The sequence below is a fragment of the Sylvia atricapilla genome, chromosome Z (assembly GCF_009819655.1).
Source record: "Sylvia atricapilla isolate bSylAtr1 chromosome Z, bSylAtr1.pri, whole genome shotgun sequence".
Taxonomy (NCBI): domain Eukaryota; kingdom Metazoa; phylum Chordata; class Aves; order Passeriformes; family Sylviidae; genus Sylvia; species Sylvia atricapilla.
The window spans coordinates 82797689-83034703 of record NC_089174.1 but is presented as its reverse complement, the minus strand read 5'-3'; the positions used below and the strand labels follow the sequence as shown (position 1 = coordinate 83034703).

Here is a 237015-nt window from a genome sequence, read left to right as displayed (position 1 = left end):
GGTCTCTTCTCACAGCTGACAAGTGACAGGACAAGAGGACATTGCATCTATTGCATGGGAGATTCAGGCTGAACATTTGGAAGAATGTCTTCACTGGAAGGGTTGTCAAGCATTGGTATGAGCTGCCCAGGAAGGTGGTAGAGTCATCATCTACAGAAGTGTTTAAGGGAAAAATGGATGCAGCACTCACTGCCATAGTCCAATTGACAAGGTGGTGTTCAGTCATAGGTTGGACTTGATGACTTTGAGATGTTTTCCAGCCTAAATGATTGAGTGATTGATTGCATTAATTTCAAGAAGCTAACACACAGATCTGTGGGGTGAAAGATTTTTGCTGCCAATTTATACCATGAGTGAATGGAGAGTGCTGTATGCTTAATATGAAAGCATTTTTGATTAATAGATGTAACAAAATTGAATTTGGTCATCAAGTATGTGACATGAGTGAGAAAAGATCCTGAGTTTTAGTAACCTATAATCCAGCCTACATCTAGCTGAGCCTCCCTTCTGCTGGTGTTATTTCAGAGTGATCACGGCTGGATCACTCATTTCGCCTCAGATCTCTGCTCTGAGAACTTGACACATCACCCAGAGCTGAGATAAAGGCCTGGCCCCACATCCCATTTCCCTGACACAGACTCACAGGGGAGTGAGATGGATTTCCAAGGGAGCTGAACAGAATTTAAGTGGGTGGCTGGAAATAACATGTTTACCCTTCATTTTATCTTTGCTCCTCTCCACCTCCTCCACCTGTCTGACCACCTGTTGTCTGTGTCTGCTGCATTTTATCTCCAACAGCTGCAGAAAAAGGTTCTTTCAGATACCTTTAAGGTATGCAGGTGCACCACAGATCTTCCACAGTGATAAGCAGCTCAGCAGCTGCAGGATTACATTTTCTTTTACACCACTGGTGAGGGTAGTTGGAGGTGCTGTGGCTGTGAGGCCACATTTGCTCATCTATTTTTTCTAGAACTAAATGGGTGATGCCCACTTTGGGACAACATTTATTTTCTGGATTGCACTATGGCACAGCTTCTCAGACTGAAGAGCAAAACTACTCAGGGTAGATCCAGCTGCAGAATTTGAGGGAATTTTTACTTCAAGGCAGAAAATTAACATCCTATTAGGTTTTATGAGGCATCTGTAGTAACACTCTTATGCACCTAAGACAGACAGAAAATGTGTCACCACAGAGAGAAATGAACCTTAGAAATTACTCCCTTTTAAATGCTATAACAGATTTTTTACTAATTTTTACCTTTCTTAGGTATCTTTCCCAATATTACTTTTTTTGCCTGCTAACTGTATGACGATCACACTAACTAAAGCTGATCCATATATAAGAGAAACCTATTATTTGCTCCTTGAAGCTTAGGAATGCTTTTAAAACCATTCCTCAAACCTTCTGTTGACTGTTTTCTTACTTTATTTCAACACAGACCTCTTATCTGCACTCTGGGGAGTACGTACAATGTGTGTCCACTGTGGCAGCTCCCTGGGGCATGGTTCCCTCCCATGTAAATATATTTACATGATATATATATATATATATATATATATATATATATAACTGACCCTGCCTGTCAGTTCTCCAAACCACCTTTGGTACATCAGGGGTGACACAATCCATTATTGCCCTGGGAGGGCATGATTATGCCATTCCTCATTCACAGGCCTTTGGCTTGTACCAGTATTTATATAATTTTGGGGGGCTGGCAGGGGTTACCACGGCTGTGTAGACACTGATAAAGGAAAGACAGACATACTGCTCGTGTTCTGTGAGGCACCAAGGTTTGCTGCACAAAAGACTGCTAAGAGAAAGGTCACATTTCTAACTCTGTTTCGGGTATTGACAGGAGCAAATCCAGCTAGTACATACTGAGCATTTCCATAGCTTTTTGAGAACAGAGGCTCTTCTGCCTAGAAATGGTGCACACCCTACCAGATGAGATGTCTGCCTTTGCAGTGAATCATAGGTGTTGGTCCTGCGGTAATGATTTTTAACCCAAATTCCTGCAGGAGCTGAAGCCTGGCCCACAACGCTCCAGAGCATTGTTCCCGTTTGCTGCTGCTGTGAGAGACAGACTGGAACATTTCTGGTGGAGATTTTGCACAGAATTAACGCTGCATATGCCACCTCTCCCTGAGGAGGGGTGTGGGTTCAGCCAGGATGATCCCTAGTGATCCTGCCCTTGCCTCCTGCTCTGCTCCCTGCACTGGGGCGAGAATGAGATTTGGGGCCCTCGAGATTGAGGTCCTCAGGATTTGAACCAAACTTTGCAATGTTTTTTTTTTTTTTTTTTTTTTTTTTTTTTTTTTTTTTTTTTTTTTTTTTTTTTCAGTTGTTAATCAGTAGCTGTAGCTGAGCAGTTATGATAAGCAATGGCACTGTGGATGTTGCATGCTTGGCTCATCCTTTGTTTTGGGGGAAAGAGTCTCAGGATGAATGGACCCTCTGGATGAGGGGCGCCAGGAGTGAAGTCAGCAGGGCTGGGCAGCACCTGAGGGAAGGTAATTCCAGCAGGGAATGTCCCTGCCCACTGCCTCAGTGACCACCAAACCCCGAGAGCTGAAGGGCTCTTCTCTTGGAGAAGCGAGAAACACAACGAGCAAACAGCACTTTGGGTAGTAATTAGCAGAAAAGTCGTGCAACTTACAGCCAACAAATGCTGATTTGTTGAAACGTATAAACAGTGCAGAAGTCTGAGATCAGAGACTCTGCCTTTCACGGGTTACCTCCTGATTCCCTAAACTAGAGTAAAAGACATTAATGCAGCATCACAGAATCCTAAAGGTTGGGAGGGACCTCTGGAGATCACCCAGGCCAACGCCTCTGCTGAGGCAGGGTCCCCCAAAGCAGGTGACACAGGAACATGTCCAGGCGGGTTCTGAATGAGAGAGAGGTGCTCCACAACCTCCCTGGGCAGCCTGTTCCAGTGCTCGGCCATCCTCACCGTGAGCGAATCCCCGCCCGAGCTGAGGCCGCGCTCCGCCTCCGAGACCCGCCCAGCGCGCGTGAGGGAGGCGGAGCGTCCCCCAGACCCCGCCCCCAGCGCGGCCTGGCCCCGCCCCTCAGCCCCGCCGAGCCGCCAGGGGGCGCTGCCGGCGGCTGTCCCGTCGCCATCGCCGCGGAGGCCGCGGGGCCCGGGCCCGGCTCGGGGCTCGCCATGGAGGCGCCGCCGGTCACCATGATGCCCGTCACGGGCGGCACCATCAACATGATGGAGTACCTGCTCCAAGGTGGGGGCCGCGGGGCCGAGGGCCGCGGCGCGGGGAGCCCCGCACGGGCCGGGCCGGGCCGGAGGGCGCTGGGGCGGGCGCTGGGCGGAGGGAGCCCGGCGCGGCCCGGGGGAGGCGATGATCGTGGATGGTTGTCTCCGCAGGGAGCGTCCTGGACCAGAGCCTGGAGAGCCTCCTGCACCGCCTGCGCGGGCTGTGCGACAACATGGAGCCCGAGACCTTCCTGGACCACGAGATGGTGTTCCTGCTGAAGGGGCAGCAGGCCAGCCCCTTCGTGCTGCGCGCCCGGCGCTCCATGGACAAGAGCGGCATGCCCTGGCACCTGCGCTACCTGGGGCAGCCCGAGATCGGCGACAAGAACCGCCACGCCCTGGTGCGCAACTGCGTGGACATCGCCACGTCCGACAACCTGACCGACTTCCTGGTGGAGATGGGATTCCGCATGGACCACGAGTTCGTGGCCAAGGGGCACGTGTTCCGAAAGGGCATCATGAAGATCGTGGTGTACAAGATCTTCCGCATCCTGATGCCGGGAAACACGGAGAGCATCGAGCCGCTGTCCCTCTCCTACCTGGTGGAGCTGAACGTGGTCGCGCCCGCGGGGCAGGACATTGTTTCTGATGACATGAGGAACTTTGCCGAGCAGCTGAAGCCTCTAGTCCACCTGGAGAAAATTGACCCCAAGAGACTAATGTGATTGAAAATCTGGGCGATTAGGGCACGGGGTTTTGTGTTTCAGGGAAAGATGTTTTTCTAAAAAGCTTTCTGTGGGCAAATCAGAACAGGGAGAAGGGAATAAAGTACTATATATCAGTTTTTTCAGTTGCAATTGCTGAGTGTTTTTTTCCTTCACTTGTGAATATGAACAAAAGTGGACACCTTAAATTAGCAGCGTTGAAAAAAATCAGTAAATGTTAATAGTGATAGTTTTCCTTCTATTGCATGTGAGATACCTTAAAAAGCCTATTTTCTAACACTCAAAATGTCAGACTTACTGCAATTCTTCCCTCTTGTGTACCCAGATCCCACTGCTGCATTAAGTTTTTTTAGAGCACTATTTGTGTATCCTACCTAGTTGTCCAAAATTCTTTTTTCTGTAATAAATGAAGTTAATACCCTTTAGATCAGGAGGTGCTATTTCACACAAGCACAAACACAGAAACTGTTGTATAAAAGAGCAACTAACTGTACAGGTCTCCACTGAAGCATATGTGACTGGAACAGCTGCTTGTAAGGGAAACAGTTTCTTCTGATGTGACCGAAGTTAGAAGTGGGAAAAAAATCTACTAATATTAACATTTGCAAGTGGTTTTCATGTCTTTTAACAGTGTTCCATTATTTTCACTGGAATTGGTTATGATAGTCTTAGTAAGAAAGCTAATTATAAGGTACTTTTTATTACTGAATTTCTCACAGCTGACAGTTATATTGAATATTGAAATATTAAGTGCTTTTTATTAAAAATTATTATTAAAAAATGACCAGCTGCAGGTTGAGTTACTGATGATTTTGCTTAGCACCTCTATTGATAGTAGGATGGTTAGTTACCCCAGTATTACAGCGTTAATTCAGTGTTATTTGAATTTGAGTTTCCAAATACAGTTCAGAAAAAAAAAAAAAAAAAAAAAAGTTGGGAAAGGTAAAGGAGCTCATTTAAATTTCTCAGGTTCTTTACAGAGGGACAAGCATTTGTCCCACTGCTCAAGTGTACCAACCTCTGTCAGAAACGTTGCCACCCCATAGCACCCCAAACACTTTATGAAACAACTAGAGGCAGTAAAAGCTTCAGAACATTTTAAATAGTGAGCTGCATTTTCAACTGGATCAGCACTAACATCCCACTGCCACAGGCTCTGTGGGGCATGGGGAAGCCTCCAGCACTGGGTGGTACCTGAGCACCCTCAGGCTGAAGACAGCAGTGATTTCCAGCAGGGCAGCAGTGAGGAGTCACCAGTGTGACTGCTCATTACCCAGACTGCAAGTATTTTCTGGAGGGTATAAACACACCTACAGTTCTGTTCATACTTGGGCATGACTTGCCCTCACCAAGGCAGCATACCATCCTGGGCCTCTGAGCTGGAATTCCTTATACAGGGCATAACTTCCTAGGAGCTGCATGTGCTGGGCTGCTCCACGGTTCAGCTGCAGTCCTACCCCAGCACATGGGAATCCTCAGGGCTGTTTTCATAATTTGCTACTCCTAGCACTAGTTAAGAATCACTTGCTACAGGCTTGTACAATCTGTGACTTGCTCCTTGACACACATATGTCTTGTGGATGACAGTAGGTTTGACTATTGATTGACCCAAAATTAATAAATAATAAAAGAGTTGTTATTTTCAAGGAGAATTAGTTTACACCCTGAAAACTGAGGCAACCCACAGTACCAGGCTTCCTTATGCTGGCTGTATTTCATGCACAGAAGAGGCAGGTGAGCAGAGAGATGAGCTTACTGCATCGATGGCTACAGCTGAGGACACCTTCAGGTTGCTAATGCTCAGTGTCCCTTTCTTCTTACAAAATGTATTTTTCTCCTATAAAACTCAGCTTATAAAAGGTGGAGAATGAAGTTGATTAGTATTAGTAATAGACACCAGTAAATTGCATGGCATAGCCCTAATGGTCATTCATCAAAGGGTCAAATTACAGTGTAGTTACACAGAAATGCTCAACCTCTCCTTACTGGAAACCATGTAATTTTTAAATTATGCACATAAGTTATGGGGCCATGAATGTGAAATATGACCTTTTCATTTTTTTTTTTCATTTTTTTTTTTATTTTGGGGGATTTCTTTTTGCCAGGTAAAATAGCTGCATTGTCTAAGGTCAGAGGTTATAGACTCTATTTTTTGCAATTTATTACAAGAGGCTGATAGAGCTAAGTTTAAGTTTTGTTTCTATTCAAGTAATGGCTTCTGTTACTTCAGACTGTTCCTCCAGTCCTGCATACCTGTAGGGTTTCTACAGTTTTACTGATTGCCATATAAAGAAGTAGAGATCACTGTGTAACAAATAAAGGTAGGGTTGTAATTGATCCACTTGACACCACTTATTTCTACTATTAAGTAAAGTTGCTCATGGAAGGTGATCTCAGTTACTAAAAATTATTCTTACTTTGGAGAAGCCAGAAGTTTACCCTTTGGCACATCTTAGTCCTGGATTGCTGTCCTTCCCAAGGAAGCTCCCAGAATCTTGTTATTCTGTACAAATCAAGAGCTGACAAGCTCTGGAAGTGCTCCGTATTATGACTACACTATACCAGGAACACCTTTTAACACTCCTCTGACTGCTCACACAAAACAAAATTCTCAATGTATAAACTAATGTGGCATTCAGGTTCTCATCTCAGTAACCTCAGTAACACAAGTAAACTGCTTTCCTGTTAAATGTTTTCCATGCACTAGAATATTGTATATAACTTCATTAATGATTTAAAAGTTGGTTAAAAGATAAAATATTTTAAGTTTCTCCAAACATTGGAAAGTTAAAAATAACAAGAAGCCAAGATTTTTCTTCATAATTTTTAATACTTTTAATTTTTAAATACTTGTTTTAAATTTGTGATTGTAACATGTAAGAGCCAACTTCTTTTAATTTTTTAAACTTATCATTAGGATCATAAAGCTATTATAGAACAGTTACAACTCTACACACTCAAGGTACTCAAAAATATGATTCATGTTTTAAGTCTGTAAATGAACAGTGGCAATTCAAATACAGCATTATCTGTACAACTTGACAAAAATACAGGTGGACAATCTGATTAAAGAGAATCTGCACAACTTCAGATAAGCCAGCTCAGCCCAATTAAGTAAAAGGTAAGTATTTTTTTTTCAAAGTGCATCACATTTTTCACAGATGAATTTGTCAAAGTTTTTTAGATTCTCAGACAGAATAACAACCATCTCATTCTCATTCCCAGCACAAGTTCTACCAAGTCATGTCCTTCAGATCTAGTTTGGCAGCATCCGAATTCTCCAAACAGATGCAGATATCCAAAGAAGAATATCTGATGATTGCTGCATTTTCAGCCTTTTGAACTGGTTTAGCTTATAAAACAACCTTCTAGAGTCAGAAGCTGCTTCTGCAAAGCCCACCACAGCTGCATTAACACTCGATCTGTTAACAGGAAGAAATGAACTCAGAGTGCACAGACCTGGCAGTGACTGACAAGTGGGATGGGCTCAAGAGACAGGGCGAATTGTATAAAACCAGAAAAGCAACATTCCTCCCCGAAGAAAGGATCTAATGGCTACTCACACAAGGACTATCTGAGAAGCCTGCTGCCTTTTGAAATTATTTTTTCAGAGGTCCATTAATGATTTCTCAGTCCTGTAACTCCTTCCATAGCCTTTAAAAAGCGTCTTACAAATCTGATTGGGCAGGGCTAGCTACAGTGAAGTACCAGTGCCTTTATCTAAAAGTAAAACATACTCTTTACAAATAGTATCTGTAGTGTCATTTTATTTACAGAATAAATCGCAAAAGTACATCACATTTAGTGCAAATGCAACTAATGATATAAGTTTATATACTGCTTTGTAAACTTTCCATACCTTTGTAAAATAAAGCTATCCTATTAAATTAATAAACTTGCCCGTGTTCCAACAATTACCAGAAATGGCAAATAAGGAGTTAAACTCTTCCTATTTTGGAATTTTTTTTTTTAAGTTCCCATCAGTGGCTATGGTGGAATGTACCACTGCTTGGTTGATTGTAAAAAGATGAAGTACATTTGAGGTATCAGATTTTGTTTTTTAACGTTGGTATATAAAATGCTCACTGGTGATATAGTAAAGATGTACAAATTTTCATCTTATTTGCCTTACTAACATTACCATATAGGCACTTTTCTACATATTCAAATGAACAGAATAACTCTGTAATAAGGCATATTCCATGCACACCATTAGAGAAAGGCAAATAAAAAGGGAAGAGTCATGGAGCATGAAATCTGCATGCGTGTGTAATCATATGTTAGGTATGGTTTCATCTCTACAGAGAAGATGAACAGAGAAGCTTTTCAACACTGTGCAGATCACATTGAATCATTTACCAAATCTTCACTAAGTTACTGTATTTTATCTCTTTTCAGGCACCTAGCACACTATATCAAATAAATTTGACTTTCAGCTTTCTTTTGAAGAAGATATCTTTGAAACATTTTTCCTCAAGATACATGGTTTAGTGAAACACCGAGCAGCCTCTGAAGTGTTTCCAACTATAGGACATGGATAAAAGACCTCACAGTCAGTACTAGTCTGACACAGCCCTCTCCTAACAAGTATCTCCAGAATCAAAGGCAGGCATACATCTGACATTTAGATTTTCACAGCAGATAATCGGAACTTTCCAGTAAAAAACTATGCATTCTTGTAGCTCTGATGGGTTTTTGATCAAGAGGCAAATAATTTTCCACATGAACCTCATAGCACAGCTTTATTGAGATGAGGAAAACACATGCAGGATCTGAAAATAATGTACTCATCCTCAATCTAGACTGGGAATGTTGTTTTAGGTAATCCAAATCACTTCAATAAATATTATAGTGTACCTTCTCACAGCTTTGGGAAAGCCCCAGGTATTATCCAAGAAAGCAGTCCACGCAGATAGCATGGACAGATGTCCCCTAGGTTTTAGGCAGTCTCTTGCCCTCTCATACAGAATCTTTCTAGATATTTCTGGATCATGTTTAATAACAAAAATTCTGCAGCACATATTACATAACTAAAAAATACAATAGAAATATAAAGATATCTGGAAAAAAATAAAGCTTTTCACACTCTTACTCCTTCAGAACTGAAGATCGTCATAAGAGTAAGACAATAGAAAAGGCAAAGTCATAAGGATATTGACAGCCCTCAGATATTAACTGGCATTTTATGTAACAAGATGATTCATTATAGAAACCAGCAGCAATGAACTGTGATTATACAAAGCAAAACAAAACCTACCAACAAGTTACCTAGGTTTTACTGAAGCCACTCCTCTCAACACCCCCAAAATACCACACAGATTTTTGTGCATATAAAGCACATACAGTATGCTATATGTGCATTTGTCTCTTGTGCTTTTCACACATGCACAAAAACTGCAGAAGTATCTCAGGAAGGTTGACAATGAAATTCTACAACTTGTTTCAAATTAACACAGTAGCCCATGTAGGTGATTCAAAGTTGTATGTGCTCTTCTTCTAAAGCAAGCAAATAAAAATAGAGCCATATACATGTTATCAATACATGTATTTATAATTACACACTGATTCATCAAGAAAGTTAGCAGGAGAGAGCTATTGTTAAATATTCAGCCCCATGGTGTTGCAACACTTCTTCACTTCAGTATACAAAGCCTAGAACCTGGGCCATAAAAAGACTGTAGATCCTTCGTTCCAGCATGGAGTGCTCTATGCATGGTCACTTCTCCATCGTGGAATGCTCACCCAGTCTTGCTCTGATTGCTGCAGGTAAGCAAAGAAAAGAATACAGCTGAAGTTTGAATTTCTGAATTTTCAGAATACAGCACTGAAAAGCTTGTATACTACAAGTAAAATTAACTTATTAAACAGCTTAAGTGTCATGAGGACTGGTATGGTCATGTGTTAACTGTTGGCTTGTGATGCTGTGCTTTTAATGCTTTACCTATACTAGTTCTCTAACAATTTACATTTAAAATTGTGAATCATTACACAGATACCTGTCAGAGCAGAATGAAACAACTAAGGCTTTTAGAGTCTGACACAGTAAATAGAACCCAAAAATAGAAAAAACCTATGTCACATGTAGAACAAGTGATAGAGACTCATCTTCAGATGTGACTGGATGATGCTAACACTATGTAACACTAGCACAACTAAACAGAATTGTGTGGTTTGACATGACACTTACAGAAAATGAAAAATATGGCAAGATTAAAACTAACAAAAATTAGTTAAGGCTTATTTAATACTAAGAGGCTCAGATAGCCTCAAAGTGATCAAGGAATCCTCTTTTAATATCATATCATATCATCATCTAACTATTCAAACAACTTTAGATTACCCAACAGCTTATACCATTAAAAAATATATCCATTGACTTCAGAAAGCATCTGGAAATCCCTTTCCTTTCCTAGATTCATCAGAAAGGCTAAAAACTTAAGTCAAGTCTTCTGTATACTCTAGTAAGTCACATTGGTCAGTGAAGTTCCATTAATAAAAATACTAAGTCAAAACTATTCTGTCAATATAAAAGAAAACTGAAATGTACTAATAGTCCATGAAATATGCAACTGTAAGAAGAATTTCAGGTATAAAAACCTCATGAGGCTCTTGAGTAACTGCAGCGCGTATGTTTTCAGAAAAAGTGCAAAATGCCTGTGACAGTTTAAAAAAATGAGTAATTCCGACCCTTTTACTTCTTCGTAAATTGGACCTGTATGCAAAAACTTGAAAGACCTACAAAAGTCTATGAAAAATGCTTGCTAACTTGTGCAGCCTGCAAACACAAATTATATGATGGTTTTATAAAAGCATATTGCATACTAAAGCAAGTACTGAAGCCGTGCTAATCACGTAAGACATTTCTAGATTTTATACTTCCATTTGGCCTTTCAAATGGTGAATCAAGAATTTAAAAAGTGCACATACCTGCTAGTACTAGAATAAAATAGGCTTTCCTGCTGTTTTCTCTTGCACATAGGATGTAAAACGCTTTAAGAACTTTGGATATTCTCGTTTAGCCACTGCCCGTAGCACTGATGCTGGTGCCCATCCTCCTGGGTTCACTAGAGGTAAACACAGAGACTGAAATAAAGCAACTCCACTAAATGCTGAAAAAGTAAATTTTTCTTCATTACTCCTGCAACTCTCCCTGAAGTAACAAGAAAGAATAACCTTCAGCAGATTATTTTTTTATGCCCCTAGGCTTATGCTGTAGCATTTTCTATTTGTAATACTCAAGCTGAGTCCAGATCTATGTTGCCATTATTCAGAAAATATTATCTAGAAAACATTAAATGTGCTACATGGTGAGTCTTGGGAAAATGCCCAGATAGAAGAGGATATTCTCTATGGGCTTCCAAGAAACAAAGAGACTTGAGAGACTTCCTATTTCAAAGAAAGCAGAGTCAGTTTTACTTTTCAATAATTACTGCACTTGCCTGCAGAACTGCCACATAGGCAACATCCTGCAAATGATTATAAAGAATTTAAACAAAATTTGAGCTTATTTAAATTATATTTTCATTCACAGGGGAATGTTTCATGTTGCTGAAAAAGCTATCACTTCGCATATACTCAGAGTTCAGAATTTAGCAATGAAAATATACTTCTTAAATACTCTGGAAACTTAAAAAAAAAAAGTTAAAAGCAGAGTGAGCTACCCTTAAAGTGTTTTGTAGCTCTGTTGGGAGAGAAGATACTATACATCTCCAATACTACAAGACACTGCTAAATACTGGGTACAGCAACAATACAATTTGGCTTTGACAATTTTTCAGTCAATGCCAAGGATTCTATCAGCTAAAAAAAAATTAAAGAATTTTTAAATTATACAGCTTGCAAGCATCTTCATACAAAACATTTACTCCCTCTTGGCATCAGGGGATAAGTACTGTATCTTTACTATTAGCAGCTTTTCAGCCTAATGAGGTGAATTGGGAGAAGAAAGAGTTACAGTAGTACATGAAAAAAACCCAACATACCATTACTGAAACTAAAAGGTATGCCAGCTCATTCCAGTTGCAGACATTTTTGCCCACCCACCTCCACCCCAAGGTTATGTACTTAGGACTGAGCTACACAGCTTTTCCATTTATTCCTCCCACAAAGTGAATGATCCCATTCACCAGTTCATGTAGCACCTTAATGTGAGACCTTTTGAATGTGATTAATACAAAGGTGATGCTATAAATAGGTTTAACAGAAGAGGGAAAAGGCATCAAGCCTATTTTTGTGCCAGTATTTAAATCCCCCAAATTAACATCTATCACGAATGTCATACTGAAAAATTTTATACTTACCATTAGCTACATATGTAATCTTGCACAGAATGTTGTCCCTGCTTATTTCCTTGTTGCCCTCTGGTGGGCTTACTAACGTCTGACAAATCATAGCAATATTTATTTTGGCACGGACACACCGATTGTTCAGCTGCCAAAATAATGAAACATTGTAAGCCTTAAACTGAATTTGTTTAAGCACACTTGAGCATGAACATTTTTTCCATCATGAAGTCTAACACTCTAGAAGCTGTATTTCTAAGAGTCTATATTCTAGCATTTACATGGATGTAACATGAAAGTGAGTAACATGAAAGATATATGGTGGATAGGGGAAGGATCTAAAATGTTTGAATCTAAAGTTTCTGCTTGCTTAACACATTGTAAATTAATTACTTCAACTGTTGTGACAAATCACTAATGAAACATTTCAAGAACAATGTATCAGCATTTACAAATATCAGTTAACTTTTCCTTTCAAAGCAGGCTATGGAATAGCAATCTAAGGAAAACAATCATTGCTGTTATCTGCTAGAACCAAGGCAAAACTGTGTAAAATGGAGGCTTAACCCTACCTCTAATTATGTAAACTACTCTTATATTGATATTGATTCCATATAAAGTAATGTCAATTCTTTAAAATGTTTTCACATGTCCAGAAATTTTGCTTCCATTCTGCTGTAACACCTTAGATCTGCCAACTGAGAGGTAAGGCAGGAAAGCTTTTGGCTAAGAATGCCTCAATCAAGCAATTTTATCACCTGGTTTAAATCAACTGGTTTTTTGCTTCCATCTCCCTCACACTAGCACTGCAAATGCATTACCATGGAACAGAAAATCCACTGCATTACCATGGAACAGAAAATCCAAAGCAGAACTTCCCAGATTCAAAACAATACTTACAGGAGCACTGTCATGTTCTACAGAGAAATTGCACACAATCCACGTTTCTGGATCATTTTCACTGAATGCTGGTATCTTTCTGATGGCAGACAAATACAGCACATCCCTTTGAGAGGCTGGCCACACTCTCTGCAGAGAAACAACTGAATATAAACTTTTCCAGGTTTAGCTACTATTCTCATTTAAAATTAAAAACCAAGCAAGGCAAACAAGGTCTGTTATATTATTAAGTTAAAGTTCATGTTCAAGTAATTTCATTCTGAAAGCTGAAAGAGAACACAGCTGTTGGAAATAGGCAACATAAATTTCATGTTGGCTACACTTCATAGAAAAAGAAACTAGAGCAAAAAGTAAAGGCCTTTGAAATACAGAGTACCCAACTGCAATTAATTTTTCAGTTAAAAGAATAGGAAGAGGCAGTTACCCTCCTGTACCCTCAACCTCAGGTTTGGATTTTATAGTTAATACTTGTAAGCTACAAACTGAACGAATGGTTAGGTTTATAGGAATGCATCTACAATTACTTATGTCTCAAGAGAGAAAGAGAGAGGAGGAATGTATTTAAAACAATCATTATCTTTTTCATTATCATTATCATCATTATCATTAACAATCCAAAAAGACAGATATAGCAAATTGGTATTATCCAAGAGAAAGTTTCAGAAGTGAAATGTGTGACAAAGTAAGAAAATATACAGAAGTTATTTTCCTGACATTCAATAGGAACAAAAAAGTTGTGTTTTTTACCACAATCAATACAGATGACACAACTGTCTTATTCAAAATTATGAGTCCTCTATTAAAGAAGTTTCAATATAACCGCAGTACTGGTAAAATTGTCAAAGAAAAATATTTGTTTAAACATTTGAATATACTAATATTTAAAAAATGCGAGACTAAGGATGAGTATGTACATTTCATTCCTATATTTTTTTTGCATTTCAGTTGCTGGGTTATAATTTAAATGAGTATTTTTATAAAGTGACAACAGAACCATTTTGGGGGAAAAAACAATTAAGATACAAGAACAAGTGTTGTACCAACAATTAAAACCACTTGCATTATGAGGTGGTGTGTCAACTAATTGTGGTGAATAGTAACCTGCATTTTTGCAAAAAACACCTGATAAAGTGGTGTGGGTTTTTTCCTTGTAGTCAGTGGTGATTTATTTCTTCTGTTTGCTTTGGAGGACTAGCCTTGCTGGCAGTGATATAATAGTGAGATTAAAAGCAGACCTCACTTACTGCTCAAGCTCTATCAAACACATGCACAACCAATTATGCTCTCAAGAAAAGTTTGAAAAATTGACGAAGTCACAGTTTAATAGAGAACTTGTTCTGGAATAATGTCCAGAACAGTATTTTAAGCCAGTAAAGTATTCAGAATAACACTGGAACACACATACTTCAGACTTCTCAGTAAGGTATGCAAATGAAGTGTTATTACCTTATGTGTCTGGTAAATGATGATTGCATTATCCGCTAAATTTTCCACAACATGGAAATTTTCAATTGTTGCTGAAAGGGGTGAGGGAAGGAAAAAAAAAAATCCATCAGTGAACAGTCACAAACAACAGGACAATGCTATAAATACTATCCTTGCTGATAAACCTGCAAAGCTGAAGAACCAATGCCTTACTTTCCCAGTCATTACGAACATCAACATTCCAGAAGTAGTGGCAAACTTCATGCCCTGTTACCCCTTTAACAGCATGGGTTGCTTTCAAAGGATCTAGAACTATTCCATTTTCTTCCACTTCTCGTCTGTATACCTACAGCCAAACAAAAGAAAGAAGTATAGAACAGAAACTGTCAAAACTGTTCATGTTTTAATTGTTGAAATTTAATCAGCTTAAAAAAACCCCAAACCAACAAACCACTTACCTAGAAGATTATCACACAAATAATTTGCCATGAAAGTGTTCTCTGGTAACACCCATTGAAGACATTCTTATGTGGCAATTCACATGAAAAGACCAGTACTTTAAAGTTCCTACTCCAAAAATGATTAACCTGGCTTGTTTATCCCTATCCACATGGATTCATAAGCACAGTGGAGCAGCCAACACTGTAGCTTGTTACTGTTGTTATTTTTGTACATAGAATTTACACATTACTTTGATACCAAGCTTTAAGTAGGAGGGAATGAGAAAGGAATCTGCAAAGATGAATCTATTGTAAGAGTCACACAGAATTTTGTATGAATAAATATTTTGGAAGCCACAGCTCGCATGGATCCCCAGTCCCAGCCTAAACAATGCTATTCCCAGAGCAAGTTTCAACAGCATAACTTGCTGATTGAGAATATTTCCAGAAATCATAGAATGATTTGGGTTGGAAAAGACCCTTAAGATCATGGAGTCCAGCAGTAAAGATAACACTGCCAAATGAACACTGTAAGTATTTGTCTTCACAATATATCATCTTATACAAATTAACCAAATCTGAAACATTTACCTTCATTTCTCCTTCTTCTACCACTAGCTGCCAATTGGCATCTCCTCCTACATCTTGCAAGGAATATGTCATGTGGTTTTGTACCATCTCTTCCACCTGTAAAAGAAGAAAAACAGGCGTTTTTAACTCATTCCTTCCATCTTTTTGGGGAGATACTGTACAGCATTGGAAGTCACAAGTTAACACTTCAATTATTGTGGAGGAGCTGAATTTGAACGAGAGAGCTCTCTGTCAGGTTAGGAACAAACAAATAATGCTGGCCTTCATAAACAAAAGCCAAAATCTTGATTCAACTTCCAGCTTCATTCCTTGCGGGTACTTCCTATCCTGCCTTTGTACCTTTAAAATATCAAACCTCATCACTTCTACCTAAAGCAGTTGTTTATTTCAGCAGATAGGAACTGCAAGTATCTCTAAATGGAATTGCAATGCATTGTAAGATATTCACTGAAAAGCATTTAAAAAGCTCAACAAAGGCAGGGGGTTAGGGAAGAAGACTGACAAGCTCTGAAAAGCAAATGCATATCAGAAGTCCTACTGGAAGAGCAGTGAGGAAAACAGTAACAAACAAAGCATGCCCGCTCTGTTTCAGTGGCATCTTTGCACAGCTGACAGCTAGGAAAAAAACCCAGAAATGCCTACACTCAAAGGATTATGATGGTACAGAGATTCTATAATTATAAAATGCTCATTCAAAACTTATTTTGATAGAAGCTGTGCCTTTTTTTTTTCAGCCAAATATTTGCTGTATTTTTATCAAGCTATGTGAATATCTCATTTTTTATTCCATACAATATGCATGAAAATGGGTACTGGGAGAGGAAGACAATGTTTATTTTAGATCTAATACATTGTTCTGTTTCTTTGGTTCCCCACCCTTTTCCAAATGCCCCAAATAAAAACAGAAGCAAAATCTTAGGATATTCATTGCCGTGTAACACTTCAAATACTTAAAACACTTTAATAACCTTTTTCCACCCAAAAGTAGATGACTGCTAAAACTTGTCACAGCAAGCAAGTCCACATGACTCACAGCATTTTCCTGAACTACTAGAAATGTCTTTTTTTTTTCAAAAGGAAAAGCACTTCAAAAAATTAGTTAGTTGACCCACACAAAGATTAGTTGAAGTAGTATACAATCACAAAATGAACAGTCTGAACCCTAGGGTGCTTTTGCACAACGCACAAAAACCTGAAGCCTGGTGTGCAGTAAAATATGTAAAATATATTTGGGCAAGTATGAAAAAAAGCAGAAAGCAAAATTAATAATAATCTTTTTTTCAATATGATGCAGAACTGAAAGATGTTATTTACTGTTAATTTAAGGCAGTAATCTTGTTTGTACTATGTACTCAACAGGCAATACACTTAAGACCAGAAAGAAAAAAGGTAATTGAATCAAATAAAACTCTAGAAGTACCACATGAAAAAACAAAATCCACTAAATGGAAATCCTAGTTTGTCTTAGTTTAACTAAGCATAGACTTCTCTAGACAAGGAAAAGTTATCAATCCAGGTTTTGGGTGCTTTGGTTTTGAGTTTCAGTGAACAAAAAGCACCACTAAGATTTGTGTTTCAGCTTCTAGACAAGCCAACTTCTGTTACTAGCATTTTTCCTACAAAAATTTCTTTTTTTTCCAAGTGAAACAATTACAGTATAATACAAACCAGGTAAGAATGTGGGCTGTTCAAGTATTCAATTTATTAGCTCTAGGTCACACTTCTTTAAGAAAGGAATCCTTGACATACCTTACATATTTTATATTCCACCTCTTAATTAAGGACTAAGTTATGCTTTATACATTTTTTTTTTGTGTGTTTTGATAGTTTTTGCTTTATGAGCTAAATGCAAAGAGATGATGGATATATCAAGGAAAGAAGAGAGGAGGCATCCACATGAATGCAATCTAAACAGACTCCTGCTTCCTTCCTTTAGGACATTTAGAATTTACATGACCTGCTTGTGTACACTGTACAAACTCTGTTTAGTCTGTGCACTGGTCACCATCTGTCAAGTGCAGATCTATTTCAGAGGCACAGTCAAGACTGAATGATTCTTTCCCACCTGGGAAACTCACTATTACCTCTGGGCTCCTAGCTGGCTACAAGGATGGTCTGCAAAAATACTTGCAACCTGTATGCCATACAGCCTTGACCTGAACTTTGAATGGAAAGTTCTTCCCTTTAAAGGGCCTACAAAGAGCTCAGACTCCATTATAAAGCTGACAGATCTTTAAAAGAAAGTGATCTGAGCTCCCACTCAACTGGCAGAGACATCAATGCCTTTCTAGAGGCACACTGAAGAAACAGCACCCATCAGAATACGTTTATACTTCTCAGTCTTTAGAACAGGGTTGCAACTTGCTATTTGTCTTTTTACTTATACCAGAATTCCCTTTATTCACATGGAATCTAGGAAAAGTCACATTTATTAAGAATCAAGGTATTAGCTTGCCTTCCCAAAGCCAAATTGTCAGCATGGGGACAGAGGCAAACTTTTAATAAACTTTTTAATACAGTCCATAGCAGGTAGAACGAAGAGGTCTGCTATTCTCATTATGCTCTTTGTTGTCTTGTTCAGTAAAACAAACTCCAGAGCAGGTGTAATGACTTGTTGGTCTAGCAAAAATTTGTTTTACGGAAAACACTTGGAGGGTGGAACTGCATGTGGGCATATTCATACTTTCTGTAGTGGATTAGGAGGCACTCCATAGTAACTTTCATGTAGTATAAACCATGCAGGAGGCAAAAAGAGCAATTTTACTCCAGTCCATTTGATCCTGATACTTAACCACGATTTGCATTATTGTGATAAGGACCTGGTCCACCTCAGGTTCATTTTTAAGTGATCAGTTCTGCAGTCACAGTGGTGCTCTACAACTCAGGTTTATCATATGAATGCAGAAATGTTATCACAGGCATAAAAGAGGTGAAAATGAGGACACCTGCAATTGGCAAATATGAGTTTCCCTTATGCTGAACAATCTCGGCACCCGCAACCTGACAGAGTACTAATTCCTATTTTGGCATTCAGACTTGCTCTCTATTACTTATTTTTCCCTTACTTCATTACCCCTCAGTTTATTACCTCTCCTCCCAAAGAAAAAAAACTTAGAAAACACCTCAGCTACTGGGATACCAATGGATGAGCCTATCACTGCTGTGCAATAGGACTTGCATACTTTTTACTTGGCAATAAGTTCAGATTTCAGAAATAAAATGATTGCAAATATCTTGGAATTTTAGTCCACTGGGCAAGTCATTAAGTGTTTGTCTTGGTCATGAAGCTGGTAATGGTCTGCAAATAATAAAATTCCAGGCTCTATTAAAAAAAAATAAAATCCATTCCTGTTTGGAAAAAAATAGATTGGTTGGAGCTTTTGCTAATACTTTAAAAGACCTACAGAAGAGCAGATCCCGGAAGGGAGCTCCATAGTCACAATCACATATGGACCACAGAAGGAAAGAAATAGCATGAACATATGTGAACTACTGTTTTGGAGACTAAAAAGCAAATACTTATCTAATTCTACTCTAAACTATCATCTTCCTAGTATGCACCTAAAGTAATTTTGTACATTACTGGAATATGTCATTACAGTGACACTGACATATTCAGGATGTCAGACTTAATTTCTGAAGGACAAGTGAATGTACATAAACTCGTCAATATGATTTCTCATACCCACTGTCTTGTTGGTCAACTTGTTTAATGGCCTTTTGGTAATCAAAGTAGTCACAGAGGTAAAAAATGGTAATAGTGAACCATAAAATTAAATGTATTTGTATCATTACAAATAAACACTTCAGACAAAATCAAACATTTGATTTAAAAGCAAGAAAAACTGTTCTATCTGAAACAAAGAGAATATCCAGCCTTTGTAAAACACATTATTCTACTTTCATTATAACTAGAGATACAAATTTTTCAAACTATAGGCATTTTTATTAAAGCTACTGAACTAAACCAAACAGTTTCACAAGATTTGGGCCTCTGCACAAATGGTATGCATGCAAGCTAGATGTAAAGAAAGAAAGACAACCATTTAGTACAGGAATAGAGAACTCCTTTGTTTGTCTCAATGTACTAGTTTAAAGCAAGCAGTGATTGATGAAAAAAAAAAAAAAAAAAACAGAGGAAAAAAAAACCCCAGGTTCTAGAGAAGAGGATGAAATAGAGCAAAGATATGCAACCCCCACTTGACACATCAATACAGTACCTGGGCGCTGAATCTGTGAACATCATCAGAGGCACTGACTAGATCAATGGAAGACATGGAGGAAGAGCGACTATAGGGCTACCAGAGACAGACAAAGAAAAAACCAAGTAATCAGAACAAAGGCACAACAGAGCGTTCAGTACCAACTTGCAAGCACAAGATAATGAAGAAAAGGAAAACAAATGCACCATAAGCAGTGAGCACAGCAGCAAATGCTGGTTTCATGCACCTATTATATATTATGCTCCCAGTGTAGCCCTGACAGGAACATAGTGTTTCCAGTAACATTATAAAACAAGTCAACTAATTCTGATACAACCAACTGGAATTTTCTTTTTTTTAGAATAAAAGTCATTCAATTAATCTGGGTAAAGGTGTCTTAAAAACACTAAAGTTCGCCAATTGGGATTTTTCATTTTTTTCTGCCTGATAAGCCTCATCCAAGTAAAGAACATTCTAAATAGGTTCTCAAATGAGTATTTTTCAGTCAAGACAAAAAGCAGTCCTTTTTTGGTTCCAGCTACTTTTTTTGAAAATGAGTAGGCCACTGGAAGTTACTAGAAACACCAAAAAGTCTCACCTACCCATACAAAATATTACATAGAAACAGCACAGAGCAGCTCACTATTCTGAGAAGATCAGGACAAATATCTCACCGTTTGCACAAATCGATGAGTCCCCACAGCAGAATATGCATCTCCAGCAGGTAAGGATGTTGCCCAGTGTAATCTAACCTTCTCACTTTGGGACTGCAACAACATAAGTTTAATTATTATTAGTCAGCTGCGACGGGGTGGACTGTGAAACAAAGTGACTCATGCTCAATGTACATAGTGACTACAACAACTAATGCTGTCACTGACAGGCATGAAGCTGTCATCCCACTGGAATTCTCACTGAGTGGGCCTGAAGACTGAATTCATCTAAACTTCAAGGTGTATTTCTGAGGCAAGGAAAACACACTGGCAGCACTAGAGATCCATATAGTACTATCACAGTCACTCAAAACCTGTACTCTCTGCTAAGAGGTCCCAACATGAGGTAAACTCTGCTGGGAACTACAGGTCCACTAGAAAGTCTTTTAATTCTCAAGTCATTTTTTTTCACTATGTTCCTAAGCATAAACTCTTTTACAACAAAGGATGCATAACTTTGTTATTCCCTCTCATTTTATATGCTGCTATACTTCCTCATACTCTATTTTCTAGAATATTTCTTATCTCTTTTTGATACTTGTCACTGAGGTGTGTTCAAGAAATGAGTCAGAAGTAGCCAGGCAGAACTCTCTTTCCTATGCCATATATACTTCAGACCAATTACTAGGTTTTGAGAGACAGCTGCAGTATTTGATATTTTTATTTTAACAGGGCAGCAGTCACATATAGATAATTTTCATACAGGACATTTACTCAGGAATTAGAAACTAGAGACATTCAACAAGCTTTGCACTTGCACTATTCTCTTCTAGACAAGCTATAGCGTTATTTTCTCAAAATCGGCATCAAGCAACCATCAGGACAGACTAAATCACAGAAGTCCTTCAGGAAGTGCTCATCATTATGACATTCTTCAAGTTTTCATACCTGCTCCTCCATTTTATCCTGTCTATCGAGAGCAGCTTCAACAGCATCAAAGAATTCTTCTTCATTAATCAGGCTATTAGGACCCTCCTGGAGCATAATTTTAAAAAAATAGTTAAAAATACTAGAGACAAAGAAGTTCCACTTCAATTTAACATTAGAAATATATATTTATATTTTATATGTAACTGATGGAAGCAAATTTCTTCTACAGATCTCAAATATTTTCACCAATATTGTTAAATAACAAGTTCTCTGAAAACCTCTAGTTATTAAAGGAAGTGTCTCCCTGTAACAACAATTTAATTATAGTTGCATAAAGAAGAAAACACCCCAGGAAACTGAGTAATAGTGTCAGTATGCTTTGTCACTAAATTTAGGGTTTAATTAATAAATGTCTTCTCTTGAAAATGTTTACTGTGTCAGTAAACTACATCTAATAACATAATTGTGTAGTTAGACTTCTTCCAAGTATTTCAGTGCCTTAAGGCACTGATACTCAGGTATGTGTTCAAAAATACAAGGGAAGACAAAATTTTGGGGATTTCTATTGAAAATTCTCAGAAACAACAGTTAAACAGCAGGTACAGTTAAGTCAAGGATTGAAAATTCTAGTCTACTAATTAAAACCATAATTTAATAAATTAGATATACTGCTTTTACTGTATTGTAAGACAACCTATCCTGCAAATTAAAAAAAAAAAAAAAAAAAAAAAAAAAAAAAAAAAACAAAACCAAAACTGTGTATAAGCCCTGACACCTTGAAGAAACAGCTGCGTTCACAACCAAGCAGACAAAGCCAAACTTCCTATTTATTTTATTCTTTCACAGTGCATGTCTCAGTGACAACAATTAATCTAACATCAAGTATCTTAAATATCTCTACAGTACAACTTCTCAGGTTATGACTTGAAAGTAGAAATGTGTTTGAATAATGTACATGAAAGGGTCAAGATTATTTTATTAGGTGCATTAGCTTACATTAGTGTGTATGCTTCATCAGTGAAAGTGTTCAAGGCCAGGCTGGATAGGGCATTGAGCAACCTGCTCTAGTGGGAATAGTCCCTGCCCATGGCAGGGAGATTGGAACTAGATGATCTTAAATGTCCCTTCCAACCTAAACCATTTTACAATTACTCTTCAAAAGTTTGTTTATGCATCTTAGATTAGAACTAAATACCTCACTGAGGAGAATGCTTATGAAATGAGCATCCCATTGCATGAGATGAAATGAAGAAATGAACTTAAAATCTGCATTTGAAAACATGGTATTTCAAGGGCAGTGACAAATCAAAAATCAGTTAAACTTCATCTTCCAGGGCTGCCCTTGCTGTCGGAGTTTTCATATTTTTGCTTTACTTATCTCTACAGCTGAACAAAAAAGTACAATTATGTGTAACTGGTACCAAATGTACTAGAAAATAACAAAAATCAACAGAATTATCTATAATAAACATACTTCAGACAAAAGCAAAACACCAAAAGAATATTTACATTCACTAAAGAAATTAAGGACTGAGAGTCTTCAGTTTCAGTTTCCAAGGTAAAAAAAAAGTGTGGCATGAACATTTGCAAATCACACTTGCACTGGCTTGTGTAACTTCACTTTCCCTTTTTAATAAACAAGTCAATCTGATACAACAAGTGTATCAGGTTAGTGCAGCACGGTTTTGGTAGCTGTGGCTTCTCTGAGAAGCTGATAGAAGCTTCCCTCAAATCGAACTAAGACAGTGCCAGCTAGCTCTAAGATGGACCTGCTTGCTGCCATTGCCCAAGGCCATGCTCATCAGTGACTATGGCAGCACCTCTGAGATAATGTATTTAACAAGGGGGAAACACCCCCTTGGAACTACAGCTGGAGCAGAGTGGAGTGAGAGTATGTGAGAGAAAGAGCTCAGTAGGTACCAGGTCAGTGAAGAAGCAGGGGCAGGAGTTGCTGCTCCACATGCTGGAGCTGAGATTCCCCTGCAGCCCCTGGTGCAGACCATGGTGAGGCAGCTGTGCCCCTGCAGCCCATGGAAGATCCATGAAGGAGCAGAAATCCACCTCCAGCCCATTGAGGAACCCACGCTGGACCAGGTGGACGCCCAAAGAGTGACCAGATCCTGTGGGGAGCCCGCACATGAGCATGCTTCTGGGAGGACCTGTGGCCACATGGAGAGAAGCTCATGCTGGAGCAAGTTTACTGGCAGGACTGTGATCCCATGCTGGAACAGCCTGTTCCTGAAGGACTGCATCCCGTGGGAAGGACTCAGGGGAACAGTTAATGAAGAACTACAGTCCATGGGAAGGACTGCTGTTGGAGGAGTTAATGGAGAACTGTTTCCTGTGGGAGGAATCCCACACTGGAGAAGGGTAAGAGTGTAAGGAGTGCTCCCTGTGAGGAAGAAAGGGTGGGAGAGACAGTGTGAGATGAACTGACCACAATGCCTGTTCCTTTTCTCTCTGCATAGCTGAGGGGTAGAACGCAGAAAATTTGGAAGGAAGTTAAACCCAGGAAGAAGAGAGGTGTAGGGGAAGGGTGATTTTGAGATTTGATTAGTATATTAAGCTATATTTCCCCAAGTTGAGTCTGTTTTGCCTCTGTCAGCAGCTGGTGAGTGACCTTTCCTTGTTCTTATCTCAACCCAGAAGACTCATTGTCTCTCCCCGTCCACCTGAGGGGAGTAGTAGAGCGGCTTTTTGGGCACCTGGTATCCAGCCAGGGTCAATCCATCAGAAAAATTCATAATGTTTTTAAAAATTTCAAAAGTAGAATTTGTACCTCATAGTCTGGTCCTCCGAAGTGGGACTTCTTCTTCAGTTCTGTCACAGCATTTTTGTAGGCTTCTTCAATTCTTCTCCTTTTCTCTGTTTCCTGTAAAATTACAAGACCACTTGATGCAGTGACAATGAATTATCAACATAACAATAGATGGAATGACCAGGGTAGAATTTTTTCCAAGGAGCAACTGCAAAGCTGATGAGTTTCTGAATTTACTGGCATGTATGCATTATATGTGCCAATATAATGCATATATAATAGAAAGTTCGAGGAACTAGCTACCTAGATGATACCTTCTAATGCATGTGGAAACCAGATCAACAAGCAAAATCTGGTCTCTAGTTCAAGCACAGTTGTTCATGCTTCATTGGGGGTCATACTCTACACCTCATATAAACCTCAACAGACATTTTGGCCAGGATAACAAAAGGTAAAAAACGAAAACTGGTAAAAAGCTAACTTGCTGAATGTAGTGATACACTATCAAGTCACAGCCTATAAGTTTGTATCTATAATTACAGCACTGTGAATCATTTTGTGCACTCCATGCAGTGAGTGCAACTTGACATCCTTCTCCCATAACAGGTTGTGACTGTACTAGGAGCCAGTATATGTAGCTGATGACCTGATGATGACTATGCTATTACATGTTTTGAATAAAATAGTAGTAATGCCAAAATCAGACTAAGTCTAATATTGCCTCTACAAATGCTGTGCAGTCCAGATACTTCCCATGAAAAAGCTATAAACACTTCTGAAACTCTTGCAAAAATCAGTTTTTTTTTTCAAGATTCTTCTCTGCCCCTTTCAAAATTACTTCAGGTGAGAAAGCAAGCTAAGTCTTACAGGTGGACATTACACACTACTTCTTGCAGATACAGGTATAATTATTCAGCAACCCAAACTGAAATTTAAAGATTCAGTGGAAAGCCCTGAAGCAATACTGAAAGGCTGAGTTTACTAGCTGGGAAAGCTAGTGGTAGCATAGTATAGTGGTAGGATTCCAAACACATTTTCCAGTTTTCAGTAAGGCAGTACTTTTGATGTAAAACAAGGTAATATGGCTTTACCCACCCCCCTTAAAAGAAAAAAAAAAAAGAAAAAAGAAAAAAAAAAAAAAAGAAGGCTGCTTGATGCAGACAATACAGTCTATAGCTGTGACTGTAGGCTTTTCTCTTCTGAAATTATCAAAGAGGCAGTACCTGCTAACAGATTTCACAATATTTTGCACATTTATCTTTTTTGAAAGGAACTGGAGAGTCCTGAAGATACATAAAGCATGACTTGGGTGTAAGTCACTGAGAAAAGCATGGAAATTTTACCAGACTTGGAATGAAAAACAAAACAGATCCCACCTATAACACAATTCCTTCTCCCACTCACCCCAAATCCCCACATTTTCTGTACATCAATCTGCAAATTAGTTACAATTCACATGTGTCAAAATACAATTCTCCAAATTTGCCAGCTTCTCTTGGCAACTATATTAAAGAAGGCAGAAACAAGAAAAGAAAAATGTTGCAGCAGGCAAGACAACAGGAAAAGCATTATCACAAAGACTTTGTTGCAAGTAAAACAGTGGATCCAACACTAATGACAAAATCCTTTGTGTATACAATACATATACATTTTTAAAAAAGTCTATTTTAAAATGCATTCAATGTATTATATACTGTCCTGGGAAAAAAAGAGTCAAGCTCAAGATCTTAAGAGCTAAGTGTAAAAGGTGGAAAGAAAAGCTGTAACTACAATTACTTAAGATAATAGTAGATAGATGCTTCATATAAGTTTCATTCTGGACATTTGACTACTTTAGTAACAAAAGAAAACTAACCATAGAATCTGTACTTTTATCATATCAAAATATTTACTTCCTTTTCAGAGAAGTTTACACACAGCTTCAAGAAAACTGAAAGTACAAAGACCTACACCATTTTCATCCCACATTTATCTATCTATCAGATGAAAAGCAATGTCTTTTGACCAGGCTCATAGTTGTAAAAGTTACTCTTACAAAGTGGTGTTTAAGCACTAAACCAAAAAGATAGAAACTAAACCAAAGGCAGCTCTACCACTGTGGAATAATGGTAGCAGAGGAGTGAATATAGTCAATTGCTGTCTTTAAGGGTGTAGGCATCAATGTGGGGCTCACACAGGTAGCATTCATGGGAGGAGACTGGGGCTGCCGTGTGCCAGCTTCAAAAAAGACTCATTGCAGCACACAGCTGAGCCCATCCACCATGTATGTGACATTCCTCTGAGGGAAAAAGAAAAAAGTAAAAAACACACTGTGGAGAGAAGAACTGGAAGAAAAAGTGAGAAATCACAGAGTAGATGCCAAGACCAAGAGGATGAGGAGGTGCAGCTCCAGGGCAGAGCACATACATGTCCACACCGCAGGGGCATTTCCTGAAGGAACCATGTTCCATGAAGGATCCATACTACAACAGATTTTTCCCAGAGGGCTGTCACTGATGGAGGCTACCTGCACTAAAGCTGGGAAAAAGTATGAGGAGAAAGGAAAGGCAAAGATGAAGTGTTTTTGACTAATTACAAACCCTACACACTAATTCCTCACCCTGCACTGTCTGCTGCCAGCAGGCAGTATGGTTATGGGACATACTACCTCAAGTGAGAGCACAGATTGTGTACTGGACAATCAAGGGCATCCAGCTCAGCCAGCAGGGGTTTGTGAAAGGCAGGTCCTGCCTGACCAACCTGAGCTTCTGTGACAGGATGACCTGCTTAATGGATGAGGGAAAGGCCGTGGATGTTGCCTTTTTAGACTTCACTAAAGCCTTTTACAGCATTATCCTGGAGAAACTGGCAGCCAGCCCACAGTTTGGATGAGTGTACTCTTAGCTAGTTAAGAAACATCTGTCTGGATGGCTGGGCCCAGACAGCCCAGATGGTGGTGAACAGAGTTACATCCAGCTGGTGGCTGGTCACCTGTGCTGTTGGCAGGGCTCCATATTTGGGGCAGTCCTGGTTCATATCTTTACAGATGATCTGGACAAGGGGATTGAGTGCACCCTCAGGCAGTTTTTGCAGGTGCACTCAAGCTGGGTGGGAGTGCTGACCTGCTGGAGGGCAGGAAGGCTCTGTGGAGGGATCTGGACAGGCTGGATCATGGGCTGAGGCCAGTGGTGTGAGGGTCAACAAGGGCCAGGGCTGGGTCCTGCCCTTGGGTCACAACAGCCCCAGGCAGGGCGACAGGCTGGGACAGAGGGGCTGGAAAGCTGCCCACAGGAGAAGGACTTGGGGGTTCTGCAGACACTGACTGAACAGGAGCCAGCAGTGCCCAGGGGGCCAAGGCCAAAGGCATCCTGGCCAGGACCAGCAAGCAGGACCAAGGCAGAGATCGTCCCCCTGTACTCAGAATGGGCGAGGCCACACTTAGAATCCTCGGTCCTCTGGGACCCTAAACTCAGGAAGGACATGGAGATGATGTCCAGAGAAGAGCAATGGAGCTTACAAAGGGTCTGGAGCACAAATCCTGGGAGAAGTGGCTGAGGGAGCTGGGGGTGTCTAGTGTGGAAAAACAGAGGCCCAGGGAGAACATCACTGCTCTCTACAACTGCCTGAAAGGAGGCTGTAGCCACGTGGGCTTGGTCTTTTCTCCCAGCTCACAAGCACAAGGAGAAGAGGAAATGGTCTCAAGTTGCAGCAGGAGATGAGAAAAAAGTTCTCCACTGGAAGGGCAGACAAGCATTGGAACTGCCAAGTGCTGGAATCACTGCCCCTGGCAATCTTAAAGAAGGTGGAGATGTGGCACTCGGGACATGGGGCAGTGGTGCACCTGGAAGTGTTGGGTTAACCACTGGACTTGATGAGGTTTGAGGTCTCTTCCAATCTTAATGACTTGAGGATTCTAGGCAGAGGAGCCACAGGGAAGGAATGAAGCTGAGCTATGGAAAAAGGGCAAGAAAGTTATCCTAGTGTTTTGTCCTTCTGTCTCCCATTAACTTCCCATTATTTTAAATCAGCAACAAATTCATTTTCCACATGTCAAGAATGTTCTGCTGCGACAAAAACCAGGCAGCAATCTTCCTGTCTTTCTCTTGACCCATAAGCTTGTGCTTTTCCCATTGTGCTTTTCCCTCTGATCCTGCTGGTGGTGAGCATTTCACTCTTTGCCAAGGCTATCCCCCCACAAGTCTACTTATGTCATTCAATAAAAAAATCTCCTCTTCTGAAGGGTGAGTAAAGAGAGGAATACAAAGTTAATATACTAATATTAATATATATACAATATATAGTTAATATACTAATATAGTTTATATACTAATTAAGGTACTTAATACCAGTAGACTAGACTGTCCTCAAAAATGTCCCCAGAAAATGCCATTGACAAATGCGCTTTTGAAAGTTGCAAGTCTGCCAAAGCAGAACAAGTTGAAAACTCTGAGTCTTCAGGAGCTTTTGCTCCTTTATGCTATTTTTATTTCCTGGGGATAGAAGTTGACAGAAGTTTGTGAGCCCTCTTAAAATGTACTTTTTCATGCTGTATGAGATATTAGTCCCATGAGACCCCATAGTGAAATTTAGGTTTGAATTTGCTAACTACTTGCATCTTACACAAGTGCTTTAAAGTTAGTCCTCAAACCAACAAAAATGACAAAATCCAAATCTAAATAAATTCACATTGTACTTTAACACATTACTCTTTATTAAAATATACCAAACTATACAAGCAAGGAAAACATGCTCTAAGGAAAGTCTTGACCACACAAATGCAGAGTGTTCCAGCACAGGGAAGGCTTTTGCTGTGGAACCTAACAGTAGCCTTCCAATATGTTCAAGAAACTAAAAAACTGAGCCACACTCTTCACAGTTTACAGGAGAAGGCTAAAAAATAAGCATCAGATACTGGAACAGAAGTTACTCCAACAAGACATAAAGCAAAACTTTTTTACTCCTAACAACAGGTGAGCAGCACACCTGGTCAGAAGAGCTGTGCTGCCCATCTACAGCCTTGATAATGCCCTGAGCAACCTGGTCTGACTCAAACTGTCCTTACTTGAAGATGAAGGTTAGAGCAAGCGAGACCTCTGGAGGTCTCTGTCCAACCTGAACTCCCCTATGATCCTACAAACAGGCTTCAAGACTTGGACCCACTCTAATTCCTCCAACTGCTAGCTGAACCAGTAAAGAATTGTTGACAGAAGTCACAACACAGAGACAGGCCCAGGCCTCTCACATATGCACAAACAATACAGAAGACAGGGTCAAAGATTCAAATATGGATGTATTTTGTCTGAATATGATCATATTCTTTGAATAGTGTACCACTAAATAGAGTAAGATTTGATACATGATATATACCACATGAAAACACATGGAATGAGAACAGGAAGACAGCTGCACTGCACACCAGCCAGCAATGGCAAGATTATAGAAATTAAAGCCTGAACTCCAAAGTGCCATGCCTCCAACAACAGACCTCAGACAAGACGACATTGCTCCTTTAGAGCTGTTGAGCAGGTTCAGAATGAACTACTATCACTGTCATTAGAATAATAGGTATTTTAACACCACACAGAAGATTTGACTGATTAATATAAAGTACAACTTAATCTTCACAATCTCCTAAAGGAAAGTGAAATAATTTTATCTTGAGGAAACACATAAAGTAAGAACTGGTTGTTTTCCCCAGTCTTGTCATCACCTCTTATCATACTAAAACCTGCACATCATTTTGCATGCACAGATAATTAGGTCTTTGTCAGAAGGCTGTAAGCAATACACTTATTCTTATGAGATAATTTCAGGTTCTTATATTTCTTATAGAATACAGGACTACCATCTGAATAAGTACTGTGAAAAAATTACTTTGATGAAGGGCTACTATATCACCAGTCCTATATCACAAGGCTCCTTAACAGTGTTAATAATTAAATTTTACAGTGTTAGTAATTAAAGCACTTGACACAAATAAATGCTGTACATAAAAAATGAAAACAGTTGTTTGAGTACAAAAGTTAGTAACAGCTTATTTGAAATTGCAATTTCAAGCTAAAGAAACTTATTTTTTTCAATAAAAGTAGAAGGAAAATGATCTTACCTTATCTAGCCTTTTTTGCCAGCTTTCTTCACGTTTTACCATGAGTTCAATACAATGAGAGAGTGTAGCAAGGATTCCAGCAGTAGTTGCCTTGAAAGTTATAGCTTCTCCTTTAAAGTCTATGCCATTAATTCCTTTGGGTGTCACATGTGGAAACACTAAAAACACATATATGAGATCACTGATAGCTGCCCTTAATCAAACAAGCACTTCACATGTATGTGTTATATTTGAAGACAACAAACTAGCTAAAAAGTTAATTTAAAAAATAAAAATCTAAACTGGTAATAATGTCCACAGCTATCCACAGGATAAAGATCCAAAAGGAGAAACACATCCTTGCAGCTTCATCTTGCTATACTGTATTTCAAGCCTGCTTGTAATGCTGTATTACTCTGCACTCTGCAAATCATGTGGGTGGAGGGAGTGGTAATAGTTTGTAACAATAGCAGTTTGACAGCTTGAAATGGGGCCTAATTAACACAGAGCAACCTTAAAACATATCAGATTCAGAACTAAGAAAAGAACAATTTAAAAATGTCATCAAATCCAAAATGCATAATTCAAGGTTGTTTTAAAAACATAATTACAGATTTTAAAACCTCAGAGTAAAAAGGTATAAGATAAAAGCATCAAATGTGCTGAATTTTCCAAGTACTGTGAGTTTTACAGTTACAAGAACTGCTTCATGCTGTCAACCAGACCATCTGTTGCTAAGGCTATTTAAACAAGTCGTTTAAAATGTGTGGCAAAAAAAGTACCTATTATATGTCTAACTGGTATGTAGGTTGGCATAATAACACATCAAGCACTGCACATGCATGTCAGAAAATATTACAAAGCAGAAGCAGCACTCAAGTTGAAGCTGACTGAACCTAGCAAGTTAAAGTAACTCCTGCTATTGCCAAAGAGCAAGCTCATGACTTATCACCTAGCTTGATAATTTTTTCTCCAGTCCATCAGTTTGTTAACATACCACTGTTACAGTTAAAAAAGTACAAATTATTATCTGAGTATGTTTATTTGTCTGCAAGAGCTAAGCAGAACTTTCAAGCAGTTCCATTCTGTAAGGACAGAACACAGTGTCTGCACTTTGGGAACAGAAAGTAATCACCACATGGTCATCAGAAGTGGTTTAAGTCTCTAGAGGTTTTATGTGCCTCCCTTTCAGAAAGAATCAAACTCATTTTTAAACAAGTGATTACAGACTACACACAACTTCAAATACCTCAAGAAGCACACATATTATGGTAGAATACAACTCTTTTGAACATTCCCGAAAAGATAAAGGTGATGGGGGCTGGAGGAAAAGAAAAGGAGAGCAAAAGAAAAAAAACTATTTCAGAACTGATAATGAGCAGAGCAGCTCTCCCTCCCCAACAGCTGAAGACAGAACACAGAGAGGACTGAGACTCAAAGTAGCATAAGATGACAAGGAGGTGATGCAGTGACTGCATTGAAAATAATTTAAATTATACAAGAACTTTGCCCATAATACTTCACAACTGAAAAGGATGGTTTCACACCAATAATTCTTTCTGTTGCTGTAGGCTATGTTCACATGCAGGCTTAACAGCACTGCTATAATGCTTGCAGATTTGATTTCTCTCTCGATTAAGAAATAAGTAGATAGGCTGAAGAAACTGCCACTACCTGCAACACTATATAAATAATTTCAGAAATCTCTGCAGTAGAAATTGATGGAAATACAGCAACACAGCTTAATTTTTTGGAAAAGAGAAAAAATATTCTCAGCCATATCTCATTAACACATACAGTTCTAAGCCATTCTTTAATGACTAGTCTCAGAGTAGGTGTGATAAATGCAGAGTTGCAGACTTAAAGTCAGCCCTTAAAGTTTTTCAGTCATTACAATTACAGACAAAAACAAACATTTTGCAGAAGGATGTAAAATCTATTTCTCTGAAAGACAGTCACTCAACAGGTTTCTTATGATGGATACAAGTATTTTGATTCATTCCTAATCACACGAAATATCTATCTTTCTGAAACATATTGGGAGATGACCTCAATCCTCACCTCAGGAAGATCTGAGCTTCAGCACTTTACAAGTACGCATGAGGAGATTTTCTATTTCGAGAGACCAAACATCTTTCTGATTCCTTTTTTACACTTTTTTTCATGTTAGCTAGAGATTGATTATTTAAAAATTAAATCAGGCATGTGAAGATCTATGTTTAAAGGTAAAGACTAATAGGAAAGGGTTCTTACTGTTGCAACTGCTCTTTGGCTATCAAACTGAATGCCATCAATTAAAAAAAAGCAGGATCGTTTGTCTCCGATCCTAACCTCAATTTCAACATCTTCCCAAGCATTTTTCATTATCCCATCAATGCTCTATTTCTGATTTGCCCTCTCTCAAGTTCCATACAAAGAATTCTTCATACCATTCTTTAACTTTCAATAACTCTTCAGCTTTTCTCTCCTAGACCTCTGTGTCTGTTAGGTGTTCTCTCTTCTTGTTCTCAAGACTGCTAGTAACACCTTCCCACTGTTTGATCAGATCTGTTTCCCAGAAAAACAAGAAATATTCTAAAGACTGTAAGTAGAAAGATGGTCTTCCATCTTTTCCATTTTATGCCCTCTTAACATATTACATCACTAAACTAATTCTAAGTGAAAAACAAACATTTGCATATAAGGTCCATTTCTCAATGCCTGCTGTTGTTATCTTCGGTGGATTGCAACAGGATCAGTATGATTAGTTTTCCCCTAAGAACAACACTAATTTTCCAGCAATATTTTGGCAAATATTTTTCCTCCATTCAGAGCACAAAAATATAAATCTCTGCTGTAATTTACATCAGATTTCTCTCCTTTTGTGCCATTTCCATCTTTATAGTTCCAGTACAAAAGACTTCCATATCCAATCTTCCATATCCAAGGTGGTTTCTTAAGTAGGTTACACCTGCTCTTCCTATTCTTAGAAAATTTAAATCCAAGTATGTTCTCTTTCTGGAGGGAATGAATGGGAACATTTTGAGATCAATACTTGACATTCCTGAATATAAAATCCCAATGTGCGAATATGCACCAGCCAGACACCATACTCTGGTGTCTTATATAAATGATCACAGTTCCAGGTCTTTTAATTTCTAAGTGACCAATATATTTAAACAACTTGATAGTACTCTACCTACCTCTTCACTTAAAGGTTCTACAGAACACAGAAAAGAAAATCCTCCCTACCCAAATAACTTTCAGAGCAGTACACAGATGTCTGTACTTAAAGTAACTTTCTGTTCCCATCCAGAAAAGAAATTGCAACAGTCAATGTGAGTATGGTCCCCTAGGACAGTCTTAAATCTAATAATTTGAGCTTTGGATTGCTGCACTAGAAGTTTGAACAGTAGGCTTAAACACTCCTCCATATCATAGTAAGCTAAATTAAGAGGTCGAACCTATGCCTCACTTCCTGAAGCACTGAGTGGAAAACAGTCTCAGAATAAACAGGCAACCACTTTTCAGCTACACTTAAGACGACTGCTAGAGTCCTTCCAGGATGGGATAGAAATTTCAAGAAAAGAACCTGAAACTTGAAAAACCAAATTTTAACAGCTGCTCTGAAGCTAAGCTTTAAAAAGGGTGAAGCTGAAGGTAAATTTTTCACTGCCAGTTAGTTTGATCTTTTTTCTGCCCAGTACATGAGTATGGCTGTCTCAACCCGAGACATAAACTTCCCCTACTGTTATCACTTATCATTCCACTTTAAGACAGAGAGTCAAATTTTTCATTTCTAATCAAGCTTTGCATCACTCAGCTATTAAATACTTAATGAATTTAGCCATTAGAAATCCAACTGAGGCACAGAAAAATTTAAATGGGGATAAATATTTTCATAGAAATAATTGATGGAAAGTAAATTTAATGGAATATAGGACTCATAACAACTGGAATTAGAAGTTTTGCAAAAGGCAAGGGGCTGCAGAATTATTTCCCATAGTGAGCTACAGTGAGTTTATACAGGTATCTATAACACCTGTATCAATTTGTTCCCAAAAGCTTGATGACCAGCTGCCTTAAAAATACAAACTGTTGCAATGACATTCCCCACACTACATGCATATGTAGTGCAGATGTGCCAGAACAGGGTAGATATGAAAAATTTTTCTACAGGTAAATTAAGCTGAAACTCCTACATGACTGTACAAAAATTGAGTTTGACAAAGACATCTCTCCTAGAATGAATCATGCAGTAAAATTAAACTCTTAACATTTGTTAAAGTAGGCCTTTACAGTTTTTTGAAATCTAACTTCACAGTACTCAAAAAAAAAAAAAAAGGTTCAGTTCCATGTTTCATACAGAAAATAGGGTTAGTGGAACCATAAACCTGTTTGCACTTGCTTTAAAACTTACATTTCATCACAGAATCACTAGGTTGGAAGAGATCTTCAAGATGATCAAGTCCAATCTACCCCTAACACCTCAATGAAACCATAGCACTGAGTGCCATCTTCAGTCTTTCTTTAAACACATCCAGGGATGGTGACTCCACCACCTCCCCAGACAGACCATTCCAGTACTTTACCACCCTTTCTGTAAAAAACTGTTTCCTAATATCCAACCTAAACTTCTCTTCGTGCAGCTTAAGACTGTGTCCTCTTGTTCCGTCAGTTGCTGCCTGGAGAAAGAGACCAACCCCCAGCTGACTACAGCCACCTTTCAGGGGGTTGTAGAGAGTGATAGGGTCACCTCTAAATCTCCTTTTCTCCAGGCTGAACAACCCCAGCTCCCTCAGTCATTCCTCACAGGGTTTGTGCTCCAGCCCCTCACCAGCCTCGTTGGCTCCTCTGGATGAGCTCAAGTGTTGCAACATCCCCCCTAAACTGAGACACCCACAGCTGGACACAGCACTCAACATCTTTCCTGAACTGAGAGGCCAGAGCTGGACACAGCACTCGAGGTGTGGCCTCACCAGTGCCCAGGACAGGGGAAGAATGACCTCCCTGCTCCTGCTGGCCACACCATTCCTGATCCAGGCCAGGAGCCATTGGCCTTCTTGGGCACCTGGGCAAACCCTGGCTCATGTTCAGCTGCTGTCACCAGCACCCCTAGATCCCTTTCCTCCTGGGCACTGTGCAGCCACACCGTCCCCAGCCTATAACGCTGCAGGGGCCAAAGTGCAGGACTTGACACTTGGACTTATTAAACTTCATCTTACTGGACTCTGCCCATCCATCCAGCCATTCCAGGTCTCTCTGCAGAGCCTTTCCACCTTCCAACAGATTGACACACGGTCCCAGCTACGTGTCATCCACAAATTTATTAATGAAAGTCTCAATCCTCTCATCCATGTCATCAATAAAGATATTGAACAGAACTGGCCCCAGCACAGACCCCTGAGGGACACCACTGGTGACTGTCTCCAGCTGGATGCAGCACTGTTCACCACCACTCTCTGGGCCTGGCCATGCAGCCAGTTCCTAACCAGTAAAGAGTGCTCCTGTCCAAGCTGTGGGCTGCCAGCTTTTCCAGGGGTGTGCTGCGTCAAAGGCCAAGAGTACCAAAAATGCCCAGGAGTGTCAAAGTCCTTGCTGAAGTCCAAACAGACAACATCCCCACCCACTAGGTGGATCACCTGGTCATAAAAGGAGACCAGGTTGGTCAAACATGACCTGCCCCTCCTAACCCTGTGCTGGCTGGGTCTGACACCCTGCCCATCCTGTAGGTGCTGTGTGATGACACTCAGTATAAACTGCTCCGTGATCTTACCAGGTACTGAGGTCAGGATGACTGTCTGTAATTACCTGGGATCATCCTTCCCACCCTTTTTGTGAATGGGTGACACCCTGGCCAGCTTCCAGTCCTCTGGAACCTCACCAGTGAGCCAGGACTGTTGGTAAATGATGGAGAGAGGCTTCACAAGCTCATCTGCCAGCTCTCTCATCACCCTGGGATGGATCCCATCCGGGGCCAGAGATTTATGAACATCCAAGCAGCTCAGCAGTTCTCTGACTGCCACCTCCTGGATAACAGGGGACTATTCTGCTCCCTGACACCATCCAGCAGCCCAGGAGGGCACCTGTCCTGAGGACAAGTCATCTTCACACTAAAGACTCAGGCAAAGAAGGTGTTAAGCACTTCTGCCTTCTCCTCATCTGCAGTTACTAAGTTCCCTCCCACGTCCAATAGAGAGCAAAGGTGGTCTTACCCTTCCTTTTGCCATTAATATACTTGTAATAACAATTTTTATTATCCTTTACAAAAGTTGCTGAATTAAGTTCAAACTGAGCTTTGCCCTCCCTAATTTTTTTCCTACATGCCCCAGCAACCCCCTTAAATAATTCCTGAGAGACCTGACCCTCCTTCCAGAGATGATACATCCTCCTTCTATTCCTAAGTTCTTTTAAAACTGCATTGCCCATCGAGGTTGGACATTTGCCTCTTCAACTCATCTTTCAGCACACAGGGACAGCCTGTGTCACCTCAAGATCTCTGCTTTGAAGCAAGCCCACCTTTCCTGGACTCCTTTGTTTTTAAGGGCTGTTTCCCAAGGAACTGTCCAAATAAGTTTCCTAAACAGGCCAAAGTCTGCCCTCCAGAAGTCTAGTGTAGAAGTCTTATTGATGCTCCTCCTGATTTCACCAAATACCAAGAACTCTGTAATTTCATGATCACTGTGCCCCAGATGGCCTCCAACCACCACATATTCCACTAGCCCAGTTCTGTTTGCAAACAACAGGTCTAGCATAATCCCTCCCTGCTGGGCTCACTCACCAGCTGTGACAAAAAGCTGTCCTCAAGTTGTTTATGCTACTTAATCTCTGAAATCAGCATTACAATTAGTCCTCAGTAGAAAAATCTACTTATGTGATGAATTCTGGAAGTAACCTGCAAAGCTCCTTCCATTCCCTTTCCTCTTCCATCACAACGGTTTTGGATACACTCTAGAAAAAGCACTTAAATACAAGAAGGAAATACATAATGTGGGAACAGTCACCAAATTTAAAAAAAAAAAAAAAAAACCAAAACAAAAAACCAAAAACACAGAAGACAAAGAAAAGGCTTATTTTGCCTGTATTTTCTAGGTTCTTCATGAAAGTATTTACATTTTTAAAAACATTTCTGGTGAATACTTTGGGAGGTTCCATCACACTTGAAAATGGAAGTGCCAACTTCTAAGCTCTGTGAATCAAGTCCAAGAAATACCTTGGGACTAACTGAATTGCCAACAAGTAGAGAATGTAAACACTAGAATATTTCAGTCAGAAAACATGAGAAGGTCAAAAAAGAACGTAAATACAATTTAAACGCAAACACAACTTCCTCCAGGCCAGAACTATTGGATTTCTCAAACAGTGAGACTTCCATGCGTTCTTCACATTTGCTGCATGGGTACAGTGTGTACGATAACTAGTGCATTTATGGTAAGAATAAAAATCTGAATTCTGCTCATTTTAACAAGGAAAAGAACAGCAAAAAAAGCACTAAAATTATGTTAAGTGAGAATCAGTAGCAGTGTTGTCATAACTTTCCACAGCCATAGTACTTGGGAAAAACCCATAGAGGGACATCCCCAAGCAGAAAAGCACTGAACTCCTAACGCAGATAATACTTGCAATAACCTGTTACAAAACCTCTGTTCTCAATATTTGAATTGTAGCTGTTTCAACAGAATTTTGTAGTGATAGCGACTTTAGACACAGAATAGGAAATTCCAGCTTGACAAGCTTGCATTGGTATTTGTGTGAATTAAGAATAACTCAGAATCACAAAAAGCTACTGAAGAGTTATAATGTGATTAACAATTTCCATTCACATACAGTTAAATAACTATTCTTGCCATTTTCTGCCTAGAAAAGAGGATAAACACCTGTCTTATATCAGGCTTATCATCATACCATTTATTCTAATTTTCGTCACTGAAAAAAATTGGGACACACTTACGTTTTTCCTTACTGCTGCTACTGTTATGTACAAAATCTCCATCAGGACGTACTGTAGGGAAATCATCTTCATCATCTTCTACCACTAGATTTGAAAGAGAGTACATTATGGGAGTGAGGATTTTCTAGTTCTTTGGTGTGCAAGAAAGAATTAAGGCTATCTTTGTGGTTAGCCAGTACTTTTTCCTGTAACAACAGTTATGACCCTTCCTTCCCTTTCGGGCTTGTTTTGTTTTGGTTTTTTGACCCAAGACCAGTGAAAATATCAGCTAACAGCAAAATCTAACATTGCTCAGCACTGATGTTTAGCATTCAGTTCTCTGGTGAGAGCAACATATTTTGCTGTTACAAGTGGACAAGTAGGAGCCATTGTTCAGTACCAATCTAATCTTCTGCAGGAAAGTTAAAAAACAAATGTGGAACTGCACTTCTCTGGTGTTTTATTTCCATGGAAAGTTTCATGGTGCCAGAACAAACACAGGGATGAATATAAATGCCTCAACAGAGTGCACACATACAGTTACAAGCTATGCTCTAATATAAGCAATCCAGAGATATCTATACATCCACATCATAGTCCAGCATGATCTCAAGTGTGCATTCAGTGCTCTATTTCTAGCCATACATCTCAGAAGCATTACCTAAGGCAGTGCTTTTGACTTTTTTAAAAGTGTATTGTTTATATCAAAACTAATATCCCATTGGTTTTTTAAAATAACAAGTAAAGAACAGCAATAAATTGAATCTTGAGGGTTAGCAATCGGTATTCTGTAACAAAACACTTAAAAAGAGTACTGCTTTTGTACAGTTGGCAGCTACAGGTTAGCATCAAGCAGATTTTAAAGCAAATCTGAATTCTAAAATAGAAATAATTAACACATATAAGCATTTACGCAAATGATTGATCCTTTACTAAACTAAATTTAAAATAAATTTTATTTATATGACATTAAATTGTATTGCAACAGTATCAAGAAGTTTCCTTGCTAAAAAGCTACATTCTATGCAGGGAAGAGTTTTCAGCTACAGTGTTACCTTTATCCCTCTGGAGTTCATCTTTGGAAACTGCATCTGCACAAGCATCGAAATATTTCTGTAAAGTATCAACTTGTCTACACAAGATGTCTCTAAATGTTTCCATTTCTGCAAGCTTCTCCCGTAAGCTATGGCCCTTCTGAAAACACAAACGAAAAAGGCCTGAAATGTTTTTACACACTCAACAACAGCTTGGTGAAGTATAATTATAATTTAATTAAAAAAAAACCAAAACATTTCTGCATTTATGAAGAAGAAATTGAAGTACAATAAGAGGATTCTAGATATCATCAATTATGATACTGTTAATGTCAGAAGAAACCATATCCGAGTATTCCTTACTCATTTTGTCACTGGTCTCAATGTTTTCTCTTGACTGCACTGATACTTCAGAGCACTCCAAAAAAGCTTAATAAAAACAAACTTGCAAGCTAACAGCTTTATACATATTTGCCTGAAAGCAGCCAGCTCCAGTTTAAGATCTTTGTTCCAACCCTTATTACTCCCTTTTCTTGTGTTGTTCCCCTCCTGCTCTCCCAGAAGTACAGCACACTCAGTTCGTATATTAAATATTCACGACACAAGGAAAGCTATAATTTGCCTGCCAGTGCTATATCACACTTATTAAGCTAAAGAATTAGTGTTTGTTTTCATTTGGAACCCAGGATATTCTGGTGAATAAACTAGAAAAAGTTAATGAACGCATAAGTTTGATTTTCTTGCCACAGAAGATGACACCACAGTTTAAAAGAGACATCTGCATGAGAGACATAAGAGAGCTTCCCATATTATCTATTCACCATCATATGAGGGACTACTGACATTTAAACTACATATTTTGTATTTTTTCCTATAACTTTGCAAGTGAGTCTTTGTATGTTACTTCTTTTCCAGTTGCACATTATTTATGCACAAAAACTAGGACAACTTTTTGCACCAACCTTGAATGAAGAGGTGGAGGTTGCAGAGTATCCACTTGCTCCGGAGACAAGGGACACCATGGAGCCATGGCGGCGCAAACTTGACTCTGATCCATAGCCAGATTCAGTCTACAGAGCAAAACACACAAAACCAGACTGTTGAGGCTTTCGATAAAATAAGAACCATGAAAACAAGATTGATGTAATTTTCCCTGAAACCCACACATTTGTTTTTTGCAATAGCAGTTTAAATAACTCAATCTGTGTCTGCACCTAAGATGTTGATACAGTATCTGTGAAGCTGTTATAAACTTGGTTTTTACTATCAAATCGATTTGTAAAATAATTTGTTACCTACAATGAATTTTGTGTCCCCAAAAGGACATAGCAATATATATATATAGTGGTTCATAAAAGGGATAGTGTTTCATTATTTTGGTTTATGTAATTCCTAAGAAGTAACCTTCACACAGCTTATAAAAAAAACTTACATTACAATTAATTGGGGGATTAAACATGGCTCAGTCTCAAGACAGTTCAGTCAATTAGTCCAGTCACACAAATAGTACCATTTTCTTTTTAAAAGCAACAAAATAGAAATCAAAGAAAATCAGACAATTACTTCTATTTTTTTTTCCTGTTTCAGGCTTCTTTGGCAAAATTATTTATGCTAGACTGAAATTAATTTTTCATGAGAACAGAAGTCCACATGAAACAAGAAGCTAAAAGTAAGAGAGAGGATACAATAATGTATCTAACTAAACAATGAAAAAAGATAAACCTCTCTTGATTAGAGTAACATTAAAAGATCAAAAATAGAGTTTGACAAATTTCCTCACAAGTTAAACAGAAGTAGATACTGAGGAACTGAAGGAAAAGAAATTTCTCTAAAAGTTAATGTAAATTATGTGCATGGCAAAGGAGATGAAAAATCCTGACAAAAAACGTAAGCAATAAACAGATGGTTCAGAGTAGTATATGAAATACTGTTAGTAGATAAGCTTGATCAAGTAGACAGAGACAACAGTGAAGGACTTTTGACAAATAAATTCTGCAGTAGCACCAAAACTCAAATGGGGCAGGGGAAGGGAAGACAAAACAAATGTACAGAACAAACAAGAAGCAATAAAGAAATTCCAGTTGTTACACATTTCATGGAAAAATTGGAGTATGTATAGGCTTTGAGAAGGCACAAGAGTGTGGATAAGTTAAAAAGAAGAGAAAGGTCAAGAGTTGATTGAAGTATCAGTTAAGAGTTTGGGCAAAGTGGGACAAAATATGTATGTCTGAGTTACAAGAAAGGGTTTGGACATGCACGGCTTTGTTTCAAAGCAGTTTAATAAGCAGAAATCTGAAAAGTCACCCAACACTTTGAAACATTTCTTCTAAAATTTCCTTTAAACACAAATGTAAATGACTTCACTGTTTAATCAGCACCTTCAATATTTATTTAAGCATATGCCATATGATGACCCAATATGTCTTTATTATAGTCAGTTTGACAGTGAAAATTCATTTAATTTTCTCTGTATCTTGTACATACTAGGAAAGATGATAAAATTTCATTTTAATAGGATATGGCTTAAAGAACAGATCAATTTTAGAATCTAGCCAAAATATCCATTTCGTTGAGGTTAGAGTATTTTAACTAATGATAGCAATTGCTTTTTGATTTTGTCCTTATAGTGAGAAAGACACACCTATGCAAGACCTTGCTTTAAGCTTAGGAAGTGAAACTCCTGGATTTCTTTACTTGAGATTTAGTCAAATCCACACCTTTGTAATCTTACTTTAGAACTTCCATGAATATTTGTAAACTTACTAGGAGAAAATCTGACACCTTGTGTCGTATTCTACATTCAAATGACATACTTTTCTTCCAATATTATGCATACAGTCAATACTCAACTAATTTAGTTCACAAAATAAAAACTGAAGGTGAAAGAAAAAAACCCAACGCTTCTTTCCATCGATATGTAAGCTTGATTTTTTTTTAAGGTATGTTTTCAGCAGAATATTTATTTCTCTGTCATTTATGCTTGTGATTATTAATTCCACTAAATAATCTATGCACACTACAGAATATTACATGTAACAGCATACGTGATTATATGGATACAGCTATCAGCTTGCAAAGTCTACCAATAAAAACGTGCAACAATTAACTATTTGTTATTGAGAAGCAAATTCAGTAGGCATTAAGAGCAGACTGAACAGCACATATCATGAATCAGAAGCATGTGCATTTACAGACCACGTTCACAAAACTGCATCAGACAATTTCATTCAAATAACCAAGAGGAAAAACAAATTACAATGAGAATACTTATTTTTCACAAGAACCAGAAAATAAGTATTCATTTCTATCAGATGCACAGACAAGTCACCCTGCTCAGAGCAGACATGCAGGCAGATGAACACAAAGAAAGAAAACATGAATCATGCAAAGCCCCACCATTCTACTACCGCAACATCTAAACGAGAGCAGGTCACTGCCGCATTTATGTCTTGCAAAGCAGATCATCGTTAACTAATCACTGCAGAAATAATCATTTACATTGAGAAGAAGAATGTAGACAAAGTTTCTCCCGTTTACACAAATTTCAATTTCCCAAGATAAAAGCTGGAAAAGCCGGTAGAGTTCATATGATGGAAATCAACAGTCTCTGCTTGAAAACAAAATTACTTGTAGAAGTCGTATCAATTCATACCATCAAGCACTAATGCCAATTTGCCATGCTCGGTAAAGATGCAGTTCTTTGAAATTCCATGCATACATCACAGCTTCAAAGCTACATTAAAACTGGCATTTGATAGTAATTGCAACACCTTCAGCTTTCTAAGGCAATGCATGAAATCCATTAATCCTTTTGTTACGACAGACAAGAGGAAAGAGCCACATGATCCAAAGCTTCATGTGATCCTTTAACTGGAACAGATGCTAGTATCAGCAACAAGGCAGCATGCCAGAAAAGCTGCTTTCAATAAAAAAAGCTAAGTATTTGCAGAATCATATTGCAGATTTCTGTTACTGCTTGCACTGATTCTTAAGTGGAAAATAATATCCTTGAATAAAGCACAGACTCACAGCGAAGTTCTTCCACTTAAAAAACCAAATAAAGCAAATTATTCCCACATATCTTCAAGGAATTACTTTGATTATGTCTCAGTTTAGTGCCTGTGAAGCACTTCAATGTACTTCTGTTAACCAAGGCAGATATATTCAGTCAGCATTTTAAATTATTTATTATTTTACATAACACAACCAGCAGGCTCCTCCTTCTAAGGCATACAGCTCACTCAGAAGGTGATGGAACAGATATTAGGACACAGTGACTCCAATCTCATTCTCTACAGCACTTGTGAAACACTGTTAAACATTCAAAGAGATCAAGCCACAATATCTTACAAAAAACCCCACAGAACATAGGAAAAAGTAGGAACACAGAAGAGCTGGAAGGTACTATGAAAAGCCTGGTAGAAGAGAAGCAGATGAGATCTGTAAACAACAACATTCCAAAGGCAATCTTTAGACATGCTGCACATGTTTCAGCGTCCCAGCACAGCTGGTCTGCAGCTGGACAAATAAATTTGGCCATAAATAAGAAACTCAATTTGGCTAGCCTAGTTCAAGACAGAAAAGAAGTAAACAAGTCCTGGGTGAGCCATGATAGGATGGATTTGAACTCAACAGGGAACCCCAGCCAATCCCATTCAATCCTGAATGCAGACATGTCATTGGCCAGGGCGCTGGGCGGTGCTGAGACCTCAACCAATCAGGTGTCCAGGTATGGGAGTTTGGAACCCCCTATGACAGGGAGCGCTGAACACCAAACTGAGCTGTTTGTCACGGGATCCTCTGTGAGTCCTGTCCCGTGTCTGTCTCCAACCCACCACCACAAAGGGACACTTCAGAAAGATGGGTTAGTGCTAGGATGAGCCAAGGCAAGGCTACCCTAGGAAATCACTGCAAACAGTAATAACACAGCATACATTACAGGTCAGGCAATACTGGATGCATTTCTAAGGACTGAAATTAAAGATATAATTATCTTATGTTATAGCTTAAATAATATATATTTATATAATGTGTATATATACATATAATATATAATTATCATGTGACTGCAAGGTTTGATTTTTAAGTTGTTCTGAAGCTGCTGACAATGGAAATTTAAGGTTGCAAAACCAAGGTGGTAGGTAGTCAGCAGAAAGGCGGAGACAGAAATTCCACAGTCCCAGTCAGAGCAGCTGGATGATTATTTCCCACCCACAGCCCTCCCAAACACGGTGTAAATGACTATTTAAAAGGGAAGAGATTCTAATATGATGTTTTTTGCAACTGCAAAAACAGGAAAGACATGTAGACCTAACTTTCCTCCAGCAGTGATATATGCAATTCCACACTAAATAAGCACATTATGTGCACAGGAGGAACCCCCAGGAAGTTCCAAGTTGAAAAACACGTATAGAAATAAAACTCTTCACTGAGCAAAAGTCCCAAAAGCCAAGCTGACAATAACTGCAACAGTTAATGTACTTAGTAATAAAACTAAAGCAGCTTTTACTCCTGGATAATGGGACTATAAGCAGGACTAGGAGAGGCTACGTTTATCACTTCCATTAGTCTGGGCTGTCAGGAAAGGGATAAGTAAGGTCTGTATTTAAATGTAAGGACTAATAAATTCCATTCTATTAGACACTGGCAAAAAATGCACTGATGTTTTGGCATCAGTTCCCAATACACTAAAGTAAGCGCTGCTTCTTGTTTTCACACTTTGAAAGCTAGTGGGAATAGCTACAGATTTTAAAGAATGAATTAATGCCATTACATATTGTCTGATCTTCGTTTAAGGCTAGCATTTGTGCAACTGTGCCTTTAAAAATAAGAACAGTTCCTATCCCAAGGGAAAGCACTAGTCACATCAGTCTTTTTAGCAGTTATACAAAACTGCATAATAGTTGCAATAAATATTATTACATTGCCACAATGTATAAAATTCAAAAGGGAGTGTTGCCCCAGTTCATGTCTAAGCGCTAACTAAGGCAGATGAGCCAGGAGGCAGCAGGAAAAGCCACTGCAGCAGCCCGAGAACCTGTTTTCCCATGGAACACCCACTAGGTGGAGGGAAAGCCTGCGCCTTGCAGGGACTGAGCACACAGGGATAACCCAGCCTGTCTCCACAGCAGGACAAGGAGCAAGGAGACCAAGGCACACATCGTGTTCACAGTAAACAGGCATTCAGGCAATCTTACTTATCCTTCAAAATGGCAGGGAAGGAATGATTGCCTCTTACTCCAATTGTTGGTGTAGTTTCATTTTTTAACTGAAGATAGTTAAGTATTACATTAATATCACCTCTGTAGAACCAGAAAAACACATCCACCATCAGTATTACGGTGAAGAATCCTGGGCTAAAGACCATAATGAGATTTCAAAAGAGCATAGGGGTTTACTCACGTTTGTGAAAAGATACTTGTTGCAAGCCTGAGCCCGTTTTGGATACAGACTTGAGAGGCCTACACTTCGCTTAATGAGAATAAATATTCTCCTAAAAAGAAATGCTAGATTCAAACTCCAGGTGCAGGCAAGGTTCTTACTTGCACTAAAAGAAATGGACTACAAAAAGCTTTACAGCAACACAGACCACATCTATCAGCAGATAAATATGCTTAGCTATCTATGCTTCCTATCAAAAAGGAGAAAAATTGCCAAAGCGAATGCTCCAGCAAAATCCACGAAGTCCCTTGTTCACATAGTGCAATTAGTAGTATCTTGTCACTGTCAAATTTGGAAACAGATTGTTTTTTTCCCCTCTGCTCAATCCTTAAACATCAGGATAGAAATCTCTATCAAATGGCTGGCATACTCCTGAGTATGTAATATCTAGCAAGCACTGGAGAATAAAAAAGTTGGAATAGTCGAATTCCGTAATGTATCTGACAAAGAATTTAAGGAAAACTATCTTACACCTGAAGTAAATACATGACAACACATGCTGATTAAATTGCAATCTCCTAAAAGTAATTTGGGAAAAAGTGGAGAAAAAGAAGGGTTTACTTTTAATACATTTATTGTTTTGCATCTCACACCCAATTAAAACTAACACAATTTTCTTCACTTTTAAAACCTATTACCTACTCTTACTTCCTTCTTGCTGTAGCTCTTGTCAGCTCTCAACACCTACTTCCTTCAAAAACAACAGAGGCTCACTGACCTATCACACATTTGAACCAAAAGTTTGTACGAAATAAGGGACTCCAAGGCAGGCAACTTTTTGTCATGTTCCTGATACAGCTTCAGATTCCTCTAGTTGTCCAGATTCAGAAAAAACAGTCCTTCTACTGAGTCAAAACCATGTTTGTTTCACAACAAAGCTCAGTCTGGTTTAAAAGCTCTTTATGCAACAGCATCCTGCCATCAGTAGAAGCCTTATATGCATTTCTAATCATACATCAATCTGATAACAAAGATTTCAGGTATTAAGCCCAAATTGTGTAGGCAATAATGCTGTCCAAAAGTAGTTTTATTTCCGAACAAAAGATGAACATATTAGATATAAAGTATCAGAGTTCTGAAGGCATAATTATCTTAGGACAAACTCAACTGTCCTGCATGACAGGCAGAAAATAATCAGAATCCTTATGGCTGGAAAAGAATTCCCAGACCATTGAGTCCAACTTTTGACCCAGCACCACCATAGTTGCCAACTAGACCATAACACTAAGTACAACATCCAGACTTTTACAGTATGCCTCCAGCATCTCCATTACTTTCCTGGGCAGCCCATTCTAATACCTGACCACACTCTCAGTGAAAAAGATCTTCCCAGTGTCCAATCTGCAGAGCCTTCCTACCCTCCAGCAGACCAACACTCCCACTCAGCTTGTCACCTGCAAACTCAGTGAGGATGCCCTCGATCCCCTCATCCAGATGGTCTGTAAGGATATGACACAGAACTGGACCAAATGCTGGGCCCTGGGAAACAGCACTGGCAACCAGCCACCAGCTGGATGTAACTCCATCCACTGCCCCTCTCTGGTCTTGACTATCCAGCTGGTTTTTATCCAGAAAATGGTGAACCTGTCCAAGCCACGGGCTGCTAGTTTCTCCAGGATACTGCTACAAGAAATGGTGCCAAAGGCTTTACTAAAGTCCAGACAGAAAACATCCACAGCCTTTCCCTCACCCACTAAGGAGGTCACCCTGTCATAAAAGGAGATCAGGTTGGTCAGGCAGGATTTGCCTTTCACAAATCCATGCTGACTGGGCCTGATGCCCTGATTGTCCTGTATGTGCCAGTCATCACACTCAAGATACTCTGTTCCATAATCTTCCCAGGCTGACAGGCAGTAGCTCCCCAGATCCTCCTTCTGACTCTTGTTGTAGGAGGGCAAATCTCCAGTTATCTGGGGTGTTCCTGGTTAAACCAGGATTGATCATAAGTGATGCAGAGTGGCTTGGAAAGGTATTTCATCAGCTCCCTCAGTCCTCTTGGGTGAATCTCATTTGGCCCCACAGACCTGAGTGTCGCTAACTGACACAGGAAGTCATTTCCTCCTGAGTTACAGGAAGTCTATTCTGATCCCCATTCCTGTTTAGCAGCTCAGGGAGCTGCCTGCCCTGAGGATATCTGATCTCCCTGCTAAAGACTAGGCAAAGAAAGCATTAAGTACCTCAGCCTTTTCCTCACCCTTGGTGACGGTGCTCCCCATCCACATGCCCATTAAAGGATGGAGATTTTCCTTGGCCCTCCTTTTGCTGTTAATGTATTTGTAAAAACATCTCATCTTATACAGCAGTGACCAGACTGAGTTCTAGCTAAGGTTTCCCCTTTCTAATTTTTTTTCTTTACATGACTTACAAATATCCTTATATTCTTCCTGGGGTGCCTGCTCCAGCCTACATAGGAAGTGACAACTGGAAGATCTTAAGTCAAACAAAGCTGGTGAAGGGTCTGGAACACAAGACAAGGAGTGGCTGAGGGAGTTTGGGTAGTTCAGCCTGGAAAAAAGGAGGCTCAGAGGAGACCTTATCATTCTCTACAGTTACCTGGAAGGAAGCTGTAGTGAGATGGGCGTCAGTCTCTTATTCCAAGTAGCAAGTGTCAGTACAAGGGAGACTGGCCCCAAGTTGCAGCAAGGGAAGTTTAGCTTAGACATTATGAAAATGTTTTCATGGGAAGGGTTGTAAAGCACTAGAACATACTGCTCAGGGAAGTGGTAGAGTCACCATACATGAAAGTGCTAAAAAGAGTGTGGAAATGCCATTTGAGGACACGGTTTTGTAGTGAATATGGTGGTGGTGCTGGGTTGACAATTGAATGTGGAAATATTAAAGGTCTTTTTCAATCTTAGCAATTCTATTAAAAACTTGATATGTGATGGCTTACCAAGATTTTAAAAGCATTACATGAAAACATTAATTGTTTTGCAAAGAATAACAGCACATGATTCTATGAGTTAAGAACAAGTCTAGCATGACATAAAACAAAAATGCTAAAGGGAAAAATTATCTGAATACTTCCAGTGTTTAGATGCAAGACTAACCACAAATACAGCACGGCAAAGATATGCATATAAAGCAGATCTCACATCAAAAGACTTTATAAGCAAAGTCAGATTATAAGTTCATCTTACTTAAAAGCTTTGTATATTTCATGTAAAAGATATATTTGCACGTAAGGATAAAAATTCAGACAATTTCCAAAACCTTGGTGAATCACCAATTAAAAACATGAGACTGTGTCCTTCTGTCACAAGGTTTCATAGTACTCTGTGGTCTAACAGGTCAGGACTGGGAAAATTAAGTCGTCAGACACTCGTATTACTCTCGCGTTAGTATCAGTTCATCTATTTAATCCCCCCAAGTCAGTATGGTGTGTGACCACTAGAGGGAAACAGCGAAAAGGAAACGGACACGGCTGGAGGTTACTACTGGTCAAAGACCAACAGTAACCCTTACCCTGTTTCTGCTTCAGTCCCTGGGCACAGAAACCTCCTTTCCTTGGTAGACAATCAAAAGCAGGGCAGTTTTACCTTTAGCCTTTATAATTACATTTGAGACACATTGCTTAGTGAGGATTAAGTTTTCCACAAAGCATGCAAGTAGCAACAATGACATTTAGTGCTGAATGGACGACAGTGAATTAGAAATTGTAACAGAGATTAAAGAAATTATTCTCAAGTCTGACTTCTCAGTCAGTTCAAAACAGTGAACCAACTAAGAATACACTCATTTTTAGTTCAGATTGTCCAAAGACATAGTACCAAATCAATCTGACAAATGTTCTGACTCAGATTTTTTTAGAACTTCATCTAACAAGAAGTAATTAGGTTCAATATAATTTATCTTTAAAAAAAGTTTAAGACTTGACAATAGAAAATACCAGGCACACGTGTCTCAAGCACCATGTCCAAGCAGAAGAATTGTTTTTACATTCAGCTGCTCTGTCATTAGTCTGGAAACACACAGCTCATCATTAAAAGCACTTCTATATACCAGCCAGATGAGTAGGCACAGGATTTCTTCATATACAGGTTATAAATCAAGCAGGCTTTCACTAAACTAGTTTTCCCTGTGTGTACACTCATGTTGAGAAGCATCAGAAGAAACAAAGTTTTAGTTAAAGCCTACCAAACCCATTTAAAGTCTTCAAGTTATGACACAGACATATTTCATTGAAGTAAGTTATTTACTCTAATCACGACACTTAAGTTTATACAAGCTTATTTAGGAGTTTGCAAAACTATTTTATAAAATGCAACTTTCAGAAAATATTGTAATTTTCAAAGATGAGTTAACTGATATTACATAAAATATTAACAAACATTTCAGTAACTACATTAAACTCACTTGCCAATACAAAAACAACCTCCACACTATCATTGTTCATTGATGCAAAAATAAAAGACTGCTTTTATTTGCTGAAAGCAAACACCCTCTGTGTAATAGGAAAAACAACTTCAAGCACAGCACAGGTCTCTACAATAAGCTGACCTACCCTGCCCTTGAAGGAAAATCTGGAAACTGCTTGGAAAACAGCTCACAAAAGGCTACTTCTAGTACATTAGAGAAAAGAAAATCAAAGGATCTAGGCCCTAAAATGTTTCATAACTTTGATGATAAATGTTATCACGAGTTCAACACAGAACTGCAATATTGTTGGTCCTTATTAGGCTGGGCACTAACCTTTGGGACACCATTTTGGTTTCACTTTGCTTTCCAGAGGGGTAAAAAGTATGAACCAGATAAAGGGTGCCAGTACAGAGCTGGTACCAACACAAAAACTGCGATAAGCATTAGCAAGAGAATAGTATAATAAAACAAGCAGTTTAGTGCCTATTTTAAATCAAGTTTTCTGTAGTAAGTAAATTATCTTATTTGACAACAGCATGTCTGTTTTGTACAAGCTGTAGAGCCCTTCCTGTAAGAAACTGTCCCTTAATTGCAAACTTATGAAAAGCCCAGGCAACTGCAGAAACACATTCAGTATGTACATAATCGATTATTTTGCAGACTCTTGTTTTCTACATGCTGCTGAAGTCCAATCCCATTTTTGATTCTCTCACAGAAGCGTACCCGTGCATAATTCACTGTGAGAAAGCTACACACATGTTAAGAGCTGACATACTGAAATTGATGCTATTTCCTGCAGAGATCCCAATGTGCATATGGGGGTGTGACATAAGACTTCAGGAGAATGGCCATATTCTTGCTGTTGATTGCTTTGAACTGCAACACACTAAAAATTGACTTTACCCCCTTGTGAAGTGAGGGGAGGGAAACTCCCACCTGATATAGGTAAAGCGTTTCCTGACTATTCTGCATGGCAGTGATACAATGCATATTCTGTGACCAGACTTTCATATTCTGACAGATCTGCTTATAGTCCAGTTCAGGCACTGAAAAAGCAGCAGCCATAAAAATGATGCTATTGTATCTACATCCAAAAGCACTCCAGACTCAAATCTGCCTGACAGTTGAGACAGTAAAGAAAAGCAGTAGATTTGCTGTGTAACACAGGGTTGTTGTATCAAGACAGTATAAATCAACAAGGAGGGCACAGAACCTTTCCAGTCAAGTATAACACAAGTTTTTCTCCTAATTGCAGCCTCAGATCCACAGATCTCAGACTTTCTTCCATATGACCAAGTTCAAACCCATAATGGAGCATGTTTTTTTACCTCCAGGTTCTGTCTACTCAGATGGACACTCTGAGAGAGACTATGTATGACTAGCACTGTCAGCTGAACACCCTCCATCTGTTGAAGACGTCTAGTCAGCATGATGTCCTCTATTTGAGAATTAAAATACAAACCAGTCCAGTAACTCAGTCCAGAAGATCAATTAGATATACTTGCACAAACCTTAAGTCCTATGTATTGTTTGATTAGATTGTGGGAGTTATAGTCTAAATAGCTGATATCTTTGTCCTTTCTTTGTACTTTACAAAATTGGCAGGTTTACCTAACAAATTTCCTCAAACTCACTAAATATCACTAAGCACATGAATGATATGTTTTCTGCTTAACCTTGCTTAGCATATTTGGAGACAGTTACAAATAGGAATGGAAATAAGTAGATGCTGCACTTTTTGAACTCCACAAGAGAAAAGCAGAACTGGAAGGAGATAGAATTTAACCAGACCTGTTATTTACATCTGAAGGTCTGAGAACCAGCAAATTGAGGCAAAAAAAACTTCATCTTGTTAAAAGAGAAGTGTTCCAAGACAGAGGAATTCTTTTGCTGGGAAGCAGAAAATACTGTAACACAAGCAAGAAAGAGTTAACTGCAATGTAAGACATTGCTTTTTACCATAGAATCAGAATGACTATGATGCAAGATCTCTAGACCACCTCCTGCTCAGAGCATGTCCAATTACATACTCAGGCCTACACCCCACAAGGATGCATTCTCCAGAGAATTATAATATCTATTTTTAAAGCCAAAGCAATTGTTATGAAACGTAACTGGAACACACAGGCAAAGAAAGACTGGGTTGGTCAAAGTGAAACAATCTGCTTTGTTTATAATTAATCAAGTGTGTTGAGCTGGCATGTACAAAGCTTTAGTCCAGCTTGAAACAGTACTAACTGTAACCACTTTATTAAAATGCTGCAATTTAACACCTGCTGTTTGATCGTGAACGGCAAAAGGGTGCCAAGACAGACAAAGTACTATTGTTTCCAGCCCTGAAAGGGAAGTTTCAACAATTTAGAAGTGGCAGCATTTAGGTTTGCTGCAGTAAATGTGCCTGTGTAGTCAACTGAAACTGCTGATTCACTGGCATTCCCCTAGCCTTCTTTCAGGAAACACAGTTTCCAGCAATAAGTGCACTTAGCAAATTTAGCAACATCAAATGACATGCACCGTCATATGTATTAGAGTTTCTGCTGATACTAGTGCTAAAATAATAGAATGTACAAGATATAGCCATGCTTAGTTTCCTTCACTGAAATTGAACTAATATTTAATTCGATTTTAAAGAAAAAACCCTCTGTCATTGACAGCAAAGGAATAATAACTTGAATAATCCATCTAATCTTTCCCTGAATGAGCAGCTGCTAACAAAACTGAGAATTTTCAGCATCACCATCATACTGTACATCAGGGTAAGTAATTCTTATCAGCTGAGCATCCTCATGTGTTTTTCTTTGCTTAAACAAGCAATTTTTACTTTATTACAAGTAATACACAAATCCTCACAAGTTATTTCAGATTATCAAGGGGGTAGAAAGATGGACCTTTCTCTGTTTGACCCTCCATTCCCCCTGTTTTATGATGCCTATGTTCATACCAAGCAATATGGGATATTTAAACAGGAGCAGTTAAATATTAAACCCATTCTTTCTCACCTGCTATTTAAAATAGGTGTGATCAAGAGCACGACTTTGTTTTTCTCTGTAGTCAGTCTATATACAGATATTAAAATAACAGCAAATGCATATTTTTGCGCTTGATCTGTTTTCAGAGACAAAAAAGGATCTTTTTGCTGACCTACAGTGTAAATTATATTGGAAAAGATTACCTTAGGAGGTTCCGATAAACGGCAAGGACATGAAATTAAAAGAGGAGGTGCCCCAAGCCATGATGTGTTTCCAAAAGAATTCCACCAGCTCTTTGGAGTCACATTGGGTTCTGGAGTTGCTCTCTTTTTCAGGAGTTTCACCGGATAGTGGTGATGTTTCCACCTCTCAAAAGAGCCAAAAAGTTACCTCTGCTCAATGTTACTAAGTCTCATTGGTACTTGTGCACTCCACCCCTGAGGCTGAGCACTCCTCCCTGCAGCAAGGGGATTAACTATGACCTATTAATATCACCTCATTGAGTTTCACTGTAATGAAAGCTCACTGAAGAAAAGCCACCTCCTAAGAAGTACTTTTAGAAAGCAAAAAAAGACTACCTTTGGTAGACTGAGGCATACAGAGTACCCAAGACTTTTTGATTAAGCTCTTAATGTACAGTATTTTTTGAGGTGATGAGTAATATTCTGAGTAAGTAGCATGCAGCATTTGGCAAGTGCCAACTTTCAACTGTTTAACTACTCACTACTTTTTGTTACAGCTCTCTACTGTTCTTGATACCAAGAGCTGACCCTAATTTGGAGGGGCATTTATCATCAAAATCAAGCCTGACATAGGTCTCTCAAGGAACAATATTGTTTTCAGGGAGACTTTGTAAAACATGCTACCACTCTGCCATGGAGCACTTGGACTCCTAGAGATAACTGCACGTCATTCTGCTGGTGACAAACCTTGACATTCCCCTTACTTCTAATTAAATGAATGTATACACTATCAAAATCATCTACTACAGATTTTAAAAAGTGAATTAATAGCACTTCTGAGTTTACTACTGGAATCCTACTTGTTTACAGCAATGAGACTGGCTATTTACTCCACAGCTGAAAGTTGACTCTTCTAGAGTTCTGGTCACCTCAAGACCAACCATTAGTCATGAGACTAAGTTTACCTTAGCCATGTACATCACTTCATTAAATAACACTGCAAAAAATGTTGACTGACATACTCAACAGCTTAGTGGAGCAGTAATGTCACAAACCTTTCACATTTTTTGACACTGAGTTAGAACACTTTTGAAAGTGTTCTCCTTCACACAGTGCTCTCCTTGCACCTAAAAGGCAACACTCTGCTAATTTGCAATTTGAACTGTAATTTTCAGGCATCCATTAGCTATTTCAGAATACCCTGGTTCACCAGGGTGAACTGGCTATGAAGTGATCAAAAATTTACCTCAATCTTTCTATGCATTTGAATCTTGAATCAATTAGTATATTCAGCTAATTTAAGGGAAAGATAGGAGTAAGCCTACTTAAGTTCACACTATCTTTTGGGGGCAAGTACTTGAGAGGAGAGTTCAAGACCTCTGCTAAGACTTTGAAGACTACCTGTTAACACTCTGACTAGATGGGAGAGAACACTTTTTAATTAGGAACACATAGGTGATGACAGCTTTCCTGGATACAAAAATTTAAAATTATCTTAAGTGCACATCTATGTACAGCTTCAGATTCTGATAAGCATATAAGAATAACAAGCAAGCTCAGTCATGAACTGAGAAGGTTAGATTAGAAACTTAGTTGTTTCTTCATGTAGACAGTCCCCATACTTCACAAAGTACAAGAAGAAGCAAAACCACTTAAGAAACCAAACCCACACAGCACAGTAATTATTACCCAAAGTAGCTGAGCTGGAAAGACTGAAGTTGACAGAAGAGCAGCACAAACTTAACACTTACATACGCACGAGAAAAATGGAATTTAAAGTTTAATTGCTAATAGGAAATACTGTGCTGTACACATACAGAACAGGTAGTGGTGATCTGCAGATAGTTCTAGAGATGAATCAGATTTAGTGGTTTGCAAGCTGAATAAGTTAAAAAACTCACAGCGCTGTAAAATGGTAGCATACAAGATCCACAAAATAATCCCATGTTCCATACAACACATATAAGATCCTAGGGGGAATACTGAGTTCTATTTTGGTGCTCTACTTCACAGAAAAATGAAGACTGAATTCAGAAGACAGCCATACAAGGTATCAGAAGGCTGTAAAAGACATCCATATGAACAACAATCGAGAAATGGGGAACTATTCTAGCAGCAAAAGACAAGAAATGTTAAGTGTTTCAAAAATTAGTGGAACAGTTTCTCTAGATTTACTGTAAGACTACCTAATATAGGAAAACTCATGTTTGATGAGGATGGCAAGAAATTCCTTTGACGGCAGAAACAGGTTAAAATGATTCCAAAAGCCCTTATGGTTACAACACTTCCCAATCTCACTTGTAGTGAAACATAGTACCTAGTAAGGATGAGTTTAGTTCATATCAGGGAAAGAATTACAATTAACTTTATGACTCTTCCTTCGGGACAGTACTTCAGTTTATTTCTTTGCTGATCTCTATACCTCTCAGATGTCACTGAAGAGCAGAAAGAAAAAGACATTATTCATGACAAAGACAACTGATTTTGAAAAGTTAGACAGGGTGTTCAGACTTGAGACAGCTACATCCTTCTCCTATGTATTTCCCACTCTACCTAGGGTTCTGGTCAAAATCCAGAATAAATAAGCTTATTACTGCCAAGTTCAAAAGATTGTGCTTGAACATATTTCATTATTTAGTTATCAAGGAGCAGTTTTGCAAACACTTAAAATTCAGCTTTGCTGGGAGATGTCAAAAACTTAAGTTACATATTTAACATCAACACACAACAGTGACAGAAACAGCAACAAAAAACACATCTAAGTTCCTGCATTAGCTTGAGCAACAGTTCATGAATTTTTAAGTTTCAAACTAGTACAGGGTGTTTTTGTAACACCTTTAAGCACGTCTTTGCCACTCATCAGTGACTTGCCTCATTTCAGTCCTTTAAACTAATTAAACAGGCTTTTAAAACAGCTTTTTACAGGTTAACACAGTATCTGAATGCTGTCCTCCAGCCTCCTCAGCAAGTTGCACTACTGCTGCAAGCCAGAGCCCCACAATGCCACAGAGAATGGGTCATAGCTTCCAGAGCAAAATTCATTACCACAAAACACAATAAGAGTATGTGCTATACAATCCATATCAGCATCAAACAGAAATATTTAGAGTTTGTTGCATGCTGCAGAGCACCAGACAAAAGAACAAGGAAGTCCAAATCATGGTAATAGGAAACAATAGTTGATAATAAGATTATTTAAGAAACTTGTTCCAGCACTTAGGACACGGATATTAATGTGGGCAAAAGGAGGTCTCATCATCACACTCCTACAATCATCATGATGAACTTCATAGATAAAACTGAAGTTGAAGTCCCATATGTCCCATGTTTTCCTTCATCTGCACTGTTGCTTCCACTTATGTCAGTCTTGTGAATAGGTAGAGGGGGAAGTATGGCCAGAGGAACTTGTATTAGTATGAAATGCAAAAAATTTAAAATATTAGGGAGCCACAGTTCTTTTCAGACCTCATCATTAACTGCAGAGGAAGCAAATATTTTAAAAATAACACATTATTGAAACAGCCCAGCTTCAGGAGAGGAAGTAGAGGTAGAAAGAGCAACAGACACTTCCTGTTGCTCCCTGCTATATGAAGTCACACTACTTTAAAATAAAAGCTTTTATTTTGAAATAATTAACAAGACTGTAATTATAATAAACATTCACTTATCAATATTAGAATATTTACCATTGCTAGAAATTGACAGTGACTAGCTGTCAATAATATAGTGTGCTGATTTAAAAAAAAAATTATTATAAAGATCACGACAAAAAAATATACTTCTGAATACTACTTGCAGCATTTCAATATGCACTTAAACATAGTCTACACAAACATCTAAACTACTAGGTCCAGCAGCATCTCAATAGTCTGCCAGAAAATAGAAACACTAAATTTAATATACAAAACAATTTACTGATGGCAGAAATTTATAATTCTCATTTAGCATCTGCTTAAAAAAGTTTGTTACATTAGCATGCTCAGTCAAAATGTTTCATATAATTTCTCTGCATACATTATTAATTTTAAATTATCATATTAATTTCAGTCCAGACTGGCAATAGATTTGGAGTGATTTATTTGCATGTCTTTATTGTCATTACTGGTATATTAAATCCATTCTAGGGCAGGATTAGAAATATGTAAAAAATGAGAAAACTACCCTGTCTTCACAGAATGTTACATCTCTGCTTACAAGTGCTGAAAGCCTGTGGCCAAGTTAAACAGGTACTACCTTTCTGTACTCTCCCCTTTTTATTGATAACCTGAGCTCATTATTTCACAATTTGAAACTTTGATATTGGTTTCTGACCTGATTAATGGGTCAAAAATTTTTGCTTTAGCATCCACAGCCAGTAAAATATCACTGTAAGTTACCTCTATTTGCATATTTTCAATGTTTTCTTAAAACAGCTAAATAAAAATAATCTCACAGGTCAATATTTACATACAGTAACAAATGCAAACAAAAGCTTGACTTTAAGTATGGTTAATGAGAAATTTCTTAAGGCATTTATGGGTCGAAGAAACAGGGAGATTACACCTGGATCTCAGTCTGAAGGTGAGACATTCCAATTACAGAACAAAAACTAGGAACTGAGAAACTCTGGGTGCTTTTAATCAAGTCTGAAGTGAAATTTAGGCTTCCTTTGAGTTTAAAAAAAGTTACTCATGCATAACCTCTTAAACTCATAAGAGAACACAAAGATAGAAAGCAATTTTAATTTATAAATACTTCAATATTTACTGCAATACTTTACCTGAAGTCCTTCACCCTCTTTATCAAGAAGCTGATTTGCATTACCAACAGATTTAAGCAAACTGACATTAACCCAACCATTCAGAACAGGAACTACAAGCAGGCAGAGAGGGGATCCATCAGCTCTGGGTAGGCACTCTGTGGGTCACTTGGTTTTTGAGATGTTTCTCAAGTGAACAATCCTGTGATGCTCTGGTTTCATCCAATGGGACTTCTGCTTTTGAGTAGTTTTGCAATCATGTTAGACTAGCAAAAGCCCACCTCTACCTCTCTCCACCTGGCTGCCCTTCCTGCTCCAACATCACAATTACGGTTACTAGCAATATTTTCCATGTGTAACAGCATATTCAGTAGTTCTTTTAGAACAGTACATTGACAAGGGAAAATTACCATAAAAGTGGTAATTTTCAGCTTACCATATGGTGAAATTAATGGCACTTAACACTTCATAGATAATGTAACTGCTAACTCTTAGGATACTTGAAAATTAGGAACTCCATTTTATGTGGTTAACAAGAATCTTCTGAAAGTTTCAGGCTGATGACGCTTTTGAGTTTTGAATTTTTTCACAGCAGTATCCTGAAGTGTCCTTACTCACTGCAATCCAAATTATGCTGTTTAAAGTTTGCTCTGAAGTTTTCTAAATTGACTTACGAATTAAGACCGACAGTCAGAAAATAACCACCTCACAACTAAATATCTCAATTCTAGGTTACTTGTTGGAAAATGTATCAGTGTAAAATTAAATCAATCAACTGCTTCAATAATTATTTAACTTTTCCTTAAATTTGAATTTAGCAGACTGTCAAATCCAGTGTTTTGGGTTTTTCCCACCATTTAAACTAGATTTGCACTTAATGCAAGAATTGAATCTAAAGCATCTCACTTGATTTGACAATTGTATTTTAACAAATGAGTTATAGTATACAAGTAATTGCACAAAATTAGAATTACTTAGAAGCTAAACTATCGTTGACCCCAAGGTTAAAGTGTCTCCTCCCCCAATTTAGGGAAAAAATGCTAAAAAATGAGATGTGTTTTACTGTTCTTGATGTTTCTGTATAACCCTATTCTAACTAGCTAACTCCTTTCACAGTGTCTAATCAAAAGTGAAAACAATAAAGCAGTAGCCACTCCTTCAAGGAAAATTTTTACTGAGCGAGACAGGCCACTTTAATTTAAGGGGGACAGATGCCTTCATCCCCATAAAAGGGATTTATGCCAATTAGATTTGGAAACCAGCCACCTGATGCCTTTCACAGACAAACTTTGAGATTCATGCGTCCTACTCAAACACTTTGTACATCATCACTTCAAAATGAAAAAGAAAACCTACCTACTCCCTACTTGTCAACTTGTTGGATATCTAGGTACTCCTCTGAAAAAGCACCTTTTCCAGTTTGAAACAGCAAAATCAGATATTGTAAGAAATTCAGGTAGACTTATTTCGGTTTGACAAACAAAAGAATTTTCAAAGACTCCCCCAAAAAAACAAACAACCCCAAAAAACCAAAAAAACCCCAAACGAAACAAAACAAACAAACACATCCCTCCAAATAAACCCCAAAAAACCACACCAAACTAAACTGCTGAAAACCTATGAAGTCAATAATGAAGACATTAAGAGTCTGGAACTAGGATGGAACAAAATAGGACAAACTTAAACTGATGCAAAATTTCTCAAAATATTTAATTTCTAAATAAATTCTCATCAAGTTTTCAACTCAGGCAGTAGATTAACATGACAAGAAATCATTAGCTTGACCTCAGGAGTTCATTTGCTCAAAATAAGTTTATTTATACAGAAGTTTCTCACAACAAACGGCAATTCACTCTCCTCATTTTCTCACAGCACTGAACCAACAACATTTAAGCCAGTTCATCTAATACTAGGTTAGAAATTCCAGATTCCATTTTGAAACCATGGGAAAGACCTGGAGAAGGCAATCTTTCAAACTATTATTAAGTTGCTGTTATTATATATTAATTTAAAAAGTTAATATATAAAATTATCATTCATTATATATTAACTTTCCAAATACCTCAGCACTGCAGTGCTCAAGTACCATCAATGTTTTGACACCAGAGAAATGCCCAATCAATACATCTAATGAAACATTTGAGTAGAAGAATGGACTCCTAAGTGACACAGGAACTATTTCCTCACGTGCCCCACTGATGGCATTACAGTAGTTTTAGATGCATCCCTCCTCCAGTTTAGGGCAATGAATAAACATTTTGAGCTACATTTGAAACAATGCAGTAAGTATTCAGGAACCCCAATACAAGGAAAAAAAAAGTACAATTATAACCCCCCCCCCCCGCAAATTCTGATGGTTTTCATGCCTGAACATAAGCTGGTTTACATTTCTCAGCCATCAGCTACTCATTGGTTCTGCTAAGCATGACGTTTTTCTATGTCTGCTTATACTCATATTTAATATAAAATTTATTTTAAATCAGTGTTCCTTTTGTTTGAAGCACAATGAAACATAGTTAAAGTTTCTGTCTACGTTTCTTACTCTACAGGTCACCAACCTTGTGACATGCTACATTAAGTCTCACAAACACACTTTTGTTAGCAAATAGTTTAAGCAGCCTACCAGAACTACCTACCCACTCAGTAAGCAACAAAGAACTTCAAAAACAAACAAAAAAAAGTACTTTATGCAGCAGTAGACTAATGTTAAGAAAAATGACTGTTTAGTACAGGCAATCTCTCTTGATTTTATTCAAATCATTATGTTCCATTTGAAGAACCTGTTTCTCTAACAAAAACAATTTTTACCCAGAAGGAACTTCTGCATGAGGTTTGGTAACCTGACCAGAAAGTTCCTTCAGAAAACGTCAGAGTAAGCCAACAGAATTCTGAACTTTTCAGTGCAATGATATATTTTACCCACCTTCCCCTACTCTCAATCAGGTTTTTATATATAAAACTTGCATGAGCTGAAGTGAATTAAAGGATGAATGAAGCTACTTTAAGGTTCACTTAAGAGTTGTTCATGCAAACTTGAACAAAAAATGGGACTGACTTCTACATTCCATGAAAATATTGTTATATTGGAAAAATGTACTGTTTCTTAAATATTTTCCACTCAAACCTATATAAAAATTACAGGTGATAGCAGTCAAGATTACTGTATATTTTTCTAAAATCGTTAGAAGCAACAGATGCACCTCTATATCTACAACATTTGTCATAAAAAACTCCTACTGTATTATGAAGACAACAGAATACTGCACTGGAAAGATGATGTTAGTTAGTTATGTATTCCATTACCCATTTTTAACTTGAGTCTAAGCTATTATTACAAAGATACAGTAACTTCTGCTGATTTCCTTGCTTTGTGTTGATCATGATAGTCTTGTTACGAAGTTGCGTAATACAAAAAGGATGTTTTTTAAACAAACTATTATTTTAACATATTAAATGTCTTGATAGCTTATTTAAAAGCATTGTGCCATAATATTTTCTGCTACATTTCAGAATGAAAACAACTGCTATTTGCCTTAAATACTGCTAACACTAGAGAGCAAAAAGGAGTATGAAAGAACCTGAAAAACATCAATAGCCATGAAACTGCAAACTACACATACTGGAAGAGCTGCAAAATTCAGAACAGCCAAGTCCCGTGTTATTACCTTAGGACTGCAAGATGCAAACTGAACTGTTTGTTGTCAGTTCAGCATACACAGAGACTTATTACTACTTCCTACTTGTAGACATACTTTTTTTCTGTTTTTGTAACATTCCAGCCCATTCTCAATCTTTAAAAAGTAAGCTGAAAAGTAGCTTTATTAAAATAACGAAAAATGCTCTCATTATTTGTATCCCTAAATTAATTCCAAATATTAGAAAAAAAGATGAGTAGTGTAAATAACCAAGCCTTCATTCTTCTTTAAACATAAAGGCAAATATCTGGTATCATTTATTTATTTAAATAACTACCAAATTCTCGCAGACCATGGAAGTTAGAACTGTACAAACCTAAATCAATGTTAAAAGATTATTTTTAAAAGTGGACAAACTGTATAATTAATCAGGCTTCTTTACAACGGGAGGTTAGTTTTGGAATGCTAGAATTTGTACTCCTCAGTATTCTTTCCTGATCTGAAAAGGAGGCTGAATAAGACAATTTAAGTTTACCAATAAAAGCTTATCAATAATACCAGACTGACAAAGGAAAATAAACAGATACCTCACGACAGGGGCTGAGCACTAACACAGGTAAAAAAAAACCCTAGTGTTCAAAAACACAAGATTTTTTTTAAGTCATACAGAGAAACAATTCCAAATTAACACTTCCATTGGCGAACTCTAAACTACTCCCATTCAATAATCTATGAGATGGTGATTCTATGAAGTTGCAGCTCAGAGCTTCTCAACATTTAAAGTGAGTCTTACGAAAGGGAATAGAAAAATTGCATGAAAAAGGTTTGAGGTTGTGATGAGCAGAACTTAAGACAAGATCTGGGTTTTTCATCACATATTCCTACAGGGTAGCATGCAATGACACTGACTGCACTTCTGCTTTTCCAGCTTCAGGGTTAAGTTGTACATTTCAACAGCTAAATCATTCCTAAAACCTAGTCTAAATTTTAGCCTAAGGCTATCAAGTTCCATGACTACACTAAACCATACCTGAAGACCCCCAAGCCTATAAACCAGTTTTTGAAATGCCAGTTCTATGGATGTGCAATCCAGTAACTTTTTCAGTAGATCCTCATGAGAAATTTCTCTCAGGTATTGCACTAGGAATACATTGCAGTATTGTTATCTCAAGAACACTCCACTGTTAACTTTATATTTTTTCATTAGATCACAGGAAAGAATCCTGGCTTTGCAACTTAACATCTTATGGTTTAGTATTACCTCTGTATCAAAGGCAAAATGCCAAGCTACAAAGGGATTAATAGTCCAAATGAGATGATTCTTTTTAGAGAACCATTATCAAAAGGCAGCAATTTAAATTTAAGAACATGTACTGCTTATTGCGAAGAATGGCCAATAAAAGGTGAAACTTCTTAATTACACACAGTACCTATACAGACAACACTTCAAGAAGCTCAAGGTAAAAAATCATACCTATTTCGATTTGTATTCTTGTAATACCTGTGTATCCCAGATTGAGAGGCTGCACTGTGCTATGTATTGTAGTTTAATGCTACACCTTGGGACAGAGGCTATCTTGTACCTGAAAACATAATGGATGTTTTGTGCACTTTCTACCTAACCTAAAGGGTTTGAAGGTCAGGCACTTTTAAAATTAAATTAATTGAGTTCATTGGAAAATATACAGAACAGATCAAGGAAGCTGAACCAAAATGATGAAGAGTTGTGCCTTAAAAGACAGAGACAAAAGCCAGTAACCAGATACAGTAAGTGTTCAAATGATGAAAAGAGGAGCCTAAAACCAGAATGATAACCTAGAGAATTGACTCTAAGACTAACAAGTTAACATCTAGGATAGATAAGAAGCAATTCAATAATCAGGGAGAGAATGGACAAAACCTTGAAAACATCACTAAAACATAATAAAACCTTTTTTGTTGTTTCAACCTAGAGAGCTCAAGAAAGGCTCACAGTTGTTAGCCCCTAGTAAAGTCTTATCTGTGAAGAACAACTCAATTCCTTTGAAATACACGTAACACAGAGCTTCTTTCTTGAGCTTTTACCTGTCAAAAATACCATGAGTATTTTAATGACTGTACAGGGAAGCTTAAACTTTCTGCAAGAGTTTGAAACTATGCTTGATCTAATGAGGGAATGAGAAAGGAAATTAGGAAACAGAAAATTACATACCTTGTGTTGCTCTATTGCATCCACCCACTGCTGTCTGTGGTCAGGGTCCTGGGCCCGGAGGTACCAAACACTGTCATTCACACTGATGTCAAATCTGCACTCATCGAAGTCATGGGGCTGTGACACAAGAGAGTGCAAGAGTAGCTAAAATTAGCAACATGACCAACGTTACCTCACAGATGATTGCAACACTCAAACGCTAATTAAAAATCCGGTTTATATTGTCTCAAATTCACCCTAGATCCTAAATTCTGTGTTGAGTAGCTGCTTCAAATAATGAACATGAACTCTTGTAATAAAAGATGCTGGTCTTCTGAAACAGAAAACTCTGTGTAATACATTCTTATTTAATAAAATATTAATAAATAAATTCCATGCCTAAGTTCCATATTTTCAAATACTTTGAAACAAATCCTTTAGCAAAATATCTACCATGTCAGATAATATTCCTGTATACACATTTTAATTTCAAAACAAGATAAGAACTTCATAACATTACTGCTACCAGTAATAATTTCAGATGAAAATACATGCATTATGACAAAAAACCACTAAGACAGAACCATAAAAGAAGACTATATCTAAATGACAAGTCACAGCAGAAACTTAAACAAGCTGTGACATGCTCTGCCTCAACTATTTTCACCATGAATATTTCACAGATAATTTCACACATCTCCACTCAACTGCATCTAACTTTCAGTTCACATGCCTTAAATACTAGTAAGCTTTTACTAATGTAACAAGGAAGCTGTTAAGGAAAGTACAGGGAAAGAAAGGAAACAATGATCTAATCTTCCTTGTACCCTGACATTGTCAGTTCAAAGTTACTCCTTAGCCAAACATCCAAATGAGCCAAATATTCCCTACACCCCTCATCTTTGTAAGCCATTTTTAAAGACACGTAATACAGATGTAGCTTAAAACTTTTTTGAAATTGAATACAAAGAAAAATTACACAAAAATAATTGCAGGAGGCTAACAGGCTCCAAGATAAGGCTAGTGACACAGGCTGAAGGACTACAAATACTGGCACCAGATGCTGCAGACAAGTCTGTGCATGTTAGGAATATCCTTTACAACACAAGGACCACTCTCCCAATACATTCATCTTGCAAACTAAAACACCGTGAATCGCTCACAAAACACTCCACAAAAGAAAACCTAGAAGTAAGTCTCATTTGTTGTTAAGTACACCATACCATTGTTTGTGAGAAGTTTTTTTAAAAGAATTTGGAAACCAGAAGCTACTTACACATTAAAAAAACAAAACAACAAAACAAACCAAAACCAAAGCAACACCTTTCTCTTATTCTGTTTTTAATATACAAAGGAAGAGGAAAAGCGTAACAGAATCCAAATTACCAAATAAAAAAGTGAGCTAGGAAGAGTTCAACAGAAGTATGTTAAAAAACCAAAGTGTAAACTTAAAGCTTCATATACTTGATCAGGCATCTGAGTGTTCAATTTTAAAAAACTTCAAACGTCCCATAGGAAAAATCTCCAGCAACAGTAAGAATTGAAAATCAAGTCAAACAACTATAGCTACTAATTACCTAATACCTGACCATCTCAAGTTAATTCCATTCAACCAAGTTTCAAAACTGGTTGTATACACTCCTTTGCCTTCACTGAACCAGATAAAGGGGTGTAAAAAGAGACATGAGGTTTTTTGACCCTGGCTGGATGCCAAGTGTCCACCAAAGTCTTAGTCACTACCCTCAGTCAGATAAGGGAGGGAGAATATTATGAAAGACTCATGAATTGAGATAAGGGCAGGGAGATCACTCACCAGTTACTGCCACAAGCAAAATACACATGACTCAGGGAAAACAGTTTAATTTATTACAAATCAAATCAGAGAAGGATAATAAAAAAGTTAAAGGCACCCCACTCCCCTTTACCAGGCTAAACTTCACTGTCTATATCTCTGCTTCATCCCTCAAGCATTGCAGACCAACAGGAAATGGGAGTTGCAGTCAGTCCACACATTTTCTGTCACTCCTTCCTCATGCTCTTTCCCTGGGACAGAGACCTCTGTGATCTTCTCCAACATGGAGAAAGGCCTCCCAAGGGCTGCAGCTCTTCCTTAATTGTTCCAGTGTAGGTTCTTTCCACAAGGTACATCCTTCAGACACAGCCTGCTCCAGCAATGGTCTCCCAGGGGGCCACAAGTCCTGCCAGCAAAGCTGCTACAACATGGGCTCCTTTCTCCATGGAGCCACAGGTCCTGCTAGGAGGCTGCTCCAATGTGGGTCTGCCACACCCCACAGATGCTGGTGGGTGCAGGGGCACATGCTCTCCCCTACAGGCTGCAGGGGAATTTATGCTCCAGCTCTTGACCATGTGTTTCCCCCTCCTTACTTACTGACCTCTGTGTCTGCAGAGCTGTTGCTCTCAAATATTCTCAGCTCTCTCTCCCAATCCATGTTGCATAGCAGTTTTTACACTTCCGTAGGTATAGAGAGGCAGTATACCATCATCTTTGATTAACTCAGTTTTGGCCATCAGCAGGTCCATCTTGGATTCAGACAGAGCTGGGTCTGTGAGAAATGGAGGCAGCCTTTGCATCTGAAGAAGTCACATCTGTAGCCCCCACTACCAAAACTTGCCATGTAGACCCAATACAGGACAATACAAGTCTTCTAGTCCAGATTGCTCTTCAAGCTGCATTTTCTATTACTATCATTATTATTATTATATATGTAAAAGAAGTTAATCTGCTTTAGAACAGGAAACTTGCCAAGGCAATGTGTCATGCTTACATGCCTGTTCCCCAGCACTCCTGACAGGCCTTTTGTGTGATGGGGGACATACATCTACAACAACCAAAGATATTCCAAAAAAAAAAAAAAAAAAAAAAAAAAAAAAAAAAAAAAAAAAAAAAAAAAAAAAAAAAATCACTCAAACAGAAAGTCTAGAAAGATTAGCTACAAGGCTTTTCCTAACATGATAGCATTTATCAGCTTGATCTCTCATTCTTGAAGTCTTTTGGGAAGAGTTACAAGCAATTATATTGTATGTGATTAGAAAGACTTGCCAAAATTCATCTTAAAAGGTTGCAGCATTACTGATTGCACACTTCCATACGATGCACTTACTTCAGCTCTCCATCACCCTTGCTTTCCCCTAAATCTCATCTCTAACTTAACATCTTCTAATGCAACTTAAGACTATCACCTCTCTTCTTTTCAAAGACATGTTTTTGTACTCCTCTTCTTTCCAAAGCAGCTTTTAATATATTTGAAAATTCTCTTCTTTTCAAAGACATGTTTTTGTACTCCTCTTCTTTCCAAAGCAGCTTTTAATATATTTGAAAATTCATGCCTTGTTGCTAAGACACAGAAAATGTTTTCTCTGAGGACTAGAGAAAACTTTAAACACTTTTCTCCACCATTTACTGCATACATACTTCTGCATGACATGTAGTTAAAAGAGTAAGTCATATATATTAAAAAACATATATACACATACACACACACATATATATACATATATACACACACATATATATTTATATGGTTGACCAGTCAAAGGAGCAGATTATCTCACTCTAGTCTGCATTGGGGCAGCCTCACCTTGAGCACTGTGCACAGGTTCAGGCATGGAAATACAAGAAAGACATGAAGCTATTAGAGATCATGCAAAGGAAGGCCACAAAGATGGTGAAGGTTCTGGAGGGGAAGCTGTTTGAGGAGAGGCTGAGGTCACTTGGTTTTCAGCCTGGAGAAGACTGAGGGGAGAGTTCATTGTGGCCTTCAACATCCTCACAAGAAGCAGTGGGGCAGGTGCTGGCCTCTTCACTCTCATGATCTGTGATAGGACCTGAGGAGGTGTCATGAAGCTGAGTCAGGGGAGGTTTTAGGTTGGATATAGAGATTAAGTTCTTCACACAATGAGTTGTTGAGCACTGAACAATCTCCCCAGGGAAGTGGTCACAAGACCCTGACAGAGATCAAGAAGTGTTTGGACATTGCTCCTGGGCACATGTTGGGACTCTTGAGGCTCTCCTGCATAGGACCAGGAGCTGGACTTGATCCTGATGCATCCTTTTCAACTCAGCATATTCTGTGATTCTATAAATCAGGTTTAGGGTTATACTCAGCTCACCGTGCAGCTCCATATTATAAAAAAATATAGCTGATGAGGTGATCCTGTTAGATCAAGTTGCTAAAAGAAAGGAAATAACTACTAACAAGGTTAAATATGCTTCAAAAGGAAGTTAGGCAGGTGATACATGATTTGTTTTTAACTTATTTAACACCTTATGGTATGTATTAATTGTTTATAGTTCTTCTCTGATTTTTTTTTTTTAAACATGCTTCATTGGAAGAACCCTGAATTAATTGAAAACAAAAGACAAATCACCTGAATGACTTGATGTGTTCTTTTCCTAACACAGAACAAATCAGGTTGTTGTTGAGTAACCCCTTTCTCCACCAGCACAGAGTTCACACTTCATTTTCACCAATAACTTGGCAGACTTCCATATGTAACTTTTTGGCAGCATCTGTTACATCCTCCTCCCTCTGAGCTGCAGACAAACTTCCTTGGTTTATCTTTGGCTATAAGTGCTTTTATTGTTTTCTGTAGCTGCATCTAGCAAAGACCACAAAGTGTTCTTCGCAACTTCTCATGTCTGTCCTTTATTCTTCTAACATTCTCATCAGACATCATTTAACTCCTTTATGCTTCCTGGAAGTTTTTCTGTTTCTCTTCACTTTCTTCCTGTAGACTGCAAGTCATTTCATTTAGATCTCATTTCTTTCTGAGGTTCACTGTTTCTAGCCTAGTGTTGCCTTTCCCCTTTACACTCAGAAGCTGTTATAAATTGGTACAGTTCTTAGCCAGTCATATGACAGGACCCTGGAGGATAAATAGGGATTTTCATCTGTAACAAGCTAAGGACACGTGCTGAGGCCAGGATATGTCCTAATGACCTTTCACAACGAAGACAAGGCAAGAAGGAGGAATGTTTTAGTCATGCAGAGAAGGAGGAAGCAAGTAGGAATTTGCTATCTATCCTTGGAGAATTTCAGCTGCTTTTTCCCAATCCGCAGCAGCCTCAAGCAACATACATAAATTGAGAGGGCACTAGGGAATAAAATCCAGATCAAGAAACTTTGAATGGGGGCACCTGAAAACATTTACAGCATTTTCAAAACTAAGTTGCACAGACCTAAGTGTCTGTGGCAGAGGTAATCTCTGCGTACACCAAGGGCTCCTTTGAGAGCCCACATTAAAAAAACAAAACAACCCAAACCAACAAAAAGCCCCCACAGCTAAATCATAATTCTATTCAAGAACATGCTGCAAGCAATAGGTCTCCAGCATCCACACACACTCTTTTTGTATGACTCCTAAGCTTTTTTCCAAGGCAGCTGCAGAAAATCCTGCAGAAATAAAAGCAATTCCAAGTATTCAAGCATCCTAGATATTTCCAAAACCGATGGATGCTAGCTCTTAAATTCTAAACATTTCTAAGCAAGAACAGTTTACATGAAAAAACACTCACTTGGCTACAGTTACTGAGGAAGTTGGTAGCCAGCTCAGGTCTCATGAGTCATAGCTGACTGCATTGCCACAAAATCCTTCCTGCTATACAGCTGTCAAGCCTGAGATATGCATAAAACAAGCTTCAGAGCAGTATCTGCTTGAAAAATACTGATTCAGGCGTTAAGGCAAATCACACAGGAAAGATTAAGTGTTTTTATATACTTTTTAACCTTCAAGAGTACTCCATGTGAGCAAAAAACCCCCAAAACCAAATCTTGAATGAAGAAACTTTTGTTTGATCTCTCTTCCTACTTCAAATGGTGTTAAAGGCATTTTGCCCTTTTCTTACAGAGGAAAGTCAGGGTGGTTCATAGCAGATACAATTTAAGTCTGCACATTACAATTATTAAAATGTTCTTCTCCCACTATTCTCATTGCAGAACTAGAACTTACCTATACTAAAATTACTTTAAATTTTTGAAGATTTTTCTTATTAAGAAAATCCTGGACTGGGAACCAGGACACAAGACAAACAATAGAGGCCTACACAAAATGAAAACTACAATTCCTTAGATCTCAGGCATGAATGTCACTAGCATAAATTCAGCAGAGGCTGCCATCTAGCCTAAGCTAAAACATGAAACGTGATGTTCCCCTTTTGATTCTCAAAGTGAGTTAAGAGAACTTCACGTTCTATTTTCTGAGTGGGCTTGAGTATAGTGTCAATCAGAAATTACCTACCTGAAAACTAAGAAAACAAATTCAAGTTTTGGTAATCAAGCTTCATTTTTTTCTTTTAAAAAATAGCCTACATATATATGCCTTATATCAGAGTACCTAAGGATATTAAAAATGCTAATACTTAGCTTTTAAGAAACAAAAAAAGCCTTATCAAGTAAACCTGACTTAAGTGTTTTGCATGTTTCATTGATGCAAATGCTGTAACTCATGCCTGGAGACTTTTTTTTGCATCTAGCATGTGTATAGGGACAAACTACACAGCAATCACTTCTTTTCCACTTGGAATACAACTTAGCCATCAGAGCTGAAGAGTAGTGTTCCATTATTTCCTCAGCAGATGAAGCAAAGGGCAGAATGCGCTATCTGCAAGCATCTTCATGTTAATACACCTCTAAATCTTTTTAAGATAGCAAACCTCACCAGTTTCAACTCAAATACCTCTTATAAAAGTAGACATGAAGTTACACCCTGGAAAAATGAGATACAAGCCAGACTACAACTATTCATGAACAATGTTTCCAGTTCAAGAGAGCTGAACATACAACTTTTCCCACATGAACAGTGTCACTGCCCTACCATAAAAGGTACAATTTATCTACTGGTTAGTTTTTTTACCATCCCCATGGAATTCAGGAAAAACCATCCTTTTTGTACTGTTCTTCCATTTCCTGAAGTCTTCCAGTTACAAAGTACCTGAACAAACTACCACTTCCTCCACAAAAAACTAAATGTCCAGAGCAGTTCCCACCAGCATACAGATTTGCTAATTTGTTTTCACAGAGCACTCAATAGGTTCTGGCCCTAGATGTATTTACTTATTTGCCAAAACCACCTCTACCCTCTCAAGTTTTCAACAGGAAATTCAAAAGATCACTCCCGGATAATATGGATAGGACAAGCAAGGACAGAGGGGCACAAGCAATGATCAGAATAAAATTAATTGCATCTGTAACTTCTGAAACAGACAGAAGTTGCAAAGAGCATTGTATTCACCCACAGTCAAGGAAAACTCACAACAGAAGGCAGCAAACTGGACAAAGGATGTGCATGTGTAATTTAGGATGCAATGGGCAACACCAGGATCTTATGTTAAAAAAAGAGAAGGCACAATATATGATGAGCTACAGAAATAAGATAAAAAGCACCTTACAAATTAGTTAACCTGATGGAATAAAAAAGGGAAAGCAATGCAATGTAGCAAGTAACAACATTAAATACAGAAAATGAAAAAATCACTTCATGATTCTCACTAAGCAGCATGTATCAAACCAAGAAAAACAAGAAAACAGTACCTACTTTGACTATGAGAATAAAGGAAAAAAGATTAACAAAAAGATTTGATACCAGAAAAAAAAGTTATAGGAACATATTCTACATGTACATATATTGAGGGGCTAACAAAATCCCCAAAATAGTTTACTTTAAGATCTGTGCCATAAGAAAGACTGAAGGAATTACTTCTAAAAGCACATATGAAAACTGTATTTAAGCTCCCGTGTAAAACCAGTTTGGAACTGCCAAAGACTGTGACTAGATAATCAACAAAAAGCAAATGAAAAATACAGGACAAGTTTGAAAAAGTACATGTATTAAAGCAATTTTTTGAAAGCATCTGTTTCATGGGAGATCCATGAACAGTGAAGCAATTGTCTCCTCCTTCCAAAATATATTGAAAACATGCTAAGTTTTGAAAAAAAATTTGAACAGAAAGGTAGTGAAATGAAGTACCAGTGACATGACTTTACAGTTGCATTCTAGATGGTGAATAATACTTAAAAGCCTCAATGGAAAAATACTATCAGCTGAATCACAATATGTGTTTTACCCAATACTATTATGGCCAGGATTTTACCAGACAAGACCAGTCAAAACATTGTCATTTGTTCCTTAACCAACACTAAACAGGAGTATTTTTCAAGTCAGTGTATTTCTCTCCAGAGTCACTGGAAAACTCATGGGTCAAGATAATAGAGAGATCACTTACCTACTGCCATCATGGTCAAACACATTTGACTTGGAGAAAACTGACTTAATTTATTACAAAGTAGAGTTGGATGGTGAGAAATAAGAGAGGCACAGGGGGATTGGGAATGAGGGCTATGGTCTAACACTTGAATTCTGCCACTCCCTCATGCTTTCAGGTTCTTTAGCAAAGATTGCATCCATCACTGCAATTTTTCAGGGTAGACCTGTTACAGCATGGGCTCTTTGGAGGCTGCAGCCTCTGTCAAGACATATCCAGCTGCCATGATAGGGTTCTAAACAGGTTGCAGTGTGCTCATCTGTTCTGGTGCGACTGTCTGTACAGGTTACACAAAAAATACCTGCACAGTGCTCTCCTCTACAGGCTGCAGGGGATCTTGCTCTGTGGCTGGAGCACCTCTTCCTGCCCAGACATCTGCTTCTCACACTTTTCCTCACTTCTCCTTCTCACACCCTGCTGAGCAGGATTTTTGCCATTTACTTCTGTTTACCTTGAGATGTCACACAGTGGTTGTGGGGCTCAGCTGTGCCCTGCACTGTAGCTGACCATGTTCTGTGCAGGATAACCTGGAGTCTCCTCACAGAGTATTGCATGGCAGACCCCAGCAAGCTCATCAAGATCCTTCGGTCACTATGACTTATTTTTGAAGACACTTGGCTTTAGAACTATAAACACTGAAGTAATTAATTTTGCAAGGATTTTTAAAATATCAGTATCTATCCTGGATCTAAGTCTCAGGATAGAACAACTTCAAGACATTGCTTATAATGCATTTTATTAATAATGTCCCAACAGAAGTCCCAAAAGACATTATGAGTGCTAATTTCCCATATTTGCCCCCTGCTGCCCCACAAAAAGCCATGTAGATCCACAAATCTGGCAAATTAAGGTCTACCAAGAGTCACAACACAATTCTGGTTTCCCTTTCTTAGTTCTAAAATCCAGTCAAAACCTAATAGAAACACTGGACTACAGTATCTTGCCTTTCCTTCTTGGTATTCTTAAGCAGTAACAACTCACTTCTTAGCTACATTGACTAGCAGTATTCTTTTCACATTTATTTGTACTGTATTTTTTTTATGACAGTATAGGAAAACCTTATTACAAACAAGCAAGTAAATAAGACAGTTCTATATTTATTGAAAGTGACAAATTTTTAAGGGAAAAATATGAGATATCTAACTTCTTGCACACTAGCACATTAAAAAACTTTCTCATAACGGCATATTTGCACATGTAGAAAAAAAACTGACTAAGAAAATAGGTTTAAAAATATAAAGCCTATTAAATGTTTTTACGTTCTTTGTTACTACCCATATATTGCACTTCAGGTCATTAGTCAGAATATTTTCTACTCAAAATGCCTTTAAACACTTATTTTTCTTCTAAACAATGATCTTATCTTTTCAAAATCTAGTTTAAGTAAAGGTGAGTGAAAGCAGAATTTAAAATTAGTTTGTTAGCATAGCCTGCAAATTTAAAATTAGCTTGGTCTAATCCATTGCAAAGAAACTCTCTCATGGGAGAACTGTCCTTTAAAGTCTGGATCAAGTATACATTGCATGTTCCTTTAGCACTGAAACCACATTTAAAATTTGAAATTGCACACCTCAGGTGTAAACCTAGTCAATCTGGTTTTCTGCACACTTTCTGAATAGATTCAGGTGCAAAAGTAATCATATAAAAACAGTTTTCATATTTATTGGTGAGGAATTAACCTATCTTACAGGACAGTATCTTACAGCATATGATTTTTTAGATTAGTATTTTTTCAAATTATTTCTGTGTTAATGAAGTGGAATTAGAAAGTAGTATCAAGCCACGCTTCATTGGTTTAAATGTAAACATACTCCTGACACTGCTACTCTCAAGTGGCTACTGAAAAAACCAAATTACTTGTAATAGCAAGATCTAGAATATAACAAACATGCACTTCAAATGTCAGCTAAACGTTAGTCAGACATGGAATGGCACTGTGTTACCAGAACAAAGAAGGCAAGGCTGAAAGAGTTGTAAACCAGCATGTGCTTGCAGCCATCACCTTAAAAGATCTACTACTGACTACAGACACACGTAAAAGCTCCATGGATTAGTAAATTGGTATTAACAGATTTATATACACACAGAGAGAAATCAGGATATAACTAATGGGCCTGTCCTATTTAAACATAGTCTGAAGAGCTAACTACCTGTTGTGGAAGGGGAAGCACACACGTTATTGCTCTGGTGAGAACCAAGTCAAAGTGAATTCCCTGCAGACAAATTCATATGATACTTCTCAGGTTTCCAGCTGGAACAAAATATTTGCATTATCAGGAAGGAAGCCAAGCAATTCTGTATCAACTTTAGAAAATGCAGAAACACTGTTTGAGTCACTTTTTTTTAAAGTTTATTTTTACTGGACAGTCAAATATACAAGCAGGAATCACACTCTCACTGCTGCACTCCTAAAATAACTATTTGTATACTGATTAATTTAGTTGTACCTCACACAACATACTGCAGTGTGGCACAGGAGACCCAACACCCTCACATACACCAGCACCAACAGAACAACATGGATTTCACAAGAAAATAATGAGTAAATATCCAGAGAAGGTACTCTACCCTGAGAGAAAAGCCATGCTTCATAGCACTATATTGAGCTGACAGATAGAGTAGAACATTCTGGACTTAGATGCCTGGTGATGGGAGTGGAAATTCCAGTTCTAGGAAGTCAGTGACATTCCAGCTAGAACAGAGGCCTGATGTACCTGCAAAAGCACTACACAAGACTTAAGATTAGCTTGGTTTGAATCCAAACATAAGCAACTTAACACAGTACAACTGCATAAGCATTTCTATAAATGCAGTATTAACATTATTAGCAACAGGACTTATGCTAACTATGCAATTCCCAGTCCTGAGTTGATCTCATTACTTTGTTATGAAAATTGGATCTATGAACTAGACCTTGGAACCAGATGTCTCTTGCTACTGATACAAAATTTAAGCATGAGATATCAAAGACATTGAAACTATGGACACAGGTGAAAAGCCAGGGCCTCAGGACCATGAACAATTCCTTAAGGGTCAAATACTGGTCAGTGAAAACATGCAACCTCCACAGCTGGGAAAGCTGAAAAAGAGAACCTAAGAAAGAGCAACACTTGTTCTTAAAAGACAGCAACTTAAAAAGTTTTAAGAACATATAGATATACCATTTACAGTACAACCTCAGTTAAGTATCTGGAAAGCTGGAGTAGTAAATCCTGTTCCAACTAGTACTCTCAACTAAGGAATAATGGACTTCAGTTGAGAGGAAAGACACATCAATTCGATTTAAAAAGTGGTGAAGTTGGCCACACTATTTGATTGAATTCACCCTAACGAGAATTCAACAAGAACATGGGAAAACAGCAACTAAAGCGTATGTCTGAAGGAGGAGGCAAGAAGATAAACTGAGAGAAGAAGAAAATCAGCACTCAAGCAGTCATCTATGACCAACTATTTTGAATATATGAACAGAAAGGGCAGTTAAGCAAGCGACTTCAGGAAGCATCTAAAACAGCGATGGCCAGCTGCAGCAGCACAGTAAAGTATTCTGACTTTTTAACTTAGTATTCTGTGAATTCAAATCCAAAAGTGAGGTCTAATATTGTACACATCATCAACATAGTTGTTGAAAATGTCATTATCAGCTATCACAAGACACATCAGATAATCAGCAGCAAGTTGCCTAGGAGGACTGTTGAGCAACACCACATCCCTGGAGGGGGTGACATATGAACCAACCGCATTCATGAACAAGAAATTAACTATAAATCAATCTTATGAAAATGCACAGAAATTCAGATTGAGCAAGAATAAGGATTGCAAGTAGCATAGAAAAACTTGCTGAGCTATAAAATCATAGCTTTAATACCTAAAACACTGAAATTACTTAGAACTTGGTATACATCCGTGAGAAATACTCCACAGCATGAAACTGTTCCAATATACTGCTCCACAGGCATGAATTATGACCCTGAAGTGCATGTCAAATAATGGACAGTGCTAGAATTTAATTATCAAAATAAAAAAAAGTCATGTTGGGGTAATTATATTCTCACTGATAATAAGAAGATAGAAATACTGCTGGATTACAGCCCTAATTTCAAGAGTGTGGTAACACATAGATTATATTCAAGTACTAAAGACTAACGCTTCAGCAATATTAAGTAATGGTAAAATATCTGGTTAATGTACATTGTTGATATTTTTTTACATCTTAATCATTTTAGAACCTGCATTACAGTACAAAGAACAGCCTCACTGAGCTGATCTGGATGCATATTTTTCTATTTCTGGCTTAATTTCTCCAATACACACTACAGAAGAAACCATCCATTTCTCCACCACGCCAAATAATTGTTTTTTGCTTGACAAAAATATCAGCACTTTATAAAACTTCAGTATATACACACGTTTTCACTTCACATTAAGCCATCAATGGCTGGTTCAGATAACTCAGAGGCATACACAAATTTCTACAGAGGATGTGAATAACAAAACTAATTGTCCAGAAGAATCCTGGATTTCAAGCCATTTCCACATGCCACACCAGCAGCAGTCCAGTGTCATTATCTCCTAGGCATTTACTCCCTTTCCCTTCTTCTCTATCCTGTTGCTCTTTGGCATTTTCCTCTCCAGAACAAAATCACCTCAGGCCTTTCACATATGACTAAGTATTCCTGCACACATTTGCCTCTATTTGGAATATCCATCTCCCATTTAGCCAAAATCTCCCACCAGTCTAGACTTAAATACTTGATTGAGACACACACCAAAGCCTAACAGTACTATTTGCCACATGTCCTAAATAAACCCCAACCTAGTTAGGGCTTGTATTATTTCTTAGTTTACTCAGGTCATTTTTTTGGCAGCAACTAAGGCTGAGAAGGCACTTTTATCAAATTACAGAAAATTAATTATTCAATTAAATGCCCATCACATCATGCTATACCAGATTGTTTTCCAGCCTCAGACAGCTGGAAACAATATTTTCCCGAGCAATTAGCAATTATTTCAAATTTACTGCTGGTGTTTCTGCCCAGGGCACAGATCTATGGCTTGGGTTTTTAAATAAAAACTTTCACAAACTAAAACCTATCAGTTCTCATTCAACTTAACTAGCAACAAACTCAAGCAAATGTAACAGTAGATACAAACTGCAATTACAGCATTCTTTTCTCATAAGCAGGTATGTTAGCAAGATCAAACTTTGACACAGTAGCTAGAAACAAAAAAATCAGAACTTTCTTCTATACCAGTTCTATACCACATCAACTGTGTCCAAAATACTGTTAGATTTAACGTTGTATAAAGTGTAATCAATATACTCCTATTGTCAAAATGAATTTTTTAAAGTCTGTTTCACAAGACATGATTCTTCATGCCACTAAGAACATTTCTCTAGCACTGACCAATCTCCCTCAATTAAAAACACACATCTTTATTACAAAACTTAGAGATTTGTAGGGTTTGACATTCTTGTGAAAAAAACTCATAGAAAGGAAGGTCTTCCATGTTTTAATCGATGAATGCATGAAGCATTTTCTGTTAACTTTCCAGTGTATTTTTAAAAATCTCAATCTGTACTTCCTCTCACAAGTGCCCAATTATTAATCATGGTCAGCATCACTCTATAAATAAAACAGAAATACTACTAGAGTTAGGAAAAGCGGCTGTTCAACTAACAATATCTTTAAAAAGTGGAGTAAGCTTTTTATTTTTAGTGGTTGATTACAGGCTACAAACGTGTCAATCTCTCTTCAGACTATATATAAGTAAATGAAAAATTTAAAATTGAAAACTGCCAGTTTGGCTCTTTCACGTACAGTGTTCTTGTTCTTTTTGTAAATTGCAAGTAACATGTTTACATCTGTCCTAATTTATAAAATGAATATTTATTAAGTTCTTTACAACAACAATTTATTACTATTTAGCGAGGGAAAAAAGCTAAGACAATTCACTAAGCTGTCCCTTAAACAGAATTCCATTTTCTATCTTACTGCTTTTCTTGAGCTCCGGATATTCACAATAGATATTCAACCCCCAACATCTTTTAGAAGTTCATTCTAAAGCTAAATGGCTGGCTTGCAATTTCTATATTAATGTGAAATGTCATTACTGCCTTCATTAAGCAACTGTGCTTTCCAATTGCTGTTTCTGGAAGAAAAAGCCCCAACAAACTCATTTACTTGAAAGTATCTCCACTACGCAAACTGAATTGATTGCCCAGTCCTAGTTCAGGAATTTCCATAGAGCTGTCTAATTGTCTACTTAGAACACAATAAAAACAAAGTACACCAAAACCCTCAAACTAGAAACCAACAGCAAGTTTCTGTCACAGTACAGCTAGTCTGTAGATAAACAAATAAATCTGGATATAATAAGATAACAAACAAACAAGTCCCTACCTGAACAATCATAGGGCAGACCTACCCTCAAACAGAGACCTCAACCAGTCCCTTCCAACCCTAAATGCAGGTGTATCATTGCCCAGGGAGCTGGGTGGTGTTAAGATCCAGATCAATCAGTTGTCTAGATCTGGGAGTTTTAAATTTCCTGTATGAGAAGGTTCCAAACAATAGAACAGGCTTTTTGTGCTATGATCAAGAGGACCCAAGTCATAATTTCTGTCTCCATCCTAGGACCACATGTAAGACGTGGTGCCCCTGTGTGAGGGTGACAGCCTCACAGTCTTCCTGTGAGCACAGAGCATGGAGACAGCAGCCCATCAGGCTGTACAAAAGTATGGTGAAGAGCTGACCAAAACAGCATGAAGAGTAACCAGAGTGTGTGAGAAGAGCAGCCAAAGCAGCAAAATACTGGAAATAAACAGAGCACAAGCAGAGCTTGTCCAAACCAGCGGAAAAAGCTGAAAAAAACAGAGTATGCATGGAGAGCTGCCAAACCAGCAGTGAAAAACTGCAATAATACAGCAAGGAGAGCTGCTTGCAGTGGAAAGCCACCAAAAATCCAGATTCCTCTTTATAAATATCCCTTGTAAACAGAAAACGGTGCCGAAGAAATGAGAGGATGTTTTTCACTGGAAGAAAACCCCATCATCAAGGTATGGATTCTCTGTTTACCTAAAAGGAGAGCAAAGTACGCAGAGCAGGCGTTGCTAGCCCTGCTGGCGTGGTCTGGGAAGCACAGACTGAACATTATAAAACCCTATAAAATTGTTTTGGACTTGCTGGTGCAGCTGGAAGCCAAGTGGGACGTAGAGATGGCAGTAAAATGCTGTGGACACCACCCGCTGAAATACCCACCAGGGACATGGAGCAGGGCAGAGTGGCAGGTGAAAAACTGAGGGGGAACAGCCATGATTTGCCAGAGCTCCCCTGCCACCACTGGGTATAGTCTCAGAATGCCCAGGTCCACCCATTCCCCAGCTACAAGGACTATCTTTGGGCTCCACACCCCATAATGCACCACAGAGCCCGCCAAAAAACCCCAACATGGCATGTGCTTCAGACGCAGGTCACCCAAGATGGCAGAGAGTACACGGCCCTGGAGTCATTCATCCAAAATGGCAGAGCACAGGAGGCAGCCTGCAGGGGGAGAGATGCCATGCCAAGCATGCAAAAGCAGCAGCTGGAGTCACCCCTGCCGCGGCATTCAAGACTTCCTCTGGTGTGCCCACCAAAACCCGAAGGAAAAGGTGCTGTGTCACCAGAGGCTGGAAGAGAAGCCGGCAGCCCTGCCACTGTGCTGTCCTGGGGCCGTGCCTGCCCCACCACGCATGGCGCCACCGGTGCCTGGGGCTGCAGGCCGCCACATACAACTGCATCTGCAGCCGGGTCTCCAGAAACCTGGGAAAAACCAAGGCAGCCAGCACTGCAGTCCGTGCCCAAGAGAATGGGAGGCCCAGCCAGCACAAGGCGGCACCTGGGACCATGGACATTGAGCCGTACTGGCTGTGAGCAGCCCCAGATTCCAGCAGAGTGAAGCAGAGCCGCCCTCCACCGCTGACAGATCCTGTTGCCTGGCAACCACAACAGCAATGACATCGACCCTTTCTGCTCAGCCAGCAGAGCCTGTAAGTCTGCTGGGACTAGGGGAGCAGAACCAAAAGATGGCCCTCGATCCCCCAGTTTGGTTAACCTTGAGGGATGCCCCCAACAGAGTCATGGGAGAGCCCGCAGCACCATGTGCCACTGGCTGGAGCCAGGGCAGGCCCTTTCTAGCAACACATCCCCTCCCCATATTCCTTCTGTGGAGGTGCTGCAGCCGGGAAGGGGCATGCAGATCTGCGAAAATACAGTGCCACAACAGCAGCAGTGAGCCCACCATATCTAAAAGACACCTGTGACCGCATGGTGCTCTGAGCCAACCCCAACTGTGCCAAAAGGCACCACACCAAAAAGGTGCTTCATGGACACCACCCCTACGTTGGGACTGAGGATCTGGGCATGGGCAAAGCCCCTTCAGGGAGCCTAGCAAGCAGAAGGCAGCAGTGAAGGCAGCTGGGAGGCATGTGGGGCCATGGTGCCATGGGGACAGTTGTGATTGGGCTGTCTGGAAGAAATTGCCACTTGGCACAGCTGCCACGCAGCAGCAAAGGGTGGCCGCCCTCTCAACAAGCCCGGTGGGACATCAACAACTCCCTGCGTGTAGGCAGCAAAGCAGCAAGCCAAAGAACTTAACAGCACTGGCCAAGGCAATGCTGACAAAGGCAGCTCTGAGTTCCTACCCCACACACACAGCAGCATTTGCCCGAGAAAGCTCGGCTGCCCTCCAGTACAAAAGCAAAGCCCCACAAGCCAGCCTGCCTGCCACTGCTTTGACTCTGCCAAGGCCCTCATACCCTAAAAACTCTAAAAAGGTAATACTATATAGAAGAAAAGATCAGGGTAGTTTAATAGCCACTTCCTCAGAAGGAGAACTGCAGCACTGGCATATGCAAAAGTTGAAACTGACTCAGATAACTTATCTTTGTTAGCTAGTTCTTTTGCAGTTGGTGTGAAGGTGTCACACCAATGTTATGAATACGGACAACAGTTCGCCAAATCTGCCCTAAAGTTTATAGCACAATGCTTAGTGCATTCTGCAGGCATCTCATTTGCTCCATCAACCTGAAAAACAAAACCTGCTGTTTCAAATTTAAATTATCAAATGCTGTCAAGTGTTTGCAGCTATGAGCTAAACTTGTAGTTTGCCACAGCTAATTTGTAGAAATTTTCTGCCTTTACTATTCAAACAGCAATTCCTACACAATTTAAGGAATCAGCGCTGACATTATGCCTATGTTTCCACTATACCAAACCCCTAATTTAAGATTGCCTTTTATAAACAGAAGGTCCCGTAATAATTCTAATTAGTGAGATATCCTTTCAAGTAGAAATTAACTGATTATTTTTTCAAGGTGCTCTTTCTAGAAAACAAATTCCACCTTACATTTTCCCCTAACTTAGAAAGATTACTACTAGAATGAGAAACCCACCATAACTACATTTCATATTTAAAATACTAATCGCACATTCTTTCTATTTTTAAAATTTCTATTTTTAAACTAAAATATAACCATGACTTCTAATGTTGAGTTTTTACAATTAAATACACAGATGTTAATCATAGAACTAAAGCAGTTGCAGATACAAGACGTTTAAAATCATATGAGAAGGTATTTAACATACTAATATACTGATGTAACCTACTAATGACTCATACTGATACATGCAACATATTCATACAATATTTGTGGTAGTATTCACCTAGACTTCATCACCTAAAAGATTTCCTTGGTAAGATATAAAGGTGATACCTCTATTCCAACTACATTACTAATATTTCCCAGTTATGGATCTTCTATAAACAATTAACCTATATTGCAGAGATACTACCCTTTATTATTAATTTAGTCTACTCTGTCAGTATGGAGACTTAGCAACTTTTAGTGAGAGAAATCCCAAGGTTATAAGGAAAATGCTTATATGCCTTTCACTGCTTCATGGAGTTTTCTTTAACTTGTTAACTTTATTCCAAAGGTATTTTAGACAGCAAGATTAACATTTTGCATTTCATTTAAATAATGCTTATTAGTTTCTTTTAAGATTAGTCTACAACTAGCACCCAAGGATCATGACCAAGCAAAGAAACTTTCACAAGAGAAATTTGAAAGCTCCAAAACTATCTATAAAACCCTTGGAATGACTATTTACTTATGACTAGCTGAAAACTGGAAGAATCAAATGTTTTAAAGACATTATTAATACAAGGATGTGTCACTTTTAATCACATACAAAGATATGACCTGGAAAATCTAACTAAGGCAAAGAGATGTTTCCTTTAATAGTTCTAAATTGGCTTGTTTGTAACAAAAATGTAAATAATACTTTCAATGGAGTTGTATACATACCTATACAGTTACAGCTATCTATAAACTTCCCATATCATCATTGATTATTTAGCCAAGGATAGATGACAAAACCAGCTGTTCCATGAATTATTACTAAAAGATATCTTTTAGAGATATGATAGAGAAGCTCCACCCAGTCTAGGTCTTAGTCCTAGCCAGGGTAGGGCCTTAAGTGACTGAAAAAGTATCAAACCCAGGCATTTCTGTTCTAAAAATGAAAGCAAGTAACTTTGACTAGCTGATTTGGCTTTGCAAAAGCTGAGGCTCTTCCTTAGAGATAAACATAAAGGCCTCATCCAGAAATGGCTTTCTAATACCTCATTGTGAAAAGGAGGTTCCTTAGTAATAATAGACAAAAGTGAGAGTAAAGCATATAGGCAGTTATAAGTTTCACCTTGTTGATTCCATTCAAAAGTGCATATTTTTTCCTATTATAGTTGTTAAAACAAAGAAAGGGCAGAAGTGTGGGATGGATACACACCCTCCTCAAAGGTCTTGGATGTTCTCATATTTTTCTCATGTTTTTAAATAAATTCACAACATAACCTAGCAAAGCTGCCAGCTTGTTGGAAGCAGAAGATTGTCAATTGTAAGACAATTTACTCATCACCCTATTTGAACCCCAAAACTCAAATATTTAGAAAAGAGTGGTAAAAAATTAAATTTGATAAATTTTATTTAAATTGGATTTGAGTTAAATTGTTTATTATTTGTAGTGTTAAGTTGTAAAATTGTAACTCCATCTTAAAAACTTCTATTTCTGGCTACACTTGTAGTAGGTCCTGAATGTGAATGTCACAACTCCAGCGACACATGAGATATCTGTGTCATCATGCTGTCTTTGTCACCCTAATGGAAAGGCTCCTGCAGGAGATAACAGAGAACACTTTTATATTTTTTAATATAACCATAAGGGTGAATTGTCACAGTACAGCTAGTCTGTAGATAAACAGATAAATCTGGCTATAATAAGATACCAAATTTGACTCTCCTAGTTCGACAAACAAGTCCCTAGGTGAACAATCATTGGGCAGATTTAAACTCAGAGACCTCAACCAGTCCCTTCCAGTCCTAAATGCAGGTATATCATTGCCCAGGGAGCTGGGTGGTGTTAAGACCCAGATCAATCAGTTGTCTAGATCTGGGCGTTTTAAATTTCCTGTATGAGAAGGTTCCAAACAATAGAACAGGCTTTTTGTGCTATGATCAGGAGGACCCAAGTCATAATTTCTGTCTCCATCCTAGGACCACATGTAAGAAGTTTCCATACAGGCTGTGATATGCATATACATCATTGCAGTATAACCACCAAAGCCAAGGAAAACCACTGCATCACAGTTACTGCATCTGGTTTAGGCAACTAAAACCAAAAGGTTTTTCTACATCAAAAATATACACAGGAAAGGAACACCAATCACTGGAGAAAACCAACATGACAAATATAAAACTCCATCAGCAGTGTTAAGTTGTAACATAAGCTTCTGGAACTAGTCCTCTGTAAGCAGTCACCTCTAGGGACAAAAAGACCAAAGTTCACACATAACTGAGCTTAAGCAATCATAAAATCATTACATTTCTCTAAACATTTTTCAAGATCCTGCATAGGGATCCATGCAGAAGAGTTACTCCAACCAGGCAAAATCCCTAGAATGCATCAAGTAAACACTTGGTTATTAAGAATTCTATAATGAGATTTGAAAATCTATTAATATAAATTTCTACCATGATTAAATTAGTGTTGGCCTTCCTCTCAGATTGCCTGAGGTGGGGTTACAGCACACCATGTTATTCTTGATTTATCATGCTGTAACTACATGAATTAGTACAAGTCACTCTGTACTACAGTGGTGATGGCACTACAACAGACACAGTAATCAAAGTAAAGACAGTACAAGCTTATGGACCAGGTTGCCTAAAAGCTGGACTTCCAGATCTACAGGGCACTTTTTCTTCTTTTCATAACAGACCCTAGACCTTCCAACACCAAAACCATGCCCCAGGGATCCACACTTACAGGACTGCCATGAACGTCCATTCTTAACCTTGTGCACAGAATTTCCCACTGGAAGTTTGACTTCAAGAATGAAAGAACTACAAAGCTTTAAAATAAAGAAGGGTATCCTTAATAAAGACCAAATGGCACTGGCTACCATTAACAGCAGTAACTCAGTATGACCAGGCTAGATTAATATAACAAAGCTTAAGTTTGTCCATATATGAACTCTTTACAATATGCATAATTTCATCTCATCCACTTGTCACATAGCAGAACTTTAATCATCAGTTTCAGTCTCCAGCCTGTTATAAACCAATTAAACATCTTTGAGGTGTTTTGTCTTATGTGAATAAAAGTAAGTCAGTTAGCATCATACATTGACTTTCATCATCCTTCCCCAAACTTAGTTCATATGGCCAGCTGTATGTTCATATGGCCATTACTTGATTTAATTCAGTGAGTATACAATAAATAATCATCCTTTGTTCCTCTATTCCAGAGAAATCAGCTTTTTTCAGTACCAGTAATCCAATCAGATCCCATATTTCTCATTCAACGAATGGTCACTGTCACATGGCCATACCTGTTCTGGATGTATGACAATATAATTCTGCACTTGAAACACACAAAAAAGCTTTGCTAATAAGCATGAATTTAATTAGTATTCTTTCATCAAATAAAGGGAAGAGATGAGTGTCTTACAAAATACCCCTGTAAAATTATCTCTCAATCCCTGCCCTGTGCAATACGAATGATAAAACAAGAGCAGAAGCAACTGGGTTTCTGCATACAACATTTATATCTCAATACTACAACTTAAAATTAGACTCATCTTCATTGCTGAAAGTACAGTAAGACTACTCAGTGACAGCAACTTTCCAAATTAGTGCCTATATATTAACAAAATGTGGTCATTCTATAACAGTAGAATTAATTATGCACAGAAAATCATTACATTCCCCATCAAATTCAAACATGCATACCTAATTCAAGGGCCTAAAAAAGCTTTACAAAAATCCAGCCACCCTTTCCTACACGAGAACACTACAGGCAGGAACAGCATCTCACACTACAGAAAAATTTACTGAAATACAGGTTAAGATACAAGTAGTTAATACATCTGACTCTAGATCAGCAAGATAAAGGGAAACTGAACTTACAGTATAGTAAGATTCTTGAAAAGATTCTTACAGTAGTCAAGATTCTTGAAAAAATATTAAATACCTCAACTACATCAAATCAGTGCAACTGAACATTAAGCCAATAAGAAAGTTGACAATCCCATCTGACCAAATTAATCACAAATCATTCAATAAACAATAAGCTCCACTGACAGTAAAGGTAGTTTTTACACATTATCATTTCAACACTTACTTTAGCAGCTACTGCTGTTTTCCTATGCATTTAAATACATGCTGGAAAGCTTATAATTACTGAAGAAGTTACAGGGATACAAAAGTAAAGATCAACTATGTACCTCAGGAAGAATATCTTAAACATTTATCTTTGAGCATAATCAATTTTCAATTGAAAACTTAAGTTAAAAAAAATACAGTATGCAATTTGCTACTAAACAACTATCAAACCAGAAGCATAGATGGCAAAACTCTGGCTTAAAAGTATAACCTCTGAAAAACAAAGAATAATTACAAGACAGTTTCAAAAGTATATTTCTATATCCCAGAGACTTTAAATGATCCAACAGTATTCCTCAACTTCTAAAATTTCCACAACAATAATTTTAATTGCAACTAGATATAACTAATGGGAACTTACTGGCTTTCAGGGATACCATCTATCAACTGAACTGTCAAATACCATTCACAAAGCATGAGCCTGAACAAAAACGGAACTAAAATATCAGACTAAGCTTCAGATGCTTTTAATTCTTTCTCCATGTATTCAAGATGTTCAAGAACTTAAAATCAGATGCACCAATTCAACTCCAAATTACCAGATCTAACAAGTGTCAGAGAAAAAATGTTACCTGTAAGAAGTTCCAGTGTTACATGCACCCTAGTCTGAAGACATGCTCTCCAGCTTTCCTTTGTAAACTGCAAAGTACCAAAAACATTCCAGCAGCAATGGCAGTACCATAACCTCACTCCACCACCACCACTGGAAGGGATTCAGGCTGCTGAGATTCGCTGTACAGCATGCCTGCAGATGCCCTTTGGCTACATCCTTGCCAGCACCTTCCTGTCTCTGCCTGGCTGGCATACTAAGCTCTCACCTCTTGAGAAATTTCTGAAGTTCTGATGACAGGCTCTACAGATTGCCACAGATACATCTCACTGAGAACTCCTAAAGACTGTCATATATAATAAATTCCTGATTAAGCCACATCTTGAGGAAGTTTTAGAAGTGCAAACAGTTTAAAAAAATAGCTTAAATACTTTACATGATCTGTTTAAATGTTTAGATATCTACAATACTTGCCAGACATCTAAATGTAAAAATTTCCTTTTCTTCACAAGCTTTTCTTCAAAAAACACCCAGCTAATGTAATGTAATCTATCCAGTCTTTTTTTTTTCTCCAAACCATGAGGTGTTTAATAAAATTCTATTTGTAAGCCGATTATTAGTAAGGAAGAATACTTCTCATTCGTCATCCTTAAAACAGCTTGAAAAAATTCCACATATTTGGTGGAATAAGAACATACAAGCTAAGATTTAACATTACTACTTTAGGAATTTGTGTGCTAAATGAAAATCTGGCTATTTTATTCTAAATCACATAACTAGACAAACAATTTAATGGTATTGCAGAAAGACTACATCATGCTTTTTGACACATTAGCCTTAATGTGCACTGTAATTCCAAAAGCCAAAAAAACAGATTTTTTTTTTCTTTTATCTTCTAAGGCAAATTCATCTTTTTAAGATTTCAAAGAGTCATAAAGGTTGGGAAAAAAAAATCCAATGTTATCAAGTCCAACCATCAACTCAGCACCACCACATTCACCATCAAATCATGCCACCAAATGCCATATCCACGCTTTTTTGACACTGGCAGGGATGGTAACTCCACCTCTACCCTGGGCATCCTGTTTCAATGTTTTACAGCCCCTTCTAGGAAGCCTTTTACTGTGTAATCTAAACCTCCCCTGAGACTACCTGAGGGTATTTACTCTGATCCTTCCACTTCTTATCTGGAAGAAGAGACTGAAATACAACTTGCTACAACCTCCTTTCAGGTAATTGTAGAGGGCAATAAGGTCCCCCCTCAGCCTCCTCTTCTCCTCATTAAGCAACCTCAGCCCTCTCAGCCACTCCTCATAACACTTACTCATTTATATATAGGCTCTTTATTCTTACCAGTCTATTCCAGACCTCCTTCCAGCATTTGACAAAAACAGCAACACACTAACTTGTTCAGAGAAAAAAAGCGCAGAGAAGAAAGTTTTTGTTTGGAAACCTACAGAGCTGTGTTCAGAAAGTCAAAGAATCACTACCTTCTTTCTGGAGCAAAGACTGTGAAGAATTTTATCTCCTCTGGGAAGCTGGTCTGGGGTCTTAAATTAACTCACAGAAAAAACTTTCCTGCCTTCAGAGCAGACACACACAAAACCCACCCACAAAACCCTCTAATGTAAGAAATGAAAAGTTGTTTGCCAAAGCCACAAATTAAAAGTTTGATTTTTTACTACAAATTCCTTGCTCTTCCTCACAGTGTTCCACTGATGCCAGTGTGATAAGCAGATGACTTAAAAGAATTTGCCATACCCTTGTTTGCTTCCACCAGATACAAATACATGGCACCTCAGATCATGAATGATGGCAATAATAAAATTGTACTTACAGTAATCTCAGCCTTGCTCAGACAGATAGAGCCTCTGCAGCCATACTCTGTTTCATCTTCAGACTTGTAATAACTGAGGGTGTTGCTTTTCAGAACTACCCATCGATCCTGCCACCCATGAATGTAGTTGGTCCACTGCAAAAAAAATTTCCAAAGATCAGCCAATGGAAAGACATCAATAAAAAAAGAATGATGGATATTTTCTGGGCTTTTGAGCACCTGAAGAAAAAGGCAACTTATTGTTACAAGTCCTTCCAAACCAGAAGTTTTTTCTGCTCAGAGCTCCTTGAAGAATTTTACAAACTCCTAAAGCAACTAAAAAGCAGTTCTTTTGAAGGATCAATAAGACAACAGATGCCCGGACTGCAACTGCACTGCCAAGGCCAGTTACAACAAAGGCAATGAACATGCTGATAACACAAATTGAAGAAAACAGGAGAGGGGAAAAAAAATCAAATATTAATGACTAAGGTAGTTAATTTAATATCTGCAGCTAGGCTGAAAGACAAGAGCAGAACATAGAATAATTTATTTTATATAAAACATGATATGAAGTTCTCGTCATATAAATACAAACATGCCATTATCCCACAGCACAGTAAATAACTATTGTAGTGCCTAGAGGACTCAGTGCTTTACTAATTTAATACTGCCCATAAATATTGCTTTAGGATTTAATTCTAACTACTTTCACTAAGAAGATACTTGGTTATCAGCAGACATCCAATCATGTTTTTGCTATTCAGATTTTTCTAGGGACTTCACATTCACACACTGAATAAAACCAATATTCCAGGAACAAATTCTGGATTAATTCTAGAGAGATCTAGCAAGAAGTGACTAATAGTTCTGACATACTATTCTTATATTTGCAACATATTTCTGACTGCAGTTTGTAGAATATGAACTTCATAGAATCATCCGACACTGACAGAAAATCAGGACTGTCCTACAATTCTGACAATATACTGAAATTTATTAATCACAGTGCAAATATTGTAAATCTGGTAAAAATAGAAACAAAAGCATTGAAATCAACCTTATCATGCAAGCAGTTCTTTGATTTTGACAAATGTTCTTTGATGAAAAAGTCTGTTTAACATTTAAATCTATCCATCATTCATCATTTTGTATCTAAAAAAGTGAGGGGGAAAGTCAACAAACAGTCCCATTCCCACTTCGTACTACCTACATTAGTTAACACATACTCCATAATGACATATCAGCTTTAGTGTTGGAGTCCAGGGCATTCCTCTGGGCACCCTGGAAGGCCACAGACCTCAGCAGAGAGGTTTGGGATCTGTACAAATGAGTCTTGGAGCTATACAGGGGGATAATAGACCCTGGCACAGAGCCCATGAGGACACTGCCTTGGACTTCTGTCCATGGGAACGGCTTCCAACACTGAGAGAAGAATTACAAACCACAAAGATGTGAAAACGGTAGTTTAGTTTAGGATGAAAAATTATGTAGTTTTGAGTTTTTAGAATATAGGTACATGGGGGACAAGATGGAGGATTTAGGGTGGTGCCCCTGAGTTCTTCCTTCTTCTCCCCTGGCCTCCATCTCCTGGGGATGGTGGCACACAGTAGTTTAAGAGGATTGGGTCAGAGTAGAGTTGACTCCTTTAGTACAGGTGATAGGTATTGGAACATAACTGTAAACAGGTGATACAACATTTTCTGTATACAGAGGCTGTGACTTCCCACTGCAGGGGGAGACACCTTGTGTCCTAGCTGCTGTTCAGATCTCAGCTGGGCACGGAAAACATTGTGACATATGAAATAATAAACAACACGGGAAATTGAGACATATGAAATAATAAACAACATGGGAAATTGAGAAAACAAGTCGTTGAAGACTCCGCTTCTTTCTTGCGACCTGGCTCAAGGTTTTCAGAGGCAAAGACTTTAACCACCATAATCTCAAGCACAGAAAGCCAAACCCAAAACTTTACTAATAAGATAATGAGGTCTAAGGAAAAAAAAATTATTGCTGATAAATTCTTAACAATTTTCAAGACCCTGATTGGATCTTTAAAAAAAAAAAAAAAAAAAGCCCTTTTTCATCTCTTAATTGCTAAATACAGCATTTCTTAAAGAAAGCCTCAAGTGTTCTTAGTGCATGAAGTGGTAGCACAAGAGGTCATACAGGTGTATAATTATTTCCTGCCTCCCTCTCTTCCTATCTCTCATGTTCCCAACTCCTCCCAGGATGTGAAAGGCAGAGTCCAAAGTTATCTTGGGGGGTAAAAAAAAAAGCAAGGAAAAGGACCTTCCTTCTCTGAAAAAGTTAACAGAAACACATACAGCAATGAATCTTGCATCTGCTGTTGCAATCAAAGCTTGCTGTTGCAATCCAAATGTGCCATGAGTTAAGAGACTCCTTTAAGTACACTTGGGTAGGCACAAGGTTTTGGTAGAGAAAAGACCAGTGTTTTCCCAAGCACCTAGATTCTTGTGCTTCCTGAAAGCCTCTTCCACTGAAGTTCTTTCTTTGTATCCACCTTAAAATCGCTAGCAGGAAATACAATGGAAAAAAGTCTAGAGTTTCAAAACATTTCAAACGACCAGCAGGATATACTTCTAACAAGTTTCTCTTACCAAATTACTCCATTTCCGTCACAGCTTTTCTTTTTACTGAAGGGCAGAACTACTGAAACAACTATGCACTCAGTGAACTGCAGCCTACTCCTATGATTTTAGAACTTAACTATACATAGTAAGTTATTAAAACCAGATTATTTCCTTGGTAGAAAGTTCAGTACGCTACCATTCCATTTTAATTAGTTTACCTCAGTAATTACTGAGGTATCAACTAACAAAAGGTAACCCTACCCCTCAAACATATTCATTGTGACAGGTTTCACCATACTTGACTATTCAGATTAAATTCCAGGTTCTCATGGGAAAGACTACATGGGACTATGCTACACTCAGCATAATCATCCAGAAAAGTAAAAAGCATTCATATACCTCAGCTAGAATGTCTGAAGCCATGGCTTCACCACTGAGAAAGAGCACCTGGACTTTGTATTTAATCTGCTAACATAAAAATGAATGGCATCCTACAAATTACTTCCCATCTAACGACAGAAGCATCTCATCCAAGGAAAACTTTGCTGTGAAAATAACACAAACAAAACAGCAAAAATACACCAAACAAGAATCTCTTATTGCAACTGCTCTAACACCCTCTCACATCCATTTCATTCCCTCCTTCCTCCATCCACTATTAGATAGGATCTTACAAATTAAAGCAGAGATCCTTCTCTTTTTCTAACCATTCCTCTTCTCTCTGGGGTGAGAAACATTTTCAGGCTGGCAGGGGTTCAGAGAGTCCCCAACAAGAGCGTGAACTCAGTTACGGCTATTTTCTACACATTCAGGGCAGTGTAAGACCTCTGTATCCCGTGCCTCTTACGTTGCCTTGTGCCTAGCCTTACCGCGTAGGACAGGAAAAAGAAATACAAAACACAGTGCATTAATCTCACAGATATTGCAACGTTACTCTGAACATACTTTCTGTAATTAAAAAAATAAAATATCTGTATAAAAACGAAGCAATTCAACATTCTACTCCGAATTACTTCTGAAAATAAAATTTCCCAGTATAAACCCACACATGCTCGGAAGTCACCCAATTTTCAGCGACAAAACAGAAAATAACTACGGTTATTTTTAAAGAGGGAAACAAGCCATATAGCCATTTTCCTTTTCCGCTCCTCCCGTTATCTCTCGCCGCAGGAGTATTTCATTGCCCTGTTTTGATACTCCATGCCGTGCCTGCTCCGGAGGGAAGACACGGAGGTGCCTGCGGGAGCTCCGGGGCAGCGGCGGGACACGCGGGCCCGGCGCCGCTCCGGCCGGAGCCCGGGGCGCGGGGGGTGACGCCCTCCCGGCGAGCGGCCGGCGGGCTCGGGGGGCGGCGGGCACGGCGGCTGTGCCGGAGGAAAGGCTGCCCCCGGCCGCGGGGGAAGCGGGGCTGAGGGAGGGGGCGCCCGGCGCCACCGCGGCTCCGCCTGGCAGCGGCTCCGCCGTCAGGTGGCGGTGCCCCGGCCGTGCCAGCGCCGCCCGGCCCCCCCGCCAGCGGGCCCCTCGGCCCGAGCCCCCGGCGCTGACAGCGGGGAGGGCGGGGGCGGCAGGGCGCAGGGACGGGCTAAGGGCGGCTCACCTTGCTGAGCACCCCGCAGAGCTCAACAGGCAGCCCGAGCTCGGTCTCGGGGTCCTCCTCGGAGCCGGAGGAATTCCAGCTCTGGTTGTCCGACATGGAGACCGAAGCCGCAGTCACCGCCGAGCTGGGAAACAGCCGGAGCGGCCCCCGCCCACAGCAGCCTTCTTCTGCCGACGGGACCGGAGCGCCGGGCTCTACTCGAGCGGGAGCCGCCACCGAGCGCCGCCCGCCGCTGCCAGCGACCGGCCGGCGACCAGGCTCGCAGCCTCGGGCTCCCGTCGCCGCGGCCCCGCAGACCCCGCCCGCGGCCAGAGCCACAACACCGGGACAGCGAGGGGAGGCGGGGCGAGCGCGCGTCCGCCTGCCGGGCACCCGCTCAGCGCGCTCCCGCCGCCGCCATCTTATGTTAGGCGGGCGGGCTGTTCCGCCATCCACGAACACCCCGCCCCGCCGCGGTGCCCGACGGGAGTTGTAGTCCTGCCCCGCGCGACGGCGAGTCCTGGCGCCATTGCCCATCGGTCATGCTGGGAGTTGTAGTCTCACTCCGGCGGTGCACGACCGCCATCTTAGTTTCGTCGTTCCTGTGGCGGCGGCGGCGCCGGTGGGTCTCGCCTCAGTGCCCCCAGGTGAGGGGAACTGCGCTACCAAGGGCGACGGTACTGCCCGGGGCGATGTTTGCTCTGTCTTTTGTGCAGAGGTATTTGCTTTATCTTTAGCGAGGCGTAGCGTCTCTCCGGCTCCGCTTGCTTTCAGTGGGGGAGGAGATGTAGCCTCTCTTCCTCCCAGCAAACCGGCGGGACTCGAGGGAAGAATGGGGGGGAATGTTGAGGGGGGTGAGCGCCAAACTTTTCCCTAATCAAAGATGGTGGAGGCGGCGGGAAGGGGCGGGAGATGCTTCCGTCTGTGGGTGAGAGGACAGGGGAGGGCGATCCATCGGGAGCCATCCGTGTTCTGCTTCCCCGGCCGTGCCCAGAGGTGGAATGGGAATGATGGGTCGGCGCTCGGCTGCCAGGTACTGCGGGGCTCCTGTCTTCCATTCATTACACTGCTTTCGTAGCCTAGGGAACGAAACGGTAATATTTTTTTTCCTTCAGATTTAGTCTGAAATACGTGCCTTCGTTGATGTTTATGGGTAGAGATATTTTCCTAGAATAAAAAAAAAACCAAACAAAAAACAACCCCACCCCGAAAACACAAAAAAACTCCCCCCACTCTTGCACCTGTCACTTCACGATTTGTGAACAGCGGATATAGTGGTTTGGGAAAGACTTAAGGTTTATACTAGTTCATCTCCTTTCTCCTTATTTCTTGGGCGGGGAAAAAGTGTGTTCAAGAATGTTGGTAGAGGAAATTTCGGGTTGAGAAGATACACTTCTGCTATTGTTGCAAAAGCAATGCTGCACAATTCTCTTTTCTCTGACTTCTTTCTTAGGACAAATCATTGTGTGGTTTTTCTGTTAGGCTGTTTGAAAGTTTCCATCGAGGGTTTTTGTTTGTTAGTTTGTTTGTTTGAAAGAGCATTGACACATCTACTTATATACTCTATATAGAGCAGTTTAAAGTTAAATAATATTCATACCTTCTCAAAGTCTCAGATATAAAGATATTTACACTGAATGCAGAACTGAGAATTCAGACGCCCCTAAACTATTATAAATAAAAAATAGTCATAGACATCGTAATATTTGTGTGATCACTGCAATGTGCAGGAAAAAAAACTTTTACAGAAGTATCCTGTGGGTGCTACCTTAGACAATTTACTAATATATAAAAAGTTGCCAAAAACTAATGTTCTTTGATTCACTACGTGTTTGAGAAGAGATGAAGTGCATTTTTTTCTCCTTAGCATTGTGTTTGTCAAGCAAACTTGGCAAGTATTGATATGTATGAGAATAATTTATATTCTCTGCAATGTGCTGTTGAAGTTAGTTGGCGTCAACTGTAAAGCCAGTTGAGTTTTTCCGGTTAAATTCTGAATTAACTTATTTTCAGGAGGAGTTTAAGCTGAAGAGACATGTCTGAGCAAGTCCTTGTGACAGTGGCATGTACACAGACATTCCCTGTCACGCTTTTGATCTGAGACTATTCACCTAGTTACAGAGGAAGCTTGCTTTTTCATTTCCCCCTCCAGAACACTGAGCCAATCAAGTGTTATAAACTAAAAATGTGATTTCTTCAGGCTGTTCAACAAACATATCCGTACTTTATAGAGAGAGTATTTGTTGTATTTATTAATTGTGGCTAGCATTTTACAAACTTCATATGAAAAATGTTGAATGCTAAAAGATTTACTTTTTCAGCTTTTCATATAATGAAACAATAATATAATTTCATATAGTTGGCTATGCTAGGTAATAGATTTTTGTTTACATCTGCCACATGCTCCTCATGTATCTTTGTTTTTCAACGTAGTGTCACCAGCTTATATTCTTCCAAAAGCTGTATTGCAATTGTGAGTAACTTATGTAAATCACCCCTTCTTTCCAATGTTCTGACTGTTTTTTAAAAACACATTATACTGTCTGTTACTCTTAATGAGGTAAGGCCGTACCTTTACCAGCAAACATAGGGTGCAGTGGGAGTAGATTTGTAAAGCAGAGATTTGGTGCTGAGGACTTGAAGTTCTTCTTACACACGTTTTGAGAGGTGGGTTTTTTTCAGAGTACAGTAGTTTGATCCCTTGGAGGGCACCTACATTAACAATTGTCATTTAGCAGGTGTGATCTGTGCAGCCTTCCAGTTATGTATGGTTCAAAAAGAGTCAGGTTTCCCTGTGCCAAGACCAATCTAGGATGCAAACTGAAGCATAGGAAATGTAGAAAAGCATACTGATACCCAGATACACTCTCACTCATTTCTAGCTCCTTCTGTACATTTTCTGCTGAACCTTTATTTTGTGCTTCGTTGCTGTGCTTGTTTTTTCATAGCAGGGGCCTCTATCATCAGCCTGTGCCCCTTCTAGTGTCTTAGGGGTTGCAAGGAGTTTGAAAATTACTGTTTTAAGTGGAAATAGTCATCAACTTTTTAAAAACAGTGGAATAGATAACGTTCTGTATTGCTGATATACTGTACTACTTTACTACTTGTAGTACAGAAATGGGGAGTGTTGGGTTTTATTTCCTGGGATGTCAGTCATAATAAGCCCTGTAAAGTGGGTAACTTTATAAATACTTTTATTTTTTTCTTCTCCCTTTTTGTATATCCTTTTTCCACTGACGTACCTTCTATTTTAGGATGTTCATTTTATGTTTTTAAAACAGAATCTCCATCACTTTCTAGTGTGTTCATGCTTACCATTATGTTTGTTCTGAAATTTAAGACTGTTTTTCTTAGGAGGTTCCTTAAAGGAGCTTTGTTATGCCACAGCATATTCCCTAGGCTCAGAAATACTAATGATTCAGGTGCTTTATTCTAAAACAATTAGAATAAAAAATTCTCTCTCTCCAAATCACCATATTAGACTTTTATTTCTAAGTAAAAAAACCCAACCAAACAAATAATATATGAATCTGTTGGCACTAAACATGTGTGTAGAAGCCAGGCTGCAGATAACTATACTACCTCTAGTGTAATTTTTACTGATGACTGTTCAGTTCCTTCATCATTTTCTTTATAGATTAAACTGCCTAAACCCTTTGTTTGCAGTAACCTAGAAGTGCAAGGAAAACTTAGTTAAAGATGTGGAATAAATCTTGGAGTTAAAAAAGTCCTTTAAAATACTGAACAGAGGCAGAAGAGGATACCATGGTTCTCTGCCCTTTGAATAAACTTAAATGTTCTAAGGACTTGAGGATTTTTTGATAGAGAAACTGAAAGTAGAATTCAGCAAAGAATTGCATTGTCTCTTGCCTACAGAAAATTGATAGGGGATGAGTATTCCACTTGTTTTACCTGTGTTACTCTTAACATAAGCAAAAATTATTCAGACAGTTTGGTGAATGGCATAAAATATTTTGATGTTTATTTATGGACATTGTCAGAAGCAGTCTCTGTACTTTCAGTGTGAATTATTTCATGTTTAAAGGGATGGAATTGTCTGTAATTTGTTACATCTTAAAGTCAGTGAGTGTACAGAAGATGTAATTCTAGGACCTTGTTTTTTCAGGGCTAATTCCAGGTGCTTGTATAGAATCTCTGTTTTTGTAAAATGCTGAGTCAGATGCTACTTTAAAAATAGTCTCATTTCATATGTATCAGCTTGACATTTTGAATTTTCACTTCCGTGAGTTCTGGCCCAATTTTCTGTTCAGTATTAATTTATCACGTGCTCTGGCTTATTACATTTGTAAAGACACTACATCTTTATTGGAAGATTCCTTTTTCTAATGAACATGTTTGTGTTATATTTTGAGAGAGAGAATAGTGGAACAGTAGTTTGGACACACCATCTGGGGATCTTTGTGGTTAACACCATGTATGTTAAATGTATGCGTATTAAATGCTGACAACACTGTTGTGCACTTCTCTCTGCCAGTTCTTTTCTTGTAAATCACTACAGGATTAGAACTGACAGGCAAGACGTCTTCTCAGGGTTATTCAGAAACCAAATCACTTGTAAAAATCAACCCCCATGTGGCTAGGAAAAATCAACCATATATATAGAGGGACTGTGTAATGTGCTTCCTTGAAGATGTCTTTGGTGATTATTTGCCTGCTGAGAAAGAGACTTCAGAGCAACTGACACTTAAATCATTATTAGAGGAGCATGTTTTCACAGGAAATGAGAGTTAAGAGTTTGCTAAATTTGATCCAGTCAGACAGAATATTTCCTTGCCAAATGAATGCTTACAGAGGACAGGTGCACTTCTTTTCTGAAAGTATGCAATATTCATGGTTTATATGCATATATATTCTCTCAGGCACATAGTGTGATTTGGCTTGTCCTGTGCAAGGCCAGGAGCTGGACTTAAGTGTTCACTGTGGGTCCCTTCCAACTCAGGATGTTTAGGATTAATACAATGTTACTGTTTAGGAGTAACATCCTTATCCAAGTAATGGATAAATCATGTAATATGAAATCATTGCTGGAGTTTGAAGTGTGACCTTTGAAATAGCAGAAATGTTGAGAATACTCTAGCGGGGTTGAATTTTCCTAGTTTGTTGAATTTATGTTTATTATTATCTTAGAAGTTCAGGAAATAAAGCAATGCATTTATGGGAAACCTGTTGTTCAAAGGGACTAACTAAGGGTACATGATTTTCTTTACCAACATGGGTTAGATGGATTTTAGTTACATGTGTTGCATGCCCAGCGTGGATGAAGATACTTCTCTGGCTGGAGTGGACTAAGAAGTGTAGCTATATGGCTACAAATTCAATCTAAATTAGCAATTGGAGTAAAACCCAAATGTTGTACATTAAAATTGCTTATTTATATGAGTTTTGGCCTTACTGGGAAGATCTCATGTAGTCTTTCTTATTTATTACATATGGTATTGTTTCACTACCCAGAAACTTTGTTTTGAGGTGGCTTCCAGCTGTAATTATTTCCGGTGCAAAGGAGACATTGAAAAGGTTTGGAATGAGAGTTACTCTTGGATCAGTTCTGCATGGCTTTTTTGTTCTGTGTATCACTTCTCAGGTAATGGTCAGTGCCTGGCAAAAAGTAATGAAGTAGAGAAATAATTCAAGCTTACTTGTGAAGTATAGTCTTTGATACAAGTGAATTTCATTTTTCTTACAGATTATCCCCATTCATTTATAGCAGAGTGTAAGAGTTTTCCACATCCCTTGTCAAAACAATTTTCCTTAGATTGGTTGGTTGGTTTGTTTCACTTTATTGTTTGAAGTTACTGTTTGTAGTTGGTTGGTTATTTTAATTTATTGCACTTCGTAGTTGGTTTGTCTGTTCGTTTTTAAAGACTTGATTTCTTACACTTTTATTCAGTGTGTGTATAATTTTCTTCATAGTTTCTTCTACATTTACACAAACCGAAAGGTTTTGCAAATAGGTGAATGTGGGAGTCCTGTTTGAGATGTAGAACAGTAACCACCCATTAGCTTCAGGGGTTTGATACAGAATCCTGTTTACAGTGGCTGAGCCTGTTGACGTGGCTGAATTCCATGTCAATACAAAAAAAGTTACTGCAAAGAAAGCGTCTTAGCAACAGCTTTTTCCTTGGTAGCATTCTCACTAGGAAAACATACTTAACCAGCTTGTTTCTTTTATTTGTGTTGCTTGCTTTGGTTTATGAGGTTTTTGGTTGGCACAGTTATGATTATGATGAACAAAGTTTTTGATGGCTCAGCAAAGATTTTGATGTAAATGAAATTGGGTTTTTTGAGTCTTAAACTACAGAATTGCCTTTTTACTGAAGATATGACAAAGCTGGATTATTTCATATTTGGCTTTTGAGGATCTTCTCACATGAATGTGATTATCCTAATGGTTTTAAGGAAGAAATTTTTCCACTCCTGCTTGCAGTGAGTGCTCTAAACTTCAGCAGATTTTGATAGTGGGTAATTTTTTAAGTTATTGTAAGAAAAATAAAAGACATGGGATACTTGAAGGTTTTTTTCCGTCTTTTTCTTCTCTCTGGTATTTTTGGTATAATCCTAACTTTAGTGGAGTGTAACATTTGTACTTGGAGATCTGTGCTATACCACACTTGATTTTAGCCAAAACCCTGTGGAATGATTCTTTGTGGTCAAAACTGGATGAAGCCCTAACTTTTTACATGTTTGTTGTGCTTTCAGTGCTTTTACAGAACTATTAACACCTTGACCTTGTCATTGAAACGATGGGTGATTTTGATTTTCTTCAGATGTAGCCTAGGTAACGACAGGATTTGAGAAGCTATTGCTTTATCCATTCTCTACATCTATAAATTGAGTTAGGTGTTAAAATTTTGCTTTGTTCTTGCTAAAGTAACAATGGAAGAGTTTAAATAAAGGAATCTCTGAAATATTTTAATTGAGAGAAAATAGGAAGTTTATTTTGGGCTCTTGCTACAGTAAGTGATGTATCAGATTTTGATGCAATATTACTGGAGTTTTATGAGTTGAAATTAAGAAAAATATTTAATTAGGTCCTTTTTTTAGCCATCCTGAAGCTAATAATTGAAAGATCATTTAGGAAAGTGTCTCTAATATTTGTTTTGCTGTTTGCAACATTTATTTAAATTTCTTTTACGTACCATGAAGACTTACTAGGACAATAAGGGCATAAAAGACAATCCTTTATGTCTGTACTATATGTTTTGATTCCTTTGTTCAGGTTTTGAGCTCTGGGATAAGTAAACTTACTATGTCTCTCAGTAACTTCTTAGCACCTCACATTATATGAGCATCTGGGATAGCAAAGATATCAGAATTTGTTTTATTTATCAGTAGAGGTACACAATTTACATCCATTAAATAATAACTCAGTATGCAAGTAAATTGTTTTCCAAGCTTTTTCATGCTGGTGACATTTTCCAGTCTTAATGGTTCTTCCCACGTTGTAAACATGGTCAGCAGAAGACAAACTGTTAACATAAGTTGCAAATGTTAATAAGTGTACATAATAACACCACGCCCACTGAACTGAATATTCTTAGAAATATTTTGTATCTTTTATATTATTTTATTACATGGGAACTGTAATATAAAGGCATTTAACTTTTCACACAGTGTGCAGAGTTTCTGTTGCTGGAATTGGAGGATTTTTAATGAAGACAAGTTGGAAGAGTGGCACAGGATGAAATACAAGTATTTCCCTTAGGTTGGTTCAGTCAGCTGTTAAAAAAATGCTAAATTTGAATGAATGTAGAGGCACTTGAAATTAAATTATTGCTCTAATGTTATTGCTGTTTCAATCTCTTGACACTTTCAAACACTATATAAACCCCGTCTTACTAGTTCAGTTTAGTTTCTGTACTTAATTCTGGAAGAGGTTGATTATGGTTTAATTAGTGATCTTTTTCTACTTATAGGCATCCCAGCTAACTTGTAAAACTTTCTACACAGTAATGGTATTTTGTGGTTCTTCTGAACATTTTTGTTTGTTGGTTTGCTTTACAATAACTGTTGACATTGACTGCCAAAATCTTTACCTCTAGAATTCCTTCCTTAGGAATTAGAAAGTTATCTACTTCCACTAACATATGATTTCCCTGTTTCCCCTTGTTCCCCATCACAGGAATAATGGGGTAGTATATTATTGTAGCCTGCCTTTACAGACTCCTCTGGTTTCACGCCGTGCTTGCTCGGTATGACACTGAGAGAGATGTCATGTTTTGTACTAGAGGAGGCAGATTGGTCTTACGACAGCTTCTTGAGGTAACAGCGTGCCGCAAGTACGTCACTCTGTGTAGACAGTTTCATTAGACTGTAGTCCCTTACCCACTTTTTCAAAAAAATTTTAGCAAAATGTATGTTATCACCAGTTCAGTGTTTTCTCTAGGCTAATTGAAAAAGTTACTATGTTTCTACATTGGCATTTTGCTCATATTTGGCACAGTTTAAAACTCTGCTGCTTCTCTGTTATGTTTAAATATTTTCATTTTCACTTACCTATTGCAAATGAGCACTGGTTTTATCTGACTATATCAGTTATCTTATTGTAGCTATTGTGATTAATTTCAATTTCAATATGTTAAATATTTGATGGATTTTTTTCAGGGCTGTTCATTTGAAACCAAGATCATGTTCAGGTTCTCTTTGTATTAAGCAGCTGGAAATTTTATCACAGCTATATCTGTAATTCATGTTTTCCCTTCTGTACATCTGTAAGCTCTGGTAGAGAACTAATGTCATGTCTTCAGATAAAAATTTTCTTCTTAATTTCTGCTAAGGTATTATTTGATATTTATATCTTTTCTCATCTGGGACTAGCAATATATTTTTGTTCCACACAATAAGTTCAAAAGATAAAATACACCTACTGATCATCATTTATGAGACTTTATAAAGACATTTATTTTTTTTTTCCATCACAGTGATTATTGTGGTATTTTTTATTATTAGATACATAACAATGATAGAGAAGACTTTCTTTTGACTAACATAAATTACTTTTTAAAGTCTCTGCTATAAACTGAGCCTTTAAGAGTGTTCTGAATGAGGAAGGGGAGAGATTTGTGCATACTAGGGAGAAAGACACTTTCAAGAATAAGGAACAGCTGAAAACATTTTGAAAATACTAGAATGGAAAATAGAAACAATCTTGTGTTCATTCCTGTTTCTTGAAGGCAATGAGTGATGAAAGAACCAGAGAGAATAGTGGATATATTTACTTTAATGAAAATATTCCTTGGAAATGTTGCCTGTTACTTACCAGAGATTTCCAGTAACAAGAGAATTACTGAGAGATAATTGGTGCAGGAGTGCTCATGAGCATGAGATGAAATTTAGAATGTTGTTGAGATGAAGTGCTTTTTCCTTTTATTGAAGTCTTGCAAACCTGTTCTGGTCAATGTATATGTTAACTGTAAGAGATTGTCCTACTGTACCTGAAAAATTTATGAACATGTTCAGCATTGTAGTCTCTTATTGGATAAATACACATGAGAGTTATGAAGCCACTCCTATTCCCACAAGCTCAAGTGCTATTAAAGGATTAAAAGAAGAATTCTGATCTCTACATCAACTGTTTAATACAATTCACTGTATATAAACATAGCATTATGTAACTGATCTTGCATTTTTCAGCAGACACCATAACTAATAATATGAATTAATTGCATATGATTAAAATTTGGATATTTTTGGTGCAACTTCTTTGGTAGACATGGCTCTCTTTGGTATCTTGACTTCAGTTGGCTAGTATGTTTCAGTAGAAGAACTTCAGGAAAATATGATCATTGTCATCAGTAATTTTTAAAAGTTACTTGTGGTTCTTTATTGACAAAAAATCACCTCTAAATATAAAAATATGTAATGACCTTCTCGTGTTTGGTTGTTAGTGAGCCCCACTTAAGTCCTGGCATGGGAAAGTGACATTTAAAGGAAAATGACACACTCTTAGATTTGAGAAAGCTGGTGTGTTTGCCTAAAAGGGTGGGGCTTCTCAAAATAAGAAGGGTTCCTGTCACAGGGAGCAGTGTAAAGTTGAGGAGTGACTGTCCATTCTGCGTGACAGTAAAAGTGGAGTGGGTTGTGAGTCAGTGACTTGGGTTAGGAAGAAATTCTTTCTGTATGTTTTTTTAGTAATAAATGAATGTTAAGTAATTTATGTCATTATCGCACTTGGACTTTTTAGCAGGGTCTGTTACAATATGACAAGGGGTAATGGTTTTAAACTGAGGAGGATTGGTATGATGAGATTTTTTTTACAGTGGGGGTGGTGAAACACGGGGACAGGTTGCCCAGAGAAGTGGTGGATGCCCCATTGCTGGAACCATCTGATGGCAAGTTGGGCAGGGCTCTGAAGAAGCTGATGTAGTTGAAGATGTCCCTGCTCATTGCAGGGAGTTGGACTTTGTGACCTTTAAAAGGTCCCTTCCAACTCAAACTCTTCTGTGGTTCTGCTTGTTTGATTCTGGCAAAAATAAGACCATTGTTTCATGCTACAGAAGGTGAAATTTGCTTGCTTTCTTTTTCTGAGATCAATTTCATAACTACACAGTTTACCATATAATTAGAGTCTGTTGAGAATTCAGCAATTTTCCTTCAATAAAAAAGAAGGGAAGATGTCAGAAGTGCACATATCAGAAGTATTCGTATGTTTAAGAAATTACTGATGGCTGTAGTTGAGTAGTAAGGGCTTAGTAAGTTCCACTAGTTGGATACCATGGCTCAACATATTAATGGCAAGGAAAAATAAAAGTACATGAATTTTACCCTGAATTAGGGCTTTATTCAAGACTTTTAATTGAAGCCATCTGTTTTTAAAATATGTGTTTTGACACAAAGGTTTAGAATTTGAGCTAGAAATTACTGGAAAGGATTCTACAGCATGTCTCAAGCAGGAATGATGACCAAATGAGCAGTGATTTTCTTCAATTTAAAAATATTGCATTAGTTTTTCTTCTAATGTAATAGTTACCAGTATTTTATCTTTAAGGCAGGATAATGTACAGGCACAAGTGTCATGTTCATATGTAAGGTACTAGCCTTTACCTGAGCTTGGTTTGTGCTCAGTTATTTCTGTAAGGGAAATAATATTTTAAAGGAAAATGGTTTTAATTTAATAACAAAATAGAGTCTTTCTGTCTCCAAACAGTGATAGAGTTACAGGTATTTTGATGTGGTGTGTGTGGCAGGTCAGCCACTCTGCAGGAATACAAGTTTTCATATTTGTGATAAGTATGTTGTTTTCTGAATAGGTATAAAATACTTATTAAACTTATAGTAAGTTTATTAAACTTATTGTTAAAGTTATATTTATTATACTCATTAAACTTATTATTAAACTTATAATTATTATAAAATAAAGCAAATCAATTTCAAAATCTAATTGTTGTTGCTGTTCAGTTGAAACATGAATATTTGATTACTTTTTTTTTTCAGATATTAAATCATAAAACAGGTACGTGTTTTCAAGAAGTACAATGGACGACGTGAAAAAAGTTACTAACAGCTCTTGCAATGATGGATTTCTACTTAGAATGGGCCTTAATGATAACAAAGCTGGAATGCAGGGTTTGGATAAGGAGAAAATCAACAAAATCATCATGGAAGCTACCAAGGTGGGTTTGATTACTTTTTTCCTGATGCTTTATTTGTGGTCCAGTATCATAAGGCCTTTTTCCTCCCTTCCCCAAAATTTGTCCTTCACATGTGTGTATGGATGGCATCTTCTTAGAAGAAGTTTATGTGTGGGGAAGAAGGGGAGGAGCCATAGTTTAGTTTACTTTAGAGTGTTGTTGGATTCATGCACAAGGACGTGGAGGAGGACAACTGAGTGTATCCTTAAGTGCTCTCTTTTTGTCCAAAGCAGTGCATAAATACTACAGCATTTTCTAGGGGTAATTGTGAAGGCTGCAGCTTGCTCCTTTTCTACCCCTTTCCATTCCTTTTTTCCACCCCATCATCAATCAGTCAAGCAGATTTACTTCTTTTGGTCATTTTCCTGTAATGGATTCATTTGATAATCAAGTTTTTTTATAATCAAGTTTTTACTGCCTTTGTGACTGTGTTCTCAGTATTCAAGAGAGGTGGGCAGTAGTGTGCAGCTTTATACTAAATATCCACAGAGACCTTCACAACTCGGCAAACCACTGAAATATATGTCATACTAGTTGTTGGAGAGTTCTGAAAGGACAATATAGTGATAACACTTTATCTGAAAAGCTCAGGGTTTGCACAAGTGCGTATTTTATTTGGTGTCACCATGGCCTGAGATCATGTGCTTTGATGTTGTCCTCCTGCATTCTGTGTTGACTACTTTTGTTCTGTGGTGATCTGCAGGGGTGGGGCAGAGAGAGAGAGGAGAGAGAGAAAACATGCTGAAAGAGTTCCAATGTAGCAAGTTTTTTCCTTTTTTCTGTTTGCATTTTCACATTGATGATACTTTATATGCTATCAAGCTTGGTATTGATAAGTTGTTTCTTCTACATACTGTGTTCACTCTTTCTTGGAAACTGCTTTTTCAGACGTATCCCAGATAATGATAGTTACATAAATTATTTCATTATAGCAATTACTGTTTCATTTCCTGATATGAAATAGAATGAACTGTAAAATAGACTTTCAAAACTGACATATAGGCATCTAACTGCTAGAATGTATTTCTGTCAAAAAAGTGCAAGTTTAGAATTGCAAAGTGCAAAAAAGTGCAAGTTTATAGTTGCCAGGTACACACCAAGAAATCTGAAAAGAAGCATTGATTCTTTTCCTTAAGCTTTTCTATAATCTTTGAAATGACACCTACAAACACTACCCACAGCTGTATTGTGAGAAGGTTTATGGCATTTCAACTATGAAATACTGCAAGAGATAAAAAAAAAATTAAAAACTTACTGATAATCTCAAGTATTGAGTTGCTTTCCACACCTACATTTTGGTACTCATTTCTTTCAGTGAGTCTCAGCTGGTCGTATTTGATGGCATAGTGGAGAAGAGATAAAAGGCATTATCTGATATTCAACAAAGCACACCCTAATTTTTTCTAATTAGATATTTCTTCTAATGAAACATGATGTATTACAGCCCTGCCATCATCTTTTCTATAATTGTCATAAAAATGGATATTTTTGCTTTTATATCAATGTCTGAATCTGACTTGACTATAGCTGAATTCTTGGTATCAGTGACAGTTTGGTAGTCAGACACTTTGACATAAAGATGTGTTAATTTTTGCAGATTTTACGAAGTAGTTGAACAAAAACATTTTCTTGCAAATGTAATTTCACTTGTAAGCTAAGACAAGTTGCAAGAAAAGTATTTTATTTCCCAGTTTTGAATTTTTACCTTTTCTACTTCTTTGTATGCCCTCCTTTCTTTTTTATGAGTCAGAGGAGAGAAAGCCACATTATACATTCTCTACATGATTATTGTCTTTTTATTACATCTCCTTATATTCATGCCTTTTTTTGAAGGAGCAATTACATGCTTGAGAGCAACAGGCTGTTTTATACCCATTTGGTTTTCATAATCCTCTTCCAAATAGCTTCTGATTCTGCGGTGTCCTTCAAGATTAAATGGCCAACAAAATACTCAACATTACAATTGAGTATGTCTTATGCAATGTCATTATATATTTCCATATATATTTAGCTATATGGAAGTCTGAAAAAAATGCTTACATATATATTTATTAGAGTTTTGTTCTCCGTACCTTGGAGGCATTGTGAAGAATAGTTTGACTTCTATCTACTCTTTTAAAATTTTTATTGTCAAGTGTTAGGCTAAATAAACATACAAAGTTCTCTAAATAACTCCTTAAACTCCTTTGTGTAGGAGAAATACGTGTGTCATTTGAAGACAGAGATGTAAAGAGCCACCAGTCTTTTTTGTGTATTTTTATACGAAAATCCAAAGCATGCATTAGAAACCATCTTTCTGTCTTATGTTTTCAGTATTTAAAGATCAAGTGTGGTTACTTAAAGACAAGGTAATGAAAAAAAGAAAATCACAGTGGTTTTGTGACTTTTTTTTTCTTTTAGGGTTCTAAATTTTATGAAAATGAACTTAAGAAAGATCAACAAGTTAACCAACGAATTGAAAAAATGATGCAGCTGAAAGAGAAAATTACAGCACAACAGCTCTTGAAAGCTCAGCTGCAGGTACTAATCCTCTAAAGACTTTTTGGGGTAAATGTTTGATCATAAACAAATGGTGTGTTCTGGTTTGTTGCATTAAACTCTGCTGACAGGCACAGTGTTAAACTACCATTTGGTGTTAGACATTCAAGGAAGAATGCACAATATTTTGATGGTGTTATCTTAATATAAACTTGCTAGAAGCATAATTTGTAAAATTACTTTGAAGTGTTCTCTAAATGAGTAAAATAAAAAAAAAATCCTGTTTTCCCAAGTCTAATGAGTTTCAAGTGATGTTATGATTTATGTAAAGGTTTGTTAAATACTTTGGTAATAAGTATCATGTCACTGTGAGGTTTAGAATTTACTTATATTTGTGTTCAGTGGCCTGTGATGGAATGAGAAACATGAGAATTGTCAATAATTCTGGGTATAATTGATGTGTTTTTTTAAGCTAATTAATGAAAAATCATCATGGCAAGCAGTCACAAGAAATGCAAGTGTCCTGAACTAGACAGGTAAAGAGGCTATTTCTCTTTTCAAATGGTAGTGGTAGATAATAGTCTCCAAAGTATTACAGTGTATGAAACACTGAAAGAAAAGTTGCACACCAAACATTATTAGGCACAGCAGAATTACATTTGTTTGTAGGAGCTGAATTCCTTTCCATTTTCATTTGTCTGTGTTTCAGTCTTTAAATGGTTGCTTGCTAGTTTTCCTTGACAGGATTCCTGTTTTATTCAGTGCACATAGTGGACTGTGTTCACTGAGGAGGAAGTTATTCAATATTTACTGTTGTCCTCAATGTTCAATGGGTGGCCCCAAGCTTTATTTGTTGAACTCTTGTCTAATCCAGTTTTGAATACAAAATTACTGATTTCCTAATAGACTTTTTTATGTTGTACACCACATATTGTGAATTCTTAAGTCTGGCAATATTCCAGCAAACTGGAGTGGTATTTTTTTGGTTTGTTGACGGGGAGCTGAAGCACATGAAGATTAAACACATCCTTTAATTTTCAGTGCCATTGTGGGGATTAGAGGTTGAGCTTTTTTTTCGTGTACCATCTTTTTTGTTCATTTCAGGTTTGCAAATCACTTCTGTGCTTTAGATGCCAGTGTTTCAAACTTGTTTTGAGAAAAGTTTGTCATTCTGAGTACCTTTGAAAAGTTCGTTGTAAGCCTGTATGCCACAATTGTTTTTAGTGAATCTTTAACATGGATTAGTTATGACTCCTCATATCCAGGGTTTTTTTTTTAGTTAACTAAGGTAGCTTATAAGTAATTTAATTACAGAAAAAAATGCTTCTGTTTCCCTCCTACCTTCACCAGAGAGCTATTTATTTTGTAGAGAGTAGTCTTTATTAAAGAATGAATTACATGAATAACACAAATTTTATAAATAATGTTATTATGTAGTTATGTAGTGAGAGAATATGTAGTGCACTTTGAGGAAACAAAAATTTGTATTGCTTTTTCTATCTTCATATTGTCTTTTTCAGAAATTGATTGCTTGATATTGCAACATAATTTTATATTCTTTTAATATTTCTTATGAACATTGTTTTCTATAGAAGAAAAAAGAAACTTAAGGAGATAAATTCTCTCCTTTGTGTCTTACTGAGACCAAAGTTTCAAATTCCATGTTTGAAACCTTTATGCTGCTTGCTGAAATAGCAGTCATCTTTATTTCCAATAGACAAACTGTAAAGTCTGCTGTCACACTGCATGAGAAATGTCATTCGAGGAGTATAGTACACACACTTTTTTGCTGGCTAATTTTAGATCTTTGCTGCTGTAAAAACATCTTGAAACCTTGTATTTCTGTCCTGTTCTTTGTATGCACATAAACTCTGGTTCATGATTGTTGTTGCCCTCATTATCAGCCAAAACCATTTTGCTCTCTCCTCTCCTTTCTTTTAATTTATCATATCTTGCATTTTCTTTTCTCATCCCACATCCACAGATCGCCATCAGTCCTCATTCCAAAGCACTCATTGTCCCAGAGTGTTCACTGATTTTTGTGGACTTGAAGCCAGTCTTCTCTTTCTATCTGATATTCTAAATACCTTGCCCTTTTTCTGTTGCTTTACCTGCCAGATCCCTCTCCTCAGGCCCCCACCTTTCGCTTTGCAAATCTTTGTCTTGTTCGGTTTTCTTAATGATTGTTGTGTATTGTTTAATCAGCTCCATTCAGTTACAGATACAGTTGGTTGTTATTATCATTGTCTCTATTGTTCTTATCTATTGAGTTTTAAACTCCTCTTTTTAATACTACCTTCTGATAAGAGTCAGATAGGAGTCTAATAATAACCTTCTGTTCTCCTAAAATTTTAAGTGGGAAGTATTCTGGAATGAGAAAGTTATATGTATATCTACCTCTATGAACACTGGATGTTCTCATCTGCAGATGAAGTCTGTTTGTAGGATGATGAGAGGCTCAGGTTTGGTTTCCTAAGCTGGCAGTTGATTTAAGTCCTCTAAGATAAAACCAAACAAAAACGTCTCCACTTGCTAGACTTCTGGACAAAATCCTGGTTACACAGTGGAAACAGCAATATAAATAAAATGTTGAGTCTGCTGCACAATACTGTTGTTTGTGCCATTAGAATGTGTGGAACTCCTCGAGATTCAGCAATAATTAGTAATACATTAAAAAGTGTACATCTGCTACCAGATTTGGAAAGTGCTGTACTGATGTTTGCTGGTTTTTTCATCCACGTTGGCTTTATCCCGGATGTTTATTCTGTAAATAGTTACCATTGTCTTGCTTGTATTGACTTGTCTGTCTTGCTTTGAAAACCTAAATATTCTACTGTAGGATAAGAAAAAAAGAGAAGTTACTCTTCAAATTGTCTAAAAGCTGCTATAAAGAAAATTAAACTTCTAATTGTAATTTGTACTTTTTAGTTATTTGGTGGGGGTTTTTTATAATCTCGCTTAGAAATATATATTTTAAAGTATCTCTATTCTACAAAGGTTAATTGAAAGCAGTTTTTAAAAACTTGTCAGCCTGACTTGCATGTAAGGAATTACTCCACAGATTTTAAGGGGAGGTTTTGTAGGTGCCAAGAATTCTCTGAGTAGATCTGGTTTTTTTGTGGGGTTTTTTTTGGCATATTACTTATATCATCTGCTTTCACTGAAGAGTAATCTTTTTCCATTTCTTTTAATTTAATGTAATTTTGCTTAATTCTTTAGATGTGTATTTTAGCTGATCAGTAAGTATAGTGTTAGTAATATATTTAGGGAGAAAAAGCAAAACAGGAGTTCATTATAAGTGTGATAAATTGAAATACAGAAGTTACGCTACTAGAGCAGCAATTGATAGTATTAATTAAACAATTTGAATTTGAGAGCAACCTGAAAATTACCTGTAAAGTAGAATTTAAAATAAGGATGTTTTTGATGATTAAAGTGTGGCATGAATTTTTGAATTAGTAATATAATGGAAATAATGTAAATACTCCATTTTGTTTGTTTGTTGGTTTGTTTGAGTGGCTTTCCCTTGTGCTTTTTATTTGTCTGAACTAGTTTTCTCAGCCTCAAAGAACATACCGTGCTCTTCTGTGTTGGGTAGCCTAGTTAAAGCTCTGGTCTAGCATTTCATCCCTCAAAGGAACTTGGGAAAAAACAAAGAAAAGACTTTGTAAATCATTATTCAGCAATTTAATTAGAGCATTCCAAGCTCACTTGCCTTGGTTCAAGTGTTTTTAGCTCTAAGACAGTTCTTGTGTATAAGGTTTTTAAGGTTTTTTTATTAAGCAATTCTGTTGAGGGAAATAGAAAAGAGAAGAACCATGCAAATTGCATTTAAACATCCTTTCCAGGGCCTTAAGTGCATTATAGTCAGTCCAGAGACATTTCTGTATTGGTACCCTGATGTTATGAGAGTGTGTGTGTTCTTGTCTCTGCAAGCAAAGTGAAACTTGGGTTTCTTTCTGCTAATTCCATTTCTTGCTGTGTTATGCCTATCAGGAGTTCTTACCAGCAGTAGCAACCTTTTGTTGTGTAGATTGAGGTTGCCATAGTTGTCAGTGTGTTTAGGTAACATTATTTTGATAGCACATTCTGTTGGTTCGTTTCCTGTATTTTCTTTTCTAGAATGATGTGTGATGCTGCTGCCAACATAGTCATCATAAATCAGTAGGCTTAAAAATCCCATGTCAGATATTTCATTCACATTTTTTTGTGACAGCACTGCTCATACCTCACTCATAGGTCAGCAGTATTTCACGAACAAACACATGATCTGCATGACTTTGGTAAAAACAAGCAAATTAAAAACAATCAAAGTATACTTCATAGAGGATCTGCTTGCTTGGCCTCTGCCTGAAAACACCATGGAGCTGATGAAGCAGTACTGCTCACAGTCTACTAGTAGACATACATCTTTAACTTTTGGAGTGAAACACGCTTTGTGTATAGGCTATTTTATAAGTAAATTGCCGTTTTCCTAGCAATCTAGCCTTATATGGTGTGGGATCCTGTAACAAAAGTTGAGGACTTTTATGGAGGGATTGACAGTAGCTTATTTTGTGGTAATTGAACATGGCTGTTTGAGACCTTATTTCTGGGAAAACAAAATAGATGGATGTGTCCTGTGAGCTGCTGGTCTTCTCTTCACCATTCAAGGCCAGTTTTTTCAAGTGTGATAGCTTTATTTAGGAATGTTGAAAATTCTTTAATAGCATATTTTCATTTTTTTAAAAATAATTTGTATTTCTTAGACTAAATACCTTGAGTAAAGCTTCATACTCAAGGGTTTTACAGAGTTTCTGTCTGAATCAGATACATCTTTTTTGGTCATGTTATGTGGAGTTTTGTTGTCTGGTAGGTGGGGTTTTCTACTGGTTTTGACTGTGATAGAGTGAATTTTCTTCACAGCAGCTGGCATGGGGCAGTGTTTTGGTTTTCTGCTGAAAGCAGTGCTGGTAATGAAGAGATGCTTTACTATTGCCAAGCAACATTTGCACAGAGCCAAGGGCTTTTCTGCTCCTCTCACCACCCTGCCAATGAGGAGGCTGGGGGTGGATAGGGTCTGGGAGGAGACACAGCCAGGACAGCTGACCCCAAATGACCACAGGGATTTTCCAGACCATGTAGCATCATGCTCAGCCTACAAAACGGGGTGTAGGTGAATGAAGGATGTATGTTTGCAGCTCCTACATATGATCAAGCTGTTTTTCCAGGAAAGGCTGAGCACCTGTCTGCCCATGGGAAGCAGTGAATTAATTCCTTATTTTGATTTGCTTTTGTGCACAGCTTTTGCTTGCTGTGATAAATTGTCTTTGTTTCAACCCACGAGTTTTCTCACTTCTATTCTTCTGACTCCTCCACCATAAAGGAGTGAGCAAGTGGCTGCAGGGGCTTAGTTACCAGCTGGGGCTAAAACACAACAGCTGTGGTTTTTTCCACTGGGTTTTGTGGTGAGTTTTTTTGTACCAATTGTTGCAGCAGCATTCTCTCTGAGAGCAAGTTTCCTCCAAAGCTTTGTTGGGGTGGTTTTGTTGGTGCTAGTTTGGGGGGGATTTGATTTATTGAAGTTTTTTTCTTTAACTATATGCAAGATGCATCTGAGTTTTAGGAACATCTTTACTGTTGAACTTCTGCCAGGTTAGTAGTATTCCACTTATTGGTTTGTTCTGTTCAGGTAGATAAACTTGTGATGGAACTGGAACAGAGCCGTAACCTTAGCAGTACAATTGTACACATTGACATGGATGCCTTCTATGCAGCTGTGGAAATGAGAGACAACCCAGAGCTGAAGGAAAAACCTATAGCAGTGGGATCAATGAGTATGTTGGTAAGGCTGAATGTTAAACTAATGCAGAAATCAATTGCATGAGTCTTAAGCCTAATAAACTATGAAGTAATAGCATAAATAAAATGACACTGTTTTACACGAAGAATGGAAAACCCAAAAGTAGTAAAGGAATGAGCAGTTCTTAAACTTGACCATGTAAGCTGGATTTTTCAGTAAAAAGTGTATTAAAGAAAATTTAAAGTATGTTAGCAGAGCGAAAGGCAGGAGGAGGGGGAGTGAAAATGCATATAAACTTTTAGCTTTGTCAGTCTTTTTGTATGGAGATATGTGATTAGAACTTCATTATTTAATACTGAACTTTAAGAAAAGTTTGATTACTGAACACTAAACTTACTTAATCTCTCTCAAGTCCACCTCAAATTACCATGCCAGGAGATTCGGTGTGCGTGCAGCCATGCCTGGATTTATTGCTAAAAGGCTATGTCCCCATCTAACTATAGTACCACTAAACTTCAAAAAATATAGAAAAGTGAGTAAAGAGGTAAGTCTGACAGTGGTCTCTAACCAAAAGTGAATGTACTTGTTTTTAGACTGTGTCAATAACATCAGTTCTAGTTTGTACGAAAAATGATAATTTAAATATTAAATTCTTCAGTAATGCAGCTTTAAACAAAAGTCTAACAAAATATTGGTGCTTTTGGGCCAGGAGATGAAAAGCATTGCACTTACCCAATCTGGCAATTCTACTGAAGTTAGTAGTGATGCTGATGGAAGTTTTGAAAATCTCTTGAACTTTATTATTCTTAAAAGTTCAAAATCATGGGACATAATCTAATTACTAGGTAGTTGCAAGTACATAGGAAACATGGAGATGATAATTTCATGTGATGCATAATCATTCTTTTGAATACTAATTATTGAAGAGAAAAACCAAGAGCATTACTGACTTATAAACGCAGATTAATTTTTTTTTTTTTAAAGAAGAGAATTTAGAGCAAAAGAAATAGGGAAAAAATCATGTTTTGCTTTAATGGAAGTAGCTTTAGTTAGTGCCAGAGGAAATAGTTACGATACCTACAAGCCTGTTTAAAAAAAAAGGTCTTTTATACATTTAAAATGAAACTATAGCATGACACAAGTCTCATGACTTTAATAAAATTATGTCAGGTCTTTTTTATATTTATGAAGCCTCAGTCACTACACAAATATAAAGTAAGATTTTGGTTGATTTTTTTCACTCAAAAAATCGTATCTAAATATGCTATATTTCAGAATGGGTTTGAACTTAAGGATCTTGATTTCATGATGTGTATTTCACAATGAGTAATTCATTTGTTGTTTGATATGGTAAAGTATTAAAGTATTAGAGACTTGGCTTGGCATGGATTTTTAGTTATGTTTTTCTCTTGGGATTTGGATTGAAAATATATGAATTATTAAATTTTGTCTTTAAAAGTTTAGTAGTGAATCCTATCTTTATTCAGTTTCAAAAAGATGAAGTGCATATGGACAAGTGTTTAATACCTAAGAATTTGACTCAGACTGGTAGAAAATGACACAGATTTTCCTCCAGGTTTAAAAAAAAAAAGAGGAGAGAAAGTAGAGCTTTTATTTTGACCATTTCTTTTAATATGTTTCCTTCTAGAAAGATGGACTTATCACTAAAGATTTCCTTACAGATTTTGCCTGTGGCATTAACCACTGCTCTAAAATATTTTCTGTAACTTCAGTTTAATGTAATTTAAAACTTAGAATTTTGTTGCTGCTGGTGGTTTTTTTTAACCTTTGTAAATGTGGTACCTGATTCACTGAGCACAGGAAACTGCATCAGTTTATCCACTTTGCTGAGTTTCCAAGTCCCCACAGTTCCATTCAAATGGTGACTGTAGTGTCAGTGAACCCAGTGGCTGTGAAGTCCTTTACACTTTACCTTCATGGCCTTTGCTGTTAAATACACTGCTCAAAATCTGTTTAGTTCTCACTTACTGCTAAAATCTCGCTACTTGGAGAAGGATTACTCTAATTTTACAATATCCAGAAATAATTTGTACTGTAAGTATCTTTAATATTTATTGATCATTGAAATGTTTCAGAGTACATTTGTTTATGTTCTGATTTTGTATCAAGATCTGCTCTTAGAGCAACAAGGCTTTAAACTTTCACTATGTGTTTATCAAGGTTAGAGAAATACTGGCTGAATATGATCCCAATTTTATGCCTATGGGCCTAGATGAAGCCTACCTGAACATAACAGAGCACTTGGAGGAAAGGCTGAACTGGCCTGAAGATAGGAGAAGGTTCTTTCTCAATACAGAAAGCGCTGCAGGGATTGGTAAGTAAATTACTCACTTTTCATGACGTCACCTGACACTGAGATAGAGTGTTTCTTTTAGAGATCTTAGGCAGAACCATGAATTATAGTTAGAATTTGAGCTTTGTTTTCCTTAGTGGGATTTCATTATTGCAGTAGTAGAGAATTTATCATTTGAATGGCATAGGACTTATATAAGCAGATTCAGTACAGTGTAATCTGAAGTAGCAAAATAAAGAATAATACAACACAACCAGGATGGGGTGGATAGCCTATAGTTTGCTGTATCAATATAACAATCATAATCTAGACTCAAAAATCATATAAAAGAACATGAGCCACTCCCTCAATCCTCAAAGGAAGCAGATGAAGGCAGAGGAGTCCCTGACAATGGGATGTCCCATGTCTGACTGACCAGTGGCAGCTCTGGTCTGAGTTCCTCCTCAGGACCAGTGAAAGTGCTCTGAGGCTGCAGGCAGACATTGTTCTGAGGCCTGCAGGCAGACACTGCTCTGGGGCTGCAGGCAGGGCAGGGAAACACTGCTCTGGGGCTGCAGGCAGTGCTCTGGGGCTGCAGGCAGACACTGCTGTGAGGCTGCAGGCAGTGCTGTGGTGGTTGCAGCTCTCCAGTGCTGCAACAGGTCACCACAGCCCTGGCTGGCCGGGTGTTGGGATGGGCGGGCAAGGAGCGGAGTGAACACGGCAGCAGAGAATGGCTGCTTGCCTTGTGAAATGGCGTCAGACATGCTGACCACGTTACATAGGGTTGGGAGCAGTCATGTGCTTATAAACTTCAGATGAGCTGCACCCATTGAAAGTGTAGGTACTTAAGTCCTTCCATAGTTTGTCCTCCCATATATTCTCTACCTCCAGTTTAGTTAATTTACATGTTAACTTTCTCTGCTGCTCACCTGTGAGTAAAATGTACACTGCAAATGATTTGGACTTGGAGAATTTATTTTCTTTTAGTGTGAAGAAAATGTTTGAAAAGTGGTGCTAGGTTTTCTAAACCAAATGGTGTGATTGAGGTCTGCATTACAATTCAGCTCGATAATTTTTGACATAAGTACCAGGATTTTAGTAATATTCAAGATATTACTGGATTTCACTTGGCTCTGGAAGATTGAGTTGGAACCACATCCACTCTTGTGTATTCACTTGGGAATAATAGAAAAGAAGTAGTCATGCAAATGGTTGAATGATGCACAAACTCGAATATTTATACTATCTGTATTCAAAATTTTTAACAATTACTAAAAGGATAACCAAGCAGAAAAGCATTAATAAAATAGAAAGCAACTAAAGTCTTTACAAAATCAGTATCACTGATATGTAGTCATGTGCTTCTTCACACTTGCCTGGTATGTTTGTTCCTCTGAAACACAAACAAGTGCTTAGAACAGGAAACTCTAGATGTTTGTAGAGTCAAACAAAGGGCTGCTGACATTTCTTGTTCTACTAGGACTGCAGTTGAAAATGGGAATCTCACCAGGCTGACATTCTAGAACTAGATATTCCAGAACCCTAATTTTATTTGGAGAATATTGAAAAACATTCTGTGGAAGAGAGCGTCTGGCCTTCAATCTGATAAAATACAAAAATAATGATAAAATCTTGATGGTTTTGCTACTGCAACAGGCCATTAAACCTTTTGCTTTCCTGGAAGTTATGTCCAGTCTACTAGCCAATTCCTCCAATCTCAGCCAAGCTCAAATCATAGCAAAAATGAAGCAATTCCATCTCTCTGGTCTTTAAACAAAAAACAATGCAGTTGCTTTCTCTAAATAAAAAACAGAAAGAAATAAAATTGGTTATGAACCACTGAAGTCGCTGAAGAAGGAAATCAGTTTGTATGGATGTATTAATTGTGTTTCTGTCTAACTTAGGTAAAGATGGTATGAATATGTCTGCCAAGTTTAATGAAGGGGAAGTCTCTTCTTCACCAGTACTGTTTGAAGACAGCCCATCTCTGATGGATGAAGACCTTCAACAAAGAGGTCTATCAGTGGAAAACTCAGTTGTCTTTGGAACTTCTGCAGAGGAAGTTGTGAAGGAAATTCGCTTTAGGATTGAGCAGAAAACTCAACTGACTGCTAGTGCAGGTATTCAGACGCATATGAGTAATAGTTAAACTTTCCATTTCCATAATGTCTTCTACTTTCATCTAAAAGGGCACGAAGTAAGAATCCAAGGCACTACTGTTTGCTTTTTTTCTACTCCTTTTTAATCGTTGGAACAGTTACATCATCTTTTTGTTTCTTTCTACTTGAAGTAAGAGTAAGCAGTGAGGAAGAATGAGCAGGGCATTGGGTTAATCTTGGCCCAGGTGGTTATTCTAGTGCATCATGTAAACTATTTTTGTCAGACAGCAGGTCTTAGTGAAATCTGTCACTGATTTCTAAACTGCTTTTAGTTTGAATAGCAGATTTGTGCTGTTATGTGTTTCTAACTTCCCACTGTTTCTCGCTTAAAACAATATCAAAATTCATTAAAATGTTAGTCCTAGAGAAGTAAATATATGCTGAAGTTAACGAACTCTTTAATCGCTTTTTAATGTTTACCAATCAAGTTCTGTGTCTTGACTTCAGACAACCTGCCTTTAAGTCTCAGCTGTTTTTATTGACTAAAACCAATGTATGTCTCTAGCCACTTAGTTTGGATGCCACCCAAACTGCTTTATGAACCAGATCAGCAAGGCATCAGGCAATGGTGAGCTTTATGAAGCTGCTGCAGAAGGTCAGGGAAGTGTGGAATGTAAGCAGAGGTGAATAAAGCTAGTAAGAAGAAGCAGGATGAAACCCTCTCCCATGTATGTTATCTCATGAGTGATAGCAAAATAACCGTTTTGTTTGCTGAAGTGTTGTCTTCATAAGGATAAGTTAGTGTGTAGAAAACAGGCATAGCTTTTCTAAGTGCAAACAGGGGTTTGCCCTTAAGCCCAAAAAATGGAAAACTATTAGAAGAGCAGCTGAAAAAATACTGATAATCAATAATAAATAGAGTTATTTCTACTATTTGAATAATATATTATATCAGTGAGCAAATGAAAATTTAGATTTCTAAGGCTATAGGACAGAGTTATTCTTTCTTTTGCTGAGCAAATTCTAGAGTTAATTTGTAAAAACAGTCACTTTGATAGAAAAGAGCCATCCCTCCTGATTCCTCTTGTCTGTGAAGTATATATAAATTTAGAAATGACTACATTCCAATGGTAGCCCACAAAATAATAAAATGGGTTGAATTTTGTCAAAAGAAGTCTTTTTTGATGAAATGCAAGGAAGAAAGGTTTCTTTTTACTGAGAGTTCATTATAACTACCATTGTAAACATTTTTTCTCTTACCATAATCACCATCATAAAAATGTTGACTCATGTAACTAATGTTATTTTTAAGGACTTGGGTATTTAACTCCTCTTGACTTAATAGTGCTTCTTGTGTTATGTTGACTATCTTAAAATAGGGAGTACACTTTATTTAAGTTACATTTTATCTATTACATGTTTTTATGTTCTTTCTTGATGGTTGCAAAATTTCTTTGCAGAATTGTATCAAATCTGGTTATCAGTAATCATAATTCTGTTCTTTATTTTAGTCTTTGCCAAGTGTAAAGTCTACTCTTTGGCTTTTAAATATTGGATAGTTGAAATTAAATTTTGTCTTACTTTTTTTAAATTACCCTGGGTTTTTTTGTTTGGTTTTAAGGAATAGCACCAAATACAATGTTAGCAAAAATGTGCAGTGATCGTAACAAACCTAACGGCCAATACAGAATTTCTCCTGAGAGACAAGCCGTGCTAGACTTCCTGAAGGATTTGCCCATTAGAAAGGTAAGAGACACAATGACATTTCCTGTTCTGTCAAGTGATTTTTTTTATGTTCTAGAAGCAAGATTTCTGCTGGAAAGATAGAGTTTTCTAGGTAATCTTCAATTGTTGTGTTTGATTCAAATTGTTCTTGGTAATGCATCTACAAACGGAAAATTTCCAGTAAAACGTTACATACTCTTTTCTAGGTGCCAGGCATTGGAAAAGTAACAGAGAAGATGTTGAAAGCCCTTGGAATTGTGACTTGCTCAGAACTTTACCAGCAGAGGGCGCTACTTTCTCTTCTTTTTTCAGAAATATCTTGGCGTAATTTTTTGGATATTTCCCTTGGTTTGGGCTCAACACATTTGGAAAAGTAAGGCATGGGGTTTTTTTTCTTTCTGTATTAACATTTTCTGAGTGTGTCTTTGTGTATGTTACATACTGAACGTATTTAATTGGCAAGTATTATGGAAATATGCTTGTTTAATATATCTTTTTTTAAATGTCTGATGCCTATTATTGTTATACTTATGTCTAAGATACAGTAGCCAAACATGAAAAAACGAAGGTCTGTACAGCCATGTCTAAATATGAAATCCAAAAAGCCTTGTCAGGGAAGTTGTACATAAGTGTATGTCAAGAAATCAAGGTAGGATAACCTTATAATTATCAAAATAGCTGAACATAACTGAGATGTCCTAAACAGACTTGTGCGCTCCCCTTTCTTCAAAAACAACACACATTCATTGGTGTTTTTGATTATTGGATTATAATGAAAATCACAGATATATTTGATCTTCTCTGATGGTAAATTGTCAGGGAAATTTCTGACAGTATTTGTATTGTCAACATGTGAACTTGGTGGAATAGAACTGAAAATTATTATATCCTTCTTAATATATGTTCTTTTAGGGTTCGGCATACTTCAATGGCTTTTAGGCTCCTTTCTAGTATGGGAGAAGTCAGTCTTAGTAGTGCAGATATCTTTTCAACAATACATGTTTTTTCTAAGCCTGTCCTGAAGACAAACATGTTCTTTAGAAAAACCCAAAACATAGCATTTTACTGTTTGTGTAACTAAGAGCCTTAATTAAGCATTGTTTCTTTTTTAAAAAATATTACTTTCCAAAGTGCTGAAATTCTTTTTGAAAATAACTGGACAATGGTTTGATTTTATTAGAAGTTCCAGAGTGTTTTATGCACTTCTGAAAGACCTGTACTATATCTGTATTATATCTGTAACTTCTCTGGCAATTATCTTCCCTTTTTTCATTTTGATTACAAAATAATATATGTCAGTAGCAGTTTGAAGCCCAGTAATGTGCTAGCACAAATTTCTGTGTTGTTTTTTTCTATTGAGTATAAAAAATATTTTTAAAAATATGCAGTAAAACTGTCCTGGTGAAGGTGACTTGATAAAACACAGTTATCAAAATTTTTTTTCTATTATTATATAAATAGATTATTTGTCTTGGATAGTCTTTTAATAATTGGTGTGGCCTTTCTTCTTATTCACCCTAGTTAGGTGTTTTATAGCCTGGGATATCTCCACTACATTTTGAAAAAAAAGGAGCATTTCAAAGGTTAGGGGTTTAAATGTCTAAGAATTTTTTTTGTCACTACCAACTTGATTTCAGTGATTTTAGTGGAGAGAAAACAAGCACTTAATATATTAACACCTAGGTCTTCAGTAAATAGTTCATGTTATAGTTTTTGTGTCCGACTACCTTCATTTAAGAAAATCTGGCAATACCAAATTTGTTATTTCCAATACCTTCAAACAGAGGAATGACCTAAAATAAAATTGCTCGGAGGGATCTCCTTATATGCAGAAGAGCTGTTAAAGGATACTCAGTTAACACTGAAAGGAAAGAAAGCAACAAACAAAAGAAGCTTTAACGCATCACCTTTGAGCTGAACAGTCATTTAGACTGAAAGCAAACTGTTTCCTCAGCTCCTCAGATAAAGGAAATATTCAAATATACATGGATATACAGGATTCTAATAAGAGTGTTTCAGCTATAGCTGAGAGAGCATAGGATTTGTAGGTTTTTTTTTTTCTTTTTAAATGAGACTCCCATTGATACGAGAGGTGAGTTTTGAGGGAATTTTTATTTTGGTTGTTTTTTTAAGCTTTTCTTTTTTTAAAAAAAGACATCTGTGACTGATCTGTCTTTACTTAATCTACAGTATTTTTTAAAATTCTCCTTTGTGAACTTGCTTTAACTTGATATACAAGATTTGTAGAAAAAGTTAACATCCAGACTTTATAGAACAGACTGCTGTTAGTAATTTGAGATAATTGGTTGACTCTGAGTTTATTGAAAAGATAACATCTCTACGTCAAGAATGTAAATTTTTTTTTTTTCTCTTCAAAGGGATGGAGAAAGGAAAAGTATGAGCACTGAAAGGTATGCTTCTTTAATATTGAAAAAAGCGCATTAACCATTGGAAGCACTAAATACTAAGTAATGTATACTTTTATTAGTCATATAATTTCATTGTGTATTTATTTAAAAATCCACATATACAACAAGCTCATTAAATCAGATTCAAGGTTGCATTATTTTTTGTCCTTGGCCCCAGAACTCCATGGAAGTATTTTTGTCAGTTTGTGTGTTCCCTTACCCAGTTCTACTAGGGCCTTTAATGCATCAAAGTGATCTTTAAGCCATAAGATAAGGTAGAAATATATAAGGGCTTGATTTTTTTTTTAAATCTGTTTAAGCTTAATGTCAATTTCAGTGTAGTAGTCTGCAGTCACATATATTTCCTAACTAAAGTTTTTACCACTGTAAAGTTCCTTAGGAAGGTAGTCAATTTTTAAAAAATTAGTTCTGCTAGGAGAATCTGTAAAGCACTGTAACAATTATCCCTATCATCATCTTACCACCTTTTGTTATAAAAGGAGGTAAGGAAAGGTGCTTAGTCCTGTCATTTTGTGACTTAATAGCTGTGAGCAGCTTAAGTACGCCAAATATGATTTTGGTGCCGTCACAACTGAAAAATTAATGGCTTTAGTCTTGTGCTGCCTTTCAATCAAACACGTATTTTGGGCATCTTTGTAGTACTTCTCTGTTTTGCTTTTTTTCTTTCTTTTTTTCCTCAAAGGGAACAGTTTTAGACCCGAAATGTCTACAGACTTCTGAGATCATGAAACTAGTTTATATGGGGGAAGAGACAGCCCTGAAATAGCATTCTCTCTATCCTGTCCTTTCTAAGCCTTGGACTTTTACAACTTCTCAATCACTGCAGTGTTGTCTGAATAGCATGAGTTATTCCTTGGATAGCAGTATGGGACCCACAATGAAATACTCATCTGGTTAGTTTGGCAGCATGCAAACATTCTTAGGGGAATGTGATTCATAATAGAGGACGTCTTTTCATTACAATCAGGTAGCCCTGACTATAACTTAAGAGATGTGGAATCCATTTTAATTTTATTGACCTTACATTTGTAAATGTAAAGCTTGACATGAAACAAAACCTTTCCAAAGCACGTGCTGTCTGTAAGTTCTGCTTTCTATTTTAAAACCTTGACTAACTGAAGGTTGCCTTTCCTGCAGTGTTATTGGTGAAAAAGAAATGTACAACAAAAAAATAACACTGTAATTTCCCTCCTAAGAAGCTCTAGCAAATGCAGTTGGCAACATTTTTGGCAGGAAGATAGCTTTTTCTCCTCTGAGGCTAGACATAATTATTATCCTAGTTGGCATCTTTTTCTTAGCATCTGCATTATTTATTTCTGATACTTGGCTCTGATGTTGACTTCCAGCTCCTGGCTTTCTTCTGATGTTATACAGTGTGTACAAAGGAGATTAAACACAAATAACTTGGCTGGCTCTATGAATTCATTTACTGTTAGTATTCTGTCTTGCAAATACTTAAGCATTAATGACATTAAATCTGAATCATTTTCAAACAGTGCATGAAAAATTGAGATCCAAATTATTTCATTATTTGAAGGGCTTTTCAAACATTTTGCAAACAAAATATTCCTATTAGTAATCATTGTTCCTTGAAGTAAGAATTTGAACCTATACAACATTCTTCTGATTATAGTATTAACTGTATAAAAAATACTTTTAGATTGCAGACACTGAACATACTATAGGATTCATACTGAAAAAGATCATATTTTTGTCTTAGAACATTCAGTGAAATAAACAAAGCAGAAGACCAGTACAGTTTGTGTCGAGAGCTCTGCAGAGACCTTGCTCAAGATTTACAGAAAGAGGGACTTAAGGTATTTATATTATTCGGGTTACTTGCGAAAAGTCACTTTGCACTCCAACAATTCTATGCAGCTCTAGTATAAATGCCTTCAGCAGCATCATACCATGCCATCTATCTTCAGAAGTCTGCACTCTTTAATTTGCAGACGTTTAAAATTACTTAGGCAGCATTTTGTTGTTGTGTGGGTGCCTATCTAGCAATACATGTGGGGTAGAAATTAAATCGAATTTTGAAACATGAAAAATTAATTGAGTTATTTGGCATATAAACATTTTATCCTAAAAGCAGTGCTTGTAAGGGAATAATAGAACTGGTTGTCTATAAGCCTTGCTTTGGTCAATCATGTAATACTGATGTATTTAAAACACTGTTTCTCTCCTGTATACATGCAGGATCCACCCAGTTTTGTAGTTTAAGAACTTGACATGTGCCAAACTTGCTGACAAGTCATTCACACCTTTCAATGGTATTAGTAGTAGAAACAGTCCCTTTATTCCTTCTCACCAGATACCTGTTCATTACTTGGAAAGAACAATTCATATATTCTTTGAAGGTCTCATGGTAACGCAAGGAATAACATTTAAGACCTAAAAGAATTGTTGTTTATCTTCTTCAGTCATAAAGATTGTCTCAAAAGATGGCAGGTTGAAAGGGAGATGATGAGCTAGGGAGGACAAAGGGATAAGCTTACAAAAGCACCAGAGCAAAGAGAGTGCTATTTATTTACATTTTGGATGGACATGATAAGTCACACAAACAGCTTGGGAGGTCTGCCAGGGAATTATCAATGCCAAACACAAATACTGTGTGTGGCTGTGATAGCACTATGCAGGAGGAAGTAAATTTTCTATGAATCTGTAATGGGGTATCACTTTTGTGTTCTTAAAAGTAAGGATATGTGGCACTGAAAATTTCAGATGAGAAAATGTATTTTTTTAGATGGGGTGGAAGTTGTGCCTGTAGCCAAAACATGAATTTAGTTGAATATGCAGTGAGGGCAGATGGTCTGCTGAGAACTGCAGTCAAATGACCCAGTTCAGAGAATTTGACTTTTGGCAGAAATTTAGGGACAAGTACAGAATCTTGCAGAACAGTTCTTAGGAGTGCCCCTTGCTGTGCACAGATAAGCACACAGTCTTGACCATGGCTTAAGGCCCCGTATATAGATGCTACATAATAATAGTTTCTGTGCCATATATGACATCTGTTTTAAACCTTTTTTTAATTGCATTTTTTTCCCTAGGGTAAAACTGTTACGTTGAAACTTAAGAATGTGAACTTTGAAGTTAAAACAAGAGCTTCAACTGTGCTGTCCTCTGTTTCTACTGAGGAGGAAATATTTACTGTTGCTAAAGATTTGTTAGGAACAGAAATTGATAGTGTTGCTCCTCAGCCTCTGCGGATAAGGCTTATGGGTAAGATATTTCTTAATCATTCTTCCTTTTCAGAGTTAGGAAATCTTGAAGTATTTTGAAATAACATCAACGGGTATAAATGAATTTATCGTTTTTCTATTACTCTGGTAGTTTTTGCAAAGTGAAACAGATCTGTGCTGAATGAGTAACTTAGGAAGTTTTACTAATGAGTGCTCAATGGTGACTTAGGAAGTTTTACTAATTGAGGCTGTACTTATTTTTGTGCAACAACATTCACATCATGATGACAGTAGAATCTTGATTCATAGCAGCACTTAATTTTGCTGCTTTAAAAGAGTTTCTAAATCTGCTTTGCACCACAACAACAGAAGTGTTTACTGATCTGAAGGCAGAGTGTTCTGCAGGGGATGTGAACATTACTGACAACAGTAAACTGTGTTTTGACCCTATGACGTATGTTTCAGCTGATTAGGCATTCTGCTTGAAACGTTTAGTGATACATAAAATTTACTTGTCTAAGATACAGAAAGTGCTGAAGAAAAATATATTTTGATGGGTAAGGTTCATGCAAAACTTTCAGACTGAATTCTATATAACTGTATTTATAGCTTTGTGTTATAATGCAAGCAGTTAAAACTTCAGGGTACTAAAATTAATAAAATGGTTGGGCTAGTGCTTGGGTCTGATAAAATTGTATTGGCATTGTGATGCATGTGGAGGTAGTCTAGCATCTCATTAGAGATAAATTGTGCTTTTATTGAGTGAATGTATACTTCAAAAGGTGTTAATTAGGAGTTAGTATCAAGCTTTCATAAAATTGTTATGATAAGGTGGTTTTTCATCATTAGGTGTACGTGTATCAGGATTTCTAACTGAAGAAGAAAAGAAATACCAACAGAAAACCATTACAAGTTTCTTAAAATCAAGAAAAGAAGTTGGTGTCCTTAGGCTTCAGACTTCAGAGAAGTTCAACCAAGGGTATTTTACAAAAAATTCAGAAGCACCTCATAGAGGGAGTTTTTTTGATCAAAAACGAGCAGCAAGACAATTAAGCAGTGAGAATATTTCTCCAAATGAAAGCAGAGGTAAGCAGCTTATTCATGATGACAAATCATCAGCAAATTTTGTGGAAGAAACAAAGGAAGTCACAGATTTACAGAATTCTAATGTTTGTAAGGTCTTCACCTGTCCTGTTTGCTTTGAGAAGCAAAGCAGCAATAATTTGGAAGAACTTAATAGACACATTGATGAGTGCCTCAATGGGATGTGTCTTAAAGAGACTGTGGAAATATCTAAGAATGACAGTTCAAGAGAAAATACACCCAGCTTTCTTCCACAATTTAAAAATGAATATGTTGATAAATGTCAAAAAAATAAAACACATCAATTAGCAGGAACGGACCAGTCTGCAAGCATATCTGACAGCTCTACTAACAGTAGCACAGAAAAATTTGATTGGATAATACCTGATAAATCTCCCAGAGAACGACAGCCTAGCAATCTCAGTGACATTGCTAGAAATGTGTGTATGAAACAGTGTCTCTTCCCCAAAAGAATATCACAAGACAATGAAGATGGTTTTGACAAGACTGAACATACAGAAGGAACTAGTTCATCCTGTTTCTTTGAAGCCAAAGAAGACAGTGTTCTTGTTTGTCCAGTTTGTAATTCAGAACAGAAAACCACCAATCTTGTGTCATTTAACAGACATGTGGATGTCTGCTTAAATAAAGGCCTTATCCAGGAGCTGGCAGAAAAAGAGGATTTTCCTACTAAGACTTGTAATATGGAAAACTCAAACAGAGTTTTCTCTGGTAAGTATATACATTAGTATATGTTTGATTATTCAAACTGTCTGCTTTTGCAAATAAGATACTTTCGCAATGGTGTACTTTGAACTTTTTTGCTCAACAAGCTCATTTAAGTAAGGCCTATAAAGGAGTGAACATTTTTATTTAAAAAATACCAAGTTGATTTTCATAACAAACTAGATTTATGAATGTGATGTTAGTTTGTCAGTGCCCTCTCATTTGCCACAAAGGTGCCATAGGAATTACTGCTCATTTCTGGAAATGGTATGTTAGTTGCACACAACCATATTCAGAAATATTTTTGTGAGGCCACTGAGATTAAAGTGAAGATCAATGAAAACATCTTCAACCTGGATTGTGTCATATTCAGTTAACAGAAAAGCTCCATTATGTCATGTGCTGGCAGAAACAGGGAGATGAGAACTAGAGGTTAAATGAAGAAACTTCAAGTCTGTTTCACAGCTAATAAATATATCAAATAACTGCACCTGTAACATGCCACAGCAGTATCACTCATGTTTTCTGAAGTAGTTTCTCTTTTTGACAAAGAGTTCGTGTGCAGGTAGTAAGGTAGTAAGGTATCTGCCTGAAGTCGTCCCTCATCTATTTTGGGAATCTTATAAAAGGAAATTAAAATGCTAGTGTATTAGAATTTTCAGAATACAATTAAGACTTACAATGAAAATGTTTTACAAGAAAATTTTCAAAGGGATATTGCTATTGCATGTGCAAACGGGCTTTAATTTAAATTGAAGACTTACATTAGGTGAAGTTTCTTTTTTGCCCTCTGCAGGATAAAAAAAATTAAAAACATAATTTTCAACTACCACCTTGCAAATCAACTATGTTATGCTGAAATATTTCTGAAAACTACTCCCAAGATTAAAAGTAATCCTTTATAATTCAATAACCTAAAGGCTTTTTAGTTTTCTCTTTTTAAAATGATAATATAAACTACAGTATTCAAGCTGCAGAAAATAAAATATCTTTTTATTAGATTAAGTTTTTAAAAAGTTCTTCCATGTATATAATTTCTGAAGCATTTTTTTTTAATTGAAGTAATTAATCTTGGTTGTTTTCAATTACTTTTAAGGAGGTTTAAGCAAAGGACAGCAATGCACAAATCCATCACAAGGAACAAAAAGGTAGGTGTTTACTGGAACAAGTTGAGTACACAACTTGTTTTAAAATAATGAAGTCTAGAAAAATATTCAGTGTTGTAAAACTTGTGTTTTATGTATGCATTGTGTATTTTAACCTCTTACTGTTCTGTTTTTTTCTCCTTTCTTTAACCTTAGGTCTGGAGTAACTGCTTCACAGTCAGTATCAAAAAAGGCCAAGTCAAGCAATTCCAAACATACAATCGAAATGTTTTTTAAATGACTGGGTAGCAACATGCTCTATATGAAGCATTTCATTGAGTTTTACGAGTTAATGTCAAGTTAATTTAATTGCAAGTTAATTTAGCATTGGCAGTAGGCTGGATTCAGGTGCCTGTCATTTTGGAACCATTTCGTATCTCTGTAACAAGAACATGATGTCTGAGATAGAAAAAGAGGTAAAATGAAGGGCTCCTCTTCTTTTCTCTTTTCTTCTCTCTCTTCTCTCTTATTTTCTCTTCTTTTCTCTTCTTTTCCCACTTGTTTCCAAGAATCAGAATTTGCTAGCACTTTGATTTAGCTCCCTAGAACACAGGAGTCATTAGCTACTGTGCTCTACTGTACTTGCTGAAGGTCCTCTTACAGCACCTGAACTTCTGTCTTCTCTGTTGATTTTACTGTAAAAATAAAATTATGAGATTAACTATGTGATAGCAAAGAAGAGTTGAGTTGCTTGGTTTCAGCTAACAAATGTCTTCATAGTGAGCACAAAAATGTATTAGTCTCACAGTTTCACAGGATAAGTATAAGAACTTAGAGCACTATCAAGTTTTCAATGTTGTTACTGAAAATTACTTCAGTAAGAGTTGATTGACCAGATCTGAAGGACTCGTTGTGGTGAGATTCACAACTACTTCAGTTATTTTAGAAAATGTTAAAAAATCTGTTGACTGAGAAAAGGATTCCTCCAGGATACTCAGGCAAATGCTGCTTGATCTTTGGCCTTTCCAAAGTGACTGAAAACTTCTTTACAGTTTGAATTGTTACACTGAGTAGCACTGAATTTACGCTACATAAAAGGTCTAATGGTGCAATAATAAGGAATTACGTGCAAATACAAGATAATGAATCATCTTATTTGTTAGCTAACTTTCTCTTTAAAACTATTTTGAATATTTCTGAATAAAGTGTATTCTGTGAGTGCATATCTGGAAAGAGAAGGTTAAGTGCAAATATTTAAAATGCTCTGTTTAGATTTTTTCTGTTCACACCAAATCGTTTCAAGTCATTTTATTATAATTAAATATTTATCAGACAAATAATTTATTATAACAGCATATTTGTTAGAAGTTATACAAACACTGCCAAGTGCTGTATGAAATATAAATTGCATTTTAACTGCAAAGTCTTTTAAAGAAGTGGCTGCTGTAAGAAGCCACTAAAGCTATTTTGTTACTCAACTGTATGGGGATTTGCTTGCTTTTTAAACCAACAAATGTATACATGATACGTCTTTGATGCCCAAGCTCAGTTCAAAAAATGCTTTCTTGTTTCCAGAATTGCTGGAATGATCACACCATGTCTACCTGCTTATCTGTTTGTTTGTCATATGCCACTGTACCCACAGCTCTGCCATTTGAATTCATGTCAGTGTTCCCTTATCTGCTTTGGACCGAATCATCTAGACTTGTTCAGACTGTAAATTGATTCAGTCAACTTGTTCTAAACTGTGTCAGTGAGCACTCAGCATGAGCCATACTGTTGACAGATATGGGAACTTTTGGTAGGAAAGACATAAAAGCGAGTGAGGAAACATAAGGCTGCCACTGCTGTTTAGAAAGTGAACACCTATCCTTTTATCAGTTTGTATCTCTGATTCAATAAAGTGTAGAATCTAACTATTATCTTGTCACTGTGTATGTCTTTAAAATGCCCATTTTTACATAAGTGTTGGATAGCAAAAAGTGAGCTAGTCCTAAGTACTTGAAAAAAATAAGTTAATTTGCTTAGCCTCAAAGGTTGCTTTGCCATCTGTTTAAAAAGGAACAGTCATAGAGTTACCCTAATGTCATGAAAATGTTGTGGATGTGTCAGCATTAATGTGAAAATAAAACCCATAGTTTGATTGCAAATTAGTTATTACAATTCTTTAGTGGGTTGACCCTGACTGCGTGCCAGGCAGCCACCAAAGCTGCTCTCTCTAGAGCTCACCTCTGCAGCTGGACAGGGGAGAGGAGATATAATGAAGGGTTCATGGGTTGAGATAAGGACTGGGAGAGATCACTCATCAAATACCATCATGGGCTAAGCAGGCTCTAATTAGAGATATTAATTGAATTTATCGCTTAAAAAAAAAAAAAGAGAGAGAGCAGGATAAAAAGCAAAATAAGACCTTAAAACACCTTTCCTACATCCCTCTCTCCTTCCCACCTCTACCTCCTCCTCCGCTGGCACACAGAGACAGGGAATAGTCATTTCCTCACACATTGTTCTGCTCACAGAGAGGAGTCTTTCCCCTGCTCCAACATACAGAGTCCCTCCCATGGGAGACCATTCTTCATGAGTCCATCCCATGGGCAGCAGCTCTCTGTGAACTGCTGCAGTGTGGGTCACTCTTCTATGGGGTGCAGTCCTCCAAGGACAGGCTGCTCCAGCGTGGGCTCCTCTCTCCATGGCTCTGCAGGTCCCAGCTCCAGTGTGGGCTTCCCAAGAGGTTACAGCCTCCTCTCAGACATCCTCCTGCTCCAGTGTGGGTCTCTTCCATGGGCTGCAGGTGGATCCCTGCACCCCCCTGGCCTCCCTGGGCTGCAGGGCCACAGCTCCTGTCTCACCATGGGCTGCAGTGTGGGCTGCAGGGGAATCCCAGCTCCCCCCCGCCCCTGCTTCTCCACTGACCTTGGTGTGTCCAGAGCTGTTCCCCTCACGTATGCTCACTCCCTTCTTCTGTGCTCACAATTACAACTGTGCAATAACATTTTTTCTTCTCAAATCTCTTACCAGAGAGACTTTACCACCATTTCTGCTTGGCGTAGTCTTGGCCTGCAGCAGGTCCATCTAGACCTGCCTGAAATTGGCTTTGCTGGACATGGGGGAAAGCTTCTGCCAACTTTTCACAGACACCACCCCTGTAACCTCCCTGCTACCAAAGTTGTGCAAACCCAATACAAAATTGTGTGTGTTTACTGGTTTACAAGTCTTTTTTTGCCCCTTACAGTTTTTTATACCATATTTATTACTGTTTTTATCAGAAGAAGGCTCTCATTTCATGATTAAGCATTGTCAACAATTTCTGCGATACAATTTTTCTTCTTGTTTCTTGTGGAGAAGACTGTATAAGCAATGTTTTTGTTTTGCATTTTTCTCAGTGACTCTGTTATTCAATTGATCTTAAATTAAAATCTCTTTTCATTAATATCTGACGGCTTCTTTGTAGTTGTCTTTAACTTAATTGTAAATGATTTCCTGCATGTTAGCGATTCCACTCTTACTATATCCACAGTTCTGAAGCATGTGCGTGATCTAGGTTAGCAGCAGATGCGACTTCTTGTTGGTGTAAGTATCTCCTTATTTAAAGTATACATATAAGTACTTTATCTTGAATTCCTCTTTTAGTTATGAGTAACAGAGAAAAAAGATAACAGTTCTGTGATCTTAATGTTATTCCCTCTGCCAATTCTGAAGAAAGAATTTAGACTACATGTTCAACACGATTGGGTCTTAGCTTTCATTTTATTTTTATATTTGCTCTACTCATTTCTGTATGTATTACTGCTGTTATCTTTGGTATTAAAGAAAGTGCTCAAATTTGCTGTCAGAGTGAGAGCTCTGTGAAGGCAAGTAAGGAATATGTTACAGTACTTCCTTGCTCTGCACTTTGTTTTGGATTCTTCACCTCTCTAAGTTTCTGTGTCAGTCTATCTGCAGCCTATCGGGGCCACTTGAAAGGGTCAAGATTGTAAGAAGTGGTTAGAGAATGTGCTTGCTACATATAACGTTTAAGTACAGGATGTGCTGTGAAATAATGTTGTGTATTAGTAATTAGAACTGGAAATTAGCAGTTTTTCTTTCTGCTGAATTACATTTACCTACTGGAAGTACAGTTGGTGAAATTGTATTACCAGACTGAAGTGTATCAATTTTATAAAGATTCTTATGCATCACAGCCTGTCTATACTAAAAATGTTTAAAGGAGATAAGAACCATGAAATCTCTTTATCTATGGTAAGCAGAATCTGAGCAAATAGTTTTTGTGTCCAAGTTTGTTAAATTTACAGACTCTAGAGTCTTTTAGATTAATTTTATTATGGACTGGTATAACTCAAATGTGTCTATAATTGTGTGAGGCTGAATACTGGTGATTCTGCTTTCTTAAACTACTTTTCCTATATATATTTTGAAATAGCAATATCAAAGGCTGTTTTAAAAGTAAAACTCAAAGTAGTTACTTTAAAAAAACTGCCCTGTTGTGGAAAAAATAATTGTCTATGTGAATGGAAATACCAATTCTGGCCTAAGTAGACCAGAGTCATAGTGGACTACAAGATAAGTTGAGAAACAGGTTAGATGGATCTCAGTATGTCATTTCACAAAACCTGCACCTTTGGGGATGTGTGTTTTGATTTTGACAGGGCTTTGACGAAAGCAAATGCAAACATTTTCTACCTGAAATCTTGTGATTGGATTGATACTGCTACCACATGTACGTAGTTATGCACCAATTTATGTCAGAAACAACTCAGTCTCTCACATCTTAAGGCTGTGTGAAGCATGAAGGAGTACTGGGATCGTCATCACTCTCTCCTGTCCAGTGAACACTGATTGACAATGATGAGAATAACTCTCCTAAGTGGTCTTCAACCTGCATAGAGAGCTCCATGACTACCAAATAGTTAACAATGATGAGAATAACCCTCCAAAATGGTCTTCAACCTGCATAGAGAGCTCCATGACTACCAAATAGTTATACATGCACCTGGCTCCAGGCATCCCATGCCAAGCTGTGATAACCTCTGTGTGTCTGTACACATATGCTTATGGCATGGCTTTTCAAAAGTTGTCTGGTGCAACGGGACTGCCTTTTGTTTCATGAGTGTGGATAAGGGTGTGATTGCTCCTGGCACGTAAGGATAGCCACTAGGGAAGGCCTGGGGGGCATTGGATGGGGCAAGGATGATCCCGTTCAGTGCCTAGCCACTGTCAAGAAATGCGGTGTATTTAGTGCTTGGTTTCTTTTAGAACAAACACTTAAACGTGCTCCACGACTCTGTTCCTTCCCAAGATGGTGTCCGGGCACCAGTGAGGTGCTGTGCTGGTGTGCCCGCAGGGGTGTGTTCGGCCGGCTGCGTGTGCTGTCCTGCGAACCGGTTTGTCGGGCCCGGGACACCTCCCTCGGCTCCCCGGCCTGGGGCCCTTTCCCCGGGCTGAGGAGGAAGAGGAGCGCAGGGCAGCAATGAAGGGGCTGAGCCGCCTGCTCCGCGCCGGGGAGGATGCTCAGGGAGCCGCGGCAGTGAGCCACGAGGGCCGTGAGTCCGCGGGGATGGAGCGGGGCGGCGGGGACAGCGCGGACACGGCGGTGCCTCCCCGGCAGGCAGCGTGCCCGGCCCCGTTAGGGCTGCTGCGACCCGCACAAACCTGCTTTCTGCCTTGGCCGGGGCGGTGAGGGCCGGAAACAGCAGATGTGTGGATGTGGGACTGGGAGCTGGGCTTTGGTATGTGGTGTTCCCAGCAGCAAGTCCTGCAAATTGCCCGCTGCCCGCTTTTGACTTTCCCTTTGAACTGCTCTGCGAGGGTTCGCTGGTCTTAGTCACGTCCCTGCATCTGAGCATCTGCCACCAGTTTCAGAGCCAATCTGGGCCCCCTTTTCGGGAGGCACACAGAAATCAGAGGATGTTGCGCTCAGAAACACAACCCAGTGATGGGGTCTCCAGCCTTCAACCTGCAAACCAGTCTGTGAAAGAACAGACTGCTCTGGTGTGAACTGCAGTTAGTGAAAATAATAGTGAAAATAGGTGACTTGTGGAAACTGAGGGGTAGATGCTAAACCCTGCTTCATTCCAGTCCTGCCATCACAACGTGACAGCCAGGACCCCTTTTCTTGGGCTCTGCTTCTTGCTCTTAGGCTGGCAAAGAGGGCATAAAAAGAAAATAACTAATGAAATATCAACATTGGACTCAATAAATAGTTTTCCCCATGACTTTTTTGAAATGGAAGATCACTATTTTAGAAAAAAAATCCTAGTGACTTAAAAAGATCCCTGCAGTGCTCTAGTAATTTTACTTCCAACAGAAAAGAAAACCCAGGGAAAACTTTGAACATGTTGCCAGATCCTTAAATATATTATTTCATTTTTAGAAACAATAGGGTCAAAGTATTTTTATTGCCATTTGAATCCAAATATTGTTAATTTTTATTTTACCTCCTTGGACCTCTTCAGCCAATTCAAATTCTGGGGTTGTTTTCCCATGTGCTTTTTAAGATAGTTGTGGATTTCATCTTGTGGACACCACAACAGGATGTTTAAAACAGACCACAGGGGTAGGAATACACACATGCAGGGATTTTCTCTGCCCTATAACTTCTGAAACCTCAGCTGCATTTTTTAAATCCATTGGAAATCATCCTTATTTGTGGTATTCCTGAAAGAAAGAATGAGGCCTCTAAAGTAAGACATAAATAAGAGGAAAAAAAGATTGAGGGTACCTAAGTTTTTGTTTTGAGCTCAACAAAGCCATTTAGTTTTTTGCAGTTTTAATTACTTCATTACTCTTACAAGAGATGAAAAATCTTGGATGCTAGCAGGGCTCTCTGTGAAGGAAACCAATGTATGAGGAGAGGAAATCAAAATACTAATTTTAGTTAGCTCAAAAGAAAAACCGAATAGAACTATTTAATTTTTTATAATATAAATATATAGTTATTATATAAGCCAGACATTTTGTATTGCGCCAAAGAAAATACTCCCTAAAAACCCTGGCAGGCACACACAGGTAATTGGTTGCTGCTTGAAAATACATTAAGGAGGAGTGCTAAATCCTGCAGACCCCTGCTTGGATAGAAGGCATCCATAAAGTTGTAGTATGGCAGCTCTCTAACCCTGTAATTTCATACACAAAAAAAATTTTGCAAAAGCAGCAAAACTTTGGGCAGCAAATCAGAGTCACAATGTGCAGACAGACAGTAAAGAGCCATGACAGAACATTGTCATGGTTCTTAACTCCTGAGTCACTTAGAAGTATGAAAAGAGAGAGATTATTAGGAAATGTAATGCAAATTAGGAAATGTCATAGGAAATGTAATGTAATTATTAGGAAATGTAATCCAAAAGCAAAAGGTCTTTTTAGCAGCACATGGCCAATTCATGGCTTTTGGGCAGGAGAGAAAAGAACACACTGCATTTTTTGTTAGAACTACAAAATTTTCTTTGCTGATGTGTATATAGTAAGGAAACATAGTTTTATCTTGTTTTTGAAGGCAGTGTTGAGTAAAGTCTTGGGGTTGTTCCTGACTGTCCTGAGGTGAATTTATCTTTGAGAACTATCTCATGTAAGGTACAGCAGTCAGCAGGAATGAATGTGGCCTAATTGTAATTAATTGCAACTAATTTGTGCTGTTCCTCTTTTTTTCCCACATTTCCCATAAATTTGCCTTGAGCAAGGTATCCTCTGACCATTGGTTTACCTGGGTTTGAAACCAAGTTAATAGAAATCTCTGTTGGATAATACTTCCTAGGGTAATGACTAATGAAAACTGGGACTGAGGCATTTATTCTTTAAAGATCACTGTTCAAAATGATGACTTTGCTGTCACCCATGCTCCTTGTCACAGATGCCAGGAGTGAATTTTTATTTTCAAATGCTTTTTTTCTGGTTTTTTTTCTTCCTTGTGCCTGCATGTTGCCATACAAATAACACATGTATTTTGATTCCCAGAGAAGTCTGGAAGGACAATTCATTTATTTGTGGCACTTGGATAATTTCATAGTAAAACTGAAAACACCTTTGCAAGTATCCAGTTTAATTTCTGATTCATTTTGTACAGAAAAAATGTGATTATTCTCCCTGAGATTATAGCCAGGGGTAATATTTAAAATGCAATTAAATGAATGCCGTCCTGATTTTCTTTAATATGCTGTGCAGTCATACTGCCTCAAGCTGTGTCCTTATTAGGCATTAGTGAACTTAGACATAATGCAGTAGGATGAACTTGCCTGAGAGGGCTCCAAGGGACAGATAATTCCTGTAGTTCTTGATCCCACAGAGTGGTGGCTCCTTGGTGATATCATTGGACAAGTGGCCTTCAGCCCAAATTTACTAGGCAGAAAATGTCTAACTAATTATATTTTAAGCGTGACATGCTGTTGGATTAAAAGTATCTACTAACATTTTTGCAACTGGTGTAACTGCTACACGACTTTCTTCTAAGTGATTAATTAAATGTTACCATAGAAACATGAAAAATATTCTGACCTCCAGCTAAACTAGTTATCAGACACTGGAATTTTACTTTTCAGAGTTACTGAATATGCCTTGCAAGTACTTTAGCTGACCAAACATATGCTAATTTTTGTATTGAGACATTAAAGGGGAGGTCTCAATTTAGAAGGGGGTTTTGTTTGTTTTGGTTTGTTTTTCCAGTTGGATCACACTGTTTAGTTACTGCTTTACATATTTTGTGTTTTGGTGGTGTGTTTTAAAGCAGAACAATTTCTCAAAGAATAGGAAATAAATACTACAGTTTGTAGCATTCACTGCTATGCCTATGCAGTAATTTGGGACACAGTTAGATAGTAAGAGCTTTGTAAACAAACTCTTCCTGTGAGTGCAAACTCTGATAATTCATGTTACGAAAAATATCCCTTTAGTTGCACTTAAAAGTTGAAACTAGAGATATCAGCCAGATGTCTCTAAAGGAGGAAAATATAGTCATTAAGTACTTTGATGATGAGAGCCAAGTGATTCTTGTAACAATAAATCAGTACACATAACAGAAAGTACAAACAGTATCATGATCCCTTATGTTGGTTATGGCTACTTTTTAAATAATATGTTTTTGTTATCATGTTTTCCCACAGTACTGCCAGATGAGAGAGAATTTCAATATGCTGCAAAAATGAACAATTTGGATACCATGGAAAAGCTGTTTAAAAAGAATGTCAATATAAATGCTGTAGATACTGTGAGTATAAAGTGTCTGACAGATCACTTATATGAAGGGTGACTCCCTGGGGTTGCATGGGAGAGTGCCAGCATTCCCCCTCAGCTGCAAGGTGGTGAGGCTGCAGAAGTGCCCTCTAGGAACTGAGAATGGAGAATCATTTCATACCATTTATGGCCATTATGGACATTAGGATTTGTACAGCATCACTCTCAGGTTTCACTGTAGTCAGTGTATCACAATGGGAACTAAGGGCTTCTCAACTGTGCCCATTGCTCTAGGGTTTCCTCAGAGCTCTTTTGTGACTACTCTCTCAAGTAGTTATCATCCTTATGAGTGGAATGACCTTACCTCACAATCACTTTAAGAGTGAATTAATGCTGCTAGCATTACAAATTTCCAGAAAGTGTTACTCTATGGTTTGCATGGAACTGTATGAGCATTCTACAACATCCTCTGGCTCCAGCCTGAGCTCAGAGCTCAGATTTACCCTAAATACATGAAAACACATTTCTTATGCTGAATTCAACACGAGGCCTAAAATCTATATGCTTCACAGTAGCTGAATATAGCACTGTGTTCCACATGAGAGGTAGTTCAACAGCAACAAGCAGTCATGATACTAACCTGGGAGGTTTGCATAGCAGTGTCCTCTCAATGGCTACATATAAATCATCTGCCTGTGAGTGTCCAATGTTATTTATTTTAGCTTCTGAAAAAAATTGCTTCCCATGCCCACATGCATTTTCACTCTACTGGGGAATTTAGAAGATAGTATAGTATATCAATATAATATATATTGATTTGTTTATGAAACAAGGAGACAAAAATTTCCTCTGAGCACACTTCTCTTGAGTACTGAGAGTATCAATTGCATTATAAAAGATCACTTAAAATAGCTCTTTCTTCCTTCTTGCTTTCCAGAATTCAGGAAGTTAAACTAATACATTTTCAGTCCAGTAGTTTGAAACTTTTTCTGCCATCCTTGATTTAGACCTATACTATCAGAGTTACTAGCATAGCTGCAGAGATGTTGTACTTTGATTGATTGTCCTAGCAGGGACATATGTTATGCTGGCAAAGTCATTTTTTTTGTTAATGTTGACATTCCTGCCCCTGTACTCTCAAGCCAAATAAGAAAGGCTGTCAAAAGATAAACTTTTTTGATAGTACTCTTCCTATAGTAAAAGAGGCTTTTTTCTGACATAAATACGTGTCATAAATCCCACCTTTTTATTCCTTCTGATACATATGGTTTTAAATTTAAATTTATACATGAAAAAGTCAGGTGATCTTCAGAGAAGCTAAGAAAACAAATCCAAACTGGCTTTTCAAATAAATTGATTAAATCTCTTAGACATCTTTGTATGGAAACTATCAGTGACTTGTGTTAAAACCAGTTATGCCCACTTTTAACTGAAAGCAAAACTCTCTCCAATAAAATTTAATTCAATTTAACAAATCCCTTTTAAATATATACCATTAATTACTTTAGTCTTCTAAAGTCTTCTTGAGAAGCACTGAGCCCAGTCACCTGTGTAAAATTACTCACTGTTTGCAAGATGGTCCTTTACCTAGATGTTGATTCAGTCTGGGAAGGTGACTAAAAGTGAATGAGGGACAAATCTTGGCTTGCATTGCAGAGGTTTAGTCAAAAGCAAGGAGGATACCAAAAGAAAATCTAACTGCTTACATATAGTCCTCAGCTATTCAAACTATGCCATACAATAAAATAATAAACAAAGATGCTTCTTGTACTGCATGCACCTCCCCTACACAGTGTTTGACTACTTAATCCCACTTTGGCATTTCAATGAAGGGACAATACTATGTAGACTAACAAAATGATTCTGTTTTTACAAGAATTCTCTAAGATCAACATCTAAGTTTCATCCAAGGAAACAAAATAAAATACGTATAATAAAGATCAAGGAGAAGTATAAAATAGTACATATTAACAGGTACATTTCATAACAAGCAGAGAATTCCAAAATCCTGAGCACCTGCACAGGGAAAAGAATATTACAGACATGACAAACAAACTTTGTTTATTCCAGCTGAAGCGCACAGCACTCCATTTTGCTGTTGCAGGAGGCCACATGTCCGTGGTGGATTTCCTTCTTCATCACAAAGCTAGACTTGACATGGCAGATCAGGTAAGCAGGCTTACTTGTTCTTATTCACATGTATAGAACCCTTGAGGAACACTAAAAGCAGATATTTCTCTTGTGCTCCCAATTGTGCAAAATCAAGAGCTTGCAGTAAAAACTCTGGTTTGTCTTAGAACTGCACATATTTATATGGAAAAAAAAGCATTTTTAGAGGAAAAAACATTGCTCAAAGTATTGGATAACTTGAATACCTGAATACCAGGTCACAGTGTTTACCTAACACAGCCAAGGATATTATTTGCCTTGTGTGCTGCAAGAGCACGCTGCTGACTCATGTTCAACTTAGTGTGCACCAGAAGCCCCAGGTATTCCTCTGCCAAACTGCTTTCCAGGCAGTTGTCTGCAGCCAGTATTACTGCCTCCTGGGTTTGCTCCTCCTCAGGGGCAGGACTGTGCATTTTTCCCTGTTGAATTTTGTTATGTTCTTGGCAGGCCATTTCTCCAGCCTGTCAAGGTTTCTCTGGATGGAAGCACACCAATATGGTCTGTCAGCTATTCCTCCCAAATTAATATTGCCTGTAAGTTTGCTGCAGATACATTCTGCCCATCATTCAGGTCAAAAATGCAGATGTTAAACAGCATTCCCGGGATGGATGCCTAGTGGGCATTGCTTGTGACTGGCCTCCAGTGTTCATAGCTTTGGGGGTTTTTCAGGGCAGACTTTTGGGGCACAGCCACAAATTCTAATGAAGCCCAGATTTATCTTATTGCCTGGATATACCAGCTACATATTTCATACTGCCCTCCACTGTTTTCCACAGCAATTTCTGCAAATACACAGAAGATTGATAAAGTGGAGCGAGTTCCATGCAGAGCCTCTAGAATGATTAGAAGAGCAGCACATGGTGTAGGAGGAGGTGTCCTAATATCCACCCTAAACCTCCCCTTACACAGCTCCATGCCATTCCCTCTGGTCCTGCCAGGTCAGTGCCTGCCCCTCCTGTTCTTCTCACAAGGAAGCTGTAACTGCAGGGAGCTTTTCCCTCAGTCTCCTCCAGGCTGAACAGACCAGGTGACCTCAGCTTCTTCCCCTCAAGGTCCTTCACATCCTTGTGTTTCTCCTTTGGACACTCTCTAATAGCCTCATATCCTTGTATTGTGGCATCCAAAACTGTCCCCAGCCACTCAAGGTGAGGCCACACGAGCAGGGAGTTGAGCTAGTCCTTTTGTTTTTAAGATGTTAAAAACAGAGTTCTTTTTTTTTTTTTTTTTCCATAAGAGAAAAAGTTTTTAGAGAATTTGAGTGGTGAGACCATTAGAAAGAGGCCTAAATGGAAAATTATGGTGACTCATGGAAATATAGTCATTGCATATTTTCACTTGAAATGTCATCCACTGCACCCAGGACTATCTATCTACATGGTTTCTGGAGAGAGAAAATAATTTCCAGGTGGGACCTAATCCCTCTGTCTTAAAATTGGATCAGTTCTTCTTTAGCGATGCCACACCTTCTGTCAAGAAGAGGTAAAACATTTATCTAGGTCTTGCTCTGTTGCATTTAGCTTAATTTAGGATGAATCCCACCCACAGTATCAGGTGTTCCTATTGCTTTTCTAAAAGCATGCAGATTGGAACCTACTAATACACTGAATCAATCAAAAAGATTGAAAGAAATTTGGCTTGAGGTATCTTGATGGTAATTTCTGCCTTTGTCATTTCATTTGCAGCATGGCCTGACAGTGATTCATCTTGCAGCTTGGACTGGAAATCTGGATATAATGCGAAAATTAGTTAAAGCAGGTGCTGATCAAAAGGCTAAGAATGAGGTTTGTTGATGACAATTTTTTACCAACCCTAAATGTGTTATGTTTATGGAAAAAAAAATCAAACATTCTTACAGATTGACTTACCATTTTTCAGGAAGGAATGAATGTACTGCATTTTGCAGCTCAGAGCAACAGCATTAAAATAGTTGATTATTTCCTCCAAGATCTTCATCTGAACGACTTGAACAAACCTGATGGGGTACAGTGTATTTCTGTTTATTTCTTTGATGTCATGAGGCTTTTGTTTTAGGGAAACAATCTTGACTTGGAGAATTTCAGTGAATTTTAATTTATTGGCAGTTACATATACTTTTAATTACTGACTTAGATACTGAAAAACAGGTAAAGGAAACAGACAACCACTTTGGGGCAACACCTTTCCTCCCTCTTTGCCCATTTCAGTTGGACTGCGGACACCATCTGCTGTCCTTGCTTTTTCTGCACGAGATGCTCAGTCATGGTAAGGCAATGGGAGGCAGAGGAGGTTGGGTTCAGTCCCCAGTGGATTCCTTTTTTCCTGCTCCTTGCTTATATACTATTTTCTTCTCCTCCAGAAGCCTTCTTGCATGGGCTGCAGTCACCCTGTGGGTGTACCTCCCCCTGTGTCTCCTCCCTTGCATTTCCTGTGTGTCCTCCTGCATCTCCCCTTGTGCATCCTCCCCACAGCAGAGCCCAGCCATCCCTGAATACATTTTCACAGAGGCATCATTTGGTTCTGTTGTCCTGGAACATCATGGGGCAGTTTGGTCCACTGTGGAGCCAGCTGGAAATGTCTGTGACCAGCACAGGGCAGCCTCTGACATTTCCCACACGGCTCATCCTCACAGACCCCTTACCAAAACCTGCCAGTTATGGCCAACATGGCCATGTTTCACCAATGTAGAACACAGAACTATGTGCAGCCACCCTACAGAGGTGCACTGACAGTGTCTTTTCCTCATCAGGTTTCCTGTGTTTTTATTTTTAATTTCCGTGGTGTTGGGATCTTGTTTTGAAATGCTGTGTAGATAAGTCAGATGACTTATGTATCTTTACATCAGGAAAACTTATTCCTATGAGATTTGACACCTAAAGAACAAGTCTCCCCCCCCCCCTTTTTTTTTTTCTGAGTTTCTTGAATTTTATTGACCCAAGGGTGCAAAATTCTGGATTTTCTTTACAAATGACAAGTCTGACTCAACAGAGTTAATTTAACAAAACCCAACTTTGAAGGTTTACACCTTGGGAAAGATGAGAAATGATTTTCTCAACCAGCTGTTGAGGTTACATCAAAATTCTCTACTAGGTGCATGCTTTTTTTCCCCCTAGACATTTCTACAGGCACTACTGGCATGACATGAAGCCATTTTACCTAGCTGGTTACATGCCTTACTGCCTGGACAGTGGTATGGCTTTGTGTCAAGATAACTTTCTGCAGTGGAGTTCCTAAATGGTTTGAAAAGTTTTTGTTAGTTTCAGCACCACTAAAACCCTCTACAATGCACACAGTGCTAAATTCAGGCCTCCTGGATGAAAATTCTGAGATATGTCAGTTCTGGTCTCTGTTTCCAGAATTTGGATCCAACAAATTAACCCTTGCAAATAAACCTGGCAATTTCTTTGCATTGATGCTCTTTGTGAGCATCCTCACACTTTTAATGACACAGTTCTTTCAATAAATATTTTAATACTGAGAAAAAATAGAATTATAATATTTTGAGTGTATTTTCCATTTTGTTACCATTTCTGAAGAGTTTTTCTGTATTTTATTCATGATATATAGTGTATAATCTAGGTGTATAATCTGTTTATGTACACTAAGTGTGTTTTTTAATTACTGCTCCTCTATGTATGTACTATTGTGTTAATCTCCTTAGTCATATGACATATAAATTTTTATGTAGCATACATGTATACATGTGCATGCCATATATCTAGTAACTATAAGTAAAGTATTTCTACTTTCTGTAACACTATGTTTCTTTCCATAATTATTTTCTAGAAGGGTAAAAAGCCATTTCTTCTGGCCTCTGAAAAAGGCCATGTTGACATGATCAAAAATTTGATTGCTCTGAAGCTATTTACATCTGAAAAAGATAAGGTAAATTTTTATTTTACACAGAAGTGCAACTACAAATGTGTTTATGAAAGATTATTATGCTTCACTGTGGTTATTATACAATCAAATATTTGAGTGCTCTGCACATATGTTGCAGTGATATATGGGAGCAATAAACATAAAAAGTGATAAAGGAAGTAGGATGATTGTCAGGAGACTTTTCCATACACATTCATAATTTATGCAAAGCAAGACTGGCATGTGCTGTTGTTGAGACAAGTGGGAAAGCCTGGTGATAAAGGTGTCAGCCTCTCTTCTGGGAGTTCATATTTTCACTGTTTCACTCTGTGTCTGTGTGTCACAGTATGATCATTTCTTCAAACCTTTTTAAAAGCTTCAGGTTGCAAATAAACACTTATAAATTATTTTCCAGCAGTACCTTAACACTTCATCAGGTTCAGTTTGCTTTGACACTGCATTTTAAGGTATCTTAGTTTTTTTCAAAGTCTGCTCTTGAATTAATTTTTCCTTTCTTGACTATTTCTGGAAGGAGTAAGTTAGTATTTCTCTGCATCTGAGGCATTGCAAGGACGAGTACATTAAAAAATATGAATTTGTCAGATACTGCCTTTACAGAACCACCAAAGCAAGTACTCAGGAAGTGATGTTGGGGTGTTTTTATTTGGTGTTCTGGTAATAGTTTAAAAGCTGTAGTGCAACCCAGAGCTCTGCTGTGCTAAGCAGTTTATCAGCAGAGGTTGAAAATAGTGTTGTCCCAGACATCTAGCAGGTTAAAGGTGTCAACAGCACCAGGAGGTAAATACTGTGGTCCTGCAAATTAAGTAAGAAGCCCGAACAGAAACTCATCTCCTGGGTCACTAAACCCCATCACACTGTAGCCATCAATGGTAAAAAGGATTCCCACATCTGCGCACTCAATGCTGTGAATGAAAAACTGTTCTGTACTCTCATTTTTCTGAGAGTTAGGATTTTTCTAGTATTTTTAGCCATTTTTATACTATTTTGTATGCTGCCATTTTCTTTTAGTTCAAAACCTGCTGCTCTGCCTGAAGTTGTTAGTAGCTTTTATTTGCTTGGGGTGTAGTGTTTTGGTTTTGGTTTTATGTCTGTTTTGTGTTTGTTCATTTCCTGGAAAGAAATTGCACTGATGGTGACAGAGATCAAAGATTGCAATGTTGATATCAAAGCCAAGACAAATTTCTATATGCTGACCTAGGCTTTTTTACTCTTTAAATCAGTGGTTTTGAAGGCTCAGTGTAGTAACCACCCTTGTGGGAACCAGTACCTGAAGTTTTCTTCTAATTAATTTGTTAAGAGTTAGAATTTCAGATCCTTTTGCTGGTATACACTGAAATTTTCAGACAAACAACAGGATCAGCACCATTAGACTGAATGCTGGCACAGGCTGTGTGTAGCTGCCTCCCTCTCCTTTTATGTTAGAGAGAATTGTATGTAAAAGACCAAAGGCTTTGTGTTGGTTTTAGTTATTGCCTTTATTCTGGGTTTTAAAATTTGTTATTTGACATTTTTATTTCAAGGAGGGAAACACAGCATTGCATTTAGCAGCCAAAAATGGTCACAGTGAAGTTGTAGAAATTCTGCTTGAACAATGGGAGGAAATAAATGACCTCAACCAGGTAAGTACACTAAACTATTGAAAGAAATAGAGTTAGAGATTTGAAAAATTTTCTAAAAAATCAGATTTGAAGGGAAGACATGCAGCACTGAGGAGACTTCATTAATCTTGCTGGTTGCCTAGTAACTTTGGATCCTGTTTCCTTGTTGTTTCTCCAATAAATTAAACTCCATTAACTCCTTCAGTGTCTTCCTCAGTCCTCTATCCCTTACACACATCCTCCCCTACATTTGACAAGCCTTTGTGTAACTACTGGCAGAGGAGAACAGAGGAAGGCCTTAACCTCCCTTGCTTTCTGTCATCCAGCTTTTTGAGCCATGTGATCCCATTCCTCTTAACATCTCACTTCTAAGCACTTCTGGTGCTTTTCAGCCTATTAATTGAGCCAGTTTGACTTTGACACCAAGCACAAACCACCACAGGCCCCTCAGCAGAGGGATCTCAGGTGTGCACCTTGTCCATCTGAACTCAGCTGCACAAAACTGGCTGCAGACTTTGCCTACCCAATTTGCTTTCCCAGGTGAGTGTTGGTAGGCTCAGCCAGCATATTTATTCATCACGTGTTAACTGGGAAGGTAATCCTGAGTATTGTATGGTATATTGAGTATTGTGACATGCTTGATGAAAGATTAGGTTTAAATAATGACAAAAATAATAAACAGTATTACAATTTTATTTTCCTTTATTACAAAGGAAATTTAAGTTGAACACAGTGCAGATAGAACTCTCAGACTGGCTAAGGCAGTCCAAAAAGGTAATTGAGCAGTTCTGTACAATCTTTTAAGTACTTATTGGTTCAGGTGGTAAAATTTGGCTTGCTGCCGATAGAAACAGGCAGAGGTTTTGAGAAACATTTTCAAAGCTCAGCCAGAGCCCCCGTGCTGGCACTGGGCCAGTGACAGTGAGAAAAGAATGGCAAGTTCCAGTGCTTTTCTGTAATTGTCAGGGGTAAAACTGAAACCCCTTTTCCTAATTTGTAAGCACCTGCTTGGGTGTGGGAGTGCATTCCAACACTGGACCAGTGGACAAAACCAGTGACTCCTACCCAAGGCTCCCCTCTTTCTTTATCAGTGACAGATGAGTTCAGAAGTTCCCCCTTATCCAAATTGTTTTCAGCTGTGCCTATTGTGAGGCACATGAGCCTCCTTGAGAGGAGGAGTCCTGGTGTTTCCAGGGCTTGTCTAAGAATTTTGTTGCTTCTGCACACAAAGCTTGTGCTGCTTGTGCCCCTGTCTTGGCATGGCTAATGGTGTAACCTTCCCACCCAACTGGAGATGTTGTGATCTGTGTATGAACAGATCTCTCTTCCCATAGCATCAGCAAAGTACTAAAATGTATTAAGTTTACCAGAATAATGTCAGTATTTTAAGCAAAGAAAAATTAGGATTTATTGATTCTTCTCTGACTGTTGAAACACCAGAGTAATTTCTATTAAATCTTTGTGTATTCTAGATGTTGAGAAGCAGAAATTAGATCGTTGTGTAGCTGATGTATCCCATTTTATAGACTTGCTGTGGAGACATAGAGACTCCTTCAGTGTGAAAAGATCCAAAATAAATATGAAACAGAATTATTTCTGCTAAAAGTTCTCCTTATGACCTGCACCTGGAATTGTGAATTTTTCAGAAATCCATGGCATTGTGCTGACAGAAACTGGAATTACTGTATGTACTGGCCTACTAGTGGTGTTGCCTGGTGTTGAATGGCAACAATTGCTGCCCACCAAAAAGAGCATGATTACTATTTATGAAATAGTTCTCTGTATTGTAAACCTTACTATACATCTGTCCAGACCAACATCACCTGTCACTTAACTGCTGGTGAGTGGCCATGTCATTCAGGAGTTGGATGAGCCTGATGGAGCCTAACTTTGTGGAGCTGTTTGTGTCTCAGCATTGTAGTCACATGTCTGAAACTGGAACAGACATTTTGTCTCTTCTGGTCTAGAATGGAGAGACTCCATTTTTTTTGGCTGTTGAAGGAGGTCATGAAAAATGTGCTGAACTCTTACTGGAGGCAGGGAGTGACATCAATGTTTCAACTCAGGTATGTGCACAGTGTCCCTCCTGGTGGGACATACCAGACTGTGGGAAGGACCTTACTAACAAAGGATATTTGCTTTGATTTTTTAAAATGAAGCAGGGAATACAATTAAAATAGGGAATGTTGAGAGAACTAAGAGAATAAAACAAATGTTTGGACAAAAAAAATGAAGAAAAATAACATTAGCTTTATTTGATGGAGTGCCGTGGTGGAGCTTTTTATTTCCTGTATGCCCACTGATACAACATATTACTAGAAAACGTAACCAACCAGGATAAATGAAAATACTCCTTTTTGGTAATGCATGCGACTGATCTGATCACAATCATGTTCTCTACATCTGATTCCTGAACTGCAGTCCAGCTCATGTCTGCTGAATGGCCTTGGCTAGCCTGCTGCAGGAAGTTTGTGATTCCAGCAGAATGAGAACTTGTTTGTTTAACATGAATTATTTTGTAAAAGTTAATTTTAAAAAATTATTTTCTATTAATTTAATTATGTTTCTTTTTCTATTGATTTATTAACTATTCTATGGATTTACTGGTTAATGAGACTGTACTTGCTTGGTAAGGGTCTAACAGACTAACAAAGTAGGAATGTGTTGGCATTGTTGTTGTCCAAGGAACAGTATAGATGATGATGCTGATCTGTCTTTTTTTTTTTAAGAGAAGTTGGGTGGGGTTATAGGATACTGGTGTTCTTTAGTATGTTTGTTGATACAGTACGGAAATTTCCTTCACTGTTGACAAAAACATCATCCTGACTGCTGATCTGCTTCATTCTGTATCATTTTGTCAAAGGTTTTATTGGTGGAGGGGACACTAAGGCAAATTTAAATGTAAGATTGTCCCATAATTGTACCTCTCTTTAATACTGGGGTTTTTTCAGCAATAAAAATGTACATTTTTCTGTCATTCAAATTTCTTTCAGAACAATAGCAGTGCTTTGCAGGTCGCAATTCAGAATGGACATCTCCCCTTGGTCACTTTTCTTATTGATAAGAATATTGACCTGGTTCCCAAACCTGAGGTGAGTGTCTATCAGAATAATTCTTCTGCTGCTGCTCAGCCTGTCCTGTCTTTCCGTGGTGAATTCAGACAGCTGAATGAGACTGAGTAGTTCCTTGAACTTTTTCCTGCACACATTATTATTTGGTTTGTAGATGTTGGTTAGCAACCCACACAGAGCAGTGGAGACAAGGTCCTGTCTCCACCCCAGTGTGTGCCTGAGCAGGCTGGTGCAGTGCAGAGCAGACCTGCTAAGCCAAGAGACAGGCATTCAGAGAAGAGCACAGTGCCCTGCCTGAACTTAGCAGTAGTAATGCTATGGGCAAAGGGTCAACATGATTTTGAATAAAGATAATTGAAATGTAAATAAGCACTTCAGTGCTTTCATCCTCTGCAGGTAAATGCACCCTCAGTGCCTTCAAAATCTGCATGCCAACATTCTTTGTGATTTAAAAGGAAAGAAGTATTTCTATTATCCAAATCCTCTCTCGGTTTATATACGATAAATATTTGAGATTTTCTATGAATAAAAAATTATTTTCCACTTCTAGAGTACAGGATGAAAATGGAATCTGGACTTCATGACTTATGCCATGATCACTGGCCTCTTGCAGAAACTTATCAAAGAATAACAATTTAGGATGTGCTTGAAATTATTTAAGGATCAGGCAGTTGTTGTGCTGCTTGTTCTCATTAGCTTTCTGCAACAGAAGCAACTCAAGAAATTATAACTTACATTCTGCAAAGGTTTCCATCACACTGTTGCATAAGAGCTTGCTATATTTTTCTGTAGCCCTGAAGAAATGGCTGTTTTTTATAAAGACACTGAGCTGGTGCCTGGCATCATGACTGGTACTGGTATAGAATTATTCTTTAGCTGTATTCTGTGAGAAACTGATCAGTCACAGGTTCAACATACAAAGTGATCTTGCCAACCTAGTGTGAATTTTTACTCTTGTATTTGTGCCCTGGACAGATTAATAAATAATCACTCAAATAAAACCTCTGTCTTACAAACTCAAAGTTGTTATATTTTATAAATACGGCAGCAAGTCACTTTTGTATGAAGAGCACTTCCAGCAGCCACATGCGACAAGGTTTTGTTCCTGGAAAGGAGATTTCGACATCAGTTTACCGAAATCAGAATGAACCGTTCCCCAGGCTATTCAACAAAGGGCAAAGCACTGTTCTGAGGGACCAGGAACATTACCCCAGTCTCTCTGTTATCAGGATAGCAGCACATCCCAAGTAGCAGCAATTAAGGGGAGTGCCTTGTTGCATTCCTGAGTGGTGGCACACTGATGCACACCCCAATGCAGCCAGCATTTCCAGTCTTAGCTGTATTTGTTTACCCACTTCTGTGGGTGTTGGAGGAGCAGCTGCCACCTCTGATGTGATTCCACACATCCAGGTGTGTTTTCTGCAGTTTTGAACCCCTGCTAGAGCATGTCACCTTTGCAAGAGGTGGGCTTCAATAAGAACTTCTTTCTTTGCATGAGCTTGTAATAATATACCCAAGTATAACAATTTATTATTTTCCCTCCACAGCAGAAGAATTCCCCTCTCCATTTAGCAGTTATCAGTAATAATCTACCGGTAGTAAAAAGCCTTTTGGATGCCAATCACGACATAAACTCCTTAAATCACGTAAGAATGGCTGGGAATTTACACAGCTTTATTGGTAAAGGGGAGATTATGTGGGGTTTGCTTGAATTTTTTTCCTTATGAGGCTTAGGGTACAAAAAAAAAAGGAAGGAAGAGGCAGTTCTCTCCTAATCTTTTTGTGTGTGTACATATGTATTAGTCACTGGTACATGCTGTGCTAATACTGTTTGAGCAAGATAAGGATAGCACAATGCTCTGTACACAGAAAATGATTGGGTAATGTATTGTTCAAGTGTTACGGTTCATGTGTAATGAATGACAGAAATATCTCTTTGGTGTTGGCTTCAGAGGGAAGCCCAGTGCAGAATGTCATTGGGCTGGAAAGAAGTCAATTTTTCCTTTAAGCAACCCACCACGTGCAGTGTTTTAGATCTGTGACCAAAGCAGTGCTGGTAAGAAAACCCTGTTAAAGCTGTTGCTGAACAATGCTTGCACAGCATCAAGGCCTTCTCTGTTCCACACTCTGTGCCCCCTCTGAATCACTTGGGTGCACAGGGAGCTGGGAGGGGACAGAGCTGGGCACAGCTGAGCAACCCTGAGTGACAAGGTCAGGGTCTCTGTGGTGCAATCAGTGAGTGTGCCCAGCTGCTCACTGGAAGGAACAAATGCTGGTTTGACCCCAACCACGGACAGCTACACCTGTATTCCTTATCCTTATCCCTCAATCAGGATTCTTTCACCCTGTTTGGTGTCCATGGTCTTTGGAGGCCTTTGGTTAGTCGATTCCCTGTAGTTCAGATCAGTTCACTGTAGATCATATCCACCACTGATGTGTGCCATGCTTATTTTGGTGCTGTCATACTTGATCCTTTCTTTTGCTGTACAAAACCTCCTATAATTCTTAACCTTCATTTCTGCCTTTGCTATGTTGCATATCACTTTGTATTGCCTTGCCTGGCATAGCAATGATAAAAACACTGGCTTATGCCTGATCTGGTGTTTTTGGGCCTTACAATGTCACTCTGTGAACTCAGGTCACTGTCTCATCAAGAAAATCAACAATTACGCATTTTCCTTTCCCTTCTTGGAGAGGCACTTTGTTGAGAGAGGAATGAATGGCATTTTCCCCTTCTTCTCCCCCAGGACAAGGCCCTCCCACCTTCTTGTAACACCACTCAGTTCCTTGAATATCCTCACTAATCACACTGCTTATACTGGTGTGTGTTGTGAGCATGGCTTTGATTATCATGAGTAACAATTAACAGTTAATTGGGAAAGCCACACAGGGATTTGCCTTGAGGCAGTCAATTCTCAGATGGCGTCATGTGTGGAAAATTCTTACTGCCTCCTATAGTTTGGGACTTCATGCCTTAGCAGGAATTCAGTCCCAATAAATTCATACACCATCTGAAGGAGGAGCCTTGCCCACCCTGATGAAACATAGGGATTTCCAATGCTGTGTTGGGTATGGCCCTTGCTTACTGAGCTGCCATCCAATGCCCTCAGAAGAAAAAGAGGGTTTCCTGATCAAGGAGCACAAAAAGGGACACTGAGAAGCTCTGAAGCCACCACATGAACACTGAAAACTCACTTAGTTGGAGGTGTCACACCTTTGCTTAACCAGAGACCCAGCCCTCAAATATAATAATTGTGCCTGCACTCAAGGAGAGATGATGGAGGTAGATGTGGATTTGGTTAGAAAGGGAACAGCAGCTCCTGCTGAGGGGCAAAAGGGGCATGATTCAAAAGCCTGGCCTGTAGCAGGAGAGGAAAGGGAAAAGACAAGGATGACAACAGAAGCAAAACTATCTGGTGTCCATCTCTGAATGACCTCTTAGGTAGGCAGCAAATTCATCTGTCAGCAAGGTGAGCACACTGTTTCCTGACTGCTCCAGTTGGGAAGGCAGGGAAGCCCAGCTGCTGGGATCCACTTCTAGGGACAAAGAGATGGACAAAGGGATCATGACAGAAGCAGCCACTCATAAGTTTCTGGAGATGTCTCTTACTGAGCATGAACGAGAAGTGTCTTATCAAAGAAGATACTGCAAGGCAGCAAGGCAAGCAAACTACCACACAAGGTATCCAGAATCTAAGTGAGTGGTGGTAGAGGTAGACTACAGTGACCTGGCCAACATCTAGGCTCCCAAAAATCTCTGTGACACCCAGTGCCCACCGTCCATATGGCAGAAAACTGTACAAAGCTCACATACAGTGGCCCCTGGCCATGACAGACTCCAGTGGTCCAGCTGTGTTCAGACTGCCCTGCCACCAGTGGCACTCTAGGGGAATCTCTTCCCCCTCCCCATCAGCCTTTCCACATCTCAGCTGTGGAAAGGCTGTTCCCAGCAGAGCTGTGAGTCCCCTCTGGGGTGCTGTGGCTTCCTGCTGGGGAAATGCAGCCTGGTTTCCCTCACCACATGTGGAGGAGCTCCCCACTATAGCAACAAGGATGAGTCTTTGAGAAATCTGTGGTTCACCCTTTCCCATTGTTCGTTTTATTGCTAGAGATTAATTTATACACAATTTTGTGGAAGACACAGTGTCATTTGTGGTTGGAGTAAAGTTGAATGACAAGTCTTTCTCGTCACATAAAATAGAGAATTCTGTAAATTTCTTCAACACATCTTTTAGAAATGCTTTGCACTTTGTCCCTAGATTGCCTGAAGTTGCCTACAGTAGGTACTTATGTATCCTCAAATTTCTGCAGGAAAAAAAGGTGGTGTATGAATAAAAAAAATATCTTTTATTTATGGAAAAAAAAAAAAGTAAGGTAAATAAACGAGATTTTGTGATCATAGTGTAAACTGTACAATTAACTGATGAGATTTTTAATGTGGAACCATAAGCCTGGTGTTTCTTAGTATGCAAACCTTTAATTGAGATCTAAAGGCCAAATAAATTCTCTAACCAGGCCCATGAGTAAAGTAAACTAGCAGTGTCAGAGAAGCATAAGCATAAAACATTCTGTTTAAATGGATAATATGTCCCAAGAAACATACTAAGGAACATTTCCATATAGGCAGGGCTTCCACAGTTACTCCATTATTTGCTGCTGCGTTTCACCCATGCATGTGTGGATTTTCTTACTCTAGTTTCTGTAAAAGAATAAGTAAATACAAATTTGGGTATATATAGCTATGTAGAGACAATACAACCCTTCTTTCAGACTGAAAGGTTTGCTCTAAGCTAATGGGTGTGGGTTGCCAGACACATGAAGCCCTCTGTCCAAAGCACCTTGCTTTAAGAGGGAAGAGAGGACAAGCTTGTTACAGTACATTAGAGGGGCATAATAAGAACTCTTTCCTGAGCCAGCTGGAACTTCTGCCTGGTTTTCCTGAGGAGATCCCATATGCTCTCTTGTCTGCCTGAAAGAAAACTGGCAGATCACTCAAAAGTTAAATGGTTTCCCTCTGTCCAGTATTTTCTCACCAAAGTCACCTCTTGTAGTGAATCTATTTTAGGTTCAGCCTGTGAGATGCTGCTTCTAGTAGTAAGTTTTACTTAATGCATTTATTTGGTGTCTTTAATTACAGAGGCAGGAAACCCCTCTCCATCTGGCAGCTGATCTTGGCAATGTGGAGTTGGTGGATGTGCTGCTGAAGTCAGGCTGCAATCTCAGGACCATGGATAAGGTAAATTGCATTCCTCACATGTATAAGGATAACATGATTTTAGTTTTTGTTTTATGATCTTCCTTACAGAGGTGCATAAAGCACATGTTGCCAGTTGTGTTTGCTAAGTAAAGCTAACTGCAAAGGAGGCCTTCTTTTAATATTGCTATACCTGCAGCTGGCAGAGATCTGAAATGGTTTTGGTGAAGAAATGTAAAACTCCCAAGCTCCAGAGGAGGACAAGCACTGCTTCCAGAGACCTTTCATGGAAAAAAAAGGTCTAGGCTTGCAAAAGGAAAAATGGCCTGTGGCTGTTTGTACTGTGCACCTGCAGCCAGGCTCCTTGGCAGGAAAGATGCAGCTTCACCAGGTGCAGTTTTGGAGAGTTTGTCCTTTAGCACACCAGGTCATCTGAGAATCATGGTGACATTCCAGATCCATCCAGGTGGATACTGAAACACCTGAGATGGTGTTTCTGCCTGGAAAGATAGAGACAAAAATAGCAATGGCTGGAGGAAGTACCCAAGCAAAGTTGCTGGGGAAGTGCTTTTGAGAGGATGGAGTTACCAAACCCAGTATTTGCAAACTTTGCTAAACTACTGCAAGACTGAGTGTCCCCTTTTACACTGTTACCACTTTCTTGATATTCTGTATGACTGAGTTGTCATAATTTGATGTTTATTATGAGGAATATCTCGCCCTTTGTAACTTTCAAACGTAACTTTCTCGCACAAAACTTTCCTATTCACTATAAAGTGAAGCTTTATGGATTAGGATTGTCTTGTTTTGCCCTAGCCTGATATGAGGCCTGGGGCTCTGAGTGTGGGTGGTATGCTGAGGTATGATGCTGCATTGTAGTTGTTTCCATTTAGAATCATGCCTACACTTTTCAAAGGGCAGCAGTTCTCAGAATGATCAACCCAGACTGAAATCTTGTCCACTTTAAACAGCACCTTAGCCACTGGGAAAATTTTTCCACCTATTTGTATTCCGAAGGTAGACACAAAAAATTACTTATTGCCTATGACCTTAGAGCACCTGCAAGCCCTTGGGTGAGGTTGTGCCCTGGTATTACAGCAACACTGATAGAGCTCAGGACTTGTTATGAGAATTTGGCTCTGAGCCAGGACAAGTTCTGGTACAAATCACCTTTCTACATTGGTTTTACTTCTTTGAGTAGCTTGCTCCTTGCCCATTTTCTGGATGACCCCTGAGACCATGCCAGTGCTGCAAACATATGCAAGTGCAGTGCCCTTAGAACTGATTTGGTGCTGAGATGCCAAAAATGTTACAGTCCTTGCCGAACAGTAACAGGGAGAAGGGAGAAGGGGAGCCTGCTTCGATTGCACAGTATTTTCTTGGTCTCCATGCCCTGGCAGCAGGAGTACTCAGTCTCCAGAGAATGCCATGCATCTGCTCCTGTCAGAGGTCAGGAAATGCACTCTTGGGAGCTCTTCCTCCAGCTCATCTGCAGATAAAACTGTCTTTGGTTGTGAGTGATAGTGCACAGAATGCTCCCCATGTGCAAGGCTGCTGTGGGATGCCAGCAGTGTCTGTGCTGGCACAGGGGCACAGAAATACCCCCCTTATCCACCACCTCTCCCTCCCTCTGAAATGCAGAGCACCTCTCCAGAGGTGAGCCCAAGGAGCTCTTGTGGCCTCTGGACTCTTCACATATAAAATATGCCTATGCCTAACAGATTTAATGAAATGTATGTTCCTTGGCTTCCAATGTGATGCTCTTCTAAAAACAGATTAATTAGAAGATCTTGAGCAGAGCCAGGAGCTAGAATTCAAAAGGTCTATCTTAGGGAACTTTATAATATTTGGAGAGTTGAAATGCCTTATAATTTAATTAATGAACCTTCTAATTAAGGGATTGGCTTCTTTTAGATCTAATTTTCTAGAAATGCTTGGCACTTGTTATGTGGAGAACACCCAGAAATGTTTAAATCCAAGGCAGTTGCACTCAGTGCAGATCTGCTGAAAATAGACAATTGCAGAGAAATCCCTTTAGAGCCACTGTAATGCCTGTGCATCAAAGTGCTGATAGGAGAGATGGGTTCAGGTAGACTGAACAAACCTCTGCAGCTGGAATTGCAGTTATGGCTTTTAATTACTGTGGCTCCTTCTATACCTATGAAGCATCATCCCACAGTTGTGGTCCTTTCAGCTGTAATGAGAAAGTAGTTTTTTCTTTTCATTCTGTGAGCCACCTTCTTTTACCATCTAAAACAGGGCATAGGTTTGCCCTTGAAGCTGGAGATTTCCAGCTTATCCATCTGAAATGCCCATTTAACCATAGCATGGGAATGGAATGTGTTTGTGGTAGTTTGAATGGGCAGTGACTGGAGCATGGTATGAAGGATGCAGCAGTCTGAGTGCAGGTTTCTGAAAGCAGCTGTATGTCACCAGAATTTTTTACTGGGGAGTTTAGTGTGGGAGAAAACTGACCAGCTCTGGGCTGAGGGGATCCAGCTTGTGCAGAGCATAGAACTTTTATTGTGGCTACCCAAAAGCTATAAAATTTTAGTAAATATATTTTCCTGGGGGAAAAAAATAAGAGAGAGAAAGAGAGAGAGAGAGATGGGGATCTGCAAACAGTTTCTGTGTTTCTCCTATGACACACTTTTCCAAGATGATGTTCTGATTCACTGTCTCTGCTTTCAGCATGGAAAAACTGCACTAGCCACAGCAGCAAGGAGCCATCATGCCCTCATTGTAGATATGATCATTAAAGCAGAAAGATATTTTGCCATGAAACAGGTAAGAGGCATCTTTCATTAAACACAAGATACCTAAGGGAAAAGCCTATTCTGATTTTGAAGTGCATTTTGGCTTAGGTGGTTCCTTTTGGCAGGCAGCAAGACTGGCCTCGATGAACTAAAGTTAGGATTGGGAATGGGAAAGCCTCTAGCCCATCCAGGTTTTATTCCTGACTAGCTGTAAGGCTGTAAGCAGATCTTACCGCTTTCCTGCCTTGTGCTCTACACATAAATGGATGGAGGGGGATTCTAAGCCAAATCTAAACTGTGCCATCAGCAGCATGGTTGGGATAACACGGATCCATGTTGATTCCTGGATCCTTTGGTACAGTAAAATCTGTGGCTGAAAAATAAGAGTTAAGATGTCTGTGATTCCTCTGCAAGCAAGAGCTCACCTACTTCAGCAGGAGCTCCCTCTTCTGTTCCTTGTGTGTAAATTATAAAATTAAATCAATGTGATGGAAAAGAACTTTGCAACAAGTGTGAAGGGCATAACTAGGTTGTCTGAATTTCTCATCTTCTTTCCCTAGTTGTTACTTAAATGTGCACACAGGGCTATGAGTACCTGCCATATCTGTTTTTGACTTCATTCTCACTCCTGCTTCTTGCTGAGTCAGCCAAGTGTGTAAGCATACTGATCCTGTTCCAGGTACAGGAATTAACCAGTTTTACCACCCCACTCCTGCTGTGAGTGGCCAAATTCATGACCCTTAGTGTTACAGGGTTGGTGACTCACATATATAGATTAATTATTACAAAAAATGCCTCCATGAACACTCTGTATAGTCATTTGATTTGCACCAGTTCAGCTGGAATTGTGAGGTACATTATTGTTTCTTTTGGCTTAAAGTGGAATTAGAAGTAGTCTGTTGCCACAGAAGACATGACAAGTCTGACAGAAGTAAGCCCATAATGTTCTCAACCTCTTGGCACTGTTCACTGAATTTTCTGAAGAGAAGAAAAGGTGTTAAGCAGATGCTTTTCTGCAGAAGCACCAGAGGTGTTGGGAAATACAAACATGTTTATATCTTGTTGCCTGAAGCTGAGAGTGCAACCTTTGGAACAGTTTAAGTCTTACAGCTATGGAATATGATGCTGTTCAGGTGGTGTTATGATATAGGGAGCTACAGCATTTTGAACCATTATTTTAAGGACTGTCTTTTTGTTACATTCAGCTGACTTATCATTTGTGACAAAGCTTTAGTTACAAAAGGAAATGTCATGTAGCTGAGAGGAAGGGCACATGATACTAAAGTGTGTCATCTGTTTGCCCTTTTCTCTATTTATCATTTCTGCCCAACCCTGTATTCTCTATTTCTCTATTTATCATTTCTACCCAACCTTCCCTATCATTGTCCAGGCTGGGTTTAACTGGATTTGAGGGCAGCTATTGCTATCCCACCTTGCCATTGCCTCAAAATACATTTAGCAGCAAAGAGAAGCTGTGCTGCTGCAAAGGGTTTTGTTTGTTTCTTTGCTTGAGGTTTTTATTTTTTCTGTGACTTTTTAAAAAAATTAAACATCACAAAAAAGGAGAGACCTTGAAGCTGACCTGTAGAATATCCTAAAATTTACCTTGCACGTGTCAGGAAGCATGAAATAAAATCTGCATCAGATGAATGGAATCAAACACACATGACAATGCTTAGTTACTGAACTGTGACTTTTTTTTTTCTCTTCAGTCTCTCATAAGGTTAGGAAATAACCCTGCTGTACTTTTCTGAATTTGGAATGAAGCACTTTATGCCTAGCATTTTTAACATATGGCCTACTGCCATTTCTTTTTTTGCTTAATATCTGTTTCATCATCCTCTATCAAATTTGTAAAGAATTTTTTTCCCTTTGAAGATTGATTTGAAACATGACTAGTACATAAATATAATAAAATACAGAAATAGCTGGAGCTTACCTACCTAGAAATGTTCCTGGGCTCAGTTTACTAGGACTGAAATCACTGATTGACATGGTTTTTACCAAGGTGCCCAAACAAGAGGTAACCTCATCACTCCTGGTTCAGGTGAGCCATGCACACAGTAACATTACTTTTAATCTGGAGGGTAAAATCCATGTGGTTTTGGTTTCTATCTGATTTTACTTATGCAAGAATGAAACTAGATCCATGTTCAACACACATGTGCATATTGGTGTTTACAGACTTTGCTGAATGGGGGTCCCTAGGACAAACCTAATGGCTGATGGTGCCAGCAGAGGATCTGGAAGTCCCCAGTCCAGCCAAGGGAAGCTGACAGAGCAGAGGCAGGAGCAGGCTGAGCAGGCGCTGTGCCCATGGTGCCTACCCTCTCCCCAGGGAGAGATTAGTGCTTTGAGGAGAAAAGGGTAAAAACTGTACCTGAAACCCAGTTGTGCTCTAAACGTGACATACAGACAAGAGCAGCACAGCAGTACTGGCACGACAGTTACTGTTAGTTTGCTTTTGTGCTTCAAGTAGCAGAGAAAGTGACTTATTTTGCAACTAACTTAGTAATACATAGCAACAGACACTGGAACTCTTTGTTTCAGTTCTGTTTCTGTGAGCCACACACAGTTCCTTTACAGGCACTGAGCAAATCATCTGTCAGCAGCTACATCTGTACAGGACACTGCCCACTGAGCAAAGGTTCACAGCTCTGTTATAAAATTAATCATCTGCTTTCTTTTTCAGATACATCTAGCTCACAGTGGTAATGGGTCAGACTTCAGCATATCCTTCAAACAAGATCATAGTATACAGACCAAGCAAATCCGTTCCTCCCTTTGGAATCTAGCATACAACCAGTTAAAACCCCCTGTATGGAAAAAACTGGCTGTGTTCTGGAAGTTCACAGATGAACAAATTAAAGCCATAGAAGAGCAGTGGACAGGTAACAATATCTGAATGGCCAGACATAACATATAGGATTAAAAAAACACCACAAGGCAGTGTTGCTTTTTAAGCTATGTGAGTATCACATAGTGAAAGGATACAAGCTTTGTCCCTGGTTCCTGGGAAGCAGTGTTGTAGCAGTGCAGGACACTTCTGGTCTCCCTCTTGGCCTGAGGGCACCTTCCTCTTTGAAAGATCAAAATTGATCTCTTTGAAGATCAAAATTAGAAGCCATGAGCATCATGGAAGAGTCTTGGGGGTCATGCTGCAAGTGAGGATCTGGGAAACATCATGACACAGAGTGATTTTACTCATGGTCTGTCTGTACAGCTGCCATGAAACATGAGTTTCTGGTTTCAGGCTTCTCAAGTGCTGGGAAAACAATACTTCTACAGCACATACTGTATTTGTTACTACTATTCCAGGGTATATTTCCACAGCATGGAGAAAAATTAAAGGAAAAATTAATTTTAATATGCCTTAGGTGTTTTTTATGTCTTAACAGTAGTGTTAGGATAAAATGAGTTTTTTAAAAAATGTTTTTAAAACATTTAAAAACTTTAAGTTTCAGTCTTCATTTTTTTTGCTAGATGAGAAAGGTAGTAAGAGCATATGAGTGAGTTTAAAACTTCTTGGAACTTTTTAAGTGGAAAGGCACAAAATACACTGTTTCAAGCATATTGAACAAATACTTTGCATATTGCATAGGGAAAAAAAGTTACAAGGAACATGGAAACAGAATGTTGCTCATCTGGTTGCATGGTACGTTGCTGGCTCATCAGAATCCTGTTAAACATCTATATGAAGATCTGGTGGAGGCAGGACTTCAGCCTTTAGCTGGTAAGTTGACACAGAGCACATTACAGCGTCCTCTGGGAGACTGCACTGCTGTGCTGAGGTCCCTGCTGGTGCTGGGAAGCTGTGGCCAGAGCAGGAATGGAAAACATTTTCTTCTTTTCTGAGACTGCCCTTCCTGAGGGGTGAGGCTGCTTGAGAAAAAGCATTTATGTCAGACTTAAGGTTTCTAAAGGAAGACGTGTGCAAACTTTGCTTCCCTCAGCTGTCCTGCACAGGTGGTTAAATGGTGACACCCTTCAGTTAGTCTGACCTTGAGCAAAGCAGAGCACACCAATCAAGTGTTTTCTCTTATTTTACAGAGAAGATCAGAGCTTCAGTTGGCACTGGCATGGACTCCAGGAAATGTGTCATTTCATGAGTTCACAGACAAAACATGGCAAATATGATGGAATTACATGCCAGATGGAAAGTGGCTTTCAACTATCTTTTGGGGAAACAAAAAACCTATTTTGAAGTTGTACAGCTTTTTCTACCCTAGAAGAACTAGCACTCCTAAAATAGTTACTTTTTCTCAGACGCTTGCTATATAGAAATGTAAAAAATTTAAGAGTGAATGGCTGGCTGGTAGTTTATAACTGCTAAGCAAGACTCACCACTTAAAATTTCTACACCTGACCTGAAACTGATGAAGTAATTCTGTATGGGAGCTGCAAATTAAGCTACTTTGTGTTTGATATGAAATGTAAATAAGATGTTTTCTACATGGAAAAAATTAAATTTAATAAGTGAAAGTTATGTGTATAAATCAATTAACACTTCCAGAAATAAGGTGGCATCTGGCCTCATTTGGGATTTAGGTTTTTGTAAATTCTTGCTAGGATTATGACAAATCTTTCTAGTGCAGCATTTGATTTATGTAGTGAAGAAAAACAAAAACATTGTGTGTAGACGCCACATGTGGCTGGCTGCAGAATTTTCTATCATGGCATAACACTGTATACATACCCCCAAAAAAAGCATTTGTTATTTAATACTTAACACATCTAGCAATTATTTACCTATTTCTTGTTCATATATTGAATTAATACTTGGCAGTGTCTTGATGAATATATTTAAAGGTTTTCTTATTACTGATTATACTTAATACCTGAAAAAAATATGTAAATGCCTATCTTTGCAATCTTCTTTGTAACATAGCAATAGTTTTATCATGTAATGGAGGAATTTAATTGCCTTTTCTGTTTGCACACAGCCAGCATTATTTTGTGCTGAGCCCTACTGTTTGTACTAAGAAGGTGATCTGTATCTTAGTCTGAAGTCTTATTCCAAACTGTCCCCTTGTCTGCAACCTTTTTTGACTTGGCTACAGAGCATCCCAGGAACACAAAGAACAGACCAGTAAACCCTAAGGCTATCAAATTAGGGATCTAAAGTACAGATGGCTTGGAACCCTACAGTATTCATCAAGTTCTGCAACATTATCTTGGAAAATAAAAACGTTTAACAATTTCGTGGACTGGGTACCTCACCTAGCCTAAATTGGACCCTGGGTATGGAGGATTGCCACCCTGCTGTTTTCTATTTAAATACACTGTTGTAGGATATAATTAAGGTGCATGTAAACTACACTTAATTGCATAAGCAACTAGAAGTATTTGTAATAAAAATAAATTTCACTTGGTCTTGAACAAATGAATGTTAGTATCATTGGGATTAAACAAAGAGATTCAGACAAAAATCACAATGTATCCTTTATTTAAAAGTGTGCAAAAGATTCCTTAAATAAAATGTGTTTGTCTTAATAATAAAGGTTTGGAGGTAGAACAACAAAATTCCCCTCCAGGTTTTATTATAAAAGCACTTTTACTTAGAAAAACCTTCCTTTTTTAGAAAAGGGTAAAAACATGATATGTACTTTAGGCCTTACTGCATCCAATCTAAAAAGACTGAGAAGAGGTACCTTGATTAAAAACCCCTACTGGTGAGAAAGACAGTCAGTCAGTCAACAACTTTTATTGACTGAACACTGGTTTGACCCTGGAGCACTCGCCCAGCTTGTCCTGCAGGTCTTGCAGAGGTGGAGCCAGAGGAATGAAGCACAGTTCGAGGATACTTAGCAGCAATGGCTTGTGATATGGTTTGCTGAAAAATAATCATATACATCAAAACACTTACATGGCACAAAAAATTCATTTCAAAATAGCCCTAGGTGGTTTAAAAAGAAGGAACTGCAATCCAGCAAAATGAAATACACTTATCAAGAAGGTAAAAATAAATGAGGCACCTCACCGCAGTCATTTAACAGAAAGAGTAAATTTTTTCCTTTCTTATCTATAACACACTTTCTAGAATACAAAGTACTAGACTTCCAATTAACTAAGTATCTTGAGCTTTTATCACCTCAATCTTATTTCAAGGTTGGTTTGTTTTCATTTTTTACCATGCTGTTCACAATTTTCCCCTGTCGTGCTAATTTAACCATGCCAGCTTTCCTTTTGAAGCATTTGCTATGAGGCAGTCTCTGACAGATTTTTGAAAAGGTTTGCAATTTTATCAAGAATTAATTTTCTGCCCATAAAACTAGCCACCTTAGTGTAATAAACAGTAGTCATTCTGCTTTTAATCAAGATAAATTCTGTTCCCTCTCAAATTAACTCAAGACAAAGACTTGACTTAGATTTTTATTTGCAGAATGGGTATACAGAATATATCTCTAGGCTGTCACATTTATTACATTTTCAGAAGTCAGTTTTTGTTACAGTAGTTCAGGTGGTTTCCTTGTCACACTAATCATAAAATCTGAATCCAGAAATTGTTCTTAATGAAATAATTACCACACTGAATCTCTAAACTCCTAAGAACATACAATTTAAATATTAATATCTGCTTAGAAGCCCAAACTCTTGAAAGCTCTCTGCAGCAAGCCTGACTCACGTGGCTGTGAGTCATGGCAGGAAATGGGGACCTTTTCTGCTTTTGCTACTGCCATGCTGGTGAGGAGACTGAGGGTGCTTGGGAAGCTGGGAGGAGACACAGCCAGGACAGGTGACCCCAACTGACCAAAGGGATGTTCCAGACCATGGGGCACCAAGTCCAGTGTATAAAGTGAGGGATGAAGGAGCGAGGGAGGGACATTTGGAGTAATGGAATTTGTCTTCCCAAGCAACCATTGTCCATGATGGGGCCCTGCTCTCCTGGAGATGGCTGAACACCTGCCTGCTCATGGGAAGCACTGGATTAATTCCTTGGTTTGCTTTGCCTGTATGCACAGCATTTGCTTTCCCTATTAGACTTTTTCCCAGCCTATGACTTCTCCAGCTTTCACTCCTCCTGACTCACTCCTCCACCAGAGAGATCAGGGAGAGTGAGTGACTGTGTGGGGTTTGGCTGCTGCCTGGGGTTAAACCATGACATCTCCTCACCAGTACCCTCTACACAAAGATAGTGAAGACTGTTTGCTGTTTTTTCAATAGGTCTCAAGTCTGAGCTTTGTCTAATGCCTCTTCACAAGGTATTTTTTTCTTCAAACTCTTACCAGATATGTTGTAATAAAAATATTTAAGAAGCATAATCTGATTTACCTGAGTGACTGGATGATGTTTCTCAACAATGACTGAACTCATGGGTGGAGCAACTCCCATCACTGCTAAACTCCCAGCTCTGGATTTTTGTCCCATATCAGCTCTGCCTGTGATTCGAGCAGTGATAGTTCTTCCTGCTTTCTGTTGTGCAGATGTTATGACTTTCGCCATGGGCTATAAATAAATTAAATACTAATTGGTAAAAAATTCTAAACATAATATTTACAATGCTCTAGTGTTTCTGCTCAGTTTTATCTGCCACATGCCTAAATGGAACATGTGATGTTGCAAGTAATCCAATACCATTACAGATGACTGAATTTGCTTCAACTGGCTGCAACCAGGATTACTCCATTTTTTCCATTTGTGAGATAGCATTTCAAGCCAATTAGTTCTGTCCCGAGGGAAGTAAGACTAATTTGACAAAAGTCAAGCAGCATGGATAGTTTAGCTTTGCTTGCTGACTGCATGCCTGAGTGACAGCTGAAGGTACTTCTGTCACTGTGGAAATCCTCTCTAGCAATGACAGAACAGATAATAAAAAAGTTTCCATGCATACAATAATGTGTTTTCCTCTGACAGCTGATAGCAAACTGTGCCAAATGCCAAAAAGAAAGGAGGGCAGGTTAGCACTGAGCACAGAAAAGGGAATGAGGGAGAAATTTCAAAGAGCAAGACAACCAGACAAAGCAATTTCTGTAACAAAAGCTTATCAAGTCAAACACCAATTGTTCCTGTTGCACAATACCTAGGTGTTCATGCACTCTTCTATTCTTCATTTTGCCATACTGCCCAATCTATAGAAAGAATTTAAAACTGCTCCTAGTGTAAATGAGGAGTTTAAGTAAGCTAGTGTCTTCATACTGCTATGTAAACTTTATGGCAGTGTCCTCAACTACATACCTGTGTTACTCTGAGAAATGTACACATAACAATACCCAAACTAATATTTGTTATGGCTATGCCTTAAAAAAGGAAAAAAAAAAGCTAATTGTAGCATGTTACCAGTTTTTGAGTTGATGTCACACCAGATCCTGATGTTGTGCTAGTAACCATTACTGGAGAATCAGAATCTAGTCTGGTCTCAGGAGTGCTAGCATGAGCCAGGTGACTAGAAAACTGAAAGGAAACCAGAGGGTACACAAAATGAGTATTACTTTTACTTTCTAGAAAATACAGTTTTACTCCTTAGATAGTCAGGTTTTTTTACTATCCCAATTACCCTTTTAATTGTAATGTCTTTGCAGATATTTTATCTCTAGTGCTACTCTTTATTGTCTAATTTAAAATTACTTACCTAAAAATTGTAGAAATAGTGTGAATAACATTTGTCATTATTAGAATGAAAAGTCAGGAGAGAGACATGCACATCATCTCTATTCTAACCTACTCTCTAGCATGATACTGTTTTACAGTGGCAGAGTTTTCAGGATGACCCCAGGGCAGGTCCAAAACAACCATGCTACTAGATGATGATCTGCCTAAGTTGATATGACAGGAAAATAAGCTGAGTTCCCTCAATCCTTAAAAAAGAAGTTTGAAGTCAAGCCAGCTTTTCATCTTCCCAGAGTATATTAGTATATTATTTAAAAAAAACAAAACAAAAAAACAAACACCAAAACCTTCTTCACAGTTTTTTCTAGAGAGAACCTTAGAGAGCAAATTATGCTCATTGCAGTGACCCTGTCTTCATTAGTTTAATGCATTTTCAATAAAATAAAAAAAAAAAAAAAAAAAAAGAGCTTAATGAAAGTACAGCAAGCCACAGCATTCGTGTGCCCCAGTCACTTCATTTTCACTGTGCAGTCTGAACACACCTGCAAGCTTCCTTTTAAACCTGGACTCTCTTCAAAAAAGCCCAAACCAAGGAATTTAATTTTTGTCATTAGGAAATACAATTCTGTTCCAGCTACATGCTTACCATGTTTTCCATCTGAAGAGCAGCTGCTGGTGGAGGTGATGGTGAGGGTTGATTATATTGTGAAGGAGGTGGCCTTCCTGCACCAGAGGTAGCATTATCATTTCTCCTGCTTCCTATATCTATTATTAGAAACACAAAGTAATGGGATAAGCACATAATCTAGCTTACCCTAAGGGGTGGGGATATGGGGGAAAATAAGTTACAACAAAAATTTTAGTACTTCTTTGGGATTTCTGTATAATCTAATAAAAAAGAGCAGGCTGTTCTTTATAGAAGTAGGCAGATAGGTAGGTAGGTAGACAGATATAAACCAATATTCCTGTATTTTACCCTCTTTTGAGACACTTGTAGATGTTTTTCAAGGGGCTTGTTTCTCTGTTATGTCTCAACAGCCCCATGGCACATGTCACCTACTTGTAGTGCAAAGAACTGAGGTTCTTCCTATTGCTTGCCAAAATTAAACCAGTGTGCAAGAGGTGCTTTCATCCTAAGAGACAGAATCCAGACAGGAAAACACAAAGGTCATACTGGACTTCTGTGAAGGCGTAAGATCCTTAAAGGGGCTTATGGCAGTAAAATAAAGTGTTATGCAGCAGAATTTCATCCCCAAATATGATTGCTGGACAGTGGCCTCATCCTGGCTGTAGGGCTGGGACAATCTACAGGCACCCTACAGCTCTCATCTCCCTTCACCACAGTGGGCTGGCAAGCATAAACTTGAACAAAATCCATCTGGGATACTTTTATCTCATAATAAGACAGACACTGGGGATGCCAGATCTGCAGACATGACCCCAGTCTCTTTTCCAAACAGTTCCAGCCTTTTCCTTTTAGAATAAAGACTGTCTTAAAGGAAGGAAAGAGAGGTATTCTTATTTATCTCCTATTTCTGAAGAAGCTGCTACTAGCAGTTCCAAGACAAGAGAAATTTGCTCATTCCAGGAACTAGAGTGACACCATGTGGTAGTTCTTTGGTTTTTTTATTAGGTGAAATAAGCAGGAAAAATAAAAGGAAGGCGCTTCAAATCTGTGCAATACTTGTAGATGTCAAGAATAGAAGAATACCAGAATATGCATTTTGTACATATTTATGTGTGTATACACACATTAAGCTTAAGCATAGATAGGACCAATGCATTAAATAGACCAGTCAGATCTGATCTATGTTACTGAAGAAAAGCAGTGCTATGATTTTTATAAGCAAAAAATTATGAATTCCTGTGGCTTCGGTTTCCTTTAAATAAAGAGGTTAAAATAATCTTAATATACTACTAATTAAAAAAAAGTCAGCAAATCTGGCAGATAACTTTAATGCCATCAACACTGACACTAAATATTATGAAGCCATTAAGATTGTGATACATGCACAGTATTACTAAATATATTATAATGATATATAATATGTATTTTAATATGCAGATTGTGTGTATATTAAATGTACCTTAAAATAACCTAGTAATGAATCTGTTAACTGGTGAAATTCTGCTTTTTATATCCAATCACAGTAGGTGGCACTGCTATAGTGCTCATATAGTGTTCATATAAATTTATAATTGCTGACTGATCCTGGCACATGGAAGCTTTGATGTCCACAGATTAAAAGACTAGAAACAAATCACAATCATCTTCTCTGGTGTTTGCAGTCCTCCAGTGTCCTGATCACTGTTCTACCTGATTAAGAATGCAGATCAACAGTTGTTCAACCACATTAAATAATTATGTAACTAAATTAATTAAAACCACCATCTGGCTGTAAGAAAAAGATAGCCTGCCTGGGGCAGGGGAGAAGGTGGTACCAGAGGTGGTGGAAGCTGCTTGGAACTGAGGACAACAGATTCTGTGAGATGTTATGAAGCCTGATCAAAAAGCAAAAGAGTGGATACACAAAAAAATGAGTTATAGGTATCCTAACATCCAGCTCAGCAAAATCTTCAGGTGCTGTGCTGGTGTAGAGTATCAGTTCCAGCTTCTTAGTAAAAATCAAGCAAAGTCTTCGGTCCGTGAAACTCAAGGGTTGGTCACAACTATTCTAAAGCTCAGTTTTCTTCATTTCCTTATGACTTACTCTCATTTTTATAGGTCTACAGAAACAATGCTTTCACACCAGTCAATTACTCTTCATTATTGGGGTACCTGTTGTCTGTTGCATGTTTTTTGAAAACAATAAACAAGCAAATAAAAAATAATGCTTCAAGATGGAATAATTCATAATTAGTAACACAGTGAAAAACAAAGTACTTAGCAAATGCCCTGTAATTTTTTTCCCAAAACAGAGTATCTTCAAGAAATCATTAATTCTTAACCTTCTACAAATACTGATCCTGAATTTTTACTAGCACAAACTACTAAACTTAGCTAAATGTCCTATTAATTTCCTAAGCAACTGCACAGATATCACTTATGTTTAACAGGCTTAGACAGCTGCTCAGGTAAGTATCCTCTTACATCTGCTTCAGGTTTTTATCTCCTCTTCCTTTTATGGTGAGGAACTTCTCTAACACAGTTCAGAAACTTCTGTGTAAGACTGCTAAATTTAGCAACTGAAGTTCCTTGTCTAAGGCTGCCAGTACAGCTGGCTGTTGAGCCACTCCTGCTGCCACAGCTACTTTCTCTTTAATGTAGGTTGCTGCACCAGCATGATTATATTCCCACTGCTATGGATTGTCTCACTCTGATTTCATTTGACATCTGTAAGCATGTGCAGCTCTTCCCTCTGCAGCTGCACAGGTTTTACGGGTATGCTGTTGATAAAAATAGACTGGTGTTTCCTGTTCTGGCACGGAGTTACAACTCAATACAGAGCCTCAGAGATTTGCTTGCCCTCTTTACATTCAAACGCAAAGTTAAGAAAGAAGAGAGAGCTGTCTGGGAAAAGCTGATACATCACACACTGAGATTCCAGAGCATAAAGGAATTTTCAGGATTTCGTTTTTACTGCTCCATAACCTAGTGTTTTAAGATGTTGGCCACCTTTGACTTCCTGTTCTGCCTTCAGCTGCAGCTTACCACTCTCCCAGAAATGTGGGATGAAGAGAACATGTTCCTCCTTTCAGCTACAGCAGTATGAAGTCCAGCATCATTGTATTTCTCAACATATCCAACAGGACATTTTAAAGCAATAAAAGTTTAATAAACTCTATATTGCCAAAAATTCTCAAGTTTAAAAAAAAAAAAAAAAAAAAAAAAAAAAAAAAAAAAAAAAAAAAAAGAGAAAAGCATCACCATTAAAACAAACAAACAAACAATCCCAAACAAATCCAACGAAAAATACACACACACTATCAGATTAAACCTGTTATTCATACTAACCAGGATCTGGCCTACTGTCTTTGCTTTGAAACATGGTCATTGCTTCCAGATTCAAAGCACATACACCGCGCATAAAAGCTTTCTTCATGGTGTCTTCATACTGATCTCTTTCATTATGCAGCCGCAGAATCTCAGCTTTTGTCTGTTCCACAGTAGCAGTTAGCTATGAAACAGAGGGAGTAAACAGGTCTCTCTTACTTCTGAATGCAAACTACAAACATACTCATCAATTAACTTTAAAATAATTTATTATATTTAAAAAGACAGAGGTTTTCACATGAAAATCTCTGTTTCACCAGAGAGGAACAGCTCATTGTAGTTTCTTTGTAACACAGCACAATATTAATAACAGAGCATATCAAGGACAAGACAATTCAAAAGGACCATCAGACTCTACCTAAGCAGAAATATATCTTGCAAGCTTTTATCTGGCTCAACCCAGATCTCTGCAGAAGCATGGGTTCATTCAACAGAAGAGCAATTGTTCTCAGACAATTATTTAAGTATAAGGGCAAATTTTCATCACCAGTTTCTCTTCTCTAGATACTGTAAAAAACTAAAAATGCTGAGAAAAGAACAGAGCAAGTTGCTGCTTATGGTTTTTGTGCTGTTAACACATTTGGTAAGCCTGTTCTTAAAATTCTAGATTCAATTTCTTGCTGAAATACAAACCTTTTAAAAGTTGTATATTAAAACTGATTACTTAGCATGCACCAAAGCACAGGTTTACAATTTCACCTTAAGCTCTGAAAATCCTTTAACAAGCTTAATCAGCAAGCTAAAGAAAAATTAAACTTAATTTCAGCCTCAACAAAGTAGCTATTACAGAAAAAAATTTGTACTCATCATGATCATTCAAAGTAATAATGGTCTTCTATTTCCATTGTCTTCTTCATTAAGACCTCAAAATGCATAGTCCATACTAAAAGGATGCTGTTAGAAAACAAATGGCATTCCCATTGGTAGGCAAGTAGAGATTTGCCTTGTTTCAGGAAAGTCCAATATATTTAAACTGTGCATGCAGATTGGCAACATTTTATATCAGATGGAGGGAAAAAGTTACATCTAAAAATGTATCAGAGATCTTAGATTCATTCAGATCTTCTTGCACACTGGGGGAGCTCTGTTCTAGTGAAAAATACTCAAGTTTGTTAGGTTTGCTGAGAAAGGGATACTTTGGAGGGACAGGGATTGGGAGTCAAGGAGCAAAAGAAGGAATAAAAAAATGATTTTACCTCTGCAATTTTGGCTTCATAATCATTGGTGAGCTGAACACAGACATCTTCTGCCCTTAACTGACAGGCTTTTGCTACGTTGTCTTTCCATCTTTCTTCACAAACAGAACGCCATGCTGCCCAAACTTTCTTCATCAAAACTGTCTGGAAATGCTTATCTGCCATCCTAATTGCACATTCCTTAGGAAGCAAAGACAACCACATCATACCAACGTTCAGGGTTTAGAAAAAGTTTGGTACTTCCACTGTGGATGACTGTTTTACAGCTGATTACACAAGACCACAGTAAAAAACCTTCAGCTGAGTTACAGGTCCAGCAGTGAAGTATTACACAAGCAGCATCAGCAGCTCAGTGTTGCCTCTGCAATGTGCCATGGCACATTATTGTCCCCACCATGAGAAATCGTATTTGTGAACTCCTAGGCTACACATAGCAGTGGTCTTACTCTTAGTTTAATGGCACTCAAACAATAACCTCACATACATAGTGTAAAGAGACACATGTGAAGCCACTTTTTGGATATGTGGCACATTTGAATTCACTGCAGGATTCATATAAAACCACAGTCAAAAAGACTGCAGATAGTTAGCGTAAAACACTTAACTTTTGAATAAATTTAGACTTCAGGATTGCTTAAAAACTACCTTAAAACAACTCTACTATTCTACTCTATATCAATATAGTCAGCAGACAACTGATTTTTTCCCATTCCAGAGAGCATTCTGACAGCAACGTTCTTTTCAGAACTGATCTTTTCAAACTGTTATTTGACACTGTCAAACACATCAAAGTAGAAACATCATAATTCCTTCAAACCCTAACAGGAACTGCAGCAGCTCTGACTCTTTTGAGTTCAGAGGTTTCATTTTCATTGCATTTTGATTTTGTCCACATACCTCTTGTTTGGCTTTCACATGCTGAACCCGCCAGAGTGTAAACCTTCTCATCAACTCCACTCTCTCCTTTTGCTTTTCTAAAGCTTTGGACAAGTTAGTAATTACCTGCAAAAATATTTGTTAACACTGTTTCAATAGCTGTGATCACTCTAAGATCAAACAGAATGTACTTTATGTCTCAGTTATTTTTCACTTAAAGTACTTGCTTTTAACAGATGCCTTCTACTGAAGGTTCCCCTTGTTCTAATCAAGTAAGAAACAATAATCAAAAATAAAATTCCTGTGGCTTCAACACTCAGATTGTGGCACTTTCATAGTGTAATTTTAGGAGAGGTTTAACTGAATTGTTATTTCCTCCTACTTTTGCTACTTAGCTACTTTCTCATAATTAACTGTTACTGTAGCATATCAGAAGAATTTCTTACATCAAAGAGAAATTTGATGAATCAGAAACATTTATGTTAGAAGTTTGTTTTATTTCTCTGAACAGAATAAACAAGCTAAGTTGTTGCTATGAACTAGGAAAATCTTATTAAGAATTTTTACTGTCTTTAAAAGTTCTCATGAAAGATATTACATAGGATTATAGCAATTAAAACATTTGAGAGGCAAGATTTATACTGAACAGAGACCACTGGGGACTGGGGACTTTTACCAACAATCTCTATATTAAATGAGTACATATAAGCAGCTGAAGTTCTCCAATTAAAAATTAGGTCAGGTATGATGCAAACTTGGTACACAAAATTGGAATATTGCTCCATATTTCTGCCTAACTTTTTAAGCTAGGTTCTGCCATCAGCCACATATGAGCAACTCCAATGGTCAACAGGGAGCTATCTTGGGATTTTGGGGAATAATGTAAAGTTATTTTAGCTACTAAATAAATATTGTTGAGAACAACATTTTATGATAATATGTGCTAGCATATGTTAACATTATATTGAATTTGTTACAAGTAAGAATCATAGAATATACATCCATGAAATGAATGATACCTAAAATTAAAACAGAAAGCAAATTAAATGGAGATATTCATTACTTTTGTTGAAAAAGTGTCATAAAAATCCATTTTCGATGCTGCATACATGCTGCTGCACACTAGAAGTCTCAGACTAAGGCTAGTTTTGTTAATTAGCATATTTTTGCAAATAAAAAGCATTTGAGATTTGCAATGTAAAATAAGAATTTATAAAACCTGTAATATTTGTAAGGCTATCAAACTGGAGACTCCAAATGTCCAATCTTAAGTGTATGTACAAATGTAGAGTTCCTAAGAACCCTAAAATAGAAGCTCTCCAACATTTTTGAGACTGCTGCCCATTTAAAATTGAGGAAAACTGATCTAATAATTGAAAAGTTAGAGGTTTTTAAAGGGTAAGAGCTAATAGACTCCCCTAAGCCTGTGTGATCTTCATGAAATAAATAAGAAACAAGAGCAGTCTCTAGATTTAAGAAGCAAACAATGCAAAGTATGCACATATAATGTGTTTTTATTGTTAGTATAGACAATCCTATTAGCAACAATGATTATTTTTCTACTATACAGTTTGAATGTATTATTTACTTCTCTGTTACTTGCTTCAAAAAAGATGTTGTTCAAAGAGATGGGCCAAAAAAATTAGTGTGGATATTTTTAAACAGAGAGGAACTGTTAAAATATGAAATCGAGTTACTACCTCATCTTTCCTGCTAATAGAGATTTCATAAGTATGAAGTAACTCCTTCAAGTTTTCCACCTCATTCTGCAGTTGTTTCACATGTGTGGCATGTTTCTCTTTCTCTTGCCTCATTTGGAGCTTGTGATGTTGAATCAAATTAAGTTTCCAATTTTTCAGCTCAGTCAGAATATTTGTCTGAAAAGTTAAAAGGATGACAATAATGCAATGAGTTTAAAATATTCCCTCCTCTCCATTATTTTAATCTTAAAACACTTAGCAGTTAAGGAGACACATATTTACAGTGATACCTTCATTACACAGGCTGCGTACAATTAAGTATTACCAGACACAATGAACTATTGAATCATGATATCTGAACATTCCTAATGGAGATAGTTATTCCAAAGTTTTTGAAACAAGATACTCTATGCTACATATGCTCATGTGCAACATGCAACAACAACAAAAAACACCATCCTCCCAGAAATCACACTGCAATTTCTCCTGCACTCACTCTACAATACAATAATATCTGTGCACGATTTTAAAGGATTCTATACAATATAAATACCTTAAGACTTCCACTCCAGAGATCAAGTATGTTTTCTATTTGAGTGACTTTTTCATCTGGTAAAGATAATTCGGTCACTGTGGTTTTGTTGACTTCTCTTGGATCATGTGTGGACCCCTGAGAGGAAGTTACTTCTGAAAGAGGAGGTTGTTCCATACCAGCCTGCTTCACTGATGTTGAGACTGAAAATGGAGCAAGAGAATAAGGACTGACACTGTGGAAAGGCTAACAGGTCAACATTCTGGATGGAAGTCATAAGACAGGCATTGGTAAAAAGGAAATAAAATATTTATGACATCAGAAACCTCCTTTCCCCACATAAGAAAATCAGCCCAATTCTCATACATGCTTCCTGGACACATACATTTAAGCTGTTATTCCTATTGTAACATTAGTAAATTCCTAAGTTCTGCTCCCTTAAAATATAGTATCTTAATATAAGTTAATTCAAAAGAAAATTATCACAGCAAGCACTAAAAATACAGCCAGAAATAACATCTCTAAGTAAAAGCTCCTTGACAATTAACATCTCAGGTCAACAATCTACTAACTTTTCCCTTTTTCCTTAATGAGCCTGTAAACACCTGAGGTTTGTGATGTTCCTTTACAAATTCACAAAGTAGCCTGTGCATATATTTCCATGTTAATATATAGCTGCATCCATTTTTCTTAAAGCCTTAAATTTGTTCATTTAATTAGAGTTCAAGCAATTTGAGAAAGGAAGTATATACCATGAATTTATATAATACCTCACACAATAAATCCTCTTTTTCAGGAGTTGCGGCTAGGTACCACTGCAATAAAAGGTAATCCCTGCCCAAAAGCTAGTTTGCATGCATTTGAGCTGAGAATAAAGTTAATATTTAAGTAAACTTGGAAAGTAAAATATTGTTTTATATTTACTTATTCCTTACAAAAATATTTCTATTTGAGTTGACAACTGAATAAAAGAAAATTAGAATGAAGAGGTATTAGCAGATTCCTACTAATAACAACAAACATGACAACTTCAAAAAAATATTCTCTTTTTTCATAAACAGAGGAAACCTCCAACATTTTAGTCTTCACTTCTGAAAACAAATATTGTCTGATACGTACTATTTTTTGGTTCAACCTAGAAGACATAGCAGTTATCTGAAAAATGTGTTTCTAATTTATGTAAGGCAGAGCCTGATGGCTGATATTCTTTTACAGTTATATTTACTGTTAGGTCTCCTCTCCTTAGGAAATAAGAAGAGCTATCTGGCTGATACTCCCTGCCACAAAACTGCTATACTCATGCTCCAAAACAAAAAGGAAATAAGGAAGAACTGTGATGCAGAAGCAGTTACCACTGCTTTTTGGTATTTCTCTCAAGGTAACACATAACCACACATCATAAAATTAACACCAGCTTGAGCTAAAGGAGTTCCATCTAACACACCATTTCTATAGACTAAATGCCCTATTACAGAAGCAAAAGACCATAAAGAGATTATTCCCCATCCCAGAGTACATTGAAATCAGGCTTTAGTTTTTGTCATTGTTTCTCTTGAAAATGACAGAGGTATTGCTAAAGTAGTGGCAGAATTTGAATACTTGTTGCTTGTAAAAATCTCTAAAATACGTGACATGCTAGGCAGATGATCCAGATTACTTGAAATGCATCTAATTTCTGGATGAAGAATCTGGCTGGCATCTGACAATAAAATTATCTGGCACTATCTGGCACCATTGTCAAACATCACCACTTGGTTCTGTCCTTCATCACTTTTGCCCATTCCTGCGTGCCTCTGCTCCCTTCAGTTGTAACATGAAGTGCATGAAACTTTGTTTTCACTTTTGAACTTCTACTACTTGGTTAGATGACAAAGATATCAAACCTACACAGCACAGTTTGTAAAGACACTTGCCAAAAAAACCCACAGAAAACCAACCTAACAGAACAAAATGTAACCAATCAAAACAAGATATTAAAACAGACTGACAACCGCCATAGTCTGAGAATCACAGTATTACTAGTTCATCCACTCCCTTCCCCTTAATTCTCCCTGTGAACAGATTATCCTAACATAGGTTTCATTTCTGTCATTTACCATAGGATCATACCTTCACTGAATTCACCAAGTGTATCTGTCACATGTTTATAACATCATCTTATGAAATTCATCCTGGCCGTCCAGCATTGCCAGAATTTTCTAGTTGTACACATAATAATTTCTTATTTCTAATGCTCTTCTATTGCCACCTCTATTCCTTCCACAGAATTATGTGATGTCATTCAGTTACAGTGTGCTAAGGTATCAAGGATATTGGAACCATTTGGATATGGTAAGTAAAGAAATGTACTTTATTAAATTATCTCCACACACATTTACTGCAACAAATCTCTAGACAGAGGTAATGAAATTAGATGTTTATCCAGATGTCTGTTACTACTGAGGGGTTTTTGTGTGTTATTCTAGTCTGACTCTTTCTGCTTTTATTAAGTAAGCAAGCTCTGACAGACTGTTCTCACACATGACATACTATTAGCGGCCCAAGCTGAGCACAGCAATTTGCTAGAATGTTTTAAGAAATCTAATGGATATATAGTGAAGATTGGCAGGCCTGAAGAGAAGGAATTTTTCCACTCTTAGGGTATGAGTCATCATTGCACATTCCTGCAAGAAATAATTTACTGCTCCAGTCTTAGTAATTTTCAAATTTAATCAACTAAACTGGTAACAAGAACAGGAAATTAGGTTTTACGTTTCCAAGTTTAAAAACATTTGGACATTGAACTGAATTGAATAGTACAGCATGTTTATTCCAATTACTTTTCTTATTTGACTGAAAGCTCTTAGGGAAGATACCATGTACACTTAAATGTTCTGCAAGAAATAGAGATTACCAGTAATCAGACTTCTGCCACCAAAATGTTAGCATCCAAACCAAAATATACTTTATAACTAGGACTTCATTTCAGAAGGCATCACCTGGCATTGTGATATGTCCCAATACCATCACATGGAGAAAGAGAAAATACATTGTAAACTTGAGGAGCTCTGCAGAAGAGCAAACTTTCAGGTTTTAACTCCATGCTCAGCACATCCATCCATTTTGGTTTACAGTTATAGAACACTAACCTAATAATTTATGATTTTGCTATTTTAACAGAGTAGCAGCATTAGAGCCAAATGTCAAAAGGCCTGATTTTTAGTAGGAACAAGCAAGCAGTGCCAACAGAATGGAGTTTAACAAAAAAATTATTTGTCCTTCAGAAAAAACTTGGTGAACAATTCCACCTGATCAGCATTAGAGGTATAGTATTAAGCTTGAATTATCATCCTGAAAAATGAAGGTATTCTGAGGCTATTAACACTAGGGCCAACACTGCATGTGTATAATTACAATATGTAATCACCATCAATCAATACTAGTGATTATATGGCAGAGTACAATATTTTGATCAGATCTTTTTGTAAAAGCTGAAATAACTTTTTGCAATGAGATTGTTTCAAGCTCTATCTCAAGGAGGTACCTCTCTCCCAGACTGAGAAGGCATAGTGATATTTTGAACAGCAAACACATATTTTGGTAAGTAGCAAAGGAAACTTATTTAGAGCATGTAATTGACAGAAGGAGAATGAGTCTGCATAAATATTCTTCTTGTCTCTTCTGTTCTCTGGGAAGTTCACAAGCATCTTCTTCACTGCCTTTAATCACTTTTTTCACACCTTTCTGTGCTAGCCAGACAAGCATGGCTTGAGCCAGCACAGTATAAAGACTAAGCAACCAGCAAAATTAACTTTTAACACTGCAATGGACTTGATCTGGCCTTAACCCAAACAGACTGTGGCAGCAACAGGGGACAGCTTGTGTTGAGACAGTTCATACACAGAGACTGGCAACAGCAGCCACAGCTGCACTGTGATCTGTGTACTGCAGACATTCTGCTCGAGCCCTAATTGCTCATGTAAGTCCTGATTTACTGCCCATGTAAATCTGATTTTTGGTTAACACACAGCTCATGCTAAGGCCTGGTGTATCCTGGGACTGGTGCCATGAGGTCGAGGTGAGAGCAGCAGGTAGGCAGGACATGATGGGCAGAAGGGCTAAAGGTCATTATGCAGGTGCCATCACCCACCACTTGCTGTCTCCTGGAGCCTTAATCCTTCCGTACAGATTGTCTAGCTGCTGCTTCAGAATCTAAAAACTTAAAGAAACAGTATTGACCAACGTCACAAGTTGGAAGGTGTAAATATGTTCACTTCCTCCTCTAAACAGTAGACATCAAGCCATCCACAGAGGTTATAAAAAAGACAGAAAGGTAGCTAAATATTTTTATAATTAAATAGAATGATAAAGAATAGAAGTTATTTTAATGTCAGTTTTTCCTGACTATGCTTAACTTCCTAGAAAAGAAATAATGTAGGTGTGATTGTTTACTATTTCTTCTGAAGCAAAACTCTCAATCAAAGCAAAATTTTCAATCTAAATGCTAGTGACAGAAGCAAACAACACAATCATAAATACCCATGTTACTAATGCATCACCAGAAACTAAATTTAGAGTCTTAAATACCAAGCAATAAAATAAAACTAGAATAACAGGATCAAACTAAAAGAGCAAGAATGACATTCATGTAGTGACATGATTAGTCATTAAACAAAGCCCTAAAAGGGCTTAAAAAGGTAATCCTTCCTTCCAAATAATCATTGTTTCAATATGCATTTCTCTATCACAGCAGTACAAGCTTGAGCAAAACTAGCTGTGACCCATCAAATTTCAACTAAGTGTATTGTAAGTATCCCTTTTTCTGTTATTACACCAACCATCTTTAAACACCTGCACCACAAAACACAAAGAATTGTCAGCACAAAACAACACTGTCATCTGAAAGTGATGCCAGAGAGAACCTTTCAGGGAGTATGCCTTCCTACATCTCTTGTTGTGCAAAATGCAAATGTACAACAAATGAGGTACATATATTTTTCAAACTGAAGCTATTAAAAAATGTAAGTCATTAAAGTTGTATGGTGGTTCTTGTAAGCTCAACACACAGCCTTGGGAACACTACCTGGAGTCTTATGGTGACTGGCATCATCTATTATCCTTGAAACTCTGCCAGGTGATCTCTGTTCTGGTGCAGGTTCTGGCAACCTTGAGACACACTGCTCAAACCTCGGGGTCACTACAGTATACTCAAACAGCTCTTCATATTCATCCTGTTGCAAAGTGGCACAAAGAATTATGAAACTACAATTACATCTTTAAAAATTAGGCATACGTAAGAAGTGGAAATTATTTTCTACAGTTTCGAGAGGCTTCTTTCTTATTATTATGGTGAAAACTAAGAGGATTTCCCCTAGAGTTGCAAAAGTGAGCTGCTTTTCTACAGTGACTACAGTAATTTGACAGTCTCTGGTTTAATGTTCACGTTCCTTCTGATTACAACTATATGCACTGCAATAGTTGCACAGAAAGATCTCCTAGATGTCAGCACTGGACACTATAATAGGCACCTAAAACAAGACCTGGAAAAAAACTACAGTCCCAGATCATGTAAGTTATTAACAAAGATGTTACTGAACACAGTCACACTTCAAATTCTCTAACACTACAATTTCTTTGGTGGAAGTTGTAAATCCAGTCATCAAGACAGATTTGATTATACACTATTTTGTTTAGAGTGGATATAATTATTATCACCTAAACATTTCTTTTAAAAATTATACAGGTATATGGAATGTGCATATATAACTTAGAAAGAAGCTTTCTTATTAAGAAGCTATAAACCCATCTAACTGGTATGTGGCATTATGCTATGTACCAAAGTAAGCCAATTAATATTTTTGAAACCTCTTTAAGAAACAGATTTTCAGGATGGAGGTATTTGGTGCTCATTGTGAAACAGTAAACAAACTGTATTATAGCTTAAACACAAACTCTAGTAATTAATTAAAACAGTTCCAGTACCAGTTACATACTAAAACAAATCAAATCTACTAATTAAAGATTTGGAAAACAATGCCCATTGGAAAATCTAAACCAGGTCACTAGCATTTTTTCTTCGTTTAGTATTATCACATTAGTTTTGTTCAGTACTCTAATGAGGTCAAACCTCAGAAACCAAGTGTGAATTAAAAACTTAACTTCCTCTTTAACCTGGGGAAAGTTAGAGTGAAAACAATCAATGAAAGTAACAATTATATGCAATAGGTTTTTGAATCTAACAACTGGAAAGGATAATACTCTCATTGTAACTTCAGCTTTTTTCTGTTTCAACTAATTAGAGAATTTAAGAAGCTAGATCTGGTACATTTTATCTGAATTCTAGTTTCCATTTAAATGTCCATATCCCTTCTTCTAATCTATCATGTTCAAAGTAAAAGCTTAAATAAATGTGTACAAAGCTATAGAATTACAAATACATTATGTATCTTTTTGATAAGCAAGTGTGTCACATTCCATGTAAAAGATATATTTAGTTGAAATCTTGTTAGTTATCGAATTTTCTACAGCCATATATTTTTAAATGTATCTTAGAAGATGTCAAAAGAAAAAAACATATCTTCAGATCTGTTACTCAATCAGGAACTATATGGAATCATACAAAACTCCCTCTAGGAAAATTTCAGCTGAGTAAAAAAGTCAAAATTAGCCCTAACTAATATGAATTAAATATTTCTGCAGAAGATGTCAGATCACACATCTGTCTTCTTCTAAGAGATCACGTAACCAAATAGTAACTTAAAACTAATTCTTCCCCAAAAACAAGTTAGTTCCCAGACAGAGCTGACCCAGCTGCTTCCATGATTATCTTAGTAAATTCAAAAGACCTGGTAGGTTAGATGTCAGATGCAAGTGGGTGTCTCACATTGAGTCACTCAACTCATTCATTATCACACAATCTGTCCTACTACAGATAAGCCTAGCATTCAAAATACATGTACCAAGTTATGGCAGGAAATCTCTTTCAAGTTCTAACTGTTATTAAAACTCAAAGGATCCACTCTCTACAGGAATACGCACGCTTACGCGCCAACAGAAAGTGTCAAAAGACAGCATCCAGTGACAAATCTGGAAATAAATGTTTATAAATTACAATATTACAACACTGTTGAAATGAAGTTGAAAGTTCATTAAAGAATATTAGAGAAAGCACAGTATCCCAGTTATAATCAGCAAACTTGAGACACACGAAAAAAATAATCCCGGAGACAGAAATGGGAATATGAATGGAAACACACTGAGTGATTAAGTGTATAATCTCAGTCTTAAATACTCCATAACATGTATGCTGCAACTGGAATGCAATACCGACCAGTACATTTGGAAATATGACCATAATAAAATAAAATTAACAATATATCTTTGTTTACTATCTTGGTTCTCCTTTAAGCAAAACTTTCGAGCTGTTTTGTCAACTGCTAACAATTCTGTTCATGTAAAAAAAATAGAGGAATATATTTCTATGACCTGGAGGTCAGTGGAGTTTTGACTATTTATTGCCTTGGTTTTGTAGAAGTAAATGTAATGATGCAACAAGCAAATAGCACCAAAAAAATCAGATTTTTAAATATTTTTTTCTATTATTTTAATAAAAATCTACAGATACTGTAAAGGATTATAGTCAAGGTTACTAAACAATATGATAAGAATAGATTGAATGGATAAAGTCTTGCATAACTCAATTATAAGTCATGGAAATTCTCTAAGAGACATTGGATCTCTTTGTAAGGAAGAATAATCTGATCTGTATTTAAAAGCAACACGTTATCAGAAAGGCCCAACCAAACAAAACAGAATAGACCTTCCAAAATTATCTAAAGGGATACTTCCCTGTCAACATTCCTATTGATCAGCTGTGATCTCAGAGTTCTTCCTCTCACCAGTAACAAACTCCTACCAGGGGCAGCTTTGGGATTGTCTGGTTGGGAGAAAAGGAGGCTGAGGGGCCTCTTTGCTCTGTCCAGCTTCCTGAGCAGGAGAAGTGAGATGAGATGTCCATCTCCTCTCCCTGGGATCCAGTAATGGAATGAGTGGGAAATTGTGTTGGGGAGGACCAGGTTTGATATTAGGAAGCATTTCTTTACCGAGAGGGCAATCAAACACTGGAATGGGCTTCCCTATGGAGAGTGTTTGATGCCTCGAGCCTGTCACTGTTTAAGAGGCATCTGGATAATGCCCTCTTATAACATGCTTTAACTTCTGGTCAGCCACAAAATGGTCAGACAGTTTGGCCAATGACTGATGTGAGTCACTTCCAACTGGAACTGTTCTTTCTAGACACGTTCTCATTCACAAAACATTTGCTCACTAATATAAGTTTATCATTCTCTACAAGGTGGCCTTAGAGCCTCCTTGATAATCAACCAGGTCATAACAGAAAATTCTGATCCTTCAAAATTTGTAGCATGCTGCTTTTATCTTGTTCTCTGACTACAAAAAGCATTGGAAACAAAGATGCATTACTATTCCTAAACAAAGATTATGAAAACTTATCCATGAGATACAAGCCCAAACAAAGAAGTATTTGAGCTGCAGAAATGAATTGCCTCTAAAAATGTTGTTTAAAGTCAAGTCAATCCAAATGGTAAAAAAAGAAAGAAGAAAACCCCTTAATTAAACAGTGTTGGAGTTGTATATGCCCGCTTCACCAGGTGACAAATAGGGAGATGTACTTCTACAGGGCAACTAGCAAAGCATGCTATTGTCAAAACTGTCTTGGTTTGGACTGTATCCTACCAACAGAATAAAACCACTCAATCTACTAGGATAACCAACTATGAAATGATGAAAATCTGCTACTTTCAAGAGAATGGTACAAAGACTTTATCCAATAGAATTGCATCCTCTTGAAAGAACGATGAGCACAGAAAAGGAAACCCCCCAGTATTAAGTTACAGCATGTCTTGATATATTTGATGCAGAAAGTAAAAAACAAAACAAAACAAAACGCAATTATTTCCTTTCTGTGATTAACTTGGCCATAATACATTTTAAAAAATTCAGTTTTTACAACATCATGGAGAAAGTCAGAAATATAATTACTCTTCATCTCTCAAAAATAATGGGTTTCTATCCTACTGTGTCAAATTCTTGCTTCTTGATAAGACTGAACATAAATCAAGAGTAACACTGGAACAAAAAGGCAAGAAAACTACCTATTTTACTTGCAGCTGATCAAACTCTAGATAGGAATTTTTACATAAATTTCTCGTGAAATGCACAAAAGAGGAATCTAACTAAACATATTTTAGCATTATGTTTTTTGTGGTCTACTTTGTTTATTTTCACTACCATTTTAATTATTTTTCTGTGTATGTAAAATATAAAAAAGATGCATGTTTAGTTAGATTTCCTTGTAGCTATCCCTTGCCAAATAAAATGCCATGACAGTAAATCAAATGATATTGCCTCTGTCCTACCTGAGGATCTGGAGAAACAGAACTGTCCTGAACAAAGTCTTTTGGCAAAACTGGACTTGTGCTTTGCTCTTCATCGGATGACATTCTGCACAAAGCAAGTCTATAAAACAGTAGAAGTTGCACTTAATTTTTCAGTTTCAGTACGTAAACACAAATTCACCCACATTTTCCCTAGAAACAGATTCTGTTGTAATAACTGGATCAATATCCATTCTGTGCACTAAAATGATTGAACAGTCTCATTATAAAATACAATAATTATATTATTGTATATATATAATAATATATATTATATATACATATATAATATATATATTATTATATATATATAATACAATAATTATATATAATGCTAGGCTGGAAACTACCTGATCCAAACCATACTCAAAATAATGGAAATACTTTCACTAAACTTTTAAGAAAACAAGGAAAGACCCCAAAGCAACAATGTCAGGTTTTGTAGTTACAGATACATTCCTGTGTCGGTCTCTCATCCACACTGTATTGTTTTTGAGCTTATCAGGCTGTTTCAGCAGAAAATTCCTACAGAGAACATAAGAATTCATAAACTGCACACACTGTGCCCACCCACTACTTGACCTCAAGGATAAGACAGTGCCTTGAACACTCCTCTTCAATACCCTCAGGATTACTGATCAGCATCAGTCTCCCACCACTTTTTTGAGTTACAGGCCCAGGAAGATGAACAGATATGGAAGGACAAGTGATACCTCAGGTTCAATAAATGTCAATCATTCCAGCAATTTCCTAGCAAGACAGTGAGGGATTCTTCGAATATTTGGGAAGTAGATGTTGAAAAATTGATAAAAACCTTGAAGTCCTTGTGAATCATATATGTATCTTTTAATCTACTACAGCCTCGAATTGGTCCTCCAGCGAAGGACTGAAGGTCTTGTGATAAGATTTGACAGAATAAAGGGAAAAGGACTCTAAAGGATATGGCAGGGGACGAAAAGATGAAATTACCAAATGAGGGCAAACTGAATATAAAGCAAGGTGAATTTGTTAATGAAAGAATGGCAGAGTGATGCAGGTGTCTGATGCACAGCAAAGACAATTAGACACATTGAGCAAGGAGTTGTCAGGAGAGAAGGCACACCACTGTAAATAACCAGAGGAACTGATGACTGTACAATGTAGCAAACAACTTGCAAGGAAAATTTATTTTTAGAGAGATCTTTACAACTGTCAAATATAATATTCTTGTTTTTTAAACAGATGCGTTTTCTGACAAAAAAAAGTAAATTTTAAATTGCTAGTTGTACTGTCATAAAACTGGTAGGAATATCCTACTTAAACACCATCAAAATGTTTAAGTTTCTCAAAGTGTGAAACTCCCCACATAGCTCTCTCTATAGGAATACAGATAGAATTAATTATCCTTTTGCTCTTTGAGTTATTCTAAACACTGATTCTTCCTGCACCACAAAAGCTCTCTCTGCTATGGATATTTTTACACCTTTCAGAATGGCAAGCAAGTTTCTGTGCCAGTGATGGACATTTAAAAAATGGTATAAAGACAATTTCAAATGCTGAGATTTCCTGCAGCTCAAGGTTCAAAAGACATGATTACCATCTTCCTACTTCCTGCCCTTATATATCAACCATATTTTTTGAGTACAAAAAATGGAGTCTAATGAAGGTTTACTTTGTACTTTTTATTCCTGTATATCTGTGTGTAGATGACAGAAGAAACACTACCTTTGTCAGCTCCGCCTTTTTCATTGCCTTCTGGTCTGATAAGTTTCTTCTTTCCTCTCTCACGTGAATTATTCCTTATATATACCCTTGGGTTTAGCCTCTCTACATAATGGAATAGCTCTATATTAGTACTCTGCCTTCTTCTAGCTGATAAATTATATCAATACTAAAAAATACTTCTGTAATCCTAAAATCAAGTTCAACTTCATATGCTTTCCTACATATTTTCTCAGATTGTCGATCCTGACTACTCTAAAAGCCTTGGGTCTATTGGATCTACTCAAAGATGTGTGTGCATTAGTGAAAATCACAAAGAACCGACTATCTACCGCTTACAGGAATTGTATTTGCAGCCAGAAGTTAGAAATATTGTTACCTTCCTTTCCCAGTAGACGCCAAAAGAACAAAACTACTGATTTTTCTGAGAAAAGGATGGCAAATGAAATTCCATGTGAATGCAGACAAGTCCAAGGAAGTAGAAAAGAAAGGTACTTACTGAAAAGTTTCTTCAATAATAACTTAAAACCACTGTCCTAACTTCTGTTTTCAGTTCTCTAAGATCATGCCCCTGACATGCAATCTAGTGGATCTAGTTCTCTATTTATCACTGAAACTACTCTCTGCTCTTCCAAAACTCAAAAGGTTCCTCCATCACCCATGACAAAGCAAAGTGACCTCAGTCAATTCTCATTATGGCTTCCCCTTAAGGCCCTTCACTGTCTTCATTGCCCTCCTTTGGATGCTCTCAAACAGCAGAATGTCTCTCTTGTACTGTGGCCCCCAGAGCTGCCCCCAGCACTGGAGGTGAGGCTGCCCCAGGGCAGAGCAGAACAGGACAATCCCCTCCCTTGCCCAGCTGATGCTGTCCCTGATGTCCCCAGGACATGGGTGGCCCTCCTGGCCACCAGGGCACTGCTGGCTCATGTTCAGCTTCCCACTGACCAGGACCCACCAGATCACTTCAGTGGGGCGCTGCTCTCCAGCCTCTCATTTTCCAGTTTGTTCATACATCTAAGGTTTCCCTGTCCCAGGTGGCTTTTCTGCCTTTGAGAAAATCAACAGCCCTATCCACTTCATCAACAAACTTACTTACTGTACCTCCAAAGCCTATATCCAAGTCAATTAGGAAGATGTTGAAATGCATCAGGCTTAGGATGGAGCCCTGTAGAACCCCCTAGGGACAAAGCCACCACTGTGAAATCACCCTATTCACTGTAACCCTCTGTGCTCACCCATCACACAATGTGTTCATCCAGCTGTGGGCTGGACATTTTGTCCAGGAGGATCCTGTGAGACACAACACCAAAAGCTTTACTGAAATCCGAAAACATCACATCCAATGGCTTTCCTTGAACAAGTAGGTGGGTCACCTTGTCATAGAAGGGAATTAAGTTCCTCAGGCAGGACCTTCTTCTCATGAACCCATGCTGGCTGTGATTTACCACATCCATGTTGCAGACTGAAGCAAATAATTCATCTCTGCCTTGTTCTATGTCCCTGTTTGTGAGGTGACCATCCTCATCATGTAACAGGTCCATGTTATTTCTGGACTGCCTTTTATTATTGACATATTTTTTAAAACTACTTTTTCTGTCTCCTACAGTACTAGCAAGCTTCAAGTCTAATTGAGCTCTGGCCACATGAATTTCCCGTCTACCATGGAGAGCTGAATTTCTGTATTTCTCCCATGTAATAATCTGACTTTGCTTTCACTGGGCACGTGCTTTCTTTTTTTGCCTCAGCTTCAGAAGAAGATCCCTGCTCAGCCAAGCCGGCCTAAGAATAACTTGTCAGCTTTGATCTCAGTGAACAAGCACTAAAATACCTGGTAAGTTTCTAGAAGAGAAATCAAGGGACATAAAGACACCAAATCTGGGTCCACAAGGTAATTTGCTAAGCTGCAAATCATTATGTGGTGAAAGACAAGTGAGAAGAACATCTTCAAGCTTACCAGCTTCTTCTAAACTTACCTGAGAATCTGTCAAAATATACCTCTGACTTCATTAAAGAAAGATTCCTGCTAAGAGCAGCAGCTTCTTGCAAACCACAAGCATACAGCATCAATTTTAACACTGCTATTTTTAGGAAATAGGATGCAACTATAAAGACCTTGACCCACCATCATTGCTCCCTTCCTTAATTTTGAATTAATTAAGCTATGCCCAGGTTTTTGTGGGTTGGCTTTGCTTTTAACTAAAGATGATACTTTCCAAATAATTTAGTGTTTCATTTGGATCAGAGGACTCAACACCTAGGAAAGAAAATCATGTAGTGGGTAGGATCTTAACAGATCACAGTGGGTCATCTAGTCCAACCCTCCTGCTTAAGCAAGGTCATCCTAGAGCACATGGCACAGGATTGCATCCAGGTGGTTCTTGACAATCTCCAATGAGGGAGACTCCACAATCTCTCTGAGCAACCTGTTCCAGTGCAAGGCCACCTGTATAATAAGGAAGTCCCCCCTCATGTTCAGGTGGAACTTCCTGTGTATCAGTTTCTGCCCATTGCCTCTTGTCCTATTGCTTGGCACCACGAGGAGCCCGGCTCCATTGCCCCGGAGCCCTCCCTTCAGATAATTATAGACATTGATGAGGTCTCCTCTTAGTTCTCTCTCGAGGCTGAACACCCTCAACTCCCTCTGCCTCTCCTCTTAAGAGAGATGGTCCAGACACCTCACCATCTCTGTAGCCTCTGCTGTCCTGAGAAGCCCAGAACAACACAGCACTACAGGAGAGGATTCATCAGGACTGAGTACAGGGACAGGATCACCTTCCATGACCTGCTGCCAAGGCTCTTCCTAATGTCCCCAGGATCCCATGGGCCTTCTTGGCCACCAGGACACACTGCTGGCTCATGGACAGCTTGTTGTCCACCAGGATCCCCAGGTCCTTCTCCTCAGAGCTGCTCCCCAGCAGGTCAGCCCAAGGCTGTGCTGGTGCCTGGGGTTGTTCTTCTCCAGGAGCAGGACCCTGCACTTGCCTTTGCTGAATTTCAGGTGGTTCTTCTCTCCCCATCTCTCCAACCTGCTGAGATCCTTCTCAAGGGCTGCACAGCTCCCTGGGGTGTTGGCCATTCCTCCCAGCTCTCAGTGAATTTGCTGAGGAGGCATCTGCCCCTTCATCCAAGTCATGGATGAACAAGTTAAACACTTCTGGGACCAGTACTGAACCTTGGGGGACACCACCAGCAATAGAGTTACACCTCCTGCCAGTAGAAGCAGGACATATTCGTTCCCTTTAGCTGTACCCCCTTACAAAGCAGCGCAGCTCACACTTTTGACTCCACTACAGCAGCTCCGCGGCTGCCATGGCAAATGCCATGACAACAGCGACAATCCGCTGAGCGTCCCACAGAAACCAGGGAGGCACACGGGTGCTCAGGCAGCGGGGAACACGACAGATTATAAACAGCAGATTCTCCTTCTCTTTTCTTACACAGGGCTTTTAAAGCAACCAGCCCAAGCAGCGGGCAGGCTGTGCCCACTGGCACCCTCAGGAAACTCGGGGTTGCGGGGCACAGTGCGGCCCCCGGCAGGAGCAGGGGTGCTGTGGGAAGGACGGCGCGGCCCCGGCAGGGGCAGGGGCAGGGGCAGGGGCAGGGGCAGGGGCAGGGGCAGTGGTGCTGTGGGAAGGACGGCAGGGGCAGGGGCAGGGGCAGGGGCAGGGGCAGGGGCAGGGGCAGGGGCAGGGGTGCTGTGGGAAGGACGGCGCGGCCCCGGCCCCCCCCGCTCACCTGCGGGCTCCGGCCGCGCCGGCCGCCGGCACCGACGGTTTCAAACTGCCGGAGCGGAAGAGCAACCCCCTCTGCGATAGGCTCAGGCCGCCTTTGCAAAGCACCCTCCGATTGGGCGGCTCGTCCGCGAAACGGCCAATCGAGTCGCCAGGCCGGGGGCGCGCACGCCGTCAGCCCCGCCCCTCTAGCCGGCTGCTCCTGCCCCGCGCTGATTGGCGGGGCTGGCGCGGGGGCGCGCGGGGCGGTCCCTTACCGCGGAGGCGCCGGGCGGGCACTGGGACCTGCGGGCTTGGGTTCCGCGGGCCTTCCCGGTCCTGCGCCCAAATTCCCGGTCCCTTGGCCCAAATTCCCGGTCCGCGACCCGCGCTGGCCGCCCAGAACCCAGAGCCGTGCGCTGTGGTTCTGGCGGTGCTGAAGAGGTGACCGTGCCAGATTAAAAACTTTGGTGGGGGGCGGGGGTGGCCTGGGTCGTCTCTCGGTGTGGGAGAGCATCTGGTGACGGGCATTCCTGTGGAGAATAAAGATGAAAAAAAGACAAACCCCAAAAAACAACAGACAAACAAACAAACAAACAAAAAAAATCCGACCCCCCCCAAAAACACAAAAGAACAGAAACCCCCAAAAACAACCCCAAAGACAAAACCACAAAAACTCTCCAAAAAACCCCCAAACCAAACACCCCCCCCCCAAAAAACCAAACAAAAAAACCAAACCAAACCAAAACCAAAAAACCACACACACCCAAACCCAAACAAAACCCCAAGTCCAAACAAGAAAAAAAGCCCCTCAAAACCCAAAACCAACCAACCAAAAAACCCACCAAAGCAAAACAAAAACCCAAAAACTACCAAAAAACAAGAAAAGGAAACTAAGAGAGAGAATTCCTTGGTGGAATTCCTTCATTCTTAAAACCTTTCCATCTATGCTAATAATGAAGCTATAAACCCTTCCCTAGCAGGAGTTTTAAATAATTTGTGCAGTAATGCTGCAGAAGGAGGTATTGGCTTGTAGTTTCCAGCATTTCTCTCCAGGATAGGCTTTCCCGTAATCTTTGTGTAGGCTGAGAAGGCGGGATGGATTCGGGAGCTAAATTCGGCCAGTCCCATGGTAAATAATGCACACCCTGCCTGAGGCAAATAATTCTCCTTGCTGCCATCTCAGGGCTGTAATAGAAAGAAATTCAACAGGGGTTTTAAAGATTTTAACATCAGGCATCGAGAGAGTCCTTCCATTTTCCAGCCTTCTCTTAATGTGATACCATCGTAATTCTTCTTTTCGTAATGCAAGCTGTGACACTGAAAAGGATGCAGTATTATTTCAAAATTATTTACAGCACTGAACTCTGGCTACAGCATGGCACTGGGTATGCTACTGCCACAGGCCTTCTGGTCAAGCTCTGTGATATGAGATTTTTACCTTATATAGCACCAATGTTTTGTCTGATAACATGAGAAAGATAATTTGGGCATAAAATATGCAGATAAACACAAAACTATGACTCATTATTTGCCCTTTATAAATGTTCACAGCAATACATATACCTTGTTCTAGAATCATTTGCCCCTGTGAAACAGTTGAGCAAGTAAGGAAACCACCAGAAAATTTCACCTCCCTTAGAAGCATTTAAGTCGCCCTGAAGTGAGCCTTTCAGATAGTAGAAGCTATCTGAAAAAACATTTGTTGATGTTTTTATTTAGACAAAGTGGCAATGGGGGGTTGTTTTTATCCGCAGCATCTGGTATGGCCATTGTGAGCTGATGAGCAAAAATTCCAGCGTGAGGAGTCACTGATTGCAGTCATTGTGTTTCAATAAGGCCAAAATGATGTTAGTTAGCAGAAAAGCACAATGGAAGGTCTGCGTTTGTAAGTTTTTAGTAAGCATTTTAGTAAGCTTGAAGGAGTGTGTGGTTTCAGAAATACATATATTTTTAAATCAAATTGGTTGCCAGAATCTATGATAGGAACTTCAGTTCCAGTTAAGGTTAAGTTTGGGGTAAAAAGGAACTGCATTTTGTAAGGTCTGCAGGAGCACAGGCCTCAGACCTTGTCTCATTCCCGTTTTGGAGTGTTGAACTGGACCTGACATTCAGCTGTAACCACATATTGGTGACCAGTGTCCACACTAAAGCAAAGCATGGCTTATTTTCCCTTGCCACAACTGGCTTTCCCAAAAGGTCGTAGCTGAGGGAGAATATTGCAATAAACCAGAAAACCAAAGTATTTCTGGACAAAGGGGAGTAGAGGGGTTACTCTACTCTAACAGCAATGAATTTGTAGGATTGGATCATCCCTCAGCTGTAAAATCAGCTTCACGAGACACAATAAAGACTCAGTCCAGTCAATACTTGTGACTGAACTGAGTTGGCCTCCACAGCAAAGGGCAGGAGGCACAGTGGCACTTGTAGCCATGGCAAGATTTCTAGTCACAGGATCTCCCCTACAGATATCTCCTCTACAGATGTGTTTTAAGACGCTGCACTCAGCTAAGAGTGAGAGAGACTATCTTCCAAAGACCATCTTAAATCACAGAATCTGGACAAGCCCTTCTGAGCCTTCTAACAACTAAAGTAGCCTCCAAATCTACCTTTTTTTTTTTTTGGTGGGTTTCATATAAGGTCAAAAGAACGCAGAACTACTGCAATGTTTGTCTGAGGCATGCTAGTGAAAAAGAGCACATTTCTTGTCTCAGACCAAATAGTTTTTTTATCAAAATGGAGTGATGACATATGCTTCTATCATGTTTTTCATGCTAATTTGTTTTGCATGCTGCTGGTGTAAAAAATATGATTAATCTTTTTTCATAGAATGGTTTTTAAATACATGGCTACCACATAAAACACAGCCTTTAAATTTGTGTTTATCTTTCAGTCTTACATCTTTGGGGAAATGCAGACATTTGAAAATTGAAGGAGTTTGCAATGGGTACTCAAACCAGTCTTTGTGATGCAAACATCTACTGCTACTTTGTAATTAGATGGATAAAAAGCAAAGGAGATCAAATGCTATCAAGCTGATTACTGGTATAAAGGGATAATTGTAGGTAGTTCGAGACCAATGAAATGACAATAATTACCCTATTCCCACACTGGGGATTTTATAGTGTATCTGATGAAACCTTCTGTTGAAACTTTCTGATTTTTAAATTGTATTTTAAAAATACCTTCCATCTTTCATGTTGGATTCTATTGTACAATAGACTGTACAATTATTTGCACAGAAAGAAGGAGTTTTTTCTATGCTTTTATGACCTCTTATGTTTGTCTGCTGCTCTAGCCAAGCAAATGCTGCAGCAGTGATTGAAGTCAGGAAAAGTATGGTTGTCTGTGCAGAGTAAGAATAAGTTTTGAGGCAGGTGCTGTTCTGAGCTTTTAAAGGAAACAGGTAGAAGTGAGGCAGGAGGCTGAACTGATTGAACGGCATTAACACATCTAATGTCAAAAAAGCACCTTTTCTTTCCTTAAAACAATTTTTTGAGGAATTCAAAGTTAAAATTAAACATCATCCAGTTTATGTGAAACAATAATAAATTTTTAGTAATTTCTATAATTCTGTAGGTTGCTGAAATATGTTTCCAGTGTTTTCTATTCCCCTCTCCTGTATCTATCATGATTATACGATGGTGGAGCAGATATTTTGTTATAACTTAAGAGAGGATACTGTAGTGTTATTGTTAGACTCTACCAGATTATCTATTTGAGATGTTGCTGTGTGAACATGAGATCTGCCTCCTCTCCTCTGGAGTGCTGGATGCAGCCCTGGCTTCTAGGTGGATCTGTGCCTTGTACATTGTGGTCTCACCATCTCTCTTCTGCTCCATGGCTCCAGGTGTCTCAAAGAGAACTGCTGAGTGCCTGGAGACAGAGACCCAGATAAAAGGCACTAGGCTGTATACTTTGGGGCTTTACATTCAATGGACTGTCACATTATGGGTACTGCCTTGTGCAGTGGGACCATTGTAATTGGGTACTCCAGGACCATTTCTTTTCCACCACATGAACTGAAATATTGAATATGTGACCACTCATTTCAAGCCTCACAATGAATTTTTTTTGTTCTGACTGCATTAAGAAATGTTTTTCAAAATGCTGCTATTTCATACACAATTGAAATACTTATTTAATACAAAAAATACTATATAACCACAGTGAAATGGGCAACGTGGCACTGCAGTTCCAGATATTTTGGAAATTACTGGCATTTTTTTTCTTGTGATAATGCTGATAGTAGAAACAAACTTACCTTGTGAATATTGAATGCCTCAGTGTTAAAGAACTCTTCTATCTTCTAGCTGTTATACCCCTCTTCCCTTAAAAAATACTCTTCTGACTATGCTGTCTCTTATATAATGGTTAGTGCATATATCAAGTATATATTCTTTTTCAGAAAAAGATCTAGGGAATTGTAATCAGTATTTAGAAATTGGAAATAGTCTGGAGTCTAGTATCTGCTGTTATCTGAAAATATATTCTATTGGCGTTTTTTTTGATTTATTGTTGTTGTTTTGTTTGTTTTTTAAACAGATGTATCAGCTTATATCTTGACAGACACAAGACAATGTTGAAGAGCCTATAAATATGAAAGGACCAGTGAGCATGTTCATATATATTTAAAAGTTTCTCCCAGGGCATTTGAGTGTTTTTCACTCAAGTAAGTGTTTTGACATCAGTCAGTCATCAGTCTTTTCCCCATCAGTGACAACCTATCATGACAGAATTTATGAAGAGATTTGTCATTAATATCAAGGATGGTTTTTCTGCTATAATTACTTATTTACATGTTAGATAAAGATTTTCAGTTACACAGAAAAAAAAAATCCTTCTTTTACAGTACCTTAGATAACAATACATTCACCTGTTTTTCAAGCTTCTGTCCTTTTTTCCAGTGTGATACCAAAACAGATCTGTCTATAGTTTTGCCAGAAAGCACTGGGAAATTTTTATGTTTTTTTTTTTTTTTTTTCCTTTGAAAGTGTGCAGAACAGGTGAAATCTCCTAAGATATTAACAGATCAACATCCCTAGAAATCTTTCAGTGACAGGGTGCACAACACATGTACAAATGTACAATACATTTGTGATGACATATTCAGCTGCAGGGACAATAGAATACCACTATGCTCTAGAGTATTGAAAGACTGTAAAAGGCAAAACATCAGCTTCTTCCAAGACTAGTATTAGGACTTCCCACTGAAATATACTATAGAATATCATATCTGAAGAATGAATGCTGGAATTGCATTTACTCCTTGCAGCATCATACAGGATTTTACAGAAAGGTAGAACCGTATTTCTTGTAGGGGTTGGCAGCGATTAAATTTCTCTTGTTGAAAATAAGTAAAAGCTTTCAAGCCTGATTGTATCAGTGATCTGTTCCTAAGGACAATGTGATCTTTATAAATAACAATTGTGATGTTTATTGCTGTCTTTAAGAAACCTGCACACTGTTCTTTCTTTTACCACTTTCAAGAGGTTCTTTGCACAGAGGAATACCAGGCGGGTTATTTGGATGATGTTTCCGTTGTGAAACACAGACCCTTTTGGTAAATCAAGCGCAGGAAAAGTTAGGGGTGGTTAATGTGCAGCAGAAAGTCAGCCTTCCTCCAAGAGCTGCCCATTTACTTGAAGAGACTGTACAGAAGTCAAAATGTTTTAGCATCCCTTCAGCATCTTACGGCAGGATCAACACGTTGGCTGCTGTAAACACGTGTATTTGCATTTTGGTTTGAATGCTTTCAGCTCCTCCGCCTGCAGCGATCCTCTCGCCCCGTTCTCCAGTCTGCAGTCCCTGCGCTTGCCTGCTCCGCTTCATCGCGGGCTGAAGGACACTCTCCTCCGGGCAGGTTTCTTCCCGAGACGTGAGTCAGCAGGCGGGGAAGCTGACGGCATCGCCGGGATGGGGCACGCTGACGGAGATGTGCCTCTGCAGTGACGCAGCCTCTGCTCATGCAGGAGCCACCAAGGATTTTTACATCACCTCTACACCAGGTGGCAACATATCACGCTGCTCTGCTCGTGATCTGGTTTTAAAGACACAAACGCTTATAATATGCAGCATTCTGCAGAATTCAGTCAGTACAGATCTGATCTGCTACTCCCTTCCGGTTTTTTTTTCCCCTTTTTTTTTTTTTTTTAATCAAATTAAGTACTGTTATTATATTTCTGACTTATTACATTAATGTTGACAAAGACTGATTAAATGCCATTAACTATAAGGAAGAAAAGAATTCAATGAGATAGTCTTAATGGTGTATGAGTATGCACTAAAGGTACCTTTTAAGTTCTAGAGAGTGCTGTTGGCATTAATTTTAAGATGCAAAATGCTGTGTGTTGCAACAGTTTGTTTTTTTCTTTCAAGTTTTCTAGAATCTAATTACCAATTCTCTCTGCTAATAAGGAAAGATTCATAGTATATGAAGGTAGTATATGAAGGGCTAGCACCTTCAGTTTTGACTGTAATGAAATTTTTGGTTGCTATTAGAAGGACTTTCAAACAAATGTTCAGGTGTCTGTAACATTCAGACTCAAATGTTTCGTGTGGTATTCAAACTGCCAGCTTCAGGCCTTTTTATTGCAGAAATCTTCTGGGCCATTCATTGTGGATTCCCCTTATAGTTGCTTAAGGGACATCAGAGGTAGCTTCATCTAAAAAGTCTTCTACTCTTTTGTAGTCCTAGCAGAGAAACAAGTGCCTGCAGGGCTCAGTTGATCTCATATATTTCTAAAAGGTCAGATGAATCATGCCACAAAAGTGCTTATTACTCTGTTGTGACTACAGAATTTAGAAAACTAGTTCAGATATCTACATTTCAGACATTTGCATTTGCTCAGATGATTCCAATCTCTTGAATGTATTTGTACTTCAAATGGAACCACAGGCTCTCAAAGGATTTGATTATTAAGCCACAGATTTTTTTACAGTTTGGCATCCAAACTCTAGAAGCCTGTCTTGGACACTGATCTGAATAATTCTGTCCATTTTTTGGAATAGGGAGACACAAATCCCACTACATCAGGTGAGAGATAAATCTGGTAGTGCCTGTTTTGTTCCAGTTCATTGTATTAACATTCTAAAAACATAGTAAAAACAATATAAAGAAAGAGTCGTTGTTAAAGGCTTAAATATCTTATTCTTTAAGATTTGTAAAGCAAATGTAAAAAGCAAAACATAATTATTTTTACATAAAAGTTTGTGAAGAATTTAACAAGCAGATAAGTAAACTGACAAAACTTTTATGGAAGACAGTATTACGAAAGAGAATGGGAAGATAGAGTGTATATGAAAGGATTGATACTGACTAAACCAAATCCTTGAGTGTGAACTGTAATTAAAGGAATAAAAGTGCTTATGGAAATTTTTGCAGCCTCAAATGAAGAAGGAGAGGAAAGGATATGAAGGTGTGTGCATGTAGATAAGTGACAGTGTTTTGGGCAGAATCTCAAAAGCTTTGGCATTGGAGTGAAGCCCAACAGAACCAGTGATAGGGTGAAATGTGAGTATGGGACTACTTTAGAATGAGTTGATCAATCAGCAAAGTCAGAGGCTGCTGTTCTAGAAATCCCACAAGAAAAACTGTGTTTTACTTACTATTTTTTGGAATTTGTAAGTTACCACACAAAGAAGTTTTCTTGTTTCAAGGTGACTAGCAATGCTAACACTCACAGGCCAGCTCTGATTATCTTTACAAGAAGACCTTGGGACATTGACTGAAGGTTGAGGTGGCAAATTGAGTAACTGAATACAATGTTATCTGAAATGTTTTATGTATATATGTTTTATGTATATAAAAACATCCCAAGCTCTGCCCACACCATGTTGGATTTTGAGCTGCCCATCTTTACTTGGGAACAAACTCTTTAGTTACAGTAAGAACATGAGTTTGGTTCTTAACTATTGTTACCCCTTCCTCTTAAAAATGCTATAATTAAACTGGGAAAAAAAGCAAAGAAAGGTAAAATGGATGACCAAGTTTTGATGTTACAATGGGAAGAGTAATTAGGCAAACCAGATTTCTTTATTCTGGAGAAAAAATTGTTCTATGGAAATATTAAAGAGGGCTAAAGACCCTCAAATGGTATGAAGGCTGTGCATTAAGAATTTTTGGTTTAGTATAATTTCCAATTAAAAAAATGTTGAGCATCAGTTTAAGCTCACAGAAGTCTCATTCAAAGCAAGCAAGAAAGCTTGGTTCTTTATCTTGTTTTAGCATCTGCAATATCTTTTTCATCTGTAATATCTTTTTCAAAGCAGGTAAGATGTCTTGGTTCTTCTTGTTTTATCATCTATAATAGCTTTTTCAAGAAGCTCCACAAATTCACGCCACACATTTTATGTGCCTTCAGAATAGGGGATAGAGAAGGAACATCCACCAATACCTATTGAATAAAAAAAGACATTATTCCTGGCTGAGAATTTCCAAATGTTGCAAATTTTTTGAGGTTAGATTATTTGGTAAAGTCTCATTTTGTGCTGTATTGTTCCTTTTTTACTTATGGTGAACTTTTGGAGAGTGGTTACAGAGCCTGATGAATCAGTAGCCTTTGCTCTGACCTAGAATCACCCTTATGTTAGGAAAAAAGCTGATTTTAAATAATAATAGATTTTTCTGGTAGTGTTAAAATAGAATTATAACAAAACGGTGTAATTTATATTGAGATATTTTTCAGGTAAATATATGAAATCTATCCTATTGCATTTAAGGTAGAGTGATTTTTTCTTATTCTATATGTGAAGTACAGTTTTCCTTATTGTAGTTTTAGGAGCGTGCTTAAACAGGTTGAAAATTTTTGAGTATGTCAGTCCTGTAGCAAAACCAGTGAAGTTTATAAATAGGAGAATAAGGGATGAAGGACATATTATCTTTAACTTTGCTGTTTTCTAGTTTTCAACTCTGATGTTTTCTTCCTCGAAAGCATGTATTTTGCATCACTTTCTGGTTTAGTTTGCTAGGTTTTGATTAATTTCCTATCTCCCACTTGCTTTAGTGAGCAATAAGTGTATTTGTGCCAAAACCAAGAACACTGACTTCCTGTTTTACACTCTTAACAGTGTGGTTTTTTTTTATGGGAGAGCATATCTACCCAGTAATGCCAAATCTTTGGCAAGTGCTGCAGTAATTCACATTTTCCTGCTTCCCTCCTTCAGGACTGCACATTATACTTGCAGCCATGTGATGTGAATGCAGATGGATCTTTGTACGTGGAGGAAGAAAACAAAGGAAAACAACTGTTTGCTCATGTTGTGGTTGTGTATATGAGACTTGAGAGGAAAAAGTGTAGTTTTAATTTTAACAGAATTATTGAATATAAAAGTAGTTAGCATTCATTACCTGTCCAACAGTCTTGTATCTGTTTGGATGCAGAAAGTCAGAACTAATTTAATGAAACTGGTATTCAAATGAAGACAAAGTGCTTATATTCAATTGCATATATCTATTAATATGAAGGCAATAATTTAGAACAGCTTGAATTTCTTTGCCATCAAGCTCATACTCACTAAAGTCTATGTGGGAACTTCTTTTTGCAGTACTTGGAAACATATCACCCATCCGTAGGCAGGTATTACAGCTCTCCCAGCTTTCATTTCTGTTACATAATCAAACAATACTCAAAATTCAGCTGAAAAAGACTTTACAGTAGACAGCCTGCAAAAATAACATACTAAGAGAATTTTTAAAAAGTATGCATAGTCTTTAGTGACAGAAAGATTGTAGTAAGAGGCAGACCTTTAAAGAATACCTCGAGTGGATGAGCTACTCTGTTGAAACACAGAAACTGGGAAACTGGAATTACTTCCAGTAATGTATTTGACCCATAGAGTATTGGTATGTGTTAGTGCTGGTCTCCTTTTGTATTGTAAGTTGACTTTGATGGATTGTAGTTTGGAGCAGGAAGGAAAAATGGAGAAGAAGATGCAGCAAAGGACAGGAAAACCTTAAAAATGATAACTCCTTCACTCTGCACAAAGGCGGAAGCCAGTGCAAATGCAACTAAACAAATTCTCACTGAGAAAAAAAAAAAAAAAGAGGTATGTGCTTCGTGCTAATTTTAAGACATTAATTTAGAAGACATTATAAAAATTTGAGATGAGAATTTGCTTGTATAAATGCAGTTAAAAATTTACAGACTTACATCTGAGCAAAAAGCCAAAATATGTGATTTATTTTTCCCTAAAGCAAAAATCTTAAACTTATTAGAGGACACAAGTGACATCTGAAGCTAAATGAGAAGTATTCCATTCTTTGTTGAGGTAAGGCTGCCCTTACTGTGCTGTGGTGCAGGAAGAGGAAGATGAGTGTGGAGAAAAGAAGTTTGTTTTTCAGATTCAAGTTCAAATATTCAATACTTTTGTTTTCATGGAATGTTACATTGGGAGATAGATCACTACAATTTAGCTTAACAGAAAGATAACTAGTTATGTGTATTGGCTCTTCTAAGAAGGAGATGGCATGAAAAGAAATACAAAAGCAGCGTGGAAATTTGTGAGGAGGAGAGATATTGTACTGGAAACAGCAGTACTCAGAATGACATTTGACACGGTGAGAAGCTGCTCTGCTGGAATTAAAACCTCCCTCTGAAGGGAGAAGCACCCTCCCTGTTGGATGCTGTGAGGTGTCTGCATCCAGCCACTGAACTGCCAGTTCAGGCTGCAGGAACACATACCCACACTTGTGATGTGCATGTGTGAAGCCATGGGGTTCTTTCACACTGGCGTGTGATTCAGCAGGTTGTAATGAGAGCTGAACAGATCCGTGGAAAGCTAGACCACCCACACCTCTAGCAGGAGATGTGTGAGGAGGGGAACAAGCACGCCCAGATTGGGTGTGTGCACTTGTAAATGCTCAGAGGTCCTGTGAGAAGGATGTGTACATCACTGGGTTTATGTGTCTGTCATTAGAGCATTTCGGGTGGGTTGTTGCAGGAGGTAGTTTTTGTTTGTGCGCATTATGAGCGTTTCATATGCATCTAATGTTGTGGTTTATTAGCATTTTGTTTGCATCTAATATTGTGGCTTATTTGTGTTGCTGAATGTTAAATATAGAGATCACTGATTGCCGGTTAATTACACGCTGTTAATAAATTGCTTCGGTTCTGATTTTCCCTTGATAATGTATCACGTTTAGCACAATATTTCTGAGCTGGGTATACTGTTACTGTAATAAACACAGCTGTGAAATAGCATCACAGAAAGGAAAGGACAAGGGTTTTGTTTAGCTGTTGCATAATAGCAAAATTAATAGCTGAGTGATAAGTAAGTTTTGATATATGAGGAGATTCTGCCCATCTCTGAAATGCCTACCATTGAAATTTCTAAAATTTTGTTTATAGATACAATGAAAAGATAAGTAAGAGTCAGTTTTGTATCAGTTAACTTACAGTAGTCCTTGAGGGATAGAGGGTAATCAATCTAAAACTGGAGCTAGATTAAGAAACATAATTCAGGAAGGACAAGTCATAGTCCTTTCACTATGACTTGTGTGATAAGGGAAGTAGAATAAGCATTGCTGATGGAAATTATAAATGCACCAAGAACATCTCCTGTGAGACGTTATGCAAAGGGCTGCATTCTAGTTTTATGGTGAACAGATCCTTCAAAGAACATAGTCTCAATTACAACCCTGGAAATAAAAGAGGTATTTGAGTAATAACTGGAATCAATTTTTCTCTATTTAGATGACATACTTAAGATATGTTTCAGTATAGCAAGTTCATAGGCTTTAGTTTTTAAAATATTATTACAATTTTAGTTGACTCAAAGATTTAAACTTCCCCATTTAGGACACTATGTGCAAATAGATTTTGTTCCTGAAGACCTTATCATCACTTGCATTATATGGCAAGAATATATGACTTTAGATACTGTTAGAGTACTTTTTGAATTTCTGTGTACTGAATGCAGGTGGGACATCACCCTGTCAACTCTGTAGTTCATTTTAATTCTGGTACTGAAGGTACAATTTTAAATATTAAAGTGCTTGTATGTTATTTTATATTTAGTCAGAGATGGAGGTTTGGGTCAGCCCCTCAGTGATACAGACTCTACAATTTACATCATAATTGTGTCTGTTTAGACAGGCATAGTTTTCTTTTTTTTATGTACAGAAAGCCATTATTTCCTGAGATCCTCCTCCCCATCCTTGCTAATAATTGATAAAAGGAAGGATCTAATGTTCCTGACTTAGAAAATAGTTAAGGAGCTCTGGTTGCTCCTTCACCTTGTAATATGTTTGCAAAGCGCCTTGAAACCTTGCCAGAGAAGGTACTAATATGTGCAATAAGGTATCTTTATTTGTTAAAGAATCTCTATTCCTAACAAGTGATCAGATCCAACGTACTTTTTCATCTGTTGTCTTTTTATTTACTCCTTCTACATTCAGCTCATGAGCCCCATTCAGTGAAACCAGCAGCTGAACAGAATGAGAAATGGTAAATCTGAAAGGACAGCTTAGGGAAGCCAGGCAAATGACTGACACTGCTCGTGGCTGGGAAACCTACAAGGTGTATGGATTCTTAATTAGTGTCTGTGAGAGGCATTAACTCCTCTGTTCTTTTTTTAACCTAGTCTGTATTTCTAAAGTCTTAGTATAGATCCAGGACTATAGTTGACTTTTTGCTATAATACATCTTCCAAAACCTAAGTTTTTCTGTTTTTACTAATATGTGGTGGTATCTTACCTTAACAGAGCAGTGCTTATGAAGATAATTTGATATTTAGGAAAACCTTCTGTAGTGCCAGACCATGTCCAGAATATTCTGATACAATTTCTCTCAGTAGACAATACTAATGTGATGGTTATACTTGTTAGACTAATTGTATTTTTTTTCCTTGAGAGTACATGAATTTTAGCATTCATATTGGGTGACAACTATATTTATCTTTTTATCTGATTTCTCTTGTCTTTCCATTACACAATATTTATTGTTAGGAGCTGTTCAAATTTGGTCACGGGTATTTCAGTTATTCTGTGCTGCAGACTTTGCACTTTTATAGCGTGTCGTGCTCCTCCCCATCTGCATAACTTAACAGGACTGCAAAGTCGCCTTTGGATTTTAGAATGTGTACACAAATACGGATCTTCTGAGTGTTTGTGTAGCTTGCTTTGTGTTTTCTCCTTTCCCAAAATAGCTGATGAATAAGCTCCTCAAAGTGTGGTACTGAGAGGAATAATATTTGGAGGTTTTAGCTTTTGTTTTCTTCAATAGCCTGTGTAATTTTCTGTTTACCAATTCATTTCACATGTTCGTGTGTACCAACATACCTAATTTTTTGTGAAGATTTGTGGTATAGTATTTCTATAGGTAATTTTGAGATATACTTAGAGAAAGGTTGTAAGTGTATCCTTTATATATATAAAGGATATATATATCTTATATCATATAAAGGATATATATATCTTATATCTATACATAAATAATACCATATATATAATATATGATTATATATGTTTTATATATTATATATATAATATATAATATATTATAATATATATATTATATATTATATTTATTAAGATAGATATATATCTTATTATATATTAAGAGATATATATATCTCTTACTTGGAGAGAGGTTGTTTTTCTTGAGAAGATATGTAAAATTTCAAAACAAATTCTTCCAGCAAACTTGTACCACATTTTGAAAAAGGAGAGAAGTGATTGAAAAAAAAAGAGAAATTATGGTGTCCACAAGGAAAAATTCAGTGGAACAAACACAGGCCTGGTCATGAAGAAGTTTTGAGTAAGTTTGTATTCCTACAGCTGATGGGTTAATTATAATTTGATATTCAAATAATGACATAGCAAAATATCATTCATCAGTATTGTTGCTGGATTTAAGAGTATAAGAAATTGAAATGTAGAGTTGCAATCTCACAGTTTTCAAATCAGGTGCTAATTTTTCATGTTTCCATTTGTATCTGCTGACTACAAGATAAACAAGAAAGAGTTTGATACAAAGGTTCTCCACTGAGGGTAGGGCTTCATGTTGGTTTTCCTGCTGAGTACTCAGGTTCTTTCAAAGCAAGTGCAAGTGTTCCTGTTTGTAGGCTGAACATAACGTGTGAATTTGCTTGTCAGCTAGTATCATTGAATATTTGGAAATGTTTACCAGCCACAACCCATCCCTTTCTTTCACTCACATAATGTAGGCACTCTAGATGGTCCTAAATTCTTGTGTGAAGGGATCATAGATTTCAGAGCTTGCCCAGTAAGATTCTTAAGGTTCCCAGTGCTTTCCTTCAGAAGTAAGGTTAGTTAGCCCAAGTTCATTTCCCTGGATCCTGTTGGCTTCTCTGGCAGTGAGTGAGAGCTCTGCTGATATAAATACCTTCAGTGAGGCTTCTGGCTGTGACAGTGTATAGCAACTGACTGTGACAAGCCTCAGACTTGGGATTATTTTTTCTTCTGAATGGATGTAATTGTTGGGTACTTTTTGCTTGTTTCAGTCTAACAGTTGAACAAAAAAATGATGAAAAAAGATGCTCTGGTCTTGACCTTTTTTTTGTTTGTTTTCTCTCAACAGAATATTTTGAGTCAAAAGAAGATTTTGCAGTTTTCTAATAACAGTAAACTAAAAAAAAATATTTCAGCTATTTAGGCTTCCAAAAAATACAAAAGTTTTCTTATGTGAAGACATTTTGATAAGGAGATATTTTTGGTAGACAACATGTGTGTTTTCTAGCAGGAACACATGCAAATTGAAAAGCAGGAAGGAGAGGAAAATGTGCTCTAAAAGCCATCTACTTTGAAAACTCTATAAATGGCAGTTAAAAAAAATAGTATATGCTGCAGTCTCCTAAGTAGATGCAAACTTCTTAATCGTTGCTACAGGTGGTTTTCACATGATACAAAACATGAGGAGGAGGAGAGACAGAGCTGTGATGAGTGCTTACTGCTTTTTTCTTTATTTCCCCCATTAACCTTTCCAGCTCCTTCCTTGAGTGTGTTTCTCTAGTGTGACTATTTGTAATTAAGTTTTTGCTGACACTGCTTTTATGACACGTTATATTCACTGATACAGGGTTTACTCTATAGTGAACTCTTTTACCACTGCATTTGAATGTTTATTGAATATGATCATAACATTCATGCCTCATCTTCCCTTCTTGGACACTGCAGGGAACTTAATTTTATTCCTTGAAGTTAGATTTTAGAATACTCAGTACTTTTCATGAGCCACAGAGGATCTTCACTGGATCTGACTCATTATTAATGTTTTCAACAGCAGCCCAAATAATGTTGGCCATCAAAGGAACATTGTCATTTGCTGCCTCTACCTTCATTATAAGAATCCCTTGGCTAAGTTGAGACAATTTCTAGACTAATATAATAAAACCTCTCCCAGGCACTGGACTAACTGGCTGGTCATACTGTACACATACTTCAGCAAACTCTCTTTTCCTCCAAAAGATGGTTGAGTACAAGCTGCCTTTTTAGTGTAGTTCCTGAAACAATCTGCCTACCAAATTATGTCCACGGACCTATTTGGAAGAGGTACAGGACAAAGACCTTTGAGGGAGTATTTTAGGAGTTTATACAGACAAGTATATTCTAGGGTTCAGGGGGATTTCTGGTTGTTGTTAAGACATAATCTTCAGCAGTTTCCAAGAATCACGTATTTGGAAGAAAAGAAAAGTTACAAAGATTTTCCCTTCTTTGTACATGGTGTGAGCATGTACTGGAAATCAGGAGGGAAAATATTTCAGTATGCAAATTTTGAATATTTTTTGTGTTCTTTAACCTTAAACAGATATTGAGAAGGGCTGATTCTTGGCAGGAAAACCTGAATTAATATCACAAAAGGGTGAGGCTTGACACTACTTTACAAAGTACAATTTTATAGCCACTATACATATGTGAAAGTGAACCATAATGGTAGTACTTTCTGTCTGTGAAGCTGAAATACATATTATAAGTTAAATGTTCTTCACAAAGGAAAACTCATAGAAGGCAAAGGATTCATGGAACTCTGGAGTTCATTCCATGTAACTCCCAAATGTTCCAAGGTATAACTTGCAGGCATTTGCACAGTACTAGCTTCCCCTGGCCCTTGAGACCATGACAGGACCAGATTCTTCTTCTGTGCTCAGTTTTGCACATACTCACCTCCAGAGACCAAAAAGCTCCAGCTTCAATAAAGGTGAACTGTACTCTGTGTCCACAATGAAGCAGAGAGAAGTGTATTTCTATTTTCTTTGTTGCTGTTTTGGGCTATAAAAGCAGACAAACCTCCCTACAAGCTGTATTTTTGCCTTTCAGACTTATGGATGAAACCACTTGCAAACATAACAAGCTGAAAGGAGTTTCCACTCTTCAGAAAAGCACAGCCAAAGGATACTTTCTGACCTGCAGCTGGTATAATATATTAGAGGAGAAACTGGAGTTATCTTAAATTTCAGAGGCCTGTATATAGATGGAAATTAAGTTAGAGGTTTTTCAAATCTGTGATATTGTTAACTTATTATTAACTTGACAAAAGTATTTCCAGATCTGATTATCTAAAGTTTGAAGATTTTTTTACTCAGTGGATTTGAGAAAAGGCTTAAGAGCAGATATAAATACACACAAGGCACTGTGTCTGTGTTAGTCTCTGTCAACATTTCTGCTGTGATCAAGGGACAATGTAACATTGTCTTGGACACAAGCTTGGAAGCATAACCCTGCGTGTTTTAAGAATGTTTTAGCATATAGTGAAATTAGGAAATGAAATTTACGTGGCTTCCTGTTACTGTGTCTTTAATTAATAATTGCCATTACAATAAGGTAAGTAAGTTTATTTTTTGGGGGGGATTGTGGTATTTCATCACCTTGAAGGAATGTTTTATTCTTGGTTAACAGCATATTTAGGATGGTTTATAACTGCATGTTAATGAGAATTTTGTTTTTAGGAAAGGGACTTTATTTTTACAATCACTTGATATTTGTACATGGAAATTTTTAGATATGTTGAATAAGATCTGGTTTCTCACAGATTTTCTGTATCTCAAAAATTTCCTCCAGGCCCATATTTTTCCTTAAGGAAACTGCATTTCACCTTCCAAGGAAACTTCTAGTTTAAGATTCAAATAGATGCTGAAAGGTTCTTGTCTTCAGGATCTCAGTAAGCACCATGGCACCATTGTATTTGATGTTGCTCCCAGCATGAAAAATTTATTAAATCATCCTCTTAGTGGTTGAAATTCATCATTTACAATTAGTGTATAGACTTCTCTAAGTATCCCTTAATTTAATCTTAAGTGAAACACTAGGCACATAGCTCTAGACTGACCCTTTTGCATGAAAGGCAGTTTTAGAGAATGTGACGTTTTGGTTCAAACAATGAAATAAGATCTCCTCAAGGCTTTTTAAAAATCCAGTTACTAAAATTATTAGGGAAATGTCTCTGCCTGAATTAAGGTACAAATAGGGCCATATGCCAAGGTCAGTATGGATTTTTATTTGACTGTTTATATAGTAAATGTAAGGGAGAGAGGGAGAGACAGGAAGAGGCTGAGGGCTGGGAAGAGAAAGAGTGATAGGCAAATTCAGTAGACCCACTTCATGGGTCCTGTTGGTCCTCTAGTTTTGGTCTTCTCACTGGTGAGGGTTCCAGTATTGTCAAAATGTTGGTGATTGTCTTGATCTGTCAAGGGTGAGGGAACCCCATGAAACAAAGAGTCCACTGAGTTCATATTTGCTCGTGTTTAGGTGGGAACGCTCAGGTGATTTCCCTAACTCAGGGTATTTTACACTGGGTGATGGAATACTTTGGATCACAGGACACTTGGAAGAATTTAGTGGTTTATAAACACCTCTTAAGATGCTACAGCTGCCTCTGACATCAGAGAAGTTGAATTAATTATGGCCCATCAGCATGGGGGAATATTTTGAGGCTGCATGTGAGGCGCTTTTCTGGAGAGGAGCTGTCACAATGAGCCTCTGATGGTGGGTGTGCATGTCCTCTGCATTTGAGAGGTTAAACATCGATTGTTTGAGTCATTAACCATTAGCAGACCAGTGTCTCACAGGCTTATAAAGATGATGTTAATTTTTTTTTTTTTTTGTGAACTGTGTGTTTCTGAATTATATTTTTTCATAATTTTAAGTATGTGCATTTTCAAACCCGTTCTTTAGTCATTAACTTCACAGCAGTTTTGCCTTTGAATTGACTCTACTGAGTGACAGTATCTTTAGTGTTAGTATTTTTTTCTGACCATAGTTCTTTAAATTTCAACACTCTTAATGTTGGTCTACTTACTAAAGTACAAATAAATCTTTTCCCCATTATTGTGTGTAGATAATGGCACAATGTTTCTCTCATTATAAACTATACTTAATCTGTTAAATGAACAAAATCCTTAAAGTGAGCAAGCAATTATAGTTTGATATAATAACACATGGAATTAAGATGTGGATGACAATATTTTTGCAGAAATCTGAAATATCTGTACCCCAGAGCCTGGGAATGCTCCTCAGTATTTGTGGTGTGTTGGCCATGGCTGGATGTCAGGCACTCACCAGAGCTTTTCAATCAGCCCCTTTTGAGGGGAGACAAAATATTACAAAGGTTCATGTGTTAAAATAAGGACTATGATAGATCACTCCAAATACTTCTAAGGGCAAAATGGACTTGAATTTGGGATATTTACTGAATTTATTGCTAATCAAAACCAAATCAGGATAATAAGAACTAAATCAAATATTAAAAACACCTTTCCCCTCCATTCCTCCTTCCTTCACAGCTCTACCTCATTCCCCCCAGTGGCACAGGAAGACAGGGAATAAGGATTAGAGTCAGTTCATCACACGTTGTTTATTCCTCTGGTCAGAGAGAGGAGTCCTTCCCCTCTTCCAGTGTTGGGATGTTCCTGTGGGAGGCACTTTTCCACAAACTTCTCCAATGTGAGTCCATCCCACAGGCACCAGTTCTCCATGAACTGCTCCAGCATGGATTTGTTTCCATAGGGTGCAGTGCTACAGGTGCAGTCTGCTCCAACATGGGTTGTTCAAAGGGTCACAGGTCCTACCAGGAAACCTGCTCCAGTATCCTCCTTTTTCTTGAATTCACAAGTCCCTGTCAGGTGCCAGCTACAGCATGGTTTTCCCACAGATTCACAGGCTCCTTTCAGACATCCACCTGCTCTGGTGTTGGACTCCTCCAGGGGCTGGAGGTGGATCTCTGCTCCACCCTGGATCTCTGTGGGCTGCAGGGGCACAGCTGCTTCACCATGGTCTGCACCATGGGCTGCAGGGGAACCTCAGGTCTGGTGCCTCGATCATCTTGTTCCCATCCTTCTCCACTGACCTTGGTGTGTGCACAGTTTTCTTCTCACATATGCCCAGTCTGCTCTTCTTTGACAGCAATTACATCTGCACAATAATTTTTTTTTCCTTTTTGAATCTGTTGTCACACGTTATTAACTCTGGCTAGCCCAGCCTTGGCTTTGTTCTGGAGCCAGCTGGTGCAGGCTCTATTGGACATGGGGGAGGCTTCTGACAGCTTCTCACAGGAGCCACCCCTGTGTTTCCTGCTATTACCAAAATCTGTCCTCACAAACCCACTACAGTATTCCATCAGAATTTTCAACCCGGACAGTAGTTTTTAGGTTTTGCATCTGTTCAGTTCCCTTTTTTTTTTTTTTTAATGGCTGTCTGTATGGTAGGCAATATTTCCATTTTCCCTAGTTCCGTGTATATCTTCCTAAGGTTCAAACAGAAGTTCTGTGCTCAACTCAGCTGGGAAAGTTCACTGGGGAAGTTCAGTTAACTACCTTAAGCAGTAGATCTGATGATAATAAACCCCTTCAGTCAGGAAAACTGTCTTTTATGTAGTATAGAATAAATACAACCCTTTTTCTCTTGCTATTAGTTATTGTGAATTTCATGGCCTGGTCACACAAAAATGTTGATTTGACAGAGTATATGGGTCAAAAAATCTTATACATAATATAATAATAATTGAGATTACTTAGATTTATATTTATTGGCTCATTTAAAATGAAAAACATACCAATAAAGAATTTTTTTTTTCTTTGTGTGTGTCTAACCTCTTTTCTCAGAACAATTTCAGCATTATCCTCAAGGCCATGCTCAAAGGGGGTGCAGGAATCAGACTATAAATGCTAGTTAAGTTTTGAATGCCCAAGGGGATCTGTATGTTCAGACAGTCCAGTGGATTAATGCACTGCCAGTCCAGGTCTGCATTTCCTGCCTGCTGCTAATTCTCTGCCTAAGTTAGCTTCTGAGACCCCCTCCAAAAGCAGGCTGATGTGATGCAGGCTGTGGGGGGCTCTCAGTCAGTGTCTGCAGAAGACAAGGCCAAAACATATTTGCAATCCCCAAACCACACTCTAAAACTGGTCCTTGGATATTACAGATTTCCTGGCAGAAAGATAAAGGACAGGAAAAAGAACAAATTAAGTTAAGATACCTGTACACTAACTACAGTTGATTCCAATATCCTCTTTCTTTTGTTTTCCATAAGCAGAGAGTGTCTTGGAGATTAGTGATGCAGCCTCTGAATTGGACCCTCTGAGTGAGCCCTCTGAGCCGTTATCAATCCACCTGGGATGGGCCTAGAGCTCTTTTCTTTATCTTGTAAGGAAGTGCAGAGTAGTAGCTACATAGGAAACCAAAACCAGTAGGCAGTTTTCTCTGATGGAAAAGAAAGTTGCTAAAGAGAGTATAAAAGAAAAGCAGTCATAGTTGCTGACTGCTGAGATAATTTATCCTGTATATTCAGTATTTCCACCTTTGAAAGTAAAAAAGTGCTGACTTTAAATTGCTAACATTAAATAAATGTTGGAGTAAAACTGGCAAAGAAACATGCCCCTGGCTTCCTTTTATCCTGTGGAGAAAGCTGAAATCCCTTGGGGAAGCCCTTCCTGAGATTACAGCCCTAGGGGTTTAAGAAATAGTAACGTGGTTCATGGCCAAATGTAATGAACTGAAAACACAAATAAATGTTTTTCAGGAAAGCTATGCAGCCGTGATACCCCTGAGACACTACCTCAGGAAACGCAATCCTCTTTTGAAAAGTTAAGGAGTACTGCAGTACTTTAAGGTCTTTTAAACAAATGCAGTTGACCATAAGATGGTGCAGTACAGGACATCTCAAGGATTTTTGATTGTGTGTGCAGTGATTTTAAATATTGGACTTCTTCCTAAAAGTGGAGTGACTTTACTGAGGATAATTGCTCTTCACGGTGGATTGTTAAAATTTGATCTAAAAAACTATTTGTCTAAAAATACATGAAAACTAGAGACATTATGCAAATAATGGAATAAAAGAAGGCTTCCACATGAATGTAGGAGGAAGTAGACTAAATAACCATTGGTCTTAGAAGCATCAATATATGAAGGAAAAATCTAGACAAACCAAAGCTATTTGCCAGAAAATAATAATCGAGGATTAGGGAGTGAAAAAGGAAACATTATATGGAAGTGCAGTAATTTTATTGCTGTTTATATTCTTTAAGAGAGCTCTTAATTTTCTTTTCTGATACTATTTTAATGAAGGGTTTCTTCTTCTTCTTCTTTTTTTTTTTTTTTTTTTTTTTTTTAATGAAGAAACAGAGAATGATTTTATGTATTAAAAACAGATGTCACAGATCTGTGCCCAAGAGGTGGTGGTGGGGTTCTGACCAATATGTGATGAAGAGTGAGAGAGCAGCACTCAGCTGGAGGACTCAGTAGAAAGTTTGGCTAGGCTAAGACACAGTTTCAGAGTGTATATCTTATGTGGGATTTAATATCATCATTCTAGAGAATGAATCTGACCCAGTTTGGGGAGCATGTTGAAAGTTACACAGTTCTGACTACTGGTTAGAGCCGAGTTCTAGTGTAACTCTGTAAGTTGTGTATTTCCACAGGGAAAATTCCTGTGAGGTCAGGCAGACGTAGGGACCTGCCAGTGTCCATTTGTGCTGTGCCCCAACTACACACTCATGGCTAAGGATGGAAGCTGTTAGGTGTCTCAGAACATGTGTGTGGCTTTGCTGTGAAGACCTGGCAGCTGGGCTATGTTAAATAAGTAGCAATCTCCCTGTTTCTTTGGAGGACCTGGGTAGAAAGCTCAGTTGATCCTCTAAAAACATTCAGCATTCTGTTAGCTTTGAGTCTGACTCTGTGAAAGGGCTGTATGAATGAGTGTTCTCCACTTTGGAGGACCTTGGGTCCACAATTCATCCTGTTGATGTGTTGGATAGTGAAGGAAGGGGGTTTGGGCCCCCTCTAAAGGGATTTGCACCCCTTTTCATGTGCTTTCACACCACTGGTCTGTCTTGTTGGGACAGAAGCATGGGTATGGCAATGGACTTCTTAATGTCTTGGTCAGACATCTAGAATTATATCAGTACCTGTTTCTGAGTGATTAGAGCTTGATATTTCCAACAAAGGGCCTTGATTGATATTTGTGTTACTCATTGTAAACACAGTCATACATCCACAAGTGCATCCTGTTTAGGCATGCAATATATATGATGTGCAATGCAATTAATTGTGGGGCAGTGATGATTAAGCAGCATAGGATCTTTCTTCCAAACTGTATGCTGCTGTTTATTATTTCTGGAACTGCAGTTCTCTTTCCTCAGTCTGATTCATTCTGAGTCATACAGAGCACATTTTCATTGAAATGGGGTGCACAGCAGCAAGTGCTGTCATGCTAGTTCTGCACCATTAGGTAATTGTTTGAGTCTTTTCTGGTGGAGATGTCTGTAGCACAGGCAGTACAAAAAGACGAGGACAATGTGGGTGTCTGGTGGGAGGATTCAAAGTTAGAAGAAAATTACCTATTAGAAAAACTTCAGCTTGAGCTTGCTTATTACAAACTTGACAGTATTTCAATTTTAAAATATTTGTACAATGTAATTAGAGGTATGGAAATGATTGTTCATGTACAGAACTAATCCTCTTTAATACAGTGAAAAAAAAGACCATGAAGATTCATCTTTTTGGGCTAGGTTTGGGGGCCAGCTTTAATACTGGATCAGTTCTTAAGACAGACATTATTGAAATAGCATTTGAAGATGTGTCTCAGAAATCAGAAAGTGGGATGTTTATTGATTTTTATTAGTTAACTGATCAGTTTTACTAATAACAACACAGCAAGATCTATGTACTGTTTTAATCTTTCAGTCTCATTTGGTAAGAATTTTAATATGGCATATTCTGATTTACAAACTGTTTTCCTTCTTGTGTAAAAGGTAGAATTTGAAGCAGATAGCACTATAGTTAATATATTTTAAATTGATTTTCTCATCTACTGTCTAAAATTCATAAGCTGTTTACTCAGAAACAGGCAGCCTCCACTGCTAGGAGAGATATCAGATTAAAGAAAACAGACACCTAGGATAGCACATCAGAAATGACACAAAGGGAGCTATTTATGCAGGGATGAGGTGCTTCCCTCCCCCATGCTGTGAACAAGTCAAGAAGAATCATTACAAATAGCTGAAAAATCACCTCTTCCCTCATCGTGGAAGAGGAAGAAAATGCCTGGGTAACTGATTTGGAATAAGAAGTATAGGGAAACAGAATGGCTGGTATGAAATATGCTTTATTTTTAAAGCACTGGTTGAAGTACTGTTGATTTGATTTGGTAGTAACAGAGGCTTATGTTAGACAGAAACATGAACAGAACTGCCTGAACAATGAGAAGGGGTCACTTACTGTATTAGTGCAAAATAGTCAAAACCTAACACTATTTACTAATGAAAATATTTAAAATAAAAGTAAATATAATTCTTGATTTTCCTTTCTTGAAAGTAAAGTACTATATATAGATAAAATGTATAAATCTATTGTTTTACATGTAATCTATCTCTTAGTTTTTAAAATTCCTTTTCCATTTGAGGTACCTTCTGTGGCTATGAATTATGAGAGTGTCCTTTTTAACTGTGTAGCTTTCAGTAAAATCCATTATCAGTTCTTTGTTTGAATTCAGTTCACATCATCTTCTCATAGGCTATAAAGAGACTCAATCTGTTCCAGAACAGTAATCACAGTCCATTAAACTCTGTTCCCTGTAGTCTTTGTTCCCAGTTACATGTGATATTGTAATTGTTTGTGTGTGTGTGTGTGAGAGAGAGAGAGAAAGATATTCAAGTGCTTTGCAAAATTGACACAAAGACTTACCGGTCCAGGCAAAACATATACTTGTCTTTCCTTTAGAATGAAGATAATTTCCCTGAAAAAGTGTTTCACTTGCCCAGTAAAAAAAGCAGAAAAGCATCCCCAGCTCCCCCATCCACACAAACCCTACCTGGAGGAGTAGATTTTCATAAAACTGTGTCTGAAAAAAAAATTCCTGTATTAAGTCTTTGGTGTTCTTGATCACCAACCTAATCTGCATGCCATGAAGAGAAGACAGAAAAATAAAAGCCTTTCATGTTCACTTCAGAGATATTGGAGTTCATGATCTAAAAGGTTGTCTCTGTAGATTGAAAGCCTGATAATTTTCTGCCAGATCAAACCTGGTTTGGTCTACTCTAACTCCACTGAGTTTTGCAGGGGAGGTAATAAATCTGGTGTAAGATCATAAGCTTATTGACAGATTCAAGTTAAATAAAAAATACAGTAATAAAAGATGCTAGATTAAAGTTGCAGCCCTCTATGGTTTTCAATGTGTTTTCAGTATGGAGGAAAGAAGTACCTCAAGAATTAATGTCATCTGAGCAAACTGATCACAGCAGTTTAGAGCTGCAGAATAAGATTTCCAGTATTTTTCCATGTATAGTGTGGAGAGCTTTGAAAAAGCTCTTTATTTAGCTATGTAACATAAGTCTGTTTAAAAAATGCACACTGAAAAAATGAGTTTCAATAAAAAGGTTGATCTGATTAGAATTTTAAGCCCAGCTCATTCCTATATTTGACTTGAAATGGTATGTTAGGTTTGGTTTCAATTGCCTGGTCACATACAATTCAAATCTTTGATTGTTTTGCTGTAATGATACCAATGTGTTCTGTAGTTAATAACCTCAAGCCTCAGTGATATGAGTAGGTCCAAAACTTGCCAAGTGTGGCTTGAGGTCTTCGGTCTTTCTTGTAGGCTGCTTTTTATTCAGTCTGCCAGACACTAAATCCATGCAATGTTGTTAGAGCCAGCCTTCATTTCTTCTCACATTCAAGAGAAAATACTTATGTTTTGATGGAAAAATAATTACAGTGAGCTTTGAGGGAGAGCTCTTATGATGAATGGCAAAATGCTGGTCAAGAGAACACCCTGGGTATCCTTTTCCTGCCTTATTCTGCTGGGATCCATGGAAATGTGATGGGTACTTTACAAGGCAGCTAGGAGTGCCTGGAATTAATGCTGTGGTCCTTTCTGAGGAGTATTAGCTATTATAGAACAGAAAGGAGCTTCTGAAGATAATGTATTGTGAGTTCCCATAGGTGTTTCTCTTTTTATAAAAACAAGCATAATCAAAACTACAGTATTTATGTCTTCTTTTCTTCCCTAAATATGTCTCCTTTTTCCTCCATAAAAATTTTGAATCTGCCAGCAATCTATTATTCCTGAGGAACCATACAGAAACAGGCAGTGTGAGTGCATAGAGGGAAGACAGAAATTTGGTGAATAAATAAATTTCCATGGTTGGTATTCATTTCTTTATTCTATTACAAAAAAATAAAAGTCTATTTTATAAAAATATTTAGACAGTTTCCTTTATAATGTAAGCTTTGATTTCAAGGCATTTGTTTTGCAGCATTATTTGACTGTGAAATAGACATAGTAATTATTTGGCCTGTTCTTCCTATTTTGTATAACAAATTTGTTTAATTGAAAATTGGATAGCAACTTGAAACCAGCTATACTTGGTGTGTGTTTGGGTGAAACAGAAAAGATCTAGAAAGAAAAAAGAAAGTGTGTTATACAGTGGACAGTTTTTCTTTGTTCTGTTCATTTATTGGCTCTTGGGTAGTACTTTATGAAAGCCAAGGGACATATGGTTCTATATCTTGGAAAATATGATTCAGATAGCTGTGAATAGGGAATTGAATGAATGAATAGGAAATTGAACATGGTCGTTGTATTGGTTTTGCACAGCCGGGTTTATTTAGCAGGGGTGCCACAAAGATATCTCCTGTGAGAAGCTGCCAGAAGCCACATCCAGCAGAGCCAGTCCCTGATGGCCCTGAGGATGGACATGCTGCTGGCCAAACCTGGGCCAATGAGAGAGGTTGGTAACAGCTCTGTGATGACATATTTAAGAAGAAAATCAAAATAAAGTCACAAAGTTTTTGCTTCTAGTCAGAGAAGAGGAGGAGGTGAGAACATGTGAGGGGAACAACATGGAGACACCAAGGTCAGTGGAGAAGGAGGGCAGGAGCTGCTCCAGGCCCTGGAGCCAAGATTCCTCTGAGGCCATGGTGGGACCATGGTGGAGCAGCTGTGCCCCTGCAGGCCCTGGGGATCCATGGGGGATTAGTCCAGTGTCAAACCATGACAGCCATTGACCAAAATATCAGTTGAAAGTACTTCCATAAACGGTATGAGCATGGTCTCAGTCTACTATGGAAGTGAAATATTTAAATATTTTTTTTGTAGAATTTCCTAATTTTGGCCAGGACTGGGCTAATTTTTCTCTAATTGTTCACATAAGCCATGAGGGGGCAGAGCCTGGAGCCCTGTAGACATGTCTGGGTTGTTGTTCTGTACCATCCAGACCACTTTCAGGGGGTGAAGAAGTGAGGGACTCTTGTTTCTGAGGAGGAGTGCAGTGTGGCTTTTGGGTGGGAAGGAATGGATGATGAGCAGAAAGTCCATCCAGCATTTTATTCATTGTCTTGGGGTCCTGCTGTGCTGGGTTGGTTGGTGAATAATTTCTGCATTAGATCATCTTCTATTTGTATAACTTTAATCTTGTTGCTGTTACTGTTTGTTTTCCTATCTCATTGCTGTTTCCAGTAAATTGATTTTATTTCAAGCTATAATTCCTGTCTTTTTATATCCTACCAGAGAGGGAAGAAGAGTAAGTGGGGGCAGAGGGTGAGCTGGAAATTTGTAAATTAGGGACTGCCACTCCTAATCGATGACAGTCTTCAATTGGTGCCCACTGTGAGGCACAAAGGATTGAGATTACAACATCTGAACAGAGTGAGTTGGAAATGAATTTGATCTAAGCATTTGCTCTGTTAGAAAGGGAGCCACTGTTGCTTGGTCTGTTCCTGTGGATGTGGTACATAACCCTGTAAATATTCCTGTATGTGCACCCCGTAGAGACCTTCTTCAGAGCAGTGAGAGTGGCCAGGATTGTTCTGTTGCTTAATACTGGATCATGACATAAACTGATGTACTGTGTGGCATCAGTTTATGGCATGATAATATCAAAGGCAATGAAGATACTTTTGCATGTGTATTCAGTGTTGTTCTCCTGCCCTGGCCTGGAGTGCTGCATCTGGGAATTCATTAATAATTGTAGCCAGCCTGTAGGGTGAACAGGGGAGGATGATTTTCCCTGTATTTTCACTACCCTTTCTTTCTTTAGGCCTGTGGTTTTGAGGATTTTGAATTAACTTTGGACATTAAGGAAAACCACGTTCACATTGTTAGGTCTGCCAGGCTTCCTCAGTCTGGCAGTCCTCATGGTCCACACCATGTTTTGAGTTAGAAAAGAAATTTCTAGGAAGGTAATTCAGAGATCTGAATCAGAGATCAGACATCAAGAGATCACCTACCAAGGGTGGGTTGTCATGAGTGGAATGGAATGTGGGAAAAAATGAGTCAAGTTTGAGGGGAAATTCTCTGCTCCAGTGGTTTGGAAATTTACAGAAACTCTGTTAAAATGACAGAGTATTTGCAAAAGGAGAATGGTGTGGCAACTCCAGCAAGGAGAACTTACGTATGCTGGACCCTGGCTGCTGTATCCCGGACACTAAACCTCATACCTAAACAGCACCTTTAGGGGAGAGGGAGGAAAGCAGACCACCAGGCACTGTGGCCACTCAAACTGCAGCTGAACCAGAGAAAAAACATCTGCTGGTAGCAGTTGCTCCTATACAGAAAAAGAAATCCAAGATAAATCAGTTCACACAGGAAGGAATGAGGAGGAAGCAGGTCCTCCTAACAGGAGGAGAAGGGTCAGAGATCATTACCCCATTTCTATGCCTGGGTGAGCTGTGGGATGCACAAGAAGATTTCAGCCACCAGTCAGGAGAGCCCCTGGTAACCTGCCTGGTCCAACGCTGGGATATTGCAGCCCACAGTGTGAAACCAGAGGGTAGTGAAGCCAGGCAATGGGATCTCTGTCCTGGGATGTGGGCACTGACAGGAGGATTGGGAAGAGGACAGAAACTCAGACCCTGCAGGTGACTCCTGTCAAGCATGAGGGAAAGGTACTGTCAAGGATGATCTAGTAGTGCACCCAAGCAGGTGGAACGCCATAGAAAAAGGTATCCAGTAACTGAGAGAACTAACTATGCTCAACATAGGCGTGTGAATAGGGATTTGAATAATGAGCAGTCCCATGTAGATCCAGATGAGGTCCAGCATACACAATCCATGTGGCCTAAATTTATATGGAGTGTACCACCATTGTAGACCAACTCATTGGCACTGAAAGAAAGAAAATAAACAGTACTTCAGATGACTGGCCAATTCTGGTAATATGAAAATCACCTTTTTTCCTCCCTGTCAACTTGTGCCTCAGCTGCTGAGATTGTCCAACATTACAGAGAGAGTTGAAAGGCTTGAACAAACTAAAGAGGAAATGTTCTATGCCCTGCTAATACAGAGCAGAGTGCTATTGGGATCAAGTTCTCTCCTGCTCAAGAGATAAGGTGCACACTGTGAGGATATGAAAAAGTGAGATGGAAAACCCACCTGTGTCCCAACAACAAAGGTACATGAGCTGAGGGGAAAAACAGCCACCACAGGAAATTCTTCAAGGATACAAGCTGATCCAGTGTCTAGTGGGCAAGTTCTCAGACAAAATAGAAGGGCTAATGTTTCTTCTGACCCTCTTGAAGGGACCTCAAATTCATACCTGCAAGAAGTGACCAACAAGTACTAGGAGCAGAACTGGAGGATCCCTGCCTCAGCCAGGTGGAGGAAAGTGGCAATTTGATCCATTGGACTGTGTGGATGTGATGGCACAATGTACCCTGATGTCATGAAGATATGTAGGGGCAGAATACATCTATATTTCTGGGGTGACAGGGGGATCCCAACAGCTGACTGTACTAGAAGCTGAAGTGAGCCTGACCAAGTAAGAATGGCAAAACCACACCATTATGACTGACCCAAAATTCCTGTGCATCCTTGGCATAGATTGCTTCAGCAGAGGGTATTTCAAAGACTCAAAATGGCATTTTTCAGTTTTTGGGATAGCTGGTGTGGAGACAGAAGAAATTAGTCAACTGAGTACTTTTCTTGGTCTCTCAGAGGACATTTCTGCTGTGAGACTGCTGAGGGTGGAAGAACAACAGATACTGATTGTTATCACAGTGCACTGTTGGCAGTGCTGCACTGACTGAGATTCTGTGACCCCCTATTCATGAGATGATTTGTGAGCTGGAGACCCAGGGAGTGGTCCACAAGACTCACTCAGCCCTTAATAGTCCTATATAGCCAATGTGTAAAAAAAAGAAAACCAACTGAAAAAGAGATGCTGGCAGCTTATGAAGGGGTTTGGGCTGCTTCAGAAGTGATTGATGCCAAAACACATCTCCTCTTGGCACCCATACTGCCAGTGCTGGGCTAGATATTCAGAGGCGAAGTCCTTTCCACACATCATGCCACCAATGCTACATGTAGTAAGTGGGTCTCACTGATCACATAGCAAAGAAATCCAAATTTCCCTTGGATCTTGGAGATCACCACAAACGGACCCAACGGTGAAAGTTTCAGATTAGCAAAGGGGGAGAAAAAGGTGACAGGCCCCTCCATATAATCTACCAGAAAATGAAAACTAACCAACACCCCCATTCACTCATGGTTCCTGCCACATTGTAAAGGATACATCGAAAATGGAAATTTTCAATTTCCATGTGCCATATACAGTCCTACACAGCAAGTCACACAAGCTAGTGAGGGACAAGGTGGATGAAATGCCCCTACAGTGACCTGTGGATGGTGGCAAACACTCTGCAGGGATGGCTGTGCCAATGGAAAAAGATCAAATGGCAGCACAGAAGTGAATCCATCAGGGCTGCTGAATTGTAGTGAGACATTGCTGCACGGGTAGAGAAGTTGGCTTTAAAAGTTTATCATGCAGATGCACATATACCCAACAGTGTGGTTGCTGAAATGCATCACCACCCACGGACATGTGGATCAAGCTGCAAAAGTCAAGGTGTCACAGGTAGATCTGGATTGGCACCACAAGGATGAATTATTTTTGACTTGGTGGTCATCAGGAAGGGATGCAGCAAACAGATGTGATTGCAGTTGAGGGGTAGACTTGACCATGGACACTAAATCCCAGGTGTGAGAGGCTGGAATGACTCCTGGCTTAAAACATTTCATATGTGCTTGGGGAGAAGGTGCAGGCTGGACCTTGCTTGGTGAGATGATGCTCCTCACACCGCACCCCTGGAGGCCTCTATCCCAGCCTTGGTGTGGCTGCCAATCCATGGCACACTGGAGGTATTGCTCCAGCCCTGCCCTGGGAGCTGCAGCCCAGCAAAGTTAATGCTTTATGAAATGTTCTATGTTAATTGAATGCTGCTCTAAACTTTTGCAAAAATTCTGTTTTTCTGAAGTTGCCAGTAAAGCTTTTTGTTGTCTTGACCCCTTGGGCACATCTTCTTGGCATTTCTCCCCTGCCTCTAAATCAGAGTACCTAAAAACCCCTAAGCTCTTTCATTTGTCTTGTTGAGCAAATTTTGGGACCTTACACTGGGCCTTACACTTACAACTGATAATTGTGAAATAGGGTCTGCATTCAAGCAAGTCAAGTAGGTAAAGCATTGCTATATGACAGCATTGTGCAGGTCTCTCATGTGTTCTATAGCACAGCAGTAGATATCAATGTTTAGGCACCAGAATTGAGAATTTAATTGGTGTAAAGCACTTAGATTTTAAACTAATGGCTGCGCTGAAAAAAACCCAAAACAAAACCAGATAACTGATACTAGTTTGGACATCAAAAAAATCCTGGAGTGGAATGGTGTATACTGTATTTAGTGTTTTGCACCAGACAAGGTAGATTAACTCCAGTAAACAATCACTAAATATATATAAACAATTTAGTGTGAATTGGGATAGGAACTCCATGTAAGAAACTGGGGAATAGGAATGTAATTAATTATTTTCATACAAATTCTGTGAAGAATCTCTATTCTTTGTTTTCTTTGTTTTTTGCTTTAGAGGCTTTTACTCTTTAAAAAAGTTTTTCTGTGGAAGCATGTACACAGAAAAGAGAAAATTTTGATTTTTCTCTGTACTCAATGAAATTAACTACAGGGTTAGGCCACTCACTTCTGGTGCCATGTAAAAGTGATGCTGCTGAGTGAAGTCTGTGTGGTCAACCCCAAATACAGCCTTCAAAACAGTATCTAAATATCTCAATCAGTATCACCAACCCTCTGACAATTCCTGTTAGTATGAAACAATCTAAACCAAACAAATAACCACACAGAGCCATTTAATATCAGGAGATACAGGAGGAGCAGTTGCATTGTGCTGTATTGCTGAGAAATTCCTGCATACTCATATGCAATTACATTTCCCTTCATAGATACTGAACCAGGTAGTCAGCCCTCCTGTCTGTGTCCTGAGCACCTGGCTGAAAGGTGACTGTGTGACACTTATTCTTTCTGTCTCCAGCCTCAGGACACCCAATTCCTCACCTTGTGATCTGCCTGAGGAAGTGCTGAGCTGTTCCAAGCTCAGTCCAGCCATAACAACTGCTATGAATCTGCTACTGACAGCTGGAATATAGTGTGGTACTAAAGGACATGAGCTTTCCAGCCATATACTTTTGACATCCAGACAGTAAAATGCTCCCTTATGCTCCCCTACATTGTGGGAACAGCCATAAAAGAAATCAAGCCAGCTTTACTGTAAGCAAGGATTTCCCTTAAGATATGAATTCTACAAATAGCTACTGCTTAAGTATTCAGAGTAGTCTTTTTTTCTCTTGTGTGCTAATACCTGAGGTCAGATCCATAAAATGTATCAGAAGCAGCAGTTTTGTTTCTATTGGAAATATATCACCACTATTTTTGGCTTAGAGAGACATGATTTGGGAAAAATTGCAAATAAAACATTAATTTAGGCCTCCAGCCTTTCTTTTTGTCTCTGTTCTCCTCCTCAGTTCTCACTTATTTTTGGTTGAAAACCTGAAGAAGGGACCAGAGTGCTAAAAGGTTTTCTCCAGCAGTGTGTGTATATACTTATGTGTGTTATGAAAGCCTGTGCTGATTGCAACAGCAGGAGCCAGCTTCAGGGAACAAAAGCTGTTTTCTTTCCCTGCCATTTGCTGTTCAGGAATTAATCTTGCATGTGTGCATATACACTCACACACACACACAGGCACTTTAAAACATAATGGAGCCTGGAATTTTCTTCATAAATGTGTTTCCCATAATTTTCTGTGAGGTAATCCTCAATCTTTTTTGCTCCTGAAAATTCTATTTTTAATAATCTGTTGATTTTATGTTTCTGGAAACCTATAAAATGTTGGTTTTTACCTCAAATGTAATTTATTAGAATGCAGCAAATCGTCAGTTCTTCTCAGACAGAAGGAGCTGTATGTATTCTTCCTGTCTTTTTTGGTGAAGTTTTCTGCTTGATGGACCAGAATGAGAAAGTGGAGATAGAAGTGCCATGAGTCAGCTCTTCTTTTATCAGGGGAAAACTGGAGAGGATCATCAAAATCAGACTTTAGAGATGTGAACTATATCAGATGGTGGTGTGAAAATCAAATTACAATGTCAAATATGACAGTTCCAAAGGCTATATGTTAAAAATTACAGGCATGTCAATTTTGCCAATGAAACTACAGCCATATTGACACTTTAAACAACTTTTGAATGTGTGCTTCTTCACTTAATGTATTGGTAGAGAATCTTATGCTAGTAAAAATATTTAATATTTATTAATATAAATAAGAGATGTGAAGATAAGAGACTTATCATTCATTTCATAGTCATTCAAGTTCAATATACTTTTTTGTTTGAAGTGTTGTTCCATACTTGGGGGAACAGACTACATTTGCAGCTGATACTGGAGAAGAGTAACAATTTATAGTTACAGGATTAGTTAGAATAAAAAGCATTGGGAAGAATTGAAAAAATACAGCCAGTAATAACTGTAGGACTTTTTCATCCAAATTCTGGACAGGATAATATTATATTGGTTTAGTTTTTCCTTCTTAGTCCTGACATACATGAACGTTGTATGGAACTCTGTCAGCATTTCTACTTTCAGTAAAGGCATCTGGAAGATATTTCTTAAAGCCCTGAACTGTGATAGAGAGTATTTCTCACAGGTTTCTTTTCTTACTGAAACTCTGGGATTCCTGACGTGGAGAAAGAGGTGAGAAGGAAAATAAAAGCAGTAGGTACACCAAGAGATTCTTTTTGCTCTAAAGGACAGATGAAATGGTATGGTAAAATAACAGTATTCAAGGAGCTGCTGCTTTCAGCTTTTCATGGGCTACTACTGGTGTTTAAAATCCATCCATAAACTGATTTTTACTGTGTGAAGCTCAAGCCTCTAATGCTTTTTTTTTTTTCTTTCTTTCTTTTACATAAGGGACTTGAGACAGAATATTAACTGAAGATAACTGTAATATTAGTGTTGAGGAATCAAGTTTTTTGGTGAGGTTGCGTAGGAATTAAGTTGTTTGTTTCCTGGGTTTTGGATGAAGCTATCAGACACTTTTTGGTCAAATTAACATTGCAACCAACTGTCTAATGTTTTTCCTACAAACAGCTGTTGAAAACAAAATTTCTTGTTGAGGCCCAGTTGTCTCCTCAAAATTGGTTTTGTCAGGTTCTGCAGTATGAAGCCAAGTAAGTGATGATTTCTTGGCTGAAGAAATTAATGAATTGTAAAATGAATGTTTAGGAAGGGGTTTTTTTTTGTCTTTCAGCATGCTCACATATCCCTGTTTGTGACCAGTCTTCCACCTGATGAGAATTTGAATACACTAATGAGAAAAATTTGAAGGAGAACATACTCACTTGCCCTACATGGAAATTTGCAAAAATTATCATAATGCAAATTATTTGTGTAGCTAACTTTACAAATTCTGATGTCATGCTTTAATTTAATTACAAGATTTAATTTCAATATATGAAATCTTACTGAGTGTTTTTGACTCTGTCCTGAGGAGTTTTTTCAGGTTAATATTTTTCCACAGTAGTTTAGGTTTAGAGATGCCCACTTGTTACCCACTTGGGGTCATTGGTCAAAGACAGAGATAACATGAACACACTGAGTGTCCTCAGTAAAGAGCAATGAGTTTTATTTAATTATAAATTAATGAAAATTTATTGATTAAATAAAGAAAGAATTTATTGAGAATTTATCTTGTCCAGCTACAGATCAGCTGTGCTATGACATCCACTCAAAATTTTTGTTAATGTACATGTGATACAGTTTTGCCATGAAAATGGTGGAAGACCAAATTAGGATTCAACAGTGTCTGGTATATTTAATGAAAGTAAAAGGTGAGAGCTGGGCTGCAGATCAAAGTGAGAGTTCTGGAGACTCAGTCCTCAAAAGAAAGAAAGATTCAAAAGTGATATTTAAAGCTACTGGAAAGGAACATTTTCCTTCCTGTCTTTCCCCTGGTGGCAGTTGATGATTGATCTCTCAATGGTCATAGCAGTATTAAATATTTATTAAGGCTCAGATCAACTATGACAATTTTACTGCTGCTTCTTAACTTGTCAACTTGAAATTTTGTTTATGACTAGCATGAGCTCTGAATTTCTGTCTAGCATCTTATTTTGTTGTTTTAGGTAGGTTGGTATACATGTTTTGAATAGGTTTTACATAATTTTTAACTGAACCATTTGTTGCAACTTGAGAAATATATATACATGGACATATAAAGCCTGTCTCTTACTTAAAAAGTGTCATGGCCTGTTAAGCTAATTGTTTTGAGGCTGTCTTTCAGAGGACTTATTTTGCTCCAAGACCTCCTGTATGAAAAAGGTAAAAAATGCATGGTCCAAAAACATTCACCTATAGCAAAACCAGTGTGCACTTGTAAAAGAATTGCTATTGTCACCCAGTTCTGTGCTGATACCTGACCCTGATTCAGTCCTTTTCAAACATGTCTATCATGATACAGACATCTATATCTCTCTGATGATACAGACATCTATTCTCCAATTCCCAGTATTCTTCTTTTTGTGTTCTGTCGAGGTGCACTATATTAGACTAGTCAGATCCATTCGTATGTATTAATTTTCAGAACTACTTTGTGTTCATAGTGTAGCTTTGGTAGGATTAGGCTCAAAATTTGGTGTTTGGACTGATAATTCTTTGGTGTGTCCAGATTTTAAAAACCAGGCTCTTCTTTTCCCTTTTTGTTGTTTTGTAAATTTTTATGAGCCATTTTTCAGACATACTGGATTGACCTCATTGCTCAGGATACAGATAAAATAAAAATTGGTTTACGCAGACTCAGAATTTGAAATACTCAGAATAAGTAGTGTTTTCCATGGAAATTTGATTAATACAGTATCTCACTGACAAGAACCAAAATATTTGTCTACTGCATAGTTAAATTCTTTTTTCCCCCTTGGGGAAATTCTGTCTGTCTTGCAGAATAACATGGAAAAGACCATCACAGTAAATTGCATTCTTTTCTTGAGGGTTAGAAAATGTATTGTAACTATCATCCTTGTACTGAGTAATGACATAAGATTCCTCTAGCAGAGAAGAAAATTACATTGCATGACCTACTCTTTTCTTAACAGGTCCACATTTTTTTTGTCTAAATTTCTTCTCCTGACATTTTTTGACCATTACACATTTAGTGCAAGTAAAATTTGGGCTGCCTTTCTTTCCCATAGCTCTTCCTTATCTAACCTCAATTAAAAAAAAATTTGGGGGGTTTTTTAATTTTTCTGGATCACAAAGAAAAAAGGGGCAAAGCTGCTAAATGTTTGCAATCCTGCAGAGCAAAAACCACACACCAGAATCTGTTCCAAATCTACTAGGAAAAACCCCCTCCTATATGACCTATAAAATAAGGTTTTTCAGGCCTCCTAGCAGTATATGTTTCTTCTGTCTGTGATATATCCCTCTGCACAATGCCTAGATTTTTACAAGCAGTATCACAGATTGTATTTTGCTTTTCTTTCTACCAAGCAAATGTACTGTTAGTTTCATTGTCGTGTTACCCATGTCGATTTGAAGTGTGTTAATATAGTCCACAGAGGTGAAAAAAGCTAACCTGATTCAGCCCTGAGGCTTCAGGGAAACACACACTGGGAAAATGCATTTTAAAATTCTGTGTGAAATTTCACTCAGAAGCAAAGAGTGTAGCAAACCAAATTTATCCTTCCTGTGACATAAATGAAGTTCTGTTACAAAAGAATTTGAACCAGCTTCTCACAAAAGTTACAAGAATCCCTCCTACCCCCTCTCATTTCAGAAATGTTCATATGTATTGAGCACTGTGAAATGTCAGAGCAAATAACCTATTAATTTAGCCCATGTCAATATTGGAGATTTTAAGGTAAAGCAATGATATTAAAGTAATGATATTCTACTCTTCTCCATTATGTAATTCGAGTTATTATATGTTTGTGAAACACCTGGAGGAAGTCTAAATTTGAGCCAAAAAGTTGAATTCCTTCAACGTTTATGGTTTTATACTATTCTTTGGAGACAAGTACCCTTAAACTGTGGATTTAAAGATGACACTGTGTTCTGTCCCTGACATTCTGGTATTGTGACCTGTGCCTGAATCCTCTGTTACCATGTGATGGCAGAAGTCACAATTTTCTGCTCACAGGAGAATAAATGGTCCAGTTCTCTTCCAGCCAGCCCTTGAATGTAGGCGTCCTTTCAGCACAAGGGAATGAAGCAGGAGGAACCTGGTAAGCAGCATGTGCCTGAGTATTGCCCCAATGTAGATTGAGACTGCAAAACTCCATGTGTAGACAAGCACCACTCAGGAATGCACTTGTTCTGCACATTTGGTGTGGTCTACTTTTTTCATTATTCCTAGTCCATCCAGCAAGCTGGATATTTCAAAAATTTTTGGTCATAGTTTCATATTTTATTATTCTTTATTTTGAAAGTAATATTCTTTTTCATGCCGTTGAGCAAATGAATAATATCCTATGCTTAAATTGACTAGAAAAATGTTTTCTACTTTAAAAGATGGCAGACCTTACATCTAATTTCTATGAACAAAGGGTGTATGTCTTCCAAAGAGACACTTTGCAGCCTTGCTCCTATGTATTATGTTGCATTCTAGATGATGGATTGACCTTTAAATAACATTAAATACATTTAAATAACATTGTGACATTAACAAACCTGTAGAAAGGAAGAGGCACATCTGATAATCAGGTCTTTATTACAGGATTAGTGTGAATCTAGTAGAGAAAATGTATACTGACCACTATAAGGAATTTGTCTCCCTGTGGCAATACCTTCTTCCCATTTGCATTCTTGTCCTGCAAGTTATTTGAAAAAGTTTTGTTTCACTCTGGAAGATCCTGTGTGGACCTAGTTTCATGCTTCTAGTTCTAATGGTGAATTAAGCTTGGCTGGAGTCTGGCCTGGATGGAGAGGGAACCAAAGGCCACCTTCAGCACGTTTTTAGACAAGAAGCAGATCACAGACCTGATTATGTATCCACTTCCATATGGAGTACAAAAAACCCAATTCTTATTAGAGAAAAAAAAACTGGGAAATGTTTGTTTGTTTGTTTGTAATACTCTTGTAGAAAAAAAAAACCAACTATCCCCTAGTTTGCATGATTGCTAGATATTCAACATTTTCTCTCAGAAAATAAGATTTGGTAAAGTGTTACTGTTACTATATTCTACTGAATTTTCTCTGAGGGTTTTCCTCAGATTGAAGATTGTCAACTTCTTTCAGGTTTTGGAGAGATTGATGTTCTATTGGGTTTTATACTAGGACAGCATTCACAGTTCTAAAAGAAGTATGTAGATTTTTATAGCACATCTAATTGTTAGATTGCCTTTTAAAGCATTGCCATGATACTAAAAATAAAGCTGTTAGGAAGCTGCCATATTAAAGCATTATTTATGCTTATTATATGTGCCTAATATTCATACAGAATCTGTGGAGCTGTGAGGTTTTAAGTATATAGTATATTACTTTCTCTTCATGTGTGAGGTCCCTCATTCTTAGATTAATCTAGTCATATAATCTGCTTTTGAGTTCTGCTTCTTGCAAAACAAGATGGAGAAGGGGAATGAGGCAGAAATTAATTCTATGAACCTTCTAGTCTGCATTATATGTTGGAGAAATCCCAAGCCCCATCTGGGACTGTAGTCTTCAGGAGCCTATTGATAAAATGGATTCCCCTGCAAGTCAAGTGAAATAAACTCTAAGATGGAGACCTAATGCTCTGAAAAGGCTTAATGCTCAATTTGTCTTCAGCCCTTGATCTAAGACAAGCCTAATGTTGAACTATAGTAATGCATTTCTTCCATACAAAAACGGTGTTCAGAAACGCAAAAAAAGCAGGGAAAACACTTTCCAGGATCTTATGGGTTTTTTTCCTCCAGTTCACTGCCTGGGCGGACAGCCCAAGACTGACTGCAACTGCTGCTATTGATTAACTCTGCTAGCTCATCTCTAATTGGAAAAAAATACTTTCTCAGCAGCAGTAAATCTGTAATAACCTAAAAAATAATAATGAAAGCAGATAATGAAGACATGTCCTGCTGTTTGCTCTTGCCCTGGCCTTGTTTTTTTTTTAAGGCTCTTTGTACACCTGAATTTTTCCACTGTTTAAAGAAATGCTTGAAAGAAAATACTCGGCAGGTCATGTCATAGCAACAGCTGTTAGCCAGATGTTTTCTATTGGGGATATCTGCCCTACTCTGTAAATCTAAGAAATTTCATTTTATGCAGTTTGTCTGTAAAAGAATTCAGACCAGTTTTAAAGGTATTTTGATGCTAAGGGAAAGTTTTTCTGTTGTATTTAAATTGACAACTTAGGGGAGATAAAGAACAATAAAATAGTCTTGTGTTTCTCATAATGGAACTTTACATATTTTAGCTGAACTAACTCGGAACAGTCTCCTGGAATACTCCTAGTTACAACGCTAACTAGCAAAAAATTGCAAATGTCTAGGTTAAAGGCAACACATGTGATACTCTCTCTGTTTTAAGTATTTCTGCTGAGGAACATAATTTTGGCTTCTTCAGGGTAGCCAGGATTATCTGTACAATCAGTTAGTGAAGCTGAGCATGAATTGTGCTGATGAGACATTTCAGGACTGCATAATACACACATCATATCTATTTAATGCCTATAATAAGGAGCTGACCATGAAGCAGTGCCACTAAAGTGAAAGAATGAAAACAGTTTTGCAGTAAATGAAAGACTTTAAAATAGGTTTATTTCCTCTTGGAATTTCTGAAGTAGAATCAAACTCAAAAATTAAAAAAAAAAAAAAAGTCAACACTTTTGTTTTGTGTGAAGAACTGGTGGTTTCTTTATCTTGTTAATCCGTTTCTAGTCTTCTGGTCAATGGTTGCTGACCATCCTTCATAATTTATTTGCATCCTTTGGACACAGCCTCTGTTGTTTGCAATGCCTTTCATTTATATTCTTCCCTCCCTAGGATCTAGCCTTATTCTTTGCAAGAAAAAGCACACTGTCATTCATTTACTGTCATTCATTTTGCATGATTTGTCAATGGCTCAAGGAAAACTCTGGGACAGCTCTGGTTTTGATGACAAGTTTGATTAAAACTACTGTAGTTGTTAAGTTTCATGGTTTATGATGGTTCAGTTAAAAACTTGCAATTACACCAGGTATTTACCAGATCTACTTTTAGGGAATAATCTTCTGTAGATCACTTTTAGATTTTTAGTATGTTAAATGGAGCATATAGAAGATGTCATTTTATGTGTAAATTATGAATTCTGCGAGTTCCAGAAAAACATAATCACTAGTGGATAGGTAGAATGAAATAGTTTGCTATTTGCAATTAATGCAGAAGCCTCACAAAAAGTAGTATTTCCTTATATAGTTGAGTTTCCCCTACCCCCAAATCTTCCTGGTTTGATCTGTTAGCCTTGGAAGATTTATTTAATATTCCCAATATTCATGACAAGTAGATTTCGGTTGCTTTCAGGTCATATTATTTGGAATGAAGTGTGAGTCCAAGACAGTGCTTATTCCCTATGCCTGACCTAAGCAGCTGAACAGCATTTTGTGGAGTCCTGGAAAGCAGCTTTTATTTCCACCTGGGAATAAAAATGATTTTCTGTGCAAGCATTATTTTTTGTTGGAGTAAATGTTCTGTTCCTGCTCTAAACAGATCCCATAGTGCTGGCCTTTCTCTAACCCCTCGAACAGTGATGTTTACATAACCTCTTCTCTGTGTGGGATCTGCAGATCTCAGTACAAAAGATGGTAAATATATCTCTGTTCCTATAGTTAAAGAGGGGTGAGATTTCTTCTGTCTAGACAAACTTGCATGAATCCAGTGATAAGAATTACAGAATTGCAGACTATTCTGGTTTGGAAGGGACTCATGAGGATCATCAAGTCCTACTCTAAAACCAACAGGGGCTGAAGTAAATAAGCTCTAAAGATTTTTTTTTTTTCCTGCAGTCAGAAGAGGAAAAAGTGAATGAAAACTAAGAGTGAAGTCCATGCTCTAAAGATGGGCAAACACTGATGTTCTCATTTAATTTTCTTGCTAATTACTTAATCATGGGATTTTTGTGGGTTTTCTCTAATACAGAAGAGGGTGTGTGTCTTCTTTTCATTCAATTACTAACTAAGCTATTTCGGTATTTCTTATTTATTTTTGGGTCCAGACAAGAAGAATCTATTTGTGAAAACAGAGGAAAATACAACATAAGAAAATGAAATGTTTTTACAAAATTTAAAATGCTGATTCAGAGTTTCTGTTTGCTGCTGACAGTGAGAAACATGTTGCCTGAGTACATGTCATCATTGTAGCAGAGGAATCAGTTCTTTTTATCTCAACCATACTGAGAAGTATGCAAAATTGCAGCAATACCAGGTTTCAGGATTCTTCTTTTTATTTTTTCCAACTTGATTTTGAAAGTAAATGTCCCCAGTTCTCATGGTTCTTTTAGGCATAAAGATTATGAAGAAATTTAAGAACTTGTCTTAGAAGTTAATGGTGGAATTCTTACTGACTTCATTTAGGCTTCAATTCTGTCACATATTCAGGGAAGTGCTATGTTTTCATTTATTAGAAGCCTGGAAAAGGTCGTCATAGGCCCTGGTCCTCTGTTTTGCTGTGTGTGTGCTGAAGGTGACATGCATGCAGAGCCTCAGTGAAGTTAACAGTATTTCATGCTGTCACAACAATCTGCCCAGCTCCTGTAATTGCAGGATCAGGACAATGACTTTTAAATTACAACACTGATGGGCCAAACTGAAATGATAATTCCACCTCTGAAACTCTGTGGGAATTCAGTCTTCTCCTTACCCAGATAGCTATGCAAGAGATGTTTGTCCAACTTGTCTGGTGCTAATACTTCAGAGGTAATTTGCTGTATTTTTGGAAGCATTCACACTACATTATGTGGCTGCTCTGAGACATCCAAATATTTCAGATTTACTGCAGTTATTTAGTTATTTGACCTAATCAATGTATATAGGATATAATTGCTTTCTCTCCTGTAGGAGGTAGCACAGGAAAGAAATGGCACAATTCAGCACTTCTCTCTTCTGTAGTGACAGCCTGTCATTTCCTGTACTGTGCTAGAGATTATGAATAGACAATGTATGTAGGCTGAACGTAGTTGCTTGGTAACTGTCTTCTTCACTTTCTTAAATGCAATGGCCTCTCTTCAGAAAAAGTCAATTAGTTTAATTTCTTTTGAATTTGAAGCAATAAATTTGCCTTTAGCTCCTCTGAGTATCTCAATAAATGGAGAGGGAGACTGTTTGAAACTTTAAACTATTAATTTTCTTGGACTTTCTAAGGCAAGCCATCTAATAAATGTTAATGTGGTCATCATCATAATCAGACTTTTTTCACTCGAGGAGAGTTTATATATAGCACAGATTAAACTTTGAAATGATTATACACTAGATCATTTTTGTGGTACAGGAGTGAAATATTTGTAAATTTGAGTGAAATATTTGCAAACATTTGACAGTCTTCTATTCAAAATCAGGTTTGTTCACCATTGACTACGTGGACATTATTATGACTATATTACTTATTACAGACAGATTTGCACCTTACTGTAAACATTAAGGAAAAAATACCAGGTTTAAAAACTTCCAAGTAAAGTCTGAAAACTGTGAGAATTAAGAATTAACGTAAGAATTGCTTAAGTTCATATGTTAAAAGCCATAGGAAGTTAAATTACCTCTAAGATGAAGCACTTCCAAAGTATAGAAGGGAGGCACAGTACAAAGTGGCAATGCTCACACCATTGCAACCAAATGCAACCAGTAAGGCAGGCCAACCAGAGCAATGACAACTGGTTCTTAGCTGCCTCCCAATGTGAAAATCAGAAGACCAACTATCTCAAGCCTATGTGTACCAATGCACACAACCTGAGAAAAAATAAAAGAAACTGGAGCTCTGCATCTTGTCAGAAAGTCTTAGGAATGACTGAGACATGGTGGGGCAACCCACCTGACTGGAGAACTGTGATGGATTGATACAATTCTGCATGGTGTCCAGCATGTTGTAATCCCCACAAACATGTCTCAAGCTCTGAGGGCTGACCTTCAACCTCCCAGAAATGGCTTTAAAATTATGAGATGGATAATCAGTGTGCTTTGAAAACAAAAGGTTTTTATTAAAGAGAAAATAACAAATGGTAGAAAACAAAAACAAAAGCCATGCACAGTTGCAGGGGAGCCCCTTACACCTAGCTAATGCACCCCAAAAAGCACCAAGCACCTCTGCACTCTTTCTTAATCATTTAATGATTCAGGAGGGTCCTTTGGCTTGCTGCCCAATAGAAACCAACAACATTTCAGAGGAGCAGCAACAGGTTCCTCTGTGCTGGCACTGGGTCAATTAGTATGAGCAAAGAACAGAAAGTTCTGGTGCTTCTTCCTTTAAAGTCAGGGGTGAAACAGAAACCTCTTTACTAAATGAAAACATTTGCTTGGGTATGGGGATACAATGCAACCATGGATGGCTGTATGATGTTTGTTAAGCAAGATTCATCAAGAGAACCTGGTATTTATGGGTGAGTTCAGCTATCCAGACATTTGTTGGAGGAACAATAGATTAGCTCATATGTCATCCATGAAGTTCTTGGCATGTGTAGAGGACTGCTTCCTCATGAAAATGTGAATGTGCCTGCCTGGAGTGAGGTGCTGCTGGACTTGCTACTTAAAAAGGAATGAGAACTGCTTTGTGATATCCTGGTTAGTGATAAAAAGTGCTTTGTAACATGCTGTGATATCCTAGGCTGTGTTGATCACAATATTGAGGATTCTGGAATTAAGCAGAAGGTTAATACAAGCACAAAGACTTTAGAAGAGCAAATTTGATGCCACCCAGAGCTCGGTTGTGAGGAATTTCATGGGACGCTTCCAGGTAGGATAGAAGAATTGCAAGCAATTCTGCTGGTAGTTTTTTTGAGAATGCTCTACTACAACCACAAAGACAGCCCATCACCTCTGATGGTCAAGGGAGGTAAGTGGAGCAAGAGACTCCTTGGCTTAACGGTGAGCTCTTGGGTCTTCTTAAAACCAGAAGAAAACGTAAGGGATTTGGAAAAGTGGACATTTCCAGATCATGCAGAGGTGCAGTTAGAAAAGTAAAAGTTGACCTCAAATTAAAATTGGCCAGAGATGTCAAAATCCACAAGCAAATGTTCTTCAAGTGCATAAGCAACAAGGAGGAACAGAAAGAAAATGCTGGCCTTCTGTTGAAGAGGAGAGTGAATCATTCATCAGAAATACTGCACAGGATGAGTTTTTCTAAACTTCCTTCTCCTCTGCCTTTACCAGCACTGCTGGGCCCCTGGTCTTGGGCACAGCTATCAAATTTGGTACAAAAACCAGTTTTTGTCAGCAAAGAACTAAACTTAGACTATTTCAAGAGTATTCTTGGTGATGTGGAAATCAGTGGATTTTTTAAAATGAATTTATTTTTATTTATATAAATATTCATTTATTTTGATTTTTATAAATAAAAAGAAATTTTCGACATGGAACATGGAATTTTGCTGAGTGAGAAGTAACTGGGAATAAAATGCTAAAATCTAAATATTTTACTTTACAAAAGCCTAGAGAATTGCCCAGTGCTGACATCTCTTTGAAAGCTTCATTTGTGGGATCACAGATTTAACAGTAAGAGTCCCATTATTTTTTAATAAATAGCTACATTGTAGTGTGGACCATGGAATTTATAACACTTCAGAGGCCAAAAAAAGTATTGTGAATAAAATTAAGAATTTGTCAGAGACCTATACATTATTTTCCTGCCCTCTACTTCTGGCTGCTTTTTGTTTCAATAGTTACAACATTTCTGTTGTTGTGAGTCTGTTACCTTCCTGATACTAAGTGCTTCTACTCACTAATCAGCTGATGAAATCCCAAAAAAATGAAAGGAAGATGAAATTTCATGTCATCTACAAACTGTGAGACACATTTGCAGACAATTTTAAGCTACTTTTATTACTGTTGTGCCCAAGAGTTATCATTAAGGACTGCAAAAATGGATACTTTGAAAGAAAGTGGCAGTTGTTTCTACTATTTTAGTATTGGTCATGACACATCAATGAATGTCCAGCTTTCAAAAGATTTCTATAGACTGTCACAGAAGATTAATATTTTAAAAATTGCACTTTTCTTCTAGGGATAAATTAAGGACTGATTAGAAGACAAAATGTCTGACTTGAAATGGCACTGTGTTTGTGCAACATACACAGTAAAGTTAGAAGTGCTTTCTGGAAATGATAATGCCCAATTGTGTGTTATCAAATAGTGGGATTTTGTAAAAATATTCCCAGGCAGTTCAGAACTGTGTACTGCAAAAGGTCATCTGTCAGCTACCCCTGACACAGTATGCATTCTGTGGTAGGAAAGAGTATTCCAAACCAGGTAGACTTGTTTTTGAAGATTCAATTCTTCTGAATTGAAAAGTCATATCAAAATGTGAATGTGCTCTCTGCAGAATGTGCTTCAAATAATTTTGACTGATCTCTAGGGTATTTTCCAGCTCTCCTTCCAGAGATCTCCTGGGTGGACTTTGCAATTTTAGAAAAACAGGGTGTTGATTGTGAAAATGGTGATGTGATGTACTAGGAATTCATGGTCAGAATATATTTTGCAGCTTGAAGGAACCTGACTCTTAGGGTGCCCACTGGGGATCCAATAGAAGTCATTAATAACTTTTGAAACGGGTCCTTGTTTTGTGAGCTGTTACTTTGTGTCATGGCTCTTTGTGTTCATGATTCACTGTGATGTGGAGGACAAAGTATTGCATCTTTTGGTCTTGTTTCTATTGCGAAAGCAATGAGAACAATGGTTGAAATAGTTCCTATCTTTATACATTCTCATGATGAAGCCATTGAGGTTTTTTTCTCAAGTGGATGCTCTGGACTATTCTTCTGATTCTCAACTCTTCTTGAAGTGACACCTAGCAAAGGAATGAAATTTCTGCTTACAATGGAAATACCTTCTCAAAATCACAACTCTGATGTGCTTCCTTAATAAACTCTGTTTCTCTTTGAGGAGAGAGAAGAAAGTGGCTATGATTTTAGGTATTGATTGTGTTCTTCGAGGTATTCACACCCTAAGCATACAGCAGCTCTCCTTTAACCACACAAGAAAGAGAAGCACTTCAGTATTTGCCCTCCACCCTCTTCTTACCCCATACCTCTTTCTGTAGTGTAGCTTTGGAGTTTTTGGGAGTTGTGTTCCTGGAAGATGATATGTGTATACTGAAAATATATTAAAAACAAACAAAAAACCAAAAAAGGTAGAGAGATGTTACAAATAATCGGCATTGCTTGTCAAGATTACAGAAGGGAAGAATAGTACATATAATTAAAAACCTTCCTGCCTTTATAGTGGCTAATTCCGCCTACGACAATTTCAAGGGCTATTTTTCTTATAATCACAAGTATAATCAGCTTCCAACAGGGTTTTATTATTGCAATGTCCTCCCAACTTCTATAAAGCGGTGTTTCTACACCAGAATCAGTAGCCTTAAGAATTCCTTTGCAAAGAATAAAATAAATTGACTTCTAAATAGACCTTATAATGAAAAAGTTGAGGGTTTCAAATAGCAAAGCATGGGATTTTGACTTTATATAGTGAATAATCTGTCTCCTTCTTTCTAAACACGGGGAATTTGTAGTATTTCTTCTTTTGCCCTGTTCTGCTATTTGCTTCCTCTTTTACTTATCTGCTGAGAGACAGATGAAAATAGAAAAACATGTTGTGTCTGTGCAAAAATGTTTAATTTTTTGTGTGACATTTGCAAGGAATACTTGAAAAAAAGCTTGAAATCCCCACTACAAATAGGGAGCATTTTCATTTTAAAGATACCAATGATGACTTATACTTGTAACCTTGTTTCTAAAATCAGCTACATCATGAGCAATAACTTTTGAGGGCAGTGCATTGGCTGTCTTCTCTTTGCTATTGAACTGTTGTCTCACTCATAAATCTGTAGTGATTCCAATTGCATTCCTATGTACATGTGCATAGAAGCTGGTATAGGACACAAAGATAACCATACAGCCCTATCATTGTCCAAAGAAGTAAGAAAAAATGGATAGTTAACTACTTCCATGTTGAGTTGTGGGAAAGGAAGAGCACAGTATTTCTGAGCAGAAATATATTCAGTCTGTGTCAAATATTATGACAATACTTACAAGGAGAAAAGCATATGAATACCCATCCATCTCCAGCAGACCTTAAAATTAAGACAGGGTGTATAGTGAGAACATGTGCAAATCTTTCACTTCTATTCCAGCTATAGACTGTAGGTGTTTGTTAAACCTATGCATACCAGATACCAGACATCTAAAAATTTTCATACCTCTGAAAAATTTCTGATGGGTTTAGGCCCAGAACAAGGAGCTCCTACTTGCTAGCTGCATCTGATTGTCTATCATCATAATCAGCTGAATTTAAAAGTTTCCAGGTTTGGGACTAGTTGAAAATGAAGGGAAGTTGCAACCTTGACTGACCATGATGCTAGAGCACAAACCTTATGGTTGGCAGCATTCTGCCACTCCTGGCAGATTGGTGCTGCACTGGCCTGGCTGGTTAACTTTGAGGCTGCAGTGGAGACTGGCTGGACCTCTGTGCCCAATACTCAATTGATATGGACATTTGGTTGTATTGTGCAGCCTCTCTCCTTTGTCCATGAATTAACAATGCATTGAATGATGCTTCAATTTTATGTATTTTATGCATGAATTATCATTTTATGTATTTTTTTGGCTTACAGATCTGTGGCAGAGAAGGATCAGTTTAAGAGAAGACCAAAACTGGGACTAATCAGTTCATGTTCTCCAAATGATAAATGCATTGGCAGATATTATTGCTCTTGCAAGGATCATTACATATAGAAAAAGAGTGGCAGACACTGCAAGTATTAAAGAATAGGAAAAGGCATCTCTTCATAAATAGTACCAGGTTTGGTGTTCAACTAAAAAAAAAAAATAAATTTGGAGAAAAGGATGAATTCTTGGTAGTTTTAGTTCATGCGCAAATAAAATTGCTTTTATGCTACTGTGCACTCTACTTCCTTTAAATGTCTCTAATTATGCTTTTGAGAACAGTTCTCTTTCACTCTCTTTCATTAGTTGCTTTTAAGTTTATAATTCTCCCACTTTGTGTTTGAATGCTATCATAAAGAGGCAGAACCAAATACAGATTTTTTTAGACCAAGTCATTTTACATGAATTGCTAATGTAAGCTGAAGTGCCAGTGAGGGGAGTATTTTGGAAGCACCATAACTTTTATGACTTATATCAAGCTCGAAGAATGGCTCTTACTTTGGACAAAACTCTTGTGAGGAGAAATTTAAGGTGGTTGCTTTTCTTTGCAACAGAGAAAAAATTGCCTTTTTAACAATAAAAAATAAAAGATAAAATATGTTTTACTAGGAGAAATACAATTCAGCTGTAGCTGTGGGCTCAGAGGAAAAATTTCTAGGTTTTGACTCTTTATGAAGGTTTTTACTCTGTTCATTAAAATCACTGATTCCTATTTTAGAGTAGGTCATAACTTACAGTCTCCTCAAAGTAAGAGCAGGACATTAATTTAGTACTACTGTAGAATGAATGCTTGCAGAGAACATTAAAAAAAATAATCAGTGTTGATCTTTTCTCTGGCAAATGCCAGGGTTTTGCCTCTGTGGACCAGCTTAATCTCTCTGGGCACTTGACCCACAATGTCAATAAAGTAGGGAACAATGCAAAGACTGTTTCTTCTGTTATATGCTTGTATGCATTTTCAAAGGTGTCCAAGTGAAAAAGAAGGAATTAGGGTTTAGAGAAGCAATCTTCACTGGGACAACACAATCCAGTGTAAAAATGGGGGATAGATTGTGCTCTGATACAAAAATATGAGTATGACTCTGGTTTTCTAAATGTAAAGAAGTCGTAAGGTGTATGGCAGAGAACACAGACAAAAAAATATCTGTACTAATTTTACTACATTCTTTCAGACCCTTAGGTTGATAATATTTTTACCCATCTGGCAGATTGGGACATTTTTTCATCCAATGCTCTGACTTTCCAAGCTCTTTTCAGGTTAGCATACTCATTCAAACAAAACCAACAAAAGCAACCTGTACAGCAGCAGTGCTTTGTGACAAGTCAGACTGTCCCTCTGAAAATTCATTCTTCTGTGTGAGAGACAGTGGAACTTTAAAGAAAAATGAAAGGGTAATGCAATTCTGTAGAAGATAAAAAAGTAGTTTCAAAAGAAAATTGTACACGTACTCTGCCCTTGTAATCTGTTAGAAAATAAGACTGTGATGGTTTGTAGCTTCCACTTCAGTGAATTGTTTCACTGAAAATGTTTTGTGTAGGTGAAACATTGTGTCAGTTGAAGTTCAGTGTGATAATTCTATTCTGTTTTGACATATTTTATTAATGAGATAATTCTATTATGTTTTAACACTTGGTGCTCCTCAGATTTGTCTAGACCATGAGATCTCTAGATCTAATGATTGTGACACCCAGGATACTGATTAGGTTGCTTTTTTCTGCTCTCCTTCTTGTTATTTTTTAACATTAATTTCTTGAAGTCAGGAAGGCACAAATTGATAGAATTACATAATTATAAGGATTACATATTGCTAATAGTTTGTAAAATAAAATGATATTGCAGTCAACTTACTTTGTTTTATTAAGTTCTCACAAAATAAACCAATGGCCTTACAACTTTAATTTATTTCAATATATTCAAAAGATCTTGGTTTTTCATTTATGTTGTTGGGGCTTTTAAATCTGGATTTCAAAATCCATGCAGAGGCTGATATATTTGTAGACAGTAGTTGTACTAATATGTTTTAAAATATTCTTTCACCCTTTATCTGCACTAAATAATACAGATTACCTATTCCAATAGGAGATAAATATGTGGGAAAATTTTAGCCATTGTTTTTCCTCTATTCAGAAACTGAAAATTCATCTGGACAAACGGCTGTTAAGGATTACCATGAGGATTCAAAAAGAAAGGTGGATTTGTAGAAACCAAAAGTATTTCTGAAGTGGTCCAAAGGAGATTATGGTAATTGTATAAGAGGAGACAAAAAGCCATATCCAGTAAAAGTACATTCAGTAGGAGGACCTGATGTTTATCCAGTAAGACGGAGCTGAACTTTTTGTCTAAACTTCAAAAGTTGAAATAAACTTGATTTCTTGTTATTCTTTAGCTATTTGCATCTGAAATAGGTATATATTAATTGAAAACATATTCTTGCTTTTGTTATTTGTAGCTTATTGTTTTCATGAAGGATATCTTGTCCTGTTTTAACATGAAACAATGTTGGTGGCAGGCAACTTCTTATGTTTTTGTTTTTCAGCAAGTGTCATTTGTAAAACATCATTAAGATCTAGTGGTAGTAATAATCACTCAGGGTTATGTTTCCAGCCATGCATATTGTGGAAGGCCTCCTGTTTACCACTGCTCTCAGGGTTTTGAACTTAATGACATTTCCAGTGGGTAATTTCCTTGGTATATTCCCCAACCTTTGGGAGAACACTTTGAATGTATTTTCCCTCTCATTTCAATTCCTCTCAGTAGTTTCATCTCTTTTGATGCCTACCAATTTTTTATTTTGTTGCTGTTGGGTTTTGCTTGTTTGTTTGTTTGATTGATTTTTTCCTTCTATTTTTCCTTCACAAAAAATACTGTCCTAATTTAGACACGTGAAACTGACTGAAGTCTTTTTTGGTTTTGTAACTATGGGCCCTTTTGGATCAATCCATTTTAGTGACTTTTTTTCCCCCCAGAACCAGTTTGTTCTTATTGTAGCTTGTGCAAACCTATTTTCTTTCTAGCAAGGATGAACCAAGGGTTTAGAAGCTATTCACCAAAGCCTTTTTCACGTAGAGTATGTTCAGATGGGTAAGCAGACTTTGTTTTTCTCTAAGCTTATGTTTAACATACCACTGTGCTTTGTAAAGGCAGCTGTTACCTTGATTTCTCTTTGGGTGCCAAGCTGTTAGTCTGTCAATGTC

The 237015-nt window shown here is 38.1% G+C and overlaps 5 protein-coding genes across 14 annotated transcripts; 3 read left to right on the top strand and 2 right to left on the bottom strand.

Annotated features, from left to right (window-relative positions):
* Positions 1 to 3112: 3112 nt before the first annotated feature.
* MED18 (mediator complex subunit 18) lies at positions 3113 to 4069 on the top strand. Its single transcript, XM_066338623.1, has 2 exons — positions 3113 to 3240; positions 3384 to 4069. The coding sequence occupies exons 1-2, from the start codon at positions 3168 to 3170 to the stop codon at positions 3935 to 3937; spliced, it is 627 nt and encodes a 208-aa protein (XP_066194720.1). The 5' UTR covers positions 3113 to 3167; the 3' UTR covers positions 3938 to 4069.
* Positions 4070 to 6747: 2678 nt separating this feature from the next.
* On the bottom strand, positions 6748 to 92672 carry CERT1 (ceramide transporter 1). 3 transcript variants are annotated; one of them, XM_066338533.1, is made up of 18 exons: positions 92220 to 92671; positions 88047 to 88181; positions 63641 to 63757; positions 40088 to 40195; positions 39147 to 39285; positions 38113 to 38196; positions 30204 to 30361; positions 24140 to 24232; positions 21379 to 21465; positions 20452 to 20544; positions 19796 to 19873; positions 15576 to 15671; positions 14758 to 14890; positions 14566 to 14636; positions 13120 to 13248; positions 12238 to 12367; positions 10865 to 11001; positions 6748 to 9697 (listed from the first exon to the last, which is right to left on the bottom strand). In XM_066338533.1, the coding sequence occupies exons 1-17, from the start codon at positions 92313 to 92315 to the stop codon at positions 10874 to 10876; spliced, it is 1875 nt and encodes a 624-aa protein (XP_066194630.1). In that variant the 5' UTR covers positions 92316 to 92671; the 3' UTR covers positions 6748 to 9697; positions 10865 to 10873. The 3 variants fall into 3 exon arrangements, with proteins under 3 accessions (XP_066194630.1, XP_066194632.1, XP_066194631.1); XM_066338535.1 differs by lacking the exon at positions 38113 to 38196 and having other exon boundaries at positions 92220 to 92672; XM_066338534.1 differs by lacking the exon at positions 19796 to 19873 and having other exon boundaries at positions 92220 to 92670.
* A 70-nt stretch (positions 92673 to 92742) lies between these two features.
* On the top strand, positions 92743 to 128881 carry POLK (DNA polymerase kappa). Of its 7 annotated transcripts, none has more exons than XM_066338527.1 (15): positions 92743 to 92845; positions 103650 to 103828; positions 106247 to 106366; positions 111996 to 112148; positions 112519 to 112650; positions 114288 to 114441; positions 116307 to 116522; positions 118123 to 118247; positions 118433 to 118599; positions 120605 to 120637; positions 122376 to 122472; positions 123706 to 123877; positions 124687 to 125652; positions 126743 to 126794; positions 126948 to 128881. In XM_066338527.1, exons 2-15 carry the CDS (start codon positions 103691 to 103693, stop codon positions 127030 to 127032), a joined length of 2610 nt encoding a protein of 869 aa, XP_066194624.1. In that variant the 5' UTR covers positions 92743 to 92845; positions 103650 to 103690; the 3' UTR covers positions 127033 to 128881. The 7 variants fall into 7 exon arrangements, with proteins under 7 accessions (XP_066194624.1, XP_066194625.1, XP_066194622.1 ...); XM_066338528.1 differs by having other exon boundaries at positions 92809 to 92916; XM_066338525.1 differs by lacking the exon at positions 92743 to 92845 and adding an exon at positions 93407 to 93493.
* Positions 128882 to 135714: 6833 nt separating this feature from the next.
* ANKDD1B (ankyrin repeat and death domain containing 1B) lies at positions 135715 to 160059 on the top strand. The gene is made up of 14 exons (XM_066339946.1): positions 135715 to 135924; positions 137961 to 138059; positions 139742 to 139840; positions 139935 to 140039; positions 141822 to 141920; positions 143438 to 143536; positions 145483 to 145581; positions 146509 to 146607; positions 148134 to 148232; positions 151724 to 151822; positions 154472 to 154567; positions 157229 to 157427; positions 158138 to 158269; positions 158587 to 160059. Exons 1-14 carry the CDS (start codon positions 135754 to 135756, stop codon positions 158643 to 158645), a joined length of 1554 nt encoding a protein of 517 aa, XP_066196043.1. The 5' UTR covers positions 135715 to 135753; the 3' UTR covers positions 158646 to 160059.
* Positions 159966 to 186338, bottom strand: POC5 (POC5 centriolar protein). Of its 2 annotated transcripts, XM_066339948.1 has the most exons (12): positions 186252 to 186338; positions 180798 to 180897; positions 176444 to 176591; positions 171403 to 171584; positions 170850 to 171026; positions 169171 to 169275; positions 168274 to 168453; positions 167039 to 167201; positions 163730 to 163848; positions 162814 to 162927; positions 161809 to 161982; positions 159966 to 160369 (listed from the first exon to the last, which is right to left on the bottom strand). In XM_066339948.1, the coding sequence occupies exons 2-12, from the start codon at positions 180879 to 180881 to the stop codon at positions 160226 to 160228; spliced, it is 1590 nt and encodes a 529-aa protein (XP_066196045.1). In that variant the 5' UTR covers positions 180882 to 180897; positions 186252 to 186338; the 3' UTR covers positions 159966 to 160225. The 2 variants fall into 2 exon arrangements, with proteins under 2 accessions (XP_066196045.1, XP_066196044.1); XM_066339947.1 differs by lacking the exons at positions 176444 to 176591; positions 180798 to 180897 and having other exon boundaries at positions 186252 to 186310.
* Positions 186339 to 237015: the final 50677 nt, after the last annotated feature.

Coding starts and splice junctions, on each gene's coding strand:
- ANKDD1B (XM_066339946.1), top strand. CDS start 135,754: ATGATCCCTTATGTTGGTTATGGCTACTTTTTAAATAATATGTTTTTG. Junction 146,608..148,133: donor ACCTGGTTCCCAAACCTGAG/GTGAGTGTCTAT, acceptor TTCCCTCCACAG/CAGAAGAATTCCCCTCTCCA. Junction 151,823..154,471: donor ATCTCAGGACCATGGATAAG/GTAAATTGCATT, acceptor CTCTGCTTTCAG/CATGGAAAAACTGCACTAGC.
- CERT1 (XM_066338533.1), bottom strand. CDS start 92,315: ATGTCGGACAACCAGAGCTGGAATTCCTCCGGCTCCGAGGAGGACCCC. Junction 40,196..63,640: donor ATGCAATAGAGCAACACAAG/GTATGTAATTTT, acceptor TTTGCTCTGTAG/ACTGAATCTGGCTATGGATC. Junction 14,891..15,575: donor TAGAAGAAGGAGAAATGAAG/GTAAATGTTTCA, acceptor GTTTGGCTGTAG/GTATACAGACGAGAAGTGGA.
- POC5 (XM_066339948.1), bottom strand. CDS start 180,881: ATGTCATCCGATGAAGAGCAAAGCACAAGTCCAGTTTTGCCAAAAGAC. Junction 163,849..167,038: donor AGACAGTAGGCCAGATCCTG/GTTAGTATGAAT, acceptor TTCTAATAATAG/ATATAGGAAGCAGGAGAAAT. Junction 161,983..162,813: donor TGACATCAACTCAAAAACTG/GTAACATGCTAC, acceptor ATTTATTTATAG/CCCATGGCGAAAGTCATAAC.
- MED18 (XM_066338623.1), top strand. CDS start 3,168: ATGGAGGCGCCGCCGGTCACCATGATGCCCGTCACGGGCGGCACCATC. Junction 3,241..3,383: donor GATGGAGTACCTGCTCCAAG/GTGGGGGCCGCG, acceptor TTGTCTCCGCAG/GGAGCGTCCTGGACCAGAGC.
- POLK (XM_066338527.1), top strand. CDS start 103,691: ATGGACGACGTGAAAAAAGTTACTAACAGCTCTTGCAATGATGGATTT. Junction 106,367..111,995: donor TCTTGAAAGCTCAGCTGCAG/GTACTAATCCTC, acceptor TGTTCTGTTCAG/GTAGATAAACTTGTGATGGA. Junction 122,473..123,705: donor TACAGAAAGAGGGACTTAAG/GTATTTATATTA, acceptor TTTTTTCCCTAG/GGTAAAACTGTTACGTTGAA.